The sequence below is a fragment of the Lygodium microphyllum genome, chromosome 26 (genome assembly GCF_053477565.2).
Source record: "Lygodium microphyllum isolate KBCC chromosome 26, Lygodium_microphyllum_v1.1.10, whole genome shotgun sequence".
Classification (NCBI taxonomy): domain Eukaryota; kingdom Viridiplantae; phylum Streptophyta; class Polypodiopsida; order Schizaeales; family Lygodiaceae; genus Lygodium; species Lygodium microphyllum.
In genome coordinates this window covers 43,658,200-43,920,547 of record NC_141160.1, presented here as the reverse complement: position 1 = coordinate 43,920,547, position 262,348 = coordinate 43,658,200, and the positions used below count along the sequence as shown (strand labels likewise).

The following is a 262,348-nucleotide window of genomic DNA, read 5'->3' as shown; positions in this document are numbered from 1 at the left end:
CTTGCGCTTAGATTTGTGGAGTACACATCCTCTTCCTTTTTGGTCCTCTGATTTATATAGGCATTTTCTATGCACTATGTTATTATCATCCTTTGTATCTTGCCATGATTCCATGAGCTTTCATTCAGTGATCTTGTATTTATTTTATGTATCAGTCTTGTGGGTTCAAGTACATTTTGCCTTTATTTTGACAACCATTGTACACTTTACATGTAATCCATTTGTAGAATGTAAATATAGCACATAGTGCAAGCTGCCTTGCCACCAAAAAACATTCTCTGTAACTGTCACTATTAGTGTCGTAAATTTACTGCACGTGTCGCTATTGTCATCGCAATGTGCATCGCAAATCGTTGTTATTTGCATCACTACTACGATGCAAATAGCAACGCCAATAGCGACAACAATAGTGATGGTTCTATGGAGATGCTAATACCGACGTGTTTAGTGAAGACAAGGGCAATTTTTTTGGTGAACATTTTCGTCGCTTTGAACGTCGATATGAGGCCTATATCTTATAGTGGTTTTTGTGAATATGGGAGAAAGTCTCACAACCAAAGACTCGCAAGTGTTCTTATGAGGGAGGTTTAAAAGACCATACCTCCGCGGCAACTATACCGCCAAAAGTAGTGTATGGGGGTCATAGTCATACACTTTGGAACATCATATACTTCATTTTTTGTAGTCCATTGATGCTTATATACTCATGTATTGATGTCGGGATCATGTATGGATCATTGATGATGCTCTTTAAACTAAGTTGAGCTCATTTTTCTCAACCACTCAAAGGCTTATTGATGTGACAAAGTTTGGATAACAAGCTTATAGATTGAAGGCTTATGCATTAAATGCCTTCAAGCACTTTGGGGATACTACATGGATGTCTTAATACTTGGAATTGACTATTATGTGTAAATATGATTATATTGAGCTCTAATTTTTTTATTTGAGCTCCATTGGATACATACTTGCAATTTGTATTTGCTTCAATGGTTTTTTATTTACAAGCTTGAAGGCTTATTGTTATGGATATATACTCCTAGATATATTGCTTCATATCTTTGGGTAAACAGATGTTATGAGACACATGCGTTGAGCTCTGCTTTGCTCTTAAACATCCCAAATTTGTTTCCAATGGAGCACTTTGATATTTTTTTCATTGCAAAGCTTGGTTTATTCGAGACAATGGGAGTCTTGTGGCTATATATATGTGCTCAATTAGCTTTGATATACACTATCCTTGCATAAATTGATGATTATGGACTAATTTACCTTTGGTTTGTACACACGGTACTTCCTCTTGTCATACTAGTTTGCCAACTTTGGCATGCTTGGTTATGTACTTGAGCTTCATTGTTTTTATGTAGTGAGTTAGTGTTGCAAATTGATGAATCTCTATTGCTTTTGGAGATTTCTTATGCACTATTGGCATATGTTCATGCTACTCCTTTGCTTGGGATTGCATTTGGGTATCTAACATATTTGAGTCTTTCACGGTATTTGGTGCCTTTGTGATTTATGCTCCTTCTTGCACTTTAGTTGCATTGTATATCTCAGTTTGCTAACTTCATATCCCTAGCAATGGAAGCATTGTATGTTTTATCTTTTGACTACATTTATATATTCATTTACTATAATCTTATGGATATTCATCTGAAACTCCATTTTGAGCTGTTTCTTTGAGAGCACACATGTATCGTGTACTCTAGTGCTTCCTGCTTGTGTGCAAGAGTATATTGACTCTGACTTCCTCATGTTGTATGCTTTTGGCTCACTTTTGCAGCTAATTTACTAATATTACACTAGCTCGTATTTTCTTTGGTTGACAGACATAATGGCAAGTGTTTCAAATGCTTCTAATGATAGTGCTATATTCAACATACAAAAGTTGGATGGCAATAACTTCAAGTATTGGAAGACCTAGATTTGGTAAGGATTGGTGCAAAAGAAGAAAAATTGACATAGAGATGATTGGGATGAGCTCAATGAGCTATGCAAGTTCACCATGATCTTATCTTTGTCTAAGCAGGTCTAATTCAGTATTATTGAGACTGAGGATGGACCTGGTAGATATGGGATAAAATATGTTCTCTATATGATAAGAAAAGTCTTGCATCTCAATTATATTGGCTAAAAAAGCCTGTGGGCCTTTGCATGAAGGAAGGGATTGATATCTCCTCTCATCTGAATGAGTTTCATTCTATTTTTAGCCAAGTTACTTCATAGGGTATTAAATTTGAGGACAACATAAAGTCATTGTTCTTGCTTGTCACTGTACTTGATTCTTGGGATACATTTCATACTGCGATGCATGTTAATCCCTTTGATGGCTTTAAATGCTTCAATGTAGAGGGATCCTTGCTTATAGAAGAAGTGAATAGGAAGAACATTGATGTAGCCCATATTTCTCATACAGTTAGAGATAGATATGATGTAAAGGGAATAATGACCACTGTGTGATAGAGACTCACAACCCAATAAGGGCAAGTCTAAGTCTTGTGGGCAATCACAAGGGAAAGTCTAAGTCTTGTGGGTAATCACTAGTAAATACAATGGTCCTAAGTCATCTCTTACTTGTCATTATTACAAGTAGCAAGGTCACTTAACACCATAGTGCCATAAATGTGCAATGATAGGCATGAAAAAGGCAAAGGGAAAGTGCAAGATAATGCCAATTCTTTTGATGATCACATTGTTTCCAAAATCCATAGTTTAGATTGAGGAGATAAATACCAAGGAGTAAAATTTACATGATTACATACGTGTTACTTCTTTACTCAATGCTACTCAATTGATGGATGTTCAGTATGCTTACTTCCAATATTTGCTTATTGATTTAGGGGCTTCCTTTCATGTTACCTCACATCATCATTGGTCTTACACCTAGTACATTATTATAGGTTTAGTTAGACTGGGTGATGATCATACACGTAATAGTGCTAGCATTAATGATGTGAGATTGCCGTTTGTGAAAGGTAGAGCACGAGTAGAAGCACACAAGCACAAGCAAGAGCTATGGTGGATGGAGCAAGAGAGCAAGAGAGAGAGACATTGTATCTGGGAACTCTAGTAGTCACAATGTGTGACCGGCCTTCCCTCATTCAAATGTCACTGAAAGAATAAAGAATAAGTGACATTGATGGGCATCTACCATCTGTAGTGTGCATGTGTACAAGTACTATCAATGTAATGACTATATGGGCGATTAGGCACATGAGCATTTACCCCCAACAACCTCCCATTTAAAGGTGAATGTGTCCCTAGTGAGGAGAGAACAAGAAAAAAGTAACAAAGTAAAACTGTACATAAAGTACAATAGCATGAGAAAAGCTATCTGTAACGTGCCATGCTTCCTCCCATAGGAACCCCCCTTTTTAATTTCAAAAAAAAAAATATTATCTACAGTTCAAAATTTTTTAACCCCCTCTCTCTCCCAGTCGACAACACGTCGGGGAGAGAGAGAGGGAGTGGTGGTGCTGGGGGGCATGCAGCCCCCCAGGTGGGAGGGGTGGCCGTGCCACCCACCTCCTCCCCCTCCTATATAAGGGGAGGCCCTTCCCCTCCCTCGGCTAGAGGGAGAGCAAACGCCCCCCGCCCCTTTCCCTACGTTGCCACCTCTTGCAACAGCAGCAGGCCTGCGGGCCAACAGACGACTCCTCCACCCCCTCCTCGCTTGAGTGGCAGCTGCACCACCCCCCCTTGGGGCCTTCCAACTGAAGCTCTCCTGCTGCAACGGCCGCCCCTCGACCTACGCGCTAGCCAACTGTGCCACCACCACTAGGCTTATGACCTAGCCCACTCCCCCCCCCACCCCCCCGTGATAATAGGCAGCGACACCCTCCTCTGCTATGAATTGCGCGCTTGACGTGTGATGGAGAAAAAGAAGGTGAGGAAGTGGGAAGAGAAAGAAGGAGGGAGAGAGAGAGAAGAGGAGGAAGAGGGAGAAAGGGAGGAGAGAAGAGAAAGGAGGGACAGAGAGAAGAGGAGAAAGAGGGAGAGAAGGAGAAGGAGAGAAGAAGAAGGAGTGGGAGAGAGAAGGGAAGAAGTGGGAGAGGAGGAAGAAGAGGGAGAGAGAAGAGAAGAAGAGGGAGAGAAGGAGAAGGAGAGAAGGAGGAGGAGAGAGAAGAAGAAGGAGTGGGAGAGAGAAGGGAAGAAGAGGGAGAGAAGGAGAAGGAGAGAAAAGTAGGAGTGGGAGAGAGAAGAGAAGAAGAGGGAGAGAAGGGAAAGGAGAGAAGGAGAAGGAGAGAAGAGAATAAGAGGGAGATAAGGATAAGGAGAGAAAAGAAGAAGAAGAGAAGGAGAGAGAGAGAGAGTAGGAGAATAAGAGAAAAGAAGAAGAAGAGAAGGAGAGAGAGAGAGAGAGTAGGAGAATAAGAGAAAAGAAGAAGAAGAGGAAGAGAAGAGGAAAAGAAGAAGGAGAAGAGGAGGAAAAGAAGAAGGAGAGAGAGAGAGAGAGAGAAGGAGAGGGAGTGAGAGTTGGTGAGTAACTTCAAGGAGCCACACTCAAACCACCCCCTCGGCGAAGGACCCCATCCAGCAATCTTTCCTACCCGAACCTGTCGTCCCGAAAACCATTAAGGTCCGAACTGTCCCAATCTCCATGAGGCGAATGGCTCCCAAGAAGAAAGTCACGAGAAGCGTAGGTGCCAAAGCTACCAGTAATGCTGGAGAGACGAGCGGAGTGACCAACGCAACAAGCACGAATCAAACCCAGGTTCTAAGCTTTAAAATTAATTAGGTATTTTTTCTTGTGGAAGAGATGAAAGGGTTGGTGACGTGCATAGAACAAGAACGAGTCTTAGGGTTTTTGTTTACTCTAAGCACTAAGTTGCATGTGTGAAATGGTAGAGTATAGAATTCGCATAAGATTATATGCATGAAATGATAGTTTTTATGCACATATAATGATAAGGCCTTCGCATTATTTCACATAAAATAATAGCTTTCAAAACCAATTCAGTGCATGAACAGTCATTTACAATTCATACTTCGCATTCATGATTAAAAGAAACACATAAAATGTTAGTTTCCGTTCGTAAAATGCATTTGCACCGTCGAAAAAGAGACCTCGACTTTCATATATGCAAGTCACATGTGATCCGGTGCATCAAGAATAAGTACCCGTTGCCAGGAATGAAGAGAGATAAAGGTCATTTACGAGGTACGACTATACTAAACGCACCATATGCATGATGGATAAGGTTGATTGGAAAATCTTGCATAGAATCGCACTAAGAGAATTGGAAGGATCGCATGCATCTAGATTGCATCTTGAAGGTCTAAATGAAGCATCATATGTTTCCAAGTGTGTTAATTGAGCTTGGTTGGAACTAGAAGATTAAAGGACCTTGGTTGGGTTGCGAATAAGGCATGTCTGTTGCCTTGACTGACCAGCTAATGCTTGAGTTAAGGTTAAGATACCATAAGGTAAAACCCAAGGGAAAAGGGCAAGTCAAAATATGTTAACTTACCAAGATCATTTGCTTGTGTAATCTTGTTTGAGATTATTGGGATCTCGCCAAGTCACGAAAAGACCCAAGATCGGATGCTGGGGGCATCCGGGAAAAAAGGAGTCACACCTTAGCAATCGGTCATACAAACGACCTCCGAAATGTTCGTGCTTGTACTTAGGTACATTATTTGATCTCTTTGCTCAAGGAACTAATTCAAGGAAAACACTTAATGCTTCAAGTTGAAAGCCTGAAGGGAGAGGCAGGAATAGTTACCTTCGACTGTCTGCGTGGCCCTATCCAAGGGGGTTGTTAGCCACGCCAAGTATATGGACCTAACCCACCGCGAGAGGTCTCTTGGTGCGTGCTGCTTGGAGCGGGAGGACGCTTGGATGCCATGGGAGGCTCTGGCTCTAAATCCCTTGCCTCCACGTCCCGCACAAGAGGCCGACATGACTCGAGATGGAATCTCAAGGCCCGTGTACTAGTCAACGAGCGGGATTTGGAGCAGCAATCCTGTAGATTGCTGGGATAGCCTTCGAGCGTGATATTGGATGTACTCCAAGATTTTGATAAATAAAGAGTAGATATTGGAGAAAAAGGAATTTACTTGATATTGTTTTTGTATTAGTGCCTAAATTGCGTGAAGGAACCTGTGATTAATTTGATTAATTAAGAAAGCTGCATTTGCATGTCAAAACATAATGTGGTAGGTAATTAAATAACTAAAGCAAATTGAGGAAAGTGCGGTGGACGTGACTTAGGTCCGTCCTACAAAAGGGTGGTCCCGGTTAGCTAGGAACTTTTCTCAAATAATGAGATAATAAGACTATGAAGGCCTAGTATCAATAGATGTAGAGTCCCGGTTTATTCTGTTTTAGGGGAAAGGAATGGGACTATGCCGTATGGCAGAGAGGTTGAGCTCCGCATCCCTCTTGTTTTCCATTCACCATGAGCCAAGTACAGCATGAACCCACTTCGACTCTGTTGTTCCTACACAAGGTGGTACATCTAAAGCTCGACGCTAGCTTCTTCCTAGAGACTTTGCTGATAGGAAAGGAACCCTCGATCCCAAATGGAAACGGCCGGACACTTCCGCTCGAGGCAGACTTAGGAGGACCTAGATCGCAAACCCTTTGTCATTCCCTACGAATGCCAAGCGGAGCCTTCTAGACCCTCCTCCCGATGATGGGCTGCTAAGGCATGTCCCGCAAGTGGACAAGCAGACACGTTATAGTTGGTATCAGAGCGAACTAACGGGATCTAAGATTTACAAGGGAACTTAATGGAGGAAAATAAAGGGAATAAGGGGACAGCCAGGGGAAGGTGAGTGGAATAGGGCAATGTTTTCTGTTGAAAACATTTCCTTACTCACGTATGGATGCTAGGTTATAGAGTCACGAAGCATAGAGCAAGTTCTTGGTGTTCCAGGTCATGTTCATGACTGCAATGCGTGCTTCAGATTATCATTAGAGGCTAGGCATGATGAATATTCTTGACCGCATTTATAATCCTTCACCCCTGTATGTGGAACGGAGATGGATGAGAGAATTAGGAATATACTACATAGCAACCCACCGACTCACATACCTTCAGACCAACTTGAAGAGAATCAAGTGGATGGAGGATTTAAAGATCATGAAGCTCTTCATCTTTGTCGAAGCTCACGCAAATGCAACATTGCATGTTGGTAGTTGGCAAGTCAAGCAGAACAAGTATGTCTATGAAGAAGTGACCCGGGTGATCCCTGCCGATAGGATCAAAGTGCTAGGGCTCTATGAGAAGAACGGGTATCAAAGGAAGGGATACCCCAAGCTTCCTATGACTTATCATTTCTTGAAAATCCATGACCGCACTCTATATTATTACTCAGTCCCTATAGCCGATTGTAGCACAATCCTATTTTTCCCAAACTGATGTATCAATCAGCTTGTCCTACATTTCCAAAAGAAAATGTACACAAAGGGTTATGCCCTCATGAATAAATAAGACTTTTTTTTACTATTGTCTATCCTGATTGTAAATGTTGGCAAAGGAGTTCAATGATTAAGTCACTTAGCTAAAAGTTGTGCTAGTCATATTAACGTAGTATGGGAAATGTTTGATAAGTTTTTAACATAAAGAATCTTATTGTCTAGATGCAACCCCAAGCGCAGGTTCCAAGTTCGACTCCTGCACTAAGTTCAACTGTGATTCAAGAGCAGAAGTTCCTTCTCAAACAAATTAAGCCACCCGAGTTTGATGGCAAGGGAAGGATTGTTTAAGCCGATGCCGAGATCTGGATTGAGTCCATGGAGGACTACTTTGAGGCAGCAGGAACTGCACCTGCTAACCAAGCCATGCTCGCCAAACTTAAGCTTACAGGCGAAGTGAGACTTTGGTGGAAATAGTGGTGCAGAGACCAAGCGATCTCGAAAGGGACAGTCACTTGGGAGAAGCTTAAGGAAGCTGTGCGAGGGAGGTATCTGCCACCTACCTACCGCACACAGAAGATGAACAAATTCTATGAATTGAAGCAGCTTGGGCTATCCCTTAATGCATATTATTCAAAGTTCATTTCTCTCTTAAAGTACGCGCCTCCAATGGATATGACACAACATGTGTCAAAGTTTTGTGTTGGGTTAAATCCACCCATAAACACCTACTTGGAATCAATGCGCCCAAGGACCTACAAGACGCACTCATTAGAGCTACACCAATAATACAGGAGGTGCAAGCCAAAGCAAGGAACAATAGGACTTGGCCTTACAGAGATCAGAACAAGGGTATGTCCAAGGCTCAAACTAAGAGAGCGCAAGGTCAGAATCTGGGCCAAAGGAAGAAAGCTAGGGCCAATGCTGCCAACAACTTTGTCCCAACACAAGGTAATGACCGCAATCTATGTTACTTCCATTGCAACGAGCCCGGACACTTCAAGAGGCAGTGTCCCAAGCTTAGCAGAGGACATCGCCAAGGGCAATTCCATGGAGCCGCCCATGGCTAGGGAACCACCGTCATGGCCAGAGGGAGAACCTCCAATGTTTCCAACAAGGAGGCGATGAACAAGATCTGTCCATGGATGCTGACATTGAGAGGGCAACGGTTCATGCCACTCTTCACAAGAAGGGTCCGAATCGCCAATTCTCGGTGATTCAAACTCCATCAGATTATGAAGGTAAAAGCTTCAAAACCCTAATTGACTGTGGCAGTACACATTCCTTCATTTCACCGATCTTTGCAAAAAGGCTAGGGATAGCCACAATAGACGCACCTACTTTACTTGTGGAATTGGCAAATGGTCGTGAGATCTCTTGTATTAGGCAAACTGCTAAGGTGAAATTCCTAATGGATGGGAAGCCAACTTTGGTGAGATTCAGGGTAAGGAACCTAGGTGTCCACGAATGTTTACTTAGAATGGATTGGCTCCTAGTCACGACTCAAGGAGAGGCTGGTAAGCCAAAAATACAGCTGGCAAAAGCAACACAGATAATAATAGGAGTTAGAAAGGGTCTACCTGTCTATTTGATTAAACTGAATAAGCTAGATCAGAATCAGGAATCTGGGGAAGAACCTTCATGGTTAAAGGAATACGCAGACGTATTTCCTAAGGAACTGACAGAACTTCCTCCTCAAAGGAAAGTTGACCACGAAATCAAGCTGGCACTAGGAGCTGCACCAGTCGCAAAGTGGTCGTATAGGATGTCCATCCCGGAAGCTATTGAATTGAAAGAGCAAATCAAGCAACTGTTAGACCAAGGCTACATCCGTCCTAGCAGTTCGCCATGGGGAGCTCCAGTGCTGTTCCAAAAGAAGAAAGATGGAACGCTTCGTCTATGCATTGACTACAGAGGGTTGAATCAATCAACCATCAAAAATAAATACCCCATTCCAAGAATAGATGAATTACTTAACCGTCTTCAAGGTGCGAAGATCTTCTCTAAGATAGATCTCAGATAAGGATTAAGGAAGAAGATATCCCGAAGACTGCATTCAGCACAAGGCATGGACACTTTGAATTCTTAGTGATGTCATTTGGGCTAACGAATGCTCCTACTACCTTCAACAGGTTAATGTAGGACATCTTTAGGCCCTATCTTGATGACTGCGTACTCATCTTCTTTGACGATACCCTAGTCTACTCTAAACAAGAAAAAGATCATGAACCCCAGCTTTGCATTGTTCTTGAAACAATGAGAGCATACAAGCTTTATGCCAAGAAGAAGAAGTGTGCATTTTTCAAGCAACAGATTGAATATCTGGGATTCATTGTATCAGCGGAATGAATTTCAATAGACTCAGCTAAGGTCAGAGACATTCTGGAATGGCCAACACCAACTTCTGTCAAAGAAATACGTAGTTTCCTTGGATTGACAAGATGGTACAGGATTTTCATCAAAGATTATGCTTTGATTCCAGTGCCCCTGACTAATCTACTAAAGAAGTAAGTAGCAATTGTATGGTCACATGTTGCTGAACAGACCAGCTTTGACAAACTAAAGCAAAGCTTAGTGTCAGCACCCATCCTGAGACTTCCTGATCTTAGTAAGGAGTTTGAAGTGGTAACTGATGCCAGTGCACTTGCTTTAGGATGTGTGCTTATGCAAGAAGGTCATCCCGTAGCATACTCTTCAAGGAAATAGAAGAGCCATGAAAGGAATTATACTACCCATGATCTCGAGCTATTGGATGTCATCCATGCTCTCAAACTCTGGAGGCATTACTTGCTAGGTAACAAATTTTCCTTAGTGACGGACCACAAGAGTCTTAAATGGATCTTCACCCAGAATGAGCTTAATATGAGGCAACGTCAATGGATCGAAGTGCTAGAAGAATATGATTTTGAAATCAAATACAGGCCTAGAAAAGAGAATGTAGTTGTCGATGCACTTAGTCGCAAGGCATTTCTAAATTCTCTTATTTTGCAAGATCCATCAACAGCAAGATCTCTAGCCACAAAGGTATCAATGCCAAACAATCCAATTCTTGAGCTAGCTAAAGAAGAGGCATGTCATGACCCAGTATCAGAAATTGCTAAGGGAGAAATCCGTCAAGGATCAAGATCCAAAGCTAAAGACGAAGTATCGAGAATTCTCTGTCAATAGCGGACTTGTCTACTTTAGGACAAGATTATGTATCCCTGCAAGCCATACTCTCAAGCAAAAGATTATTTGGGAAGCCCATGACTCCCCTTTCTCAGGACATCCTGGTTATGCCAAGACCCTTAAAATGCGGTCAAGAAGAGCTATTATTGGGATAGGCTCAAGAGTGACGTTCTCAAATATGTCACGGAATGTTTGTCTTGTCAACGCATTAAGGTAGAACATGTCAAAATGCCTGGAAAATTGCAACCACTTGACATTCCCCAACTGAAATGGGAATTCATTAGCATGAACTTCGTTATTGGCCTACCCCAAGTTCAGGGAGGATACAACTCTATTATGGTTGTAGTAGATATGCTCATCAAGGTTGCACATCTCATCCCTGTCAAGACAAACTATAAAGCTTCAGATATCGCAAGATTATTTATTAAGGAAATATTCAAACTGCATGGGTTACCCAGAAGAATCATTAGTAATCGTAACTCTCTCTTCACATCACACTTCTGGAGGGCTATCTTTGAGGCTATTGGGACTCAACTATGTTTCAGTACAGCTTACCATCCCCAAATTGATGGTCAAACGAAATGAGTCAACCAAGTCATTGAAGATATGCTTAGGGTATACAACTGTTGTGAACCCAAAAGATGGATTCAATATTTGCCACTGGTTGAGTTTGCCTACAATGCTTCTTACCAACAAAGTATTCTGATGACCCCTTTTCAAGCATTGTATGGGCACGATTGTCGTACCCCTTTGAGCTTCTCGAATCTAACTTTGAGGGTAGAAGCTTCAAGGCAGATGCTGGAAGATGTGGATGATCAAATCAAGTCAATAAGACTGGACATCCAAGCTGCCAAGGATAGACAGAAGGCTTACGCGGACTTGAAACGGCAAGACATATCCTTCGTTGAAGGTGATATGGTCTTCGTCCGCATACGCTCTAAAAAGAGTTCACTGTCCTTGGGAGAGTACAAGAAGCTAAGTCCAAGGTATTATGGACCTTATAAGATCACTAAGTGCCTAGGACCTAATGCTTACAGACTACAGTTGCCCGCAACCCTAAAGGTTCATAATGTATTCCACGTTAGCCTATTGAAAAAATATCTACCTAATCCGAATCATGTACTTGATGATCAGCAAATTGTAATGCCTAGTCAAGGAGTCCTTGAACTAAAGCTTGATAGAGTCCTAGATGTCAGGGAGAGGCATTTGAGGTCAAGGACCTTGAGAGAATACCTCATCCAGTGGAAATATTATCTCGAAGAGGATGCCACCTGGATGGACAAAGATACTCTCAACCAATAATACCCCCAAGTCCTCTCGAGATGAGGACATCTCGATTCCTCTAGGGGGGAGAGGATGTAACATGCCATGCTTCCTCCCATTAGAACCCTCTCCTTTTTTTTTCAAAAAAAAATTATTATCTACACTTCAAATTTTTTTAACCCCCTCTCTCTCCCCGCCGACAGCACGTCGGGGGGAGAGAGAGAGGGTGTGGTGGTGCTGGGGGGCATGCAGCCCCCCAGGTGGGAGGGGTGGCCATGCCACCCACCTCCTCCCCCTCCTATATAAGGGGAGGCCCCTCCCCTCCCTTTGCTAGAGGGAGAGCAAGTGCCCCCCCCTTTCCCTGCGTCGCCACCTCTTGCAACAGCAGCAGGCCTGCGGCCGACAGACAACTCCTCCCCCCTCCTCGCTTGAGTGGCAGCTGCACCACCCCCCCTTGGGGCCTTCCGGCTGAATTTCTCCTACTGCAACGACAGCCCCTGGACCTACGCGCTAGCCAAATGCGCCACCACCACCAGGCTTACGACTCATCCCGCTCCCGCCCCCCACCCTGTGAGAGCAAGCGGTGACACCCTCCTCTGCCGTGAATTGTGGACACGTGTGAGGGAGAAAAAGAAGGTGAGGAAGTGGGAAGAGAAAGAAGGAGGGAGAGAGAGAAGAGAAGGAAGAGGGAGAAAAGGAGAAGGAGAGAAGAGAAAGAAGGAGGGACAGAGAGAAGAGGAGGAAGAGGGAGAGAAGGAGAAGGAGAGAAGAAGGAGTGGGAGAGAGAAGGGAAGAAGTGGGAGAGAAGGAGGAAGAAGAGGAAGAGAGAAGAGAAGAGGGAGAGAAGGAGGAGAGAAGGAGTGAGGAGAGAGAAAGGAAGAAGAGGGAGAGAAGAACAAGGAGAGAAAAGAGGAGTGGGAGAGAGAAGAGAAGAAGAGGGAGAGAAGGAGAAGGAGAAGGAGAGAAGGAGAAGGAGAGAAGAAGAAGGAGAGGGAGAGAGAAGAGAATAAGAGGGAGAGAAGGAGAAGGAGAGAAAAGAAGAAGAAGAGAAGAAGAGAGAGAGAGAGTAGGAGAATAAGAGAAAAGAAGAAGAAGAGGAAGAGGAGAGGAAGAGAAGAAGGAGAAGAGGAGGAAAAGAAGAAGAAGAGAGAGAGAGAGAGAGAGAAAGAAGGAGAGGGAGTGAGAGTTGGTGAGTAACTTCAAGGAGACACACTCAAACCACCCCCTCGAAGGACCCCGTCCAGTAATATTTCCTACCCAAACCAATCGTCCTGAAAATCGTTAAGGTACGGACTATCCTTATCTCCGTGAGGAGAATGGCTCCCAAGAAGAAAGTCGCGGGAAGCGTAGGTGCCAAAGCTATCGGTAATGCTGGAGAGGCGAGCGGAGCGACCAATGCAACAAACACGAATCAAACTCGGGTTCTAAGCTTTAAAATTAATTAGGTATTATTTCTCGTGGAAGAGATGAAAGGGTTGGTGACGTGTATGGAACAAGAACGAGTCTTAGGGTTTTTGTTTACTCTAAGCACTAAGTTACATGTGTGAAACGGTAGAGTATAGAATTCGCATAAGATTATATGCATGAAATGATAGTTTTTACGCACATAAAATGATAAGGCCTTTGCATTATTTCACATAAAATAATAGCATTTCAACCAGTTCAGTGCATGAATAGTCATTTAGAATTCATGCTTCGCATTCATGATTAAAAGAAACACATGAAATGTTAGTTTCCGTTCGTAAAATGCACTTGCACTGTCGAAAAAGAGACCTGGACTTTCATATACGCAAGTCACATGTGATCCGATGCATCAGGAATAAGTACACATTGCCAGGAATGAAGAGAGATAAAGGTCGTTTAGGAGGTACAACTATACTAAACGCACCATGTGCATGATGGATAAGATTGATTGGAAAATCCTGCATAGAACCGCACTAAGAGAATTGGAAGGATCGTATGCATCTAGACTGCATCTTGAAGGTCTAAATGAAGAATCATGTGTTGCCAAGTGTGTTAACTGAGCTTGGTTGGAACTAGAAGATTAAAAGACCCTTGGTTGGGTTGCAAATAAGGCATGTCCGTTGCCTTGATTAACCAACTAATGCTTGAGTTAAGGTTAAGATACCATAAGGTAAAACCCAAGGGAAAAGAGCAAGTCAAAATAAGTTAACTTACCAAGATCATTTGCTTGCGTAATCTTGTTTAAGATTATTGGGATCTCGCCAAGTCGCAAAAAGACCCAAGATCGAATGCCGGGAGCATCTGGGAAAAAAGGAGTCACACCTTAGCAATCGGTCGTACAAACGACCTTCGAAATGTTCATGCTTGTACTTAGCTACATTATTTGATCTCTTTGCTCAAGGAACTAATTCAAGGAAAACACTTAATGCTTCAGGTTGAAAGCGTGAAGGGAGAGGCAGGAACAGCTACCTCCGACTGTCTGCTTGGCCTATCTAAGGGGATTGTTAGCCCCGCCGGGTATATGGACCTAACCTGCCGCGAGAGGTCTCTTCGTGGGTGCTGCTTGGGGTGGAGGGACACTTGGGTGCCAGGGGAGGCTCTGGCTCTGTAAATCCCTTGCCTCTAGGTCCCGCACAAGAGGCTAACGTGACTCAAGATGGGATCTCGAGACCCGTGTACTAGTCAACGGGCGAAACTTGGAGCAGCAATCCTGTAGATTGCTGGGATAGCCTTCGGGTGTGATATTGAATGTACTCTTGGATTTTGATAAATAAAGAGCAGATATTGGAGAAAAATGAATTTTCTTGACATTTTTTTTGTGTTAGTGCCTAAGTTGCGTGAAGGAGCCCGTGATTAATTTGATTAATTAAGAAAGCTGCTTTTGCATGTCAAAATATAATGTGGTAGGTAATTAGATAACTAAAGCAAACTGAGGAGAGTGTGGTGGGCATGACTTAGATCCGTCCTACGAAAGGGTGGTCCCGGTTAGCTGGGAACTTTTCTCAAATGATGAGATAATAAGACTATGAAGGCCTAGTGTCAGTAGATGTAGAGTCTCGGTTTATTCTGTTTTAGGGAAAAGAAATGGGACTATGCCATATGGCAAAGAGGTTGAGCTCCGCATCCCTCTCGTTTCCCATTCACCATGAGCCAAGTATAGTATGAATCTGCTTCGACTCTGTTGTTCCTACGCAAGATGGTACATCTGGAGCTCAACGCTAGCTTCTTCCTAGAGACTTTGCTGATAGGAAAGAAACCGTGACCTCAGGTCGATCCCAAGTGGGAACGGCTGGACACTTTTGCTCGAGGTAGACTCGGGAAGACCTAGATCGCAAACCCTGTGTCATTCCCTGCAAGTGCCAGGCGGAGCCTTCTAGACCCTCCTCCCGATGGGTTGGTAAGGCGTGTCCCACAAGCTGACACGTTACACTATCATCAAATCCAATGCCCATCACCTTCCTAAGAAATGCAAAATGCTCCACTAAGAGACTTTTAGGGAGTAGATCTACAAGACTTTGGTTAGGCATGGCTTCATCATAGGTAAGAGGCTCACCAACATTTGTCATCATAACATAATCCATAGAGGATGCAAATCCATCAAGCTAACATCTATCTCTAATAGATCACTGCAAAATAAGCTATGGAACCTATACCTCTTGTCTAACATCATGATCCAGGCCATTGGAGCATCAAGTACTGCAAGCTATATAGTTGGTTGTATAGTAACTGGAGACTTCTCCTAAATATCACTCTGCATACCTCAACTACCTGCTAAATTTTCCTATCCATCTTCTCCTCATGGAAAATAACATCAGGGCTGCGAAGAATGACCTCCAAAGCTGTCAATGATAGCCCATCTCATCTACATCCCCATAACCAAGAAAGATGTATTTCATGGACTTAGGATCCAGCTTATTATGCATGTTCTTGTGAATATGGTAGAAAGACTCACAACCAAAGATATGCAAATGAGCATATGATGAAGATTTCCTAGACCATACCTCCTCTACAACCTAATAGTCAAGAGCAATGCACATTGATCGATTAATCAAATGTACGATAGTAGTAACTACCTCAGTCCAAAAGTGTTGCAGTAAGCTTGCTTAGCTACGCATATTACAAATCATCCTATTCATGCACTCAACCATACCATTATGGGATGGGATGTACGATGTGATCAATTGACGTTTAATACCCCTCTCATTATAAAATTGCTCAAAGTCTTTAGATACATACTCGTCCCCATTGTCAGATCATAGGCATTTTGACCTATAGTCTAGACTTGATTTCTGCTTTATGGGGTATGCCCAAACCTTATATGAGTAATCATCAATGAAAGTAATGAAATACTTCGTACCACCAAAAACAACTTGCAAGGCATAAGTCCACAAACATCAGAATGAACAAGAGCTAGAGGATCACCCATGCACGTAATGCTAGACTTCTTGTGCAAGTTACGAGTCTGCCTATCATAAAGAAAATGATCATAAGAATCAAAATACTTATAAGTTAAGGGACGAAAGATACTACAAACAGATGAGCATTTTCATTCCCTTTAATGACATGTGCCCAAGAAAGTGATGATGCCATAACGATACATGTGGTACAACAGCCACTACTAAAATATGGTCATTAGATCCAAATATAAGGGATAAAGAGTGCCATGCTTGGCACCTCATGCCAGGACAAGATTTCCACAATTAAGCTTCCATAAGGAATCACTAAAAGATACAACATAACTTGCATCATCCAACTGTCCAGCGAAAAGTAAGCTTTTAGTCAAAGCTGAACATGGCATACATTATGCAAAGTAAATATACTGCTTGAAGAAAACTATAGCTAGATATCTGCAATACTAGCAATATCCAATGCAAAGTCATTACCCAAACTAATAGATCATGCCATGCTACAATAGGAGTGGAACCACTCTCAATGAGGGGTGATATGAAATGAAGCCCTTGAATCAAGTAGCCAACACTAAGCATAGGTAGACAAGGCATCACTCAACTATGAAACATCAAGAGAAGAAGCTAAAAATATATAGTCATCATTAGAATCAGTCTATATGACTTTAATCTCTTCAATCTTGACACTGGACTTCCTAGGGAGACAATATTGCATTCATCATTCTTTTCCTGTACTTTATCATTTCCCTTTTTTGTGTGCATGCTATCACACATTTTATGGCACTATGTCCAAATATGACACTACTTCCCACAATATGACAAGTCAATGCAAACTTACGGCCACTGGACATAACACAAGATTGTCCACATGACTGAGAATGAGACTTCTAAGAGTCTCTCCTACGGCCATCATATCGCTCCTACCATTATTGTCTTTGACTGTCAAAGTATGAGACGTGTGGAAAGCATCAATATTATTTCTATTAACCTCTTTATTCAAGAGCACACCCTTTACATCCTGCAATTTCAGCCTATCATTGAAGTGGGTGGACATGGAGATCCCCTCCTTCATACAAAGATCCATGAGTTGCTTCAACCAATACGTGTGAGAGACAAGGCTTTACTTATCATAGACATTACAAAACTTATTTCATAACTACCAAGCAGATTGTCCATCAAAGATAGCATTAGAGTAGACCTGCTTAGAGAGTAGCAAAGTGATTGTAGATTTACATAACTCATCCAATTCAAACCAATCCTCTGCATCAAAGGGTTTGAGCTTTACACCCTCATGTCTCAATGGCTTAATCTATAATTTCTACACTTTAACGTACTAGATTTGCGCCTTCCAATAGTGGTAATTTGTGCCATCCAACTTCTCAATGTTAAATATAGCACTATCATTCGACCCATCAACCATAATGCAAGAGACAAAAGCACAACCCAAGATAAACACGCCATTGTAAATGATAGCAAAATAGCCCCAAAATCATAGCCAAATCAAGGGCTGAGTAAGAGAAACTGCCAGAATGATGAGTTGTTCACTAATTGTAATCAAGTAACTATCAAATCCAATTGACTACCTTTAGATAGAAAACATAAAACTAAAGTAATAGCTGTTATAATAAACTATAGCAATATACCAACAACTGGGCGTAAGCAACCAAGAAAGAAAGACCAAGAACAACCAGCACTAAAGGCTATTGCAATTGCAATGTGTTAATAACTATATATATGGTAGGCATAGAGAGCATACACATAGGACACCTCAAGGTAAAGAGAGGAGAGTTGTCAAATGCATAAACCACTAAGAAAATCTCAATACATAACCCAGAAGAATATAAATATCATTAACAACACACCGGTAGACGTAAGTGGTAGGTCCAAAGTAAGTGGTCAAATCAGCCCACTATAGGGTAACTACATCCAATACATATCAAGAGAGTATGTACATGAAGTAAGTGTCTCACGATCTTAGTGAAAGTAAGCTCAAGCTCAATTACATAAATTCCAAAGCTTTATGTAACATCCAAAATAGCACAAGTAACTCCAATCAAAACAAAATCGAATGCTAAATGAGCAATTAAGTACATGAGATCCGAGTATCCAAGATACATGAAGCATAAGCTGAGAGCATGAAACCCAATAGATTCTTCAATCATATAACTGCATAAGCCACTGAAGTAACCAAGGCATGTAACCATAGCCAAGATCAATGTAATGAAGCCCAAATCTCAACTCAAAAGCATACCATAGCATATCTAGAAGTATACATAACAATCGAAGTAGCAGTACATCCACTGAGTATCCCATAAAGCATCAATGAGCATTAGGCATAAGCTTTTCATTGATAAATGCTTGTTGTCCTATTATTACAACACTAAAATAACAATGAGATCTTAGCTATTTTAAGCTCAAATCAGACCCAAAAGCATAAGCAACCATCCAAGCACCAAAATAGCATTCTCGAAGCATCAAACATATATTATGGAATTTACTATTTGTTATCCAAACTAGAAATGTTTTATTTTGTGTGAAACAAAAAATAGAAAATTACATAGAATCAACTTTATGAGTGCTCAAATCTATAGTCTCATCACGCTTTTCATTTCTAACTATAGAATACCTAAATCCGATACCATATGCAAAAGTTATGGCCAAAATACGATATTGCTATCTAGCTACCATAACTATCCATGACTTCTACATCATGCTCTGTATCCACTTAAAATGGATAAAATTGCTGCTCCTCAACTCAACAAGTACTCAACAAGGCTTATCTAAGCCTCGGCAAACTCTTCAACAAGTGCAAAGCAAGCTAGAACAAACTAGAAGAAGGAAAGACTCAATGCATACCTTGAGAGAAAGAAACATTGGCTGCCATAAAACCTTGAGTTGAAGCTTTAAATCCAGGTTGAAGCAAAGGATGAAGAAGCTCCTCAAATGGTTGGCTCTAACACCAGTTGAAAGATAGAGCCTAAGTGAAAGCACACAAGCAAAAGCAAAAGCAAAGCAAGAGCTATGGTGGATAAAGCAAGAGAGCAAGAGAGAGACTCCTGTATGTGGAAACTCCAATGGTCACAATGTGTGACTCGCCTTTCCTTATTCAAGCATCACTGAAAGAATAAAGAATGCAGTAAAGTGTATGGAAAGTGCACTGCACAGCGGACAAAATCTAGGCAAGGAGTAGAGAATACAATAAATATGAGAACAGAGACTACTTTAATTTCAAATGAACTAATACAAAGATGGCTCTATCTACCCATGCACTTTCACTGTGAAGCTTAGATGGTGATCCATATGGATTATAGGTGAAGACATTAAGGGTAGCTAGAAGAACTCTAATTGGGCGAAAGATAGATTGACAATGGCTTTAAAAGGGTCTTCCTTTTATAGTCTTGTCGGCATGTCTGACTATATTATGAATCTTCCCTAATCAGTCGGGGAATATTGTGTAGCCCACAACTCCTGTATCCTGGCTGACATAGTAAATACACATATTTGCTATGCCCTTCAAGTATCTCATGATACCCTTTACCACATCCCAATGCTTTTTGCCAGGTGTAGCCATATAGCATGCCACAACACCAACTACAAAGGCAATATCTAGACGAGTGGCTATCATGGCATACATCAAACTGCCCACGGCCGATGCATAAGGGATCTTGACCATCTCGGCCCTCTGCTCATCCATTTGTGGGCAATCAGCCTGTGAAACCTTCACATAAGAAGGTAATGGACAGCCAATAGGCTTTACGTCCTGCATGCGGAAACACTCAAGGACTTTATGAATGTACTCCCTCTGTGAGAGGTAGAGTAGTCCCTGATGCCTGTCGTGCTTAATGCGCATACCAAGAATGTGAGAGGCTTGTCCCAAATTTTTCATCTCAAATCTCTTCTTCAACTAAGATTTAAGAGCATCTAACTCATCATGAGCTTTCCCTGCTATTAGCATATCATCCACATAAAGTATCAAAATAAGCAAGGAGCCATCACGGGCTTTCTTCATGTAAAGACACAGATCCATAGCACTCTTGATGTAGCCCTGTGACTGCATAAATGCATTAAACTTATGATACCACTGCCTAGGTGCGTGCTTCAAGCCATAAAGACCTACACACTAGGTGCTCCCGACCAGGTTCTGCAAAGCCCTTAGGCTGCTCCATGTATATCTCATCATGCAAATCCCCATGCAAGAATGCAATCTTGACATCCATATGACACATGTCCAAGTCAAGTTGCACAACTAAGGCCAAAACTAAGCATACGGTGGTCATCTTGACCACAGAAGAAAAGACTTCATCAAAGTCAACCTCATGCTCCTCTATTTAAAACCCTTAGCGACAAGTCTTACCTTATAAGCTAGCTTGGGGTTTCCAAGGGTACTTTTCAGCTTGTACACCCATTTGTATGGCAAAGTCTTCTTGCCCTGAGGCAAGGCAACTAAATCCCAAGTCATATTCTTGTGCAGGGAGTCTATCTCAGACTGCATAGCCCTCTCCCAAGAGGGACTGTCATCCCTACGCATAGCCTCATCATAGGTGAGAGACTCTCCTGCATCTGTAACCAAGACATAATGCATTGAGGGCTCAAATCTATCAAGTGGACATATATCTCTAGTAGACCGTCTCACGGCAGGCTCTGCGACCGGTCCAACATCCTAGCCATGTGTACCAGCTGCTGCTGCAGGCTATCCAACTGACTGTGCAGGAGGACGTGGCTCCTCTTGAAATATAACCCTGCATATCTCTACCACCTTCTCAGGCTGCCTATGCATCTTGTTCTGCATGATGTACTTCATGTTCCATCTTTGACTAAAAGCCTTATCTCAACTGGACATTTGGATGATCATAGGTATGATGTATCTTTTGGTGATTTTGAATGGAAGATTACACGTGGAAACCTCATTTTTATTAGAAGTGCCAAGATTCGCAACATGTATTCATTACTTATATTTGGATCTATTGACCATGTTTCAGTTGTGACCAATCTTTAGCATGTATCTCTCTAGCATCACCACCTTGGGCATATATCCCTTAACGGAATGAAATTCTTGACTCATTTGTAGTATTTACCAACTCTTGATTACTCATGTTTTAATTCATTTAATCATTATTTATATGGCAAGTAGACTCATAACTTGCATAAAGAGTTTAGTTCTACGTGAATGGGTGAGACATTGGCTCATGTGCATTCAAATGTTTGTGGTTCCATGGTTCCATGTCTTATCAGCCATTAGGTAGTGCAAAGTATTTTGTTATATTCATTGATGATTATTCGCATAAGGTCTAGGGATATCCTATTAAGGAGAAGTCAAAGATGTTACCTAATTTTCAACGCTTTCTTGCTATGGTTTTCTGGGTATTGGCTGAAATACTTACGATCTGAAAAAGTAATTTTGTGATGAGAGAGCTATTAAGTGTGAGTTGACCGCTCCCTTACATCCTACTCTAGAATAGTGTTACAGAGTGCATGAATAGGACTATTCAAGAAAGAGTCCGCATTAGTTCCTGTGCAAAAGAACCAAAATCCATTGCATTACCCATGCCTACAATCCTTCCAACAGTCTTCACATCGAGTTCACCAAATGTTGGGGCATATAAAGTAAAAGGCCTTAACCATAGGGATTGGAGTAAGAAGAGTTGCAAAGAGTAAAGATAGAAAATATTTGGAAGAATAATTAGTTATGGAATTTCTGAATCCAAAATACATTGTATGAAGCCAAATCAAAGCCCTTTGATGAACGACATGTACATCAAGCCTTGGAGTCTCCCTTTGAATTGACAAGGAGTATGGGGACATATGGAACTTTGCCAAGTAAATTAATGACATGCACATCAAGCCTTAGAGTCTCCCTTTGAATTGACAAGGAGTATGGGGACATGTGGAACTTTACCAAGTAAATTAGCAATCTCTCTTACATTAGCATCAAATACAAAGTGTGAATCAAGAAAGGAGACCGAATCGAGAACTCTTACAATAGAGCCTCCGAAGTTGAGAGGCTTGAACACAAGACCATGTGCACCAATTTCTCCTAAAATTAAGTAGGAAAGGATCCAATCCCATTCAACAACACTTGGAAGAAGCTTCTCTTGATGAACTTAAGTGCACCGTGGAGCAATGGGCTTGGAACAAAGAGACAAAACACCTTGGAAACTCCTCTTCCAGTGGGAGTCTCCCCATGAAGAACAGGAACATACCTGAAGTAACAAATCAAGTAACATGAGTACATCATTTACATAAGAAGGGCCATAGTAGCCTTGTAAATCTTCTTCTTCATAAGTAGTAGGGAACTTTGCTTTGCTTGATTTAGTGCATGTCAACAACAAATGTTTTGTACACTGCATTGCATTTGTATCAAACATCTAGACATGCTTGATATGCATGGAATAGATGGAGCAAAGTTCCCACTCAAATTTACCTCACAATTTATAGTGATTGTCTACTTCACAAGTTGTAAGTGAGTAGACATGGATCAGTTGTCTTCTTTTCTAGATGTATGCTTCACGAGTTGTACTAAAGTGGGTAGTTGTGGTCTTCTCAAGACCTTGCATTCACACTTGTAATCAAGTTAATTGGCAAGGCAGCTACTTTTCAATCTATAAGTGTAGTGCCAATAAAAGTCCTTGACACACTTGTATTGAGCCAATGTGCAAGGCCATGTCCTAAGAGAAGTGTTTTTAACAAGCAAATATTGTTCAGTTCTCTGGTGAGCTAATTAAGATTCCCGAGTATGTGAGTCTATTAGTCCCCCTTCCGCTCAAGGAGGACATTAAGTTCTTTGGTGAGCTGATTAAGATCCCCGAGTATGTGAGTCTATTAGTCCCACTCCTACTCAAGGAGAACATTAAGCTGTAACGCAGGGTGGGAGTGTACAAGGGAGATCAAGTGCACAAACAAACATCGTAACAAACTTTTATCTTGCAAACAAAACACTCGAGCCTTGCACCTTCATAATACAACCATTCTCTTTTGCCCTTAAAACTGTCTTGCAATCTTTACTCTTTTCTACCAAAGTATGTACTTGTAAACGAAGTAGTTGCAATCTTTACTCTTTTCTACCAAACTTTTATCTTGCAAACAAAACACTCGAGCCTTGCACCTTCATAATACAACCATTCTCTTTTGCCCTTAAAACTGTCTTGCAATCTTTACTCTTTTCTACCAAAGTATGTACTTGTAAACTAAGTAGCTGATTGTCTGTGGGGGACCACAGTGCCAACCATGGGTGGTGAACTTCTAGTGTGTCACCTTGGCCACATTTTCCTAGTTAAACTTAAATTTTTTATCGTGTTATTTCACCACATGCATGGCACAAAAGTGAAAAGAGAAGCAAAGTTCCACTCAAATTTGCCTCATAGAAATGGACACAAATTTTCCATCAAACTCAATTATTTTAGGGCTTCCTCTTCTTGCTAAACATGTTCAAGGCAAGATAGCAATCAAGAGAAACTTACATTTTGATTCAAGGAATACGAATGTTCAAGATAATCTCAAAGAGCTAGGACATCATACTCGAAAATCTCACCTTTTACTTTTTTTCTTTTTTCGGAACTTTTTGAAAGAGTTACGATAGGAATAAATGAAGCAAACTATGAAGTCAAGTGAATGTATCAAACGATTTTGGCACCTTGCTTGCTTGTCTATTAAGTCAAGCGGTTTTGGAGCCTTGCTTGTACTTCTCCCAACCTTTACTAATTTAGCTTCTTATTAGTTTAAAATACGTTTAATTGTATTTAGGGATGTAAGGTTAATCAGATGCACTGGACTAAGCCTCTCTCTCTCTCTCTCTCTCTCTCTCTCTCAATCGTTAATTCTTGACGCTGTGGCTCAACCTTGGGCTTTTGCCACCCCCCCCGGGCAACACGATTTCGTCTTGGCGTCATAGAAGGTAGCAGCCATGGCTTTTCACGCTAGGGCGGAGAGAGACTTCTGGCAATCGATCAAGCAGCCATGGCTTTTCACGCTAGGGCGGAGAGAGACTTCTGGCAATCGATCAAGCAGGCTTGTAAAAATAATTTTGCATTCATAGAAACCGGAATGAAAAAGCAGACAAAATTGTTGCACAAATATGTACTGTCCCAAAAAAAAATTCCTACTGAAGTACACACATAGCACTCTCTTAGAGAGCCCCTTCTTTGCTAGATGAAGGAAGGCAGAAGAGTCGATGGAGCCTCCTCCACTGCCTCCGGTGATCACTCCTCCCCCTCCCATCTATTGTTTAGCCCTGTTCTTCCAACATATCTTCTTAGTCAAGGGATAGAGACTCTTTTGTTACAGCACGCTCACTCCCTTCATTCCGTGTTTTACAGCTTCTGTAAAAAATTTCATGTCTCCCTGCGAGCCCTCCGTGGGCGTGCTCCGGTGGCTCCATCTGCTTCATCAACCGCTTTCTCTTTACCCTTCTCCTTCGACTTCTCCTCCGCACTCACATCATCGGAGGAAGTGATATCTTCTTTCTTCGCCTTCTCCACTGACACCTGCATATCCTCAACAATCAGACATCAGCGTTTGAGCTAAGCTAAGGTGCTAGATAAAGGCAGGCATATATTACACAAAAAAGGAATGGCACATTACATGCTTAAGGCGTTCATGACCTAATTTAAGTCCTAACTACTATGTCATTCACTGACAGTACTGTTAAGAGCATTGCATTGCATTATAAGCAACGGATGGTATATTAAACCCTTATTATGTTAGTGGCTGTAATTCAAGCCTAATTACTATGACATTGACAGAGTGCCGTTGGAAGGATTTCCCGTTACCTGCTTGGAGCCTTTCTTCTTCTTTCCTCCAAAGAGGAGCTTGTAGACTAGGCTCAGAAAGATCACAACCAAACCACCTGCAACGCCTAGTGCAATCATCGGCTTCTCTTCTGCCTTCTCGATCAAATCCTGCACACACATGATAGCAGGCGTGTTAAATCAGTGGCACGTAAAGAAATGAGCAGGACAAAGCTCACAAGTTAGTTTAAGTTTACCGCCTCACCTCTAACTTGTCCTTGTGAGATTTGAGGAAGGGAAGTTCAGCCACTTTGTACAGGAACTTGATGAGTCCATCCTACAATCAAAAGCAAACAGTCAATCAAGCACTGTATCCTAACATCAAGAACAATAAATCGTTCACACTATGAAAGCAACAATAAACCTCTGCAGAGAGGAATCCAAGCAATAAGCACAGGCTGCTTAGGCATTTCCCAAGGTCATACCTGAAGCTTGACAAGGAAGCCAGACTTAGCGGCCTCCTTCGCCTCCTCTTTCTTCTGTTGATCCTTTTCGGCGTCAAACTTAACTTTCCACGCCTTGTCTCTGTAATCCTTAGCCAGGTCTTCATCCTCAGTCAACAAGATGTTATCGAACAAAATACCACTCTGCATAGTCCAGATCTCAATGGCTACGGCAGAAATAGGTTCCAGATTAGGTTTGTCCAAGTGGAAGTATTCAGGGTTGGGGATCTCACGGGGCTTCCAGATGCCTTGGTAGTTAGGGTTGTCGATCATAGGAGCGTACCACTTCCCCTTGTAAGCCGGGTTCTTCTTCATTGGCCTCTTCCATTCACCGCATCCGGGGGCTTCTGTGCACTTGGGGTTTGGTACCTTAGGTGCCTCCCATTCACCATCCTCATCATCATCCCAATCCTCGGGCTTCACAGCCTCTTCATCATCCACCTCCTCAGGTTCATCGTCCAGCCATCCGTCAGGCTTTACAGCTTCATCATCCTCAATCTCGAAGGGTGCATCTTCATCCCAATCCTCTGGCTTTGTGGCCTCCGGGTCAGGGATCTTAGCTCTCTCATCCCAGTCCTCAGGCTTCTTGTCTTCCGGATCAGGGATAGTCTTGGGGGGAAGGACGGGAGGGTCAAAATCTGTTGACAGAAGATCAGCTGACTTCTTCACCTGCCCGTCAATGAGTATGCTGGCAGAGTTGTTTGGGTAGACGACAGCCGTGTAGACATGCGAAAGCTTGTCATTTACGGGAGAGGGAGGATACTTCAGGTGATGCTCCACATACTTGCCTGTGATAGGATTCTTGTGCCTGAAGATGAAGTGGACTTTGTTGGTGGCACCACACTTGTCCGGGCCGAACATGATGGAGTAAGGGGCTTCATTGTCAAGCTGAGAAGGGATCCATCCATCTTCTTGGGACTGAAGAAACTTGAGATAGGCACCCCCACATTCGATTCCATTCTGGAGCCGGAGGTCATATTGGAGAACCACAGGCTCATCTTTGAATTCGATTGTCTTAGGCAAAAGAGTAGCAATACCATACTTCCTGGCCTGCTCACTTACAAGCAAGCCATAGTCGTCGTGGCCTTCACTCTTTTCGTGTTTCCACACACCTGAATCAGGAACGCAGGTTAGATCTTGAAAAATTGTCCTAGGCAGAAAGGCGAATGAAAATGCCGACTAGTGCTAAACAATCAGGCACAATAGGCACTAGTGACTGCCAAGACCAACGAAAATGCAAACAAATGCTAGATACATTACTGAGGATGATCGTCACGGCAACAAACACAGGATTTACCTAGATCCAATTTTCAAAAATAGCACAGTTGCTAACAGCAAATTACGATCCCAACGGCCTAAATGCATTAAATTGATCACTCCACAAAGAAAATAGCATCGCTTGTAAGGCATGCTCTTGTCCCGTGAAAAATAAAAAAGTTTCTCCCATCCAAGATCCAAATGCTCGACAAGAGAGACGACTAGATACTATAGTTTACGCTACACCAAAGTCGCACCGTAGCTGCTCAAGCTACAGACTAGGGCGCCAAGCGCTTACCTTTGTACTCTTCCTTCGCAGAAGGAGACCACCTCCCCTCCCACGTCTCCTCAAACGATTCGTAGAAAATCTGCAGCCAAAGTGTTAGCACTTAGTCTGCGTTCGATTATGAGGATAAGGATTCAGAATCCGAAGCTTATTAACTTCAGCAAAATTGGGAGGATCAAAAGCTCCAAATATCAACCTTTCGTTCACGTTCAGTAAAAGATCCCGCAGATGACTAAACGTTAACAAACTACACGAAAGATCACAGAGAGAGAGAGAGAGAAGCGAGGCTTACAGGTTCAGCCGCGATGGCACTAAGGGCCAAGCAACAGAAGCACACAAGGAGAAGCGCAAAGGCGCCGGGGCGACCCATGGGGAGTACAGCAGGGGGAGATCGGCGAGGGTGGGAAGGAGGACGACGGGCAGCGACGGCAATGGCGTACTACCGGAGCTTGCGTCGATGGAGGAAGAATGGGAAGAGAGGAGAAATAAAAGAGAAGAGGGGGATGCGCAGCCCGACTGTCCTTGCGAGAACTGGAGCACATTACAAGATACAATGCCAAGAAGTATGCGTGCCCCAATTCTTTTTTTTTTTAAATTGCCACATTTCCCAATTTCGCCCAAACTCTGGTCACCCACGCAATTTCCCTAGCCCTCCAGCCAATCCCATCGCTCCTTGCCAAAGCCCGACCACTAAATCTCCTCCACGTCAGCCGTGTGACGTTTCCAACTACTAGTTGCTCTCTCTCTCTTTTCTTCTGCTTTTTGATCTTCGTAGTTTTACCTTTATTTACCATTATATTATATATATTCCAATCCAAAGATCTACTTCCTGCTTAGGAAGGCCTGTTCACATGCAGCCTGCAATGCTCTCCCACACCGCTCAAAATTCGCATCCAACAACCTAAGCGGGTTTAGACTCGGACGCACGGCACACAGTCAACCTCATGTCCAATTCTATAGTGTTCATACAAAACAACATCCACCAAATATTTTGTCTTCTTGGTGTATCGGTCTACGTAGAAGCCCACTATAGGTTATTAATCCCCTCGGAGTGGTTCAAAACCCGTTTGCATCTCTTTCAGGTGATTTAACTCATTGTGCATGGCTTGTCCTACCCAAAACCTCTTAAAAGCAATATTCTGTTGTGCTAATTGAAGAGCAAAGCAATATTCTATTGTGCTAATTGAAGAGCAAAGTAAAACTAGCAACATAGATCAACAGTGACCTTTTCCATTCCATTCGTCACGCCCGCTGGCCCTTAGAGTATCTTCCCAAACTAGATTCTAGAACTAACCACGACTCCATTTTTTTTGCACTCATTGCACCTAGCTTGTCCTACCCAGAGCCTCTTAAAAGCAAGTTTCTGTTGTGCTAATTGAAGAGCCAAGAAAAACTAGCCACATAGATCAACAAATGACCTTTTCCCTTCCATCCACCACCACTGGCCATTAGAGCATCTTCCCAAAACTAGATCCTAGAACTAACCACGGCTCCATTTTTTTGTCTCTTTCCCACATTGTAAGTTATCCAAATTGAGAGCAAGTCACATTAACTATTTTGGGAGCAGTGGATAAGAAAATCTATTCCACAAATAGCTTCTCCACCTATTATGGGTTGTCACTAAGATGAAACTATCGGAAAGGTTATGAAACTATTAGATAGTTTTTCTCAAATACATGGGTTTCATGAAATTTTGGAAATGCTTCATACGAATGTAAAAAGAAGATGGTTTTTCCATTGCAAAAGTCACATTGAAAAACTCATCTTACCACATGCCTTGCTTCTAATGATAGTGCCACGCCATGGATTGCCTAGACTTTCTCAAAGTACACCACCCAAATTAAGCTTTAAGAGTCATAGCACATGCAATCACATAATCAAGTCAACATGTGTGTGTACAACAATAGTTGACTTGTATTTCCTTTATCATAGAACTTGTAATTGCTAACGTAGTGCCTACAAAAGGGGCGTACTTCGGTAAACTCCAAAAAGTTGAGGTAATCTAGTGTAAGAGCATTGTGTTCTCTCTCTCTCTCTCTCTCTCTCTCTCTCTCTCTCTCTCTCTCTCTCTCTCTCTCTCTCTCTCTCTCTCTCTCTCTCTCTCTCTCTCTCTCTCATATGCCCTTTCTCTCTCCTAATATTACCCGATTCTCTTGTGCGGTCCACAATAGTCTCAACCTATGCATGGATGTAACAATTAGGCTAGTTATATACCAAGTGGCAAACACCAACTTTGCAAGTTGTTAACCAATCAAAGTGTTTATCCAAGGGTTGGATAGCTGCTCTCCTTTACACACTACACTCGTGAGTGTTGAGCAATCGAGCTCTACAACATGAGCTGGCATCCACTACACACCTTGGTGATGTGGCAAGAAATTATTCACTAGCATGTTGGGTGACTGACATGAGGATACACTAGTGATTCTATAGCTGGACTATACCCAAGTAGTCCATCCTTGGTTATGGCACATTCATTGTGCCACCTCCTCTTTCCTTAGTAGATTCACCCTTAGTGACCCCATGTACATATGTTATGGTATGTAGTGGAAACTCTCGCTCGACCGCCAAGACCCATAGACCGCTTATTGTTTCAAGCGTTTCAAGCAAGCTCTAATGGCTATCTCTCACCTAGCCGATGTGCTTCTGATCTTACGGTATATTGAGCTTACCTTGATTCCCGAATGAGTGACCTCCTCCCTCAAGCACTCTAGTAGCTCCACGATCCTAGTTGTTGCGAGCTCAAGCAACCTCAAGCCTCCTCCTTCAAGTCCATCCTCCATAGTCACACGCGAGACAAAAGAAGAGAAGAGAAGAAGAGAGGAGAAGATGGAGAGCTTCTCCTCCTTGGTCCCTCGCCCTCACACACTCCCTCTCTCAACACAAGCACACACAAGCAAGAAGGAGAGAAGAGAAGAGAAGAAAAAGAAGCCACTTTAGCCACACACCAAAGAATGAGCTTCTTATTCACTTTTTGAGTTTATATACAAGCTCTAAATCCCTTGGGCACCTATCCCCTTTTTTACATGATCGAGCATCTTGCCAAGGTCCTCTTTCCCTGTTCCCTTCTAGCTGCCTTGTCCCTTCACCTATGCTCATCTAGATTTTACAATTTGCATAGGAGGGAGCCTGGCGCTCTTTTACAAAATTTTGATGACGCCTTTGCATTTTAAAATCCGTATTTACCTTCAACTTGACCTTTTGTGCTTTTGGCATTTCCTCTCTTATTCATTTGTCGGTCTTTGTTGATGAGGGCTTGATAATTTGAAGGGTGGTCATGTGAGTTGATGATGGGGCCTTGTGGGGATTGGTCATGGAGGCGAAGCTTGATTGCGATGGTGGAGGCCGAGGGTATGTTGAGTGGATGGGGGGCCTCTGATGTCGATGGTTGGTAGCATTCATATTTACTTGCAAAGAGAAGAAAAGTGCACTATCTAGGGGGTGTGTCTACCTTACCGCGTGATGCATTGTGCTCATGCTAGTGGAGCTGGGAGTTGGGTCAACGACGATTCATAGGCCAGACTAGGTGTTGTCCCACACTTGAGGACCCAGTTCATGTGAAAGGGAGGTGCAGTGGGTGTAGCTTAGGGAGACATGTCTAACTATAGGCAAGGGTGACCTCCCTAGGTATGTTGTCATGCCCTTGATGTGCCCTAAGCGTGGAGTGGGGAATTAAAATAGGCTAGGGGGCTAGGGAAGGAACTGGCCGATCGAAGCCACTGGATGCACCTAACTTGAGAACCCCTAGGTGTAATGACTGTAGCACTCATGAGTTTCTTGCCCTCTCTTTTGATTTTCTTCTCTGTTCTCTTATTCTTTTCTTTCATTTTTCTCTTTTCTCTTTCTTTTGTTGTCTTTGTCTTTTTTTTTAAATAACGATGAACTAATCTCCGTCATCATGGTCATGAGAGGGAGACATTAGGGGGTTTAAGAGACTTACTAAGGAAGCTTTTCCCTTGCATATATCCTTTTAGGCCCATTCAAATGTTGAGAGGGGTTGTGGAGAAAATGGGATGGTTGCAGCTAATGAAGCAGTTGTTGCTCGTGTCCTCTAAGAGGGCCACACAAAAAGATGGTAAGAGGGCAACACACATCATTAGCCTAGCCATTGCACAACTATCCATGCCAACATTGAGATCAAAAATTAGCATGCGAGGCAGTACTCTAACAGAATGGACTCTTGCCTTAATAATACTCTAAAGAGCCTAAGATAATTACAAATTGTGAGAAAAGCAAGGTCTGGGCAATAACTGAACTCATTAAGGAAATTGTCAATTGAGGCATATAAGTCATGCTCAAAAAAGGTGAGTGCTTCCTTGGGCTTAGTGGCATTGACATTATAGATTTTTGAAAAGTCATATTGGCCATGGATGTCTGGATTGAAGTCCACTCCTACTCTAGGATATGGCATGTAAGCGGGGTTATTCCTCTCGAAGGGTAGGGTGTTGCAAAACGACATCCAAGCGTCCATGTTTCCATCCCAGAATCGCCTTCTCCACCTTGGCTAGCACTCGTAGCCCTTTACTGTTATGGGCACTTCCATGACCTTGTTCTCCCAGTAGTCAGGAGCCTCTGTTCCCCATAAAGTAGGACTCTTCTCTCTTTCAACAACCCAACTATCTCCCAACCTTCTTCCTACATTAATCACCTCTTCCACCACCTTGGTTGATAGCACTCTATTCAATGTAGTGGGAAATCAGAAATTAAAGTCGAAGGGTTCACAGACGTTCTCCTTCTACTACCATACTATGAGCTCTGCATTCCAATCTACTGGGAAACAGTCTTCTCTTGGAGGGATGGGTGCTTTTGGGGCCACTACTAGTTGAGTAGTCAGCCTCCTCCGTGCATGGTCCAACATGTTTGTTCTCCTCTTTTTTATCTCTGCTTTTCTTTCAACAGTGGTGTCTACCTCCTGTTGTACTTTTGGTCATGGAGAGGGAGGTTGTGGTACTAACTCCTCGTCTTGCTGCCCCATTTCAAAGCTTGGTCTTGCTTCTTCAATTAACTTTTGCACCTCCTCTCCCTTGTGTTCTTGTGGCTCTCCTTCATTGAATCCTAGAGAGCCCACTTCTTGGACCGTCAAGCCTGCCCTTAGTAAGTAGCTTCTTTGATCCTGTAGGCTCTGGATGGTTCCTATCGTCATTGGGGTTCCTCCACTTGCATCCTAAGCTATCTCTTTATTGACCAAGAAACTGCACCCAAGCCATAAGGTTATTGGCATCTATTGTAGTTGAAGTGCCTTGGGTGGGTATAGAGAGACTGAGGAGGTAGGCACTAGGACAAGTGGAATAGGGTCAATCAAACCCTTGCCCTTGCCTTCTGCTATATTGGGGGTGGCATGATTTATGGCACTTGGAAACTTGTCCCTGGGCCTTCTTCTCTGTGCGGGCTCATGGCAGCCAACTCCTCCTCTCTGGAGAGCTACTCTACTGACATGTAGATGTCCCTGGCTATGTCTTCTTCTTCTCTCTTAAGCTCCTCAGCCTCTTCATCTGCCTTTCTCTTTCTCTCTTCTTTGGCCTTCTTGGATTCCCTTTGCACCTTAAGGTAGTTAGCTTTTTCTTTCTTCCTTCTCTCTTATTCCGCCTTCCTTTGGGGGGTTTTCTTCTTGGACTTTTTTGGCCCCTCCGTGGCTAGATTGTGTTTCCTATTCTCCTTCTTCATCACTCACAATTCTCTCACTAGACTGTTCCTACTCTTGGTAGGGAGGTGACCTATCTGGTGTCTCATCAACTCATTCGTCACCTTGTGCTTCCCCCAATGCCTCCCTAATGATGGCAGTCAAGACCCCACCAAATCCTATGGTCGAGGCCTTAGATGATGACTTCTTTTGTTCCGTGGAGGCCATGGACTCTCCACCTCTGGGTCTTCAACCTATACCTAGTGCCTTTGCTAAGGTCTCAATTATATTTCGCATGAAGTCATTCAAGTCCACTTCATCTAAAGATTTGGCTGCAATGCTTTCCAACATCAGCACATTGATCCTGCTCATTAGCGTGTTGTACCTTTGGCTGGAAAACAAGGCATGCACCATCTTGGCTTGTAGCTGGACTTCTAAGTCAAGGATATCAACTAAGATGATGCCATCATTAGTGTGAACCAGCACTTTTTCCATTCCCAATATATTACACACGTCCCTTTTTGGTTGTCTTTCAACTTTTTTGGCCATGCCCAACACTCTCTCCACTAGCTCTGGGGTCAGCTCAACTTCTACTTGGCGGGTGGCCTCTCCTTCCTGCACAGTCATGGTGCCACGGTTCCTGTTGAAAGTACAGAGGAACTCCACGCACTTTTCATAATCCACGGCTTGCCCGACTTTCTCCAAGTGCTTTTGCAAATTGCAATGATTGACAATCTGCTTTATGGCCTACTCTTCCATAACTACATCTTCCAAACTCAGGAGTTGCATTCCACTAAGAGGCCATACTTTGCTTGCTCTTCCTCTGAGAATAGTAACTTGCTAGTTTTCTCCTGTCTTGCCATTGTAGGTGCATGTCATGAAGGCACGGCTCACCATTAGTATTCTTCAAATAATTTTTTTGCGAAAAGACATGTAGGAAATGGTTGTGTGCTTATGGAAAATTGAACTACTTAAATACAAAAAGGGAATTTTCCTTCCCATAGTCTATGCATTCCCCAAAAATTTTATGACACTTTTTCTCAATCATAAGTTGATTTTTATTTATTCTTTTCTGCTTTTGGACGTTGATTGAGATTTAGGGTTTGTTTTTATGTTCCACACCTTATCCTCTCCTCCCTTGGAAAGGAGAAGTATCCTTCCTAGGATTAGAGGTTGAACAATTAAGGCCATTCAATGTGCATGTTCAGGGTGTTTTACTTTTGTATTAGCTAAGCGTAGAAGTTTGGGTTGTACTCCATGTGAGCATAGTGGTCCATGTCGACATGTTGGATGCTTACATGGGTGAAGTAAGTGAGGACATCCATTAGGAAGTCACCAGAGTCTATTCGGCTGGCAATGTGTAACTCCTCCTCTGTCAACATGCGATCTAAATAGGGGTGGGTCATGATGTGCTCTTCGAGGGGTCAATTTGCAAATGGTGGTCAACACCCTATAAGAGGTCGGAACTACATAAGTTGGGTCATACTCCGAGGTTTTGATGGCACATCTCTATGCTCAGTGTTGGTCATGATTTGGTAGCCCTCTAGCTCCCATTAAAGTCGGAGAGCATACCATTTTCATAGGAAAGAGGAGTCGTTGATAGCAAGGTGTTTCAACTCTTCAATTTCCTAGTATGTGGTAGGGATCGTGATCTTGTCATATGAGGTAACGTGTCATCATTTGTGCGCTTGCTCGCAAGAAATCTTGGTGGCAATCAACTCCTTAGCTGCCTTGGGAGCCTTAACGAATACAAATTTTGATTCTTCCCAAGGGCAAGGCAATGTACGTTCCTCCGTGGCCAAAGGCTCTTCTAAAAGGCCTAGGTCTAGTCGAATATAGCTTTTAGCAAGTGTCATAAATGTAGTGTCCAAGCATCAAAGGCAAGTAACCAAGTTATCCCCCATATTTTCAGTTAAGTTTGAGGCCAAGGTAAAAATTGATCGTCACTCACAAGAGGGTTTTAGGCCTATGAGAGGTTGAGGTTTGACTAGGTTAGACAGGTCTATAACTAAGGTTTGCGATTTTGGCTGCTCTTGAGGGAGCGATTCAGTCACTTGCACACTAGGCATGGCTTGTGATGTAGATATTGTGTTGATAGTTGCTTGTGAGGCCGTAGGGGAACTAATAGTGCTTGGTTGAGGTGGTTTATAGGCATTAAGCTGCAATTTCAGTCGATCCTCTATAGAGGCTTAATGAGTTTGGGCTCTATGGGCTCCACAAGTTGGGTCTTTTAAGATTTTGGTTTTTGATTTGTCATGCGGGCTTGTGTGGATAAGCTCGAGGATTGCACTTTACTGTGCTTGGTAATCTTGGCTTTAGGCATCCATATCTATGTATTTCCCTCGTAATAGCCTTGCGCTTGCAATAAGGCCTTGGGGACCTAGCACGACTTGACCGTTCATCGATGCCTATAGTTTTTTCTCTGCCTCCTAGGTTTCGAGGGTGAATTCCTAGGTTTCGAGGGTGAATTCCTAGCCTCCTAGGTTTTTTTCTCTACCTCCTAGGTTTCAAGGGTGAATTCCTAGCCTTGCGATGTCATGTTTGGTTGCTTCATGGTAGCGGTCCTTGATGTTTAGGTATCTATTTGAACTTGGGTTCATGGGCTTTGGATTTTGTCTTGCTAACGTTGAGGCTTGGTGGGTTGTGACAAGTCACGACCCCTCTCCTTAGACTTGGTGGTGGATTTCTCTATCGGTGGCTTTGATGGAGCTACGTTGCCCTTATTGAAAGCTGTCATGATGCGTACACTATCGATAGCAAGGTGAATGCGCTATGATTCGTAGTTGATATTGCAATGGGCATGTTTTTAAAAGGCACGTTCTAATAGCGATTCCTTACTGGCATCTTTTGTGTTCGGCAACACATAAAAGATTATGGGTATGCTCTTAGACACGATAGAGGTTGCGACTTTGCACTTTTCCAAATGTGCATATGATTGGCTCCCAAAAGGGCTGAGTTTAGTGCTCGTGGGATATAATTGTGGTTAGTTGATTTGAGCCTAATGATTGTGAGTTAAGATATTAAAATCAGCTCCCTCATCGATCAATGCATCGAAAGTATGTGCTCATTGGGCAGTGACTGTCATGCGAAGGTAAGCAGGTTTCACTACTTCTTCATCCTCGTCTTCAATTTTCATAATTGTGGCAACTCAGACTTTCACAGGAGACTCTAGCATGGGAGACTTATATAGTGGATGTGTAGGAGGGTAGTACTTCCTTATGTGGCTACCATTGAAGAAGCTTATGCCCTCTCCATCCAAGGTCTCAAGCTCTACATTGCCGGTTCAGATAATGGTACGAACTCGGAGAGGCCCTAATCCTCTGAACTTCATCATCTACTTGTGGCCTTTCACTGAGTATAATAGCACAAGGTCACCCTAATTGAAGTCTCGTTGCTTGACATGCTTGTCAAACTAGCTCTTACATCGTGCCTTTTTGCAAATCAGTGCATGGGTAGCTAGAAGTCAAGTTTCTGATAGGCATTCTAGCTCAACTAGGTGTTCTACCCATGCCTCCTTCCTATCCCATCTCTCTTGAGTAGCTACTCTCAAGCGAGGGACAAAGAATTCCATTGGTAAAATGGCTTCAATTCCGTAGGTCAACCTAAAGGGAGTATGTCTTACACCCGTTTTATAGGCTAATCAATAGGCCCATAAGGCTACTATCAACTTGTTGTCCTAGTCGTTGCACGAAGTAGAGATAACTTTGGTCAAGACATTCACTAAGATCCTATTTGTAGATTTTTTTTGGTCGTTCGCTTGAGGGTAATAAGGTGAGGATTTCCAATAGACAATCAGAAAGATAGACAAGAGGTGAGTAATCACTTCATTGATGAAACATGTGCCTTGATCACTAACCAGTTCAATGCGGTAGTCGAATAGTGAGATCACCTGCTCCCATAGGAACTTAGCTGTGGTTCTAGCATCATTCTTTCTAGTGGCTCGTGCTTCTGCCCACTTTGTGAGGTAGTCTTGGGAACTATGATGTACTTAGCCTGTGAGTATTGGACTGCGGAACTAATCGGCCCAATGAAGTCAATTCCCCATTTTTCAAAAGGTTGTCTTGCAAAGATTGGGGTTAGCTCCATCTTGTCCTTGCTGAAAGGGAAGTGGAACCCAGGAGAAAGAAGCTTGGCGGTGAGAGCTATGGCGGATGGAGAGCAAGAGCAAGAGAGAGAATAAAACTCAAAGTGGGAACTCCAACAGCCACAATGTGTGGTTGGGCCTTCCTTTATTCAAATTGTCACTAAAAGAATAAAAAATAAGTGCTGTGACGGGCGCCCGCCACCTGCAGTGTACAGTGGCAGGTACTATCAGTGTAGTAATACACATGTGGCTACGCAGAGGCGCCTTTACCCCCCAACAACCTCCCACTTAAAGGCAAATCTTCCCCAGTGAGAGAGAAAAGAAATGAAAAGATAGTACAACATGTACACATGTACAACAGGATGAGAAAAAAAATGTGTCATCTCATCCAACACCCATCAATCTCCTGAGGAAGGCAAAGTGCTCTGTAATGAGGCTCTTCATGAGCAAGTCTGAAGGATTTCGCTCAGTTGGAATCTTGACAAGGTCAACAGACCTATCCTCAAACGACCTCGCGAATGAAGTGATACCTCACCTCAATATGTTTCGCCTTCGCATGGAAGACCGGATTCTTGGCCAATTGAATGGCACTCATAGAATCCGAATGCAGTGTAGGCATAACATCTATCATACCAAGGTCTACAATCAAACGGCCTAACCAGATAGCCTCCTTGCAAGCCTCTGTGGCTGCAATATACTCAGCCTCTCTAGTAGAAAGAGCCGTACACTTCTGTGCACTGGACATCCAAGAGATAGCCCCTCCAACATAAGTGAACACATAGCCAAAAGTGGACTTCCTACTATCTGCATGTCCTACATAATCAAAGTCAGTGTACCCCACAACTCCTATATCTTGGCTTCCATAGCAAATACACATATCTATTGTGCCCTTCAGGTACCTCATGATACCCTTCACGGCATCCCAATGTTTCTTGCCAGGTGTAGCCATATTACGTGCCACAACCCCAACTGCAAAGGCAATATTTGGACGTGTGGCTATCATGGCATACATAAGACTGCCCATGACTGATGCATAGGAAATCTTGGCCATCTCGGCCCTCTAATCTGTTTGTGGACAATCAGCCTGTGAAACCTTCACATGAGAAGGTAATGGACAGCCAATAAGCTTAACATCCTGCATGCGGAAGCACTCAAGGACTTTATGAATGTACTCCCTTTGTGACAGATAGAGTAGTCCCTGAGATCTATCGTGCGTAATGCGCATACCAAGTATATGAAAGGCATGTCCCAAATCTTTCATCTCAAAGCTCTTCTTGAGCTGAGCCTTAAGAACATCTAGCTCCTCATGAGCTGTCCCTACTTATCCACATAGAGTACCAAAATCAGTAAAGAACCGCACGGGCTTTCTTCGTGTACAATCATGGATCCATAACACTGCAGCTGTAGCCTTGTGACTGCATGAATGCATCAAACTTATGGTACCATTCCCTAGGTGCATGCTTCAAGCCATATAGACCCTTCTTTAGCTTGCACACTAGGTGTTCCCTGCCAGGGTCTGCAAACCCCTTAGGCTGCTCCATGTAAATCTCATCATGCAAGTTCCCATGTTAAAAAGACGTCTTGACATCCATCTGGTATAAGTCAAGTTCAAGCTGTGCAACCAAAGCCAAGACTAAGCGTAAGGTGGTCATCTTGACCACATGAGAAAAGACTTCATCAAAGTCAATACCATGCTCTTGCTTAGAACCCTTAGCAACCAATCAAGCTTTGTATGCCGGCTTGGGGTGTCCAAGGGTACTTTTCAACTTGTACACCCACTTGCATGGCAAAGCCTTCTTACCCTAAGGCAAGGAAACCGAATCCCAAGTCTGATTCTTATGCAATTAGTCAAGCTCAGACTGCATAGCCCTCTCTCAAGAGTAACAATCACCCCTGTGCATAGCCTCATCATAAGTGAGAGGCTCTCCTACATCTGTAACCAATACATAATCCATAGAGGGTGCAAAACGGTCAGGAGGTCATCTATCTCTAGTAGAATGCCTCAACCCAGGCTCTGCTGCTTGACCGACATCCTGTCTAACATCAACATGTCTAACATTTGGGCCATGAGCATCAAGTGATGCTGCATGCTATCTAGCTGGCCGTGGAGCGGGCTGAATGGGAGTAGGTGGCTCCTCCTGAAAGATAACTCTGCATACCTCAACCACTTTCTCATGCAGCATATGCATTTTGTCCTCATGAAAGATGACATCATGGCTACGGATCACTTTTCGTGCCTGCGGATCCCGTAGACAGTAACCCATCTCTCCTGCATCTCCATAGCTAATGAAAATGCATTTGACACTTAGGATCCAGCTTATTGCATTTGTCCTTGGGCACATGGCAGAATGCCTCACATCCAAAGACACGCAAATGATCATAAGAGGGGGGCTTGCCTGCCCATACCTCCTCTGCAACGTGAAAGTCAATGCATTGCTAGGTGGCCTGTTAATGAGATGCACTACGGTAGTAACTGCCTCGGCCCAAAAGTGATGCGGTAAGCTAGCCTAGCTAAGCATGCTACAAACCCTTTCCATTAAAAAAAGCCATACCATTCTAGGGTGGGTTGTAAGGGTGGTCAACTAACGCTTAATACCCCGCTCATCACAAAACTGATCAAAAGCGTGTGATACATACTCACTCCCATTATCTGACCTTAGGCATTTTAGCCTTTTCCCAGACTGGTTCTCTGCGAATGCAAGCCAACGTTGAAATGTGTCTAAGACATCAGATTTTCTCTTTATGGGATAAGCCCAAACCTTACGTGAGTAATCATCTATGAAAGTAACAAAGTACTTTGCCCCACCGAGTGACTAACAGGGCATGGGCCCACATACATCTGAGTGCACAAGAGCCAAGGGCTCACCCATGCGTTTCTTACCAGACTTTTTATGCGTATTTCTAGTCTGCCTGCCATACAAACAATGATCACAAGAATCAAAATGCGAAGAGTCAAAAGACGGAAGATACTGCAAAGCATGGAGCATTTTCATTCCTTTAAGGGACATAGGCCCCAAATGAGCATGCTAGAGGGATACATGGGGGATAAAACCCATAGACAAAACATGATCTAAGGTAGCTCCAGATACAAGTAAGGGATAGAGGCTACCAGACTTGGCACCTCTTGCAAGTACAAACCTGCTACGAGTAATCTTCCATGCAAAGTCTCCAAAAGACACAAAATACCATGTATCATCAAGCTGTCCAACTGACATAAGGCTGTGAGTCAATGCAAGTACATGACGTACTTCATGTAAAACAAAAGAACTGCTAGAAGAAAACTTCAGCTAACATCTCCAATGCCCACAATGTCAAGAGACCTGCCATCACCAAGACGCATAGAACCAAAGATGGTATGATAGGTATGAAACCAATCTCTACAAGGTGTCACATGAAATGACGCACCCGAATCCAAAAGCCAGCATTACGCATACATAGAATGTTTCTCATAAGCTTATAAGGCATCGCATGAAGAAGCTACAAGTATGTAATCTTCATTTGAATTAGTGACCTGCATGACATTAACCTCTTCTATCTTCACACTGGACTTTGCAGGTACAATACTGCGCTCAGAAGACTTTTCCTGCACTTTCTCTTTTCCCTTTTCCTTGAACGTATCATCATGCATCTTATGGCACTGCAGCCTAATATGTCCTACTTTCCCATAATAATGACAAGTAAGATCAGACTTCCATCCACAGGACTTACTGCGACCACGTGACCTGGACCTGGACTTTTGAGAGTCCCTGCCCTTATGATCATTATCATGCCTGCCATGTCTGCCACCTCTAACGGTCAATACATGTGAAGAGCAGGAAGCATCATTATTTCTCCTGTTGATTTCCTTAGTCAATAAAGTACTCCCAACATCTTTGATTTTCAGCCCATCAAGCTTGTTTGTGCATATGGCAGTACGGAAGACATCCCATGATTTAGGCAAGGTGCCAAGCAGAAACAACAGGTGCAAGTTGTCTTTGAACTCAATACCCTGTGATAACAGATTCTTCATGATAGCATGAAACTAACTGAAATGAGATGATAGGGATGTCCCCTCCATGCGAAGGTCCATTAATTGCTTCAGCCAATACATCTGTGACATAGGACTCTGCTACGCATAAAGCTTCTGAATCTTCTTCCATAAATCCCATGCACTCTGATTCTCATGTTCAACAACATTATGATGGACCTCTTCTGAGAGTAACAAGATAATGATAGACTTGCATAGCTCATCAACTTCCATCCAAACATCATCATCCATATCCTCGGGTTTAACACCCTTGAAATGCAAGGGTTTAATCTGCAACTTTTGCACCAAAACCTACCATATCTGGGACTTCCAATACCCATAGTTGGTACTATCCAATTTGGCAATGTTAAAGAGAGCTATGTCTTTCGAATGATCAGTCATAATATCCCAAATCAAAGCAAAAAAATAAAATTGTAGGTTGCTGTAATTAGCAGAAAATGCAGTAAAACCACTGCTAAAACTAGCTGAAAGAGTGGATTTCACCAAGAGAACCACCTGTCCACCAAATATGACCAAGATAACATCAAACAGTAAGCATTGCCCTCCTACAAGTGCTCAAAATCTACAAATTTTAGCTTGCTAGAATAAATTACAGCAGTATGTAAAACTGTCCCAAAGTGAAGCAATCACTGATACATATGTCACTGCAACTGCTAGGTAACAAGATACATCCAACAGTGAGTGTCAAGGGGCAAGAAGGTACCAAGAACTGTCAAACCAATAGCCTATCAGGCGCAAGAGACATCTCATAGGTCTAGAAGTCATGCATGTAATGGGTCTCGGGGTAAGAGAAGAGACCAAGCACAAGCACAATTAATAGAGCAAGAAGCTCAATGCAAACCATCCAAGATGCATACAAAACTGACAAACCGTGACAGAGATAAGTGCTTGCCCCAATAGGCGTATCAAATCAGCCCACTACAAACTAACTATAGACATAAAGCTCTTAAGAGAGCAAATGCATGTAACTATCCTACAAGCTCAAGCTCAAGTGTAAGTAAAACTGTGTGTACATCCGAATATGCCAAGGGGCTCCCACTAGAGGTAAAGTCAGATGCAGATAGAGCAAGCAATGCTCAAATACATCGAGTACATAGCATCAGACATGCCAAATCCTAGTAGGGTACATCCGGAGCATAAATCCCAAGCTATCTCAAACCCGTAAATCATAAGCTTGAAAGCATTCAAATAGCATGTAATTGACAAGCAAATGTAATGCCCAGTAGGTCCAAAATGCTCAAATACATCTGAAGACAAAGCTCCAAGTGACTGTCAAGCATGGGCAAACCAAGTGGCATCCATATCTCACCAAAGCATAAATGCTAGAAGCCTAAATGTCAACCAGTGACAATAGGCATCAACCGGTCCAAAGCATGCCAAACTGAAGCCAAATCCCAGTAAATGACGACCAAGGTGGAGCCTAATCCAAGCTCAAAAGCATTCCAAAACCAAAAAGAAGCATTTGACAAGCTCCAAATATATCGGTATGATCATTCAAATCTCCGAAGACACGTCTTAAAATCTCAATCGAATTTTAAAATCTAAATAGACGAATGAAGATCAACTTATGATCAAGGAAAAATTCAAGAATGTTGGTTGGAATGTGTGGACTACTTGAAGCAAAAGTTTTCATTCTAGACTCAAGCATTTCACATTTTCATAGCTTGCATTCATTATCTACTTATCTTGTCACAAAGAGTTATCTCAAGAAAACTAATGATGAGATGTAATGTCATGACACGAATCCCACATGGCAAATCAAGACAAAGGCAACCAGCTTCCATTCACGAAAGAAGAGTAGGTGAAAAATGGCCTAATGTGGCTAAAATAAGGGGCTTCAACCAGTTCAAGTTCAGGAACATCGTGAACTTGGAAGATGTGGTCATGGAAGAACAGGCTATAAAGCAGATTGTCGACCAATGCAACTTGAGCAAGTATATAGAGAAAGTTGGACAAGCTGTGGATTATAGCAAGTGCAAGGAATTCCTACAAACTTTTGATGCTAATAGGAACCACAATACTATAATGGTGAGACAAGGAGAAGAAACCTGCAAGGTCGAAGTTGAACTAAGCCCCAAACTAGTGGAAAGAGCAGTGGGCTTGGTCAACAAAATTGAGAGGCAGCCTAAAAGGGACATGTACAATATGCTTGGAATGGACAAAGCCCTAGTCTGCACCAATGACATAGTCAAACTAGCCAACATCCCAGATCCTAAGGTCAGCAGAGGCTGTAGGCAAAGACAATCCATGCTCTATTCTCCAGTCAAAGGTACAACAGTTTAATGAGCCAGATTGGAGTACCATTGATGGAGAGCCTCACGGCCAAGTCCTTAGACGAAGTGAATTGACACGGCTAGGTGTGGAAAACGATTGAAGCATTAGCAAAGGCACTAGCCACACATGCAAGACTAGCAAGCAGGGATTCCTCGACTTCCACAATAGGGAAAGCACAGAAGAAACCATCGGGCAAGGTCTCCAGCATAGGATTTGGAGCTATGCTCACCTTAATCATTCAGGAGGCCATTGGAGACCTAGAAAAGCCTGAAGTGGTGGAAGAGACTCTAGAGTGCTCCCCTACCCACCATGAATCACCAACTCATTCACCACTACATGTGCTAACTCCGGTCTCCTTCTCCATAGGACACTTAGGAGACGAGGAAGTAGCAAGGGTTCAAAGAGAAGAAGTTGAGTAAGCTGCAAGGAAGACGAAGCAGCTAGAAGAGTCAAAGAAGCTGGAGGATGAGCAAAGGAAGAAGTAGGAAGAAGAGAATGAGTGGCTAAAGAAGATGGAAGAAGAATTGCGAAAAGTAGAGAAGGAAAGAAAGAGGAAGCAACTAGAGGAGGACGAGGAGAGGTTGAAAAAAGAAGATGATGAGAAGCTGGCCATGGCCATGAGGCTATCAATTGAGGAGGCCTCCCGCCCTCGAGAGCCGATAGAGAGAATCCTAAGAGAAGAACCAAGATCAAGCATCGCCACAGAAGAGAGGGCTCAACAAGTCCAAGTGAACTAAAGCAACATGGAGGTGTGGGTTCAGTACTTACTGAGCTCAAAGCAACTAGGCCCAATGCCCAGAGGTGGAGCTCCTGTGTCAGAGGCAAAGAGGCCGACTGCAGAGGATGTTGAATCTTGAAAAGATCCAAAGAAGCCCAAAGTAAAAATGTCAATGACATCCATGCTGGTAGCCTTGCCATTAGTAGGTAATTACAATGAATATGTATAAGAGCTCCAGGGATAGCTAGAGAAGATAAAAGAGGGAAAAAAGTCTGCCCTTGCAAAGTTGGAGATTGAAAAAGAGGCATTCCTTACCTATTAGATCAAGAATACAAAATAGGTGACTATATATCAGAGGCAACTGAACGACCTGAAGAAGGAATTAGAAGCAAAGAAGGAGGTGAAGCTAAGAAAAGAAGAAGGCACACAAAAATTCCAGTTAGGGCAAGCTAAGAAGCTCCTGTTGGAGAAGGTAGAGGAAGAAACCAACTTGGGAATAGATTTTTCAAGCCTCATGTAGGGATAAAAGGGCATGGAAGAGGTCCTTGAGCAACTAAAGACGACCACGGATGAGCTCACAAAGAAGCTGAAAAGAGTGAAGACTCAAGCTTATGCACAATACCACAAAGAGAAAAGGAAAAAAGAGCTATTGCTCAAGGAGTTGCAGGAGGTTAAGGCCCAAAAGAATAAGGAGTAAACCAAAAAGTTGCTAGAGGCAGAGAATCAACTCCTCAAGACTCTCCGAGAGTAGGAAAAACTACAAAAAGAGTTGGCCTGCCATAACAAGACAAGGAAAAAATGTCTAACACCTTGAAGGAACAAGAACAAGTGATGGCAACATTATCAAGAGAGTTGGGCAATAATCAAGGAAGGACAGAGGAGAAGGCCAAAGCATGGGAAGAGAAAAGTATTGGAAGGGTCAGAGGCTTGGCCGAATGCCTCACTCTAGTAGAAAGTGGAAGGATCATGGCAGAAGCAAGGGATGAAGTAGTGGAGGTGGGGCTAGACGTCCAACAACAAGCCTTTCTAAATAATATTGTGCTTCATGTAACTCAAGTAGGAGATGAGGACAACATAGAAGGGCTAAGGAAGCAGTTGGAGATCACAAGAAGAGCCATAAAGTACGGCCTCCAAGAACACACCCCCAGAACTAGCTCAAGCCCAAGTCTAGAGCAACAAAGGCAAATTCTACTATAGGCATGGCCCTCTAGAGAAGACTTAGAGCAGCTAGGAGTTGGAGGCCAAGAACAGCAAGAGCAACTGACCATGACCACCCAAGCAGAACTACCAACAAAGGAAGGCCCAAATTATGTGGAGCCACTTGACAACCCTGAAGGGCAGGTTGTGAAATAGAGCCCACCCCCACCTCCATCAATAGAAGTAGAAGGCCAAGAAGAAGATCGGGTCACTATAAAGAGAATCATCGAGGCCAAAAGGAAACGTGACTTCATGATGAGAAAATTTAATTCCATGCCACAAGACATGCCCAAGATCCAGATGCTATAAACCAAGGAACAACTGCAAATCAATTGGGCACTCGAATTAAACCATTGGGAGTAGTGGGAGAAGGGGGGCACACCATTTGAATTTGACTTCTTTACCCTGTTGCCCTGAATTGAGTGCTATCCCCTCCAATGGTTGAAGGAGCCATCTAGGTCACGAAGAGGCTAGGAAAGTAGTGGTTGGATGAGAGGGCAAGAAAACCCACACTATGGAGAAGAGAGTCTGAGAGGTAATGGGAGGATAAGGTCACAGAAGATCCTAGAAAGGTCAAAGGCTATGAAACCCAACCTAAATGGTGCCAAAGAATCTGGGACAATAATTTTGAGGTATGGATGGCTTTTTGCAACACGCTACCATATGAAAGGGATGACCCCACTAACATGGCTTACCCAAGGCACCACGGTGTAGATTTTGACCAAGAGAAGCATGGCAAGGACAACTTCCCTTTGATCTATAATGTCAACACCTCTAACCCTAATGAAGAGTGCCTTGTTTTTGAATCTCAAGACCTCCGGCCTTCCATCACTCACTTCCTAAATGAGTTCACAATATGCCCAGACCCTGTCTTCCTTACCACCAATAATTACCTCCATCTCTTACAACTCCTATCAAAACAAAAGCTAGTACCACAAGAAGAGCACCTGCCATCGCTCTATTTTGACATCAATGTAGGGATAGACAGTTGTGCAATGACTCACCTAATGTTAAGGGCCACTCTCTTGCCAGCATTTTGCATAAGTCTCTTAGAAGACATGAGTGATAGCAGGTTCTTGAAATGTAACCATCCTTTCCTCTCCACTACCCCACTTAGTGTAAGGATTAATTAGAAGGGCTACATGCTAAGCCCTAGATTCCTTGGCAAATCCCTTAGGCCCCCATCATGTGAAGCTCCTACCGAGCATGAGGATGACATCTACCTTGTCTTCTCCCACTTGTACTACCAAAAGGAAAAAGAAAACAACAAAAAAGGAAAAAGAAAACAACAAAAAAGAAAAAGAAAAGAAAAGAAAAATGAAAGAGGAAATGAAGAAAGAGGGAAAAAATGAATAAAGTCCACAATAACATCAAAGCACCACAACCACTGCACCTAGGGGTTCTCAAGCTAGGTGTGTCTGGTGGCCTCGGTCTATCGGGTCCGCGCCTACTGACCCCCTAGCCCTTCTATTCCCCCACTTCACACTTAGCGCTCATCAAAGGCAGGACACACCTAGGGAGGTCATACTCGCCTATCGTTAGACTTGTCTCCCTAAGAGCTATACCCACCACACCTCCCCTTTACATGAACTAGGTCCTCAAGTATGGAACAACACCCCAGGCTCGACCCAACTCCCATTTCCACTAGCACGGATATAATGCACTACTCGACAAGGTAGACACACCCCCTAGGTAGTGCACATTCTTTTCCGTTTCAAGTGAATTCGACCAACCACGACAACCCATCGACCTTGGAGGCCGTGTCACCCACTCAATCCACTCTTGGTCTCCACAACCTCAACCACTTTGATATGCTTCTTCTCCATGTCCAATCACTAAAAGGCCCCATCATTGACCTCCATGACAACCCTTCAACCACCCGAGTCCCCATCAGAAAAGCCCACAAGTGCCATGAGACTGGCACTAGACTAGGAGGGAGGTAATGTTAACCCCAATGCAAAAAAAGGCAAAATATGAAAAAGAAAGAATCAAAAGAAAATTTTAAAATACAAGGCAAAGTGGAAAAAGGAAGCCCGATAGCAAAAATAAGAGAAAAAAAGGCCAAAAGCACAAAGACACCTTAAAACCCCAAGGAGCAAGAGAAACATATTGCTTTTATCTGACATTTCTTTGAATATGAGAGAGAGAGAGAGAGAGAGAGAGAGAGAGAGAGAGAGAGAGAGAGAGAGAGAGAGAGAGAGAGAGAGAGAGAGAGAGAGAGAGAGAGAGAGAGAGATGTGTGTGTGTGTGTGTGTGTGTGTGTGTGAACATAGTCTAGAAAGATTATATAAATCTTGAAAGTCCATGCAAAATAATGCAATAAACTAGTTTGATCATCTAGTAAGCGCCTTGTAATGCCTAGTGATAATGGACATGCATTGTTTATTTGCTATTAGCTTCTTTGACTCTTCCTTAGGAGTAAGTGTAGCCTTTGTTTGTGATGTGTTGGTGGGTTGAAGGTCTAGATGTGTTTGGGAATCCACAATTGGTAATTGCCTTAGTAGTATCCTTCAGCTTTGAGGACTTTGGGCACCAATTATGGTGAGCTACACACTCATATGTGGTTCCTCCTTCATTAGAGTTGAGCTATGTGCTTAGGCTTCATGACTTTTGGGAACTAATAGTTGATTGATGTCAACTTAGATTTTTCTTTTGGTTTACAATGGTATCTAGCAGTCTTTCTATTTCTCCTCATAGGTTTTGAGTTAACAACCAGTTGCAATTTTTGGTCTTGTGTATCGTTAAATTATATTACAAATATTTTTGTTTCTATTAGTCATGATTATGCTCTTATTCTCTTACAACTGGTGGGTTTATGATTTTGTCTTTCTCTTTCCCTTCTTCTAACTCCCATGAATTGAATATAGAGATAAATCTAGATTGTAGAAATGTTAATAGAGTGCACTTGTTGACATAGTCTGTGTAATACTTCACGTGTTGATATTTAATGGGTTATCACAAGTTTTTCTTTCTCTATAATTCTCCATTTGAAAGAACATAAAAGATTATAAGGATGCTCTTGATCTCCACATTCATCAACAATTTACATTTCCCTAGAAAATTATATGGAGTGCTACCAATGCTTCAAGTCTTTGCTACTAATTTTGGTTAGCTAACTTGGTCCCAAAAATGATATTGTAATGTATTAAAGTTAGAAGACCCTTCATCAATGAGGGCTCTAGCATTCACCTCTATTATTCTCGTCACTGTTAGCTCAATATATACAAAATTGCATGACCAACTCATCTTTCAAGTTAATATTAGTGATGGTAATGGCCATGACATGGAAGTTTAATGTTCTAACTCAAGGCTCATGATTTAGGTGACTTGGATGAGTTTGTCGGCTATATTTTGTATGTTGCTCTATTTGTAATACCAATTTTGCTCCACCATTGTAATAGCTTTGAATATGATGTTAGGCTCATTCATAGGGGATTTGGGTTTATAATGATCATTCAACCACATCTTATGAGTAGACTTCTTAGGCTAAGTGGAGATAGCCTACCTATTTTCCTCGTCTACTTATCTATTGTTTGAATGAATGCACCTCATCATAGCCCGTTTCCCAAGTCTATTGCATCTTATATATCTTTTAATCACTCCACCTTTTGTTGATCCCTAATACTATGGAGAAAGCTCTAGGGATGGTTGTCCTTGTTACTACAAATGCATGTGGGTGATGAAAGGTGCCACCAATACAAGCCAAGAGAGGAAGATGTAAAAATTACATAGCATAGTGAATAGAATTTGAGCAAGGAGTAGAGAATACATAACAAATATGAGAGAATAACAACTTAATTTAATTTCAAACATATTATTACAAATATGGCTTCATCCACTTGTGTGCTTCCATTGTGAAAAATAGATGGCAATCCGGATAGATGATAGGTAAATAGCTTAAGGGTAGCTAAAAGAACTCTGATTGGGTGAAAGATAGATTGATAATGACTTGGGAGGGATCTTTCTCTTATAGTTCAAGAAGCTAGTTTGGTAAACTTATCCAACCATATTATGAACCTTCCCTAGTTGGCCATGGAATATTCTAGGGAATATCCTCTTTATCTTTGGGTTGTTAAACCAAAGGCTAGATCCATAAAGGTCAACTTTTTGCTTGATCACGTAGACCTCATCTAACATACAAGTTAGGATCCAACTAATGTCCACGGGCTCACACATGGCTTCTCCTCATAATGGTGGCCTTACAACTTAAAGTACCATGCATCATTAGTGGCACTCAATGAGGGTGGGGCATTGAGTGTATCTAGCACCCCTCCCCCCCCCAAATGTCCACCCCTACACTTGAACTACATCATCAACCCAATGCCAAGTCTCTAAAGATAAACTCAAAGCTAATCCTTTGTAGAAGCTTTGGAAAATATATTTGATTCATTCTCCTCCTTTGGATAGTAGAAAGTCCATTATCTCATTCTTGAACAAAACATACACATTGTGATACTAAATTTCAATATGCTTGGTGCATGCATGAAACAATGAATGTTTGGCAATGGTGATGCAATGAGGACGCAACTTTGATTATCACATCTTAGTATTGTTGGGCCTTCATCTTGCACTCCCATATACTGTCGAATTCTTCTTGACAATATTGTTTCACATGCAACAAAACAAGTTTCCTTATACTATGGTTTGGTAAAAGACGATGCCACTGTTGGTTGCTTCTTACCAATTTAAGAGAATACTCCTAAATCCAAAGAGAAGCAATATCCAAAAACTAATTTCCTAGAGTCATTGTCACCTACCTAGTGTGAGTCATAGTTCTCCACAAGAGAGCTTCCAAAACTATATGCAATATCATAGTAAAGAGCTATTTTTAACTATCTAAGCATCGACATCATAGCTCTCCAATTATCATCTCATGATTTTTTTGAAAACATGCTCAAAACACGAACAATAAAACTAATATCTACTTTAGAGCTGCATAAGAGATGAGATTTCCAACTAACCTCTTATACCTCCTAATGTTTGCTAGTGCCCATTTATCCTCAATGGATGACTTCCCATTGACATCCATAGGTGTAGCTATCTCCTTACACTAGGTCATGCCAACAAATGCATTCAAGATCTCCCATGTATACTTCTGAAGATTTTGACAGGCCCAAGTCTGTGTCATTTCAAAATCAAATCTCAAAGCCTTTGAAGGCTCATGGATTATATCTTCATAATCACTTATAATAAAAAGGTTGTCCACATATAGTACAAACACTATAGACTTTCACTAGCCCTATAATCATACAAGTTAGTGTCTAATGCATATCTATTGAAGCTTAAGCCTAAGAAGAATTTATCTATTCAATGGCGCCATGATCTAGGGGCTTGCTTTAGCCCATACAATGCCTATTTTAATAATATAAACTTTGTTCTTAGAATAGGAAGCCTTAAATCCTAGTGGTTGAGCCACATACAACTTCTCCTTAATGTTACCATTCAAGAGTATTGATTTAACATTCATTTGGTAAATTGGCCACTTTTTGTGAGTGGCCGCTGTAAGTATTGTATAAATAGTACTTATTTTGGTAATTGGAGTGAACAATTCTTGAAAATTAAATGCTTCAATGTGTGAAAATCCTTGTGCAACTAACCTGGATTTGTTCTTTTACTGCCATCAGCGTTACTTTACCTTTCAAACCACTTGGTGAAAATAATATTCCTCTTTTCTAGCCAATCCACTAGCTTCCAAGTGTCTTTATTTACTATGTCATCATACTTAACTTGCATAGCAGCTCTCTATGCTAGATCAGAAAGTGCTTCCAAGTCTACTAGCTCCTTACTTCTCTCATGATCTCAACCATCAAGGCCATATGGACTATGTGATCAATAGCCCTATTTTCTACGACATCGGTCCATCTACATGTTCCTCAATAGTTGTAGGCATAGGATTATTGAGACTATAGAGTTGCTTCACCCATCTTGGCATTAGCTTTTTTGGTGGCATGATTACAAGTTGATGAACTTTCTCGTCATTAGCCAAAGATGAGGCTTTGTCCTCCTTAAGGATAGGGATAGCTCTTGGGATAGGTTCGTGGTTTACTTATTTGCTTCATGTTATAAAGTGGAAGAACTTCCATTATACTCCTCCATTGTACATGACTCCTCCTTGAATACCACATCATGGGTCAATATCATCTTGTTTACCTCTTGGTCATACAATTCGTAAGCCTTTTGCTCATTGTAACCTAAGAAGATACATTTAGTGCTTTTTAGTTTTAACTTGTTTCTCTTACCCTTTGGATTATGTGTTTTAGAGTGTGAGACAAACGGTTTCTTACTAGTATAGGCCTCGTGAGGAGTTTTTCCCTTGAGAGCCTTTGTATAACTTTGATTGAGAATAGAGAATGTAGTATTAATACCTTTGGATCAAAACTAATTTTTTTGTTAAAAATGCACCTTGCTATTTTCACAATGGTGCAATTTTGGCATCCAACAATGCTATTCTATTGAGGTGCATGAGGCATTGTCCACTGATGCTTAAGCCCTTCGATCTTGCAAAAATATTCAAACTCCTTTGAGTTGAACTCACCACCACAATCTATTCTAAATTTCTTCACACATTTCTCTATTTAATCATCAACAAGTTTTAACCATTTTCTAAACTTACCAAAAGCTTGAGCCTTATCATGAAGGAAGTACATTTACATCTTCCTATTGTAGTTATCGATGATTAGGACAAAATAAGAATATGCCCCCAATGCTTGTATAGGTGTTTTACTGCACACATCAGCATGCATCATACTCTAGCCAAGTGTTGCTAACATCTTGCTTGCTCGTGCAAACATGTTTCTTATTGTTTACCCATCATAAAAGCTTTGCATGGTTTCTTCATTTTAATTATTAGAGGTACTCAAGCCATATGGAAGTTGCCACTGTCCAATATCCATGAGTCAATTGTAGATACGTATTGTGATGAGCAACATATATCCTCAATAGTCACCATGAATAACTCAAACTCTACTTCAATCATATTGGTTGTCTTTTTCCCTTTAGTTTTCAGGGTACCATTCTTTTCATCTATGTTCTTAACATGACAATCTGCAACTACATATCCTTTCTTCTTACAATAAAATCACTCTCCTTGGAATTTTTTCTTACCACCCTTCTTCTTTTTGTCACCATTGGTAGAGGAACCACCTTTGTCTTTCACATTGTGTAGAGAAGGCAACATATCTAATGGACTACCTTCTCGGGCTTAATCCACAACTCCTCCTCCATTAGTAGTGCAAAAAATTATTCAAATATTAAAGCTTGAGATCTCACGTCAATGTTTAGGGAAATTACTAGTCCATCAAACTTTGGTAGACAAATCTAAAGACACCTCTGGGCTAGCTCCTCATTAGTATTTTGTATCTAAGAACTAGCCATCTAGTCATATAGATTGTTGATCCCAATAATGAAATCCTCCACTATCTCTCCTTCAACAAAATTCTCCCCTACTGATTGATTCTCTAGGTTCTGAATCCTTGTTTAGTTTCATATTTCATATTGACCTAGTATGTTCCAAGCCTCTAATGCCTTGGTTATATGCTAAATCAAGGTGAAAACACTCTCAGAATAGCTTGTAAATAAGGTACACAATGCATTTGCATTTCCTTGTTTCCAAACCCGTCGAAGATCTACATTTGAAGAAATCATAATACTTGAATTTGATGGGTCAAGGGTGTGTTGTAGTTTTCAGTTAGTCCTCAACACCATCTCCAGAAGTTTATAAGAATCAAGGATAATTGATTTAAGACTTCCACAAATCGTAGTTTATACCATTTAATTTGCCTTTCCAAAATGGACATTGTTAGCTATAGAAAGACTTAGCTAGTCAAGATTATGGTCACTTTGAACCCTACTCTAGTGCTTGCAACCTAGAAAGTGACTTGAAACAAACTCCAACTAGGATCGGAGCAAAGCTTGAATACCACTATAATGAATTTTACTCCTAAGTAAGTAATCTAAGAAAATGCTTCCATGAAATATAAGAAAATGATAGAAACCATAGCCATATCTAACTGCCATTAAGCATATGACAATGGATCCATAGCTAAGAAACAAGAAAGACACATGATTGGTGGCATGATACGTGCCTCGTGCAGTAGTGAAGCATGAAACACACCTCATGCCATGGTGGTTGTAGGTCTAAGAGAACCTCAAGGTGAAGAATCAATTATCAAATGTGCAAAAGACACTTACAAGGGCACATTATTGCCTTTTATAGGAAACCCTAATCTCTAGGATTTAATACAAATTCTAGGGAAATTTTTATTTATTACATGCCGAGTCCAAAACATGTAATTTTCTTGGATTTAGGGATTTCGAGAGATGGGATACCATTTATGAGATCCAAATGTAAGAAGATGGTACGTAGCCAATATGATGGAATCTTTACAACTCTCATATGAGTAGCATGTATGTAATATATGGGTCCTTATATTCCTATGGGTTTTCTCAATTATACTTTGCAAAAGTTTGCTAGGAAAATATTTGTTTTATGCATATGATTTAACTTTTAAAAGTAAAAAATGTACATATAAATCACAAGACACACAGTTAATGATGAATTTATAAACCCGAAATCTATTACACATTCAATATTGGCCACATGAAGCCTTGAAAAAAATAAGAAATTGGGAAGAGGCATTATTCTCAATGTGGCTTATTGAATAATACCATGTCACACACGGCATATGCATATGTTTTGAACATAACTTGTAGAAAGTGGTCATTAATATGTTGCATTAGTATGTTTTGAACATTGCTTATAGTAGTAGGTGGTTTAAAAACCCTAGTTATTATTCTCATTAATAATTTGAAATCATATATGTAACATACTAATGTCTATAAAATACATGTAACTTATGACTTATATATGTCTAATTAGTTGTAGAATATCGATATCTAAAAATAGTGATAAGGAAAATTCTTTTCATATAGGTCAACCATCAACATTTGGTGATTAATGAATATGGTATTATGGGAATTTGAGGGAAAGTATAATATTTTCCTATAAAAGAGTATGAGATGAGCTAGATTGTCTTGCATATACATTAACTTATAAGAAAGGTCGTGATAAATGTAAGGAACTAACTCCTGGCCTAGAAGATGGAAATCTTTGGGGTGCTTAGTTATCATAAGAACTAAATACTCTAGGAACCTATGCAAAAACTTGAGTTTATATATCCATTTCCAATGTCATAGATGTTGAGAAGATAGAATCTTATCATTAAGTAGGTTTCCTAGTAACTCCTTACAATTACCTTAATACCACAAGAACTATTACATAATGAGTTCATTAGTCTAAGATCAAGGTAAACATAGGAAACCAAAACCTACGCATTATGAATAAAGTTATGCATAGTAGGGAACTTAGTTGTATACCATATTCAAGTGTGCAATGACTCAAATGTGTGTCTACTAAGAGGATGAAGGTTGTTGCAACAATATATGGTGAATGGATATTGCAATATTGAGCAATGCAGGCTTGCATGGTGTCATTAGAATAGATGGTGGATGGATATTATAGTATTGAGCAATGAGGCTTGCATGGTGTCATTAGAATCAACAAATGTTACAAGTAAAACTTTACCAAGGTTTGGCTGACATGGTTTTTGGTGCAAACAATGCTGATGTTTGTGTGATAGGGGAAAATGTTGATAAGAGAATTGTTCTTCCTTCCTCTTTCATTAGTGGCCCAAGGTTCATGCATCAACTATATCAGGATGCAATGGGAATTTTGAGTGCAAAGGGGAAGCCCAATAGTTTAATAACTTTTACATGCAAATCAAACTGGCCAGAGATTCTCGTCTGGCTTTGCACTGAAGGCAGTCATCCCATGACACACCCCCACTTTACCACTCACGTCTTTCGTGTAAAGCATCTTGATTTGATGGACATGCTTGTTGAAAAGAAACTATTTGGTGGCATAGCATGATATGCTAGCATTATAGAGTTTCAAAAGAGAGAGTTGCCAGAGTCTCATATGTTGTTGATTTTGGAAGAGCCATTCAAACCTTCCGCAATGGAGCATTATGACAAAACAGTATACGCAAATGAGCCTACAATCATTGACAATCATTGGGTTATACCCTACAATCCGTACCTTTTTAAAAATATAATGCATGCATCAATGTTGAGATATGTTCCACCATCGTAGTCACGAAGTATATTTACAAATATATTTACAAAGGCTATGACACAGCTACACTTAGACTTGCATCTATCAAAGCAAAAGGCGATGATAAAAATTTTGTAGTTCAAATGATTGATGAGATTGATAGATATCTCGATGCTCGCTATGTCTCTACCTCTGAGGCTTGTTGGCATATTGTGGATTTTCACTTGCACAATGAGAAGCTTGATGTTGATATGTTACAAATCCATTTTCTAGGGGAAAACATTGTGTTTTTTGAAGATGGTGATGATGTGCAAGATGTGGTTGCTAATTGTAATATTAGGAAGATGACCCTTATGAAGTGGTTTTCTTCCAATCAACAATATTCACAAGCAAGAATCTTGTTATAGCAAGACTTTCCTTCTCAATGGGCTTGGAATGCAAGTAGAAGGGCTTGGACAAAAAGAAAAATTGATAATACCATTGGTCCGATGTATTTTGTCTCCAACATGTGGTGAATGATACTATTTATGCATGCTATTGACGTTTATAGAGGGAGAACATCCTTTTAAGGACTTCAGAAATGTGAGGTATGCATTGTACCCTTGTCAAGAAGAGGATTAAGAGGTGAGAGAAAGGAGAGTAAAAGAGAGAGAAAAGAGGAGAGAGAATCAATGATGAGAGGAGAGAGACATACTAGAAACATAGGAAAGAAGAGAGAGAAGCCATAGAAGGTTTACAAGGAGGCGAGATGAGAGACAATAATTGTATTATTGTCAAAAGGTATCAAAATTTACATGTCTTACACCTTTTGTACAAGTTTTATACCTATGTCAGTGTGATAAGATATTATCAATAATTTCTCACTAAAGCATATGTCTTCCCAATTTCTTACAATCCATCCCCTTCCCAAAGGTTTTTGCCCACAAAAACAAACTTACAATGGGTGAGAAGTATGGATGAAATAGAGTATTACTCTAATTTCAGCCATACAAATTATGAAAAATGAATGAAGAAATTGAGATTTATAGACTGAAATGAAGCTATTAAGAAAAGCCTCTACCATATACATAATCCAAATGTCTTTAAAAGGAAATTGGAGCCTTTGAATCTTCAAGAAACAAGCTCTACAATGAATAGATAGCTGGCTATAAGAATAGGTTTTGCTGAACAAAATGTGACATAACTTTTGATAGAAGTATCTAAATGAAGTGTGCCACATGTCAAGACACAATTATTGAAGAGTACTTTGACTCTATGTAGTTGGCATATGAAAATAAAAAAATTCTAAAATAGACTCTTGTTTATGCCCTATTTACACCATAACTAGCTCCACTGCTAACCATATCTCAGCCAACCACTAATGTATCTCGTAATTAGAGAAACTCATCTAATATAGAGTCTGATCTCCACAAAGATTCCTCAAGTGGCAAACCTCTCCATTTGATTAAATAATCAGTGATGATAGAACAAGAGTGAAGCTTCTTCTCATACTAGCCTATGATCTTCTCACATGGATATACTAAATAAGAACATATTAATCCATAGGAGGTACCTCATCAACTCTTTTCACTTGAGTACCATAAAAGGATTTCAGTTAGCTGAAATGGAACACATAATGAATCTTAGTAGAAGAGGATAGTTCCAGTCTATATGCCAAGTCTCTTATGCACTTCAGGATCCTTTAGGGTTTATAAAATCTATGAGCAAGTTTATTATAGAATCCATCCTTCAAAGTAGAGCAAAGAGACTTGGGTACTTTCAGCAAAACTAAATCTCCTTCCTAGAACTCTAAAAGTTGCCGCTTCTCATCATAGCACATACCTTCGTTTGATCTTAGGCCTTTCTAAGATTTATCTTACATTGCTAAAGAAGGGTATATATTCTTTTCAATTCTTCTTTCCCATGAGGATTGATCTTTTCGCAAAAAATGACTATGGGTAAGGGTACCTTATAACCATACATAGCCTCAAAGGGTGAAGCTCCACTACTAGCATGAGTGGAGTTATTATAAGCAAATAATCTAAATGCAACCATGAATCCCACACATGCTACATATCATGATAGAAATGGCAAAGGTAAGTCTCTAACCACTTATTTACCCTTTTCGTTTGGCCATCATTCTATGGATAATAGGTTATAGAAGGAGCCAACTTAGTACCATGGAGCTGAATACCACTTGCCAAAAGTTACTTGTGAACTTAGTATCTCTATCATGCACAATCACTTGCAGTAATATATGTAATCTAAAGATTAGCTTCATGAATTGACTAGCCACTTGTGAAGTAGTAAATCATATCTGGAGCCCCGAGAAGAACACCAAGGAAAAGGGAATTCTCTTGCAAGAAAATCTATCTTGTAACATCAACAAGCTTGTTTTTCATATTTCATATGATCACAATGAAGAAAAGAACACCAAGCACAACAAATCTTCATGCAGCATCATGTAAATCTCCCACGGTTTTTAATAGAATCAACCATATTCTTCAACATCTTCATAAAATCCATCAATAGAACAAATAAAGCAAAGAAGTACACCATCTTTGAATGGAAATACATCACATAGTATTCATCTTCAATATCTTCATAGTCTTCTCTCTCAATCTCTCATATGCAATCACTCTGTTTCAATAGAATTGGCTATCTCTGACTCTCTCTCACACACTCCATCAATAATACATCATATCCTCACTACAATCTCTCAAAAATTACTCTCAATAATCACTCTTAGGTCGTGGATACCCCTCCCAAGAGGTATGTTTGATATGAAGGGTCACCAGAGCCACTACAGTGTCTCTTCACAGCTCACTACTGTCACTTCACTCTAGTCTTCTCTTGAGTCTTCAGCAGCTACTTCTTCCACTTCCTTCAGCTCTTTTGCACTTGTATTCACCTCTTTCCAAGGCTAGAAAACTTTCCCCAAAGTCACACATACATTCCACAGAACACTTACAGAAGCATACAGAACAGTCTACAGAACAGCTACAGTACAGAATAGAACAGAAACAGAACAGAAGCAGAAGCTCTACAGAAGACCTACAGAAGGTTACAGAAGGTCATCAAAACCTCATAACTCACTCTCAAACCATTCAAAAACTCTCACAAACCATTCACTAAACTTTCACAATATCTCATTCTTCATCAATCAATACTCCATCCCTCCTTACAGAAGACAATCAGAACAAAACAGACCAAAACAGAACAAAACAGAAGGTATACAGAACCAATCAGAACCTATCAGAACATCACAAAACCATCAACAAACATCATGATCTTCCAAAACACAATCAATATCATCCAAAACACTCTCAATCCACTTCCAAATCAATCAATCATCCCATAAAATCAACCATTCAGCTCCCAAAAACAACAAAAATCAGCCAAAAAACAAGTCATTTCAACACTCAACAATATCTCAGTATAGTAGGAATAAAATGGGCTACCTTGATGAGTCTATCTACTACTATATAGATACTATTCCATTCCTTTTTGGTAGTAGGTATGCCAGTAATGAAATCCATGGTAATATAAATCCATTTGCCTTCAGGGATAGGTAATGGCTACAATAAACCACCTGGCTTATGGGTGCTATCCTTGTTCTAGTGAAAGACAAGGGATACATTTCATGACATAATCCTTTACATCTCTCCATATTCATTCCCAATTGTCGTCCCTCTCATGAGCACACTGCCAAGACCCGCAGACCCTTATTACTTCAAGCATTTCAAATCGAAAGTTATGGCTACCTCTCACATAGATGTGCACACTCTCCTACACACGTGTAGTGAACTTACCTTTAAATCTGATCGAGTTGCCTTATCCCATGAACCTGCCAGTAGCTCCACGATCCAAGATGCGCTTTCAAGCAAGTTCCATCTCCTCCAAGCTTCAAGCTCCATAACCATACACAAGAAAGGAGAAGAGAAGAAGGAGAAGATGAAGAGAGGAGAAGAAGAGCTTCTCCACAGTCCCTCACTCTCCCACACACACACTCTTCCTCTCTCACACACACTCTCTCATACACAAGAATGAAGCAAGAGCAAGAAGCAAGAAGAGAGCAAGTTTGGCCACACACCAAGAATGAGCTTCTTCATTCACTTTTTGACTTTTATACATGCCCTATCTCCTCCTTGGACAGCCATCCCCTTTTTGGTAAATCATGTGTCCTTTCCTTCTCTCTTTTCCTCCTCCTTTCCTATTAGTTTGGCCGTAACCCGTGTCTCTTATTCTTTACAACTTGCACGGAAAAGAGCCCAGTGCTCTTTTACAAAATAAATTACAATGCGTGTGGCCCTCTTTCTACAAAAATATTAAGTGTGTGCTTATTCTTGTGCGCCTTCCTCTTACATTTAGATATTTTTTATATGTGATTTGTGCCTTTAAATTTTCCTTAGTGGACCTTTGTTCAGCATCTTCCTCTTGCCTTGGGACTATCTTTTGCTTCCAATTTTCCAATTTTTTTGTCTTGGTCTTCTAAGGGTTTAAGACTAATGAAAGCTTTTGCTAATCTTATCATAGGCCTTAAACACTCCAAAATGTCTAGCTCATGACATTATCCTTTACATCTCTCCATAATCCTTTCTAGTGAAAGATTTTGCTAATCTTATCATAGGCCTTGAACACTCCAAAATGTCCAAGTAAAGGCAAAGAATGCAACTCTTTTTAAAATTTCAACCCAAAAGAGAAAGTAGTGGGAATAACAATCTTGCCACCATTAAGCCAAATTAGGCCATTTTTAAGTTGATAATGTGAGTTTTTCTCCATAAGATCTTACTTCAATTTCTAAAATACATGACCGAGCTCATCATCCAAAAGGTAGGCCTCATGTAGCTCCTCAATCCAATCACTATGTAGCTCAATCATAGTTTAAACCTTACATTCCCACATTTTGAAAAGAGAATTTGTTATCGCATTCTCCTTACCCCTTGTATGAGTGATGCCAAGATTATAATTTGCAAGGTAGATACCCACATATGCTACTTAGGAGTGAGATTTGGCTGAGTAAATAAGTATTTTAGGACCCTACAATCACTCTAAGCTCTAAATTGGATACCATATAGATAATGGTGCCACTTCTTTATCATATGATGAATAGCCAATATCTCTTGGTCATAGATATTTATAGACATCTCCTTATATGTAAGCGTATGACTCTAAAAGTAAATAACTCTATGCTCTTGTAGCAATACAACCAAACTATGCCATAGCCACTAGCATCACAGTGTATGTTAAACTCATTAGAGAAATCTAGAAATACCAAAATTAGAGTAGAAGTAAGAAGTTCCTTTAACTAGTTGAAGTTGGAATCTGCAAAAGTGTATCCCAAAAGAAGACTTCGCTCTTTAACTTGTCAATCAAAGGAGCTACTAAAATCATATATAATGCTTAATAAACCTGCGATAGAATGACGATAGACCAAGAAATCTTCAAAGTGAAGTAGTGGTGGTAGGTGTTGGCTAATCTCTGATATACTACACCTTCTTTTAGGATCAACTTGTATCCCTTTCTCACTAACAATATGGCCTAACTACTCCATCTCTATCTACATAAAAGAACACTTCTTCTGCTTAGCAAAGAGTTTATGATCCCTCAATACATCAAAAACCTTCCTTATATGTAACAGATGATCCTATAGTAACTTCTTGTAAATCAATATGTCATCAAATAAAATAAGGATAAACTAAAAGAGAAAAGGGTATAAGTTCTTATTCTCAGGCTCTGAAGGTAGTTGGAGCATTGGTTAGCCCAAATGGCATCACCAAGAAATTATATAACCCACAATTAGTCCTAAAGGTTGTTTTGGCTTCATCACCCTCTTGCATATGGATTTGATGATATCGTGATCTCAAGTCAATTTTGGTAAAGAACATACCCCCTTAAGGTCATTAAGAAAATCATGTACTTTGGGAATCATATATGTATTCTTCACTATAGTCTTGTTTAAATCCTTGTAATCAATACACATCCTGAAGGATCCATCTTTCTTCTTCAGTCGCGCAATACCAAAGAAGCATACCATGAAGAGCTAGACTCAATAAACCCCATCTCTAGAAGCTCCTTGATTTACTTGACCACTTCTTCCTGCTCACATTTAGACATCTGTAAAGTGGCTTATAATGTGGCTCCCAATCTATAAGGTGATCCATTGCTCTCTTGGGAGGTAGTAAAGTAGGCGCTTCAAACAAATCCATGTACTCCTCAAGTAGAGATTTCAAAGCTTGATGCTCAACTGAGTTCTAGGAATGATCTTCAATCTCTTTATTTAGGTGTAAAATAAAAATATGAGAGCATCTCTTATATCCTTGAGTTGCTTTATGGCGACAAATTGAAAACTAGATCTACTAGGGATTCCTTGTAGATGGATAATCTACCCATCAATGGCAAACTCCATGTACAACTATGAGAAATCCATAGTAATATTTTGTAGGGTCTGTTAGAAGTGGTTATATCACAAGTTGACGGGTGCCCATGGCCTATTTGATAATTGGATAGCCTATTTTGTGATAGGACAATTTCTTTATTTTTGTCTATAAAAGGAGGGAGTGTAGCATGGTCCATTATCCATCCCTTCATGTACTTGTAGATTCTTAGCGTGGAGAGAGAGAGCTTGTGGAGTGTGTGAGCTTATGCTCAACCATTGTACCCTTGTCATTGTGGATTCCTATTCCCAGTTAGATATTCCATATTATCTCTTTCATCAATCTTGTGTATTTTATTATTCTATTGCATGTTTTGCTCTTCTAACATGGCATAAGATGTTTAGGTTGCATGAAGGAGGTTTGTTGATCGAGGCATACACTATTTTTTTTGTGGTGATTGGTTCCTTGTCCATTGCCCTAAGTTGACATGTTGCTCACGCAATTTTACAATTTGTTGCATTTTTTGTAACAGATGGCTATTATCTACTACTATTTGTTTATGTCAACTTTTACATGTGTTTATGGGTGATTCTCCTCTTGCATTTTGACATTTTCATATTGCTACATACACTTATTGTCTTTGTTTGATTGTTAGGTGTGTATTATCATTTACCTAGTCAAGATAACATTGCACTAACTTGATCTTATTTTGACTTGGTCGTATATTGACATTGACTTTACTTTTTGCATTGTTGATGATATTGTTATGCAGTTAGGTGGCAGTATCAGAGTGTTTGGGGTCAAAAGTCTACCATAGGGGTAAGAGACAATAGGGTAAAGGGAGATTCAAGGAGAGTAATTGATGAAACAGTAGGGGTTTGAAGAAATATAAGATGTAGAAGAATACTCATAGAGGTGAAGCCTATCAATTTATTTCTACATCCTAAGAAGATAAATCCCTTGTAAACCGAAAACATGCATCAAACAATAACTTTTTCTCTGCTGCCTAGACCGCCAATCTGATGCTTCCATTGGCTCTGAAAGGGGCGTAAAATACCAGGACACTTGATCAGAATTGTCCCAAATCACTCCTACTTCTTCTCCTAATTAGGATTGCTATTTGCTCCCTGTAAACTGCAATCACGCATTGCACGATTTTGCCAATCCTTCTTTTTGCATAAAAGGTAGTGATATCCTGGCTTTCCAATGCAAGATGGAAACGATCATATCCTGAATATAAATTACCCATAGAGTAAATTTCCTTACCTACAAATGCTTTTGCAAATTCATCCACTATCGGGCCTCATACAACATTCCTTATGGTGACTTTATTAACTGGCTGTAAATCTTGTATAAATAAACCTCAAAGCACTATTCTTCTTTGGAACAATAAACCACTGATTCGAATATGGAGCTGAAAAAGGCTCCAAAATCCACATTCTGATCTTCTTGTTCAAATGCTCCAACAGCTTAGGAAAATATGCCCAAGGCATTGGAATAGGCTTTAATTTCCATGGCATATGAGGTACTGTAAAGATCACCATAGGTGCAACTATGGTCGAATCAACACATCCAATTTCATTTGGTTGAAACGCAAAGGCTTTCCCGTGCCTTATCAACATCTGTAAGAAACAAGCTCTTTCTGCAAGCAAAGTGAAGCTTGTATCACCAATTTTCATCTCTTGTAAAGTTTCACCTGTAAATTTGTATCCTACTCCATGTGGATCCCGTAAACTAGGCTATTGAGTCACTTTTTCAACCAACCTATCACTTTCAGGCACGGTAGAGGCAAAGCCATAGGCTTAACCTTCTTTGCAATTGTTTTATACTTTGTATCCACCCTTGCTTTAGCTCTGCTTTGCAGCCCATACTACAACCCATAATGTTCATGCTCAACAAACTCTTGAATGATTTCATACATCTCTAAAGTATCAACATAAATAACCTCTTTTTCTGCCATGTTTTCAGCATTAATTGCTACAGAAATTTGTATTAACATCAACCAGCCTTGAAATACCTTCATTTGCAGCCATTAAACCATATGTCTTCAACTCTTTTTCAACCCATCCTACATATTCGTTTTCAGCCCTGCACATGACTGAAATATTCTTAAAATTGCCAAGACTACATGCTGCCCATTCCTCCAATCCAGACACAAACATGCTACCATAGCCTCCACTTACAATAGTGCTCTCTAAAAACCTTTAAATTCCCGTGCATTAGGTGGCATGCGATTATCCCACAGCCTATCTCGATTGCCGGGATGGTTCACACAAACAGTGAGAAACTGTACACCTTTGTATTGCCTTTACTCCGAACCCGAGCATATAAAGAACCATCTTCCAAGGCTTTTGTTTCCAACCTTGATTTTGAAATATAGGGCTACCCCAAAATCACCAAATAACTACATGAATCCTGCACAAAAAAATGATATTCCTCCCTAACATCTCCAATAGCCACAGGTACATTCGGGCAAGCGGCATAAAGATCCCCTGATGAATTGTTTGATGTCTACATGCGCCATCTCGGATCTACATCAATAGGCCAACCTCCATTCTCATACAAGATGCATGCCATAACATTAATTTCAGAACCATGATCCAAGAGAGCTATGCAAGATGTCTCTCTTTCTCCCACTTTAACAATTGTCTCTGTTGTAGCACGAGCCCAATGCATTCGTGAATAATGACTGTTTGGAATAAAATGAGCATGTTCTTCTTCATGTACTTGTTGATGGACATCCCCATTATACATAGCCTTCTCTCTATGCTTACTACTGCCCATAACACCAATTTCAGCCACAAGCTTGTTGTCTACACTGCCATTTAACCCATATCTAACATCATCCTACTCTAAATCAATATTACATGCATCATCATATTCCCTCTAAAGTTGTTTCTCTATGTTTTTGTCAACCTGCATCAATTCTTGCAAAACTTCACCATTAAACTCTCTTTTTCATTTTAGCATATCAATGATTGCATCATGAAATTCACGCTTTGCGATTCCAAGAACTTCGTCAAGTGTGAATTCCACTCTATTTCCAAGTATGCGATATTCCATAACTTTTTCTAAGATTTGTGGCAGTCTCAAGATCCGATTGTAACCTATAACCTGGCTACTTGCCCCTTTTCTTCCCTTCTTGTTTCTTCTCTTGAGATGCATCATCCATAACATGCTCAAGTATGGTTTTTTCGAGCTCTTTTTGCTACTCAATTTTACTTCATGTTGTGCATTTAGATGGGCCTAAAGAGGAAGGACCAGCAATGTCCTCATCTCTTCTTCTCTTTTCTTCCACAAGAGCTTCTTGATTATGAACCTCATCCAAATAAGCACAGGCTGAAAATGAATCCACTGTTGCACTCCATCTTGTTCTCCCTTGTATATTCTGACTTGCATCAGTCAATTCAGACTTTGTTGTTTTACCTTTTTCCATGCAATCTAATGCATGCATCCAAACGCAAGATTTTGCTTCAGTCATGCCTCCTTTATAAGCTTCTTCAGTCCTTTCAATTCTCAACCCATATGTGGTTGCATCTATGGCAACAAATAATGTCCTTGCTACCATCTCTTCCAACCTCTTTTGCATGCCACCATTTCCAAAATTTGGCTCTATTGGAAGACCGGTTTCTGCTGCATGTATTTTGCCATCTTTCCAAAAGACTAACCTTTTCACTTTCGCTTCAGGATAGGCTGTACAATCTCACTTTTCATGCTGTAAACTATCACACCAAATGCATCTCCTCTTGTATCCTTCTTTGTATGGTCTTTGGGTTGTTGCCTAGCCCTTCTCTTCTATCGTAACATCCAACTTTTTGACCTTTGCATAGATTTCTGTCAAATTCAATCTCAAATCATGCATGCCTTTGATTAATTCATTTACAGCATCACCATTAAGAGTCAGACCAATAGGTATAGCTAGTTGTTGTGCCATAGCCACAAGTGCCTTGGCTGCAATTTTAGTCCCCCTTTTGAGCACTGGCAGTAGGTGTGGTGCCTATATCCCATCTTAATTTCAACCACTCTCATGCACTACCTTAGTTACATTAGTCCAATCTGATTTTAGCCCCGTTTCAAAAGAGGCATCTCATCAGCATCCAAATGTGCATACCGACTTTCAAATTCACAGAGCAAAGCTGTAGCAGCCAACCCTTTATTGGGCTTTTCAATCCAATCTGTAAATCTCTTTTTAGTCACCAATCATGCATCTTCCAAGAAAAACTCTTCTCTCAAAGCTTTCTTAAAAGCTACATAATCAACATCTCTTCTATGTAACCCATCAATCAGATCATGCAATGTATGCATGGCCAAACGAGAGAAATACCGACTCCATGCATACTGCGGTACCCATGAAACAACATCTTTTCTTCATAAAACCAGATGAAGGCCAAAATATTTTGACCCTTAAACTACTTCAATTCTTGTCCCATCGCCTGCAATGCATTCACAACTAAGAAATCAATTCTTTCTGCTTCCTATCGAGTTTGCATCTGATGTTGTAACAACAACTAATGCTATTGTTGTTGCTGCAACAAAGCAATCATCTGTTGTAAAGCATCACCACTACTTGAACCTACACAATCCCCCATCTTTACACACCTCTGTTGCTGTTGACTTTCACGTCGAGTTTACCACTGCTGGAGCGTTTGGGGTCGAAAGTCTACCACGGGGGTAAGAGACAGTAGGGTGAAGGGAGATTCAGGGAGAGAAATTGATAAAAGAGAAGGGGTTCGTGAAAATAGAAGATATAAAAGAATACTCATAGAGGTGAAGTCCGTGAATTTATTTCTGCATCTTCAGAAAATAAATCCCTTATATAGACAAAAAACGTGCATCAAATAGTAGCTTTTTCTCTGCTACTTAGACCACTAATCCGATGCTTCCATTGGCTCCAAAAGGGGGGCAAAATACCAAGACACCTACTCAGAAATCTTTCAGATCACTCCTTCTTCTTCTCCCAGTTCAGAATGTTATTTGCTGGCTATAAACTACGATCGCGCATGTCGCGCAATTTTGCCAATCCTTCTTTTTGCATAAAATCCCCCAAAAATAGCTGAAAGTCACTTGCTTTTTTTTAAATGTCATTCTATTCTAGAAGTTGTCTATAGCTTTTGGATATTTACATTGTTATATTTTCCCTTTTTCCTTGGGTATGGATGGGCTTTTGGTCATGAATTTGGTTAGATAGTGTCCTAATGGGCTAGCTATAAACAAACAGAGTGATGGGCGCTTCGCTGTGTATTTGGATAAATAATATCCTAATACATAAAATGTTTGAGATTACTTTGTGTGATGGGTATTTAGTCATTATTTGGCTACAAAATATCTTGACATGTTAATGTTTTGATAATGTTTGATGGGATGGGCATTTAGGTCATGTATAAAAATGGCTTGACCTATACCTTGTTTTATTTCAAATGTTACAATGTTTTTGTATATATATAAACTTAAATTGAATTCATGCAATTGCGCTTGTAATATAACAATATATGCAATCATTAATCAACTTAAAATGGTTTCATACAATTACACATCTCAATGATTTTCATTGTGTTGTTTATATTAAGAAAAAATTACGACATAGACACACATACTCTCTCTCTCTCTCTCTCTCTCTCTCTCTCTCTCTCTCTCTCTCTCTCTCTCTCTCGTTTTTCCAATGTGAATAGCAATGACTTTATGCATCTAGCATGAACTGTGCAAGCACTTTCTCCTCTATGTGTGTGTGCGTGTGTGGGGGGGAGTGTTGATTGAGTTTTGGTGACTTTGGAAGTGTTTTGGGATAGCTTGATTATGTTTGGGAGAGTCATGATGGTTTTTTATTGAGATTTGATGTTCTGATAGGTTCTATGATGAGTCTATTTGGTTTGTTAGATCTGTGTGGCCTCTGTTTTTTATGTTTTCTTTCTATTTGTGAGGTTGAGATTGTGAATGAGTCTTTTGAGGAGTATTTGAGAATGTATTGAATGGTTTTGGCTGCTTTCAAGTGGTTTTGGTTGAAGCTGCATGATTTTTATGCTTTCTATTGAGCTTATGTCTCTATTATATGGGGTGGATGTCTAGCCTATGAATGTTTTGTAATCTAGGAAGAGGAAGAATAAAAGCTCAAAATGGCTCAAAGGAGTAGAAGAAGTAGTTGAAGAAGACTTGAAGTGAAGACTAAAGTGACAATGAGAGTGATGAGCTCTCAAGGGATACCATAGTGGCTCTAGTGACTCTTCATATCAAATATACCTCTTGGGAGGGGTATCCACAACCAAGAGAGGGTTATTAATGATTATTGATTGTAATTCCAATGTACTATTGAGTGAGGATATGTGTGAGAGAGATCAAGTATGAGAGCTAGTCATTTTCTACGCTAAAAGACATTGTATCTACATGAGAGATTGAGAGACGACTATGGAGACATTGAAGATGAATACTATGTGATAAAATTCCATTCAAAGTGGAGAATTCTTTTTTGTTTTTGTGGTTCTTTGATGGATTCTAAGAAGAATATGAAGAATGCAATCAATTTTGCTAAATATAAATCTGTGGGAGATCCTTTATATGCTACTGCGTGAAGATTTGTTGTGCCTGGTGTTCTTTTTCCTGTTGTGGTTACATAAAGGATGAAAACAAGCTTGTTGACGACTAGAAGATAGATTTTCTTGCATAAGATCCATGTTTCCTTAGTTCTCTCTCTCTCTCTCTCTCTCTCTCTCTCTCTCTCTCTCTCTCTCTCTCTCTCTCTCTCTCTCTCTCTCTCTCTCTCTCTCTCTCTCTCTCTCTCTCTCTCTCTCTCTCTCTCTCTCTCTCTCTCTCTCTCTCTCTCTCTCTCTCTCTCTCTCTCTCTCTCTCAATGTGAATAACAACGACTTAATGCAACCCTAAACCAACACCAACTAAATGAGCCTTAATGTTATGCATGTGAAATGCTGAGAGAAACCTACACTTGTGTCACACATTGCTAAAGAATGCACCAAAGATCTTATAGAATCTTAAGGAGTTGGCACCAGCATCAACTTCAAGAGAGAAGCTAGTGTTTTGGAATACAAAGTGGAAAGGTGAGGAGGCATGCTCCAAGAAATCAAATGTCCTATCAAGCACAACCTCCCTTCCCAAGCGATTGAAGACCATCATAGGTGGAAATCCATGATGCCCAAGTCCCATAGGTGAGATAGGTGGTTTGTCAAGGGGGTGGGTACCATTATGCACACACTCTGAAATCATCAATGTGCACCATTAACTAGCATCCCATTCAATGCCCTCAAGCTTGACAACGTGATCGGCCAAGGTTCCTTTGAAGAGTGTCTGGAGCTCACTATAGATGGCATCATTTACTTTCCTCCTAAAATTTTGTATGATGCCAAAATGTATAAGGGGCCGAATAACTCAAAGCTATAGCAATTCCAGGTGGAGCATGACATGCAAAAGGTTAATGCATTGCCTACATCTATCAACCCCCCTAGATTACTGTATTTTCTCTCTTCAATGATGACACATTAAATTATATACTTATGTGGAAACCCTTTGTAAATTGTAAATATAGAAGAACAATTAAGCATCTCCACAAGTCCCCCATATAGTTTGAAACCTAATCTTGATGTGGAGCCTCGTGTTGAGATGAATGCTAGAATCCTAGGCATTATTGATCATATGTGTAGTAGTATTCATGCACTCATAGATGGGATGAAGGCTATGCATGATACCAACATCATCCATTTAGATTTACATACAGATAACTCAATTTTGACTTCACTTGAGATAATACCCCCATGCTAGGATTCATAGTTTGGGGCCTATGCTCATTGTAGGCATGGTGAGGCTAGCTCTTAATTGGAATGTTATAGCAAACCCTAATGGAGAGCAACATGACATTAAAGAGCATCAACTAAGAGAAGAAGCTAATAGAAGAAGAAGGCCATGGACCACATCTGAAATCTACAATCCTCTTTGCAAGTAAGGAGTCTGATGTCTATATAGTTGGATGGCTCATACTCTACCTCATTGAGTTTTGGCATGTAGGCGAGTGTCTATAGCTGCATAGGGAGGTTAAGATGTTCCAGACAAAGAGATCATATATATACACACTAAAATGGAAGGCCACAAGCCATATGATGCTACATGATAGGACACACAAATTTCCTTTGCAAATCTTAGTGTCTTCTCAAAAGCAAAGTTCCATACAAATCCTGCAAAGGCACAGAGATCCCTCATTGAGCCTATCTTAGCTCATCCTCTCTAATTCAATTTTGTAAAATAGCTTATCGATTTTTGTAGCACTTTGTAGTCTATACAAATTGCGGCAATAGTTTCTACTCTATACTCTATACAAAACAATTTGTTAAGCCATTCGCAATTTACAATTTGTACCTCAAACAATTTGAATCACATTATGCAAAATTGTCATTTGTTGTGTGTTTAACTTCTCAATTAAATTAAAATTGTGTACACAAGTTTTCTATGCATCATTGGGTGCAACATATCTCTCATTACATATTAAATTGTTATTTTTTATGCTAAGTTCTCATTCTATTAATCACTATTAAAGTTGTCACTTGTTGTGGGCAACTTATTTCTATCCATCATCATGCTAATGTATTTGTCATTATGTGTTGTGTGTTTGATGCAGTTGCTCATAGTCATCAGACTTCTTCATATCAACATTCTTCTATTTGGAAGACAACATGGTAGAGGGTGAAGATCGATGATGAGTGAGAGACTGGATTATGACAATAAACAGAGCATACAATGAGCATGCTCAAAAGGCATACGAGTGCTTGAAGAGCTTAGTGGTTGCGTTGGACAAAAGGGAGGCCCAAAATCCATGGCCCAACAACTCTCACAATAAGTAAACTAGCCCACATACAATGGAATAAGATCAACAAGGCCATGACTGGCAAAATGGTGAAGATTGTTTGCTTGTGCTCAAATGTAGAGATTAAGAAAGGATGGTGGAAAGTGATCAAACGCCTTCATGATGGCATGAGGGAGAATGTTGAGTGCATAGCTCTTGAGGTTTTTGGCCAATCTCTTCACAACCCTAACCCCCCCATTGTACCTAGCAAAGATATTGTATATACATTTTGTAATTGGCCATCTAGTGTGCTTCTCATCAAAGGAGACCCACCATTTTATCGGCAACATATGGTTGCACATTGTAACAATCACCCATGATGATTTGCATTTGGCATTGCAAGGCACAACATTAGAATTGCAATGCAAGAGAGGAGGCCCTAAAAAATAAGCTACTCAAAGGGAACTAGAGTTTCAACAACTTCTGCAACCCCAAACACTACCCCAAGTGCATGCTCACATTGAGGAGTGGATTGAGATACTAACAAGGACTATTGAGCTTGTGGAGTGCCACATCATGGAGAGTGCTTCTCAAGGGGCATTAGCACGAGGTCACCTCATGAGTGCCATACTCCATCCCCATTCACTCATGCAAAATGTAGATGTCCCCACAAGCTTGAGCAATATGCCTACATATTGCTTTAAGTCATTCAAACACAAGGAAACCAGCTCATACTTTTGTCATGTGGACACTACATGCACCTTGCCTACCTAGTGTAGAAAATCATTCTGAATAACAAGTATCCATCTTGCCATTCTCTCTTTCATGAAACTTTATAAGATCTTTAGAATGCCCTATGCATGATCTCAAGAGGGAGATTGAGAGAGAGTTCCTAGTGCCCTTTGCAATCTTTTTGTTGGTTGGAGCCATTATGTAAACATAAGTTTTATATAAACATTAAATGAAACACAAAAAATGAATGTCAAGCAATAGAACCTTTTGAATATATGTAAAGAGATGGCTTTCAAAGTATATCAATAGTGCCTTTTGAATATATGTAAAGAGATGGCTTTCAAAGTATATCAATTATAGATAGCTGAAACAATAAATCATGCCTTTCATAGTACAAGTTAAATGTGACATTGCAAACTTATTACTGTAAAAAACTTTAAATCCATGGACTTTTAAGTTTCTTATATCACCAAAAAAAAAAAGGAAGAGGTGAAGCTTCAAAGCTAATCCATTTCCACATCATGATGTTCTAGCTCAATGAATGCTACCTATGCGATCGAGTCATCCAAGGAGCAAGACACTCCTCAATGTATGCATCAATTACCTTTAGATTTGACTAAATCTCAATGTCTATTACAATGGTGTGAATATCTCTCAACATGCTTGATCCCATCAATATTTCTGGCCTTAGTCTCAACACCATCACAATTATACATCCAAAAGGGTATACCCTCCTCGTAGTCACTACTCTCAAGAAACTGCAAGATCCTATCATTACAAAACATGTATACCAACTTTTCAACCATATCTACCAACTATCTATTTTGAATGGTGTTGTGAATGCATTTATATATACACAAATTTCATTCCAAGCTAGAGTTGCTAGCACATTGTGCTAGTATGCACACAACAAGGGGTCTCTAATGTGGATAAGTCTCCCTTACATTCATGGTCCACCACTTCCATGCATGTTGCTCCTTGGTCATCTCCTACTCATAGGGATTAGAAATGAGCCTTTTCTTAGCCTGAATCTAGAGATCTCCTTCACACATTCCTTACATATAACATCATCATCCACATAGAACATGTTGATCACTATGTAGAAGTATGCCAACCACTTACTATTGCTCCATATATGTAGGCTTCAATACTTGGGATCTAACATGTATGTGACACTATGCAATGGTTTATGTACTACAAGCCATCTCCTCTAAATATATTTTAACAGTATCTTTCTGTAAGATGCCTTAAATGATTTTTGCCAAGGCTTTGCAATGGAGTCTTTAGTCTCCTCAGGAGACTCTAAACTCTCTTACACAATCCACCATGTCATCCACTACTTTTCCATGTTTGCCACGTTCTCATCTACGCGACATATAGCATATATAGGGGCCATACATTCTTAAAGGCCATAGATAGCATAAGAAAAATTAAGTCAGGGGAATACATTGCAAGACTATTGAGGAGATATGGCCTCATCATGTGGTGCAAGTTGTTATAAATAATGCAAAGAATTGTAAAAATGCAGCTAGACTTGCAAAATGAGTGATATCCAAAGATCACATGTTGTGCTTACAACACTCATTCGCTTAATTTGGCACCAAAAGACTAGTATAAAAAGGAGGATCCCTCTTGGTTTGTTAGCATTATTGATGACTACAAGAGAGTTGTTAAGCTCATTCTCAAAAGTAGTCAAGCACTTGATATATATCAGGCCTATATGTCATGATTCAGTAAGCAACATGTACCCAACCCAACCATCCAGCACTCGTGATGAAGATCAACACCAAGCGTGCTGGCACAATCGTGAAGACAATTAGACTATGTGTACACTTTCCGTTGGCTATTGAATATACATAGGGAGATAATGATTTCAAAGCTCTAGTTTCTCATTTTCTCTACACACAGTCATCTTAAGATGATAGCATTGATGAACATCACTGCAAGCAATGATATCGTAGACCAGAGTGTGGCAATGTCCAATAAGTAGGGTTGTATGACAAAGTAGTGGGTCAATTGTTAACATAATAACATCGGAAGCAATATGGTGACAATTAATAGGATGCTCAGGCCATGGCGTTGAATGTGACTAAGAGGGAAAGAATCATGGAAACAAGGAAGAAGAGGAAGCTAAGTGTTAACCGTCATATGAACAAGGTGGATAATCTAGAAAATCTAAAGCAGAAGACAAAGGCCAAGGCAAAAGTAAAATGGAAGGTGAAGGTGCACCAAGAAAAATAGGGAAGCGCAAGAAGTGCAGAAAAGTCCTAAATAAAGGAAAAATGCGCACAAGAAAAAGCGCAAGTCAATACTTTTGTAAAAGAGCGCAAGCATATCATGGTTTAATTTAAAGAGCGTCGGGCTTGGGCTCTCACCCGTGCAATTTATAAAGGTAGATGAGCGGTAGGAAGGAAGCTAAGAAGATAGGAGGACAATGGGAAAAAGGGCCTTGGCCACGGTCGGCCATGTAAAAAAAGGGATAAGGGGATGACTGCCCAAAACGGATTTAGGGTTTTGTATATAAAGTTGAAAAGTGAATGAGAAGCTCATTCTTGTGTGTTGCCAAAAGTGGCTCTTCTTCTTCTTCTTCTTCTTCTTCTTACTTGCTTGAGCTTGTGCTTGAGAGAGAGTGTGTGAGAGTGTGAGGGAGTGAGTGTGTGAGGGTGAGGGACTGAGGAGGAGAAGCTCTCCATCTTCTCCTCTCTTCTTCTCTTCTCTTCTCTTCTATTGTCTTGCTTGCGGTAATGGAGCTTGGAGCTTGGAGCTTGAGGATGGAGCTTGCTTAAAGCTTGCACTTGGATCGTGGAGCTACCAGAGTGCACGGGAGAGGAGGTAACTCGATCGCCATGGAGGTAAGCTCACTACACCTGTAGATATGGATGGTACGTCGGCTATGTGAGAGGTAGCCATTAGTGCTCGGCTTAGAACGCTTGAAACAATAAGCGGTCCATGGATCTTGGCGGTTGAGCGAAAGTTTCAACATTTTGGTTCCATTACCGAGACCACGAATTCAAGCCTTGAGCACTTGCGCACTTTGAATCGAGCATTGAAGTAGGGTTTTCCCTGAACCGGTGCTTGAGGTAGATAGGTAGGAAGCGAGGGAGTTTGAAGAGGTATTTGATCTCCTTAGCAAGTAGATTTTTGGTGTTTTGGATTTGGAAAAGTATGTTGAAATAGGGTAGGTATTCTCTTTGTGATTTGGATGCATTAGGGTAGAACAAAATAAAGAAAAAGAAGAAAAAGAAGCATCAAGGTTTTTGTTGTCATAACATGGCATGAGGGTTTGATTCGATTGTCAATTTGCATTTTGGAGTTTATTGGATATTCCGGGTATATACAACTCTTCCCCTCCATCCATAGCTTTGATCTGGAGGTGCGATAGGCCATGACCTGAATCGTGTGATTCGAGCGATTTATTATTGCGTCGGCCAAAATCGCGCTATATTCGGCCCGTCCAAGTGACGGCGATTCTGAGTTGAGTCCCAGAATCGGCCCTCGGACCACTCGGCCAATTGATCCTCGGACCATTTGGCCCACTACACTCAGACGCCTTTCATTCAGCCCATCCGAGTGAAGCATTCGGACCAACTTTGAAATTCAGCCCTCGGATGTGCCAACTCGACCCAACCCCACTCGGACAAGTTGACATTTGGCTTGGCCAAATTCACCACTCGGCCCTCGGCCCACTTGACTCGACCCACTCGACTCGGACACCCACCGCTCGGCCCATCCGAATCGACCATTTGGACCAACTTAGAATTCGGTCCACCTGACTCGGCCCTCAACCATTCGGCCCAAACACATTCGGACCAACCACTCAGCCCTCGGCCTAGTTGATTCGCCCCACTCGGCCCGGCGCTTAGCCCTCTGCCCTTGGACGGGCCGAATCAGACATTCGGCCCCCCTGCAATTTGGACCTGTTGGGTGGAATTTGGATTTTTTCAAATTTTAACCTATAGACCTTGAAACCGACCGAGAGACCATATAGAGCCGAAACCATATCATAAATCAATCACTAGGCTAAAACTTAGAGCAAGTAGTTTAAATTTTGGCTATAAACGGTCCTCCAAATCGCGCATGGTGCTTACCGGAAAGGCCCTGCGGGCGGGGGGGACTACCCCCCCTCGATCCCCACAGATTGGGTTCTAACCCTCCGCACCTCCCACAACTAGGTTGGAGAGAAAACATGTGCCGTGACAGGTCCTCCAAATTAGACAATAGTGTAGTAATGGCTCTGCACAGGCATGGATTCTCACTTACAAAAGAGCAACCAAAATCCCATACCCCAAACAGAGACCCTAGAACCTCAATGGGCCAATCTAGCCAACAAGGGCAAAAAGGCCACACTACAAAAATGTATACGTGTTGCATTCAGACTGCATCTAGTCAAAGTGAAAATCAACAACGTCAAGCTACAACTGCGAAGATGACTAGATATGACAGTCTTGACAATAGATGCACCTTGAATAGCACTACACAGACAATCCAAGACATCAGTGGAGAATTCACATATGGTCGTGCAGTTGGGTACTCAAGGGCATTTTTTAGAAGGCTTAAATTTATAAGCCAAGACCCGGAAGATGAAGACATAGTACCGCCTACTTATCCTAGGGTCAAACTCACCGCGAAAAGAGAGCACATTGTCAATGCTCTGATTGATGAAGGGGCAGATTTTAATATCTTGACCTATGAAGCACTGACTCTGCTAGGCCAACCAGAGCTCACACTGACTACTAATGCAACTATTAGTCTATACGAGGGACACCCACAAGCACTGATAAGAAAGTGCAAAATCCTTGTAACTATTGAATCTGAAAGCTTGTCTATCCTATTCCATGTTCCTCCAAATAGTGCTAGTGATGTGGAAAGGAAACCCTCCTTGGACGACCCTTCAAAAGGGCAACCAAGTGTGAGGCCAACTATGTCACACAGAGGATACACTTGATGCTACCGGATGTGAGGATAATCACAACCTTTAGTAAAGGTGACCTCATCAAACCTCGAGGAAAGACAAGGAACATTCCGACATGCCAAGCAAGCCTAATGATGAGAGCAAGGGCTTGTTGAAAGAGTTGCTACAAGCACATGTTGAATAGAGAGAACCAGTAAGTGAGGCCAGGCTTAAAACAAGAAGGTCAGGGGACAATGCCAAGTACGGGCTTTGGACTTACAAATATCGTAGAAGACCCCAAAAGAAGCCCAAGCCTTATAGACGAAGGCATCGATGGAGGGTCAGCACAACGCCGTGATGGATATCCAAAGTGTTGCTACTTGGTCAAGGGTATTACATAGGTAACCGATGGATTTGGGTGCCAAAACCCCCTGCTAAACCTCCTCTGTCGGGACTGAAGGCCAGATCGTATTAAGAGCAAAGAAGCATAGGAGGAGATCTAAATGAAAAACCAAGTCTTGAGTCAAAAACATTGGAGTGACCGAGCCCCTCACGGTCGAAATCAAGAAACCAAACGGGACTAATCAAAGGGTAGATTCTCAACCTAGCATGTTTGACAAGCAAATATCAGACGTAATCGTTGAGGATACGCAAAAGCCACTAGTGCCCAAGGAGCCTTTGATTCCCCAAGAGGATAACAGGCATCATAGGCACAACATTGCTCATGGCAAGGTTGAATGCTCAACAAAGAAATGGTAAAATCATCTAACAGCCACGAGCAAATCTTCTAGCCATTGTCGGAGCCACTTAGGAGTCCCAAGTCTCCTACACCCTCTTTCCCTAAACGGACACAAGAAGCACAATAGCAGTCTCATCAAGTGTAGCTGCTCAATCCCAATCTCTATCTCCATTTAAGCTTCTAAATGTCCAAGAGGTGGGACATGACACTATCCGTAGCTCTCGGCCCAAGGATATGCCTGTGCAACCTAATGTGACTAGATCAACTCATGATCGATCTACACAAGTGAATGCTCAAAGGGCAATAAAAGGCACGACCACTTCCAATCACCCTAGGGACTTGACACCGCAATCCACCAAGAGTACCCAGCCCACTAGACTAGCTGCCACTACTTCCAATCAAGGATCACATCTGTCATCACAGCCCTTGTCTGTGACAATGACCCTTGCAAAACCTATCCTTAGCAGTTCACCTGTGGAGGAGGTGCCGCAACTAGCATCCTTGACAACTCCAGCACTTCCAAAGCACCTAAAGCCTAAGCTTGAGAAGAAACCTCTCAAAGATGTGGCCAAGGAGATGGTGCATCTGACCAATCAACCTAGCAAGGCTGTCCAACAGGTTGTAGCTACGTCCCATGAGGACACACCAGAGAAGGGGAAAGCTGAGGCCTAACCAAGAACATCAACGGCTAACCTAGTTCAAAGTCATGAGTCGTTAAGTTATGCACCTTCACTGACCAAGAAAAAGAGGAGAAAATAGCGAAAACAACAACAGTTACAGGTGGTTGTGGACCCCAAGAACATTGAGACCAAGAGCGTTGGAGAGGTGAGGAATAAAGCATCGAGTCCATCCACCAAGGAACCCATTGATGTCTCTCCTAATAGTGGTGAAACCTTAGACACATTTTTGTGTCCTAAAAAATCAAAGCAACCATTACCATCAATAGTTGCTTGCAACACTCAATCCACAGACAATAGAACTCACATTGACCTATTAAGAGTGGATACAACACTGTCATAACAAGGTGACGAGACTATACCGGTCACATCCAAGGAGAGCCATGACACAATAGTAGCAAGGCCTCAAGAGAAACATAGAAACCCTGAAAGCATAAGCAACCCTAGCATTAACCAATCTTGTTTATCTAGGCCTAGGGAAACTCCTAGAACCTTGCATGAGATAGCAACTGAGCAAGCCCTCGTTGAACTAGAAGTGTCGCAGAATTCTTAACTGAGTTGGATGCTAAGCTTAAAGTGTTCGCATGTGTCTATGTCCTGGCAGACATGGGCGCATTCCCTAAGGAGCAGTTAAAGAATATTTGTCATTTCTTCTATCCTAGGAAAAGCAGCAACATCTTGACGAGCACTATGACAGGCTCCTACATGAATGCATGCGACTCACCTTTGACGAGGAAGCCGACAAACTATGCTTAACTGTAACATTCAATTATGTGCTCTGCCAACCAAATCTCTTAGAAATAGAGCAACTAAAGCAACAATCAGAGGGTCGAAGTCAATTTGAAAAACATTGGTTTGAAAACCGCATTGCAATGGCTGAACTAGGAGCCCAAATTATGACAGTCTCAGAGGGGCGGTTGGCCAAATGGCAGTCTCAAAGAGACCCAATCTATGTGGTGCCGACTTCCTTTCAAGTATTGACTACCATTCGAGATATGGACTTAGCCAGAACTAGCCAAGAGAACTCTCTGGCTGATAAGGTTCTCACTGAGGAGGAGCTACATGTTGCAAGTAGACTCAGACAAGGTACCATGATACTTGACATTGCAAAATACCTAATGTTATTAAGAAGGCTGCCACGAGTACTGGATGCGTGTGCCACACTCCAATATAATCCTGAGTTCTACAATTGGTTTTAATCCTCACGAAGTGACTTGGATTCATAAATATGTACATAAATAAATAATGAGTTTTGTGACCCTGTATAGATAATATCAACACACACAAGCAATGATAGTTAAGCGCAGGGAGAAGAGTTGGGTTTGACAGGCTCAGCTGCTCAGATCCTCCTCTCACCGCATGTCTAGAAGCCGTGTGACCATTCCCACCTCCAAGTGGAGGGCATGAAACCCTCATTACCACCATAGGAAGCCATGACCAACACCTCTGAGGACGTAGATGGGGTGTTGTCCCCTTCTATATACATTTTCCCTTTTCGGTCTGTCCTTCCGGGGACGAGCCTTGCTCCACTCCATCATGACCATTCGATGCAACTTAGCATAAGCCAAGATCTGCTAATGGCTAGAGTACGCCTCACAGTCGGAGCAAAGCGAATATCATCACGAGGGCCGTCCCTCTACAACAAACACTGCATGACTCACCTCACCGCACTCCTCCTCATATGCACTTGATAACCCACTGTATAATCCCTTCCATGCAAATAGTTTTATCTAGCTTCAAGACCTAATCCTTGGTTTGCATTTTGCAGATCCCCCTATGGTAGCAGTCATGGACCACATAGTGCAGCTGGCATGCAAGGAAGCTCTCCACTGTCGGAGAGAGTATAAAGCACTGGTACCCCCACCAGAATGCTACGTGCCTACTCTAAAGAGGTATGCGCCGAAAAGAGGCCCCAAACGACATCGCCTAGGATGCAGGCCAAAAACCCCCCAAGCCAAGAGGACAAGGGCTCAAGGGAGCACATGGGGTGTGGCAACACCAGCCGTGCACGCTCCCAACAAACGCTCGGGCACCAGGTGCTCGAAAGAGGAGAGGGCAGCTCGAGTCAAGCAGGAATTCGATGCATTGTTTAAAAGCATTCTAGAAATAGTTGTAGCCACGGACTACACCATCTGGGTCTGAGCTGACATCTTCCCCGCCCAGCCTCACCAGAGCCCCTCACCAACACAGCCTGAGTCGCCCGACAATCTGAACTCGCCCCACCTCTCGTACAAATAGAGTAGCCCCTATGATGTATAAGCTGTTTAACAAAGGCCATCCTGCCAAAACTTTTTGTCTTTAAACGGTTAAAGGGGGTAGGCTCCCCACTTGTATACACTTTCCTTGCCAACTACTAATATATGCCATGTCTTTAACAAGCATTGGAATATGCATCACACTCAGCATCATAGGATTTTGGCAAAGTAATATATTGTCGTGATTGCATCTATTCATTGCAATTGATACATGCAACTTGCATATACTCTCATGAATTGACGAGTGGATGCAGGACGACGCAAGACTTCGTGTGAAAGTGTTCAATGCCCAAGTCACCACAAGACCACCAACCTCACAAGAGCCATGATGGAAGCCTCACCACCGAAAGTGAAAATCACCCTTGCGATTGTCCACATCACGTGGCCCACAGCGTGATCAATGGCAACTCCCTCGTTCTGGGTTACACTCTACACCAGGCACTCACGGTAGCTGTTACCTCAATTATACTAACATCACACATTCCAAATAGGATTGTGTGGGAGCTTTCGCTCAACCGCCAAGACCCACGAACCGCTTATTGTTTCAAGCGTTCCAAGCGAGCTCTAATGGCTATCTCTCACCTAGCCGATGCGCCGTCGATCCTACAAGTGGAGTGAGCTTACCTTAGTACCGATATGAGTTGCCTCCTCTCTTCCACGCACCGATAGCTCCATGATCCTAGATGCTAGCTCAAGCATCCTCAAGCCTCCTCCACCTCCAAGCTCCATCCTCCAGAGCCGCACGCGCAAGAAGAGAGAAGGGAAGAGAAGAAGAAGAAGAGGAGATGGTGAAGAGTTTCACCCTCTTGATCCCTCACTCTCACACATAGTCACTCCGTCACACTTTCACACTCCCTCTCTCAAGAGCACACACAAGCAAGAAGGTGAGAAGGAGAGAAGAAGAAGAAGACTCCTTTTGCCACACACCAAAGAATGATCTCTTATTCACTTTTTGAACTTTATATATACAAACCCTAAAATCCCATGGGCACCCATCACTTTTTTACATGATCGGCCATTGTGGCAAGGTCCTTGTTCCATTTTCCTCTTTTAGCCCCGTGTCTCTAGCCTACACCCATCTAATATTTTACAATGGGCACAAGAGGGAGCCTGGAGCTCTTTTACAAGGATTTTCCGAGTTTTTTGAGGCACCTTTTCTTTTAAGGTTGCGCTTTTTGCCCCGGTTCATCTTTAGAGGCCGCTTGCGTGTCTTTGCTCTTTCTTCATCTTCCTTTGCTTTTTCTCCATCTTTCGCCATCTTGACTTCACCATCTTATCTTGGGGTTAACATTACCCCCCTCCTAGGCGGGTGCCAGTCCCATGGCACTTTTGGTGTGGGTGTAAGGGTGAGGGCCACATGTAGACTCAGGTGCTTGTGGAAGCGCAAGAACGAGGTTCGTCGGGGCAGCTTAGTGGATTGCATGGGTGGACGAGGGCCTCCGAAGTTGGTGGTTGGGCGTTTGTGGTGTACCTGAAGAAGAAGGTGCGGTGCTCTTTCTAGGGGGGTGCTGTCCTTAGCGTGTTGGTGCGATGTGCTCGTGCTAGTGAAATGGGAAAGTGGGTCTAACCGCAGGCGAAGCCTGGTGATGTCCCACACTTGAGGACCCCATTTGTGCCAAGGGGGTGTGGTGCCAGTGGCTTAGGGTGACAGGTCGAACCATAGGTGAGTGTTACCTCCCTAGGTGTGTCTTGCTGTTGATGTGCCCTAAGCGTGACATGGGGGATCAAAAAGGGCTAGGGGGTTAGGAGTGGAGCCAGCCGACCAAGGTCACTGGACACGCCTAACTTAAGGACCCCTAGGTGCAGTGATCATGCGTTTTTTTTTTTTTGATACATTTCAAGATAGTATTACATGAGGAGCAGGATAGGCAAGTCAGGTCTCATCATCGGAATGAGGGTGAGAGGGCGGGCGGATGGATTTGCATAAAAATTGATGGCTCTACATGTACCCTTTCAGGTTCATGCAGACATGGAGAGAGGTGGTGGATAGGAAGGGGTGATTGCACCTAGTGAATTGGCTATCGCTCATATCCTCTAGGAGCGCTAGGCAAAATGAAGGTAGTAGGCTAGCCCTCATCATTAAGCGGGTCATAGCGCAACTATCGATAGCGTTAGGATCAAAAAAGAGGGGAGGCAAGCCGCTTTCTTGTGGTGCCAAATCTTGCTTAAGTAGGAGTTTAAGGAGCCTAAGGTAATTACAGGTGATTATGAATGCGGGATCTGGGCAGGAGGAGAACTCAGCGAGGAAACACGTCATGGAGACGAGCACGCTTCCTAGATCAAAAAGTAGAGCGTCCTCAAAGAAAGTGGCGTTGGCATTGTAGATGACGGGGAAGTCGTGCCTCCCATGGAGGGTAGCGACAAAATCCATGCCTACCCTACAGGGATACGCCATAAACATGGGGTCGTTCCGCTCGTAGGGTAGGGTGTTACAAAATGCCATCTAGGCGAGCATGTTGGTATTACATATTCGCCTCCTCCAGAGGTGTTCGCAGTCGTAGCCCATTACCGTGTGTGACACTTCGTATACTTTGTCTTGCCAGAATTCGGCCTCTTGCGTGACCCACAAAGTGGGGGTCCTTGCCCTGTCCTCCAGCCATCTTTGGCCTAGTTGGCTGCCAGCCGCGATCACCTCCTCCATCGCCTTGATCGGTAGGACCCTTCTCAAGCTATCACGTATAAGGAAACTGAAGGACAAAAGGGTCCTTTTCCATTTCTTGCCGTTCCCAGACCACTAGTTCTGCATGGAATTGCATTGGTAGGTCTTCGGGGCATGGTGGGAGGGGAGCGGATGGCTGCACGACTGGCTTGGCCTGCAGCCATTTTCTGGCCTCTTCCACTAGCTTTTTCCGCCGCTCCTTGAGAATGGCATGTCTGTCCAGGGGCAGTTGGGTTGTTGCTGATCTTGTTCATGCGGCGAGGGGGACTGCAGGATTATATATTCTCTGAATCTATTCATGTCGATTTCGAATTCGACTTCCTCCCCTATCAGTTTTCTTGTAGTGCTCTTTCTTCAAAGCGGAGGGCATCTGCCTCCTGGGGTGGCATCTGCAGCCCCACATGCAGGGCTCTGCATGTGATGCTTAATTTCTTCTTCACCACCTCCAACGGCTCCGTTCCCTCTAGTTGAGTTGTATCCAGCAGCGTATTGAGGAAGGCTTGTTGTTGGGCAGTGAAGGCTGTCTAGGCGGTGTCCGCTTTGCTTTCTGCCAAGATTTTTTCCTTCTCCACTAAGGCGAGGTGCCGCGCCAGTGCCTTCACCCGTGCCTCGTTCTGCATAGCCCATTCCTCGGCCCTTTTGCTCATTCCTTCCATGCTCTCCCCCTACTATTGAGCTAGGGTTACGAGCTTCTGCTCCTGGGCCCTGAGCTCTTTGCTCATGTTGTCTTGTTCTTTCTTCCCAAGATGTAGCTGATCGGTCATAGACTCGATCTCCTTTCATTGTTGCTCCCTCTCTTGGCTCCTCTCTTCTTCCTTGGCATTCAGCTCCTCCATCACCTGCTCAATGGTGGCGGTCTTTGATTCCAGTTCCTTATACCTTGACTCCAGTTCCTTATATTGCATCAGGAGGAGCTTGTGCTCCCGCTACATCTGCACCAGTTCCTGATTCTCGTCCTCCAGCTGCTGCTTGTAACTTTCTTCCATGTCCTCTTTGGCTTTCAACTCTTGCTTGAGTTTGAATATTTGGCGTTGTTGCATGGCGATGATGTAGGTTTTTTCCAATTGGAAAGCCACCACTGACTCTTTTTCTGTCATCAACTCAGCCACCACAGCCATCATTTTTTCCTCCTTCGCTTTCTCCATGTAGGCTGGTGGCGTCATTGTTGTGTGGGTGGGGGTGGTTGGGGCCTCCATGCGCGGACGCTTTTGATCCTGCCTTGATTCAGCATCTGCAGGCTGGCCTTTTTGGTCCCGTGGTCATAGTTTCCGTGCTTTTCCCTTGGGCCATTTCCTTGCTGATGAAGTATTGCATCCAAGCCACTAGGTTGGACACTTCCAAGCTGGTGGGGATGCTAGGGGTGGGCGTAGTGGGTTCAACGAGGGGTGCCATGAGGGTGGGGATGGGATGAAGGGGTGCTTTGCCTTTTCCTTCTGGGACTGTGGGGGGTGCAGGTTCTGGGGCCTGCATATCGGAGCTAAGCCTCTCTTCCTTGGGCTGATTCTAGGCTTTTGGGTCATCCGCCCTGCATTGTTGCTCGATGGACTGGCGTGTAGCTTCGGCCAGGTCCTCCTCCTCTTTTCTTCTTAACTCCTCATCCTCCTCCGCGACTCTTCTTTTCCTTTCCTCCTCGGCCTTTTTGCATTCTTCCTCTAGTTTTTATTTTTCCTCCTGCTCTTCTTTCCTTCTCCTTTTAGCCTCTTGCTTGAACGCCTTTTTAGCCTGCCTGACTTGTTCCGTTGTCTCTTCTTCTTCTTGCTTCCTCTTCCTTTCTCTTTCCTCTGCCTCCTTGAGGGATTTTCGTTTAGTTTCTCCAAGTCCTCCCTCTCCTTTCTACGGCCTTCATCCTGTTTCTTTTTCTTATGCGCTGCTTTTTTCTTAGTCTCCTTAACCTGCTTTTTGCTCTTCTACTCTTCCCCTTCTTCCTCCGTCTCTGTCCTATCGCTAGACCTCTCCTGGTGTTGATGGGGAGGTGATCAATCGGGTGTTTCTCCCTCCCCCTCTTTTGCTTCCTTCACGGCCTCCTGGATCAGCGTCGTTAAGATGCCCCCGTATGCGATGAATGAGGCTTTGGAGAAAGCCCTTTTTCTTTCTGCAGCCTTCGACATCGGTGATTCTCCTCCTGCTGGTAGGCTTCCTAAGGCTAGTGCTCGGTCCGCCTAGTCAATAGTCTTGCGCACGTAGTCGTTCCAGTCGACTTGGTGCAGGGTCTGGGCCGCTACATTTTCCAGGATTGGTACGCTGAACCGGTGCATCAACGTGCAGGGTTTGGGCCGCTACATTTTCCAGGATTGGTATGCTGATCCGGTGCATCAACGTGTATAGCACTGGCTGGAAAAGAGCGCATGTATGAGCTTCGCCTGTAGCCTGGTCTCTGAATTGGGGATGTCCTGGATACTGATGCCATCGTTCTTCAACACATCCTCCTTTCTCATCCCCAACATGGCATATACGTCCCTCTTTTGCTTCTTTTCCACCTTCGGTTCCAGCCCCAGTGCCTTCTCCACCAAGGCCGGGGTTAGATGAACCAACACCTACTTAGCATTTTGTCCTCTTCCCACTATGACAGTGCCACATTCGCTGTCGGGATTGTAGGACCTGAGAAATTTCACACAGCTCGTGTGCTCAGGTTCTCGTGCGAAACTTTCCAGGTACTTCTTGAGGTTGCAGCTTTCCATGACACTCCTGGCCACCTCTTCCTTGGCCAGTAATTCTTCCAAATTGTGAATAGTTTGAAATTTCAACTGATTATAGGCGCGGCTCTCCAGGTTGATGCTGTACTGCATTCTCTCTTCCTCTGTGAAGGGGAGTCGGTGGGCTCAGTCCTGCTGCGACATTTTTTGTTCCTGTCATAACAGTAATTTTCATTAATGCTTACGACATAGTAATCGCTGAAAAAGAAAAAACTCTATGCTTTTGAATGAATTCATTAAGGTCTAGTACAGATTTCCTTTTCAGACTTTGACTTTTTGCCTTTTAATTCAAAGTTTTTGTGCCCTTTTTCTACCCCATCCGTTTTTCACAATGTATGTCTACGTACTTCACTGACTTTGATTTGCTTTACTGCTTCTAATCAGATTCACCTTACCCCCTCCCCTTCCAGTTTGAGAAGAATCCTTCCTAGGATGAGGGTTAGAAGGTGTAGGGCTTTCGGCATGGAGGTGTAGGGGCTACTTGTGAAGGAGCCAAGTATAGAAATTGGGATTGTATTCCAAATGGGCTTCGCGGTCCAGATCGGAGGGTTTAATCCCCACTTAGGTGATGTATATGAGAACGTCAGTCAGGAAGTCGCCCGAGTTTACTCGGCTAGCAATGTGTAACTCCTCTTCGGTCAACAGGCGGTCGAGGTAGGGGTGTCCCTTGATGTGGTCTTCTATAGGACGGCCCCGCAGCGTGGTTAACACTCGATATGATGTCGGCGCGATGTATGTGGGGCCGTACTCTGCTGTTTTGATAGCGCGTCGCTGCTCGGCGTTGGTCATTACCCGGCATCCTTCAACTTCCCATTGCAGTCTAAGATCGTACCAATGCCTTAAGAACTGGAATTTCATCTCAGCAAGTTTTGACAACTCTGCCACTTCTTGCTCGGTGATGGTAGAGGTGGTTCACTGATCATACGACGTAATGAAGCATTGTTTGATTGCTTGCTCTTTTGAGATCTCACCGGCCGGTGAGCAACTTAGCAGTGGAGGTAGGGGCTTTTGCAAATGCAAATTCAAACGTTTCCCAAGAACAAGGCATCGTTTGAACTTTGGCTGCAAAGGATTCGTCTAATAGGCCTAAGTCGAGGCGATCGTAGCTCATAGCTAGCGACACAAAAGTAGCGTCCAATCACTTAATGCAATCCACCACGTCATCCCTTGTTTCCTTAGCTAAATCGGCTTGCTAGTGAGAGAAAGGATTTCCTCTTGTAAGAGGGCCTAAGGCTTGCGGGTGGTTGGGGTTTGGTAGGACTTGAACCTTTGATGACGGAGAGTTGCTATGGTAGGACTTCAGGAGCTTGTGATTGGGTCGCTGGGACGGAGGCTAGGTTAGCAGCGGACTCGAGTGATGGCCTATTACTTTCAGGATGGATTTGGAAAGCCAGATCATTTCCTGCTTGTGATGATGCTCGAGCTGGCGGTTTTTTTGATTGGTCCGACAGGCTTGGGCGATTCGCATAGGTTCGTGCGTGGATGGACTCGATGATTGTGGGTCAAGGAAGCTCTGCGGCTTGTGGTTTCGAGGTCCTATGGTTTTTGGGATGATCGAACTTGAGGTTGGCATACGAGTGGTGCCTCTGGCCATGTGGGCCTTAGGTATCCACAGCCAAGCATTGCCCTCATAGTAGCCTTATGTGTGCAAGAGAGCCTTGGGGACCCATCTTTGACTGATTACACGTCTATTCTTGTGACTGCGTTTGGGCCTCCTAGGTTTAGAGTTTCTGGCCTTATGAGGGTAGGAGTGTCGACTCCTAGGTAGTTGTTGCGGTTGTTTAGGCACCCATTGAAGGCAAGGCTGTAGGGCCTTAGCTTTGGCTGGTATGGGTTGCGGGCGATGAGACTCGGGGAGTGGCGGCCGCACACTACCCCCTCCTTAAAATTGCCTACAGGTGTTTCTATCAGTGGCTAGGTGGCCCGTGATGGGGTTGCGCAGCCCTTGCTGAAAGGTGTAACAGTGCGAACGTTGCCTATTGCTAGATGGATGCGCTGCGACGTGTAGTCGACATTGCAGTGGGTCTGTTTTTTGAAGGTACGCCCCAACAGTGACTCTATACCTGCGTTTTTAGCATTTGGCAGCACATAAAAAATCATTGGAACAATCTTGGACTCGATAGAAATGGCTGCCTTGCACTTGCCGAGTAGTGCATAGGAGTAAGCCCCATATGGGCTTAATTTTGCAATGGTGGGTTGAAATTGTGGCTGGCCAAGTTGTGTCCAATGATCATAGGTCAGGATGTTGAAGTCTGCTCCCTCGTTGATCAAGGCGGTGAAAGCACATGTTTGTTTGGCCATGACTGTGATACGAAGGTATGCGGGTTCCACAGCTTCCTCATCCTCGTCGTCGATTTCAGTGATTGTGGCTACTCGTACCTTGACAGGCAATTCTAACATCGGTGGTTCGTGCAAAGGATGCGTAGGAGGGTAGTACTTCTTGACACGGCTGCCATTGAAGAAGCCTATTCCTTCACCGTTTAGGGTCTCAAGTTCGACGTTGCCTGTTTGGCTAATTGTATGAACTTTGAATGGTCCAAGACCTCTAAATTTCATCTTTTGCTTATGCCCTTTAACTGAGTAGAGGAGCACTAAGTCACCCTGTTCGAACTTGCGCTGCTTTGACGTGCTTGTCAAACCAGCTCTTGCGTCGGGCTTTCTCACAGATCAGTGCATGGGTGGTAAGGAGATGAGTCTTTGAGAGACGTTCGAGCTCAACTAGTCGTTGCGTCCATGCCTCCTTCCCTTCCCATTGGCCTGCAATCAACTGATAGGGTTGGATCTTAGGGATTAATCGCCTAATCCAGGCTTTTTCTATTGGTCGGTCAGGCAGTCCGTGCTCAAGCACTTGGACTATGTCATCTGCCCAATACGGCGTTAGATCGGCCTTAAATAGGTCTCTCTCGCTGGAGAGGTTAAATAGATGGGCATCGGGCAGTTTATCAATAACACCTTGTCCAGCGACTTCTCTGGTGGGAATGTGTGACATGTGATCAGCCACGTAATGTTGTTTTCCCTTCCGTACCACTACGGAGAAGTCAAACTCTAAAAGCAGAAGGAGTCATTGAGCTATGCGTCTTGTAGCACAAGGTTTGTTTACTAGATATAGCAAGGCTTGATGGTCCACAAAGAAGGTGAAGGGCGTGGCCAAAAGATAATGCTAGAATTTCTTTATTGCGAATACCATGGCTAGTCCCTCTCTTTTCGTCATTGAGTAATTCATTTCCATCTCAGTGAGTTGTCTGCTAGTAAAGCTCACTGGATAGTCTAAATTGTGTTCGCCATGCTAGCACAACACTGCCCCCACGGCAAACTTTGAAGCGTCGATATGCACGTGGAAGGTGATGGTCCAATTTGGGGCTCGTAGGATTGGTGCTGTGGTTAGAGCCTTCTTCAACTCTTCGTATGCCCTTTGGCATGCTTCAGTCCATTCGAAGACTATAAGCAGCTTGTACAATGGTCTAGCGATCAATGCATAATTGAGTACAAACCGCCGATAGTACCCGGTATGGCCTAGGAAGCATTGAACTCCTTTGTAGTTGCTCGGGGGTGGAAGGTCAACAATGACCTTGATCTTCGAGAAGTCAATGGCAATGCCATTCTTTGACACCACGTGCCCTAGAATGCATCCATGCTTCACCCAAAACTAGCACTTTAAGGGGTTCAAGGAGAGGCGGTATAAACGACACCGTTTAAAGACTACTCGGAGTTTGTCTAAGTGTTCGATTCACGTCGAGTGGACATAGAGGTCGTCGACAAAGACTTCTAACTCCTTGCGAAGCATGTTCTTAAAGATGGTGCACATGAGGCATTGGAAAGTGGCATGGGCATTAGTCAACCCGAAGGGCATGACTATGTAAGCAAAGACACCCCACTCGTGGCGAAGGCAGTCTTATGCCTATCCGCAGGATGCACTTGCACCTGGTTGTACCTTGAGAAGCCATCCAAGAAATTGTAGGCTTCTTTGCCTGCCACTCTCTCAAGCATGTGCTCAGTGTACGGCAATGGATAGTTGTCCCTCTTGGTGGCAGCGTTTACCTTCTTGTAATTGACGCACACTCGGATTTTTCCATTCTTCTTCATCACGATGACTATGGGCAATACCCAGTCTGTGTGCTCAATTTCATAAATGAATCCTGCTCTCATCAGCTTATCAATCTCCTCCTTGACAGCATGAGCATGTTTTGGATTCATAGGGTACGGTTGCTGCTTGACCGGTATTGCATCCGACGTCATGGGTATGTTGTGGGTCACAACACTCGGGTCTACCCCCTTAAGCTCTCCTAAGAACCAGGCGAACACGTCTATGTACTCTCACAAGAGAGCAATAAGACTCGTTTCTTCTTCATTAGTCAAGTCATCAACAATGAAGACTGGTCGAGGTGGTTCCCCTTCTTAGGCTAGGTCCACCTCCTTGACCCTAGCTGGTCCCTCGATTGGTTCGCTTGTCTGTGCTTGACGTTTGGCACCCAACAGCACTACCACCCTATCTCCCTTTTTGAATTTCGTGAATCGTTTAGGGAGGTCCTGCGGTTTTTGCTGTTCTTCCGTTCGAGCATCCCTGGGTTGCTTTGTCTTTTCGTGTCTCAATTGTCTGTGCCTCAGGTGGACAGGTAGGTCCCCCTTGGTGCGTCTGGTTGTGGGCGGCCTAGGGATCTTGGATCACTATCCGAACTAGCCTCTGATTCAGAGTCGAATCCCCCTCCTTCACTAGAAGAGGTGGTCTCTCCTGGTGGGCACAGTTCAGATGGGGATTCAGTTCTAAACATTGATGTCATTCCTGGCTGGGCTAGTCCCGCTTGCTCGAGGTCTATGGCTCCTACGTGTTCCAACCAGGTGCGGTCACATTCTGCGCTCATGACTCCTCGCTCCATCCGGAAGGTACTCTTTCTCTGTGGCTTGGAGTCTGCTCGTATTTGCTCTATTTCTTGTCCTTCAGTGTCGTATTCCACGGTATCTACCTCACCCTCACTTGCATCACTAAAGGACTAGCAATTTTCGTATTCGTCGTTCGAATTTTCTTCATCAGACTACTCGTCATCTCCTAGGACTCAGTCTATCCCTGATCACTGGTCAAGCACCAGGGCCCAGTTATACATGAGGTTTAAGTCGTGCACTTTGGTCCATTGCCACTTGGATTCATCTAAGAGATCCTGGAGTGGTTTGAGATATGCAGCTAGATTGCCAGCTAGTTTGTCCGATAGACATTCCAGTATCTCCTGGAGTTCCCTTTTGTTGGTTGGGACATGGGCGTTGATGGGCTTCGGCTTCCCTTGAAGGCTTCTTGCCACCATCATGCAGACTGGCACGGAGGGTGTGTCGTTAACCTTGCCGATTGTTTTGATGGCTTGCTCATATGCTTTGTGATCAGAGAATGGCAGGTTGATTGTAGCAAGGACATGCATCCAATCCCACTCGTCCTCTGGGCATGGGATATACCTGGTCAAGGGCCCATAGGACTTCTTGGCCTGAGCATTACCCTTGAGCATAGCAGAGATGGCATCTAGGTCGATGGATGAGGTCTTCCAAGTGTCCATCTCTACTCTCACGGCGTCCGTCCTATTGCCAAGAAAGATTAAGCCGTTACCCCAATCTTCGATGACCCTAGCGTTGCACATCCAGGGGCAGCCTAATAGGATGTCGTAGTCCACTCCCTTCATGACTATAAAGTTAACAGAGAACTTGATACCTGCGATCTTCACTGGCCAATTCTTAAGCACCTTGAATGGCTTTACTCTCATACCGTTCGCTAGTGTGACATTAAACCTAGTAGTCTCAACAGGTGGGTTTTCCTAAGTCTGAAGCACAGTGTGGCTAAGCATACTAACCCCGACCCCCGTGTCTACGATTCCCTTCCTCGTTGTATCACCTAGGGCTAAGACCGATAAGACTGCATGCATCTCGGAGCCTTCCCAAAAGGCATTGACGTGCAAGGACTTAGGCGTAGAGTGCATCGTCAAACTCGGTATTTGTGTTTTTGCCTCATGGTCATGAGGGTTTGTCGTGACCTGCTCTTGAGACCCTTCAACCCACTGCTTAAGATCATGCCATAGGGTGGGGTGCTGCCTAAGCAGATCTCCCAAGCTGAGTGTTATAGGGGTAGTCACTAGTGTGGTTAAGAGATCGTTGGGTGTTCTCTTCTCTCTCCTAACCTGGATTGTCCTGGCCAGTGGGCCGTGACTAAACCGCGGCCTTGTAGCAACGCCGAGGCTTGGCCTTAGCGGTACTGCTTGTGGTGTCGTTGCTTCTCTTGACGTTGGTTGTGGGAGTGAGGTTGGCGTACTTATGCTGGAGAGGTCATCGATCCCATCCTCTATGATGGGCTCAGTGTCCTTTAGGTGTTCTTGGGCTTCCCTCACCCATTCTCTCACCTTTTCTATGGCCTCTAATTGTCGCTTCGAGTGCGGGTATTCCTCTACGTTAGCACTTCCCTTTTCATCCGTCTTAGGGGCTGACGTCTCTGCTTCTGCATCAGACACCTTTCCAGCGGCGGTAGAGTTGTAGCTTCTGACTTCCTCTTCTGCCGTCTATGGCTCTTCTTCCCTATCGAGGCTGCATCAAGATTGCTAGGTCCTGGCAAAGAGATGCCAGCCTGCTTTAATTGGGCACAGGTCATGACCCACAAGGGAATAAGCATAGCCTCCTCGTCGTGGTTCTCGACACCGAACAGTCCCAATGGGACCAATGGTTTGTTGGCTGAGCTAGATGGCGGTTTTCGCCTTGGGCAGTCGACGAAAAGATGGGTGATTCCGCACTCAGCACACCTTTGGTCAGCCTTATCTCTGTTTTGTTGCTCCCTCTCAGGGCAGCGCGACGAGACATGACCTGGGTGGCCACAGGTCCAACAGGTGATTGGATCCTGTGCCCTGCCCTCCTAGGCCCTTACCTCGTCCTCTTCCTAACGCCATCACAGGGACGGGGCGATAGTCCATGAGGACAGCGTTGCCCTCATCGTCATGCGAAACGTAAGGGCATATGTAAGCTTCCTCCTCGTTTGGTTCTTCCACATAGTGGACCGGAGTGTCACTCGGTGGGTGGATCACATAAGGACCAGGCAGCCTAGGAATGCCTGTAGGATTTATTTCCATCCTAGGAATGGCCGGCTTAATGTCGTTGGGCGCAAGGAGGGCCAATGGGGCTCCCCTTCCGAAAAATGGTTGCGGCTTGTTCACTAGGTAAGGCTGGCTGTACGATTGTGAGTATGGAAGTCTCCTTGGCAGTGTACAATGTGCGACGTCATGACCAAACCTACCGCAGTTAGCGCAAAGGTCGTGACCTAGGGTCTTGACACTCAGCTGGCAAGTGGTTTCTGCCATAGTACATGCATTGAATGTGTGGGCGCATTGGTCGTCTCAACATATCTTGCAACTTGGCTAGTTCCATTCTAACGTCAGCCAAGTCTTGATTCATTTTGGTGGTTTTTCCCTTATCCTAGGATGATGGTACTGATCGCTCACTCGAGGCTGACACTCTCTCTGAGCTCCGCGAGTTGGTCTCCTCTAGGTTCGCGCCTCTAGAGCTCCACTCCTTCAGCTGATCATCAACTCGGATAGCCTCCTCAAAGACCCTGGCTAGTGCATCTCGATGCAAGCTCGAGTTGCCTGCCAAAGCCTTGTATAATTCCTCATTCTGAATCCCGCTGATGAATACAGTTGACACTGCTCTTTCAGTCAGTCGCTCTCCAATAGGGATTCTCTTGAAGAGACTCCGCACATGGGTCATGTAATCGTGAATGTCCTCCTTCTCTTTCTGCTTGACGTTCATCAAGCGTACTAGTAGATTATTGGAGTATCCGGGCTCGGCAAATCTCTTAATGAAGAGATCCTTGAGGCCATAGAAGTTGGCTCGCTCTGCATTATCTAAGCTCGTATACCACGTCCTACCTTTGTCACTCAACCAAGCAAAGCCCGAACGCTTGAGAGCGTTGAGTTAGGTCGTTGAGGCCGTTGGCTTCGCAGACCTACTCGAACTGCTCAACAAAGCTGTAGGGATCATCATGGGGCTGGTACTTATCGAGTTGCTTGGCAACAATAGGGATTTTAGCCTGGCTCTTTGAGCCCTGGTTTGCTCCTAATCCTGCAAAGCAGCAATGTCTCTAGAGCCGTGGCACTTTGCTTTGCAGCCGTGTTATTGAGCAGTCGCTTCATAAGAAGCTCACTCAGTGTTAAGTCTCCTTCTAGTGCCCTCTCATGGTCCGTTCGATTCCTGCCAGCCAAGTTTAGTACCCGCTGCACCTCTCGCAACTCCATGCCTTGCCTTTGGTTCCTAGCCTGTTGATCCCTATTGTACTCAGCCATGCTTTGCAATGCCTTGCGGGCCAGCTTTCTCTTCTCTTCTAGATCTGCAATGATAGCGTCCGTCATCCTACCACGGTGCTTGTACCGAGCATGAGCGTCGTAACTACTGACAAGTTGCTGAACTGAATCTGGAAAGGCTCCTAAGTCGAATTCCTCGCTATATCTGCGGTCTGGAATTTCTTCTACCATTGTCGAGTTGTTGTGCTCCACCAAGCTATCGATCAGGTTGAGTAGGCTCGTCAGATCCACTTCATCGGCGTCCCTTGCTTGGTCCTACCTCTGCGCGTTGATGGTTTGTCTATGTATTGGGTTCTCTCCTATTGGTGGGTTCCTTGAGTGGTTTATTTGGGTGAGTTCCTTCATTTATTTAATACAATCCTCAATTTATGGCCACTCAATGTGTCTTTCCTCGTGCACTCGTGCTCAATCAGGCTTTCAGTTTCCTCATGTGTACTTCAAGTGCGAAAATTAAGGGTGAGTGCAATAACCACTTCCTAGTTGTCTTACACACTCTCGCGTTGTTTCGTGCTGAATAGGCTTATTGGTCCAGTTCCTAGCCGCACTTCCTGGCCATCTTGTCAGGGTTTAGGGTTTCCCTAAGATGTTGCCTCGTTCGTTTTTTATCCGATTAGGCCTTATAGCTCAGCGGGTTGCGTCTAAGCCTCTAGGTCTCGCAACTGCCCACTTCTAGCTGCTAAGCAGTGGCGCCCTACGATTTTGCCTATTCCGCATGCCAGAATCAAGTTCTGAGCACCCTACGGGCTTTCGACAATTTGAGCTGCTGAGTCCTAGTCGAGTCAGGTCAATTTTTTGAAAATCTGGTAAAAATCTACACTCGGCCCAACTGGTCCGAATTGCAGGGTCCGAGTGGGTTACTCGAACGGGCCGAGGCGCATGGACCAAGGGCTGAATCCGAGACTCGGACAGGGTGGACTCGGATAGAGTCACTCGGACGGGGTCACTTGGACGGGGTTGCTCGGACGGGCCGAGGCAAGTGGGCCGAGGGCCGAATTTGATACGTTGCCGAGGACCGAGTTTGTCCACGATCTGAATTATAGACTCGGACGGGCCGATTAGGGTTTTGGTCAGATAGGCCGAATGGCGAGGGGCCGAGGGCCGATTCTGGGACTCGGCCTAGCGAGTGGCCACTTGAAAGGGCCGAGCGTGGCACACATAAACAGCGCAAACTCGATTTCGATCGTTTTTTGTACTTCACTCAATCATACCAGGCATAACCTTCCAGATCCTACCTAAGGGAGTAAGAGAAGGGATTCATATACCTGGATGGAGTGACGGGCTCGTCATTGGTGCTATCGAATCGAATTGGTCGGTAGCTCTCTCTCTCTCTCTCTCTCTCTCTCTCTTTTTCTCTCTCTCTCTCTCTTTCACACTGAACTGTTGCAAATGAGTGTTTCCTTGGCCTTTTGGCTCTTATATCCCTTCCCGGGTATGGTGTTGATGCCCCCAATCACTCATTTACCAATCTTAAGCATCGCAAGCGAGCTTTCTGCCATTTTTGCACGATTTTTTGCCATGTTTTGCAACAGTAAACCCTACCCTTCTCCGGTACGATTTCCTAATCCTATCCTACTCTAAATGCCACATGAATCAAAAGCAAAATACTGAACTGATTTCTTCATGTTTCCTAATCATCAAACAAACAAAATAACCCAAAATATTTACTTGTTTTGAAGATTAAAAACACCCAACTTCCTACCTATCTCAAGCTCCGGTTCGGGAATGAATCCCTTACTTCGATGCTCGATATGAGGCGCGCAAGTGCTCAAGCTATGTGGGAGCTTTCGCTCAACCACTAAGACCCATGGACCGCTTATTGTTTCAAGCGTTCCAAGCAAGCTCTAATGGCTATCTCTCACCTAGTTGACGCGCCTTCGATCCTACGAGTGCAGTGAGCTTACCTTAGTGCCGATATGAGTTACCTCCTCTCTTCCACATACCGGTAGCTCCACGATCCTAGATGCTAGCTCAAGCATCCTCAAGCCTCCTCCACCTCCAAGCTCCATCCTCCATAGCCGCGCACACAAGAAGGGAAGAGAAGAAGAAGAAGAGGAGATGGTGAAGAGCTTCACCCTCTTGATCCCTCACTCTCACACACACTCACTCCCTCACACTCTCACACTCCCTCTCTCAAGAGCACACACAAGCAAGAAGGGGAGAAGGAGAGAAGAAGAAGAAGACTCCTTTTGCCACACACCAAAGAATGATCTCTTATTCACTTTTTGAACTTTATATATACAAACCCTAAAATCCCATGGACACCCATCCCTTTTTTACATGATCGGCCATTGTGGCAAGGTCCTTTTTCCATTTTCCTCTTTTAGCCCCGTATCTCTAGCCTACACCCGTCTAATATTTTACAATGGATACAGGAGGGAGCCTGGTGCTCTTTTACAAGGATTTTTCGAGTTTTTTGAGGCGCCTTTTCTTTTAAGGTTGCGCTTTTTGCCTCGGTTTATCTTTAGAGGCCGCTTGCGTGTCTTTGCTCTTTCTTCATCTTCCTTTGCTTTTTCTCCATCTTTCGCCATCTTGACTTCGCCATCTTGTCTTGGGTTAACAGATTGCAAAATCTCAAGTGTATCTCTCCATCTCAACAACTGCTTCTCTAACAATGAGGCTAGGGCACAATCATCACTATAATATCCATTCCCTGAGCCTTTAAAGCTTGACATCTCCCAACCAATTGAAAGGCTGATAGCCTCAATATATTGCAATGGTTGTACTCAGGCAAGTCCCAAAAAAAAGGAACGAGAAAAATAGAAAATAAAAGTAAAAAACAAAATAAAAGAAAAGACAAGACAAGAAATGAAAAGCTAGCAGCACCCACGATCACAGCACAGCACCTAGGGGTCCTCAAATTAGGTATGTCCAGTGGCCTTGGTCGGCTGGCTCCGTCCCTAGTCCCCTAGCCCTTTAGCATCACCCACAATTGTTCAGGGCACATCAAAGGCAGGATCTACCCAGGGAGCTTATCTCGCCTATGGTTAGGCATGTCACCTTGATCCATTCGCACAATTCCCTCTTGCACTCAGCCTTAATACCATTGCAATCAATCGTGGTAAGCACCGCACAAATGGCCATGAAAAGTACACCGTCCTCATCACGCAAATCTAATAGCTACCAGCTATCGAAAGTGTGGTGTCCCTGTGTTCAATTATTCTACATCGTGCAGTCACAACGCAAAGGATGTCTCATACACCTTCACGTGTACTTCTTCTCAACATGGGCAACTTTGCTTCATCCACACGTTGTTACAAGAAACCATCCCACAGTCTTCTAACTATGTAATATCTAAGTATGCACAAGCACTCATAAAATATCTGCACCGAAATATATACATAGTTTGGGTCCTCGTGCATGACAATACTCTCAGCTTTCTTAGAGTTCAACCTATCTCCCAAACAAATTGAACTACGTCTTGTGCACGATAAAGAAGACTAGCACTACCCCTAGGAAGAGACCACATATGAGAGGTTTTCAATTGCATGTATTGAAGACTCCAACAAACGTGTCGTTCGCTCTTCATTGACACTCAACTTTGAATTCTTATCCTTTATCCTCCTGCAAGCCCGCCAAGAATCGTTATGTGCAGAATCCCCAACACACCGCCACTTGTGCTGGCCATCAATGCAATCCCCAACAAAGAATAGCCCTACCACCAACTCCAACAACCCTGCCACCAGCCACTTAGGCCACCAACATGCCCCCAACGACCTTCCTCCACACCACCACCAACACTCCTCCATGGCAACCACAGACGTCCTTGCCACCCATGTCTTCGGTACATGTTAAAGCCTACTACCTACGACTATGAGTGCCATGGGACTGGCATTCGTCTAGGAGGGGGTAATGTTAATCGTCAGACGAACAAGGTGGAAAATTTAGAAAATCTAAAGCAAAAGACAAAGGCCAAGGCAAGAGTGAAACGGAAGACGAAGGCATGCCAATAAAAATATGGAAGCACAAGAAGTGCAAAAAAATCCTAAATAAAGAAAAAAGACGCACAAGAAAAAGCGCAAGTCAATACTTTTGTATAAGAGTGCAAGCGCATCATGGTTTAATTTAAAGAGCGTCGGCAGGCTCTCACCCGTGCAATTTGTAAAGGTAGATGGGCGGTAGGAAGCTAGGAAGATAGGAGGACAATGGGAAAAAGGGCCTAGGCCACGACCGGCCATGTAAAAAAGGGGATAAGGGGATGACCGCCCAAAAGGGATTTAGGGTTTTGTATATAAAGTTGAAAAGTAAATGAGAAGCTCATTCTTGTGTGTGGCCAAAAGTGGCTCTTCTTCTTCTTCTTCTTCTTCTTCTTCTTCTTCTTCTTCTTCTTCTTGCTTGCTTGAGCTTGTGCTTGAGAGAGAGGGAGTGTGAGAGTGTGAGGGAGTGAGTGTGTGAGGGTGAGGGACCAAGGAGAAGAAGCTCTCCATCTTCTCATCTCTTCTCTTCTCTTCTCTTGCTCGTGGCAATGGAGCTTGGAGCTTGGAGCTTGAGGATGGAGCTTGCTTAAAGCTTGCACTTGGATCGTGAAGCTACCAGAGTGCGCGGGAGAGGAGGTAACTCGATCGGCATGGAGATAAGCTCACTACACTCGTAGATATGGATGGTGTGTCGGCTATGTGAGAGGTAGCCATTAGTGCTCGACTTGGAATGCTTGAAACAATAAGCGGTCTGTGGGTCTTGGCGGTTGAGTGAAAGTTCCCACACTAAGAAAAGCAACCACAAAATGTGTTGATTTTTTTTCTTTTTCTTTAAAAAAATACTAATGAGAGTACATCAGTCCTCTCCCTCTCTTTTCAAGTAACATGAGGTGTCTTCCTTTCTTATCCATGGGGACATCTTTGTAACTTATACGACTTGTGATGCCGATAAATGTGATGTATCCCCTTCCTCTTCTAGCAAAACACAAGCAATATAGCATTGACAAATTCAATATATTCACTCTCTCTTTCGAACAACTCGCACTTGTTATGTTACTATGCATTCCATCAAGCATGATAGAAGCATGTGGCAAAACTCCATGATCCAAGTGGGTACCCTTTATTTCTCAACCCTTTACTACCTCCACATGCATGAGATATAGCTTCACTCACTAAGTATCTCCCTCTCTCACACATATACTCTCTCTTAATCTCTCAATGTCTCCCTCTCACACACACACTCTCTCAATGGGAAGTAAGAAAGAAAGTACACAAGGTTTGCACACACATGATATGCATGTTCTATTCTTTCTCATCCTTTAAATATAAGAAGTTTAAGGTTAGGGTTTCCTCACGTCCCTTGGGCATCCTATCCTTTTAATGGCCTTTTTGATTATTCATGACTTCTCTTCATGCTTCTAGACCTCAATCTTTAACTAGGAATTGAATCAACAATTGGAAAATCGAGAATTGGACACTTGGACCTCTCAAAATCAAACATGTTAGAATCAGACAATCGAACCAACCGAAATCAGACAGTCTAATTTTGATAATCGGATGCCTGCAAATCAGACTATAAGCTGATAGGAAAATTTGCTAGATCCGTCGGGCTAGATAGAGCACCTCTCGCAGTAGGAAAAACTTTCGACAATTCTCCAGACACATTTGATGGCTCATAGAGCCTCCTGATCATCTACGGAAAGTGCGACTTGATTACCTAAAAGTGACAGCTAGCGAACCTGTTAGCTATCCATCCATTTAGAGCCCCAAATTGACCTATAGACCCCGATTACTCCCTGACCAAGCTAAAAGACGCAATAGAGGCCCTGGAGAAACCATTAGAGTGACTAGAAATTGCACTTAGAGCCATATTTGACCGAAAATGGAACAGAGGGAGAGAGAGGGTTGCATTTATCATCATGCATTTGTACTCCACATTGTTTGTCACTGGAAGTGCACTTGAAAGCTAAAAGCCTGATTTCGCACCGTGTACTAAAAGATCAGCACACATACATTGAGTGGACATCAGTTGAGGGCTAGTTGTAATAAGAAGGAATACACTCATACATAACAAGCAGAACAAACCCACTAATAGGAGACAACCCTCAAACCTAGACAAATGATCGAGAATTCCAGCTAGATCCCAAGAGAGAACCAACACGGAATGCTAGAGGCATCAAAGGACTAACACCATTGGAGGCACAAAATTGTCCGACTTAATTAACCTCATCGATAGCTTGGTGGAGCAAGAAGCTGCAAACATGTCAGGATCCACCTCCAACCACAAGAATGATAAGCTCGACTTGGGAGATTTCCCAGTCGGCATCCAATAGATGGTGAACAAATACAACTTACAAACCAGGATGGACCGTCGCCCAACACTCGCAAGCTTTTGGCCTTTGCCTATGAGATAAGGGTAGGCGACTTTCCGGCGCATCCATTACCGAATGCTCCGATGTGGACTGGGAAGAATCAACACACATATTGAAATCCCCCATGAAGAAGCCCCGTTTGCCAAGTGACAAGGAGGTCTGCAAAGTCTGCCAAAGCTCCCGATGAGATAACGAATCATTCGGAGCATAGAGGCCAAGTAACCATAAGATTTCCCCTTTGAATAAAATTTCAATCACCAAAAAGCGGCCATGAACATCATTTTTAATAAGAACAGGCTGATATTTGTCATGTACAATCATGAGCACACCCGAATAATGCATGGCCTGTGTCCTTGCATAAAACAAACGAAAGCCATGGCAATCCACAACTTTTCCGGCTTCACCGTGACTGTTGTGCTCAACAGCGCACAGGACATCCCACTGATTCTCATACAATACAGTCCACATGGCATGTTGCTTGTGGCGAGAACAAATTCCTCGCACATTCCACGTGGCTATTTTCATGTGTATTCAAAACAAAAGCAGGTACGAGGCACAGCTTGCCTCGATTTGACTTTGTCGGCGAGAATGTCCAGGACTCCCTCGTCCAAGAAATCCGCCAACACCGCAAAAGAGTTCTGAGGACCAGATTTGAAAGTAGACGGCATATCTGCTGGCTTGGGGTTGGAATGGGGATAACGACAGTCCCACGGGGTAATGACGTTGCCTCTGGTATCAAAAGCCAGCTTAGCAGGGGGACCCTTTGGACGATCCGAATACATTTTCCTGGCGGGCTGAGGACAGGGGGCAGAGGAAACCATAGCAGGAGCAAAGCGCTCGGAAGACAACATTTCCTTCCTGCGCATATATGTACGCATGGAATCTATGGTACACTAGCTTAGACACGGTAGATCATAACAACGTTGAGAGCCTAAAGAATCTCTTCATCAAGAGGTTCTCTGAGGCTGGGTATTCTGACAATCTCATAGTTAAGTTGATGAACATCAAGCAAAAGGACAATGAGGATGTTAGGGATTACGTTACTTACGTGCAGAGTCTCTTTAACAGAATCCCTAACTAATGAACGATCCACTGAGAGAGCAATCTCCTCAGTCTTCGTAAATGGAATTTGCAGCGAGGAACTCTACAAGGCCTTGGTGGGCAACTCAAGCTTGCTGAGATATGCTAGATAGGGTCTTTGAAGAGGCCATACGAGTGGATGACCAGCTCAAAGAGAGAAGCTCTAGGAACTCGAATTGAGACGATATTTACTCCATATCCCAAGAGAGAACCACGACATCTAGTGAACGATTAGTTCCATGCATCCAAGATAAAGGGAAAAGTGTTGAACAAAGCCAAGAACTAGCAGAGATGAAGATGGAGCTAGCAAGACTGCAAGAGATAGTGAGGAGACATACGTGCCCACATGTCCAGTGCATGCATTGTGGAGGAAATAATCTCCTAGCTAAATGTTAGGACATTAGGTCCCAACCTTTCGCCAATTGCGAAAGGATCAGCCATGATGCTATGCATTGCAAGCTACCAAGGAGGTTTCCATACTTGCAACTATACAACTAGCCATACCTAGGGAATAGGCCACCAAACTTCTTAGGAAGGGGAGCCCCATTGGCTCTTCCAACACCTAACGATGTGAAACTGGTAATCCCTATAATGGAGATTAATCCCACAGGCATCCCTAGGCCACCTAGACCTTTCATAACCCACCCACCACCGAGCGATGCTCCAGTCCATTACGTGGAGGAACCAACTAATGAGGAGGCATACATGAACCCTTACATCTCGTACGACGAAGAGGGAACCCCATCCTCATGGACTATTGGCCAGTGTCAATGATGGCGTTAGGCAAAGGTAGGGGTAGAGACCTAGGAGAGCAAAAGCAAGAGCCAAGGACTTGTGGTCACCGAGGACACATTTCTTCTCACTGCCCTAAGAAGGAGCAAGCCAATAGAGAGAAGGCTAACCTCAGATGCCCAGAGTGCGGAATCACCCATTTTTTTTGCCAATTACCTTGGATGGAAACCATCCTCTACTTCACAAATCGTGCCATCAATGCCATTGGGGTTGTTTGGAGTTGAAAAACTCGACAGAGAGGCTACGCCCATCCCGTTGCATATTATGACCCAAGCACATACAAAGCAAGCCGGCATAACACCGCTAGGGCCTAGTAACCTAAATGCAGCCTCAATAGGAAAAAAGATCCGTAGGTGAAGGAAGAAGAGAACCGAGGCAAAGATCACGCTTAAGACGGAGAGTGCCACAACACTATCCATAGGAAAAAGAGTCACAGATGCAAAGGCAGAAACATCCGCTCCGAAGATTGTAGAAAAAGGAAGTGTTAAGGTTGGGGAATACCCCAACCCGAAGTGCTAGCTTGAAGCCATATATAAGGTCAAGGAATAGGTGAGAGAAGCCCAAGAGCACGTAAAGAACATAGAACCCATATTAGAAGATGAAATCGATGAACTCTGTAGAGCCTTTTGAGAAGATCTGCAGTGTTGACATATGTTAAAACATAAGCTAAGCTAATCTATCTTATAGAGATTGTCTCCATGACATAATGATATACACCAAAATGTGCTTTATTGAGCACAAAAATTTGGGTTCCTTGCAAGTATCAATGTACTCTGAATATCAATGAAGATGTTAGCAGAGTATTTTTGTCTAATGCCTAAGCTAGCTACCATAAGTCACTTAAAACAAACACACTTAGTAACAAGTATAAATGCTACCATGTGTTGAGCTTTATGGCTAGTTATGGCTAGGGTGAGCCATGAGATACATGAATTGCCAAGAGATAAAAGCAGGGTGAGCTACGAGATACATAAATTACCAAGAGATAAAATTAAAAAACACTAGTGGGGATGCTTATGTGTCTTACCAATTAGCCCAATCTAAATTAAAAATGATATGCAAGTTTGGCACTTGCACCCTGAATATAAAACAAACCAACATGCCTAGTGCCAATTAAATATAGGAAAATCAAATTAATTGCTTGTATGTGTTTAGCCTATGCATAACTATTGTCATTTATGAGATTGCAAAGTGAATGTCTAGCCTCATAATGCAAACATAGGTGAGTCATCTGAGGGTCTTGTAACTAGATGAGCCAAGCCATGACCTACTAGTAACAAACAATTTTAGAGTAATTTCAAACATAACACATGCATCAAACATAGCCAACATTTGTAGCATTAGGGCAAAAAAAGCTTCAAAAAAGGCACTTCTAAGAAAATGATTAAGTTGCTAATTAGTCGAGATTTTAGAAGAATGAAATTGCCAAATTTTATTACTCGGATGTGATTAATAAGAGAATATTTGGTTCATCGAAGGGGCCAACTATTAATTACTCTCATCTTTTAATTTATGTCAAGGTCACCTTTTCAACCATTTTTGTCTTGAAACTTGGGAGATTCTGTATTTTCTATATATTTGCACCAAAATTGCATTTGTTTGCTCCCACATCTTCTTTTCACACACCATTCTCTTTTGCCTCTTTTGCCATTCTCTTCTTTGCACTTACTTTCTTATCACTGTGAGATTCATTTGTAGTTGATTTGCGAAAGTGTTTAGCAATACCTCTTCAAGTAATACAAATGCAAGTGCATACAAGTATAAACTTACCATTCAACTAGATCTGATTTATACATCTTGGAGAAGTATACATTATCGAGTACTAACAAATTGTGACGAATACAATGAGAGAAGCATATAGATTTGTAGATGGATGAAAATATTTACCTTCCATAGGTAAACCTCCTCCTTCTTTCAATATTCATGACTACATAAGATATGTTGGAGAAGGTTATAATAGGATGCTTGGCTATCATACAAGGTTATGCTCTGCATCTTGCACATACATGGCTTAAATGTACAAAATGAGAAAAGTATTATTAATTCCACAAACAAGCATTTTTGAGCTAATGGATACATTTGGAAAATGCTAATAAGTCAATACAAGACAAGCTAACATGCGTGAAGGAAACTCCAATAGATTCTTAAGAATCAATCTTTTAAAGGAGATCGTGAATAAGAAAGATATTTTGAGGATTCTTAAGTCACCTTAGAATGTGGATTTGAGAGACCCAACTCTTAAAGAATTGGTAAACGACTTAAAGGACACAATAAAACCAAATGAAATTGTAAAGACATGTGATACCGTGGGTAGTGGTTGAAAAGGTTAACATGCTATCTCTAGATTATGGTTTAAAAACCTTAAATGTAATAGAATAAGTATATTTGGGTTGCCTTGGGCCCTTGTAGTATCAGTTGCAAGGACTGTTATGAATCATAAGATTCCACATGTTTTTTGGAAATACATTCATATTGAAGGGTCTATGCCATATGAAAATCTAAAAAGAAAAAATATTTTTGAATACTATGTGTTTAACATTATATGGGTTGATCTAAGAAGAGTGCAGATTGCAATGGTCCACATGTATAAACTCACAGTAGAGGAATGTCACAGTGTTTTGAAGTTTGCATTGAAGTTAGATGAAGCACAGATTCAAAAAGGACAAAAGATGGAAAGAGTCAACATTTGCATCATGGACAAGGTATTGGACTACAACAATGGTGGGGGTCAAGCAACTGTGCATAAGTTACGGTACACAAGATGGAGATTTGGTGGGTTGGTGCAGCAGTTCAAGTACCAATTGAGAATCATCAAACATTGAAATGGTTGTTGACTCGTACAAGTATTCCAAACATTATTAAGTCTCAAATTAAAGATGAAATATTATGATTCAGAGGGTTGGTAATTTTTTCGCCGAATGGCATATGAGTGTCAACTTAAAAACTATCAAATGTATGCTTAGAATATGCAATGGAACAAATGCAAAATATCTTTATGTTTGTTGCATGGAAAGTGTTGGGTCTAAAGATTGGAGCAGCTTCCACCGCGCAAGAAGAGCCCCAACTAAAGACTCTATAGATTTGCATAACTTTAAAAACATAAAAGACATATGAGATTCCATTATTTCAATTTCTCTTAGAAATCTTCATATTCGTACTTTGCATGCAAAGAGGAGTACAATAATTGGAAAACTTCTCAAGTTGCATCTCGACTATGCATACTCGATTAAGTCCTTGTCTTTACTAAATGAGTATATTGACAAATGTGAGGCACTACTCTCGAAAATGGGTTTTCATGGAGGTCAAGTTAGTAGCCTTTCCCATGGGTGCACCATAATCTTTGTAATGGTGGACTGCTTTTCCAAACAAAGCACAATTCATCCAAGCCAAACCATGACTCACCATCTCCTCACTATCGAGGAGGTAGCCTATTGCTTTTGCTCTTGCTTTCCTCACCCAATGAATGGCAAGCAAAATGTGAGAATTGGAAAGATGAAGTGGTGTAGTATCTTAAGTCTAATGTGAAATGGCCAGTTGATTGATGCTCAACTACTAACTTTCTCCTGAACTTTGTAAGCACCCAAGAGAACCTATTTGATTCAGGGTGTCTACCCTAAGAGGTACTCCCAAGTATTTGAAAAGATTTCCCCTCCCCACTAGACTTTCTTCCCATTGAAGGTTAAGTATCTCCCCTTTTGATAAACAAATTAGTTTGGTTTTGCTTATGTTGATAACAAAGCCTGCTGCGTACTCATAGATGCTCAAGATCCACGTAGCCCTCTCCAAATTCCCTTTTTTTGGGCCTTTAAGGCCATTAAGAGATCATCTACAAAACCTTGACCCAAGAGTTGCTTGCCCCTATAATGGATGCCTTGAAGTTCTCATTTTTCAACTAGTTTATCCAACGTGCAAAATAGAGGGTGAGTAGTTGCTGTAAATAGTAGAGCGTGTAGGGGACAATCGCGCTCAACTCCACAAGAAATGTGGAAGGGATCTAGAAGAAGGCCATTGAGTGAGATGCTAGCTTGTGCTCGATTGGGCATAAGTCTTGGGAGGCACACAATCTTACTGGAAACCCCCATCTTTTCCAAGACCCTCTCAATGTATTGCCAATTAACTCGATCAAAGGCCTTCTCAGTGTCAAGTTGAAGCAACACCAACTCTTGCTTAGAGGATTTAGCCCACTCTATTGCAATCATGGCATTGAGGACATTGTCGGTGAGGCTTCTGCCCTTTATAAACCCAAACTAATGCTTGTGAATGTGGTTGCCCAACAGTGGCATAAACCTATTAACCATGGATTTTGCAAACTTTATAGACTGATTTAAGCAAGGATATTGGCTTCCAATCCTTTAGTTGTAGACATTGTCTTTGCTAGGGAACCAATGTAATAATGCTTTTCATCCATGATTTGGGAACTCCCCAACTTCCCAATATTTAATAATCATGGCACTTATGCTCTGCTTCAACACCTCCCGATTAAAATGAAGAAATTCCACTATTATCCCATCCATGCCTGGAGATTTCTTGCTTTCTAGATTCTTGAGAGCCTCCTCTAATTCCTCTGTAGTGAAGAGGCATGTCAAACTACTACTTTTAGCTTTGGTGGTAACCTTAGGCATTGCATCAAGCAATTTTGTATCACATCAACTTTCACTTTGCCCAGTGTCTCATGGTATAGCTTGGCAAAATATGCTCTACCACCTACTACTTGTTGGATATCCAATGCCCATTATCTAGTTGGAGGGTTGACAAGCTATCCCTTCTCCTCCTTTTGTGTAGACTTTTGATAAACTTTGGGGAGATGCAGTCCGAGTCCAACATTAGCCTTCTACTAAACAAAAGGTTGATCTTGTCCGTCTCTCTTTCTAGGGCCGCATTTTGGATCTTTTGTGCCTTAGTGAGGTATTTGATTTCCTCTTGAAGTAGAGGCCTATGGCTCACCATAGCTGAGACATTAGTCACCATGATCCTTGCCCATTCCACGACCTTTCTTTTCTTGGTTGTAATCCAAAATCCCTGAAGGGTGATGGCATGTTGCATTGAGTTAACCAATATCCCCCCAAGGGTCATGATCTTGGTTGTTTAAATCATCTTCCAATTTAGCCACTGCCCCTAGAAGCATGTATTGAAATGCAGTGTAGCCATAGTGCATGTGGTTGGCAATCAAGCACATGTGTTTACCCACCTCTCTACATGGCTCAACCAGATGCAACTCTAGGATGATTGGAAAGTGATTAGAAAGAAGACAATTGACATTGGTCCCTAACAAGGTAACAATGGGGAGCCATTCATCTACCTGAGTGGAATATGACTTGTCAAGCCTTAACCAATAACGAGAATTATATGTTAGAGAAGCATGCTGTGTGCCAAGGTAGTCAACAATGTCCACCAAGCCTCCATTGTCCACCATCGAGCACTAGGAAGCTAGTTTATCTCCATTGGCCACTATCGAGTCTATGGAGGCATATTTGTGGTGCACCATCGTGTTAAAATCTCCCCTAATTAGATAGTCCCCCTCCATTATGTTAGCCAATTGTTCCCACTGTGTCTTCCTTATTCTCCTATCACTCAAGCCATAGATGCTGATGAGTGAAAGAGGTTCACCATCCCATGTATTTGTGATGGCTAGGATGGCCCAGAAGAACATAGATGGGTTCTAAATGATTTTGATTGTTGTGAGGCACCTTCAGTAACTGCCAAGAATATCCCCCCCCCGCCCCCCCCCCCCCCCTTGTGAAGCTTGTGTTCTTGTGCCATGGCAATGTCAAAGTCATGCTTAAATACCCAACTCCAGAACAAGTGTCTCTTGACCCCTCCATTTAGACCCTTGCATTTGATAGTTGCCATCTTAATTTGTCCATTGGTTTTCTCCATTGGCATGATTGGGCAGAGATTTGAACTCCTCACTCCTTTTTGTTACAAAACATGGATCTTGAATACAGTTTAGCTATGGAGGCTTGAACTCGTAAGCAAGAGACATGAAGACTGATGACTAGACACAGACTTTCACTCAAGTGAATTAGGTTCCAAGATAGATTAGCTTGGACTCATAAACACAATCTTGAGTGGATAGGATTACAAACTATAAGAACAAAATATAATTGCATTGCATTGAAAAGTGAACCAAGTACATGTCTTTATAGCTTTCTAGCTTCTCCACTATCCTCACTATGCATATGGGATTCAGGACATCTCTTCCTGGAGCATACATCATTAGTTATTTCTCAACACTTTTTACCCCAAGCGCCTTAGGAACCAAATCACTAGGTGGATTGTTTTGTTTATTCTCTCCATTTGCATTGTAATGTGAGTAGAGTTTAATCGTAAACTAGTCATTTCCCTTATTGGCCAATTGATCTTTATACCCACCATCTAAAGCTAAACGAATTTTGGCATCCAAACCTAGATACTCCTTTGCCAACTCCTCTAGAGGAATTTTGTTGAGTTGGGCAAATGAGCTGGCCCTACTTCTTGAGCTCTTCGGAATGGCCACTTTCAACCAAAACCCCTCAACATAGTGTTGGTTAAGATTAGTAGGCTCTATGTATAGAGCATTAGTTTGTTGGGAGATAGGCCTACCTTTCTTGCCTTTGACTTGCTACCAGCCTTCCCCATCACTTCCCCACTAACCCTCTTGTTCATTCCCTCTATTTGCAGATAAGCTATTCTTAGCCACCTCCATCCAAGATGAGTTGTACAATTGATTATCACCCTCCTCCTTGTTTGACAACTTTGGGCATTCTTTGACATGGTGCCCCCATTTGCCAAAGTTTGCCAAAGTTGTGGCATAAACCTATGAACCTGCTCCACACTAGATGGAGTTGTAGCTCACCAATGTGTGAGATATCCAAGTACAGGAACTTGGGATGCACCTCCTTAGGGTTCCAAATGATACACATATAGTTTCTGTGGCTTTGCCAAGTGGTGAATTTATAGTGATTTTCACAATTATTGGCAATATCGGGCAACATGCACCATAAATAAGTAGGTAAGTCAAGGATTTCAACCCAAATCGGGCATTTCTTGTGCAGTGATTCCTTTCCCAATGCCAGTGGCTTCTAGGCAGTGATATACACCAAATCCATCCCCCAAAAGTAAATCCCTTGATCTAGAACTTTGCATGTAGCTTCCTTACTATTGAAAAGAACTTCATAGAATCCCTTGCCAGCGTAAAAAAATTGCTCCACCTGCCTCTAATGGATTGCAATGAGCCATCCAACCACCTCCATGGCTCTAGGCAGTTCCTAGTAAAGAAGACAAGAACCCCATGAGAGTTGAAGTGAAGCATGTTATTATAGACCTTATCTGAGTCAAGAATGATTATTTTGGCCACCCCTCTCGTCTCTCTTCCATGTTCCTATAGAGTGCTTCAGTTAAGAGATTAGAGACCTTGTCTTCCAGTTGCCATTTGTATTCCTGTTGTGAGTTTTGTTGCTTGCCTTGATAGTGTTCGTTTGGATTCATCAGAGGCAGAGGCTGCATCATCTCTCTTCCTTTTATGAGATTGAATAGCGTGCTCCTCTCCTCCATTGCAACCTTCTACTATTGCCTCCTCCATTGCCTCATTGCTGCCGATGGACCTCCTTAGAGCCCTTTGAGCGAGGTCCAAACGTTGAGCTGAATGCAGCAAGGACACGATGTGTAATAGTGGGCGGCTACTTTCTTAATTGGGTAAATAAACAGTAACAACTCCTCTACATGACCACCGACTACCCTGTGAGGATCTATTCATCTGTCTACAATCCACATTTTTTAAATCACGTTTTTTTTTCTCAGGGACTCTTAAAATTAAAACGTTAAGAAGGCCCATTTTTATTCCCTCAGCCAGGAACACGGCGCCATGGTGGCCATGACTGCAGGCAGCAGCTCTAACGCCACCATGGACAAGGCTTCCCTCGTCTCATCGCTGCAGACACGCCTTCAGAAGTTCGTTCTGAGCTGGGATTACCTCAAGCTTCTCTCTGAAGTGAAGGTTAGATAGGAAAAATGAACACAGCTTTGGAGTACTGTGTTGCCACTGTGTTTGGCAAAATTCTATTCATTTATTTGTTTTGTTTTGTTTTTTTTTTTGTTTCTCGCAGGCTAGCTCGAAGAAGAGGAAGAAGGAGGGAAGTGATGGCCTCAGGAGCGTTCCTCTGACTTTCCGTGATGTCAAGGAGTACCTTGCTGTGTTTGAGCCTCTCCTCTTTGAAGAAATCAAGGCTCAGATTTGCAGAGGAGACGAAGAAGAAGGTAAAATTTCTGTCTCGAGCTTCTTACATATTGATTGGGTATCTGATGGGAGACGTGCTCTCGTTGTTCAGACACTATGTGTGATGCGTATTATACACAGCCACGATCTGTTTTGAATATTGGAGGTCAATGATTCAATTCCCTGCTGCTGTGCACAGTGTGTGTCAACGAGCTACCGTCTTAATTAATTGGGGTGATGTGCGGTTGAGGATGTGGCCCTTCTAGTGAGATCATCCTGTGAGTTGGGCCTTTTATGGTTTACTTGATATGGCCACTTGCACTATGAGGCCTTGTGACAGGCCAGCTTTGCACGTTTGGTTGAGGGATTACCGGGTTTTGGGACGTGCCTTTGAGCACCTCGTCTCAGTTGCATATGAGCCAAGCGATATAGAGAGCCTTTTTTGTTTCAGGCATCTCATCTAGCCATTACTCCTCTTGGGCTTGTCCCAACACACCTTACATGTAGTGACAGATGTCACTAGGTACATGTCCTTGGTTGGGTCATTGATTTGGCTCTTTCGTACTTCACCATGTTTCTTATGTAGTTTTCATCTCGAGTTCTTTCATGCGAAGATATGAACACATCCAAGACTTGGAGTTGGAGCTTGTTTACTATCCCATAGCGGACAATGTGGTAGACATCTACACAAAGGCTCTTCCATTGCCTTCAGTTTTGTTAGCATTTAGTGTTTTTCATGCATGTCATCTCTTGGTTGCAAGCTCTGTTGGTCTCTGATGGAGATGGACAAGCTCTGACTATTTGCCTCGGTTGCACACATTTGCACTTCAGTTTCCAACCCAATTGCATTTCACCTAGCTTTGTTCACACTAGTCATGGCACACAGTTTGTGGCTGCATTGTGACTTATGCCATGTAGCACATCAGGTCGGCCAGTTTCAGCTTTCACATTGATTGTAGGTCGGCTGGATTTTACCCCCTTTGTGCAGCAGTCAGCCTGTCCATTATTTGCACTGCTGCCCCATTTCAGGGCTGATCATCACTAGATTCTCATGCCTTCATTCTCTCGGCTTTCACTTTCCATCTCAGCATCCTTTTGCCACATTTTGATGCCCTCATTGACACAGATCAGCAGCATGCAGGGGCTGTTTGTAGTAGTCTTGTAGTCAGCATTCTCTTTCAGCTCAATAAAAATTGTTCTTTATCTTATTGTGTTTTCTTCCCCCCCCCTTTCCCCGAGGGTTTTGTTGACGTGTTCATGATTTACTTCTGTTATGCACTCTCACATGGTATTCTTGCTAAAGGAGAGGAACCGGAGTTGCATTAGAGCATGGAGATCTAGGGGATCATTGTGAATAATGAAGAGATATAGGTGTTAGAGCGTGGTTCAGATTCTGATCCGGCTTCCTCCTGCCCATGCCCAAAGGAGAGGAACCGGGATTGCATTAGAGTGTGGAGATTGAGGGGATCATTGTGAATAATGAAGAGATATAGGTGTTAGAGTGTGGTTCAAATTGTGATCCGTCTTCCTCCTGCCCATGATTGCTTTGAGTTTTGTCCTTGGTGGCACCGAGTGCCCTCCCCTTGCTATTATGGCACCCTTTGTGCAGGTGCCTCTCTTATCTTCACTCCTGAGGAGTAGTAGTTGGATGGCTCCAAGTATGCCTTGTGGTTATGCAAGGTGGAGTGCATCCTTGATACCTTTGACTTGTAAGATTTATGGGAGATTCTCACTTGTGGAGCTTAAATTTGCTCTACAAGAAATGTGCGGACCTAGGTTGTATCTCTTTGCCAAGTTAGAAAATTTGCACATCTCATGACTAATCATGTCAACTTATTGTATGTGACTCACCCCAAATCAACAAGATGGAGGAGATTTAGAATTAACTTCAATCCCCTAGCGAAAAGGTTTCTTTGGAGGATATGGTTGTGACTTTGGTGTCAGATGTCCCATTTCCCAAATATGATGTCTTCTACAACAATTCTTCTATACCAATCTTCTCACCTCCAAGGTTTGGGATACCATCAAGCTTGTATCAATGATTTTGGTGCAAGATGCTTGGCATAAGGTGATAGGTGTAGGTGGTGCAATGGCAACCAATCACACTTTTGTGGTTTATACATCTATAAGGGGCTACCAAAAGCAAAAAACCAAAGAAAGAGCAAGATAAGAGAATGAAAAGTCCAAGGATTTGTTAGCATTGACAATTGTACATATTCTAGGTTAGAGAGCTCATTGGCAGAAGGCATTTCCGTAGTGTGTCTGGTGCATTTAATGCAGTAGACCTGATTTATGGCTTATTCAATGCAGCTGACTTGATTGTATTATTTGTATTTATTTGGCCTATCTAATGGCTGCTTCTCTCCTCCACTTGGTCGTTCATCTGGTATGAATACTTCTTGTTGGAGAGAGGGAGACTGCAATACTCTACTAGTTGTCCCACAGCTCGTGCCTTTGTACACACTCTTGAGCCTTGGTATATGGATTCTATTTTGCAAGTCTATTCCCTTTGAGTTCATTGTGGTCTTGCTGTTTCTTTTCTTTCTTGTGTTTGCAGCAGTTGTATTAGCTCCGGCTCTTTGCTTCCATTTCTCCACATGGTTTTTTTTTGACATGGTATCAGAGCCCAAGAAACTTCATTCTGATGCTGGTTGTGGTGTGTGACCGCTGTCTCAAGTGTGATTGGATGTATGGACAGCTCTAGAATTTATGTTTGCAGCAGTTGCATCAGCTTTGTCTCTATGCTTCCACTGCTCCACATCATTTTTGACATGGTATCAGAGCCCAAGAATCTTCAATCTGGTGCTGGTTGGGGTGTGCAAGTATTGTTTCAAGTTTGACTGCTTTGACTGCATGTATAGTCAGCTCTAAAATTTGTGTTTTGCTGCTGTCTTGATCTAGCAGGCTTGGAGTTTTCAGCATCAAGATGACCTGTTTTCTCAGTGCTGTATTTGCATTTTCACAGCTGGAACCTGCATTATCATTGTCCAGCCATCATTTTCGACTTTTCATGTCAGTTGCTGATTTTTTATTGTTATGTGCAGTCAATTCACATTCATTTTGTGGGCCTCAATTCCTTCAGCCTGCATTTTCAGTTTGTTTGTGTTTTTTGGCCTTCTTTGACCACTCTTAAGGGATGGTTTAGTTGCATTGATTGTTGTGCTTCTATCACCATACCCTCTTTACATATGTAACTTTGTTCCTCTCTCTGTGTGCAATGTTCTCTTTTTGCTTGAATTATTGAACTCTTGGTGGTGGGCTATTCATTTTAAGTGCTTATGCCCATCATTTCCCTTACTTTATCTTCTTTTCATCTCATCTACAATGGTTGTACCATGCTGCAATAGTGATGACAAGCTTAAAGGATTTGACTATGTAATTGTTAGCGATTTGGTTAGCTCATGTATGAGTCTAGCTCATGTTGAGCTAAAATATGCATTACTTGCTGATTAGCCTCTTAAACAGCCCCAAAACACACTAAAAATGCTCTTTCAGAGTAAAACCCTAAAACGGGGAGCGGTTTGAGAGAGTTCATTGGAAACCCTAAAAAGGGGAGCGGTACGAGAAAGTTTAGTGGAAACCCTAATTTTTGGGGTGCCCTTGCACATCTATAAATAGACAGGCTGCCCCCATTCAGCCATCATCCTTGTTTGCAGGCTATACCAGCCCACACACCCTCTGTTGCTATTGGCGTCCAGTTTCCAGCTTGCAGCCTGGCTCCATATGCTGTCCAGTCATCATCGATTGCAGCCACATCATCTTCAGCCTGTCCATTGCTGTAGGTGACAGCTCTCAGTTGCTGGCGACTGCTTCAAACTGTCCCAGACTGCTGTTCAGCTTGCTGTCCATAATCTCCAGGGTCAGCCAGCCTGCGTTTTCAGCATTGCAGGCCCTGACACTCTCAGACATTGTTTCAGCCTACTGTTTACAGCAGACTGTGCACAGTTTCCAGCCTCCGATCGGTGGTACACTGCTGCGTTTACCAATTTCCAGCCTCTAGATTGCTGCGTTTTGGTGACCAGCCTGCTGCCATTCACTATTAAGCACTCCTACACTCCGACTGGTGGTCACAGACTTGGGATCCTTCTTTGGTGGACGCCACACTCCGACATTGCTCTGCCCTCGAGCACACTGTACACTCTTACATTCATTTATAGCATTCATTCACTTTAGAGTTGTGTTCTCTCTCTCCCTTCTTTTGTTTGTGTTTGAGTTTTGAGTTTTACGTTTAGGGTTTGAGTTTTAAGTTTTGCGTTTAGGGTTTGAGTTTTAAGTTTTGCGTTTAGGGTTTGAGTTTTGCCCTCTGTGTTTGTATCTATGTCTTTGTGTTTCTGTCGTGGTCGTACACTCTGTGTGTCCTCAGTGCAAACCCTAGCAGTCTTCTTAACATGGTATCAGAGCCGGTACTCTTGTAAAGAGTATCCTGCGGATATTGTTGAAGAGCTCATCTTTGTGCAAGGCACACAATACGACTTTTAACTGAATCACAATGTCCCAGACACCTTCAGTTCCTATGATGTCTTATTAGGCTTCTCCATCATTGGAGGCCCTGAGACGGCATTATGGACTCGAGGAGGACGATAATCCACCTTTACCAGATTTCACTAACATGACAGAGGAGGACTTTGAGGAGTACTATCGTAACAAGTACGGTGATGTTTACACCCCTCCTACCAGTTTTACTACCACATTCGGACCGGTTGGTGAGGCTGGCCACCTCTCCGATTATGGAGGACATATGGCATTAGGAACTTCTGGCGATTCATCTTCATAATCTCCGCTAGGTCCAATGTCAGGTTTGTATAATTCTTTTGTGTTGCATGAATCAAAACCCTCACCTGTTTCTTCTTTTGAGGTACAGGATCTGGATGGCTTTGCGTTTGTAAACTTCAATAGAGGGGGCTCACGAAGCAGACAAAATTCAGGTACATCTACAGCTTCTATTTCATTTGAGCATATTACACACACTTCTCACTTTCCTCCCATCCCACCCTCTTCTATATCACACCTTGATCATCTCTCATCATCTTTCCAAAATCTTGGATTATACTCCATATCTATATCACACACCCTAGGGGTTGGATCTACCATCTCTGCTCCTAGCACCTTTTCCTTCTTCACCCCATTCTCTACCTCTTTGTACCATGGTACTTCGTTAGGGAGAATGCCATCCTTTAACACAGTGCCTCTCACCTTTCAGCAAATGAGCACACCCATAACTCTTGGGTCGACTGTGATGGGCATTCCCCTCACTATCCCCAGCTTCACATCTCCCATGACCACTCATACGCATGGGTTTTCATCCTCAGCTTATGGTGCGTCTTCACATTCTCCTTGGGTTACACCTACGCAGGGATTCCCATCTTCTACTCTGAGTGTTCCCATCCCACCTCCTTGGGTTCCTCATGTGGCTACCATGCCCATGCCTAGTCAGCCCATCCCTACCTATGGATCCACCTTGCACACTATCCGCATGCTTGGTGGGTACTCTGGGGTCCATTTCCAAGTGTACTCCACTCTCCCATTCTACCTCCACTACACTTTTTCACACTATCCATCTCCGAGCACTACTACTTCTGTCGCAACGGCCAAGAATGCCTTTACAAATAAGACACGTTTTAACGGGTCAAATTTCACTACTTGGTCAAATTTCATGCAACAAGTGCTTGAGTCTCAAGGTCTTTGGGACCTCGTCATTGGTCTAGAGCCTATGTCGGACCCTCGACTAGCTCACCCTGACTACATCCGTTAATGGAGAGTCTGCAATGCTACAACCAATATTGAGCTGATGCATGCATTGCTTCCTGAGTTTCACTCTTAGTTGCAGCACTTCCCGCTCGCGTCAGAGCGTTGGAGTCACCTTCTCGACCGCTATGCGGCTCATGATCGTACTCAGCGCATCAATCTCGACTTTGAGCTTCAAGAGTTCTCTCTTAAGGAAGGGGATGATCTGGAAGTCAAGCTGACTGGCTATAGGCGATTACTTGCCGAGTTCGCCACTACTGGCTCTTCAAAGTCAGATGACGATCAGGATACATTCTTCTTGAATAAGTTGCCCGCAGAATACTTCAATTTCATTCAACACATCATCTCCCAATCTCGATTGTCAACCTTCTAAGAGTTTGAGTGCTAGTTCTTGCGTTACCCAAGGCTACATGATCAAGTCCACAAGAAATCCTCATCACAGCCTTATTCAGAGCAGCGGGGGTTGGTTGCTTCTTCTTCGGGAGGGAAAACCAACAGTGGCAAGAACTCGCTAGATGCGAAGGTAAGCCAATCAAAGGGTGACTCCTCTTCCTCCGATGGAACCAAAGAATCAAGACCTATCTGGTAGCAACTTCTTAAGAAAAATTGGTTTTGCACACATGAGGAGTGTCGCTCCAAGACCCAAGGTCTTCCACCTAAACAGTCTCAGCAGACTGTTGCGACTTCACAGTCCAGTGGGGCTACGCCTTCCGCTGCTGTCCCATCTGCTCCTCCAGCCCCCATACCGACTGCTGGACATGTGGCATACGGACAACCTCAGCGGCCATCCTTCTCTGCTTCTGAAGAATTGGCTGATTGATCTGCAGGTACCGATCCCGTTGCACTTCATGCATCTATCTCACCTTCCTCCCCACCTCGTCAGGCGTTCCCTTGGCAGAGCCCTACTATTGGACGTACGTGATGGTGGCTACCTTCTTAGACTAGCATGTCTCTAGGTCCTTTCGGATACCCTTGGTCAGTCTAGCATTCATTTTTCGCACTCTTACAGTTGGGCCCATAGGATTTTTGTCTCTACATTTTAAGTCTTCCATTGCATTTACTCACACACACATACACATTTGCATCTTTGCACTTGTTCCTTCAGTTAGCTTTTCATTTTAGTTTAGTTTAGTTTTTGGAGCATCTCACTATTGACCTTTGTGATTGCTGACTTTGATCTCCTTTGTAGGTTTTGTTTTCAGTGTAGGGCTAACATGCAGGTTTTCCCAGTCCTACCTGGGTTGGAGACTTGGGATGCACGCCGTTCCTTCATGGTTTCATCATCCTTGGAGTTTTGCTCTTCTACCAGCATGGAGGCTTCTCCTCCCGAGGCAGATCGTGCAGCATCTCTCTTGATGCTATCATGGCGGTGACTTCTAGCTGGGATGCTTCCTCCTCCTCTTCATTCCTTATGGTTCTCGGCACCACACGAAGACCGACATCAGACTCCTCTTCCTTCTTCGGCATCTACATCCAGGTTGAGAGGGGGTTCCTACCCTTCTTGGTATTCTACAGACTTCAGCACTTTGTCTTCGATATCGGCTTCTCCCCCTTGTTGTATCTTACTCTTTGCATTGCATGATTTCATTATCTTTGTACTAGGGCGCTTGGGCAAGTGAACAATTTTCCCATGAGGGACACTGTCCAAGTGGCACTTGTTGCATGAGCATTCTTCAGCATGTAGCATACTTTGCATCTCATTGTGCTGAGCACCACTTGAGCGGATCCTAAGCTGTTTTCACCGGCGGCTGTTGTTACCACACCACCATCCTTCTTTATCACATGGATATTTCATCACCTACTTTTCCTCGTCATCGACACCCTGAGTGTATGGGTTAGCTTGTACTGTTTTGTGATGTGTTGGGTGTATCCTCCCTACTCCCATCTTCTGGGTCACTATTCCTCAATTGGCCGCATCCCATAAAATTTACCACACTTATTCAAAAAAAAAAAAAAACATAAAAGTTCAATGTAGTTTCATTCGCCTTTATAGCGCTTGGTAGGCCACTGGGCAGCAGACGTGCACCCTTTGTCCGATGCCCTGTCCTCTCTGGGGTGACTACTTGGATTCCCTTGGTAAGATAACCATCGCCTTTGTAATCTTGGTAGGCCACTGGGCAGCCGATATGCACCCTTTGTCCAATGCCTTGGCTGCTTTGGGTGGGACGCCTTGGGGTACATCAACATCACAATGGCTGGCTTAATCTATTAAATAGCCCCAAAACACACAAAAAATGCTCTTTTAGAGTAAAACCCTAAAACAGGGAGCGGTTCGAGAGAGTTCAGTGGAAATCTTGAAACGGGGAGCGGTATGAGAAAGTTTAGTGGAAACCCTAATTTTTGGGGCGCCCTTCCATATCTATAAATAGACAAGCTGCCTCCATTCAGCCATCATCCTTGTTTGCAGGTTACACGAGCCCACACACCCTCTGCTGCTATTGGCGCCCAGTTTCCAGCCTGCGGCCCTCCTCCATCTGCTGTCCAGCCATCATCAACTGCAGCCACATCATCTTCAGCCTGTCCATTGCTGTAGGCAACTGCTCTTAGCTGCTGGCGATTGCTCCAGACTGTCCCACACTACCGTTCAGACTGCTGTTCAGCCTGCTGTCCATCATCTCGAGGGTCAGCCAGCCTGCGTTTTCAGCATTGCAGGCCCTGACACTCTTAGACACTGTTTCAGCCTACTGTTTACAGCAGACTGTGCACAGTTTCCAGCCTCTGATCGGTGGTACACTGCTGCGTTTTGGTGACCAGCCTGTTGCCATTCACTATTCAGCACTCCTACACTTCGACTGGTGGTCACAGACTTGGGATTCGTCTTCGGTGGACATCACACTCCGACATTGCTCTGCCCTTGAGCACACTATACACTCTTACATTCATTTACAGCATTCATTCACTTCAGAGTTGTGTTCTCTCTCTCCCTTCTTTTGTTTGTGTTTGAGTTTTTGTGTTTGAGTTTTGAGTTTTGCATTTAGGGTTTGAGTTTTGCCCTCTGTGTCTGTGTCTGTGTCTTTGTGTTTCTGTCTGGTCGTACACTCTGTGTGTCCTCAGTGCAAAACCTAGCAGTCTTCTTAATAGCTCATACTTGATATTTCTAGGCATTTTGAAGCATTTTACTATGGTCATTATGATATGTATTTGGGCATTTATTGTTGGCTGACCAGCATTAAATGCTGGTTGATTCAGGCTTCTCTTCCTTAGTTGATAATTATTACCTAGAGGTTTTGTGGAGAGAGGGAGCAGTTGCCATTGTCTATGAGCTAGTGACTCATTGTTGTACATGTCATTCGATTCAGACGTCTCTTCCTTAGTTGATAATTATTACCTAGAGGTTTTGTGGAGAGAGGGAGCAGTTGCCATTGTCTATGAGCTAGTGACTCATTGTTGTACATCTCATTCTCATGTTTGGTATATGGATTTCATTTCCTGAGCACTCTTTTGAGTCCTCTTCTTTGTAGTGTTCTTCTGTGTTTTCTCTTTCTTACTCTTCTGTCTTTGTTCAGCAGTTTATTACAACATCTATTTATGCTTCCACTGCTGCATGCACTTTTGACACGGTATTAGATTTTAGGATTCTTGTTTTACATGCTGATTTTTGCTAATTATAGGTTTGTGAATCACTCCTACTGGAGACATCATGGTGGACTGTGAAACCGTGTCGCGTTGCCGTGCCGTGTCGCGCTGAGGCGCCGTGTTGAGTTGAGAAACCGTGCCGTGTTATGTTGGGGGCCCATGTCGCGTTATGGTGATATGTCGTGTTGGGGTGCCATGTTGAGGCCCAAGGGGCGTGATATGCCATGTTTTGATGTGTTATGGTGCCGAGGCATGTTGTGGTGGTTTTTGGGGTCCGTGACACTTGGTATCAAAGTTGTAAGGCCCCCATTATGAGGAGAAGCCAAATGTGAACCCGGACATTGGTTGAGTCCTGACTTGTATATCAGATGAGGTCTATGTGACCGGATGGCAAAAAGGTGATTGTTGTGGGTCTAATCTTTGGGTTAGACGGAGTGGTTAAGCTGGTAGCAACTCGAGGTGCATTGCATCGAGTTGCGGGGTAAGGGAGTGTTTATGCTTCAGCAGGTTGTGTTTTCATTTTTTGCTGACTTTTTGTGTATTCAATGCATGTCTAATCCGTGTTTTGTTGTGCAATTCTTGCATATAATGCATTCAGTGTGGGCAATATATTTTTGGCTATTTCTTTGCATAATTTTTTGATTCGAGCATTGAGATTTTGTGCACCATTTGTCACGAGGACATGAAATTTTATTGCTTTTTTTAGCATTTGATTAAAAGCAAATGTGCTAATGTGACTTGCACATGTGAGGTGCAAGTCAATTATTTCACAGTGTGGGACTTAGGACCCTAATATATCAGTTTGGTGCCAAAGGCAAAAGTTGCAATAAGTTATGTCTAATAGGTACTAGGTGGTAGTTGGTGCTAGATTTTGGCCTAGATCAATTTATCGGCCACTAATGTCAGCGGTGACATTAGAGACAAGGCATTAATTAATTGTTTAATACGAGTCTAAGGACTAATAATTACTCAGGGATACTTGGAAGACAAATTGACTCAGCTAATTTAATTATTGGTTGGTTAAATTAAATTTTTGAGTATTAGAATAATGATTAAATTAACTTTTAAAATTAATATTTTAAAATTTAATTTAATAAGTTGGATAATGGGAATAGAAGGTTGCCACTTGGAAAAACTTGCCCATGCAAGAAGGAAAAACGGTTTTAGGGGTTGGTGAAAGTCTATTTCACCCCTTGTAAGAGAGGAGGAGGCTCTTAGAGAGCAATGAGAGGTGGTTGATATGATTTGCAGCCACTAGGGATCAATCCTACATGTGACAGTAGTTTGGAGCCCTCTAGGAGCAGGTGACAGTAGCCTAAGGTCCTTATGGTGTAGATGACAGCATATAGGATGGGGCTGCAGTCTTTCTAGTGATCCTAAGTTGTAGATGACAGTTTCTACGTAGGGTTGTAGCAGTTTTTCAGGGTTTCTTCCGATAAAACTTTGAAATTTCTCTCTTTACATAATTCTCTGTCATTTCCCAACTATCTCTCAAGTTATCTCAGCATGTTTTAGTAGTTTGAGCTCTCCGAGGAAGAGCTTTCAATCAATCTTTGCTATAAACCCTAATTTACAGTAGCAATTAGGGTTTTGATAGCTGCCTTGGGATATGTGTTTAGAATTGAGAGCCAAAGACTAGAATTTCAGCAGTTGAAATTGAGGAATTTCAAGGAGATTCAAGAGGCCAGCTAGCCAATATCAAATTTGGGGTTGAGTTTGTCTTTGAAGGAGTAGGGTGAAGGCTAATCCCAAGGCAAACCAAGGGGAAAATTGGTTTGGAGGCTTGCTAGTCAGTTTTGACAGTAAGGGGCACTTGGATTAGTGAAGGAGATTAGAGAATCTCAATTATACTCTTTCTATTTGCAATATAAGATAAAGAGATATTGCAAGGGGTATCAATTTTGGAGCCAAGAGGATATCCAATGTCCAAGATTAAAGTAGTAAAGTGTGCATGTTTCAGTTTATGTGAATTTTGTGCTTGCTTTAGTCAGTGAATTTTATGCTTGTTATAATTAAGTACTTAATCAAGGAATTACCATCCTTTCCGAAGGGAAAGACTGGTTTCATCGTGTATAGATATTGCGTGTGAACTCTGTAGTGCAGTCTGTGCTGTAGTTGTACTCTCTCTTCTTTTTTTCTTTTCTTTATTTTCTATTCCTATCCTATCCAGATGACTCCCCCTTGTTCTGCTGATGATAAATCACATGGCCTTGATGATCTCACATGGAGTGCTGTTATGAAAGCTTGGTTTGCGCAGAAGTGGTTATGGTACATTGTATGTGGAGCTTGTGAGCATCTTTAGCATCCTAATTCTCTTCGAGCTGATTTTGACGAAGACAATTATGAAGAGGCTGTGCTCACATGGGATACTGATGATGCTCGTGCATATTGTGCCTTTCTTTGTTACATCTGTAAAGAGGTTCTTCTGATATTCAACGCTTGCAAGACTTATCCCACGATTTGGGCAAAGCTTCAGATGTTGTATGAGGTTCCTTCACCTATGCGTGCCGTCACCCTTCTAAAGGCGCATCTTATTTCGTGTTGAAGGAAACTATTTAGTCTTTCTTATTTCGTGTCACATAAGTATAGGACCGGCTTTGATATATGCGATCCACCCTTCTAGAGGCGCATCTTATGGGGATTGTGCTCTACAAGCTCGCTCTCGAGTTTGATGGAGTGTCCAATGCTTTGTTGGCTTAGATGCCATTGACATCCATAAGTTCTCTATAGATGTTCTCGATGTTGCTTGAGCATGAGATGTCTTTGTGTTTACAAGGGAGGTTTCCATCATATGGTGGATGGATATTGCAGTATTGAGTAATGAGGCTTGCATGGTGTCATTAGAATCAACAAATGTTACATGTAAAACTTTACCAAGGTTTGGCTGACATGGTTTGTGGTGCAAACAATGTTGATGTTCATGTGATAGGGAAAAATGTTGATAAGAGAATTGTTCTTCCTTCCTCTTTCTTTGGTGGCCTAGGGTTCATGCATCAACTATATTAGGATGCAATGGGAATTTTGAGTGCAAAGGGGAAGCCCAATATTTTAATAACTTTTACATGCAAACCGAATTGGCCAGAGATTCGATTGGCTTTGTACTGAGGGCAGTCATCTTGAAACCAGCCTTCCTTCTTGGAATGGGTGGTGATAACCCGATTTAAGAGTTAATTACAGCAATAAATAAATGCACACTTTACCATAACATTCTTGGACAGTAGACACCCTGTTGGCCCCAAAATTGGCGCCCCTTGCGGTATTTCTTTAGCTTTCATTTAATTGGAAGGAGTACAACTTGAGATTCTTCAATCTCCTCTTTCTAACCAATTGCTCTTGCTGTCATAAATGATCAGCAAGCCTTTTGGGTCATTTGCCCCTTGATTCACCCAAGACTTCTTCTCCAATTTGACCGTTGGCTAGCCAAATGCTGCCCCAAATCAATTCGGGATGGGTTGGCTCCTGAAATCCCTTGATAACCTTCAATTATCTTGCTGATTTCAGTCCCTTGAGCCTTCAATCTCTGGCAGGGATCCCAAGGTGGCTGCTAAACCCTAATTTCTGCTGTGAATTAGGGTTTACTGCAGAAATTACAGATCAGCCTACCAAAAATGGCTGAGATCTCCTCCGAATGACTGAGAATTGCTGAGAATGGCTGAGCATAGGCTGAAGGAGATGAGAGAATGCTGTAGAGAGAGAAAATTTTGAGATTTGTCGCGAAGAACTGATCAAAATCAGTTGCTGCCCTACTGTACCAGCCCCAAACGGATGCACCAACAACAATAGGAGCTTCAGAGACTGTGATCTTCAGGAGAAAGTACATTAGCAGCAATTGTCAGCTTCCCAAGGTCAAGAATATGCAATCTCCATCACCAAAATGGTCTCCAATGGCTGGGAATTGGCCCCAAAACCTAGCAGCAACAGTCCAACACCTCTTTCCAACAGCTCCAAAACGAAAAAACGAGATTTCCCTCTCCCTTCAGCCCTATTTAGCCTTTCCCCCACTTGCATGGGAAAGTTTTGCCAAGTGGCAGCTTTCGTAATCCATTTTCAGCAATTTCCAGCCATTTAATTAATTTTCAAAATTAATTAATTCTGAAAATTAATTCAGCCCTTAATCCATGCCTAGAAAATTGACCTTGCCCATCCAAAAATTGATTGGCTAGGCCATTTGCAACCCAAAGTGGTCCCATGCATTAATTGACCCTTGGACAAGCATTAATCCATTAATTAATGCCTAGTCCCTAGTGTCACCACTGACACTTAATGGCCAATTAATGGTCCTAGGGACAAACTGACACCAAAATTCACCTAGAATCTAACAAGTGTAACTTGTTACAACTTTTGCCTCTGACACCCATCTTTTTCACAAGGTTCTTCGGCCTTCAACTATGAGAAAGTAGCTTGCACCTCACATATGCAACACATGTGCATCTTTTAATTGCACATTTGATTAATCCTTCAATCAAATGTCAATTAAACATAAGCAAAGCATCAAATTTTCACGTCCTCGTGACAGACCACCCCCTTGAAATCCTTGCAATCGTCCTCGATTGCACTGTAATGTGTCAAAGCAAACAATACTGCACTGGAATTTTCACAAGGCATCATAGTCAACACAACATTGGCCACTGTTGACTAACTATCTCATATGCCCACCATTTGCTGAAAATTTCCAGCCAGCATAAACATACTATAAAGCTCAACAATAGTCCAGAACTGTTGCCAGAAACTCATCGGATGCATCCCAAACTCTTGTTTCTCAACAATGCTGACTACACAACCATAGTAAAGCATAAACCGAGCCGAAACTATGGCTGAATTGGCAATGACATTCGTTTACATGCGGCTGTCCATGGAATCAGCTGTAAACTATTAAAAACTGAGCATGACCTGATCATAAACTGATCATGGACTGATATGAGAACTGATCACAAATGACTGTAAATGTGACTCCAAACTGATCACAAGCTGATGGTAAAAAAAACTGATCAGAAACAGATGCAAAAGCTGATGCAAAACTGATCCGAAAGTGATCATAAATGGTTCTTAAACTGATCAAAAACTGAGCTGACACTAATCAGAAATTGATCTCTAAACTGAGGCAAAAACTCTCAAACTGGTCCAAAAACTTATGCATAAGTATAGTCTCAGAGCCGTGGTGACAACCATACTCATATACATGTATCTCACAGTGACTAGAACACCTCAAATGGAGCCTTGCTGGTGAAACTATGCACCGTATTATTGTATGCAAACTCAACCAATGGCAAATACTGCTCCCACTGTGTCTTGTGGTCTGAAACATAGCACCTCAAAAGATCCAACACTGTGGAATTTGCTTCCTCAGACTCACCATTTGTCTGCAGATGAAAGGATGATGAGAATTTCAGCGTGGTATCCATATTCTCAAACAACCCCTTCCAAAATAGACTGGTCATCCAAGGGTCTTGATCACTGATGATTGACTCAGGCATACCATGATACTTGAAAATGTGCTGAATAAATAATCGTGCCATATGATCAGCCTTTATCTTCTTCCTCACCGGAATGAAATGGGCTTGTTTGCTAAACCTGCAAATAATAGTCCATATCCCATCATTCCTTGTAGGTGTCCTAGGAAGCTCAAAGATAAAGTCCATAGCAATGCTCTGCCAAGGCCTATCTGGAATAGGCAAGGGCTGCAATAAGCCCGGCATCTTTTGCCTATCATGCTTTACCTTCTGACATATGATGCATGCCCTAACATATTGCTCTATATCATGCCTCAAAGTTGGCCAATAAAAGAAATGCTCCACTGCCTTAACTGTGGCATCAATACCATTGTGTCTTGCATATGGAGAGGCATGACTTTCAATGACCACTCTCGGCCTCAACTGCTTTGTGACACACAGTCGTCCATGCAACAACAAAAATCCATCTCTTAGCATAAAATGCTCATGCCTTTGGCCATTGCAAAGCTGATCATAAACATTAGCAAAGTTCGAATCAGCAGCATATTGATAAACCATAGTGATGGCTGAAATTTGTGGCTTACGTGACAGTGCATCAGTCACAACATTCTTTTTACCATCAATGTGTACAATTTGAAAATGAAACATAGAGATAAAATTTGCCTATCTCATATGCTTCTCTGACAACTTTGTTTGCGTCAGAAAGTATCTCAAAGTTTGATGGTCTGTCAGCACTTTAAAATCAGCCCCCCCAACAAATAATATTTCCACACAGACAGTGCATGAATTACAGCCAAGAGCTCTTTCTCATAAACCTGTAAATTCCTCTCTACACCGTGGAGAATTCGGCTCTCATAAGCCACAACTCGGCCATCTTGCATAAGGACAGCCCCAATGCTGTTACCACATGCATCACACAGAACCACAAATGCCTTCCTTAGATTAGGCAACACAAGCACAGGATCTGAAGTCATCTTTTCCTTCAACTTTTCAAATGCTGAAATTTCCACTGCTATCCATCTAAATGGCACATCTTTCTTTTGCAAAGCATGCAATGGAGATGCAATATCAGCAAAAACCCACATACATACTTTCTATAGTAAGAACATAAACCCAAGAAGCTGCGGATCTCATGAACATTCTTCAAAGGTGGCCATGAACGTATTGCTTCAACCTTAGCAGGGTCCATACAAATACCATCAGTCGATACAATATGTCCCAAGAAGTGGATTTCATGCAAAAAAAATTCACTCTTCTTGTCATTGATAACCAACCTATGCTTACGTAGCTCATTGAAAACAATGTCCAAGTGCTTTCTATGCTCCGTCTCATTCTTTGAATAGACAATCATGTCATCAAAGAAAGTACCCACAAATGCTCAATGTTTCTTGAAAGATACGATCTATCATCCGATTAAAAGTGGCAGGAGCATTCATAAGTCCAAAAGGCATGACAAGAAATTCATATAACCCAAAAGATGTCCTAAAAGCTGTCTTAGGCACATCCTCCGGTCTAATGCGTTTCTGATGATACCCACTTTTCAAATCCATACGGTTGAATATTGCTGCCCCCTGCAATCTATCCATAACATCATTGATCCGAGGGATCAGAAAGCGGTTCTTTATCGTGATCTTGTTCAGAGCACGATAGTCAATGCAGATACGCCATGAACCATCCTTTTTCTACACCAAAAGCACTGGAGAACAGAAAGGAGATGAGCTAGGTTGAATTAGCCCTTTTTCTAACAGCTCATTTACCTGACTCATAATCTCCTCCTGTTGGGCTGCACTGAATCTATAGGGTGGCTTACTAGGAGGACTACTTTCAGGGATAAGGCCTATGCCATGATCTTCGGGTCTTTCAGGTGGTAGCTGCCCTGGAAGTGACTGAGAGAAGCAATCAGCATACATTTTCAGAAATGACATGCGATCATTCTCTAATTTAGACATATTCCCAACATTCTCACTATCATCCTTATCCTTAGCAAAAACAACTAAATATGCAGACAGATGATTTTTCATTACTTTAGAAATAGCAGCTGCAGATACAACAGGGACAGATTCTCCTTTCAACTTTACATCAAGTGTGAGTGTCTTTCCCTTATGTTTAATAGTGATCTCTTTTGCATATGAATCAATCACTACATGCATATGGTGGCACCATGGCATACCAAGCAACACATCACAACCCTCAAGTGGAGCAATGTAAAACTCTTCGCTGTCCACATATCCCTGTATGTGCAACCGAAGCTTTCCAATGAGTGGTGTGATAGGTTTTGCATGACCCTTACTTGCCATTCCAACTTCCCCCATGGCTCCCATCTCATCCTCTTTGATGCCTAGACGGGCTGCCATGTCAGTAGAGATGAAGTTGGCTCGTGCACTATTATCAAAGAAGATCAATGCATGTTGATCCCTAATTTTGCCCCATGCTCTGCACAACTCAGTAGCATCATCATTGGCCTGATCACTAACAACATCAGACACCAATCCCACTGATGTTTTGGGCCTTTTACCCTTAGGATCTCCTTGATTTTCTGATTTTGCAACTTGTTGCCTATTGGGACAGTTCTTTGCAATATGACCCTCCTGTTCACAAATAAAGCATTTATTTGCAACCATCAATTCCCTACGTTGTGCCAATGTTTTTGAGCCCTTTCTTTACTGTTTTGGCCTCTTTTCAGGCTGGTTTTCAGATATGCCCTTTTTTTCAGCCTTAAACTTCATTTTATTCGGCTTCTTCCCCCTCTCTTGGAAGCCCGAATCCTTTCCACGCAGCAAAGCATCGGCTATAGTACTATGAGCTGAGACATGCTAGACATGGTGGATTTTATGCAAAAATCCCTGATTCCTTTGGGCAGCCCACATACATATTTTTCCACTTGCTCATGATGGGGTACGGCACGATAAGAAGTGACGGGCAGCAATGCATCCCAAAACTTCTTATTGTATTGCTCTAAATTCTTGCATTCCTTTGCATTAAGGAAGAAGAAGTCGAAGGCCCAGTGTTACCATTGTGGCAAGAAGGGACATTTGCGGAAGGACTGCAAGAAGTTAGCGGCTTCCAGGAAGGAGGAGCAGAAGACGAAGCGGGATGTTGACTCTACCGATGAGTCCTCTCTTTCATCAGACTCCGACCCCGATCCTCCGACCAAGGTGAAGTCCAAGGCGCGGAAGGGATCCTCTTCTTCGGATCGCAGGAAGGGCTTGGTGGCCCCTTCCTCGGCTGCTTTCTAGTGGTGGTGATGAGATCATCCCTCACGACTCTCTTGTGCCAGAGAGGGAGTGTGAGCGGGTGTTCAGATGGGGCAGCCGCGCCTCATCTATATTTTTATACAGGTGCACAGGTTCCAGAGAGGGACGTCCCTGACGCATCGACTTCAGTCTGGTGGAATTAAATCCTGGAGCTGGGATTGACATCCAGGTTCATGATGAGCTGGTCATCTGACAGAGAGCGGGAGGCTTTCGTCTGGAGCTCAGATGAGGAGACACTTTGGCGGTCTGGCCAAAGGCGGGGAATCCATGGTCACATATGTTCAGAGGCATTTTTGACAGGATGGTCTTGTATGTTCCTGCGAGACATTGATGATGGACACAGAGACATGCTATGATCTTCTCTATTTTCAGGTGTTTGGTACGATCGACATCGACATCAGGTTCTCTCCGAGGCACCTTGGTGGTGGCTTGATCACCCACTGCTTGGGTATCCATGGTTCTACTTGGTGGTTCTATGTTGTATAGTTTTTGATCCCTTTTCATTGTACTATTGTATTGTATCAGATCACTCATGATCTGAGAGAGGGTGTTAGCAGAGTATTTGTCAGCTCATGTGTGAGCCTGAGCTTGATCTGGGCTGGGCATTTTTATTAGGTATTTTAGGTATTTTTTTGGTGTGGCATTTTATGCCAGTGGAGCATTTTTATGCACCAGTCGGCCAGCATTAAATGCTGTCCGACCAGCATTATTGCTCCCCACTTTTTCAGCCTATTTATACTCAGTGGCTCCTCCTCAGTCAGTCACTTCATCTTCACCATCTGCAGACTCTGTGGAGAGAGGAGCCAGTGCCAGTGCCCACGCAGCCAGTGACTCACTGTTGTATGCGACTGTCTCGTATTCAGATATATGGATTCCATTTCCCGTGCATACATCTGAGTTCTCATCTGTATCGTGTTCTTTCTTTTCTCTTTTTGTCTTGTGTTTCAGCAGTTTATTTCAGCACATGTTTATGCTTCCACCGCTGCTCCACTTCTGACAGAGAGGGGGTGTGAGGGTGGTGGTTGTGGGGTATTCGAGCCTAATCCATATGCAGGTGTCATAGTCACAAGTGACGGGGGATGACAGATTGGAATGACAAAAAAAATTCAAAACTCTGTTTAGAATGAGAATGTGCATCATCAAAGTAAGATACAATGGTGTAACTTGACCAGAAACACTAACACATACTAATAACATGATACAAAAAGCCCAAGGGGCAACCCCCTAGGGCAAGTTGATTATTTTTAATAATAAAGTCCAGATAAGCTATAGGCAATTGTCAATACTAAGTACATATGTCATGACGCATGTGACAACTTAGCATTGATGATCGAATTTCAATGAGTACAAAGCTGAAACATATAAATAAAGGGCTAACGAGACGTGTTGCTTAACCACAAAATTTGATGCTGATGCCATGAATGGAGAGAGAGAGAGAGAGAGAGAGAGAGAGAGAGAGAGAGAGAGAGAGCTATATTAACGTCTACAACAGGCCAAGTTGGCCTATGAGACCAAAATGTTACATATAAAATGTCTGGGAGATTTCAAAAGTCCCAGTGAAGCTAACATTTATGCTATGTTGAACTAAATTGAGTGGGTACAAAATGATATCTAGACTGGATACAATCTAGAGGTACTCCCAGCGCGGTGTGGAACTGCTCCTGGAGTGTTCATCCTAGGATGTCCTGCATGGGTCGGTCTAACATGGAGAGACTAAAGCGGCGGGGTAGGGCCCTCCGATGGTGGCGTAATATCCCTTGTATCTTCGACATGGGTCTTTTGCGGGGACGGGGGCCGGCGGGGCGTGGGCGCCAGGCTTTGCCTCTTGCTGTGGCTATTTCTAAGGTGGTCCCCGGGGGTCGGGAGGCCGGTTGGGCTGGTGGGGGCTCACTGGTGGGGAGGGTAGCTGGTATTTGGTAGAATTCGTTGAGTGTGCGTTGGTTGGTGGCTCCTTGTCTTTGCTCCGTGGTTCGTAGGAGGTGGTCTCTGTGGCGTCGTATTTCCAGTAGGAAGAGCCCCAGGCATCTCTGGTCTTTGAATTCCATCACCTTGGAGAGTGGTCAGAATCCTTCGCTGAATAGGCAGTGGAAGCGTCCCCGGATTTCGTAGTACATTGGGCATCTACAGATATAGTGTTCCTTTGTCTCTAGCTCGAGATGGCAGAGCTGACAGATTCGGTCTTCTGGGGGAGGGGGTTGGCCCCGTATCTGCCCGTTTCAACCCGTAGTTGGTGTGAGGACGTGCGGATCTATTCGATGGCACTTCTGACCCCGTGAGACAGGTGTGTGTCCATGTAGCTTGGGCGGGTGATGAAGCCATCCGGGGAGATGTGCAGGAAGTGCTCTCGGTAGAAAGCCTTCTTGGTTCCTAGTTCCGACGTGGGGGTCACCCATGTCCTGGCAGAGAGAGAGAGAGAGTATGCTGACCTGATGGTCTGATGTAATAGAAAGTAAGAGATACAGAGTGAATGTTGACCTCATGGTCAAATGTAAATATTCACTATCTAATTCAATTATCGTCATGAAAAGAGAGAGAGAGAGAGAGCGCGCGCACGTGCATGCGGGCATTTGGGGCTTTGAATAGTCTTTGGACTTGAAGGTTGTCTTGTGGAGCTGGCTGAAGCTTTGGCAAAGAAGTGAGATGCACACAGACTGGTTGGATATATATGTGCTAACTTGCAAATACTTGACACAAAAGCCAATTTGACCTGTCATGTACACAAATCAGTGCAAATTAGCTAATGCTCGTGACAAATGTGTCACATTCCCCATCACAAACAGCTGCCTGTCACATTTGTGTCCCACATCCTGTCACTTTGTGACAACATTCAATCTGATGTTACTTCTAAAAGTGACACGTCTGGCCACGGATCCGTCGTCACATGGGGATGGTGTCTTGGTATCCCAAAGGTTTGTCCTGCCCATCACTTGTGACTATGTGAATCTGGGCTGGTGCCCAAACTGTCTTGAGTGGTGGTTGGACACTTTGAGTGCACTAAAAATGGTTGTGAGAGATTGGGGATGCAAAAAGATTCGGAATGTGCAAATTGGCTTGACAGATCCCTATTTATAGACACATGAGCTGACCAACTATCTAGGGTGGTGCTTGGTTGTCTCAAATCAATGCTGCAAGTTGGGGCTTTCCGTTGCAGCCTTGTATCTTTCAGCGATCAGTAAATTTGATCATCCTCCTTGCTGCATTTCATGCAGTCTCCTCTATTTGCTCCGTGTTCACTTTCCTTTCTGTTGTGCACTCTCACATAGGCCTCATATCCAGGGATGATTTGGCTTCTTGGCATGCTGCAGTCTCTTCAGTCTCTTTGCCATACATATGGTTCTCATGTGACTCTTCTATTTTATGTTCACAGTAATTAATACAATTACCCATTATGAGAGAGAGAGAGAGAGAGAGAGAGAGAGAGAGAGAGAGAGAGAGCCTTTACGAAAAAGAAAAAGAAAAGAGAGAGAGAGCCTCTTGATAGGTGTGAGACAAGAATTGTACCATACATCTAACTCTTAAGGTGGTAATGGAATATAATCCATTGCCTTAAGGGCAGTCACATAGGGACAATAGCCTCTTAACTAAGAAAGTAAAAGTGATTGTGTGCTAGAGTTTGTTCATATCAAAATGACCATAAGGGACATGATTAGGTGTAATGGTGATTCTTAGATGAAGGCTCTGACTTTTTTCTGTTGGAGGGAGGAAATTGCACACCTAAGTAAACATGTGAAAGAAGCTTTCAGCTTTCTAATATGCGTGGGTCCATGATCATTGCACACATATTGCAAGCTCAAATTTGTGCTTTTGGTGTAGGAGCTCTGGAATGGGAGATGGCAGCTGTGATCAAGTGTGAGAGAGCCCATGATTTTTATTTTGCTCAGGTTGCTGTCCAACCCCATGTGGTTGAACAAATCACTGAGAATGATCTCGTTCTGCTCAGCAAAGAAAAGGTGCTACTTTTGTTAACCAAATAATTGCTGGTTCTTGAAGTAAATGAAGTTAGTGGTTGCTGTGATTGCTTTCCCCATGCTAGCAATAATAGACCCCTCTTGTACTGTTTCTGTTTGGAAAAAGAAAAAGAAAGCATATTGCACTATGTTCATGCATGAATACAGTATTTACTTGAAATTTCCTGCTTCTTTGAAACAGTCAGTGTAGTACGAGTGAGGAAAATGTCAAGGTTTTTGCATTCATTGAAATTCATCTTTAACTTTTAGAGAAAGTGTCCTAGTAGAGTTTACCTCTGAAGTGTGTTGAGGTAGATAGAAAGGATGTCAAAGACTTTTTATTACATGTTAAGGCTTGTAGGGTTTGTATACTTTTCAGATTTTATAGTTGTAAAATTTTATATGCTTTTGATCAATAAGTTCTTTCTGATTGTCTTTATACATGTCTTTCTCATGCAGTTCCAAGAAGGATCGGCTGTTCCATCAGCATATGCATTTGCAAGTGTTGAAGCTCGTGAAGGCAAACAAACATTAAAGTTACGGCTGTTTCTAGATGGAGAGTTCAATAAGCTAAACGAAGGCAGCATCACAAAAACAACAAGGCTTTCTAAGATGCAAGTAACCATTCAAGTTGCCAACTCGGCTTGGTGGTTGATCAAAGTAAAACTCTAAATTTTATTTCAGTGTTCCTGGAAAAGTTTTCTAACAGCAGTGAGAAATTGCATCTTTTCTGTTGCACATATTGCTTTAGCCAGTAGGGAACTTTCTCAGAACAAGTGACGTGGTTAAATACTGATGCCTTTGTAATACACCAGTGCCATGGATAACTCCTGAACAGTCTTGGAGTTATGAACTCTTTGGGAATCACAGACATGGATCTGGTGCCATTATTATTCTTAAGGATTTTGGTTTTTATTAGGTGAGCCACTTCCTATCACGGGTGCCAACTTGGTTTTGAATAGTGATTCCTGGTCTGATCCATTGGCTGATTGGACTTTACTGATACTTTATCCCGTACAGTTTGATGCTTCTTGTTCTAAACCTGACCCCTTGTTTAGGGCTGGTAACTTCTGTATACTAATGATTGACTGCATTCAGGGGCTTTCAAGTTTCTAGGCTATTGAGATCTTTTGTTGTGCGTGCATTGGTGGCTGAGGAGTGTGGGCAGTCCATGCATGTTCTTTTCCCCCTCTAGAGCCACGAGTAATCTGGATTGTATTACAGGTGGACTTTTCATGCAATTGCCTGAGTGGAGGAATAGTCATGGTGCTACAAGGATACTTATTAACATGGTCAAGTTGAGCAAGGTTGCTGCTCAGTTCCCATCTATTGGGTATGGAGGTTATACAGTACAATGCTTTGTGATTTTTTGGTTAGGAAATGATGGGCTTTATGTATTCGATTGCAGAAACAAATGACTGTCTCTCTGGAGCATAGAAAACAACGAGACAAATTTATTTAGGAGGTTTTTACTTCCTGGAGTGCTTTTTTCCTCGTTTGTGCATCTTTCTTACTGCTTAGTCCCCTTTGCCAGGGGTCTGACTGCATATGGTTGGCAACTGGCAGTTGTAGATCAACTTTGGGGCTGGATAGAAACAGCAAGAACGTGATGCAGTTATTTGTAGTGCAACGAACTGAGAATGTGATGCACCCATGGGTTTTTAGAGTTTGATGGACACCATGCTGAACTTGTATTGCTCAAGAGAGAAGAGAATTGGAATAGAAATGACAGAATGAAGGAAAACTAAGACCTATGTGTATGTACAGTGTCATCCATACATGAGCCACAGGTCTGACCCTAAATCTGGTCTGGCCCATTAGCCAGGCAGCCAGGCGAAGATGCTTGGTGACCAAAATGGTGCTAGAAAAGTGCTCTCAACACCTCCTCTCAGCTACATTTTGGAGATAAAAGAACCCAAATGAGCTGAGGGTCTAGAGACAAATGATATCTATAAATAAAATGGCGATACAAGCAATCCTTCTATCAAGTGAAGAATATGGAGGTCCCAACTCCTAATCTGTATAAAAGATCACTAAGGCTGCTTAATGAAAGGGCCTCAGTAAAACATTTGCCACATTGTCCTATATAGGGCAACCCGACCTAAGGGCTACTAGCCAATCTGCTTACAAGCAAGATGGTAATGAACTACAATGTGGTTGACCCTCAAATGGAAGATCGGGTTTAGTGCTATGGCAACTGGCTATTGGACAAAATGATGATGGGCTGCAGCTGTGCATATTCTAACTCTTTTAAGAGCTGGTGAATGTACAAAAGCTTTAAGGTAGCAGCACTGATCATCATTAGCTTGATCATCATCAAACAATTGGCAGCAAGTGTGGCGGACGAATTGCATACACATCGATTAAGGCTCATGGGGGTGTTTGTGTCCGATCAATGCTGATTGTGACTGTTCAAGGTTGATCATAGGTGATTGTGGTTTGTCCTGGAAGGGGCAGCAAGGCGTACTTTGTGGATTCGGAGCATGTGAATGCAAGATTGCTCTTGGAGCTGGAGTGCATCATGGATTTGCTGTTGAGTGCCTTTACCTCATACAAATCCATGTCACCATAGTGATATAGGAGGATTGTTTCTTCTTTTAGGGCATCTTTCATGTTGTGCATCTAGGAGACTAGCGTCTTATAGTCAGTATTAGAGTCAACCTGAGGAGGGGATGAAGAGCATTTGTAGCTGGAAGGCTCCCAAATTAATTTGTTTCTTCTTTTTCATAGTAGTTGTACAAGGTTTCTTCGACATGGAGGCTTTATATGAAGAGCTTGGGTTGCATGTGCGGTTGATAGAAATGGAGGTGGAGCTTGAAGGCAGTAGTGAACTTGCATGGAGATGGCAGTGCTTTGCCAAGAGCTCACTTTTATACAAAACCAAATGAAGTCTTTATGGTCGGTGGTCTCCCAGTTTTGCAGGGAGGTCACTGACTTGGTGCCAAATTAAACAAATGAAGCCATCAATAGTGTGGCACTGTAGCCGCAACTTGCTTAGGCCACCCATGTGCAAGGGGAAGCACAATTTGGGAGGTATTCCTTGCTCATTGTATGCATGGAGGATTGTGTCATGGCGAGCATGAGCACTTGGTACTCCGCCCTCTTTCATTATTTCTTCATGTCTTCCTCAAGATCTTTCATGTTTAGAATAGTCCCCCAAGGAGGTAGCTGTTTTGTGGAAGCTGTACCTCAACACTTGTGCAATGACGTGCACTTGACTATTTTTTAACACTTGCTTCAACAAATTGAGGTTGCAAGACAGGAAAGCGTTGGAATCTTCTCATGAAAAGCAATAAAAGGATCTAGATATTTGTTTCATTTGCTTCACCAAACTTCAAATCACGTATCTTCTCTCTCTCTCTCTCTCTCTCTCTCTCTCTCTAATTATGATAATGTTTTTGAGTTTATAAACAACTTGCATGTCACTATTTCAGTCAATATGAGGATAGAATGTTTTGAATTCTTTTTACTAGACCATAGAGTTGGCCACCACATTTAAGAAGCGATAGAAGCACAAGAAGGTTTGTTAGCGTAACCAATTTGTTGCCGCAAAGGCCAAAGAGAAGGGCAAGTCCATAAGTAGTGGAGACGCTTTCCCAAGCAGACTATTGCTTGTGAGGAGCACTAGACATTGCAAGAGGAGAACAGTTGTTTCACATGCAAATATGTATGACATATTCACATGGATGACCCTAAGAAGCTTGACAAAAAGGTCTCAAAATACCAAAATGTGAATTGAGATTGGGGAGGTAGCCTCACCCGTGGTGGGTGTGGACTCATCTTCCTTTGGTTGCCATCATCTTGTGCTTGTGTAAGCAATTAAGAGCGGGTCATTAAGAACTATAATCTATAAACAATACTCACTTGTATATCAAAGCTAGTGGGCAGCACTTGTTGGCCTAAGAGAAAGAACAAAAATGATAAGTATTATTTTAGGGGGCAAGAGAGGACCCAGCTATCTTGATTGAAGATTTCAAAATTTGAGATGTGATCTTGGGGCAGTTGTGGCTCTATGATAACATGCATTTGGTGGATCATTGTTCACACTCCATCCTCATTTGGGATCAGATTTGGTGGATGGAGGAGAGTTTGAAAGAGCTGCCATACTATGTTATTGTATGTGCGACAATATGCAGTTTTCTTTCTTAGTCTAGCAAGGAGATGTGGATAAGATAGGCTTGACATTATTATGAGAATTGACTCTCTTATTGGGCGAGTTGTCTTGAGAGTTGGCCCTATCTAGGCTAAAGGATTTTATCGCGGAGCTAGTTTTAGGAGTAGAACCTTTCCAAAAAGCACCATTTCACATAACTAAAAAGGAGTTGGAGGAGCTTTGAGCATAGATTAAGGTCAAATTGGAGTGGGAACTGAATTGGGCAGCTCTAGCTTGTTTGAGGCTTTAATCTTGTTAGTCAAGGAGGATAGTGGGAGCTTGCACGTGTGTGTTAACTAGTAGTCTCTCAACAAACTCACCATTCACATATAAGTTTCCTTTGACACAAATAGACGAGTTGTTAGATGAGCTAGTGGAAGTAATCATTTTTATGATTTTTAGCAAGCTAGACTTGAAGTCTTAACTACTATTAGATCAAGATTGCATTGGAGGACATCCCCAAGACATTTTTTCGGATACCCTAAGTTGTTTGAGTTTGTGTTTGTCCAATGCACCAACATGTTTCTCTAGGCCCATGGCACAAGTCTTGCAATCTTTTCTAGGGAAGTGTGTTATTGTTTTTCTATGCCTTGGTTTACGAGAAGTCTCTTATGATGCCTTTGGTTCATAGTAAGTTTATTTGAGAAACACAACTTGCTACTATTTTTACAAAGAGAACAAGCTGATTATTTATGGTTTTCATTTTGTATTTGGGACACACAATATTTGCATGGGTCATTAATTTGGACCTTGAGGAGTTACCTTGTCCAAAAGTTATATTAGAGGTAATGCCATGAGAATAAGAAGTGAACTTAATGATTCAATTAACTTTCACTAAGATATTTAACTCAAATGAACTTCTATTTTGGTATCCTAGCTCATGGTATGGTGACTATTGCACTAGCAGTGAAGGATTTGACAGTGTGCACGTAGTAGACAAGTGTATAATCTATGTGATATACTGGCAAGGCAAAAGGAACAAAGCACAATGTGGAACTTTTGTTAAATTGAAAGCTTACACATTACAATTGAGTAACATTGAAAGTTTTGCATAGTAAGAGGCTCACTTGGGGTCAGTGTACCCCAAAATGGCGTTTTGGTAGGTCCAAAATGGACCGGTCGTTTCGGATCGGGACGGAAATGGAAGCGCGCTGTTTTGGGATCTTGTGGCCCGGTCTCGTTTCGCGTGGTTATTCAGTGTCAAAACCCATTCTCGTTCCCGACTTCGTGTCACTCGCGTGACTCTCGCCTCGGCCCTCCTCCTCCTCGGACCTGCAGCAGCGAGCTCCCGCCTCCTCTTCCTCTTCCTCTAAGCTCTTCTTCTTCCTCTTTCTCTAAGCTCTTCTTCTTCAGATCCTCGTCCTCCTCGTCCTCCTTTTTCTTCTTTTTCTCTTTTTCTTCTTTTTTCTTCTCCTCCTTCTTCTTCTTCTTCTCCTCCTCCTTCTCCTTAATCCATTACCTAGGTCCTGACTCCTAAAGGCTTATCATATCATGGCGCCGGACCCATATTGGAGGCACGTCACTCCAATCAAGGGATACGAGGGCTCCGACGGATCAAAGAAGTGGCGGTGCAACTATTGTGGATTGGAGAAATTCGAGAGTGTAACGCACGTGAAAGACCACTTGGCTTACGTTTCCAACAAAGACATCCAGCCTTGCGAAAATGTGCGGGCAGAAGTAACAGTAAGTCTTCATCTTTGGCGAAGAAAGCATATGGGTATTGAGCTAGAAGAGGATGAATCAACACATGGGGCTAATGAAGCACAAGTGGAGCAAAGAGAGGCTAGTGGGCCTAGTGACGCTAGACAAATTGGAGGTGCCAGTGGCCCATCAAAAAGAAGTATATCCATATCCGTATAGGGTCCAAGTGCAAAAAGGACCCGTTGCTATCTTCTACTGGTGGTGGGTAAAAGGGCTCCTTGCATGGTGCAAGTGTCCATGCAGGACTTCAGAGGCAGGCAATTATAGAGGCAACTAGGAAACTCACATGCTTATTTATTCGGTATGCTATCCCTTTCAATGTGGCCACTACACATCAATGGAAGAAGACAATCAGGGCAGTAAGCCGCATAGGGTGTAAGTGGGAAGGTCCATCCGCAGATGCATTACGCACATGGGAGCTTCGAAAGGAGAAAGCATCCATAGAGGCTCAATTGGAGCCCTTGGAGGAGACATGGGTGAAATATGGATGCATAATATTATGCGATGGATGGTCAGATATGCGTCGAAGGAATGTTTACAATGTTTTGGTGTCTTCATGTAAAGGCACCATGTTCATTAAGGCCATCGATGCCTCTGCCTCAAGTCTTATCGTCACAGGAGCTTTCATTTGGGAGTACATGCGATAGGTCATCATGGACATAGGAGTCTAAAATGTGGTGCAGGTGGTGACAGATAATGGAAGCAATTGTGTGTCTATGGGACGTATGCTTGAGGAGGAGTTTCCTAGCATAGTATGGACTTCATGTGCATCTCATTGCCTTGATTTGCTTATTGAAGATGTTGGGAAAATATCTTGGGTGGATGATATTTTCAAGACAGCAACAAGCATGGTAAGATTTGTGAAGAAGAGGCCATTCGTCACAAGCATGTTTCGAGCCAATAGCACACTTGAGCTATTGAAGCTCTCCACCACTAGATTTACTTATTTGTTTATTGTATTGGAGAGGTTGATATAAGTCCGTTCAAATTTGATACGGACCATTGCATGCCAGGAATGACTCACATGGAGTGAGAGAGAGTCTCCAAAGGCTCTTGCTTTTAGACGCAATATTTTAAATGAGAGTTGGTGGATTGAGACAGAGGTATTGGCGAAAAGTCTCACTCCTATTTAAACTGTATTGCGCATCACTGATATGGAGGGGAGTACTTTGGGGCTTCTATATGAGTATATGGATAATATTGGCGAGACCTTGCTTCGCAATAGCTTTTTGCCCCAAGACAAGTAAATTTTTATTTAACTTTTACACATGTAATTATTTGGTATTAACGACTCCTTGATGATCGATTATTATTCTAACTTTTAAGTTTTTAACATATTTTATCTATAGGATTGATGAGATTCGTGCAGTGTCAAATGCATGATGGGATTGGTTCCATAAACCAATCCATGCTGTCGCACATATCTTGCATTCCCTTTGGCGTAGGGAGGAGCAGTATACTAGCGAGGAGTTAGAGGAGAGCTTCATGGAGTACATGAGGTGCCTCATAGGGGATGATATAGATATGACGAGAAGAGTAGAGGATGATTTGTTGGCATTCCGCAATCATTCTCTTCATTTTAACTGATCCACAGCTAGGCTTCGAGAGACACAGCTTCAGCATGTCTAGTGGTGGGAGAAATACAGCAATTGTGCTTCTACTTTGGTATGTGATTGGTGACTTTTATATTTTGAATCTTGATTATCTAATGCATTATGCAATCTAGGTAACAAGTTTTGTAATCTATTGCCTAATTAAATGTTGATTTTACTGTATGTATATTAGCAATTGCCAATTACTTTACCTCAATCTCTTAAATTTGAATAGAAACGCATTGCCATTCGAGTCCTCTCGCAAGATTGTAGTTCAGGGCTTGTTGAGAAGAATTGAAGCACATCGGCCCTCTTCCACACCAAAAAGAGAAATAAGCTCACAATTGCCCAGTTGGAGCGTTTAATGTTTTGCCATTGCAATCTTCAGCTTCTTGAGAGGACCGCTCTGTCCCCTGAGCCTTCACAGGTAAATTAGTAATGATTAGTATTATGCATAATTAACTTTTTATCCTGGAGTCCTTGACACTTGACATTGCTAATTTGCTTGGAAGTTGGATTGTAAATTGTTATATGTATGAAGTTTGAACATTGAACATATTGAATCTCCTCTCATATGATATATCTTTGTCTCGTTTACCTTTACAGGTGAATGTTGAGAAGATTGATATAGAGAAGGTGCGTGATATTCCGCAGATACCATAGGAGAAGCGGAATATCTACTCCATGCTCTATGAGGAGCTATTGGCACCGGTGCATGAGACTCGTGCACAGATGAGGATTAGAGTGAGGGCCACATGTAGTCGTGTATTACAGATATAGGCAGAGCCAGAGTCTGAGGATGAGGCTGAGGCTGCTTCATCAACTTCTTGATCAAGGACCTCGGAGTTGGACGAGGAGATGATGCACAGATCCTCAGAGTCCGGATGACTCGTGATATACAGGAGTCAGTTTAGCAGTGCAGAGTCCAGACAAGAGTTGTCGGCTGTTCATTGACATTGATACTTATAGCCTCACTGAACTTCGGAGTTTTGACAGATTATAGATTATTCACATGACATAGTTACTATCATTGTATCTTGATCCCACTTATTATGCATCTTGATTCTTGTTTCATTGTTCTTAATGTCAGTCTTCACTGCTATTTAAAGTTTAGAAATTATCCATGAGTCATAAATTCTAATTCATTTTGTTGACTTATATTTTGTAAATTGAGTCTTAATTGTGTTAAGCTGTCTTAAGTTTCAACCGTTGAGTCCTCAATCTTGACTTCTCAATCTTCACTCGTGAGTCGTGAGTCGTGACTCGTGAAATGTGTAATGAATCATGATTTTAATCATATGATATGAAGACTCAAAGTTTTGTATGAAATTTGAATACATGTTGTTGTAGGTATTGATATATTTACATACCCACATATTACTGTATTTTTTTTAGTATACAATCCGGAACGCCATTTTCCCGTTTCCAAAATTTGGCCGAAACTCCGAAACTCCGTATTTTCTTGTTTCCGTTTCCCTCGTACTATGCTTAGGGTTCGTAATTCATAAAATAGACCTTGTTCTCAAGTTTGGTCCAATGAAAAGCTTGCTTATGATTAATGATTAAGTTCTCAATTAGCCCTTAATAAAAAATGAGATCTGATTAAGAAGCAGTTGGTTTCTCATGTAGAAAGTCGATCTTGGCTTTTTGGAGATTTCTTTTCTCTCATCTGAGTACCCCAAGTTTGGAGACAACCATTGAAACCAACCTTCCTTCTTGAAATGGGTGGTGATAACCTGATTTAAGAGTTAATTACAATAATAAATAAATGCACATAAAATGAAATACACGCTTTACCATAACATTCTTGGACAGTAGATACCCTGCTGGCCCCAAAATTGGCGCCCCTTGCGGTATTTCTTTAGCTTTCATTCAATTGGAAGGAGTACAACTTGAGATTCTTCAATCTCCTCCTGCGAACCAATTGCTCTTGCTGTCATAAATGACCAGCAAGCTTTTGGGTCATTTGCCCCTTGATTCACCCAGGGCTTCTTCTCCAATTTGACCCTTGGCTGGCCAAATGCTGTCCCAAATCAATTCGGGATGGGTTGGCTCCTAAAACCCCTTGATAACCTTTAATTATCAGCTACTGATTTCAGTCCCTTGAGCTTTCAATATCTGGCACGGATCCCAAGGTGGCTGCTAAACCCTAATTTCTGTTGTGAATTAGGGTTTACTGCAGAAATTACAGATCAGCCAACCAAAAATGGCTGAGATCTCCTCCGAATGGCTGAGAATTGCTGAGAATGGCTGAGCATAGGCTGTAGGAGATAAGAGAATGCTGTAGAGAGAGAAAATTTTGAGATTTGTCGCGAAGAATTGATCAAAATCAGTTGCTGCCCTGCTGTACCAGCCCCAAATGGATGCACCAACAACAATAGGAGCATCAGAGACTGTGATCTTCAGGAGAAAGTGCATCAGCAGCTATTGTCAGCTTCCCAAGGTCAATAATATGCAATCTCCATCACCAAAATGGTCTCCAATGGCTGGGAATTGGCCCCAAAAGCTGGCAGCAACAGTCCAACACCTCTTTTCAACAGCTCCAAAATGAAAAAACGAGATTTCCCTCTCCCTTCAGCCCTATTTAGCCTTTCCTCCACTTGCATGGGAAAGTTTTGCCAAGTGGTAGCTTTCTTAATTCATTTTCAGCAATTTCCAGCCATTTAATTAATTTTCAAAATTAATTAATTCTGAAAATTAATTTAGCCCTTAATCCATGCCCAGAATATTGACCTTGCCTATCCAAAAATTAGTTGGCTAGGCCATTTGCAATCCAAAGTGGTCCCATGCATTAACTGTCCCTTGGACAAGCATTAATCCATTAATTAATGTCTAGTTCCTAGTGTCACCACTGACACTTAATGGCCAATTAATGGTCCTAGGTGCAAACTGACACCAAAATTCACCTAGAATCTAACAAGTGTAACTTGTTACAACTTTTGCCTTTGACATCCATCTTTTTCACAGGGTCCTTCGGTCTTCAACTGTGAAAAAGTAGCTCACACCCCACATGTGCATCTTGTGCAATTAAACATAAGCAAAGCATCAAATTTTCACGTCCTCGTGACAACTATCATTCTCATCTTTTTGGTAGAATTTTTCAAGTTTTAGTCATAAAACATGAGTTGATAGCATGAATGGTGTGGATGATAGCTACCTTTTTTTTTCGAGAAAAGAAATTTCTATTAATAACACCTCAAAGAAATCCCCTTGAGGTAAAAATACAAAGTACAAGGAACTTAGTAAAGAGTATCTAAGAATATCACAAATACAATGGATTTGTGGGCAACTAATCAAGTGGGCTTTTCTTGGGAAAGGAAAAAAGAAAAACAATTTGGTGGGCTATAATGCCAAATTATTTGAGGACAATATGGCAAAAAGTGTTTTGAGTCAGGTTTGTAGGAAGGCCTTTCTTCTCTTCTTCATTCTCTCAGAGCCTCCTTGCATTCTCTCCTATCTTGTGCATAGTGTGGATGATCTCTTTCTAAATTCTCAAAAGACTTTGTAATGTGGATACATTTCAAAGGTCCATAGCATGACTGCATTTGGTAGTGTCGCCCAAATCTAGAGTAAGGATTGAAGTTCGGGGATCATAGATCTAGATTGTTAGAGGAAAGCTTTATTGGTAAGCTCCTTTGCTTGGGGTTTTCTTCTAGACGAGGAGCCTTGGAAGAAGTTTCTGATAGACAACTACCAAGTTTCTTCTCTTGGCATGGGGAATCCAATGGGCAGCTTTGTAACTCCATTTAAGCAAGGTATGTAGTTGTTTTTGATGTAAGTATAATAAAAACAGGTCATTATAGCTTGATGGGCTGAGATTCTTTCTTCTCCTTCAAATCTCGAGCTTGGTGCAGCCTCTAGATAAGTTTGTTGTGAAGAACATGAATTTGTCATAGCTTCATTACAAGAAATCCCTTTGTTTATGAGAGGAACAATGTGGGATTCCATGGGAAGTGTCATGAGGACATGTAATTTTAATGCTTAGGTTTGACATTATTAAGTTATGCACATGTGAAATGCAAGTCAGTTAAGCGATAGTAAGACCATAGTGATCTCAGTGATTAGTGGGTGACATTGGCAAAAGTTGTAATGAGCTATGCTTGACTAGATGGTACCAGATGTTAAAACTTGGCCTAAAATATTTAATTAGCCATTAATGTTAGTGGTGACACTAGGGAATCAACATTGATTATTTAATTAATGCTGGTTCTGGGCTACTGAGTGCTCAAGAGCACTCTAGTGACAAATGGCCTAGCCAATTTAATTGTTAGCCAAGCTTATTGTTTTTTAAAGTCATAAATAATCACTAAATTAATTTTCAGAATTAATATTCTGAAATTGATGTAATAAAGCTGAAAATTGTTTTGGAAGGTTGCCACTTGGCAAATCTTGCCCATTGCAAGTGGGAAAAGTGTTTTTGAGTCTGGGAGGGGAGAGGGGGAAAAGAGAAAGAGAGGGTCATTCTAGTCTTGAGAGAGAGAGAGAGAGAGAGAGAGAGAGAGAGAGAGAGGGTTGCTATTGTTGTTGCTGTTGTAATAGTTGATAGTGTTGAGAAACCACTTCTTCAATTTACACACTTCATTTAGGGTTTCACACTGACAATCCCAAAAAGAGTTGGTGTCCACATTTTGGCCTCTTTTTCAATAAGCGTCCACACAATGGTGCACCACCCTAGACAGCTTATGCCTATCAATAGGCAGTCTCTTCATTCATTACCACCTCTCTCTCTTCAGTCATTCTTGACCACTTTCTTCAGTTACCACCACCACTTCCCTTCCTTCACTAGTCCCTTCCATTGCCCTCACACCCCTTGAGAAGCACATGCGTTTCATGGCTTGTGCTGGCTACCTTCACCCTTCCTCTTCTGCTTGAAGTATCCCGTTCCATCATTGGGCCTTGCGTTTGGAGCATCTTTCACTTGGCATCACCATCATCTGCTTGGCATTTGGACCCTTTTTCATTAGGCTCCACCTTCACCTATGTCTTTGCAGCTTGGCTTCTCCTCCATTACTTGGTGTCATTCGTCTATTGCAACGACTATTGGGACCTCCGTTTTTGTAGCCTGGCCTCTCCTTCATCACCTGGCATCACTCGTCTGTCATAGAGACTGCTAGCACCTGCATTTTTGCAGCCCGACTCATTCTCCTTCATTTGGTGTCATCATTAGCTACCTGGTGTGAGCATCTGGGCTACTCTCCTTGTGTTTAACCGCTCTGACACTCTGGGATTTGGATTTTACTGCCTAAGTCACTTCTCGACATTAGAGGGCTGCGATTCGCTCCCTCGATAGTTGGCGATCATCTTCCATATCTCTGACGGTACTAGATGATTGCACTCCACTCCCTCGATAGCTGTCTTTCACCTTCTAAAGATTACTTCGATAGCCCACTGCCTAGAGGACTGTGTTTTGCTTTCTTCACTATGCAGATTTTGCACGTGTTGCCACCTGATTCAGACATGACAATGCAGTTATCTTCTTTCAGACAGGACAGTGCCGTTATCTTCTGAGCTTCAACTGTGTTGTATTGTTGTATTAGCTTTTCTTTTGAGAGCATGATTCAATGCATCATCATTGTGTTCTTTTTGTGTTTTTGAGTTTCTTTTCTCTCTCAGTATTTTCCGTACACACTCTGTATTTTGACATGGTATTAGAGCATACTTGTTATTTTTGACATGGTATCAGAGTGCAGGAGCTCAAAGAGCTAAAGACCTTGTTCATCAGAGAAGGTAAAGATAGATTGCGGGTTGGGCATCATCTACCGATTTCCCCCTTCATTTCCGCTGCATCACTAGGAGACAGAGATATTGTTCTCTTCCTCTCCAACCCACCGTCCCTTTTACAAGTTGACACTCTGGTGCTACGACTTCTCCACAAGTAGATGGACAGACCACTGGGTGCTCCTCTTTCAGCATCACTGAAACCCCCACTGATACTTGTTGACATGGACCTTTATTCCCTGCCCTGTTGGAGTATATGCGTCTACCCCCAAGCACTCACTTTTCCACCTCTCCCTTTTGGGCCACAGAGTTCATTCTGCATTGGCTTTCAGATTCTTATGCTCAAGGCAATAAGACTCATCTGATGCGCACTAAGTCATTTCGAGCCACATGAGGATCGACTAGCACCACAGTCTCCTCGTGACTGCTACAATGCACTATGGAGGTTGCTTCTACTTCTTCTAGGGTTTTAGCAATGCCACCTCGACAACCCACGGTTTTGTAGTTCGCTCCCTTGAGAGACAATAATTGTTGGATATCGTCCCCTCAGCAATCCGCTCCTTTGAGAGACAGTGATTGTTCGACCCCTTCTATTACTTTGGTTCGCAGTACGCTCCATTGAGAGACAATGACTGTTGCCCACCCTTGGCTTAGCCTGAGCCTCATCTTTTCCCACCCTTTACTACTTAGGTTCGAGAGGCCACCTCTCGGAGTTCAACACCCCAGATACCTTCTTTGGTATGACCGACGGCACTTCCTTCATCATTAGATGATTCGGAGTCTGTGATCAATGAGTTTTTAGATTTCCTCTCTCTCATAGAGGGGGATCAGATGGGGCTATACGCTCTTTGCCCTGCATTTGGGCTGCTCTCCTTGCGTTTGATAGCTCAAACACTTTGGGATTTGCGTTTTGCTGCCCAGGTCACTCCTCGACATTAGAGGACTACGGTTTGTTCCCTCAACAACTGATGATCATCTTCCACATCTCTGATGGCATCAAAGGACTACGGTCTGCTCCCTCGATAGTTGTCTTTCACCTTTTAGTGAATACTTCAATAGCCCATTGCCCAGAGGACCGCGTTTCGCTCCCTTCACTGTGCAGATTTCCCACATGTGTTGCCGCCTAATTCAGATATGACAATGCAATTATCTTCTTAGCTTTAGCTTTGCTGTATTAGCTTTTCTTCTCTTAGCATGATTCAGTGCATCATCATTATGTTCTTCTTGTGTTTCTGAGTTCCTCTTCTCTCTTACTATTTGTTGTACACACTATGTTACTCCTCACAAACCCTATTGTCTCTCTGCATTGCTGCTTATTTTGACATGGTATTAGAGCATATATGTTATTTTTGATACATAGGCCATTTTCAACTAGTAGGATATCCTCCAGGAGCCAATGACATGCCCATAAGAGACTACATCAGTAGGTGACAGCAGTTTAAGGGCTGTTTCAGCCAAGCGACACCCCCCGCCACCCCACCTCACCCTCCCACGACACGGTGCATCCACTCCCCCCACCCCACCTCGAAAAACCCCGCTCAACCCACCCCCCTAAAAAAAACCCCGCTCCACAATGACACGGCACACGCCCCCACACAGCCCCCTCCCACGACATGGAACCACCCATCCTCGGCGGACCTCCTCAAAAAACCCCCCCACGACATGGCACCACCCAACCCCCCTGCGACATGGCACACCCTCCCTCCTCAGAAAACCCCGCTCCAGCAACCCCCCCGCACAACATGGCACACCCTCCCTCCTCAGAAACCTCGCTCCACAATGACACGGCACACACGCCCCACTGCACACAGCCCCCTCCCACGACATGGAACCACCCACCCCTCGGCGGACTTCCTCATTCAGGATGTTCCATTAGTGGAAACATCTTTCATGGCTGTCTAGATAGGGCAGCAGTTGATTTTTCTTTCTTTTTTTCATGATGGAAGCCTAAATTTTCTCCCCTCACCATTTTGTCTCATCCTCTAGTCTATTCTTATATTTTCTTAGCAACTTCCAACAAAATCAGCCATTGGAGGTGGAGATTTTGACTAATCTTTATTGTAAACTCTAATTTACAGCAAAAATTAGGGTTTGATAGCCACCTTAGTAAGCGCGCCTCAAAAATTGAAGGCCTAGAGACTTGAATTTCAATAGTTGAAATTAGGGCAATTTCAAGAGAGTCGCCTTTTAGGCAGTAATAAATTGGGGTTGAATTTATCACCCAAGGAGCACAATTGAAGGCCGATCCTTGAGCAAACAAAGGGGCAAATTGATTTGAAGGCTAGCTAGTCATTAGTGATAGCAAGAGGCAATTTGAGAGCGAAGGGGATTTAGGAAATCTCTTTGTATTCCATCCAGATTGGAATCCAACATATAGAAATTCCGCAAGGGGCCCTAGTTTTGGGCCAATAGACTGTCCATTGTCCAAGATTAAGTGGTAACTTTTGCATTTTCAATTTATGTGAAATTTATACTTGCTATAATTGTTGATTAATTAGGTCATTACCACTCTCTTCGAGAAGGAAGGCTAGTTACATGGTTCCATAGTTGGGATAATGTGTTGCAATGTAGTGTAGTAGGACATGTCTGAGGATAGCCAAGCTTTTCTAACAATCGGCGATGCTACACTGTCTCACATGTTGTAGAAGATGCCGCTTGGTACTTTGCCTTTGTAGAGAAGAGAGCAATAGGAGGTTGCTTCTTGCTACTCCAAGAGATAGCACCTGCACCCAAAGTGAAGCAATAACTTAGTGTTGACCTCCTGTGGTCAACATCTGTAGTCCAATTGGAATCCGTCCAACCCTGTAGAAGCAAGGCTGAATCTCTTGAACCTGCTAGATAATAAATATCTAGATTAGTGGTTCCTCTCAAGAACCATACAGTCCTCATAGCAGCCTACCAATGAACTAGCTTGGGTTCACTCATGAACCTTGAAGGAAAACACAAATCAATTCGAGTATTAAGGAGCCATATCAACGACCCAATCAATTACTTGTAGTGGGTATCGTTTGCCGTCGGTGAATCTACATGGGCCATAGCCTTTTAGTTTAGATCCATAGGAGTAGAAATAGCTTGATATGCCTCCATCTCAAAGGCAGTCAAAAGCTCCTACATATATTGTTGTTGAGAGATGAAGATGCCCCTCGGAGTCTGCCAAATCTCATGACCTAGAAGGAAGTGGAAAAGGCCCATATCCATCATCTTGAACATCTCTTGTATTGCCTCGTTTATTTGCTTGACCTTTTGGGCACAGTTATCTGTCAAGATGAGATCGTTTATGTAAAGCACGAACAATGCGCGCCCTCCAACCGAGGTGTGGATATACAATCAGGGGTTGATAGAGGAACATTGATATCCTAACTTCCCTTGGAGGAATGAGTCGATCTTCTTGTTTCAACCACATGGAGCTTGTTTGAGGCTGTAAAGGGCCTTCTTCAATTTATACACCTTGCCATTAGATGAGGAAAAGGTAGGAGGTTGCTCAACATAGATCTCCTCCTTCAAATCTCCATTAAGGAGAGAAGACTTCATATCAATCTAATAAACCGGCCATCTTCTATGGCTATCTAAGGCAAGAACGGCAAATCTTTAGAGACATCCGCTTCATAATGGTCATTTGATCCGACTCTGACCATATACCCCAAGCCATGGTCAAGTGCTCGATGTGAGTAGAGAGAGAGAGAGAGAGAGAGAGATGGACATTCAATTTATCCCAATGTGCTTGTACCTTGAGCAACTCAGCTTTATCATTTGTAGAAAGCTTGGAGGCATCATGGGCTGTAGGACAATCTATAGCCTCAGTTATGAGCTCCCCCAAATCATAGGACTTTAGGATGGCAAGCTGTTACAAGTGGTGTAACAATGGACGTATAGACAAGTGGTAAAATGAACTGCCAAACACAAGACAGAAGGGAAAGAAAACAGAAGAACATTGCAAAGAAGAGAACTCAAAGATGTGCTCGGGAAATTGAGTCCATATACCAAACATGAGGCAATCACGTACAAGAATGAGTCACTGGTTGCGTGGGCTGTCACCAGGTGGTGATTTTACAATTACTTTTTTAATTTACTTATATAAATATTTTATTTTTCTTTTCTTTTGTTATTGTTGCTTTTTTATCATTAGAGTTCTCTTGGAATAAGCGGGATCTTTGCATGGCCAGAAGAGGCAGCCATTGGGACAAATTGGACTAATGGTTTGTCTGAGCCTTAGGACCAGTTCCATATTGAATGGGCACTGAAGAATAGAATGCCAGTGGTTTGGGACTGTGTGCTTAGCCACTGGAGATGGTGCAGGACAATGAGCCTAGCCAAGATAGAAGATGCACATGTGAAAATGCTCATGGAATAAAAGTCACGGTAACTGAGCTACATTACACTTTTGATGTAGTCGCAATGATAAAAGTTGCACAGAATAACTTGAGGAATGCAGGGGTCACCATCCCTAAAATTTAGGGAGTTACTATTTTTGGACCCCAGAATCTGTTCGTGTCATTGTCTTCGTTTTTACACGAGGATTAACTCTCTGGTCTGTGATGAGGCCAAATTTTGCACCGATCATGGATAATTTTAGATCGGAAGGTTTAAATGGGAAAATTGTTACATGTATGCCATGTGGCACAAATTCCCAAAAGAGAGAGAGAACATTAAAAAAAACGTAATAGGCATAAGGGGCAGATGGGAGAATGAAGTTTTGGGGAGTTGAGGTCAGATTGCTGCAAGAAAACCAGCCATGGAGAGTACTTCTACGTCTCTGACTCAAGCACGGAGTTAGAGCTTGCTCCCTCTGATCACCTCTCTCTCTATTCTTAGAAGAATTGCTTTACATGATGGATTGATTCCATCGAAGTGAACTTTGCACATGCTGAATCGTAAGAATAGTGAACTCTGCTCATGTTGAATAAGAACAGTGAACTCTGCACATGCTGAATCATAAGAACAATGAACTATGCTCATGCTGAATAAGAACAGTGAACTCTGTTCATGCTGAATCAGAACAGTGAACTCTGCACATGCTGAATCGTAAGAACAGTGAACTCTGTTCATGCTGAATGAGAACAGTGAACTCTGCACATGCTGAATCGTAAGAACAATGAACTCTACTCATGCTGAATAAGAACAGTGAACTCTGCACATGTTGAATAGTAAGAATAGTGTGCTGGACAATAAGAACAATGAATTCTGCATATGCTGGATAGTAAGGGATGTTGATCTGGACATGCTGTACTGTTCCTATGCAGCTGGGATTTACTTAGAAGAGATGAAAACCAAGTGCTCACAGGTTATGTATTTTGGAACATTACCATTTTTGTATTTTTCTATCTTTTAATTGATAAAGAAATATCGAGAGGGGCGCCGGTCTTCGGGGCCAATCTGGTGTTGAGCGAGGGAGAGAGGTCTCTGTTTATGTGTGTGTATGTAAAGTCCAGGTGTTAATTGAAGGAACTACTGCTTTATGTGAGTCATAGACCGGTTCCATGGTTCCATCCCCAGGATTTGAATTCTTTTTTGTAAGAATTTAAGCTCGGACAGTTTTGGGTGAAAAGGCCATACACACAGGTTTATAGAGATTACAGGACGAGAGAGATTGCAGACATGGATAAAGGCAAAGAAAAACTCCCCCATGAAGAAGAGAGTTCTTCTTCTGCTCATAGACACTGAAGAGAGAATATTGGTGCACAGGTGTCAGCACCTTCTAGAACCGAGATTGAACCACATGATGAGGAGCAAGAACAGGAGGACTTGTTTATGGCAGAACTCCTCAGTATGGTTGGCTCTTTCCAACAGCTGGTAAAGAATCCTCGGATGCAAAATTTTTTGAAGTCACATAATGAGGATTCTTAGGCTGAGTCATCACATCATACCATGGAGCGCTCAAAAAGGCAAACCTCTAATGTGCGTGAGCATGTGGAAAAGACACCAAACATGGAGACAGGTCCAGTGCAACAAGAAGCACAAGCACAAGATCAAGGAGTGAATGGTCAAGGCAGTTATGCACAAGTGGCACAATAGACTATTCCTCCTCAGTTTGCTACTTATCCTAGTTACTTTGGTGGTGGGTCAGTTTTTCAAGCAATGGCTGGATTACCCATGGGTTATTAGGGATACTTGCCTAGAGGGCCACCACGAATGATGCCTATTGAGGCAGTGAACCCACTTTATGCTAATATTGGTCTACAGCCCGGTTATGAGACTCTGCAGAGTCCTTATTGGATGCCTGGAGTACAAAATGCAGCCGCTGGTTTTTCTCAGCCTAGTGGGTATATGGCGGCTACGATAGGTGAAATGAATGCTGATAATGCACCTAAGGGACTCCCCTTTTTACAACCACTTGTCTATGACAACCTGACACCAAAAAGTGCAAAGCCTAAAGACTATAAAGAGGGTGGTCAGGCAATAAAGTTTGAAACCTTGAGTGGTATGCAAGATAAGCTGAAAGCTTTGACATTCATACAACAGCTTGATGTAGCTTACACAGGAGGGAATTTTATTGAGACTTCTAAGGTGTGGAAGGCTGCAACTTTTTTGAAAGGTAATGCTTTGCAGTGGTGGAACATATTGTTGATGCAAGGATATGCACTTGCCACTTGGGTTCATTTCAAACAGTTGTTTGTAGCCTCATGGTTAACTAATACGTTTGAAGTAGATGTCATGACTGCATGGCATAAATTGGACGCGACAAATTGTACGGATTTAGAAGAGTACAATAAGAAATTTTGGGAAGCACTTTTGCCCATGAGTTCTTACAGGACAGTGCCCCTATCAAAACGAATTGAAAAGTATTGTTGCGGTTTGCCCGAAGCCATCAAGGATTATTGTACCAAGACTAGGGTTACAAATATGGTACAGTTAATTGGAAATGCTGGTGTGGCAAATGCATTGTTGAAAGGCAAAGCTGATAGCTTTAAAGGCACTCAAAAGAAGGATTCTCAGTTTAAGCAGGATCCTAGCAAGAAGAAGAAGCAATTCCCAGAAAGGACCAGTTTTACAAAGAAGTCTTTTTGGAAGAAAAGATTTCAGAAGCAACCTCACGCTTCTTTTAAACAGGGTAAAGGACAAAAGAGGCCACTTTTTGACAAATCATTTGAAGAAAGAAAGGCTTTAATGATGGTTGGAAAATGCTTTATTTGTGAACAGAAAGGCCATATTGCTTCTAAGTGCCGACAACAATTTTCTAAAGATGCGGAGGATAAAGATGCGCCAAGTAAAAAGAAGCCCAACATTGGCTTAGTGCCTGATATGGTGGGAGATCAATCAGTTGATGATGCTACAGAACTGTGCAGAGCTTGGGGAAAGATCAGAGATTCCACAGTGCTTATTTTCTTTGATCCTGGAGCTTGTACAAATTTTATCTCACTAGCATTGGCATCTAAATTGCGCATACGTCCTCAGGAAATGGGACCAGTTGGACAGGCTGATTTGGCATGCCCAGGACATACTGAACCTGTCATCCCCATTCTTGGCAAACTTTGTATGCATATTCAGAGTATGTGGACAGAGAGGAGTTCCATAATATGCCTCTAGAGGGCTGTGATGTTCTGTTGGGTATCCCATGGTGCCACAGGAAGCATGCTATCTTGGATACTTACAATAGGATGATTACTCTTGTACATAGGAGCAAGACTCATGTGTTAGATGTGAAGCTTAAACGAGAGTCTATCTTAGTTGTTTCTGCTTTTGCAATTACTTTTGTAATAAAAAATCATATTTCTGCGTACTTGGTTTTTGCAAAGCAAGTTAATGAAGTTGAGAATAATGTGTCTGTACTAGATGAAAGTAGAACGACTTTCTTGGATAAATTCAGTGACTGTTTCTCAAATTTGTTACCAGGAGAGTTACCCCTTGAGAGGCCTGAAGATCATACCATAGATCTTATTCCAAGGACTAGTCCGTCCAATAGGCCACTGTACAGGGTCAGTGTAGCGCAGCAGAAAGAGATTATGACACAGGTTAATGAGCTTTTAGAGAAAGGACTAATTCAGCCCAATAGTTCTCCATTTTGTTCCCATGTGTTACTAGTTCAGAAAAAGGACGGCTCTTGGTGAATGTGTATTGACTACAGAGACTTGAATAAAACACGATCAAGAATAGGTTTCCGATTTCGAGGATAGATGACATTCTTTATCGATTACAGGGAGCAGGAACGTTTAGCAGGATAGATTTAAAAAGTGGATACCATCAGATCAGAATCAGGCCAGAGGATATCCATAAGATTGCTTTTAGAACAACATTTGGTCTCTATGAATTTTTAGTCATGCCGTTTGGATTGACCAATGCTCCTGCTACGTTTAAAAGGATGATGGATAGAATTTTCCGCCCTTATCGGAGTTTCATTGGCACATTCTTTGATGATACGATTTTCTTTTCAAAGAATGAAGAGGAGTATAGAAAACACCTAGTTGCAGTCTTTAATGAGCTTAAGCGTAACTGATTGCTCATTAATGATAAGAAGAGTGAATTCTTTTTGGAAGAGATTCACTTCCTTGGGCACATAGTTTCTAAAGATGGTGTGAAGATGGATCCTGCAAAGATAGAAGCAACTGTCTCTTGGCCAGACTTGAAAACTGTTCATGATGTCTGTAGTTTTCTTGGCCTATGCTCTTATTACAGAAGATTTGTAAGACACTTTGCAGAGATTGCTTCTCCTTTACATACGCTTGAAAAGAAGGATGTCAAATGGCAATGGACTGACAAAGAGAAATCAACATTTAGATGTTTGAAGGGGAAAATGACTACAGTTCCAGTACTTATTTTGCTAGATCTGTCTAAGTCATTTGTAGTGCAGTGTGATGCATATTGGTGCTGTATTAATGCAGAATGGCCGAGTTGTGACATAGAGAGTAGAGTACTTTTTGCCGTTGAAAGGACTTACCAAATTTCTGAGAAAGAATTATTGGCTGTGATCCGTGCACTCTCTAGTTGCAAGCACTATTTGCTTGGTGTTGATTTTGTAGTGCAAACGGATCATAAAACACTTAGATACTTTCTCACACAGGCTAAATTGTCAGAGAAACACATGCGTTGGGCAAATTTCCTATCTATGTTTCATTTTCAGATAGTGCATGTGGAAGGCAAGAAGAATGTACTTGCAGATGGTTTATCTTGCAAACCGCAAGTGTCAGCTGTTTCTATTCCTTATCACCATGAATTGGATGATATGAAAGAGCAGTATGTTGATGATGAAGATTTCTAGATAACGTTGATCAATCCCATCTAACTACTCTCTCACACTCCTTCTTTGGCACTGGAGAGTTTTGAGGGATAACCACATCACGTGGACTAGAAAGCAATAGAGGAAGGGGCTACCAAGCCCTTCCCTTGATCTAAAGAAGCGGATTCCTTTTGCGCTTTGAACTTCTCCTTGGTCGGATCGGAGTCGGAGTTTGAGGAAGAGGACGACTCATTGGAGAAGTCCACATTTCGCTTCTTCTTCTTCTGTAAGGCAGTTAACTCCTTGTAGTCCTTTTGCAAGTGTCCCTTCTTGCCATAGTGGTAACATTGGGCCTTTGACTTCTTTTTCTTGTCATTGCTCTTTGAAGCTATAAAAGACTTGCTAGAACAATGAGATGGAAGCCTTTCTTGTAAATGCAAAGACGCCTCATGCTCAAGTAGCATGGAGGACATATGTGTGAAGCTTACAAGTGTAGATGACATCGTCCTAAAGGCATTTGACACTCCATTAAACTTTAGGGGGAGCTTATAGAGTACCACTCCCATGAGATGTCTTTGGAAGGGCAGATTGCATGTGTCGAAGTTGGTACTGTACTTGTGTAACATAGAGCAAAAGTGACACAATACACCGGAGTAGTGCACAATACACACGTGTATTATCGGAATCCCATGTAAGCATAGCTTCCTCATGGTTGTCCTCATCAGAATTGTTGGGAAGAGGAAAAGGGTGTTGAAGCCAAGGAATAGCACCACTAACAATGTACCAAATCCGCTTTTGCATAAACCAGCCTTTCATCATAGCACTCCATATATGATAGTTCCATGTAACTTTTCATTTGTAGAAGTGCACTGAGGAGGCATCTGGAGAGGATAAGAAGAGAAGATAGAGAATAGAAGGTATACATAGAGAGAAAATAGCCAAACCAATAGCAAAAACTTCACAAAATGAGAGTTTACATGTAGTGTAACCAAAAATCTGATAAAAAATGAAGGCTGACTATAGCAAAATGAGGAAAACCCAATCAAAACTGCCAAAAACAGCCTATAAAAACAGTTGCCTAGTCACGGGGGCAGAAAATGAAAAACGTAGGCTGATTTAGCATTTAATGCAGCAAACTAACGATTACCTGCTGAAAATGTAGGCAGTAGTGGACCTTTGATAGGCTGGAACTGATCAACAAAAGGGAATAAGGACCTATAATCAGCAGAGAAATGGCAGTAGGAGCCTAGATCCTGCAATTTGATACCATGTCAGAAGTGGTGCAGCAATGGAAGCATAGACAAGTGCTCAAATAAAGTACTGAACACAAGACAGAAGGGAAAGAAAACAGAAGAACACTGCAAAGAAGAGAACTCAGAGATGTGCTCGAGAAATGGAATCCATATACCAAACACAAGACAGTTGTGTACAACATTGAGTCACTGGCTGTGTGTGCAATGGCACCGGCTCCTCTCTCCAACGGAAGACCACTTGAAGAATGATGATGACTACATAATTGAGGAGGAGGAGCCCAATAAAGAGGCACAAAATATTCCATATACAACGGCTGGTCCACTAGCATTAATTATTGGCTAGCTGGCATAAATGCCATAAATGCCACACAAATAACCACAATAAAATGCCTAAAATAATGACAAGTGTGCCTAGCCCATCAAGCATGCACGGAGACACACATGAGCTAACAATCCTACTAACACAAGCATCATTACCCGCAATATGCGGTAATTCTGCCCATTGAGCTTTTGATTTGAAGGAAGAGCCAGTAACATGAGGATCTTATGGTGCATAATAGCTTGAAACTCTGGGTTGATCTCATAAGACATTGTCTCCTAAAATAACCTGCACAAAAACAAGGGCCGTCCCTTGTGATTCTGCACATGGTGCCTACTAGGGCTTCCTTTGCTCATCCCAAATGTGTTTCAAATGCCGGAGGCAATGAAAACTCAAAATTTACTCGAAAAGGCTGAAAATTCAGCCTTTTCTCCTTTGTGAAGGGCAAAAATCTGCAAAAAGCAGCAACTTTACTCCTTTCCCATGCTGCACCTGTTTGCCTCAGCCTCCAAATGCTGAAAATGCAAACTTATGTTGTGAAGAAATCTCCTGTTCAGGTCTGCCCATGATCAGTCAGCCCTTCTATGTTGCTCAAATACCATGTCAGAGTGCAGTGAATGCAGAAGTGTATGGACAAGATTGAAAGACAATGAACATGAGAGAAGAGGGGGAGAGAAAAGGGACAGTACAATGTAGAAATCTGCAGTAAATGAATGCTGAAATAAAGAAGGTAGATGTATAAACAGGCTGTTGAAGTATCTCCTCGAGCTGATCCCTCTAATCACTTGAAACATACAAGTAGCAAATGACCGGGGCAGGCCACTCAATAAATAGGCCAATAAAATATGAAAAAACTGATCAGATCGGCCAGTAAAAATCTGGCCGATTGCAGTAAAAAATGACATTGCTGAATAAAATAATTAATAATGCTGTGCAGAAAAAAATTGAGTGCCATATGGCATCCCACGTGGCATGTCTGGCTGCCCTACTGCTCGGGGATGCTAGAAATAGCCTGTAGACTGCAAAGAACTGTTCGACCTGATAAATAGGAAATGTGTAATTGTGCTTGAGGGTGCTAACTGTACAACAGTATCCTGAGAATGCCTGTCTTGGGGGTGAATAAATCTCTAACAGTGGCAGCTCCAAAACAGGAAGATGGGGCTCAACAACAACTTGCTAAAATGTAGCTGATTTGGGTAAGGTGAAGCTTTCAAAAGGCTAGCAGCAGCAACAACAGCTTGGTGACAATTGGCTGATGATGACTAGAAGCTGGTTGGGCAGGTGCCAGCCACTAGGGGGTTGGTGGCTGGCAGCAGCCAGTGGGGAGAGAAGATGATGATGATGGAGAGCTCGCATGGTGTGAGATAAAGGAGTCCAGATGAATGTGGGTGTGCACATTGATTCCCCTTTTGTAGAACATTTTAAGCCTTCATTAGCCTTGTTTAATTCCCCATGTTGGTAATATCTTGTCTTCATGACCTCATTTTATGTTTGTGTGTCTTTTGAGGGTTCTAACCTGCACTTTCCTTTTCCTTCTTTGTTACACAGTTGAGCAATCTGTCAACAATCATGCGAGAATATACAGCACTTCAGTCCATTCGTCACCTTCCTTTTACAGATGTAATCCTTGGTTGTAAACTGAAATCTGCTCCTGGTGAATTAAGTGATGCATCTAATACTGTGCCTCCCAAGCTTATGGATTTTTTAGAGGAGCGGCACAATGACTCACAGCTAGAAGCCATAAAGGTGCACTATCTGTTTCAACGTATCCTATACATCTTGCATTATCAATATTATATTAATTGATTGCTTGGTTATGTTCTCCAGGCAGGACTTGCTCGCAACCCTATGGTCCTCATTCAGGTATCCTTGTGTAGTTCTTTTGTGTGCTTATGCTAGTACAACCATTTTCCTGTCTTCCAATACTGGCAGTTAATAACTATTGCAGAAAAGTGAGTCTTATCTTTCATGCAATTTGCATTGGCTTTCCTTTCTGCTCTGAATTGTTCACCTAGCTATAGATGCCATACATTCATTGTCACATGAACTGATTCTGGGATAAAAGATTATCTCAAGCATTTATGGAAGGTTCAAGGTTGCCATATTTAACATGTGATTGTAGGTGGTTCATGGATGAAATTTTAAGTTAACTGAAACGTGTCAGATTTCATAATTGAACTTTTAGTACAATTTGTGCTTAGCATGCAGCTCAAAGGATTCGGTTTTGGAAGGAGAGTGGTTAGTGAAGTTGTGGAAGAAGAGCCATGCTAAGTGGAATGGATGTTGAGATGTATGGTCCAGTTCCAAATGTGACAAGCTTATTTATGTATTCTAACTTGGGAGTTTGGTTTTGACTTTTGTGGTCAGAGTAAATTTCAGTTTGGCCACATTTATGGTCAGACTATATTTTTGATTTTGGCCTATTTATAGGTGTTACTCTATACAGATCCTCAGTTTTAGTTTGCTAGTTCACTTTCATTCTTCTGCTTCCATTCATTGTGCTCATTCTTTTCTCTGCTATTCGTTCTTCTCCATGTCTGTCTCTATCATTGTATAAAAGCACAGACCCTATCCTCATGGGTTTAGCTTACCTAGAAGATAGATGCTCTTGCTTTGCATAGGAGAGTTGCAGTCTGGACTTGTGTTTCTCTCAGTAGAAATCTTCACACCTTATTGTATTTTGCTGTTGCAGCAGTGTTCAGTGGTTCCCAAGTCTCCAGCACATTTTCTGCTGCCGTGTTTTTGCAGCTGCAGCCTGCCCCAGGACATGGCAGTTGAGGTGTCTGATATTCCAGTCTGTTGAGGTCAGCTGCACACAGCACGAGGCATGTGATGGCTGTGGGCTTGTGTTTTCTGCAGTTTTTGGTCTTCATTTCGTTGTGTTCTCTCTCTTGTCCTTGTCATTTTTCCTATCCAAATTCCTTATATTGAGGTTCCCGTAGCCTTTCCACCGTTGCATTTTTGCTGCCACTTTTGCAGAAAATCTGTCTTTTTGGTCTCTGGTATTCATAGTCTCTTGAGCTCCAGCATAGATGGTGTTCTTATTCCTCCCCAACATAATGACTGATGACAAATATGAGATTTGGAAAAGATTTATCAAACCCCTCTTAACATGCACCAACATTGGGACATGATTAAAAGCAAGGTCCCATTTCCAGAGAGTGATGGAGCTGACCAATGAAAATGGCACGTCAAGCACCACCCTAGCTGCCCTCATTTCCTTGTTTTTTAGAGCTGGTCCCTGCTTTAACAAGTAAGCACAAATGGAAATGGCATGTCAAGCACCACCCTAGCTGCCCTCATTTCTTTGTTTTCTAGAGTTGGTCCTTGCTTTAACAAGTACAAATCTGTGAGAGTGCATAGTGGAAAGGAAAGCGAACAAAGAGAGGAGACAAAAAGAGAACGTAGGTGAGAGAACGAACAATCTGATTGCAATGGTGGAAGGATACAAGGCTGCAATGGCCAACCCCAACACACAACTCTACGTGTCAGTGTGGGTACCAAAAGGTGGATGAGAGAATGAGGGCTGACTAATCACAAAGGATCAATGATGTATAATGAGAGTGAGAGGGTAGGTTGCTTATAAACAGGAAATCTAGAGTCACAAGTGGTAATAAAGAGTGGTGAGGCCCATAATGTGGGGCAGCGGGCTCCTGTCAACCTGTCACAAGAGTGGCTCTTGTAGAGGAATCTTCAATAAAGACAGTTTGCTCGGTGAAGACAACTTGAGTCCCAATTCTAGTAAGGTCATAAATTGCGAGAAGATGGAAGGTCAACTCCACTACATGTAGGGGCGTTGAAATGAATCCTAGTGAATGGGCAAACAATAGAGGCAAGGTGTCAACACCATGAACAATCATGGAACAAATGTCACCAATAGTGACTTTGATGAATAAAGATCCTACAATAAATCTCCTCGAGGAGTCATATGACTCAATGCCTTGCTATTGATATGCCATGGCCTCTCCGAAGACAAGACAGCCGAAGAAGGCTCATCCACCTGATAAATGTGAGCAAACACTAACTTGGTGGTAATAGCTTATGACAAAGTAGAGGTAGACGAAGGCTCCGATGTAGATCCGTCCTTTTCTCTTGGATGAAGTTGGGGGTACTTTTTTCTGCACTTCTTGAGGTGTGAGATCTTCCCACAATGAGGATACGTGGAAAATCCTCTGCACTTCCGCAGAAAATTTGTATCAAAGTGTAAAGATGACTCAAAGTCTTTCCTTTTCCATTTTCTTTGGTTGGCTTGTCTTGTACCTATAGATAATGTTGCAAAAGTAAGGCTATCTGCACGGGCTTTGTTAGAATTTGTCTCCCTATGACATATCTTGCTTAAGCATCAAATGGGCCTAGCTCCTCCCAAGCAATAGTCTCCAGTGTGTGTGAGTTGAGAAGATTTATGTAGAAAAAAATGGATGGAAATTGATTAGGGATCTTTGAGGAGATGATGATCTATAGAAGATATGCCATGCATACTTGAAAATAATGATATCAATGGGAGAAAGAAGCTGCCGAGTAGTTATATTAACATCTTCTAAAGACCAAAACTGGCCTATGAGACAAACTGTGATACAACTGACGAGGTCCAGCTATCCAAAATAAAAGTGCTGAATGAAAAGCTAAAAACTGGAAACTGAAAATACGGTGCTGAGTGTGATAAGTGTCGTATATGTGTATGTGCGTATGTAGCTCTGGTACTCCAGATAATGGCTACAAAAGGGGAACAACTGTCGGTTGTGATAGGGGAACAACTGTCGGCTGTGATAAAGTGGTGCGATGTGTATATGTAACAGATGCAGGGAGATATACTATCCTGGGATGTAGTAGCAGTCGTCGAAGTCGCTAATAGCAGAGAGAGAGAGTGTGTGTGTGTGTGTGTGTGTGTGTGTTCACACCACGTCGAGAGGGGAATTGGACCCTTTTTCTTTATAGAAATTTATTGAAACAAACCATGCGCAGAAAGTGTTTGAACTATATACAAAAGGGTTGATTTGTTGCAATTTTGAAAATTAGGTTTTTAAAATCCTAAATTTTGCAAGCTCTGAGCAGTAAATTGATTTTTTAATTTAGTGCTTGGATTAGATCAAGCTAAGTAGAAAGTGCTTCTAGGATGAGAGAGAGGAAGGAGAGTACAAAGCATGTGGCTGAAATTTCAACGTGAGAGCTTATTTCAAATGAAGAGAGAGACTTCCAATATATAGATGTGAGGCTTGGATGCTTAAAAGTAAAAAGTAGAGGTTACAAATGTGAAGTGTTTTTTGAAAATAACAAGTGTAGAGACATTTCTCTGTTCAAAATGACACATGTCCTATTCTAAATACCACATCTCACTTTAATAGAGAAAGAAGCTTCAAAATCTTCTACTCTATAAATCTCTCAAATTGTTAAGAATTTGAGATAGCTGTTAAAGATAAAATTGTTTCTTGTGAAATTTTGGATCTCTTGATGTGAATAGAATTTCCATTTGAGCAACTTTCAAAAATATTAATATGGAGAGCTTTATTATATAGGTTCCCGTGTTCATGGTTTGTTTCTTTGATCATGAGCATCTAGTTTTGAAACCACTCATTATATGGGCTTTTAGTCAATGTGACTTTTTGAGTGTAAAAGTCTTAGTCATCAGAGATTTTTGATTCTCTTGCTAATTACAATTTGAGTATAACTATAGGGCGTTCTAGCCATTGACTACCCTTAAATAGAAAAATGAACATTTAATCGTATTTTGAAACAATCAAATAATACAAATTGCCCTTTAAAGTATATGAGTATCAAATTAATTTGAATTGTTGAGCCAATGTTTCTTGGTAGCAATTGATATGCAAAAGGTTGGTTATATCTCTCTCTCTTAAAATCGTATTGTCCTCAAGACATTGCTTGAAGTATTTTTAATCTTATAGCTTTTTTATGAGTTGTAATTATTTTTGGATAGTCTTTAAAATGCTATTCTGCCATCCATTTAGAATCTAAATGAGAGTAATTTTTAAAATTCAGAAGGAATTTTTTAGAAATGTTTCTTCCTCGTTTCTTGATATAAAAAAGACTATTTTCTTTGATTGAAGTATATTCTTTTGTTCATCTATTTTAGATGGATTGTTTATTACAGGTTCCAATGGTGAAGGCCCTTCATAAGGCTTCAAAAGGTGGATATTGAAAGCATTGTGAATTTTGCAATGCTCTCGAAGTTGTAACATGTAGCAAATATAATTAATCTTTTCAGTGACTTAAAATGACTTATAAATTCTTGCCACGAGCTTAGCGACTTGGGTGAAATTCTTGTTAGAGCTTCTTAGACGAGTTTTATTAAATTTCAGCCACACCTAATCTCCTTGTAAAATCAAGTTCATTTGATGCTTATCTATTGCTTTCTTTTGTTTTTCTTGAGATCTTTGGATAGCTTATTTAAATTTGGACAAAAGTTGTATCCATACTATGCACGAACTTATTGACATGAAATATCTCCTCCATTATTTTGAAAATAAGTAGTAAGAGCGGTTTTTCATCTATAATCTCAAATTGTGCTTTACTTGTAGAAGTTTTAATTGTATTGTTATAGACATTTTCTACCAAAGGTAAATAGTTTTCTTATTGCTGGTTGGCTTTATGGCAATAGCACTTTAACATATCCAATGTTGTGAGATTAACAATCTCATTTTATTATCTGTTTGAGAATGATAAGAAGAAGAAAAAGTAAGCTTTGTATTCAAATTTTCAAAATAAGCTCTCCAAAAAAGACTAGTTATTCGTGGATCTCTATCACCTACGATGGATTGTGATAACCCATGATACTTAAAGATTTGTTAAATAAATATTCTAGCTATATATTAAGAGTTGATCTTCTTGATTGGAATAAAATGACTCTATTTGCTAAACTTGTAAATAATAGTCTATGTGCCATCATTGCTGTTTACTAATTTTTGCAAGCTAAAAATAAAATCCATAGCAATGCTTTTCGAAGGTTGGCTCCTTGGAGCAAAAGCCTTGCAGGCTTTGGGTGATGAAACTTAATCTTTTGGTACATGAGATATTCTTTGATAAATTGTTCAATGTCTGATCGGAGACTTGACAAAAAGAAATACATTTCAAGTGTATTAGTTGTGGCTAAAATACCATGATGAGCCATAAGGAGTTGTATGACATTCTTCCATTACTTTAGGGCTGAAAACTTTATTAACGCATAGCTTATTCTTGATCAAAAGAAATTTATCTTCGATAACATAAGAGCTTACTTTTTTTTCAAGTTGTAAAATCTCTCGGATAATTTTAAAAATCATTATTAAAAGTATAGATGTCCTTCGTACTAGTGAAATCTGTATGATGAATTATGGACACTGTTGGAAGAAGAGCACAGCTAAGAGAGATGTGAGTCGAGCAGGAGTGAGTGTGAGAGTGTGACGGCTGGAGAGAGAGTGAGTAGAGTGAAAGTATGAATCGATAAGAGTGTACTAACAATGTGTTGGTACACAAAGAATAAAATGTATTTATACTTGGGGCACGTAAAGGGTGCATTCACATATACAATGTGCATGTACTATACACGGTGGGGTTTAAACCGAGCCTTTATCCCAATAACCTCCCACTTAAAGGTCCGATGTGAACCTCTAGCTAACCAACTCCCACTAGTCGTATGTAATGCTAGTACTGAGCTTTGCTTAGACTTTTAGTGAGAACATCTGCAGGGTTGCCTTGTGTTTTAATCCTGGTCAATGTGAGTTGATCATCTTTCAGAATTTGTCTGATGAAATGATATCGCACATCTATATGCTTTGTGTGTGAATGATACATGACATTCTTAGCCAGATACACAGTACTCTGGCTATCACATCCCAAAACTGCAGTACCCATAGACATACCGAGATTCTCTGCAAGTTTGCTCAACCATATAGCTTCCTTAGAAACTTCAGTAGCTGATATGTATTGAGCTTCAGTGGTAGTCAGTGCAACAATGTTCTGCAACTTGGAACACCAAGAAACAACCCCACCAACAATTGTAAAGACATACCCGCTGGTGGACCTACGAGTGTCCAAGTCACCTGCATGTCTGCATCACAATAACCCTGCAAACTAAGTGTACCCTGCCTATAGCAAATACTTTTTCTTTGTGTACCCTTAAGGTATCGAAGAATACACTTGACAGCCTCCCAATGTGCTTTGCCAGGATTTGACATAAACTTGCTAACAACTCCCACTGCATGAGCAATGTCTGGACGAGTAGCAACCATCGCATACATAAGAGAACCACAAGCTGATACATAAGGAACTCCCTTCATAGCATTTGCTTCCATGTCATCTTTTGGGCTGTTGGCTTTGCTAAGCTTGAGATAAGGAGGTAAGGGTACCCCAAAAGACTTAGCTTCAACCATGTTAAATCTGTCCAGTACCTTTCCAATGTACTTTTCTTGAGATAAAAACAACAATTTCTGCATTCTATCTCTATAAATCCTCATGCCCAAAATATGCTCTACATTCCCCAAATCTTTCATGGAGAAGGCTGATTTTAGCTGATTTTTGAGAGCATCCAAGCTAGTCTTCCTTTTCCCAGCTAGCAACATATCATCCACATACAAAACAAGTATGATGGGGCTGCCATTTGTACCCTTTTTATCACAACTCTATAGAAATAGAATTTGTATCCTTTTTCATTAATTTTTCTATATAATGATTTATTAAATTTGTTTCCTTTGCACTAATTAGATATAAAGAAAAGTGCATTGGAGCTAGCCACTGATGAGTGGTCACATGTTATGGTGGACCCACACGGTGGGTCAGAGAAAAGATAGTTCACACTTCCACCTATATGGCCCGATTGGGCGCCTGTGACCAGAACTCACGCATATCAGGGTTAGACTCGCACATAGAAAGGATTGATGCTTTGAAGTGTGGGCTAGATCCGCCAGAACAGACAGTTACAATCAACAAGATGGTATAATCATGAAATGCTTGTACAGTGTGCATGTATGGGCTGAAAGTTTAAAATGCACATTTCTTTGCATAGGAAAGTCACATGAAGATTTCTGATACCGTTTTTGCGATGTACACGGAAAAAGCTTTCATATGACACCCATATTGGGGGGGTCCCTAAATTTTAGGAGGTCCCTAAATTTTAGGAGCCTCGAATTAGCCTAAAAATGCTAGTCCTAAAAAAAATGGATGCCATTTTAAAAATAGTAAATTCTGTACTCTGACTGTGCTTACTAAATTTGGTTGTTTCTATTCTTGACAGTATTCAGCCCAAAAAGGAAGGCCATAGAGAAGAGACAAGCGTCAAGACACTTGTCACACAAGTTTCCAAGTGTCCCACCACTTGTCACATCTCATGACATGTGGCTGGACACTTGTCTTGCGCTACTCCACTTTCCCCTTTTGTACTAGCTCTTCCCTCTCCTATAAATAAGAGCTCGTTTTTCTTCATTCAGGATTATTTTTCTTTGCTGTAAACTCATGTACAACACCCATAGATAGCCAGAAATTGGCCCCATCCATCCCCATCATCATCCCCCACTTCTCCATTATCAAATTCCTCCATATTCCCTCTTCTATCACTGTTGTTTTACAGGACAGCAAGCCTGTAAATTCATTACAGCACCTCCTTCTCGAGCTCTTTCTTCCATTTTAGCAACAAGAAGCAAGCCCTATCCATGTACTACTGATCAACGATGGAGAAAGGCTGATTTCCCCTCTTTCTTCTCTCATACTGTAAAGAAATTAGTTCTTATCATTGCATAATAGATAATGCACATGTGTTTGTACATCTTTGTATGATCTTGTGATAGTGAGAATTACTTCTCCTCACTCTCAGGTTGATTGTAACTGAGCTCTTCCCTAAGGGATTGGGGTTGAGCAGAAATACATTCCTTCGGGGGGGGGGGGGTGGGGTGCGCATCTTCAACCCTCAATCTTGTCTCCATTACTTTTACATTTTCATGGCTGTAATTTTGTGAATAATTTTCATTTTCAGCTTTAAGTGTTCATTCTCTTTTATATTAAATCTCGAAAACAAGCGAATATCATAATTCTTAAGTATACTACGTTGTTCGGGGCGTTTACAGTGGTATTAGAGCTTTGGCTCGGTCCTCACTCCAACACTGGTAGTGCTTACAATTATAAGTTTGTTTGTTTTCAGCCCTTGCATTGAGTGCTTGAGCATATTTTTCTTAGAGTCTCAATGGATCAGTCGAGTGCTATCCTTCAGCCATCCAAAGTCTTAGAGAGGAGAATCAACAAATTCGTGAGCAACTTGTCAAACTAGAAAAAGTTGAGAATCCCAAAATATTCAAGGGAAGAAGCCCATCTGTTTCAAGGAGACAAAGCCATACCAATGAAAGGAGCCGATCAAGAAGTCCAACTACTTCTAAGAGGCAGTCCCATTCTACTTCAAGACAAAGAAAGAGATCGCGTCGAAGCTCATCCTCTTCTTCAAAGTCATCTGGCGCCTACTCTGGTGGGCCCTCTTTTAGTGACGAAGAGTCACACCCTTCTCATGGAAGACCTCATCATCGTCAAAGGCGTCGACATTCTTCATCCTCGTCTCCATCTTCATCCCCATCAAGCACTTCATCATCTTCAACCTCAAGATTCGGGCATGGACGAAGGCATAAGAAGAAGAAGAAGACTAAGTCACTATCTCAACTTGAAAAGAAGATCAAGTTCAGTATGTATGATGGTTTCCGAAATCTTGATCTTCTTGTGAAGTTTATTCGTCAATTTCAAATTTTGTATGGTCGTGACAAGTATAAAGAAAAAGAAAAGATTAAGTTTGCAGCTTTACATTTGACCGACTTAGCCCATACTTGGTGGACGGGGTTGGAATATGATCATGCTGTCCCAAAATCATGGCGGTCCTTTGTTCGCATGATACAAAGCCAATTTCTTCCTGTTCATTTCAAAAGAGATGTAAAAATGGAATGGGATCGGCTTTGGCAAAGGAAAAATGAGTCGCTTGGTAACTATACCAAGAGATTTTGGGAGCTACTTTTGAAGGTCCAACATTTCAAGAAGATCAGCAGTTCGGAAAAGCTTAGGAAGTTTCAAGGAGGTTTGCATTTTAAACTTCGTACTGGTCTTAATCATTATCATTGTTCTAGTCTCAGGGAACTCATTGACCATGTTGAGACATGGGAAATGGAGCACAATGGCAACAAATCATTCCAAAAGAATGATAACAAGAGAGTAGCTGATGATGAGGAGTATTCAGTTCCAAATGAAGGACAAAAACAACGGCAAAAGCAGCCATCAAATCAAAAGAAAATGAAGCCCTATGCACCTCCTAATGCTCCTCAATTTCGCTCCAATCTATACCCACAAGCAAAGCAACTTTCCGAAGAAGAAAAGCAGCGCTTTATGAAAGAAGGGAAGTGCTTTAAATGTGGACAAACTGGCCACATAGTGAAGCAATGTCCAAACAAATGATAAAGCAAGGTTTCTGACAACAAGTCTAAGTCGCCAGCGAAAATCAATGCTATCAGTGATGTAGTTGCAAACACAACTCACACTCCAGAGATGCGCAAATTATTAAAAGCTTGGGGACAGTTGCAAGGTAAGCAAACACTATTCTTGATAGATCTTGGGGCGAATGAAAATGTCATTTCCTTACAATTAGCTAAAGAGCTTGGATTAAAGAATGAAGAGATGGACACTCCGGTAGAAGTTCGCCAAGCTTTAAATGCCGATGAAGGTGACACTGTGAAAACTGTGACATCCTACATTGGCAAGCTCAAGTTTCAAATTCAAGGCTACAGTGACAAAGATACCTTCTGTATCGGAGACCTTGATGGTTGCGATGTGATTCTTGGCATGCCCTGGAATCATAGAGTAGATTCAACGATCTTCTCTCAGAAAAAGAAGGTAGAACTCACCAACAAAGGCAAGAAGTACGAGATCCAAGCTCGAGTTTCTGGAGACACCATACCTATGGTAAGCCATATGCAAGTCTCTAGAGCAATGAAGGATTGTGTTCAATGTTGTTTGCTTTATGTCACTGATGTAAAAGATAATATGAATGCTGAAAACCAAGAGCGACTTCAGCTCTTAGAAAAGTATAAAGATTGTTTTTTGGAAGATCTTCCTTATCAACTTTCCCCAGAAAGGCCAGAAGACCATCATATTGATATTATTCCAGGCAGTTCTCCTCCTAATATAGCACCATACCGTGTGAGCCGTCCTTAACAAGAAGAAATCAGAAAGCAAGTCGAAGACCTACTCAACTGTGGGCTAATTAGGCCAAGTAGCTCACCATTTTGTTCACCAGTTCTTCTTGTTCAAAAGAAAGATGGCACATTCAGGATGTGCATTGATTATCGAGCCCTCAACAAAATCACTGTGAAGAATCGGTTTTCTATTCCGAGAATTGACGACATTTTGGATCGTCTAGGAGGCTCAAAGGTTTTCAGCCGCATTGATCTAAAGAGTGGTTATCATCAAATTAGGGTAATACCACAAGATGTACACAAAATTGCTTTCCGCACTTCATACGGTCTTTATGAATTCTTGGTGGTTCTTTTCGGATTAACCAATGCACCAGCCACCTTTAATCGAATGATGGAGCGCATCTTTAGAGAGCATCGACAATATGTCGGTACTTTCTTTGATGATATTATTGTCTTTAGCAAGAATGAAGAGGAGCATCATCAACACTTGGAGATTGTTCTACAATTACTTCAACAAAATCAACTCTTGGTAAATGGTAAAAAAAGTGAATTTTTTATGCATAAAATAAATTACCTTGGGCATGTCATCTCTTCTGAAGGGATTCAGATGGATCCTGAAAAGATCAAGATAATCCAAGAATGGCCTCATCTTCATGATGTACATGAGGTGCGATCGTTTCTTGGCTTATGCTTTTATTACCGCTGCTTCATCAAGCATTTTGCATATATGGCTTCTCCACTTCATGACCTTACAAAGAAGAAGACCTCTTTCCAATGGAAGGAAAAAGAGAAGGCAGCCTTCACAAGGCTGAAAACAGCTCTTACTTATGGACCTGTTCTTATCATTCTTGATTTGGTAAAACCATTTGTGGTGGAAGCAGATGCTTGCGGTGATTGTATTGGTGTAGTGCTAAATTAAGAAAGCCATGCCGTAGCCTTTGAAAGCCGCCGTCTAAATGATGTGGAGAAAATGTATGACATTTATGAAAATGAGCTCTTAGCAGTGTTTCATGCTTTGAAGATATGGAAACATTATCTTTTAGGCAATGAATTTCTTATTAAAACTGATCATCAGAGCTTGAAGTATTTCAAGACTCAAAAGCATTTGCAGGAGAAACATGCAAGATGGAAAAATTTCTTGTCTATGTTTCATTTTCAAATTATGTATACTCCAGGGAAACAAAATGTAGTTGCTGATGCACTTTCTAGAGTGCCTCGCATTGCAACTATTACAGTGGCTCATCATGAAGATTTTCAAACGATGAAGAAAACTTATGATGAAGATACTGATTTTACAGCTATTTGGTCAAATTTACAGCAAGGAGGTTCTCATCCAGATTATTCCATCAAAGACGGTTACCTTCTCATGAGCAATCGCCTTTGTGTCACTCTTTCTGTTTGACAAAAGGTGCTTAAAGAAAGTCATGAACCCCCTTATGCAGGCCATAGAGGAAGGGCAGCCACTAATGTAATTGAGCGCTACTTTTATTGGCCAACATTACGAAGAGATACACATAACTTCATTGAGGCTTGTCTAGTATGCCAAAAATCCAAGTATGATAGGCAGAAGACTCCAGGATTGTTGCAACCTCTTCCAGTGCCCAAAGATCCATGGGAATCTATCACAATGGATTTCATCTCAGGTATTCCAAGAACACCTCAAGGTCATGATATGATTTGGGTGATAATTGATCGATTCAGCAAGCAATCACATTTTATTCCATGTCATAAAACATTGAAATCCGCACAAGTTGCAAGACTTTTCATTCAACATATCTTCAGATTACATGATATGCCTTCTGAGATCATTTCAAATAGAGACTTCAAATTCACAAGTAACTTTTGGCGTGCTTTATTTGAGAATTTGGGAACCACTTTAAAGTTCTCCTCAGCTTTTCATCCTCAAACTGATGGCCAACGAGAGATGATGAATCTCACTCTTTTGGATATGTTGAAAGCTTATGTTAGTAAACATAAGTCACAATGGGAGAAATATCTTCCATTATTGGAGTTTGCTTACAACAATATAGTGCACTCATCCATAGGGAAAACTCCAAATGAAAGAGTACAGGGTAAAGTGATTCCTCCTCCAATTATTCGTACTAAAGATAAGATTTTTGCTGCTGATGAGTTTGCTTCAGATTTTAAAACAACAATGGATCAAGTTCAAGCCACTATCAAAGTTGCCCAAGAGCGACAAAAGAAGCAAGCAGATAAATGAAGAAGACCTTTGGCTTTTGAAAAAGGTCAATATGTCTTGCTAAAGTTTGATAAAAGCAGGCTCAAACAAGGTTCCGGTCAAAATTCATCTTTTCCAAAGCTCTCCAGTAGATACTTTGGACCCTTCAAAGTGATTGAGAAAATAAATGAAGTTTCTTATCGACTTGAGCTTCTTGCTCATTGGAAAATACACAATGCTTTTCATGTAAGTTTGCTAAAACCTTACATAGGACCAGAACCAAAGAAACCCATTACTGAAGATCTCCCAGAAGTTGAAGAAACAGAGCAACTCTTGAAACGTGAACAAATTTTTTTTCACAAGGATCGAACCACGAGAAGTGGCCTTGTGACACGAAAATTCTTACTAAAATTCAAGAATCTACCCATAATAGATGCACAGTGGGTAGATGAAAATTCATGAAGGATTACCCAGACATTCTTCAGTCATATCAAGAAGCTTTTTAGCTGAGGACAGCCGAATAAAAGCCAGAGGGCTGTCACAACTCTATAGAAATAGAATTTGTATCCTTTTTCATTAATTTGTCTATATAATGATTTATTAAATTTGTTTCCTTTGCACTAATTAGATATAAAGAAAAGTGCATTGGAGCTAGCCACTGATGAGTGGTCACATGTTATGGTGGACCCACGCGGTGGGTCAGAGAAAAGATAGTTCACACTTCCACCTATATGGCCCGATTGGGCGTCTGTGACCAGAACTCACGCATATCAGGGTTAGACTCGCACACAGAAAGGATTGATGCCTTGAAGTGTGGGCTAGATCCGCCAAAACAGACAGTTACAATCAACAAGATGGTATGATCATGAAATGCTTGTACAATGTGCATGTATGGGCTGAAAGTTTGAAATGCACATTTCTTTGCATAGAAAAGTCACATGAAGATTTCTGATACCGTTTTTGCGATATACACGGAAAAAGCTTTTATATGACACCCATATTGGGGGGGGGTCCCTAAATTTTAGGAGGTCTCTAAATTTTAGGAGTCTCGAATTAGCCTAAAAATGCTAGTCCTAAAAAAAAGGGACGTCATTCTAAAAATAGTAAATTCTGTACTCTGAATGTGCTTACTAAATTTGGTTGTTTGTATTCTTGACAGTATTCAGCCCAAAAAAGAAGGCCATAGAGAAGAGACAAGTGTCAAGACACTTGCCACACAAGTTTCCAAGTGTCCTACCACTTGTCACATCTCATGACATGTGGCTGGACACTTGTCTTGTGCTACTCCACTTTCCCCTTTTGTACTAGCTCTTCCCTCTCCTATAAATAAGAGCTCGTTTTTCTTCATTCAGTATCATTTTTCTTTGCTGTAAACTCATGTACAACACCCATAGATAGCCAGAAATTGGCCCCATCCATCCCCATCATCATCCCCCACTTCTCCATTATCAAATTCCTCCATATTCCCTCTTCTATCACTGTTGTTTTACAGGACAGCAAGCCTGTAAATTCATTACAGCACCTCCTTCTCGAGCTCTTTCTTCCATTTTAGCAACAAGGAGCAAGCTCTATCCATGTACTGCTGATCAACGATGGAGAAAGGCTGATTTCCCCTCTTTCTTCTCTCATATTGTAAAGAAATTAGTTCTTATCATTGCATAATAGATAATGCACGTGTATTTGTACATCTTTGCATGATCTTGTGAGAGTGAGAATTACTTCTCCTCACTCTCAGGTTGATTGTAACTGAGCTTTTCCCTAAGGGACTTGGTTTGAGCAGAAATACATTCCTTCGGGGGGGGGGGGGGAGGGTTGCGCATCTTCAACCCTCAATCTTGTCTCCATTACTTTTACATTTTCATGGCTGTAATTTTGTGAGTAATTTTCATTTTCAGCTTTAAGTGTTCATTTTCTTTTATATTAAATCTCGAAAACAAGCGAATATCATAATTCTTAAGCATACTACGTTGTCCGGGGTGTTTACACTTTTTCATGTACAAGTAATGATCTGCATGGCTGTGTGTAAACTATGAGATAGTATAAAAGTGTCAAACTTTTTGTACCACTGCCGTGGTGCTTGCTTCAGCCCATACAGACTGCGTTTTAGTTTACACACCATTTGCTCTTTTCCAGGAACTACAAAGCCCTCGGGCTGTTTCATGTAGATTTCCTCATCAATGTCAACATGCAAGAAAGCTGTTTTTACATCCATTTGATACAACTCTAAGTCCAATACAGCAGTGAGAGAAAAAAGCACACGTAGAGTGGTCATCTTCACAACAGGTGAGAAGATCTCTTGGAAGTCAATCCCTTCCTTTTGTGCATACCCTTTGGTAACTAATCTTGCCTTGTACTTGGGTTTTCCATCAACTGTCTTTACTTTGTACACCCATTTGTTTGGAAGTGGCTTCCTTTCCTTGGGCAATGACACAAGATCCCAAGTATTATTTGCATATAGAGATTTAATCTCTTCCTGCATAGCTAGCTCCCACTTACTGCTGAACTCACATGACTTGGCCTCTTTGTATGTAAGAGACTCACCCTCATCTGTAAGCATCACATAATGCAAGGAGGGGTCAAACCTATGTGGTTGCCTTTTTACATGTGTAGACTTGCGTACCCAATGATCAACATTTTCAGGAATTGGGTCTACATCAAGAGGTATGTTATTTTCAGCATTTATTGGTTGTTGTAAGGCATTTTCAGCATGTTGTTCATGCTGTACAGCACCTTCATTTTCATTTTCAGCACCTGTATTTTCATAATCAGCAAGCCTATCTTGCTGTCCATGACCTCCTTGTACTTCTATTTGTTGTCCATCATCATCTGGCTCAAAAATAACCAGCTGATGATCAGTTTCAGCCTGTGGTACAGCACCATGAGGCTCATTTTCTGAAGTAATAGGTGGCTGCAAACTCTGAAATTTCACATTTTTCATATCTTCATTAGAGGATAAAGTACCCTTCAGCAAATTTGCCTCATTAAACACAACATTACGGCTGGGAATAATTTTCTTGAACCGAGGTGACCACACTCTGTAGCCAAATTCACTCTCATCACCATAGCCCATGAAAATGCCTTTGGTGGATTTTGGGTCAAGTTTGTTCCTTAGCTCATCCCTAACATGCACAAAAGCATCACAACGAAAAATGCGTAAATAGTCATATGAGGCCGATTTGCCAGACCAAACCTCTAGAGGGAGATTAGCAGTGGACAGCATGCACTGCACTCTTTCACATAAAGTCCTATTATATCTTTCAGCCATCCCATTTGAAGAAGGGTTGTAAGGGACTGTAAGTTCCCTTTTAATATCATGCAAGTCACAAAAGGACTTGAATTCAGTTGATGTGAACTCACCCTCATTATTAGTTCTCAAGCATTTCAGCTTTTTACCTGTCTGAGTGGTTACAAATGCATGAAAAGTTTTAAAAACAACAAATACTTCAATTTTCTTTTTTAGCAAGTACACCCAAATCTTCTTGGAACAGTCATCAATAAAGGAGACAAAATATGCAACACCACCCGACGATTTTACGAGCATACTACATACATCAAAATGCACTAAGTCCAAGACATTTGACTTACGAGAGACACTAGAGTAAAATGAAAATTTTATTTGCTTTCCAAATTGATACTCATGAGAAAAGTCAAGTTTAGAGCCTTTTCCATCAACCCTCTTCAGAGAGGTAAGGACATCAAGTCCTTTTTGGCTCATATGGCCTAATCTCTTATGCCATAACTCCAAGTGGCTGCAAATTTCAGCAACTGCAAGAAACTTGCCAACCAAGGCTTTACAGTGCAAACAATACAAAGTGTCATTCTTGGTTCCTTTTGCAATAAGCTTGGAACCCTTTTTCACTTTCCACAAAGCACCACCAACAGTGTAGTGTAGCCATGCAAGTCAAGCTGACCAACAGATAACTCTTTTTAATGCCAGGCACGTATGTGATATCTTTCAGCACAAGCTCTTGACCATTGTCTAAAGACAAGTGTACTGTGCCAATCCCATCAATGCTACTACAGGCATGGTTATTTCCAAGATACACCTTTCCATAACTGCCTGCATTAAACATAGCAAAATTCTCCAAGCAAGAAGTTACATGGAAAGAGGCACTAGAGTCTATAATCCAAGTCTGGGTGACACCATCATGAATTGACAAAAGTGCATCAATCACATCAGCCTTGATATTCTGCATATCCTGCATGTGTCATACAAGGGCGTCATAATCAACTGCACATAATACATCAGCCTTTGTATCTGAAAGCTCCTCTATGACCACACTAGAGGCCACATTGGACTTTTCTTTGCCTTTGGTTGTCTCCGATGCATCTGTCTTTTCTTCCTTCTTCTTTTTATCTCTTGCATTTTTCTTTCTCTCTTGTTCCTTCTTGTAATACCTGCAATCAGGTTTCTTGTGGCCCTTCCGACCACAGTGATAGCAAGTAATGTCACTCTTTTCCTTTCCTTTGCTCTTGCTCATGTTTCTATGTTCTGCATTTGCATTTTTCTTTTCAACCCTGCCTTTTACATTGTAAGCTGAGTTGCTGCCTTCTTCACTAGACATACGTCTAATTTTTTCATTCAAGATAGAACCCCTCACCCCATCATATGAGAGATTGGGGTTATTGTTGAGTGAAACCACCAAGGTCTCCCAAGAGTCAAGTAGTGTCATGATAAAAAAGATGGCCCTAAACTTATCATTAAAGTCCAAATTTGCATCTTTGAGCTGATTTAAAATCCCTGTAAATACACTGAAGTGCTCAATTGCAGGCTTTGACTCATCTAGTCGCACATTCACCAATTTGCGCATTAAATATACCTGATTAACAGGTGTGGTGATCTCATAAGTAGTTTTCAGCTTCTCCTATATTGCATAACCTGTATCTAAACCCTTAATGTCTGTCATAATGTCATCAGTGACACCCATCTTTATGTAAACCACAACCTTTTTATTCACTTTGGCCCAATCTGCATCATACATTAGTGCGGATTTGTCTTCCTGCAAAGCATCCTTACAATCCTTTAGGAACAAAATGCCCTGCATACAGTCTTTCCAAAGACCAAAGCCATGACCATCAAATCGTTTGATCTCCATCAACCTCTTGATGTCCGAATTGGAAGAAGTTGCAGTCATTTTATCACGAATACAAGAGTAAATGCACTAAACTGCAGAAGCACAAGCTGAAGCAGCAAAATACGTTGCTGTTCTTCTCAACCAAAAGTAAATCTCTGCTGTTTGTACATGAACCAGACACCACACGGGCAAAAAAGCAAAAATTTACCAAATTTTGTGTAAATCTCCAAAATTTCAAGTACAAAATTGCATGAATGTTAGTCAATCTGACCTAGCTGAGCAAAACTTTGACAATATACGAAAAGCCCGAAATTTTTGGGATTCAATGTCAAGCAATTTTACTTAAAAGAGTAAAATTTTGACTAATGTGGCAAAATTTCCAAATTAATTGAGGTCACTACTCGCAATGTCTGCAATTTCTGACTTGAAAATCATTGACAGGCATGAAGGATGTGAAATGTGGGAAAAGCCCTAAATTTTAGGCTCAATTTTGCACAGAATTGAAACCTGTGTCTCCAGTGCATGAACTGCCACTAAGAAGGATGAATTTTCAAAAAAAATTTGAAAAGAAAATAAGGGTTTTTTAAAAATTTTACGAAACGATTGATAGGTCCCTTGACCCGCTGGCAGACATCTCGTCGCGGCACTGGCGACGCTTGTCACACTGGCCCTTTGATTCGCGCTGGTCGTCACTGTTGGTAGTAGCAGGTCTGCAACAGACTCGAGCCACCGTTGTGTCGCACTGCACAACTGTCTCCTACACTTCGTCATGCTGGTTGCTGCGTGTGGTTGCCGCCTGGTCGCAACCTGTCTATTGGTTTCTTGCTACCGTTGCCAGCTGCTAGCTACTCCATGCATACTGCCACATGTCTGCTATTGCAAGCCCAGCAGCCGTCGTCTGAATCTCAGGAAGCGTGCGGAGTCTTGGCTCTGACACCAGTTTTTGGAAGAAGAGCACAGCTAAGAGAGATGGGAGTCAAGCAGGAGTGAGCATGAGAGTGTGACGGTTGGAGAGAGTGAGCAGAGTGAAAGTACGAATCGATAAGAGTGTACCAACAATGTGTTGGTATACAAACAATAAAATGTATTTATACTTAGGGCACGTAAAGGGTGCATTCACATGTAAAATGCGTGTACTATACACGAGGGGTTTTAAACCGGACCTTTATCCCAATAGACATGCATGAATTTGAGGTCTTTTTGATAGGGCATTGATTACCTTGTTTTGCTTTCTAGGAATATGGAGTATTTGAAAGGTAAATTTAGCTAAATAATTGGTTCACCGAATATGCTTCTCAGAAATCTTTGGTTGATTGAGAAAATGTCTCCATTGTCATGGTCCGTCTTGATGAGAAATTCTCCACCTAAAAGATAGTGTCTTCAATGTTTTAAAGCTTGAAGCACGGCCATTAACTCCTTTTCATAGGTAGTAGTTGTGAAGATATGCTAGGGTTTGCACTGAGAAAACACATCAGTACGACCAAGACTGAAACACAAAGACTCAAATAGAGACAAGCAAAACTCAAACCCAACTCAAAACTCGAACATAGAGACAAACACAAAGAGAAGAAACTCTGAAGTGAATGAATGTTGTAAATGAATGTAGGAGTATACAAAATGCCGAAGGGCAGAGCAATGCAGTGTCGGAGAGAGTAACGTCCATCGGAGATAGATACTAAGTACTGTGACCACCAGTTGGAGTGTCAAAGCGCAGGAAACACTAAATGTTGATCATTAGAGTGTTAGGGAACTAAGGCGATAGCTAGAGAGGTGTTTGCTAATGTAGACGGCTTGTTGGACAGTCGTAGGTACTGTAGCAGTTGCTTGGTGGAAGAGATGGCAGTAGCTTTTGCCTGACACCGTATGTTGAAAACGTAGGTTGATTAGGTGCAATGATGATGCAACAGATTGAGACCTCCAAAGAGCAAGGCGATAGCAGTTAGTGATGGTTGGACAGTAGATGGTGGAAATCTGCACAACAGAATGAGAAACTTGCACCAAAGGATGATGTTGAATGGTGGGTAGCATGTCTATTTATAGATCTTGAAGGGTGACTCAAAAAATTAGGGTTTTGGGGGACCATTGAAACTCTCTCGAATTGTGCAAAAAATTTGTGTTTTTTAATTAATTAAGCATGATTTGGGGCTGTTTAGCAATCCTAATCAGCTTTAAAGCGTGTTTTAGCTCAACCCTCCCCTTAGGCCTAAAATTGAGCCTAAAAGAGAAGACCGACAATATTTACCCCAAGGCGTTCCACTTCAAGGCAGCCAAGGTATTGGAGAAAGGGCGCACGTCGGCTGCCCAATGGCCAGGCCTACCAAGATTATAGAGGCAATGGTTATCTTACCAAGGAGTCCAAGTAGTCACCCTAGAGAGGACAGGGCATCGGACAAAGGGTGCTCATTGGCTGCCCAGTGGCCTACTAAGCTCTACAAAGGCAGATGGAGCCACATTAAACTCTTTTTGTTTGTTTTTTTTTGTAGTGAAAAGTTAATTTTAAGGGTGGGGGTTGATTAAGTAACAATGACCCAGAAGATGGGAGTAGGGATGGTACATCCAACACATCTCAAAACAGTACATGCTTACTCACCCACTCAAGAATGTCGATGATGAGGGAAAGGTGAAGAAGTATCATGTAAAGAAGGATGATGGTGTAATCCATTGATGAAAATACCTTAGGATTTATCTAGTGGTGCTTTTGCACAATGGGATGCATAGTATGCTATATGTTGAAGAATGTTGATGCAACAAGTGCCACTTAGACAGTGGCCCTCGTGGAAAATTGTTCACTTGCCCAAGCATCCTAGTACAAAGATGATAAAATCATGCAATGCATAGGGAAAGGTACAATAGGGGAGAGAAGGCCGATGTCCAAGACAAGTGCCGAAACCTGTAGAATACTAAGGAGGGTAGAAATCCCCTCTCAATTTGGATGTCGATGCCGAAGAAGGAAGAGGAGCTTGAGGATGTTAGTTTTCATGTGGTGCTGAGAACCATGTGGATGAAGATGATGAAGCATCCCCACTGTAAGAGCAAGAATAGAAGTCACTGCCATGATAGCATCAAGAGGGATGTTGCATGATTTGTCGCGGGAGGGAAAGCCTCCATAGTAGTAGAAGAGCAAAACTCCAAGTAGATGGAATTATGAAAGAAACGACACATATCTCTTGTCTCCAGCTCAGAAAGGATTGATGCAAGTCTGCATATTAGCCTTACACTGGAATACAAAACCTTGCAAAAGAGACAAAAAATCTGCAAGACACAGGTGAGTAGTGAGATGCTCCAAAAAACAAAAGTAAAAATAAAAGAAAGCAAAGCTAAGTGCAATGCAATGAGTATGTAAGCATGCAATGGAAGTCTAAAAAGAAAATGCTAAGTGTGTTGCAACCATCACATACGGCGAGGCAAGGAAGTGGTCCTAGAAGGTGCAGTGGATGCCCTAGGAATGGATGCGTAAAGTGCAATAGGTGAGTCAGTAGCAGACCAATCAGCCAATCCTTCAAAAGTAATGAAGGAGATGGGTTGCTGAGATTATCTACATGCCACATCCAGTATCCGCCAGGGCAGTAGGAGCAGATGGTGCATCAACGGGAGGCGTAGCCCTAGTGGATTAGCTAGTGGGAGTGGAGGCAGTGGCAATAGTCTGTTGTGGTTTTCTAGAAGGAAGACCTTGGGCCTTGCTACGATAGTCCTCATCCACATGGCATGACCTTTGGCAGTGTGTGCAAAACCTATTTTTCTTAGGAATTTGTTGTCAAAGGGATCGTGTTTCTTTGTTTCCGTCGAAGGAAGTAGTGCTACCCTTGTTTTGGCTTGCCTTTGCATCTTGGGAGTTCTTTGCACTGTTGGTTTTCCCTTCCGAATAAGAGGCAACCAACCCTCGCTCCCTTTGAATGGATGTGTGTGGAGGACTTCTTGTGAACTTGATGATGGAGCCTTGTGTAACACAAAAACTGACACTCAAACTTGTAGAAGGTGGGCAGTCTAGGTAGTGAGATAATGTGCTGGATAAAATGAAAGTATTTGTTGGGGCAGCTTTTTCAAGAAGAATGTGACTTGATCATCGATTGACTTCGAGGAGCTGGTAGTAGCAAACTCGGTGAGTAACCACCGATATTTGGTCAATGATCTAAGTAGTGAGATAATGTGCTCGATAAAATGGAAGTATTTGTCGGGTAACTTGTTCAAGAATAACGTGACCTGATCATTGTCTGACTTTGGGGAGCCAGTAGTAGCAAACTTGGTAAGTAACCGCCGATATTCAGCCAACTTGACTTTTTCAGCACGTGCTTGGATTTCTGTCTGCAATCGTCAGTTTGCTGCATTCAATGCTCCACCAGCCTATGTTTTTGATTTTTTGTCCCAAACCATGGCTCGGCGACCATTTGTACAAGCCGTTTTTGCTGTTTTTGGATTTCTGTCTGCAATCGTCAGTTTGCTGCATTCAATGCTCCACCAGCCTATGTTTTTGATTTTTTGTCCCAAACCATGGCTCGGCGACCATTTGTACAAGCCGTTTTTGCTGTTTTTGGCAGTTTTTGAGTGGTTTTTCTTCATTTTTTAGCAATTGGCCTTAATTTTTGATTAGATTTTTGGTTACACTGTGTGTGAACTCTCATTTTGTGAAGTCTCTCGAGATGGCTCCTCCATGCACTTCTACAGATGATAAGCTACATGGACAACTTCAACGTATGAAGTTTGAGTCGAAGGACACCATGCTATCATTTTTGCTACGTGTTAAATAGATATAGGACTAGCTTTGACACATGCAGTCTATCCTTTCAGAGGCACATCTAGTGGGCATAGTACTCTACAAGCTTCCCTCCGAGTTTGACGGAGTGGGGGGTGCTTTGACGTTTGCAGACATCCTCTACATGTGTGAGCTTTACACATATGTCCTTTATGCTACTTGAGCATGAGACATCTTTGCGTTTACAAGGAAGGCTCTCATCTCACTATGGAGGTTCTAGTAAGGCCTTTACAGCTTCAAAGAGGGGTGATAGGAAGAAGAAGTCGAAGGCCCAATGTTATTAATGTGTTAAGAAGAGCCACTTGCGGAAGGATTGCAAGGAGTTAGTTGCCTCATAGAAAAGAAGGAGAAGAAGAAGATGTGGAATGTGGACTCCTCCAACGCGTCATCCTCTTACTCCGACTTAGACTCTGATCCTTCGGCCAAGGAGAAGTCTGCGATACAGAAGTAATCCACTTCTTCAGAGCTTGGAAAGGGCTTGATTGCCTGTTCCTCCACTGCTTTTTAGTCTAGGCGATGCGGTCATTCCTCACAACTCTCTAGTGCTAGAGCAGGAGTGTGAGAGGGTGGTGAGATGGGGCAGTTGAGTCTCATCTATACAGGTATACGGGTGCACAGGTTCCAGAGAGGGACGTTCATGATGCACTGGTAGATTCAAATCCTAGAGCTGGGATTGATATCCAAGTTCACACTGGGCTGTTCTTGAGTAGAATCGGCTTCTTGTTTTGTGCTCACATAAGGGGACACTTTGATGGTCTTGGCCAAAGGCGAGGAACCCATGGTCATATATGTTTAGAGGCATCTTTGACCGGATGGTCTTGTATGCTATTGCGAGACATTGTTGACAGATACTAAGATCTATTATGGTTGTTCTCTATTTTTAGGAGCTGGTTTGATCAATATTGACCTTAGGTTCTCTCCGAGACACCTTGGTGGTGGCTTGATCACCCATTACTTTGGGTATCCATGGTTCTACTCTGGTGGTTCTTTGTTGTCTATGATTATCATTGGATCATTTTATTGTATCAGATCACCCATGATCTAAGAGTGTTATCGGTCTAGACAACTCATGTGTGAGTCTGGGCTATGCTTGACATTACTGGGTATTTTAGGCATTTTATGGTGGTCATATTAGTGACTATTTAGGCATTTATTGCTGGCTGACCAACATTAAATGTTGGCCGACTAGCTGCCATATTTAGCATATTTTGGGCCTATTTGTTCAGTGGCTCCTCCTCCTCTCATTCAATCATCATCATTCTTCAGGTGGTCTTTTTGTTGGAGAAAGGAGACAGTGCCGGTGCCCACGTAGCCAGCGACTCACTATTGTACGTGTCATTCTTGTATTTGTTATATGGATTCCATTTCTCGAGTCCATCTGTGAGTTCTCTTCTTTTGCAGTGTTCTTTTGTTCTTTTGTTTTCTTTCTCTTCTGTCTTGTGTTCAGCAGTTTGTTTCAGCACTTGTCTATGCTTCCATTACTGTACCACGTTTGACAGCCCAAGGTGGAGGGATAGGGACACAACAAGCAGTGGATGGAAATCCTAGTGTAGGAGTGACCCAAGGGATGTGTGATGACAACACAAGTAGAAAATGGATATCCCTGCGTCTGAAAGGTCATGTGGGGGCTTTGTGAGTGTCCAAGAGTAGTGAGGGCGATTTCCATCACAATTGGTATGTGGAAGGTATAGCATTAGAGGGTGGCATTCCCCTTAATGATACACCAAGAGGTGGAGTGAATGAAGGGTAGGTAGATGGTGGGAGGGAGAAAGAGAGAGTTAGAAATAGAGATGGAAGATCCAACTTCTAGTATGGTTTGAGCAGAAATGGAATGTAATACAAGAGGGATTGAAGATGTGAGTAGATCAAGTGTTGAGAAGATAGTGGTGGGATGGAAGGGAGTTGAGAAGTGTGGTTCACTAGCTTAAATGAAATAGATGGTAGAGATATACTTGATGAAGGGTATTGCTTTGAGAGCCTTCTCTATTATATTTAACATACTGAAAATCATTTGGATCCTACACAACAAAAGAAGAAACAAGAGAGGATTTTGGCTCGTGCGACTCAAAAGGTTTATACGAATGTGACATAAGGCTTGGTTGAGATAAAGGAGATGGATCGCGAGACGTGGCAAATATCGTGGTTCCTCCAAGATCAGAGAGATGGCTAGTCTTACCAATCAGTCTAGATGGAGTAGTAGCACTCATTGGAGGAGTATAAAATGAACTATACGTGATGCACAAGTACTTTCCAAACTCTTCATTTGTAAGATGACCAAAACGAGAAGAAGATGGTAAACGTGAATGTGTTCTACCTCCTTCTCGAGGCCATAATGCCTTCTCAGAGCCTCTAATGATGGGGAAGCCTAATAGGGCGTCATAAGATCCGAAGAAGAATGTGCTTGAGACATTATGAGTTAGAATTGAGTCATGTGTGAGTCTAGAGCCTTCACAATCACCACATGATACTCTTTAGAAGAGCACCGGATCTGATAGCATGTGAAGATATGCCAGGATTTGCACTGAGGAAACATAGCATGCACGACCAAGAATGAAACACAAAGACTCAGATAGAGACAAGTAGAACTTAAACACTAAACGCAAAATGCAAAACGCAAAAACTCAAAACTCAAACACAGAGAGAAACTTTGAAGTAAATGAATGCTGTAAATGAATGTAAGAGTGTATAGAATGTCTAAGGGCAGAGCAATGCAGTGTTGAAGAGTGACGTCCACCAGAGATAGATCCCAAGTGCTGTGACCACTAGTCGGAGTACCAGAGTGCGGGAAACACCAAATGTTGATCACTAGATTGTCAGGGAACTGAGGCGACAACAGGAGAGGTGTTTGCTGATGTAGGCAGTCTACTGGACAATAAAAACGCAGGTATTGCAGTAGTCGCTTGGTAGGATAGATGGCAGCAGCCTGTCACCTAGCACCAGATGTTGAAAACACAAGCTGATTAGGTGCTATGATGGCATAGTAGATGGAGACCTCCAAATAGCAAGGCGATGGTTGGAAACAGACCAGCTAGGGCTTGACAATGATGGGTTATAGTTGGTGATAATTGGACAGTAGATGGTAGGTGGTTGATGGCTAGAATTTGCACGGTAGAGTGAGAAACCTGCACCAAAGGATAAGGTTGAATGGTGGACAGACTGTATATTTATAGATGTTGAAGGGCGCCTAAAAAAATTAGGGTTTTCGGGCACCACTAAAACTCTCTTGTACCTGCACCAAATTTATTTTTTCAATAATTAAGTGTATTTTGGGGCTGTTTGAAAATGCTAATCAGTCGTAAAGCATGTTTTAGCTCAACAATAGCATTCTTTTTTACATTTTTCCATCTTCTGCTTGTATAAGCGATTGTATGCCCTTCTTGGTTTAAGACTACACGAATGTAGTTTCTTGAAGCATCACATTCTATAAAGAAAGGTTTTGACAAATTAGGTATACTCAAAACATGTCATTTTCAAATATAGAACTTTAGAGCTTTAAAAGCTTCCTTCTCTAGCTTGGTCCACAAGAATGCCACGGCTTTCTTGGTTAAATCGTGCAATGGTCCAACAACCATTGCAAGCTATTATTGAATCTCTTGTAATAAGAGCATAATCGCAATAAACTTCGAACTTTATGAACGCTAGTTGATTTTGGCCATTCTTAATAGCCTTGATTCTTTGTGGATCCATTTGAATTCCATCTTTGGATACAACATGGCCCAAGTAGTGAATCTTTTCTCAGAAAAATTCACTCTTTTTGCCGTTCATATAAAGTTTGTGTTTGCGGAGTTCTTGAAACACTAATTTCAAGTGTTGCTTATGCTCTTCTTCATCTTTTGAATGATTCTTTCCATCATTCTATTGAAGGCTATAGGAGCATTGTTGAGACCAAATGGTAGCACAAGAAACTCATACAAACCAAAAGTTGTCTTGAATGCTATTTTATGAATATCTTGAGGAGCAATCTTTATTTGATGGTAGCTGTTCTTTAAGTCAATCCGACTGAACAGTTTGGATCCATCTAATCTATCCAAGATATCATTAGTTCTTGGAATGAGAAATCTATTTTGAATTGTCATTTTGTTAAGGGCCTTATAGTGCACACATGCACTAGGTTCTATCTCTCTTTTGCACTAAGAGGACTGGAGAGCAAAAAGGTGAGGAATTGGGTCTCATTAGACCCTTTTTCAAGAGCTCATTCACTTGCCTCATAATGTTCTCTTATTGTGTTAGACTCACATGATAGGGTGGTCTATTTGGAGGTGAGCTCCTACGAACGAGATCAATGTGATGATTATTTGGCCTCTTTGGTAGTAATCTGTTAGGAGTCTATAAAACAGTCTTCATACTCCTTTAAGCAACTCATTCGCTCGTCATTTATGTCTAAGGTGAACTCTTTAATTTTAGATTCTTTATTAGAATCTTTGACAAAAATCAAGTATAAGGAAATAGACTTTTTTATTACTTTATAAATTTGTCGATGGGATAAGATGGGAATAGAGTTTTCTCCTGTTGTAAAGCTCAACTACAGAGTGATAGACATTCAATGAGAAGTGAGCATGAGAGTGACGGCTGGAGAGAGAGAGAGAGAGAGAGAGAGAGAGAGAGAGAGAGAGAGAGAGAGAGAGAGTAAGAGAGCAGAGTCAAGTATGATTCGATATGAGTGTACCAACAATGTGTTGGTACACAAAGAATAAAATGTATTTATACTTAGGGCATGTAAGGGTGCATTCACATGTACAATGTCCGTGTACTATACACAGGGGTTAAACCGGGCCTTTATCCCAACATCTTCCACTCCCATATCAAAAGCAACATTTTACCCTTGAAAGAGAAGCTAAACTTATTTTGATTCTAATCAATGGTCGAATCTATTGTTCTATGCAAAGAGTAGCTAGTAATCTTACCCCAAGCCATAAAAGCTTTCTTTTCTTTGACAAAGTTTCATCTTGTTCCAAGGATTCCTTTGGTACAACATTCACTTGAGGTGTCTTTTGGGCTAGATTTCCTTCGTTGTCTTATTATGACATTGACAATCTATGTGTCCTTTTTTTCCACAAGAGAAACATTGTTCATCTCTTGTATATTTTGCTAACTACTGATATGTTAGTTTCCTTTTTGGATGACTAAGGTGGTGTATCTTTATCCTTATGCTTTAGTTTTTGTTTATCTGACTTTTTTTGATCAAGTATCTTGATTTTCTTCCTTTGTGGTTTTTCTTTTGAGGCTTTACCAAGTATCCATGGCATATGCAGTCCTTTAGCTTCTAGGGTTGCATCTTGGGCTCCTTCCAAAGTATAAGGCTTTGTCATCTTGACAGCTTGCCATACCATTGGATGTAATCCATGGATAAACTTTCTTATCTCTATATTGGAATGAACTTGATTAAGAGATGTAAATTTAAGAGAAGTAGTTGCAAATTTGTTGATATATGTTTTGACATTGTTTCCATGGCCTTGCTTCAGCTCATTCCATTCTTGTTGCACAATGATTTGAAAGAATGAAGACAGAAACTTCTTTTTGAACATCTTCTTAAACTCGTTTCAAGACTTGGGTTTCTTTTCCTCTGGAGCAACTTTGAGCTACCTATTTAAAGTGGCATTCTTTAGATGCATTTTAACCATCCTAATCTTTGATTTTTCTATATAATCTTTACCACCAAAAGTAGCATCAATTTGTCTAGTAAAAGACAGAGCTTTCTGAGAATCTCTCTTATCATAGAAAGTGCCAAACTTGACACTCTTCTCTCTAGGCTTGAAGTCTGTTTTAGCATCATTTTCCTTTGCTAAAAGCATCTTTGGAGATTCAACTACTATTGAAATAGCTCTCCTTGCCCTTCTCCATGGAGGGATTCTTGGGACAAGAGGAGGTAGCTTGCGTATGATGAGACTTTAAAGTCGTCGCTTGGGTGGATCTTAGAATGATAGGAGATGCGCTATCTTTTATAGACTTAGTTGCATCAATAACATTGATACCTTTCATATTGAGGTAGACCTTTGTAGAGAGAGAGAGTACGATTTGATTTTGGGTATACCAACAAATGTGTTGGTACACAAAGAATAAAATGTATTTATACTTAGGGTACGTAAGGATGCATTCACATGTACAAATAAATAATACACGTGTATTATATACGGAGGTGAATAAATGGCCTTTATCCCAACAGCATACAGATACAAAGTGTCGGGAACCTTTGGGTTGTTCACTAAAATTCTCTTTTTCACCTCTTGACATGGTGAGAAAGTTGGGCCTAAAGATCTTGTTGCCCTAGAAAAGTTTTTGTAAAAGGGAAGTCGTTGCTATGATGTCAATGTAAACGTGGGCAAGAATGAGGGAATGACAATACTTTGAACTTAACCAACTTGATCAATTATCACCATGAAAATATGAGAGAGAGAGAGAGAGAGAGAGAGAGAGAGAGAGAGAGAGAAGAAGAAAGAAAGAAAGTTATATTAACGTCTACAACAGGCCAAGTTGGCCTATGAGACCAAAATGTTGCATACAAAATGTCTGGGAGATTTCAAAAGTCCCAGTGAAGCTAACGTTTATGCTATGTTGAACTAAATTGAGTAAGTACAAAATGATATCTAGACTAGATACAATCTAGAGGTACTCCCAGTGCGGTGTGGAACTGCTCCTGGAGTATTCATCCTAGGATGTCCCGCATGGGTCGGTCTAACATGGAGAGAGAGAGAGAGAGTCAGTCGACACCATGTTGAGAGGGGAGGAGTCTATAGGAATTTATTGAAACAAACCACGGGCATTGAGTGCTTGAACCATATACTAAAGTGCTGATCTGTTGCAATTTTGAAAATTAGGGTTTTAAAACCCTAATTTTTGTAAACTTTGAGTAGCAAGCCGATTTTCTTCTTTAGTGCTTGGATTAGATTAAGCTAAGTAGAAAGTGCTTCTTGGATAAGAGAGAGATAGGAGAGTAGAAAGCATATGGTTGAAATTTCAACACGAGAGCTTATTTCAAATGCAGAGAGAGAACTCTAATATATGGGTGTGGGGCTTGGATGCTCAAAAGTGGAAAGTAGAGGCTATAAGTGAGAAGTGTTTGCTGAAAATGACAAGTATAGGGATACTTGTCTTTTCATAATGATACATGTCCTATTCTAGATGTCACATGTCACTTTTCTAGAGAAAGAAGCTTCTAAACCTTCTACTCTAAAAATCTCTCAAGTGGTTAAGAAATTGAGATAGTTGCTGAAGACAAAATTGTTCCTTGTGAAATTTCGGAGTCTTTGACATGAATAGAATTTTCATTTGAGTAACTTAAAAAAATAGTAACCTTCTAAATTTTAGGAGTTGCCAAATTTAGATTCTAGAGAGCTTCATTATATAGGTTCATTGGTTCGTGGTTTGTTTTTTTGATCATGAGTATCTTGTTTCACTTTCTAAAATGACTCAATATTTAGGCTTTTAGTCAATGTGACTGAGTGTAAAAGTCATGTCACAGCCATCCCATCAAATCAGCTCTTGAGTGGGAGGCGATGTGGAAGAGAAAGATGACTTGGCATCATGAGAGCTATCTCTTGGTGTAGAGGTGGTGGGTGGAATGTTGGTGTGAGAACCTTGCTTAAGCTTAGTGTCAATCACAATATTCCATAGATTCTTTGTGGCAAGAATATGTTGCATCATATATGCCCGCATAGGATACTTGGATATGATGAGCTTGTTGTTCATGCCAAGGTTGCCCAACCAATCATTATTATTGCTGGCAATGAGTGGCAATCATTATTATTGCTAAGAATGCTTCAATAATGCAAACAACAATAGAATTTTAGAATATTCATATCAATTCAGCCAAGTAATAGAAAAATTTTCAATGTTGGGAAAAAAATAGAACCAACAACTAAATAATACAATTTTTGTGTATCTTGAGGCCAAAGAACATGGTTCGAGGCAAAAGCCCCAAAATCTTGAGTGCCTTAGATATGAAATTGGGCAAAAGCTTCAAATTTTATCCGAAATTGAAGAAATTGGATGAAATTATTACCTAGTTGATGCTGAATGTCGCACCTTGCTGATTAAGCCTTGATTTTGATGAAATTTGTCAAATTTCAAAAAAACCCCAAAAGTTTTGAAGACATTTGGGTGAAATCAGGCTCTAATGGCAAAAACCTCCAAAATTTACCGGGAAATTAAAGAGAAATTTGAAGAAGTTTGTTAAATCTTTACTTGGATGATACCAGTTATCATGGAAAGGTGCCGAATGTCATGCTTGAAGATGAGTTGAGCGTCAATTTTGATGAAGATCACCAAAATTTTGAAGATGAGTTCAGTGTCAATTTTGATGAGGATCACCAAATTTTTGATAAGCCCCAAATTTATTGGTTTAATTTGGGCAAAACTTGGCAAATTCGATGAGAAGCCCCAAATTTGTTGATGATGATTGGTGCTAGATTTCTTCAATTGAATGGAGTTTTCTTTGGGAATTGAAGAAAGTCTCCAAATTTGTGATAAACTTTGGATGAGATTGGGTGGATTGGATGAAAACAACCAATTTTAGGCTACATTGTGCTTGGGAAGGGTAGTGAGTAGGTATAGGGGCTCGTTGGTATGCAATAATAGGATGAAAAATGAACAATTGATTTTCTAAATGAAATTTGACCCTCCAATGTGTTGGGCCAAGGAGGTAGCAAGTAAGGGTCATTGAGGCAAGATATGGGTTGGTAAGTCACGTGGCGCAAGCCATGTCAATCACAATGCAATGATGACATTCAGGCAAGCTTTTCTACTCAATACAAAAGAAAAGGCAAATCAAGGCAAACTTAAGAATGTTGGTCTCCATAGCGTGGGTTGAATATAGCAATGTATGATTGTATAGAGAATCACAAATCATGTGATGAGAGGTATCAAGTTTAGGGCGTATTGAGAAGCTATCAAGGAAGAGTTTTCGTAAAAAGATTTGCCAAGCTGTCTTGAGTGGATACATATGACAATCAAATATCTTTTGCTTACATGTTCTCACAAACATAGTGATAGTGCACATCACTTCGTCTATGAAGGCTCCAAAGCTCATGCATAAAAATCACTATTTGGAAAAGTGCCTTAGTCACGATAGATGGTGCTCCCATCTCTACCTTGTATATCTTTTGTGGCACTGAAGACCTACTCAATCATTGAGGAGTTCATAAGTAGAGAGGTCTCTCCATTCTTTCCCATCCATCATAAACCTTCCCTCTATCTGTAGTGATTGTTCTACTGTGGTTCTCTTCCTATGTTAGAGGCTTAACCTCCAAATAGGTGCTCCGTATAAGAGTGCTGGTGTAACCAATGTATCAAAGAGCTAGAGCTGGGATGAAGTTAATACTGTCTGTTTTGGAAATCGGGAGGATTTTTAATATTCTTTTTGTGCCCATTGTATCCGGGGTTCCTAGAATTGTATGTGCAAAAGTAATCCCCAAATAGACATTTGACTAGACTTGCACCATTGTCTTCCTACGATGTGTAAATCGAGGCATTGATTGTTTGATCCACTCGGGGAAGGTACAAGACATCATAACTTTGGTGTTCTCAAGGTTCAATATGAGGCCTTCAGCTTGGCAAAATACATATGGTACATGTATGTGGACGGTAGCGCTTCAATCCCTGTATGATGTCTGAGATAAGCATAATACATCCGTGCAAAATAGTAGCGGTATCAATACTCCCCCAAGGCCATGCAGGTGAAAGTGGGCAGCTTGCTTCACTCCAATAGTGTTGATGATCTCCGACATCCCTCATGGAGCTCAGACTTATCCAGCACTTGCCTTATACATGATACTATATGCAATGCTCGTGGTAGTGTATCAAATCTTTTGTAGAACTCCAGAAAGCAACAATAGATCCATCACACGTGCTCTACCCCCCCCCACGATTTCTTGGAGTGTGAGTATGTGGTCGTGAGTAGAATACTCTCTATTGAACCCTGCCTGTCCACCTGCCCAATCCAGAGTGTCTTTGCCCATTTGCTCAACTTATGCTCTAGCATGGGTTGATAAAGCTTGGCTAGCATGTGGCCAACCATCATGGTCTTATCTTAGTGGGAACCATAGGATCTCTAGTTTTCAGGATTGGTGCTACAGTATAAGTTGTCCAACTAGCAGGGAAGCCTTCGCAAAGGGCTCTGTTAAATAGGCGGCCTAGGAGTGGTGACAACATGTCTCTCACATTTGAGAGGTGCTCTGCTACCAATCCATTATCGTCTTGTGCTTGACCATTTTGGAGTTTGTTAATGGCATCTCGGACCATAGCTGTGCGAAAGGAGGTGTAGGTGGTGGAATGCCTTCCATGCCACATTGCTTTCATGCCTCAAGAATGGCTGACAAGACTCATGCTCTCATTTGGCCAAGTAGGCCCTCTTTTTCCTCCACACTAGTTGGCAAAAGATCACACATACTTGCTTATTTGCAGTTCTATTGTGCTTCCTGCTGCTGGAGGCAAGCATGAGTTTCCCAGCATTCCTCAATGTACCACTATTTTGTGGAACATTCTTGCTCTCGGAGAAAGGGGGGTGAGTGCAAGTCAGGTGTGACGCAAACACATGGTAGAGGAAGTTTGGAGTGTGGAAACAAGCTGTGTTGTGAACTCCTCCAAGGGAATGTATGAGACCAAAATCAGCCTTAATCCATGAAAAGGCGAAACCGGCCCATGGGTCACAAACTTGAAAGCCATAGACCGTAGACCAAGATTCAAGTACTGGTAGATTGTACTTTCTAAATGCTTGATAGGATGCTACACAAGCAAGTCAAAATAAGAGCTCTGAAAAGCCATGGACTGTGTTTTGTCCCTTGTTTCACTGTACATAAGTTTGTGTGCCCCTCAACTCTTAGGAGGTATCCTTCCTTAATTTGTAACTAAGAGGGGGTGCTGAGAGTCAGCATCTAGCTCCATATCTAGGCACTAGCAATGTGTATCCAGTGCCTTGTCCAAGCAGATTTTGTCATGTGTGCACACCCCACCATTTTAGATTTGGCCACATTTGAGTTCAACCATATTTACATGCTCCCACATCAAGTATTGAAGGCCCACCTACAGTCTCTTGAAGCAGGCCGATGGAAGGGTCATCCCACCTTTGGACATGATTGCCTTCAATATCAAGTGTCTTACTGCAGCAATTAGATTCTGGGCAGGGTTGATCACCCTAGCTGATGACAGTCCTCTACACCAGCCTTGAGTGTTACCCCCTCAGGTTGTGTAGCTCCTCTGTTATACTGCAGTTTAGGCATCTCAACTTCATGAACTTTTTTCATCCTATGTTGTCGAAAAGGTTCCAGGTAGCTCTTTATACTGCTGTTTAGGCATCTCAACTTCATGACCTTCTCTCATCCTATGTTGTTGAAAAGTTCCAGTTAGCTCTTTCTGCTGCTAGCATCCAGGAAGAAGGTAGTGCATGGAAACACAGAACCACAGCTTAGACTTTGTCTCCTCAATGAACCTAACCACAATATAATACGAGCAGCCTATATATAGTGTCTATCCAAGGAGTATTAATGGCCTCACCCTGGGTTTAAATGGGGTCAGCAGTGCTAGTTTAATAGGGAAAGGGCACATAGCCTTTGAACGAATAAGATTTACCCCAAAAAGTGATTAACAGACCAGTGATCATTTATTGAATCAGTAAACTAGTATTGTTTCTCAGTAAGGATAAATCAGTCAGTCTTGCGTTCTAAACTTTTGTATAGTGAAAGGCTCTCCCATTGTAGCCAGTCGTTTATTTTGAACAGTGCCATCTTTTTTACTTTATCGGTATAGATTCTAACCCATACTTGGATAAGATAAGATTGTTCCTCTGCAATTTTGCCTGATCCAAATGGTGGGCAGTTAATGGAATCTTATTGTTCTGGATGTCTACCATAACTTCTGGCATTTCTTCCTATGGTTAACTGTGGGTTAAAAATCTATCCTCATAGTATGCTCTTTTTTGAACTAGACTCTACAATGAGCAGACTGCTTATACAATGTTTGATAAAAAAGGAAAGCTATACTTCAGCTTCTGAGTGATGGAAACTATAGCCCCTGAAAATTGAGACAATGAGCATTTAGAGTGTTCCATTGTGAGCTGTTGCACCTATTGCTAAAGTCACACGTTCCACTAAGTGTTGTCTTTTTTCTTCTTTTTTTTGGGGGGGGGCTGCCGGGGGGCTGGGGGGGGGGGTTTCTTGTCGATGGCAACTTGTGATAGTGCAAACTGTGACATGTTCTGTGACTATTCATCAAGTTGGTCTAATGTCTAGGATGCTTGTTAGTTTAAAGACTGTTGTATGATGCTACCTGTCCATTGTAAGACATTGTTATCTGACTTGCCATTATAAGATGTGGTTTCACAAAATATTTCTTTTCTGAGGCTTGTTGATGGTGATGCTTAGGGTCCACCAGGGACAGGAAAAACACAGACTATACTAGGTCTCCTAAGTGTGGTGCTACATGCCATTCCAACAAGGCTACCATCCAAGTACTGCATCTCCACTCTTAACGTTCTAATTTTAATTATCCTTTAGCCAGTTTCCTATCAGTTCCTTGCTCAAGGAAGTTGAGACTACTGATCATAGAACTATGGCATCTTTGGGACAATGTTCATTTCTTAACTGCTGTGCTGGACAGGACTGGTGACTGGGAACTGCATGCTCAGCAAGATTTCTCTTTTGAAAATAAGTAGGAACTCTATTTTACTCTCTTGTTGATTTGTCTGGAAAGTTGTTTTTACTGGAGCTTGAACTTACCAGGTCCTTTTTTAATCGTGGTTGCTGTGTGGCAGGTTGGAACACTGGATGAAGGCATCCCCTTGGCTTGGGAAGAGTGGTAATCCTCGGGACATTATTATACCCATGGATGGAGATGATGGCTTTTTCCCTACAACTAACAATGAATTTGTCAGTTCTGAGTACTCGAAAGTATTTTATGGTTACATGAAATGACTCATTCTCTAGAAGTTTGATAGAACAACGGTGAACTGATCTTAAACATGCGTCTTGTTTTACATTAGAGGCCTGAATTAGTAAGTGCAAAGCGCAAACACCGTGTCCACGTGCTTGTTTGTGCCCCTTCAAACTCTGCCCTGGATGAGATTGTCTTACGGCTAATGACTTCAGGTATCAATGCAGCAATAACTTTTTATTTGGTTTTTCTCTCAATTAGCTTGTACACTGACTCTGTATCAAACAATATTCAGGGCTTCGAGATGAAAATGGTCAAACATTCATACCAAGTATAGTTCGCATAGGAGTGAACCCTCACCACTCTGTACAGTCAGTTTCCATGGATTACTTGGTAAGCATGGTTTAGCAGGATAGTTTGTCTGTTCAGTGCAATGATTGACAATTTGTTCTTTATTCTTTGTTCTTGTGGATGGCCTGGCCTTTGATTAGGTTGAGCAAAGACTGAGCAGCATGGACCGGGCAACAGCTTCAGCTGGACCTCGTGCTGGGAATGCAGGAATGGAAAGGGAGCGCATGCGTCTTGCAATCATGAGTGAGGCTGCCATTGTCAGTAATTGATATAGTTTATCAGATGATTTTGAGAGTTTCCTGTAGTTGACGCTGTTGAAGTAGTTACTTCCCTGAGAGAGGGATAAGCTATCGAGCAAAATACTATTTCCTTTACATTAATTGCTCTAGAGGGAAATCTGGATAAGACTGGCTTAGTTAAAGTTATTCCCTCGAACCATCTGAGAAGAGTAGTCCTAGCTCGACACTTGGTAAGAGCTCCTGGGGAACTCCCTTCTTGAGTTTCCTGCAGTTGCTGCTATCACAGCTAGCACTCCCTGCCTGCACAGCCACCAGTCCTGCCATCTCAGCCACCCTTACCCTTGGTTCCTCGCACCCTCCCTGCTACCAGTGCTGCCACCTTGGCTGTCTTGCAGCTTCAGGGCAACACCACCTGCCAGCACTTACCTGTTGGCCCTGCTGCCTGCCTGCTACTTCCACCTTCTGCCCTGCTGTCTCCCCCCTTCTGCTTTGCTACCTGCCTTTCCCCTTATCCAATCTCCACCCTCCCTTCTTGCTGTCGCCTCCTGTCTGCTGCCCCCCGCAGTGCCAGTGATCCACAGGACCGCATGTATGTGGCTTCATCATTGGTCATCCATCATCCATTCACTTCATTGCCTTTGGGAGCAGCTACAAGGTGACTCTTGGCAGTGATGGGAGCTTTGGCAGCTGTTCGTTCACACTTGGGGTGGCCATGGTCTGTTCTCCATGTTACAGGATTGCCACCCTTTGTGGAGCTACATTTTTCCTTCATGGCTTCTACCCCCAATCCTCCGTAGAACACTTTGAGAGGCTTGTACATGAGTTGTTTCTGATCTGTAGACAGCTCCAGCCAGACTCTAGTGCACTTGTACTTCATTGTAACTTTCTTCCAAGTATTATAATTAGCCACTCAATCATCTCACCTGAGAGCTTGTATTTTCCCCTGCAGCTCTTCTCTTTATATTATAGCCCATCCCCTTGAGGGGTGAGTATCTCTGGTTGTCCAAGTTTGTGGTTGATATGCGCACTCCCATGGGTATCTTGATACTGCTGGAAGGTTGCACTCATAGCTCTGATGGGACTCCATGTATAGGCCAATATTAGAAACACTGCATCCTGGCCTTGGTGGGCCTCCATGTACAGCCCAAAATCATGACATTGAAAGTCTCTACAAATAACAGCTATTGTCACAGAACCATTATACTTTAGATGGGCATATGTAACCCCCCCTTTTTTGGAATAGGGTGTGGAGGGCTGGTGGAATGTGTACTCGCCCATCCTGGTACATTGTTTGCTTGCTTGCCTTAAATCTGTTTCATTTCTATCCAACTCTTGTGGTCTAGCTAGGTCATTTCCCAAAGATATCTTCCATTTCAGAGTCCCAATCTTGGCGATCGTTGTCTTGAAAATTTCAGGATCAAGGGTTTCTTTGTTTTGATCTTTGCCCAGGCCCCACACATCATGTGTCCGTGAAGGGTTTGTCCATCATAGGCAGGAACATAAGGATGTGGTGTCACTAAATGGTGACTCCCCCTCCTCGAGACTTGTGAGCCGAATGTGTAGTGGTCTTATCTTCCTCCTTTTGCCTCCTGCATGGGCTCATATAGAATGGGCTCTTTGGTTTCTCTAGTGACTTTCTTGCCCCCTCCATATTTTGACCGTCTCAACCTCTTTTTCCTATCTTCTCTTTGAGCTCCTCTTCAGCTTTCTTAATCTTGTCTTATCTTGTGAGATCTCCCCCTCTCACTGCTGTCCTTTGTTGATTCTGAGGATGTCAATCTCTTGCGCCTTAAATTGATCAGAGATTTGAGCTCCTTGATTTTTGATGTTGCTGTTTAATCTGCGTTTCCTGGGCAATAATCTTTTCCTGTTAAGTTTGGCATGCACGAGCCTGGTTTTATGGCCTAAGTAGTACCTGTATCGAGTCAATGCATGCGGCCTCTTTGAGCTCAGCTGCCCTCTTATTTCCAGGTGTTATTGTAATTCTTTATTGTAACACACACACACACACGCGCGCGCGCACACACGCACGCACATCCAGACAGAGAGTCAGGAGAAGTTGGGGTGGGGAAGGGAAGGGTGAGGGTGAGATATTCAGTTGGCCTATCGTCTCTGCAGGTTTGTTCAACCTTGAGTTTTAGTGGGTCTGGTGTGTTCCATCGAATGAATCGTGGATTCGATGTTGTCATTATTGATGAGGCTGCACAGGCTGTAAGTAGCATTAACTATGACAATGGCATTATTGAACATAAGTATGAAACATGAATGAGCTTTTAGAGATTTGGATGTTTTCTGCTTGACTTAAATAACAATTTTTACGGATGAACATAGCATGGATAGGCATGAGGTTGTGTAATTATTATGGTTTGAATCTAATTTTGCTTGCGCAACAGGTGGAGCCATCAACCTTGGTGCCACTTGCCCATGGATGCAAACAAGTGTTCCTGGCATGATCCTACTCTCTCATGTCAGTTGGTTTTATGAGCAATAGAATAATTAGGCGAAGGTTGTTGACAACAAATTAGTACAGTACTTGTCAGGTGCAATCGGTCTTATGTTTATTGGCTTGTAGGTGGGTGATCCATTGCAGTTGCCAGCCACAGTCATCTCAAGTGTTGCCATACAACATGGGTAAGGATAAATAGTCCTAAGTTGTTTTATTGACTTACTTTTTTCCAGTGATGTTTAGGTTATGTTTGTTTTTGCAGGTATTCTATGAGCTTATTCAAGCGGTTCCAGCAAGCTGGATACCCAGTTCAGATGTTGAAAACACAGTATAGGATGCATCCTCAGGTTTGTGACTCTAAAACGCTGGTAATAGTTGAGGAATTCTAGTCTTAAATGCAATTTGTGTCAAAGATAAAATACAAGAAGGGATATACCCACAGAGAAAACTAAATGAATATATCTTTGCCTGAGTTCAGAGTGCAGACGTTTTTTTCTCTGAAGAGGAGAAAATTCCATATTAATGAACACATCAGAAAATGAATGGTCATTGCTTTTTTCAGATACGTGAATTTCCTTCAAAAGAATTCTATGATGAAGCCTTAGAAGATGGAAAGGATATAGAGCAACAGACAAAGCGTTCATGGCACAGCCATCGATGTTTTGGCCCTTTTGCCTTTTTTGACATTGATGGTGAAGAGACCCAACCAGCTGGGAGTGGCTCCTGGGTCAATACAGAAGAGGTTGAGTTCGTGCTTGTGTTGTATAGACATCTGGTGGCAAGATTTTCAGAATTAAAAGGAGGGCCACATGTTGCTGTCATTTCTCCATATAAGCAACAAGTAAAGCTCTTCCGTGAACGCTTCCGTGAAGTTATTGGAGCAGAGGGTGCTCGTCTAATTGATGTCAATACGGTGGATGGTTTTCAGGTATTGTCAAACTTTGCGAGTAGTTTTGAGCTTGACTTGGGGGCCATGTAATCCTTAATCTAGGTTTACACTTGCTTGTCTTATTCTTTTTGCTCCCCCTTATTTGGGGTGGGGGGTTCACAGGGAAGGGAAAAGGATGTAGCAATTTTTTCCTGTGTACGATCTAACAGTGGCAAAGGCATAGGTTTTGTTTCGGATTTTCGTCGTATGAATGTGGGCTTAACCAGAGCCAGATCCTCCATGTTGGTATGTTACTTGTTTATGCAGATACTGTGTATAACTTCTTTGGGTCACACTTGCTTATGATTTATAGTTTGCAACTTTATGCAGGTCGTTGGTTCTGCTTCTACGCTGATGCAAGATAAGCATTGGGGAAATCTTGTAACAAGTGCCAAGCGCCGCAACCGTCTATTCAAGGTTCATATTTTGAATTTGCTGGACCTGTTTTGCTTTCTGTTTGTGAATGTTTCTGGCCAGAAGTTTGTATAGCTGGCAGTCTCACTAGTTTTTTTTCCCAGAAAAAGAAAATTCTATTAATAACACCTCAGAGAAAACCCCTGAGGTGCATATGGAGTACAAGGATCTCTATGAAGAGTAAGTACATAAAAAATACAATGGTTGTGTGAACAGCCAATCTGGTGTGCGAAAATGCCAGATCATCTGAGGGGTGGTATGAAAGAAGGTGTCTGGATCCCAAATCTGCAGGAAAGTCTCTCTTTTCTTCTTCATCCTCTCAGAGCTGCCTTGTATCCTCTCGCATCTCCCATGGAGAGTGTGTGGACTATCTCTGTCCAAATCCTCAATAAAGACTCACCGGTGGATACATCCTGAAGATCAATGATCTGGCTACATCTCGTAGTCCATATGTATCAAGCTATGATGCTGGAAATCAGCTGCCATAGATGCAATGTCTTGAGTCCATTGCGTCTGAGAGTAGTCTGGCGTAGGGATCCTGCTTAGATGCTGTCAATTGATGAGAAAAAAATTGCTCTTTGAATGTCCTCATAGTCACATACTGGACCTTTGTCTATGACCCAACCTACAGCCCCCCATGTCTTCACCATGGACTCTGCTGTGCCATGGAGGGCTCTCCTCCAAACCTTCTGGGCTGTAGTGCAGTCCCATAGGCAATGTCTTTGTGTATCCTGTGGCTAACCACATCACACGCATGTCACTGGGTCCTTGCCATATTCAAGCCAAGTGCCAACTACTAAACTGCAGTCTCACAAAATTTAAACAAAGACTTTGTGTCTCGTCAAACCATCGTAGGTCTCCCACTGAACCATTGAAGGTGACCAGGTTATGGTCAGCTTTTGCTGCATGTAACAAGCTGCCAATGTTCTAGCATGTGGACAGATGTCCATACACATGTGCATGCTTGTGTGCACGGTGCACACAATGCCTACATGCACATATATGTGTAACATGCATGTTGTTGTTTGTATGTCTTTGTGCCTTCTTTCATTGGGAGATGAAATACAATGAATTGCAAAGTGCTCGACAATCGGAAGACTTGAGGATCATCCCACTAGTCTAGTGCCATGTAATAGTCCGTTGAATTAGCCACCTTATAGGGTTAGTGCTGCCTTGCAAGAGAAAATTACGAGTCATGAATGATCTATTGGCAAAGGGATTGATTGAATCGAGTTCATCTCTGTATTGTTCACATGCACTTTTAGTTCAAAAAAAGGATGGTTCTCGGTGCATGTGCATAGATTATCATGTAGTGAAGAAAATAAGCATGAAGAATTGTTTCCCATTCCACTGATTGATGATATCTTGGATAGATTAGAGGGAACTACAATTTTCTGCCATATAGACTTTAAGAGTGGATATCACCAAATATGCATTAGAAAAGAGGATGTGCATAAGACAACATTCAGAACTAGTTTTGTCTTGCATGAGTTCTATTGGTTCCATTGGGGTTGACAGATGCTCCAAGAAATTTTAATAAGATGATGGATAGAACATTATCTAAGTATAGATCTTTTGTAGACACATTCTTTCATGGCATCATTCATTCTAAGAATGAGGTGGAGCACATAAAGCATTTGTCAATACTGTTTGAGGAACTCCTACAAGCATAGGCTAGTCATTAATGACTAGAAGAGGGGCATTTTCTTGGTGGAGATTCACTTTCTTGGGCATCTTTTTTTCTAAGGATGGTGTGTATATGGATTTTGCTAAAGTGAAGATTCGCAATGGGTTGGATTTAAGAACATTGCATGATGCCTTGAATTTTCTTGGACTACGTTCTTATGATTTTTCTTGGACTATGTTCTTATTATTTTGAAGGTTTATATACTGCATTATGTTGTGCTATTCCTTGAGCAATGAAAATCATATTTCAATAGACCTAGTTTTTGCTTAAAAAGTAAGTCGTAGTTTTTGCTTGAGGGGGCTTTCTCCAAGGTACTATTAATAGAATTTTCTTTTCTTAGGAAAATAATAGTAGTAGTGAGGCCAATATAGATGTGTCTAAGCTGGATAGAGAGTGACAACATTCTTACATGAGTGGCAGGATTGTTTTTCTGAGTCTCCACTAGTGGAGCTTCTACCAGAAAAACTTGAGGATCATCCTGTTGATCTAGTTCCATGTAATAGCCCACCAAACAAGCCATCTTACATGGTTGGTGCCCTATGGGAGAAAATTATGAGTTAGGTGAATGATTTGTTGGCAAAGGGATCGATTCAGTTTAGTTCATATCCCTATTGTTTGCTTGTACTCTTGGTTCAAAGAAAGGATGGTTCTTGGCGCATGGGCATAGTTTATTGCGCTTTGAATAAGATAACCATCAATAATCATTTCCCTTTCCCCTGGATTAATGATATCCTAGATAGATTAGAGGGAGACTTCAAGAGTGGGCATCACAAGGTATGCATCATAAATGAGGATGTGCATAAGACAACATTCACAACCACTTTTGGCTTGTATGAGTTTGTATTGATGCCATTTGGGCTGAGAGAAATGCTCCAGCCAATTTTAGCAAGATGATGGACAGAATATTCCGTTAGTATAGATCCTGCCAAAGTAGAGGTGATTCACAATTGGCTGGATTTAAGAACATTGCATGATGTGTGTAGTTTTCTTAGGACTTCTTTCCTATTGTTAAAGGTTCATATACTATTTTGTAGAGATTGCTGCTCCTCTTAATGCTTTGCATAAGAAGGGAGTGCCATTTAAATGAACAGAAAATGAGGTTGCAACATCCAATAAGCTTAAGGAAGAGCTTATGTTAGATCTAGTTTTGATCCTTTCCGATCTTAAAAAAGCCTTTAAAGTCTAGTGTGATGCATGTGGGAATAGCATTGGCAGTCCTCGTGTAGGATGGATGTGTTGTGACTTATGAGAAAGAGTTATTAGCAATTGTACATGCTATTTCATTTTGGAAATATCATAGTTGTTAAGTACAAAAGGTATGATATGCACCCTATGGTGCTAAATGTAACCTTAAGATTTTATGAGGTACAGTATGATAATGTATGTAATTGATGAAACACATAGCCATTAGAGTATAAGACGAGTAAAACAAAAAACTCTATGGCATAATGCTATATGCACAACACGTGGTAGAAATGGATACAAATAATAGAAGTGTAGGGCTAGGATCATGAATGGAAAGAGAAGCCTAGGATATGCTATCACTATCATCATCAATGTCATCCGTATCAAAGTGGTCATCAAGAGAGGTTGAAGATGACTCCTCACAGATGAATGATGGGACATTCTCAGGCTCATCCCCATTGATGAGTTAACAATTTTTGACCATTCTCAGGCTCATCCCCATTGTCTTATGGCTAATGAAATGAGCACTATATTGAGAGATGGCTTTCTTTTGACGCATGGTGCTTGTGTGCATTAAAAAGCAGTTGCAGCCAAATGTTGTGATTAAGTAATGCACCCCCATTTTCAAGGTAGAGAGGCATAGATGCTATACTTAAAGCAATGGAGACTTTCTTATTGGCTAGCTTTGAGGGCAGTTGTAGATGTATTTATGTATACTTGTACAACAGGTACAAGGCACCATGATTGTTACATCCATTGCCGATACGTGCACTTGGAGGTCATCAGTACTTTGTTACATTTATTGATGACTACTCTTGGTATACATGGGTGTATGGGCTGAGGGCAAAATCCGATGTGTTCATGCATTTCCAACATCTTGTTGCAAAGCTTGAAGTTGAAACTGACTTAAAAGTGTAGACACTTCGCATAGAAAGAGGGGGGGAGTACATGTCTTGTGCTTTTAAGACATATTTGCTTGATCATGGCATTACGCATCAAGCCACTGTTAGAATGACTCCTTAGCAAAATGGTGTTGTTGAAAGGAAGAATCGGACTCTTATGGAGACGACTCATTGTATTCTAATAAGCAAGGGGCTATCTCATAAATTTTGGCTAGAAGGCCTTCAGTGTGCAAATCATGTGTTGAATCATGCACCCACTAAGGCACTAAAGACAATCACACCGTTCAAAGCTTGGCACAGTAAGAAACCCAAAGTCAACTACTTTCACAACCTCCAGGGTTTGTGGTTAAAGGGAAAGAGCACATGGTATGCAAGCTGCATAAAGCTCTTTATGGTCTCAAACAAGCTCCTCGTGCATGGTACTAAAAAATGGATGCTTATTTGGCTAGCAAAGGGTTAAAAAATAGTCAAACTGCTCCCACCCTATACATTAAGAATGAGGGGAGGGGACTTGCTGATTATCATTCTTTATGTAGATGACATGCTGCTCACTGGACCTATAGAAGAAAAAATTGCAGATTTTAAGGCTGAATTAAAACATGCATTGGCTATGTCAGATATGGGCTGCCTACACTATTATTCGGGGATTCAATCCACCCAAAATCAGCATGGGATCATCATGTCACAGTCACAATATATGGATAAGTTGTTACATAGGTTTAGTATGCAAGATTGCAAACCTATGTGCACTCCTATGCAGCCAAGCTTAAAGTTGTCTATGTGTGATGGTGAAGAGATGTTTGATGTTGCAATTTATAGCCAAGCTGTTGGCTGTCTTATTTATCTTTGCAACACACGCCCTGACATTCAGTATGCAGTATCTTAGGTGAGCAGGTATATGCATAGCCCACGGACTATACATTAGCAAGTTGTCAAGCGGATCTTCAGATATTTGACAAGGTACTTAGTCACATGCATTATTATTTCCTAGGGGGGAGACTTGCACTTACAGGCTTACAATGATTTAGATTGGGCTAGTGATGCAGACACTAGGCAGTCTACTAGTGGACATTGTTTCTTTCTAGGCCATTCATGCATTTCATGGCTAAGCAAGAAACAGCCTACAGTGGCTATCTCGTCTTGTGAGGTTGAGTATAGGGCAGCCTTCACAGCAACAGTGGAATGTGTATGGTTGCGCAGATTATTGGCTGATCTACGTTTACCATTGGAGGGTCCTACACCCATTCTTTCTGATAGTCAGAGTGTTATTGCAGTAGCATGAAATCCAGTGTTTCATGCTCGCACGAAACACATAAGAGGTGCATTACCATTATGTTAGAGAGAGATGCTATGCAGGAGAGATCAGCTTGATGTATGTACCCGCACAGAAAAATGTTGCAGACATTTTCACCAAGGCACTACCACACGAGAGGTTTGAGGCTTTTCCAAAGTCCTTAAACTTGTTACCCTTTGGTGATTGATCATCCTTGTACTTCATCACATTGGCACTGCAGGGGGGTGTTAGAATTTGCCGATTCTATGGGCAGCGCCTAATGTAATTTGTGTGGTGTGGACACTTATTAAAGTGTCAATGTAAGGTGTGTACACCTAGTGTCTTAGAAACTTATAGTAGTAACACTAGGCTCTAGAGTAAAATAGACTTAACTCTAGTTAGCTGGTGGAAGGCTGGTTAGGTCAACCCTTGACCTAAACATAAGTTGTACTTTCACTCTATCTTTCATTCTAGCAAGTACACTCTTCTTTTTTTGCTTCAGCTCACTCTATCGCTGTCATTGTCTCTCCTCTCTCTCTCTCTCTCTCTCCCCATAGCGGGCTGCCAATTTTCTAGCATAGAAGCCTCGTAGTTTGTACCATGATAGCAAGGTTGTCAGGTACGAAAGGTACGATATGGTACGGTACGATAAAATACGGTACTAATTGGTACCTTATGATTTTATAAGATATGGTACGATATTAGTACGAAAAAAAAAACAAAAACTTGGTTATTTTGGATTATAGATAATAGAACACATGTTTAGAGCTAAAATAGCAATGTAACTTGAGTTAATGGAATGAATACATGAGGATAACAAGGAAAAACCTCATGCACAACATGCGCAATGCACTACTAGAAGATAGATGGGAGTGTATATATAATACATCAAAGAACAAAGCAAAGTTTAGGGTGGATAGACAAATAGGCTCTTCATTCTTTTGTGTGTGTGTGTGTGTGTGTGTGAGAGAGAGAGAGAGAGAGAGAGAGAGAGAGAGAGAGAGAGAGAGAGAGAGAGAGAGAGGGAAGGATGCTCTTGGAATTGCATACTCATTTTGGAAGTTGGGAGAGAGGGAGAGAGTGTGTGTATGTGTGTGTGAGAGACCTGGAATTATGATAATAAACATAAGGCTTAGGAGTTGGAAGATATTGTATGGTCTAGTCTTTAGAGGCCAAAAAATGCCTGTTTTTTGGTACGGATACGTACCATACAGTACGATACAAACTGTACGGAACGAATTAGTCCGTACGTAGGTGTTTGAAGGGCCAATAGCATCGAGCAAGCACCTATAACCAAGGCATCTATTTATAGGGGTTTATTCACCCTTGGAGTTTGTCCATACAAAATTGTGCAACCCCATGTGCAAAGCACCATTGGGCAATGCCGAGTATATTATGCTCTTGATTGATGATTTTTCAAGATATATGGATGTATTTTTTGGAGCTCAAATGAGAGGCTTATTCTTGATTTCACGAATGGAAGACTCTTATGAAGAATCACTTTGCGTAACCCACCATCAGAGAATGGTATAGTGGAGTGATAGAATGGGACCTTGTGGGAGATGGTCTAGTCAATGCTTCAACTTAGACAATTATCCGACACCTTGTAAACTTAGACAATTATCCGACACCTTGTGGGAGATGGTCTAGTCAATGCTTCAACTTAGACAATTATCGGACACCTTGTAAACTAAAGCGATATCAAGAGAGGTACAAATTTGCTATAAGTCTTCGACTATTACATTAGAATATGACTTTATATGAGGCCTTCTTTGGGCGAAAGCCCTCTATTGCCCATTCTAGCATTTTTGGGTGTATTACCTAAGGCCCATATCAACAAGCCAAGGGGGGAAGCTATATGCCAAGTTTGATAGATATAAGTTTTTTCATTACAACCAGATTATAAAGGGCTATCGACTCTATGACTTTGATTCCAACAAGGTGGTGGGTGAGTTGGGATGATGTGTTCAATGGATGGTATTCCTACAAGGGATCTTCTTCAACTACCCCAAGCCAACCCCACCCCTTGGCATTGCCCCTTCCTTTTAGGTTACCTATTCAACATCCTACTCCCTCAACATCATCCCCTCAATGTCCCTTACGCTTTACATCCCCAACTATTGCATTATATGATGTGACTTTGTATGAGGTCTTCTTTGGGTGAAAGCCCTCTATTGCCCATTTCAACATTTTTGGGTGTATTGCCTAAGTCTATATCAACAATTTGAGAGGGGCAAGCTAGATGCCAAGTTTAAATGGCATACATTTTTTGAATTTTCATTACAATCAAATTATAAAGGGCTATCAACTCTATGACCTTGATTGTGACAGGGTGGTGGGTGAGTTGGGAAGTTAAGTTCAATAGATTGGTTGGGGAGGTGGCTCTTCTTCAATTACCCTCATCCCAACAGTACCCCTTCCTTCTAGGTTACCTATTCAACACCTTACTCCCTTAACACCATTCCATTTTTGTCCCTTACCTCCACATCTCCCTCCGTCTTCTACCATCTCCTCAATCTTCTTCTTCAAGGGTAACTCTGACTTCAAAGAGGGATCTTCCTTTCATCCATGAGGAGGAGCCGATATCAAATACAAGTGCTTTACAAGCTCCCAAGGCCTCACAACCTCACTCACAAGATCTCACTCACAAGATCAACCTCTCGTCATCCTTCAACGATTCTAATTTGGTTTCATGTCTCCTAATGCGGAATATTATTTGTGTGAAGCAAGTCTACAAGACCAAGTAATTAGCTTATGGGACCTTGGACAAGCACAAAGTAAGCTTTGTTGCGAAGGGATTTGCTTAGAAGCCTAGTTTGGTGTATGCAAAGACTTTTTGTCCAATTGCCTACATCTCTACCATTCAAACCATTGAGTCCTTCCAACTCGTCATCACTCACCCATGTATCATATGGACATCAAGTCCAATTTTCACTATGCCATGCAAGGAGAACTATGTCTATCCATTGTGAAAGGCTCTCTATGGCCTTAAGCAAGCTCCTAAGGCTTGGTATCAACAAATTAACCATTTCTTTCTCTAGCATGGCCTCAAGAGATCGGATTATAATCCCAACCTCTACTATCAATGGAGGGTCTACAATGTGCATTCATCATCCTTTATGTAGATGGTCTAATCCTTATATGTAGTCATACATAGGAGGTGGAGCTCAGGCACAAGATCCTACACCACAAGTTTGATATGACATATTCTTACCCTTCTTCCTTCATCTTGCAGTTTTGATCAATTACCCCGGGACACTTTCATTTTCTAGCATTGGTACATCTCCAAGCTGCTTTTGGAGTTTGGCATGTCTTCATGCGAACCTATTTCATGCCCCAATGTAGGTGATACTTCATTGGTGGATGTTTTCCACTATCACGGCTTCATTGGGACTCTCATATGACACATTCATACATTTCCTGACATTTCTCTTGTAATGACCTTACTATCTTCATTCATGATGACTCCTCTTCAAGCTCACTTGCAAGGCACTCTCTGCATATAGCGGTACTTATAAGGGACTTGTTATTACTCCAATTGGGGCCACTCTCATTGGATGGAGTGATTAAATTTGGCTGGTAACATTGACACCCAAAGAGTTACTGCCTCGGTTATGCTCTCTCTCTCTCACACTCTCTCTCACACACTCTCTCATATCCAATGCTATCTCATGGAGGAGTAAGAAGCAATCGACCATTGTTCTATCATCAACTAAGGCGGAGTATCAAGCTCTATACTCTACAACTCATCAAATAGTGTGGCTTAGCCACAGGCTTACAGAGATTGGATTCCCTCAAGCAAGACCTACTCTATTTCAGATCGACAATTAGAGTGCTCTATCTCTTGCGAAGAACCCATGTTTCATGCCTACACAAGGCACATAGAGATTTGGAATCATAATGTTTGAGAGACTATTTTGGAGTCTGAGATGTAGATAGTCTACTGCCCCATTGTAAACAATGCGGGACTTTTCTGCAGTCATCATATGCACCTTCTAAGCTTGCAGCCACTTCCAAGATCTAAGAGGGGGTGTTAGATTTTGCATCTTTCATGCTGTCATCTCCAAGTTGTGAGCTCTATGAAAGTTTGATGGAGATGAAGGAGCTTTGTTATTGTCATCACGTATGCAGTTGTCGTGTCCAGTTTTCAGCATGCATTTCCAGCCTATGCATGATAACTTTTATACAGATTTGGAGGCACATTTGCACAGCACCACACGGCAGGCAGACAGCCCACTTCTGTCGTAGGCATCAAGCAGACAGCTGACAGGAAATCTGCCAGCTGCCCAATTTCGGCAGTAGGTTCAGCAGATTTGGAGGACTTGCCTGTTTCGTCATCATCTTTGTCAATGTGTTGCCTTTATTCTCCTCTCATTCCAGCCTGCATTTTCTTCCATTCTTGCCACATTCCAGCACCCTCACTAATGCAGTCCAGCAGCGTGTAGGGGCTGCCTGTGGCAGCTTGTATTCGGTTTGAGATCAGATCAATTTTGCTTCTTTCTTTGTATTCACTTTGTCTCTTTCTTCTTTTCTCTATCCATGTTCATGACCTGCTCCTGTTGCTCATTCTCTCACAACCATCTCAAATGGGTGCCTTGCCAATGGAATATGAACAATATTGTCATGAGCAAACTCTATCAAAGCCAAAGATTGTTCCCACTTGATCTTAAGCTTAGACACACAGCATTTGAGAAGATCCAAAGGAGTCAAATTTACCTCTTCCAATTGTGCATCTTTCTGCATATGAAAGGATGACAATAACTTCAAAGTAGTCTCCATATTCTTAAAAGTTCATCTCCAAAATAAACCATTCATTCTCATATCTCTATCATTGATGATAGATCAAGGCTGTTAGCCTCTATTTTATCAGTCTACCATCTCCTAGTTGTGAGCTCCGACAGAGTTTGATGGAGACAAAGTAGCTCTGACTGTTTTAGCCCAATCTAGATGAGTGCATTTCTTTTTCAATGAGGTTTGAGTGTGTTCACATAGGCACCAGCACACACTTGCATTTCTTTTTCAATGGCTAGGGCGCCTATTATTGTGCGAGACAGTGGGTGGCCAGCTTTGAAGTTTGCGCCAGCATTTTTACTTTGCAGGCAGCTAGTGGGCAGCATTAAATGTGGCCGATTCCTGCAGGATTTTTGTCCACTAATCAAGGCGGCCAATTCTGGCATTTTTTGGCTATTTATACCCAGTGCCACTAGGCACTGTCATTCATCATTCTTCTATAGGTTCAGCACAGTCCAGCTCTGACATTCTCCACCTCCAATGTAGCGATTGTGAGAGTGTGCAATAGAAGAAGGAATGGTTCAGCACATTCCAGCTCCGACATTCTCCACCTCCAATGTAGCGATTGTGAGAGTGTGCAACAGAAGAAGGAACTCGAACACACACACACACACACACACACACACACACACACACACACAATCTGCAAGAGAAGAAGAAAAGAAACCTCCACTAAACAAGGAACAATTGCTGAGTATAGGAGGAGGACTAATCAATTCCTACACATAGCCCACAGAGTCAATGAGGCCACTAGATCAGGCTGATGATGACAGCAACACTGAAAATGGAGAAAGATGATGGAGTCGGAGAGTGAACCGGCCAAGGCAAGAGAAAAGATGATAATATATATAAATGCCAAGTGGGAAATGGCTATAATTGGCTAAATATCCCAAAAATTGGCCAACCTGAAGTCTGGGGTCAAAAATATGGCCGACCAGCATTTAATGCTGGTAAAAATGCTAGAAATGCTTTAAAAAAATCCTAAAAAGGGTGAACAATGTCCGACATGTGAGGCAGGCTGAAGAATGCAAAAATTGCCCCGGGAAATGTACATAAAATCATGACTGGAGGAGAAAATGCATTGAAATGCAATAAATTGAGAGCTCTAGAATGAGCTACCTCCTCTGTCAAAACAAGTGATAGACACATCAGAGCTCCTAAAGTTTTTGTCTAACTCAAACTGAGGTTCACAGACAGGAGATGACAAAGCATGACAAACATGACTACTGATACCCCCTCTCAGATCCTGAACGTGGTGAAACGCCAAGGAAGAAACAGATCCGGGGGTGGCAAGAGGAATGCCAATGTCAATGAAGTCCGTCGATGAAGAGTGCCGATGAAGAAGCTCCTTACGATCTTGGGAAGCCCCTTTTGAAACACTAGGGGCCAAGAAATCCACAACCGCATCATCGAGATCGTCCTCCTGTGAAAGGGATGAGGGGTACGAGGGAACCACTGAAGGAAAGGGTGGGGGATGGGAAGGAACCTATGGAAAAGATAGTGCACAAGCGAGAACGGGTGTAGCAATAGACAACTGCCTTAGAGGACCCTGTATAACAGAAGGGGAATGGAGCCAGTAAAGCCCGCTCTCCTGCCAACTTGTCACGATAACAGCCCTTGTAGTAAAATTGTGAATACAAATGGCCTGCTTGGTGAAGACAACACAAGTACCAAGCCTAGTAAAGCCATAAACTGAGAGGAGTGGAAAGCCCAAGTCCGAAACATAAAGGGGCTGTAAAAGGAAGCGCAACACATGATCAAGAAATAAAGGCAAAGTGCCAACACCACAAATAGGCACTGATACAATGTCACCAATAGTGACCGAACCTTAAAAAAGGCATAGATCCTGCAACAAATCACCTCATGGGGTCATATGACTAGAAGCTCCACTATCAACCAGCCAAGGCCTCTCAAAAGATGAGGCAACCGCTGAAGAAGGCTCCTCCAAGTCAACAATATAAAGTAACACTGACTCATGGGTAATGGCTGGAGTAGAGGTAGAAGGCTCGAATGTTTAGGCTTCATCCTTCACTCCTGAACAAAGATGAGGGTACATTTTCCAACATTTCTCCTCTAGATGTGTCCCCTTCTCACAATCTGGGCATTTAGGCTTCTCTGAGTCGGAGTTAGAACTTGAAAAACCCTCTTGTCTTTTAGCCTTTGACTTCCCTTTCTTCTTCATTCCCCCTCCCGAACTTGCAACAAAAGCTTTGGCGGAGGTGGAGGTGGATCCACTGGCTACCTCTTTGGCGCACTCATTATACTCCAAAACAAGCGGGGCAAGCTCCTCCCATAAAAGCTCTCCCGGGTCCTCGATGTAACAAGGCTGGTGTAGAAAGCATTAAGCTGGGGAGATGGCAATTGAGTCAAAAGAATCAGGGCCATATCCTCTGAAGAGATCATCCTGCCAAGAAACGCAAGCTCATCCCTCATGTCCTCCAACCTATTGATATGATCCTTCATGGAAAAAAAATCATCAACAGCGAGCATCCGTAATTTCTTCTCGAGAGTAATCTGGTGGGCAAATATCTTCTCATGGTACAAAGAAGCAATCTTTGTCCACACTTCCGTTGCTTTCCACAACCTACCACATGCACTAGGACAGAATCTTGTAAGCTCATAAAGAGAAAAGCTCGGGCTCTAGAGTTGAGTCGATCCTGTAAGGCCACACGATCCATCGATGATCCAACTATGGAATCCTCCACTGGACGGGGAATAGGGTGGGTAATAAACTCCCAAAGATCGAATATATCAAGGACACACTCCACTTTACATGACCAAAGTGAGTAGTTGGAACCATCAAGACAGTCTTCTTTGGGCAAAGAAGGGAGTACGGGCACCTGGATCGAGGGTGCCATGAATGGCATATGAAGGCTAGTAGAACGAGCCTTCTATTGAAACATGGAGAGAATGGGGAGAAGAGGGATCACATACAAACAAGCTAGGTGACCTCTATTCATCGCATGAACTAGCACGAAAAGCCCTCTCTCTCTCAGAGGAAGGAATAGAGACCTCATCCTTTGAGTCATCAAAGAACTAGTGATAAGACATCTTTGTATATACCTGCAAACACCCACCAAGTTGCGTTTGACCATGGACAACCCCGAAACAGGAGGAATCGGCTACAAGATGCAAAGATCTCGTTGTAGAAGGTCCGCGTGAGGGAGAAAATACTGTCAACTACTCACAAAGGATGCAAAAGCACACAAACGCTGATGTGAATGCTGCCACTTGCTCCTAAAAGGTTGCATTCGATTGTAGAAGACAATCGCCTAGCCAACACATAGTCGTCTCCACACAGTAGGCTGTGTTTTGAGCAAAACGCCGATGGACTTGATGTCGCTTAATGCTAAATGTTGACACTTGATGCCATATGTTCATGCCGGAAGTCTAGAAGCAATCACCTATCTCTAGATGATGATGCCTAAGCATCAGATGCAGTCACTAGATACCAGGAGCTTGCATTTTCAGCAAACGCAAATGTGGATGGCCTCACAAACTTTGCGTCGCTCTTAGATACCATGCTCTAATACCATGTGAGAGTACGCAATGGAAGAAGGAACTCAAACACAAAGGAAGAGAGAGGTAATCTGCAAGAGAAGAAGAAAAAGAAACCTGCATTGAACAAGAAACAAATGCTGAATACAGAAGGAGGATTGATCAGTTCTTGCATGCAGCCCACAGCATCAGTGAGGGCACCAAATCAAACTGATGATGACGGCAGCACCGGAGACGGAGCAAGATGACGGACAGAGTCTGAGAGTGCACCTACCAAGGAAGAAGGGAAGATTATAATATATTTGACTGCCAAGTGGGAAATGGCTATAAATAGCCAAATATCCCAAAAACTGGCCGACCTCAAATTTGGGCCAAAAATATGGCCGACCAGCATTTAATGCTGGTTAAAAAACCAGAAATGCTCAAAAAAATCCTCAAAAGGGTGGACAATGTCCGACAGGTGAGGTAGGCTAAAGAATGAAGAAACTGCCTCTGGAAATGCACATAAAATCTTAATGGAGGATAAAATGCACTAAAATGCAATAAACTGAGAGCTCTAGAATGAGCTACCTCCTCTGTCAAAACAAGTGATAGATAGATCAGAGCTCCTAAAGTCCTTGTCTGACTCAGATTGAGGCTCACATGCAAGAGATGACAAAGCATTACAAACATGACAACTAACAACGATCTGATCCGGTGCCCTCACTAATGCCTTGGGCTGCATCCATGGATTGATCAGTTCATCATCATATTCAGCATTCCATTCAGATCTAATGCCATGAACAACTTAAACATATATCCCATGAATAACTATTCCATATGATTTGCTTTTATCTTCTCCCTCAAAGCATGTGAATATTGTGCTGTAGGACTAATGGGTTCGATGAAGTCAATCCCCCATTTCTCGAAGGGTTGTCGTGCAATAGTTGGGGTTAGCTCCATGCAATCTTTACGGATAGGGACTTTAGTTCGTTGGCACTCATCACAATGCTTCACGAATTGCATCGTATGTCGGAAGAGGGTAGGCCACCACAACTGGAACTCCAGCACCTTGCGGGCTATCGCATCTCCATTGAAATTTCCTCCTGCGATTCCATCGTGTGTCTCTGTCAGTATGTCATGCATCTCATGCTCACACATGCATCTGCGCAGCAACCCGTCTTGCCCTAGCTTGTAAAGTTGGCCAGCTATCAACTGATAGGGTTGGATTTTTAGGACACAAACATCAGAGTGAATAAGCTGCATTTTTCAGACAGCATGCACTGCACCATCCTTTTTGAAGGCAAACCTATGCATCTTGCCCAAAATACATTCCTCACATGCATGAGGAGGTGGAGTCTCCACTGGAGGCAATGCATCTACCATGTGACACCTCTGAAGGGTCATCAAACTCCCAAAGCTCATGTGTCCATAGCGGGCATGCCATGGCTCCGCATTTTGCATAGCGGGAGAAAGAGTAGTGACTGCTAAAGCATCATGAGACTGTCTGTCATATGTATCCAACAAAAATAGACCCTTATGTAGGGTGCTAGATAGCCTAAGTGCATAATCCATCTCTCTGTCTCTAACAATACATTTGTCATCCTCAAAGATGACTTGAAAGCCATGCTTATTAAAAGTAGAGATAGACAATAAGTTCTTTGTAATGCCAAGTACAAACAAGACATCTAGAAGCATAAAATCACAACCATCTGTAGCAGTAATAGTGATTGTCCCAATGCCACATATATCATAATTGCTACTGTTCGCACATGTAACACGCTTCCTAGCAGGGGCCTGAATGCAAAGAGGTAAACAAACACTTCCTAGAAGTGATGTGCTTTGACGCCCCACTATCAAAATACCATGTTTGCTGCATTTCAGCAGCATTAAATGCTGAACCAGCCATTGAAGAATCATAACTGAACGTGAGAAATGCATAGTCCTCCTCTACAAAGTTGGTTGAAGTATCATCATCAGTAGATTTGCTAGCTGATGTTTCTTGGAAATCGAAGTTCTTTTTCTTCTCTTTGGCAAATCTCTTTCTGCATTTATCGATATAGTGACCGGGCTTCTTGCAATAATGGCATTTCCCCTTCTTTTTAGTCTTTTCTGTGTCTTGGACAACCTTATTTGATGGCTGTCCAGCATCACCCTTTTGCTGATTTTTTGTATTCTTGACTTTTCTTTTGCCTTTGAACTTGGAAAGCATAGCCACATCACCTGAACGCAATGCCACATTCTTCCGAGTCCGTTCCTCTTGCAGCAAGAGGCCTTCCAACTCCACAAATGTAAGGGGCTGCTGCTCCCCCCTCAAAGACAACATCAAAGAGGTGTGGAAACCAAGATATGAATCTGGAAGAGAGTTCAGTGTGATGTTTACCAATTCAACATCCTGAATGACCTCATCAACATTGAGTAGCTGCTTACACAAATCCTGTATGTGAGTAAGGTGCTCTGTCATGCTATCACCTTCATCCATGGTCACATTGGCCAACTCTCTGCAGAGATAGGATATCCTGGCCTCATTGCGTGCTGCAAACATATGCTCAAGTACATCCCATGGTGATTTTGAGGTCTTACAAGACTGAATGTGCGGAATAATTGCCCTTTTCATTGACAAGGCAATCAAAGAAAGTGCATGTGTATCTTTTGAGTCCCATTTCCTTTGATCCTCGATTGGAGGGAGAGGAGGGGCAGCAGTAGTAGCAGCACCAATACTAGCAGTAGTAGCACCAGCAACTTGTCCTCGAGCATTACACTGAGGTGTCTGAGGTGCAAGACCTCCTGGTCGCTGCAAATCACCTGTAACATAGTTTCACAAGTCCTTCGCCACAAGAAGGTTACGAACCATATAATTCCATAGTGGGTGGTTTGAGCCATCAAGTTTGTCCTCTTGAGTGAGGACACCAAGGATGTTGATCTGATTTCCCTGACCTGCCATGCTGTCAATGATAGACAAAAACTTGCAGCCAAATACTTCAATGCTGAAGTATAGAGTATACTCCTCAGAGTACCAAAATCCCGCACAAGATTAAGAAACAAGTACCAAACTGTCACTCAAATCCCAAAGTGTGCACAATGCCACCCAAATCAGCACTCAGCCAGTAAATTACAGCACTATACTGTTGTACCACACCTGCCTCGAAATGTGTGCCCACAAAAGTATAAAATTCAACTACTTAATGCTGATTCTTACCAAAATTCACTGAAATATTCCAAAATTCTTTGCCCAATTTGACTGTAACAGTAATTAAATGCTGTTGTACTGCTTGTTGCTTGTCGAATGCATGTCAGGTAAAAGCCTCAAATTTCTTTCTAAAATTTCAAAGAAATTGAAGAAATTTGTACCTTACAGTTGGAATTTCTGTAGAAATGTCGCCTCGGATTGTGTGTCAATAGTGAACAGTAGCTGAAATGTGCATCGTGTTGCGTGTTGGATCTAAAAAACTGAAAAGCCCCAAATTTTTTCGAGTCAATGTGGAAGAAATTGCGCAATGTCTATGAGTTTGGTAACAATTTGCGCAAAGGGTCTCCAATTGGGCAAAAGCCCCAAATTTTTGGTGGGAATGTCCAAGAGATTGAGAAATTTCTTCGAATTGGTTGTCAATTCGAACTCCAGGAGCAAAAATTAGCAAAAGCCCCAAATGGGTAGCACGAGCTGAGATTCGAGAAGAGATGGCTGAAATAGACTGGAAATTCCAGAAATTTCGAGAAAACCCCAAATCTGAAAATTAGGGATTTTGCACTTTTAGGGTTTGAGGAAATTGACGGGCAGGACAGAGAAAATGGCGGGTAGAGCTGAGAAAATGGCGGGCAGAGTTGAAAATAGCAGCAGTTCTTCCAAAACAGCAGCTCCTCGTTCTGCATGTGGGACTGCGTGTTGGACTGCATGCTGGGCTGTGCGCAGGCTGAAAACAGCAGATCTGGAGCAGATGACTGAGCTGGACAGATTTGGAGCAAATGGACAGATTTGGAGCTGATGGCTGAATTGGGCAGATTTGGAGTAGACACGAGACGGCTTAGCTACAGCTCCTCCACTTCAGCAGCACCTCACGGCAGCTGAAAACTCTTCCTTGAGCTGAGAACCAAGCTGGCAGTAGTAGGACCTTGGGTGGGATGGCACTGGTTGATGGTGGCTGAACGGAATCCGTGCGTATGAGGTGCTCTGATACCAAATGTTGGAAAATGGCAGCCAGCTATGGAGAGAGAGGAGAGACAATGATAGCAAGAGAGTGAGCTGAAGCAAAAAAAGAACTGTACTTGCTTGAATGAAAGATAGAGTGAAAGTACAACTTATGTTTAGGTCAAGGGTTGACCTAACCAGCCTTCCACCAACTAACTAGAGTTAGGTTTATTTTACTCTAGAGCCTAGTGCCACTACTTTAAGTTTCTAAGACACTAGGTGTACACACCTTACATTGACACTTTAATAAGTGTCCACACCACACAAATTACATTGGGTGCTGTCCATAGAATCGGCAAATTCTAACATTCTAGATATGGAATCCCACCTTTAACTTGAGGTATAGCCACATGGAACAACGGAACGGGGCCTTGGAACATGGGAACGTGGTTCCCTAATAGATAGCAACGGGAATCATGATCCCCGTAGTTGAAACATTCCCTTTGCGTTGTGTCACAATGTTTACTACTTTGAACATCTCAGCAAGGTTGTTCCGTATCAAGAATAGAACGTTTTTGTCAGCTGCCACGCTACCTGCTGGACGACTGGGCCTTACTTGTAGGCTGCGCTCTAGCCTCTCTCCTTCTCCCTCTCTATAATAGTTAACTAACTCTCTCTCTCTCTCTCTCTCTCTCTCTCTGTGTGCTCAGATATTTGAACTCTGAGGTGACAGGTCACAGCAGCCTTCTCTCTCTCTCTCTCTCTCTCTCTCTCTCTCTCTCTCCAGCCCATTGCCCATTCATCACAAAATCCACAAATGTTTGCTTCTGGTTTCTCCCAAGGTTGAACTCAGCACAATGCACCTAGAGATTGGTTGTGGTGGGATGAAGTGAATGCTGAGCACCCTGCTCGTGGTGGAGGAGAACATTGATGGACATGCAAGCTATGTCCTTATGGGCACACAAATGGGGCTGATAAGGTGTGCGCTCATTTCTTGGAAGAGGAAGGAAAAGAGGTGCACTTTTGCAAACGAATGATGCTTGAGAAGAGGTGAGAGCTCAAGGTGTGTGCAATAGATGAGGATGCCTTGCCTCAATTGAGGCGACTTGTGGTTGTTGATCCCGCCACACGCATTCCATGAGTAGCATCACTTGCACCCTCTCCGATATCGACTATGACTGCACCTTTATCTTTCCATGTCGAGAGTGTATTGGAGGTTGGGGCATCTACTTCTAATATACCTTGCATATGATGACAGAGTACTCTTCAAGCTCTGCGGGATCCGCAAGAGAAGGAGATTGATGTTGTTGTCACTCACTTTTTCTATGTTTATCTATTAAATTTAAATGGAATAAATTTTAATTTTTAATAATAAATCTTGATTTTTGATCTTTGAAATTTGTATCCAATACTGTACATGTGAAATCTGAAACTATGATGTGCATTGTGTTTAATAATCAATAAGGTTAGAGTTCTTCAAGGGAATGCTGAAGGATGTTGTTGAATATGACCCTACTTACATGCCACCATCATCAGAACACTTGCATACTACTCTCTTGGAGAGGGAGAGAGACAAGGTTGAGCAAGTTGCAGAGGATATGAAGATGCTTTGGGCACACCATGGTGTGACATTGATCGCAGATGGATAGAGTGATAGCTACAGGAGATCCATTCATGGGCTAATAGCATATTCTCGTGATGGTGAGATGTATTTTGTTTCAACTCATAATGCTTTAGGCATAGGTAAGAGTCCTGATGTACTTGCTCGTGAGTGGTTAGACAACATTGAGATGGTTGGGCCATAAAATGTTGTGGTATTCATGGTAGATGGTGAGCCAACAAATAGAGTAGCTAGTGCCATAGTTGAGAGCTGTTATCCCCACATTACAGTTTGTTTTTGCGTGGCTCATTGTTTAAATAATCTTTTGAAGGATATTGGTAAACTTTCATGAGTTGAGCCAACCATTACTAAAGCTGTTGAGATGGTGACCTTTGTGCTCAACCATCAATATGTTCATGATGAATTTTCAAAGAAGTCTAAAAAGGTTCTCCTCAAGTACTCTTAACACTCGCTTTGCTTATAACTCCTTGATGTTGGGTCATTTGAGGGAGTGTAGTGGTACATTGAGATAGGTATTCATCAATGATGAGTTCAGGAGCTCCCCTTTGGCTTCTACTTTTATAGGGATGTCATGCATAGATACAACTGAGGACATGGGATTTTGGGATGAGGTGAAGAGGATTGATACCATGGCTTGTTATACACTTATTGTACCTCGTAGATGTAATGTAGCCATGTATTGGCAAGATCTATGAGGCTATGGATAGGATGATTGAGCGCCTAGAGGAGTTGGTGCTAGATGAGGATCAATATGATGAGATCCACACCTTATGTGTGGCACATTGGGATGCCTATGTGTCTCCTTTGCATTCAAGGGCATACATATTGGACCCAGAGTTTTAGGGTCATAGGCATGAGACTGACAAGGAGGTTGTAGGTTGGAGACACATCTTGGAGCGTGTGGTTCTTGATATTGAGCTACAGACCCTTTGTAGTTGATTAGCATTTTTAAATAGACCCAAAACACGCTTAATTAATGAAAAAAATAAATTTGGTGTGCGGTTCGAGAGAGATTCAGTGTGCTTGAAAACCCTAATTTTTTGAGGCGCCCTTCAACATCTATAAATAGATAGGCTGCTCACCATTCAGCCTCATCCTTTGGTGCAGGTTTCTCACTCTACCGTGCAAATTGCAGGCATCAACCATCTACCATTTGCTGTCTAGCCATCACTGCCATCACTATCCAGCCCTAACCAGCCTGTTTTCAGCCATCTCCTTGTTGTTTGGAGGTCTCTATCTACTACGCTATCATAGCACGTGATCAACCTGCGTTTTCAGCATTTGGTGCTAGGCAACAGGCTGCTGCCATCTCTCCTACCAGGCGACTTTTATAGTACCTACGTTTTTGTTGTCCAGCAGGCCATCTACATCAGCAAACACGGTTGTTGTTGTCGGCTTAGTTCTCTGACACTCTGGTGATGAACATTTGGTGTTTTCCGCACTTTGAGACTCCGGTTGGTGGTTGGTGGACGCCACTCTCCGACACTACATTGCTGTGCCCTTCGGCATTTTGTACACTTTTACATTCATTTACAACATTTATTCACTTCAAAGTTTCTCTCTGTGTTTGAGTTTTGAGTTTTTGCGCTTTGCGTTCTACGTTTGAGGTTTGAGGTTTGCTTCTCTCTATTTGAGTTTTTGTGTTTCGGTCTACATGCAGTGTTTTCTCAGTGCAAACCCTAGCATATCTTCACATGCTATTAGAGCGGATGCTCTTCTAAAGAGTATCCTGTGGTGATTGTGGAGGCTAATCTTTGTGCGAGACACATGCGACTCTATTCTGACTCAAAATGTCTTAGGCAGCTTTTTCTTCGGATCCTATGATGCCCTATTAGGTTTCTCCATCATTGGAGGCTCTTAGAAGGCATTATGGTCTTGAGGAGGAGGTGTGTCCCTTCACCTTTACTATCTTCTTCTTCTCGTTTTGGTCATCTTACTGATGAAGAGTACTTGTGCATCACGTATAGTTTGGTTTACACTCCCCCAACGAGTGCTACTACTCCGTTTGGACCACCGACTGGTGAGACTAGCCATCTCTCTGAACTTGAAGGAACCATGACATTTGGCGTATCTTGTGATCCATCTCCTTTATCTCAACTAGGTGTTATATCAGGTTTGTAAGTTCTTCTTGCAGAGTGAGCGTGAGCGGAAGATTGCACGGAAGCGATAAAAGGAAAATAACAGAACTTGCTTGCCAATAACTCAATGGTTAAACTTAAAAGATATGGTGAGAAAGTTACTCTGTATTATAAGCTTGAACTGAGTACAAGGAAATTGAGCTTGGCTCTGGACTTCTCTCTAGTTTCTCTCTTTCTATCTTAACTTCTTCTTGTTGTTTTTTACAATGAGATGGGTGAATCTTTATAGGCTTATGAGATTGAAAACCATTCTTCCGCTCAAAGTTTTCCCGCGTAAAGGGATAAGGAAGCATCTGTTAGTGTGGAGTGAGATGGAAAGAAAGGTGCTTTGGCATTATCTTTACATCATGAGGGTACAAAGAAATATTGTACAACACTATCTTTTTGGAAGTGGTCATAATGACTTTCTACATAGTAAATTTGCAAGAGTGTTTTGAACACCTGGAATATATTCGAAAGTCACATCATGGGCATAAAAAAAGAGTGACCATCTTAGCAAGCTTTTATTTCCAATTTCATTGGGTGCTTTTTTGGTAAGATACCCGGGCACATGTTTCAAGTCGGTGCAAATGGTGAAAGGAACAAATTTAATAAAGATTCTGAATGTTTTAATTGTCTTGATCATTGCTAGAATCTCTCTTTGATAAGAAGGGAAGTTTCTTTGGGTGGTAGAGAAGATTCATGAGGCATATTTGCATGGATGTAATTCTGACAATTCTTCTTCGCAAAGACAAGTACCCCATCTAGTGTTAGAAGCATCTGTGTAAAGGAACAATGGTAGTCATGTAGGCAATCTGAGGGGAGGAAGATTTTGGATAATCTTCTTGATATTTTGAGCTGCTATTGTGTGCATAGGTTTCCATTTGAATTTATCTTTTCAAAGCAGAGGATAAAGTTCTTGGGAATAATAGGCTATATTTGGAGTAGAAAAATTGACCCAATTTAAACAACCTAGAAACTGCTAAAGCTGTTTTATTGCATTGAAAGTGTCTGGCATGTCTGTGATTTTAGTCAATACATGCTTTTGAAGCTTTATGCGTCCTTGGGTTATTTCTATACCAAGAAATTCAACTGATGTTCGAAACATCAGTGATTTAGTGGGTGATAGTACTATTCCTCCTTCTCGACTGCTTTTGCAAATTGGGAAAGATGCTCTACATGTTCCTGCACAGTTTTTGAAAATACAAGAATGTCATCAATGTAGGTAAGGCGAAAAGGAAATTTACCAAAAATGGAATCAGTCCATTCTCGAAACTTTGTAGGAAATATCTTGATTCCAAAGGATAGCACTGTCCATTGGTAATGACCATGAGGGACACAAAATGCTGACTTGTACCTATCTTTTTCTTTTATAGATAGTTGCCAGAATCCTGATTTAAGATCAAATTTGTTGAAGATATTGGCTTTTTTCAATCTTTTCAACAGAAGATCCTTCAAGGGAATAGGATGACCATGTCCTATTAGATATACTTATTCAAGGGTTGTAATTGATCACCAATCTCTTTTTTTCCCTTTTCTGTTTTGAATGTTTATTTACATAAAAAGCTGGACATGCCCACGGGGAGTTGGTTGCTTCTATTAAGCCTTTGGTCAAGAGAGACTGTATCTCTTCTTTGCACAATTGTAAGTCTTCATCCTTCATGCCAGTATGAACTACCTTGGTAGGAACTGCATTAGATTGGATATGTAAGGAGACTGCAAACCTTTGTCTTTTTTCCTTATAGACCATAGGATCATCATGCATAAAAGTCTTTATGTGTTCGTGTATCTGAGTTGTAGTCTGTTCATATTTCTACAGTTCTGTCTTTATCCATTGGGCTCTTGGACTATCTTTAGCCTAGGCATTTGCTTCTGCAATAGAATAAACAGTTCTTTCAATTTTTGTGAGTAGTGTCATGTCAACTTATTTTCCCTTATAGGTTACTGTAAATTTTCTAGCCCAAAAAGTATAGGGCATCAAATGTTGCAAGATGTCTGTACCAATCAATAGGTCATACCACATTTATTTCATGAGTTGTATTTCTATTGGTACCTTGATTGTTCGAAGTTGTAAATAAGCCTGTGTCACATGGATTAGTGTGATTTTTTTCTTATTGGATAGTTCTATTATGATGAGAGTAGAAACTTTTATACAACTTTGGGGAAAGAGTTCATAGGGAGCAATTGTTAGTGAAGATCTTGTATCCAACAATGCATCCACAAAAAGATAAAATTGTGGCATATTTTTAACATGTACACAAACCATGGGAATAGGTCCACCTGTATCTAAAGCATTGAGCTTGTGGATTCTAGTTTGAGATAATCTTACTTGGTTGACTAGATGGATAGAGTCACTTGTAGTTGAAGATTGCAACTCTTGTAAGATTGTTGCAGTACCTTGAGCTATTTACTTTTGACTTAGCAAGATCCTTTTGTAGACTTTGCAAAGTGAGTGAAGCTTTTGTTGCATCTGTAAGAATGCATTGGTCATGTCTTGTCTTGCTTGTTGAGTATTTGAAGAGGCTGAATGTAGCAGTTGAGATGCTGTTTTGGGTTGGTGTAAAGTCTCCAATTTGTGTGGGATAAATAGATTTGCTTGTCCTTTAGTTTCTGGGCCAAGAGTACCTGGCTTAGACAAATCATACGGGTTTGAAAAGAATTCTTGTCGTATCTTATTTTTCTGTTTCTTGTGTTTTAATGAAGATGTATCTGTGTTTTCAGATTCTTCTGGACCTGATGAACTTTCTTCAAGTTTCTTTCCTTTCATTTTTCTTGAAAAATCATTTTTCAATGTCTTCAAAGAGGAGGCAAAGGCATTTTCCATAAATTTTCCTTTAGAGGGAAAATGGGCTTTATGGGCATTAATAGCTTGAAAGCTATCAGGGTGTATTTCATCATCTGATTCTTCAGTTATATCGGAAGGTGTATCTTCCAATGTATTTGAGAGATTCTCTGTTGTATGCCAAGAATTCGAGCTATCAGTTTCGGAAGATTTTGTCTTGGTTTTTTCTTCTTCTTCTTCATCATGAGATTCATCGATAACTATAATATAATTGGGACGAAGTTCAAAAAAGATAGAACTATTTGAAAGAGATGATACAACGGCACCTACTATCATATCATGTAAATTAATATGAGAGGTGTCAAGAACTGCTGCCATACAAGAGGCATTTAGGCTACGCCTAAAGAGAGGGATTATACCTATTGCTATGTATCCTAGGTGGATGTAAGGATAGTCTTTTCTAGCTTGCTACTTTTGTATTTTAGGATAAACAAGAGAAAGAACATTTACATGTTAGTCTTGTGAGAGTGAGTCTCCTACAGTAAGTATTCCTTGATCCTCAATATACAAAGTAGATGCTTTAAACTTGAATATACCATAGATGTGAGAAGCACCGATGTCTGGCAAGATCCATTTTGAGCTTGGCTGAGATTCATCGACGATGATGATTTACATTGGGAAATTCAACCATCATCGTCGATGAATCTCATGAAGGAGGAGAAGAAAAAACCAAGACAGAATCTTTTGAAACTGATAGCTCGAATTCTTAGCATACAACAGAGAATCTCTTAGATACATTGGAAGATACATCTTCCGATATAACTGAAGAATCAGATGATGAAATACACCCGAATAGCTTTCAAGCTATTAATGCCCATAAAGCCCATTTTCCCTCTAAAGGAAAATTTATGGAAAATGTCTTTTGCCTCCTCTTCGAAGACATTGAAGAATGATTTTTCAAGAAAAATGAAAGGAAAGAAAATTAAAGAAAGTTCATCAAGTCCAGAAGAATCTGAAGACACAGATACATCTTCATCAAAACACAAGAAACAGAAAAATAAGTTTCGACAAGAATTCTTTTCAAACCTGTATGATTTGCCTAAGCCAGGTACTCTTGGCCCAGAAACTAGAGGACAAGCAAATCTATTTGTCCCACACAAATTGGAGACTTTGCACCAACCCAAAACAACATGTCAACTGCTACATTCAGTCTCTTCAGATACTCAACAAGCAAGACAAGACATGACCAATGCATTCTTACAGATGCAACAAAAGGATCTTGCTAAGTCAAAAGTAAATAGCTCAAGGTACTGCAACAATCTTACAAGAGTTGCAATCTTCAACTACAGGTGACTCTATCCATCTAGTCAACCAAGTAAGATTATCTCAAACTAGAATCCACAAGCTCAATGCTTTAGATATAGGTGGACCTATTCCCATGGTTTGTGTACATGTTAAAAATATGCCACAATTTTATCTTTTTGTGGATGCATTGTTGGATACAAGATCTTCACTAACAATTGCTCCCTATGAACTCTTTCCCCAAAGTTGTATAAAAGTTTCTACTCTCATCATAATAGAACTATCCAATAAGAAAAAAATCACACTAATCCATGTGACACAGGCTTATTTACAACTTCGAACAATCAAGGTACCAATAGAAATACAACTCATGAAATAAATGTGGTATGACTTATTGATTGGTACAGACATCTTGCAACATTTGATGCCCTATACTTTTTTGGGCTAGAAAATTTACAGTGACCTATAAGGGAAAACAAGTTGACATGACACTACTCACAAAAATTGAAAGAACTGTTTATTCTATTACAGAAGCAAATGCCTAGGCTAAAGATAGTCCAAGAGCCCAATGGATAAAGACAGAACTGAAGAAACATGAACAGACTACAACTCAGATACAAGAACACATAAAGACTTTTATGCATGATGATCCTATGGTCTATAAGGAAAAAAGACAAAGGTTTGCAATCTCCTTACATATCTAATCTAATGCAGTTCCTACCAAGGTAGTTCATACTGGCATGAAGGATGAAGATTTACAGTTGTGCAAAGAAGAGATACAGTCCCTCTTGACCAAAGGCTTAATAGAAACAACCAACTCCTCGTGGGCATGTCAAGCTTTTTATGTAAATAATCATTCAAAACAGAAAAGGGGAAAAAAGAGATTGGTGATTAATTACAACCCTTGAATAAGTATCTAATAGGACATGGTCATACTATTCCCTTGAAGGATCTTGTTTTGAAAAGATTGAAAAAAGCCAATATCTTCACCAAATTTGATCTTAAATCAGGATTCTGGCAGCTATCTATAAAAGAAAAAGATAGGTACAAGTCAGCATTTTATGTCCCTCATGGTTATTACCAATGGACAGTGCTATCCTTTGGAATCAAGATAGCCCCTACAAAGTTTCGAGAATGGACTGATACAAGTCAGCATTTTGTGTCCCTCATGGTCATTACCAATGGACAGTGCTATCCTTTGGAATCAAGATATTTCCTACAAAGTTTCGAGAATGGACTGATTCCATTTTTGGTAAATTTCCTTTTCGCCTTACCTACATTGATGACATTCTTGTATTTTCAAAAACTGTGCAGGAACATGCAGAGCATCTTTCCCAATTTGCAAAAGCAGTCGAGAAGGAGGAATAGTACTATCACCCACTAAATCACTGATGTTTCGAACATCAATTGAATTTCTTGGTATAGAAATAACCCAAGGACGCATAAAGCTTCAAAAGCATGTATTGACTAAAATCACAGACATGCCAGACACTTTCAATGCAGTAAAATAGCTTTAGCAGTTTCTAGGTTGTTTAAATTGGGTCAATTTTTCTACTCCAAATATAGCCCATTACTCCAAGGAACTTTATCCTCTGCTTCGAAAAGATAAATTCAAATGGAAACCTATGCACATAATAGCAGCTCAAAATATCAAGAAGATTATCCAAAATCTTCCTCCCCTCAGATTGCCTACATGACTATCATTGTTCCTTTACACAGATGCTTCTGACACTGGATGGGGTGCTTGTCTTTGCAAAGAAGAATCGTCAGAATTACATCCATGCAGATATGCCTCATGAATCTTCTCTACCACCCAAAGAAACTACCCTTCCTATCAAAGAGAGATGCTAGCAATGATCAAGGCAATTGAAACATTCATATCTTTATTGAATTTGTTCCTTTCACCATTCGCACTGACTTGAAACATGTGCTCGGGTATCTTACCAAAAGAGCACCCAATGAAATTGGAAATAAAAGGTTGCTAAGATGGTCACTCTTTTTTTATGCCCATGATGTGACTTTCGAATATATTCCAGGTGTTCAAAACACTGTTGCAGATTTACTATCCAGAAAGTCATTATGACCACTTCCAAAAAGATAGTGTTGTACAATATTTCTTTGTACCCTCATGATGTAAAGATAATGCCAAAGCACCTTTCTTTCCATCTCACTCTGCACTACCAGATGCTTCCTTATCCCTTTATACGGGAAAACTTTGAGCGGGAAAACGGTTCCCAATCTCACAAGCCTATAAGGCTCATCCATCTCATTGTAAAAAACAACAAGAAGAAGTTAAGATAGAAAGAGAAAAGTTAGAGAGACGTCCAGAGCCAAGCTCAGTTTCCTTGTACTCAGTTCAAGCTTATAATACAAAGCAACTCTCACCATATCTTTTAAGTTTAATCATTGAGTTATTGGCAAGCAAGTTGTGTTATTTCCCTTTCATCGCTTCTGTGCAATCTTCCACCTATGCTCACTGTGCAAGAAGTCCTTTTGAGTCGTATGAGCCAAAACTCTTTTTTGTTTCTTCATTTGTTGTGTAGGATCCATATGATTTTCAGTATGTTAACTTTAATAGAGGAGGCTCTCGAAGTAGACACTCTTCATCAAGTATATCTCTATCATTTGTTTCATTTGAGTAAGTAAACCACACTTCTCAACTCTCTCTCATCCCACCACTATTTTTCCCACATTCTGATCTACTCATATCTTCATTCCAAAATCTTGGATTACATTCCACTTCCACTCAAAGCACACTAGGAGTTAGATCTTACATCTCTACTCCTAACTCTTTAGCTTTGTTTCTCCCTCAATCTACCTACCCTCCATTCACTCCACCTCTTGGTGCATGATTAGGGGAATGCAACCCTTTAACACTGTATCTTCCACATACCCCCACTTTACTGCATCCTTCCGCTTTGGGACGGCTGTGATGGAATCCCCATCACTACCCTTGGACACTCACAATCCCCCCACATGACCTTTTAGACGCAGGGATATCCATCCTCTACTTATGTTATCATCACATATCCCTTGGTTTACTTCTGCATAGGGATTTTCATCCACTGCTCCATGTGTCCTTATCCCTCCACCTTAGGCTCCACATGCAGTTACCATACCCATATCCAATCCGCCCTTGCGCACATTTGGATCTGCTATGCATACTTCTTGTATGCACGGTGGGCACTTTGGGATTACTTTCTAAGTGTCGTCCACTCCATCTTTCTATCTTCGCTATCCACCTCACCTCCATCACACATTTTCTCCATGTGCTAGCACTACCACTCCTATTGGAAGGGCCAAGAATGCTTGGATGAATAAAACTCGTTTTAATGGGTTGAATTTCACCACTTGGTCAAACTTCATGTAACAAGTGCTCGAATCTTGGGGACTTTGGGATCTCGTCGTTGGTATTGCGGATTCTTGATTAGGTCACCTTGATCACATCCGTCAATGGAAATCCTGCAATGCCACAACTAATGTTGAGTTAATGCAAGGGTTGCTTCTTGAGGTCCACACTCAATTATAGCATTTTCTCCTCGCATTTGAGTGTTGGAGTCATCTCATTGACCGCTATGCGGCTTGAGATTGCACTCGACGTATCAATCTAAATTTTGAGATTCAAGAGTTTTCTATTAAGCAAGGGGATGCTTTGAAAGTTAAGTTGGCCGAATATCAGTAGTTACTCATCGAGTTTGCTACTACTGGCTCCCCAAAGTCAAACGATGATCAAGCCACGTTCTTCTTGAACAAGTTATCCGACAAATACTTCCATTTTATCGAGCACATTATCTCACTACTTAGATCATTGACCTCCTATGAGTTCGAGTGTCAATTCTTGCGTTATGCGAGGTTGCATGATCAAAGCCATAAGTTCTCTAGACACATCCATTCATAGGGAGGAAAAACCAATAATGGCAAGAACTCGTAAGATGCGAAGGCAAGCCAAAACAAGGGTGATACTATTTCCTTCGACGAAAATTAAGAAACACGATCCCCTTTGGTAACAAATTCCTAAGAAAAATAGGTTTTGCACACACTGCAAGAGGTAGGGCCATATGGACGAGGAGTGTTGTACCAAGGCCCAAGGTTTTTCTCCTAGAAAACTACAGTGGACTGTTGCGACTGCCTCTACTCTGACTGTCGGTCGATTGGGGCTATGCCTATTGCTGATGTACCATCAACTTCTACTGCCCTAACGGGTACTGGATATGTGGCATGCATGCAATCTCAACTTCGTATCTCCTTCACTACTCTTGAAAGATTGGTTGATTGGCTTACTAGTGACTCACCTATTGGACTTTACGCATCCATTCCTAGGGCATCCACTGCACCTTCTTGGATTATTTCCTTGCCTTGCCGTATCTGATGGTGGCTATATACTTACCTTTTTTCTTTTTAGGCTTTCGTTGTATACTTACATACTCATTGTATTGCACTTAACTTTGCTTCCTTTTACTTTAATTTTTGCTCTTCTATCAGCATGGAGGCCTCTCCTCTAGCGACAAATCATGCGATATCTCTCTTGATTCTATCATGGTCGTGACTTCTATCCTTGCTCTTCTAGTAGGGATGCTTCATCATCTTCATCCGGATGGTTCTCGGCCCCATATGAAGATTGACATCCTCAGGCTCCTCTTTCTTCTTCAACATTGATATTCGGATTGAGAGGGGGTTTCTATTCTTCTTGGTATCCCATAGGTTTCGGCACTTGTCTTCGATATTGGCCTTCCCCTCTCTGTTGTGCCTTTCCCTATGCATTGCATGATTTCATCATCTTTGTACTAGGGCGATTGGGCAAGTGAACAATTTTCCCAGGAGGGACACTGTCCAAGTGGCACTTGCTGCATGAGCATTCTTTAGCATGTAGCATACTATGCATCCATTGATGAATTACACCACCATTTTTCTTCACATGATACTTCATCACTTTTCCCTTGTCATTGACATCCTAGAGTGGTTGGGCAAGCTTGTACTGTTTTGTGATGTGTTGGGTGTATTATTCCTACTCTTGTCTTGTGGGTCATTGCTACTTAACGAGGGTCCCTAAAATTAACTTTCCTTAAAAAAAAACAAAAAAAAGCTCAATGTGGTTCCATTTTCCTTTTTAGGGCTTGGTAGGCCAATGGGCAGCTGAAGAACATTCTTTGTCCGATGCCTTGTCCTCTCTGGGATGACTATTTGGACTCCCTTGGTAAGATAACCATCGCCTCTGTAGTCTTGGTAAGCCATTGGATTGTTGACGTGCACCCTTTGTGCGATGCCTTGGTTGCTTTGGGGTGGAATGCCTTGGGGTAAACATTGCCAGCCTTTTCCTTTTAGGCTCAGTTTTGGGCCTGAGAGGGGATATTGAGCTAAGACATGCTTTACAGATGATTAGAATTTTTAAATAGCTCTAAAACATGCTTAATTAGTGAAAAACACAAATTTGGTGTGCGGTTTGAGAGAGTTTCAATGGTCCTCCAAACCCTAAGTTTTTGGGGCACTCTTAAATATCTATAAATAGATGGGTTGGTTCAACCTCATCCTTTTGTGCAGGTTTCTCACACTAGTGTACAGATTTCAGCCATCAGCCACTTACCATTTGCTGTCAAGCCATCATCGACTATAGCCCATCACTAACGAGCTCTAGATGGCTTGTTTTCAGCCATTGCCTTGTTGTTTATAGGTCTCCATCTGCTGCGTCATCACGACACTCGATCGACTTGCATTTTCAGCATTTGGTGCCAAGCGATAGGTTATTGCTATCTCTCCCACTAGGCGACCGCTGCAGTACTTGCGTTTTTGCTCTGCGGAAGGCCATCAACATTAGCAAACACCTCTTTTGTTGTTGCCTTAGTTCCTTGACATTGGTGATCAGCGTTTGGTGTTTCCTGAACTCCGACACTTTGACTGGTGGTTACTGCACTTGGGATTCGTCTTTCGTGGGTGTCACTCTCCAACACTGTATTGCTTTGCCCTTGGGCTTTTTGTACTCTTACATTCATCTACAACATTCATTCACTCCAGAGTTTCTTCTCTGTGGGTTTGCCTTTGTTTTTGAGTTTTAAGATTTTTGCGTTTTGCAATTTGTGTTTAGGGTTTGAGTTTTGCTTGCCTCGATTTGAGTCTTTGAGTTTCAGTCTTGGTCGTACATGTTGTGTTTTCTCAATGTGAACCTTGGCATATCTTCACAGCAGATAGTGAAGGATCCACTTATACTCTATAGGAATTTCCATGGTTCACATGGTTGTGGTGATGCAAAGGTGGACATGTTCACTAGAGGCAGTCCTCTATGGTGGGAGGATTATGAATATGATGGCCTCAAGGCCTAGCAGTTTGCATTTTGAGCAAGTTTGTTAGCTCTTCTTGTTTGAGGAAATTGTGGAGCTCTTACAACACATTGCGTCCAAGAAAAGGAGCAGCCTTGGTGTGCAAAAGGCTAATGGTTGTCTTCGTCAATGCAAATTTATGTATCTTTTGCAGCAATGTGATTGCGAAGGCTGATCTCTTTACTAAGTGGGAGCTGAAGCAGGAGGAGCATAGTGTAGGGCAAGTCCCAGGCTCAGGAGAGATTGAGGAGGCAGCACAGGAGATATTAGAGGAGAGCACTGGTGACATAACCAATGAGTCTTCATGTCCTAGAGACATGTATGATGTATGATCATTGATGACAAATGTATCTTTTTGATGTATTGGAGACTAGGCACTAGACTCTAGAGTCTAGTTCCCAGTGTGATCATGACACATGTGATGTATCTTTTTGATAGTTTATTGAGTATTCACTGCTTAGTATTTTTGGAATGATGGCTCTTGACCCTCTGGTCTTGACTTTCAATTCCAAAGTTTAATCATTAGCGTTTTCATTTTTTTGGTTGTGTGCACTTTAGTCTTTGTAATACGTATTCAAGTCCTATTGGAAAATTTTAGTTTTGCAACATTGATTGGCCTTAATAATACAATATATTGCGTATGCAGCTGCCAGCACTATTCATGGCACATGCAATGATCAATATGATATTTAAAGTATTCTTTTAGACTCTAGAGTGCCTTTGAATGCTTGTGAAGTTGTCTGATGTAGAATTATTTTTTAATTTCCTGTTCCCCCCATTCCTAGAATGGGACCTCCTAGTTCCAATCACGTTCCCATTCCACCATTCCTAAAATGGGCCCCCCTATTCCAACCACGCTTCCCGTTCCCGTTACCGCTTCCCGTTCTCTGTTCCATGTGGCTGATCCCTCAGCCCACTGACTCTCAAATGGTGAATGATGGTGGTACTTGGATGTTCTCATGAAACTAGCAGACTTCTTTGCTGTCCAGATAGGTTAAAGAGTCAAGCCATCAAATATAAAAAATTGCATATTGATTCAGTCCAAGAAAATATCTGGTCAGAATCTAAAAATAGCTGGTGGCAAGGAATGCCAAGAAGCTAGCGGGCAGCTGCTGTGGGCACCAATGATGCAAATCTCATGAAACAAGCAGACTTCTTTGCTATCCAGATAGGTTAAAGAGTCAAGCCATTGAAGGAAGAAATTTGCATATGGATTTAGTCCAAGAAAATATCTGGTGAGAATCCAAAAATAGCTGGTGCAAAGGAATGCCAAGAAGCTAGCAGGCAGCAAATCCTAGCATGAGGCTGGAAGCATGACCAAGAAAGAAAGATGCATATCAATTCATCATTCAGCCAAAGAGTACCTCCAATTGCAAAAGGAGGCGGAGAAGCTGGCAGTGAGCTCCTGTGACAATTAGGATGCATACATAGTTGGGTGCTGTCCATGTGTGTGCAAGTAAAACCCGAAAAGTGATGTGAAAAGTACACGTCTATAGCAAAACTATCCTCAAGCTTGAATTTGAACATATCAATTTGTTGTAGATTTTTTTCACCATTCTGATGAATTTTGCGAATGCCATTTTCTGTTTGCATAATATGCAGGAATATTTAGATGTGTCATTTTGAATGTTGTTTACATCAAATGAAACAATACAGTCTAGCAATGGTGAATTAGGAAGACTGTAGATTATTTACCCCCTTTTATGAACAAATCCAAGCTCCTCTATGTGTGTGTGTATGTTGCAATTTTGGCCTGTAGACTGCACCCAAATTCAAATGCATCCATGCTTGTGGAAAAGACATTTCATCTGGTTGGAGGGATGGCACTACTGACCTCACCTTACTACATGTGCAGGTCACGAAGCCATACCATAGCTTGTTTACGGATGAAAGTTTTGCAGCTATGAAGAAGCTTGATATAGAGGAGGAAGAGGAAAAGAAGAACCCCTCGGGAGTGGCAGAGAGAACAGTTGAAGTTTTGTTGAATCCGACTTCTGATGAATCTTCACAATCTGGAGATGAAGACGAAGAATTGGTGGAGGGTGTAGAGAACTATGGTGAAGTTGGTGAGGATATGGAAGAATAGGTTGCTATAATACATCCAATTGGTCTTGTTTTTTTGGTGGGGGGCCAGCTACTATTGAGAAACAGGTGATGAATCTGAGCTGGTGTAAAAGAAGCTATGTGTTTGGATTATGTAGCTTCTGACAGGATGAGAAACTTCATGCCGTGGGCAACCTTACTATCATGTTTGGCTTCGTGATTAGGACTAGTTCACAACATGAAGCATGCATGAATCTGCAAGTTTTGTTCTTGGATGATGCTGACAATAGGTCAGCAATAGAGCAATATTCATCTGAGAGATGTGCCAAGAGCTGCCTGTTTGAGAAAGCACTTTACAGGATATGTGAGTCCATTCAAAAGACATTACCTCATTATTTTGAGAGCAGTTTTTAGTATTCTATGCTGTAATCATAAAGGTTAAGGTTTCTATTTTAAACAAAATTTGATTCTTGGAGTGCCAACTATGCTGATTGATCGGGCCTCTAGTTCTGAAATTATGTACTTGAACAAGGCTTAAAGGTCCCACCCACATCTATGAAATGTTAGGATTATTTAAACGCCATGCAAGAATGATCTAGGGTTCTCACCCTAAGGATCAGTTGACCAAATACTAGACCTCCGCAAGGAATTTAGGGACCCTAGGGCCAAAACGTTTATCAAGTCTAGTAGGGTTAGGGTTTTTGATTGGGTCAACAGGACTCCCAAACCCTATATCTTGATCAATAAATACCGTACGAAGAAAGATATAATCCCCACAAGTTAGATACTAACACCTAACTTGTGCTACAAGTTGCAACGTCATACGATCTTGTGTCTAAGTCACAAAATAGTATTGCTACTCCTTAGACCAAGTTTGGTGAGTTCTAATTACAAGTCTAATTTTCTATGGTGGGAGCTTACTTTTAATGGGAGGAATCTAATATTAGAACCAAAAAGGGAAATTGGTTAACCATACTTCTAAGGGAAGGAATCTGATGTTGGAAAAATACAGGGGAAATTGATGCCCAGTTTTTTGACAGATGGCCTGGGCTATTTGTCCCAATAAGACCGTGCAGCATGCCTTGAACATATTGAAAGCCTAATGTGGAGTTGCAAAATGTGAAGCTTTTAATCATGCCATTATCCTTTATATATCCATAATAAATTTACCATATTGCACTTTCATTTGCATGGCTACCCTTGATTGCAAGGTGCTCTCATTAGAGCCTGCAAAAGTCTTGTCAGGATGCATCCATTTATTTAGGTTTCAAAGGTGAGGAGGTTAGAGGTCCATTCAAACAAAAAACTACAATTGCCAATGATAAGCTGCTTAGCCAGTGCTGGGTTGAGAGAGGAAAGTGATGTGGAAGTGGAAACATGGAAATTCTGTGTTTATCTTCTCTTACATTTGAAGTCCTATCGGTATAGTAACATTTGTAGTCTTCTATTATAGTCAAGCCCGTCACCCAAAATAAGCGATTTTCCAAAATAATTAACATGAGCAAGGATTCACAAATGCTCAAGCTTGAGGTTGAGTGGTTCAAGATCCTTCAATCACGCGTTGATTGATATATTGCGTTTGTAAGGGTCTTCAAAATCTCTAGTAATATTAATTGCTTGAATATTCAAATATTTCTAGAATTTGAGCAAACAAGTGGGTCAAACAATATGGTTTTTGACATGGAATGTTCTTGTAAAAGTAGTAACTTCGATGTGCTCTTACTATCAAAGTACCGATATATTGTGGACCTTTGACTCATGCAAGAAGCACGCTTTGTAACGTTGGTCAATAACACTTGCAAGTGATACATACTGATTAATCTATGGTCCAAGAATATTGTACATGTATTGGTTAAATGCTATTTTTTAATACTAGTAAACTATTTGTTTGTTAAAAAAAAATCATAGTTATTTGTTTGCAATATAGCCCCAATGGACAAGGTAGAGCCTCGTCCACTAGAACAATAAGACATTATGGTACGTTTAGTATGTTTCAACATGCATGCACTTGAGTAATCTTAAGTCCTTAAAAGGCCAATGAGAGAGAGCTCACCAACACGAAAGATTTACAAGCCTAGTTTTTTTAATTTAATCTTTTTTATGAGAGGATATGATGGTTCAAGCACTTAGAAATTGCAAAGTTTTTATGGCTTTCAAAACATCGAAAAGCATTACGTATGACATGAGACCTCAAATTTAATGGGTTCCTCAACTTTTTATTTTGAATGCCTTTTAATAGCTTGCCTTTGCTTCTTGAAGGGATACAAGTGCTCCACGCTAGGACTTGTGCAAGCATGGGCCATTAGGGTGCTTGTAAAGTGATGGTGTTTAATCCCCTTCTCTTTCCCCTCTATTCCCCTCTATTCCCCTCTATTCCTTTCCCCCCCCCCCCCCCCCCCCCCCCCCCCCTCCCTCTGTGTGTGTGTGTGTGTGTGTGTGTGTGTGTGTGTGTGTGTGTGTGTGTGTGTGTGTGTGCCCTCTCCCCCTCTTTCTAAACATTGTCCTTGTTAAGTATGCCTCAAACCTAGAACCTCTTGCCAATAACATACCATTCTCTTATTATTTCCCATAACAACACAATGTATGTTTGTGAGAGAATAGGAACATTGAAATTTTCTTCCAAATTATGAATATATAAATCCAGCCAGAATTAGAAGATCAAAGTAGTCGTGTGAAAAAGCTCATAGACTCAGTGTAAGTTTTGAAAAAACAAAATTTAAGGCCCTTTAGTGTTTTGAGTAAGAGGTTAAAGAGCTCCATACCACATTAGTGTATATTTAGCTATTAAGGTGTTTTTAAAGCAAGGAGGTGCAATCTTCTCTCTTCCCCCTTGTAAAGCATATGTTCACATATAGACATATAAAATAAATTCCTTATTAATTCTTCATAAAAAATTTGAGACTTGCTTATTGTAATATACAAATAGCACACTTACGTCAGGAACAAGTAACACACTTATGTTAGGTCCATGTATGCATAGGTGTCAAGGTTTTTGTAGCATAGATGCACCCAACGAAAGTATAGCATACATGCACCCACCTAAATCAAATAGTCATGAAATGCATATTGGCTCACTATTTTCTTGTAAATAATAAAAGAAGCATCAAAATATCATACTAGACCATTGGAATACACAAATGACTAATTTATCATTTAGACTTTAAATTATCAAAGAACATAAATAACTAATCATGTGCTTTAGTTAAGCATGTGTATGCTAATACGTATGAGATATTGAAGAGATGCAACTCTATAGAATTCTTGAAAAGAAGTAAACAAACCTCCAATTGCAAGTGGATATGTAAGGTGGGGTGCATGTGGTAGTCCAAATGTATGGATTTGTGATAGATTTAGGATTTAAGAAATGCAATTAATATGTGCCAATGGGAATGTCAAAGAGTGCATGTGTGTTAAAATATGTAACTTGAGATTTGTGTAAAGAAGGGGTTAAAATACTCACGTACATTCAACTATTTTGTGGTGTGGTGGGTGTACATTTTCAATATATATTTTGTTTTGTTGTGGGTGTACATTTTTTGATTGTTCTTGCGCACATGCATGTGTGCATGTGCATGTGGGTTTATACACACATAGGTGATTTTATGTTTTATATGATGCATGTAGTAGTTTAGGTGTATTTAGGATTTAAGAAATGCAATTAGGGTGTGCCAATGTGGATGTCAAAGAGTACATGCATGTTTAAATATGTAATTGGAGATTTGTGTGTATTGAGGGGATTCAAATACACGCACATTTAATGACTTTATTTTGTAGTGTGTGTGTGAAAGGCACATGCCATGGGTGGTGGATTTAATAGAATTATTGCTCCTTAGGTGGCACATATGAGAGAGAGAGAGAGAGAGAGAGAGAGAGAGAGAGAGAGAGAGAGAGAGAGAGAGAGAGAGAGAGAGAGAGAGAGAGAGAGAGAGAGAGAGAGAGAGAGAGAGAGAGAGAGAGAGAGAGAGAGAGAGAGAGAGAGAGAGAGAGAGAGAGAGAGATGCTTTTGTCAAGTTTGGTAGAGTTGAAAATTAGTAGTATAGATGAAAGGAACATCAGAGGGGTACAACCCCTTAGAAGGGTGTTGCAATCGTCAAATCAAGGCATGTATGGCACTCAAGAACTTTGGTAGGGAATGGGATTAGTAGATTCCATAAAGGGTTCATTAGTTGGTGCCCTCATTAATCTTGTATCAATACAATGCATCCAATCTCTTTGAATTGCCTAAACTATTATCATTATCATTGTTATCTCAAATTATGGTCCTATTGTCTCTGTCATTAGTTAGGCGTTACCGCTTGTGAACCTTTGTATCTTGCAATGATTTCCAGCACCTTTAGCTATGTACTCTTTTACAATTGTTGTCATCTCATTCGATTGATTTTTTTTTCATCTTTTCACCCTTGCTGCTAATTATCATTAGTCCTTTGAATCATCATCTACATTTAGATAGATTTGTTTCTATTCATCTTGTTGTGTAACCCTTTGTGGCACTATTTAGTTATAGTGTTCTTGTTTTGTCTCTCTTGACTTCTTTTATTGTTTCAAATTGTTCTTTAAGGTTATGTCGTTTGATTATTCCTCATTGATGTGTTTGTTATGTTTTATTGCTACCACCATCTAAGTTATAGCATCTAGCTACACATTAAGAGCTATTATGTTTTGGCTCTTCCTAGTGTTCAAAAGATGTAAAATATCTAAATTTGAAGGTTTTTATGTTAATGTTCTTCAAAATTTGAAGATTTTTGCACATATTAGTTCTAATTTTGAGAGAAAATTTTGAACTTCAACGTGGGATTACATTAGACCTTGATTTTTTTTTTCAACCATGGGCTCATACATAGAAAACATCCAAGATGATTTATATAACAATTTCAAAAAATTGTGAAGGCCTTTTGCACTTTGTGGTTAATATGGATATAAGAGTATCTCCTCAAAACTATCAAGAAGGGTGAATTAATTAGATACCTAGGATATCTATTGGGCTTAGGGCTGATGGGCTTAGGGCTAACTCAATAACAAATGTTCAAATGGTTTTTAATTGAACACCAAGAGCAAAGTCAGTAAAAGTGGTCTTCTTCCTCTTAGTAAGTGGGCTTCAGAGGAAGAATCCTTTGGGGGGCGAAATTGTAACCTTAAATTCTATGCTTATTGGTATTATGATTTTTGTGGCTATAGTTTTTGGCTTCAACATTGTTGATCAAGTGTCAAATATTCATTCATTTCCTTCTTTATTTGAGTTCATAATGTTAGTTGTGTTTATGCTTATAATGTCTTTATCACCTTTATTCTAGGGGTTGCTACCCATATTGCTTCTCACTATTCAGAGTGTTTGGGATGGTATTTGATACTATGCACTTGATACATACAATGCTTCTTCCTATTATTTTTCGTTAGCAACCCATGTAGATGATGTTGGGAGGATAACATACACAGTGTTTGATACTATGTAATTGATACATGCAACTTGTTCCTAGTCTTTTTCTTTAGCAACCCATGTAGATGTTGGAAGCATGGCATGCACAAAGGATTTGGAATCAATCTGAAATGATATCTCATTGTGGGATCCATCTCCATGCCTTGACATATTTCTATATCAACTTTACACAAGCTACCATAGTCTCACTTGGGTTGCGATGGAGGGAGGTGTGCATGAGTTGTGGCAACTAGCTCGTGAGAATGGCCACCTCGTAATTGGGGGAGGACAAACTACTTTCATGTTTGATGTATATCCAATTAAGGAAAGTTTAATGATTATCAAATGTCCTCATCTTAGTTAGGTCTAGGGAGTAGGTTCCCATTATATTTTGGAATTTTATGAACCAAAAACCTTATTTTTTGCTCTATTATCTTATCCTCACACTACTTAGAAAATTGCCATACAATGGCCTAGTCAACCTATATAGTACCATGAGCCAGTATGCACATTACCCTTATGCATGGGGGGAACTTTGGAGCAAATCCTCCAATGTAATGTAGTTCCCTTTCTAACCCTATATTGCACTTATCTCAATTACACATGTTATGAGAGTACTATGATGTCCAAGAATGGCTTTGGGGTTAAGACTTGTTCCAATGGTCAAATGTCAAAACATGGTTGAACCTCATGTAAGAATTTTCCAAGCCCCAAAACTTGCAAAACTAGTTGGTATAAAGCTTATGCACAAGTTTGTCAACTTGCCCACATTTATCTTATTCATTGATGGAATACCCTTGGATTGTTGAAGTCCTGTCATCAATTGTTACGTAGCTAGAGACCAAACCAAATGTACAACCTTGATCATGAGTTCCAAGAACTTTCCATTAAGGACATGGATGGTTTGAAAGTTATATTATCACAATATAGGCAATTGCTTGCTAAATTTACTGACACTGGCTTTCTCAAGTTAGAAAGATATGAAGTGTAAACCAAGACTTTAATACATGCAAAAAACTCTGAGCTTATAGATAATTACAACACCACAAGCTAATGGAAAACTAAAAAAAGGATTAGTGCTGATATAGAAAAATTTGACATAGCCTCCTTATAGCTCAATGTAGGGTATGACATCTCAATCTTTAGGCCATGATTAATAGAACATGGTGTATAAGGCAAGTCCACAATATAGTTGACTCCTTGATGAACTTGATGCCTATAACTTTGGGAGGAAAACTATTTGAAAACATCTTTTCTTCAAGGTCAATGAACACATAGTAACTCTCTACGTTAGATATGATACCTCCTTCATATTGTTAGATATGATCAATGCCCCACCCTCATTAGGTACTACCAATGATCCATGGTGCTCAAAGTTGTAAGGCCCCCATTATGAGGAGAAGCCAAATGTGAGCCCGGACATTGGTTGAGTCCTGACTTGTATATCAGATGAGGTCTATGTGACCGGATGGCAAAAAGGTGACTGTTGTGGGTCTAATCTTTGGGTTAGACGGAGTGGTTAAGCTGGTAGCAACTCGAGGCACATTGCATTGAGTTGCGTGGTAAGGGAGTTAAAAGGGGCCCCTATTGTGGGGTCCGGGGGCCGCGGAAGCGGCCCCTGGCTGGGGGGTCCCAGGGGGGCCAGCGGCCCCCCTGGCGGGGGTTCGGGGGCAGCGCCCCCGGCCCGATGGTAAAGGGAATATTCCCTGGAATATTCCCTGGCCGACTAGTGGAGGCTCATATGGTAGGTCGGTCAGCAGGCCGACCTAACGACCTTCGCGGGCTATAAAAGCTAAACCCCTTCGCAGCCATCTTACACTCATCTTTCACCCAGTCAGAGTTGTTGTTCCAGCTAGCCTTAAGCTCTTCACCTATCTTCTGTCTAGATCGCCATCTAAGCTTCACACAGTGGAAGCGCACGGGTGGACAGAGCCATCTTTGTATCAGTTGTTTGGAGTTAAAGAATTTTACTGATTCTCCTCTTATCTGTTGTGTACTCTCTATCTCTTTCTCAGATTCTGTTCGCTGCGCCGTGTAATATTTTACATGGTATCAGAGCCCAGGGGGCTCTAGAGATCGGAGAGAGTGCAAGAGGCAAAGGCTTCAACAGCAAAGAGAAACGATGTCGACTCCGGGAAGCAGTTCTGGCGCATCAGGAAGCGGTGCAGGAGGTGGTGCTGCTGTACCGGCTATTCAAACACTGAGGATTCGTCCACCAACCTTCAGCGAAGGCAAGTTAGATGGTACAAACTACACCTTGTGGAAGTTCAAAATTACTACTATCCTTGATTCTTATGAGCTTCTGGAGACTGTGCTGGGGACTGACGCAGAACCACAGCCTACCGCCGACCCATCAAATCCTAGTGTGATGATTCCTCCGAATGCAGATCTTCTACGAGCTTGGAAACGAAGGAATGCAGATGCATTGTGTGCCTTAGTTACAAGCTGTTCTGACAGTGTTTTGACTCTGATTCAGCATACAACCAAAGCGTCAGAGGCTTGGAATGTACTAAGGAGTCAATATGAAACACGAAACCAAACAAGGATTCAAAACTTGGAGAATCAACTAGCAGCGGAGAAGTTTGCTGAAGGAGAGACGGTTGAAGCATTCATCACTCGGATTAAGAATCTGCGCGACCAGATGGCTGGCGCTGGGATACAAAAGACTAGCGAAGAGCTAGCTCGGAGGTGTCTTCGGATTTGTCCACAAAAGTTTGATGGACTAGTAACTGCCCTTAATACTCAGGTGAGACCTCAAGCTTTGACTTTTGAGGAGTTTTGTGCATTATTAATGGAGGAGGAGTTGAGGCTGAAAGCCCGAGAAGGAAGCAACAATGGAGATGCTGCATTCTCTGCCAATGCAAAAGGCAAAGGTGTTTCCTCCACCAAAAATGATGGTGACAAAAAGAAAAAGGGCGGCAAGAAGAAGTTTCAAGGAGAGTGCTTCTACTGTAAGAAGAAAGGACATGCGATTGCAGATTGTCGTGTCAAGAAGGCAGATGAAAAGAATGGTACCCTTAAAACTAAAGGGAAAGAGACAGCCAATACGGCTGAAGCAGAGTTGGAATTATTCATGGCGACCATTGAGGAAGTGTGCTCCTCGGCGCAAGAAGAATCTACCACTGACTCTTGGGTGTTGGATAGTGGGGCTTCCCGTCACATGACCAACAAGAAAGGTCTATACAGTTCTATGCAGCCTCTACAAGAATCCATCACTGTGACGGTTGGAAATGATGCTAAATGCCCTGCTGCGGGCACAGGTACTATTTCTTTTGTTGCTGCAAATGGTGAAGTCAAAAAGCTTTCAAATGTGTTGTATGTTCCCGAAATCAGGAGAAATCTCTTATCAGTTGCTGCCATAACTGATCTTGGTCATGAAGTGAGGTTCAAGAAGACAGGTGCAGAAATTATTGATAGTGCTGGCACAATTGTTGGAAAAGGAGAAAGAAGGAACAACCTGTATGAGCTAAGTGCTCTTACAGCCACCGCTGGAGTGGGCACAAGTAAGCTTTGGCATGAAAGGTTTGGACACATCGGATTTGCAGTATTGAAGGAGATGCAAAAGCAAGGTATGGTTACTCACCTACCTACAATAACTGAATTGAAGGAACCATGTGAAGCTTGTATGATGGGCAAGCAACAGAGAAAGGCATTTCCACAAGAAAGCAAGAATAGAGCACATGCTCCTCTAGAGTTGGTGCATGCTGACTTGTGTGGTAAGATGCCTACACAGGCCTTGGGGGGATCTTCTTATTTTATGTTGATTGTCGATGACTACAGTAGGAAGATGTGGGTGTACTTCCTTCGTGATAAGGCTCAAGCTTTTGGTAAGTTTAAAGAATGGCTAATACTTGTTGAGAATGAAACAGGGAAAAGTGTGAAGAAATTTAGAACAGATGGTGGTGGTGAGTTCAACTCAAAGGAGTTTGAAGGCTTTTGCAAGAGCAAAGGGATCAAGCGTCAATTGACGACGCCTCACACACCTCAGCAGAATGGTGTTGTGGAACGCAGGAATCGTACCATTGTGGAGATGGCAAGATGCATGCTAAAGGGCAAGGGATTGCCTAACCATTTTTGGGCTGAAGCTGTTAATACTGCAGTCTACATTCTAAATCGGAGCTACACAAAGGCTCTCAAGGGAAAAACACCTCATGAGGCTTACACTGGTAAGAAACCATCTGTTTCACATTTCAGAATTTTTGGATGTGAATGTTATGCACATGTTCCAGATGAGAAGAGAAACAAGTTACAACCAAAAAGCAGAAAATGTATCTTCTTGGGTTATAGTGATGAGCAGAAGGCTTACAAGTTATATGACCAAGAGGCAAAGAAGATCATCGCGAGCCGTGATGTGGTGTTCAAGGAGGAGCCGCATACAGTGGAGGAGGAGAAGGCAAGGTCTTCCACTTTATCATCAAGCGAAGAAGTAGTCCACTATGAACCTGTCCCGAGAGCTATCCCTATCCTTAAGGAGGAGGAAGCATCATCTTCAGATGATGAGGAAAAAGTTCACCAACCTGACATCACCCCACCGGAAAAGCCATTGCCGCGCTGGGTGAAGCAGCTCTATGACCACAATAATCCTATGCCTGCATCTGTTGAGGAGAAGGCAGACGGACCAAGGAGGTCTCAGAGAATAGAGGAGCAAAGGAGGGCTTCTGCTCACATAGTCAACATGGCCTTGATGGTTGAGATTATGAGAGAAGTAAAGGAGCCAACTGACTTAGAAGAAGCACTTGCAGATCCATCATGGAAGGCTGCTATGCAGGCGGAGTATGACAGCATAATGAAGAATGACACTTGGGAGCTAGTGGATCGGCCAGCAAAGCGGAAGATTATTGGCACCAAGTGGATCTGGAAGGTAAAGTACAAGGCTGATGGTACCTTAGAAAAGTACAAAGCTAGACTGGTTGCCCAAGGATTTTCACAAGTTGAAGGGTTTGATTTTCAAGAGTCATTTGCCCCAACTGCCAGAATGACCACTATTCGCACGGTACTTGCAGTGGCTGCCCACAAGAAGTGGCCAGTGTACCAAATGGATGTTAAGTCAGCATTCTTAAATGGTGACCTCAAGGAGGAGGTGTACGTGGCTCAGCCACCAGGGTTTGAGGCCCCCCATTCTGAGAACAAAGTGTGTAAACTGAAGAAGGCATTGTATGGGCTGAAACAAGCCCCCAGAGCATGGTACCAGCGGATAGATAGGTTCTTTTTAAACCTAAACTTCAAAAGATGTGCCTCAGATGCTAACTTGTATGTTTACAGGGATGGTAAAAAGTCTGTAGTGATTGTCCTATATGTGGACGACCTTCTTATTACAGGTGACTATGAAGATATGATCAACCAAACTCGAAAGGCTTTGAGTTTTGAGTTTGAAATGACAGACTTGGGCTTGCTGCACTATTGTTTGGGGATTGAAGTCTGGCAAGAGCCAGGAAAGATCTTCATCTCTCAGAAGAAGTATGCATGGGAGATCTTGAAGGCATTTGGCATGACCGAGTGCAAGGAGATAGCTACACCTATGGAGGTGAATGTAAAGTTATCCGTTGAGGATACATCAGCACTAGCAGACATTGGGAGGTATAGGAGGTTGGTCGGCAGTCTAATCTACTTGTGTAACACCAGACCAGATATCAGTTTTGCTGTTGGTGTTTTGAGCAGGTTCTCAAACAAACCTCATGAGAGTCATTGGAAGGCTGGGATGCGGGTGCTCAGATACTTGAAGAAAACTCTTGACTATGGTATCACATACAGTTTCGGAACTTCTCTTGTGGGGAACTGTGACTCAGATTGGGCAGGAGACATTGATTCCAGGAAGTCAGTTTCTGGTTATTGTTTCTCTTTGGGTTCAGGAATTTTCTCTTGGATTAGTAAGAAGCAACCAACAGTGGCATTGTCTTCTACCGAAGCAGAGTACAAGGCAGCTTGTTTTGCTGCATGTGAGGCCGTATGGTTGAGAAGGATTCTATGGCATATGGGAGTGCAGGATGAAGAACCAACTGTGCTGAGATGTGACAATCAGAGTTGCATCGCCATTGCCAAAAATCCAGTGTTTCATGCACGCACCAAACATATAGAGATCCAGTATCACTATGTGCGTGATTTGATGGAGGATGGGATAGTGGAATTGGTCTACTGTCCAACAGAGGAGAATGGAGCAGATATCTTCACCAAAGCACTTACGAAGGATCTGCTTCAAGTTCATCTTCAGAGACTCGGCATTGGGCCGAGGAGATAGTTCACCTATGGGTGGACATTGAGGGGGGGTGTTAGATATGATCAATGCCCCACCCTCATTAGGTACTACCAATGATCCATGGTGCTCAAAGTTGTAAGGCCCCCATTATGAGGAGAAGCCAAATGTGAGCCCGGACATTGGTTGAGTCCTGACTTGTATATCAGATGAGGTCTATGTGACCGGATGGCAAAAAGGTGACTGTTGTGGGTCTAATCTTTGGGTTAGACGGAGTGGTTAAGCTGGTAGCAACTCGAGGCACATTGCATTGAGTTGCGTGGTAAGGGAGTTAAAAGGGGCCCCTATTGTGGGGTCCGGGGGCCGCGGAAGCGGCCCCTGGCTGGGGGGTCCCAGGGGGGCCAGCGGCCCCCCTGGCGGGGGTCCGGGGGCAGCGCCCCCGGCCCGATGGTAAAGGGAATATTCCCTGGAATATTCCCTGGCCGACTAGTGGAGGCTCATATGGTAGGTCGGTCAGCAGGCCGACCTAACGACCTTCGCGGGCTATAAAAGCTAAACCCCTTCGCAGCCATCTTACACTCATCTTTCACCCAGTCAGAGTTGTTGTTCCAGCTAGCCTTAAGCTCTTCACCTATCTTCTGTCTAGATCGCCATCTAAGCTTCACACAGTGGAAGCGCACGGGTGGACAGAGCCATCTTTGTATCAGTTGTTTGGAGTTAAAGAATTTTACTGATTCTCCTCTTATCTGTTGTGTACTCTCTATCTCTTTCTCAGATTCTGTTCGCTGCGCCGTGTAATATTTTACACATATGCAATAGTCCTCATCCAAGAAAATAAAGCTTTCTACTTGAAGATTGCACATGAAGAGTATTAACATCACAATCCTTTGCAACTTGACATCAAATTTGCAAGTAGAAAATCTTGAATAATCTATAGGGCAGACTTCAAAATCAAAATCTCACAACCCACAAGGACAACTCCTAAACCCATGAGCCCCACTAAGATGGTTGAAATTGTTTAGCCTTTGCATGAGTACATGTGCAATCTTTTGCACATTGTTCACTTCCATGAACTCCTATTCACATCATCAATTCAATCTTTAAATCCTAGAGCTTCACCATCTCAGTCTCAAGGCATCCTTACCCTCTCAACCCTCATCTTCACACTTTTCTCACCCGTAGTGGTGCCACCTTGTTTTTTCAACATGTTTTTGTTGGGGGTAAAGGTGCATATGCCTAGCCACCCAGCTCTCTTGGCACTTCTCTTGACTCTTGGAAATCATTGGATACTTCCTCCGCATCTTTGGCATGAGTTTTGGGCATCAGTTGGAGCTCCTACGATTAGCCATTGATTTATAGTTTGTGACAATTTGCTATCATACAGTTCAGAACATCACTTCTTTCATTGTTTGGATGTCACTTATGCTTCCCGAGATGTCTATTTGATGTCGGATCATATGGGGATGTCAATGTATTGGAATTCTTTGGGACTAATTTGAGCACTCTTTTGCTCACTTTTATAGAGGCTTCTTACTTTTGTAAACAATAGGGATGAATGCTATTTTATCAGTGAAAGCATATGCCTATTTCTCCCAAGTGCTTGCCGATTGTTTCGAGTGATATAACGATGCTTACGATTCATGTTATATGCTTGGCTATGCTTCGGACTTCCCTTGAAGCTGAGATTGGAGCTTTAAATCTTGACATTGATTGTCATTCCTTATTATGTATGGTTTGATGCTCTAGTAAGAGCTTTGCAAGACACTTGGGTCGGATGCTCTTGGATGTATATTACTTGGATCTTGGATGAATGGATGCCTTCCACATGATGTTTTGAGCTTTTTCTACTTGTCTGAAATTCGACTTTCATTCCAGTGGGAGCCATTTTTTGACATTTGGAGATTATATTGAGCCTTTGGTTATGTAGTTGAGCTTGAGGGTCTTACAATGAGATTGTGGGATGCCTTCCACATGATGTTTTGAGCTTTTTCTACTTGTTTGGCATTCAACTTTCATTCCAGTGGAAGCCACTTCTTGACATTTGGAGATTATATTGAGCCTTTGGTTATATAGTTGAGCTTGAGGGTCTTACAGTGAGATTGTGGGACTTGGTGACATGTACATTCTCTTGTCATGCTTTATGTATGCAGTTGATGCTTAGTGGGCTGATCTTAGGGGTTAGCACCTATCTTTGTCAATGATGTATGCATCTTGGTTGGTCATGTACTGAGCTTTGGTTACATTTCTCAATCCATTGTGCCTCTAGTTGATCCCTTCTGTTTCTCGTGAGACCCACTCTATGCATGATGGTTATGCCTATGGCATGCATCTCATTCAGACACACTGATTCTTTGACACTTCTCGATGCCAATCGCATATTCACTCACATTGCTAGTTGAAACAATTTCTTGGTAGTTGCAGTTTGTCTTATATCAGTGATTGCCCCTCTTTTGCAGTGATCTCTTATTGATGTACTTTATCTTCAGCATGCTGTAATTGCAATTTACCACACTGTTTATGCAAGTAGTCACCCTCATTTGATAGTTCTTTGCATTGAGTTAGTGTACAGTTCATTATTTGGTCAATATCCCTTATTATCAACTTGACCTGCTAGCGGTTATAGGGCTGAGAACACCTAGAAACATATCAATACTTACCCAAATTTTTACCAAAATTGTATACATTTGAGATATGATTACCATCTTTTTATATTAATTTAATGCAGATACAACATTCATTGTTGTTGTCTTTGGAGGACGGTCTTTGTAGTCTAGTAAGGAAAGAAGGATAGTACGATGACCCTAATGATATAGGTAAATTTAGTGATAAAATCTTAGGAGTATTGGGGAAAGTCTTGGTCCTCTCAGTCATTTTATATCTGCCACACCAATCACTGACATTGAAGAAATGATAATTGGGTAGATTGACAATTACGCTTTCGACTTCCACACTGACAAGCATAAGACGTTACAAGGTAATTGGGGTAGATAAGACCAATAATAGTTTGAATCTTGCATCTTGTGCTTGAGAGAATCTTAAAGTCAATTGGAAATTGTAGAATATAGGGAGGTGGATTTGTACGGGGTAGTTGCAATCTAGATTTTGTTGTCTCGCAACATAGATGGAGAAGTAGAGAGTTTTATAGTGTTGCCAATATATGAAATTGAAAAGATTCTTCAAACCAACAGTTTGTACAAGTGCAATTGTGCTTTTGCAGTCTTAGATTTCCTCTTTCGCCATGGGTACATAATTCCAGATCCAGGATGGTCATTCTCATCTTCTGTAGAGTTTGCAGAAGGGGGGAATGTCCATGACACACCAAAATTATAATAGTATCATCCACAGGATAGATCTCATAAGAATTAGATGTTCGAGAGAGGGATCTTAATGGTTAAAAGGGTATAGTTGTGGGAGGGTTATTTGGAAGTTTGGTGAGATAAAGGATAAGGAGGTTGAGGCATATAAGAAGGAGTTTAATTTTATTAAAAAAAAAGAAAAAATGATTTTTGTGGTCGTTGTAAAAACATGATGGGAGAGAGCACTAGAAGATTGGCCAAGAGGAGGATGGAGGCGTGAGGAGGGGAGAGAGGGCGTGTCTCGCAGGAGTATTTACTGACTCACTGGGATATGATTAATCCATGAAAATTGTCCGTCGAAGGCCATCTCCTAGAGCTGTTGCTAACTTTCTCTCTCCTGAGTCCGTAAAACAAATGGCTATCCAGGTGAGCCTATAACTATCAAAAGAAGAAGAAGAAGAAGAAGAAATAGGGGTGGTTATCATGGCAGCCACCACGTCTGTGATCATGGATGATTCCGGCATACGCCTCTTGTACCCTTACACCTTCTGAGAGACTCGTGAAATGCTGCAGGCCTGTTCTTCTTTTCGCTCCAAAGTCACTCATTTCCACCAGGTGCCAAAGCAAGGAATCGACCAATCATTCGAAGAAGCTGAAAGGGGGATGAAGGCGCCATCTAACTAGCCACCAATGGAGAGAGAGGCACGATCTTGGAGTGTACTGGCACCATGGAAGAGGAGGGGGGCATGACAATGGGGGATGATTCTTGATGGGAAGAAAAGAGTGAGGTCGTTTACAACAGACATGGAGGAGAGAAGGATCCTTCTGCCTCCAGGCTCTTCAGAGGAGAGAAGGTTCCTTCTGCCTTTTGATTTATTATCTGTGCTACATTCAAGAAACATACCGATCGTGAGGAGAGAGGGAGGAGAAGAAGAGAATCAATGACCTGCACATTTCATAAGGAGGGAAAATCAAAGTCTAGGAGAGCTTGGATAAGAAAAAAAACCATCCTTCAGCAAGATTCAATGCAAATATTTGTTCTTCTACTCCATCGCCATGATTTCTCCTTATGATCAAAATGGAGTCTCAATGTAATGAGGTAAACTGAGATTCCAGGCTTCAAGAAGAATTTCTTGGCTTCAAATCGCTCTACTTTGCTCGCAGTTTGGTGGACAGATTGCTAAGATACCGAATTAGTATGCTTCCCCTTCATTTGTCATCATGTTTAATGAGAAGAAGCCATAGATTCAATCAAGCTCCTAATTAAAGCTTAAGCTTTAACTTCATAAAAACCATTCCTATTGCAATAAAACAATTAGCAAGTTGGAAATCTCGGGAGAGAGGAAGTAGAAAGCTTATGTTTGAGACGACTGGGTGGACCTCACTCCTTAGCAACACTGCGGGACGTGTACCTCCAAAAACATGATTACGACTTGTGTATTTCCAAGTAAGTGCTTGTTCCGTTTAATATAAATAAGTAGTGTGATGTTACAATTTTCTTAGTTTAGAATTTTTGCCTAATGCCTTAAAGCTTGTTTTTCCACTTTGAATGGTCGTTAGTATTTATTTATAATTTATTTTATTTAAAAAATAAAAAAGTTTAAAAATACTAAAAAAAGCTCTAAACTATATATATATAATTTTATTAAATTGTGGGTGATTATTTATCCAAAATAATATTTTTTATTGAAGTTTATACTATTGAAACTTTGATAATTTTTTTTAGAATTTTTAGAGAAGATTTACTATGCTTTACAATTCAAAATGATTATTTTGAGTGAAAATTATGGTTTTTATTAATATAAAAATATGTTATATAAAAAATTATGATATCTCATGGAAAAGGTGAGAATACAATTTTTAATGCTTTATTGAACATTTTTCAAGTTTAGAGAAAGAAAAAAAATTTAATGTTATTTTCAAAAGAATTTTTTATATCAAATGTGGCGTTTCTAATTTTAAGCAAATGAAGAGTATATGCATTACAATTATTTATGCCATATAAGTATGTGGGAGGAACGTAAGAATATTCTCGATTGTTGTTAAAGTTGATAATTTGTTATGATTTATTACACAGAATATGAAGTAATTATAATAATAAAAACTCATCAGCAGCACTGAAATTTACAGTTTGTTAACACGATGGGATGAGGGGAAGCTTGAATATCTTTGTTGAGACCCTACATTTTATTCATATAAATATTGCTTAGGTGCTCGAGAAAATAAAAAGTGGAGGGCCACTAGTAGGTGACATAAACCATAGTTATCCTAGGTTTAGTATTCTAGTGCCAAGCTAGAGATCTACCTATGAAGTGATTAGTGAAAAGAGAAACAAAAGAATTGAGTAGATTTTCTTAGTTCGAAGGCATTGAATAGTACTAGTTGGACTACTACGATAAAATAGTATCATAGATACTTGAAAAGTTAGACAGAGCTATTGAATTTAGTGACACTTATCACCTCTCTAGTGCCACAACTCTCAGGAGTTGGTTTGGCAGCCCGATTAAAAGTGGCTTGGTCTTTGGCATGTCATTTTTTGGAGCGTTTTTCGGGAGATGAGTTCACTCGAATGGGTGGTGACTCTCCCTAAGATATATGAATCCTATGGCACATTGGCAGAAAGTTAATGAGTGATTATGAAGTCTCTTTCTTAAGAAACTATTTTAAAAATTCGCCCTAGGATTGCCAAAGGAAAGCATTAGATTAGGCAATAGACACACAATTAGTGGAGGGCGGAAAATATTTTGGTCCACAGTTATTGGTAGATGTTGAATAATTATCCTCCTGGAGTTGGGGGGTATAACGAATGTGCGCAAACCATTGTTTCCTTGGATACATGTATCCAAAGGCTTGAAACTTTCCTTTGACATAGAAGTCGTGAGAGAGGTAGCTAAAATTCTAGGTCTAATTCCTGAGCAAAAGGAGAAACTATCATATGGAGAAGAAGATCCAGAAGTGCCGACTATTCTCAAATTATTGAGCACATATGCAACCACAAAACAAAATTGTAACTTGGTAGCTTTAGGGGAAAACGTATGAGTTGCAAGAAATTTGCGGAGAATAATATTAGTGGGTACTCAAAAAGCGGTGGATGTGTTCAGAGGAGAGACAGAGACAACAAACTGAAGCTTGAGACCAACGTGCAAGGGAATGAGTTGCTCGACAAGAGGCTTGGCTGCTAGAGAAGTTAGAAAAGGTGAATGCTTAGCTAAATTTGGGAACAGAGGTTGCGTTAAGCTCAAACATGGAGCTACTTGATCCTAACATACCATTTGATAGAATCCCATCACAAGCAAGTGAAGAAGATTCCTATCAATGGAACCGAGCAGTTTCAAGTACTAGTAGTTCTGTTAGAGAAGGGAGTAGATAAAGTAGCGAAAATATAAAAAGTGAAGCTAATGTTACAATAGGAGGCATCAAACCATCCATTGATTGGGACTTAGAGTTAGATTTTGGATTTCGCCAATTATTTAGAGAGCCAATGGGGAGGCTTTGTGGATAGAGCGAGTTGTAGCGGATTTTAGATTACGATTCTTATTTAAGATTCCTCATCAGGGAGATTCATTTTAAAATGCACCTGATCTAGGGTTGAGGTCCCTGCTCAAGGAGTCTAAGAAAATCGTGTGGGTTGACTCTACTCAAGATTTTGGGCTAAGAATGTTATTTAAAGAGACAATGGCTCGTAGTCCTGTAAGGCTAGTTGACTTTACCGAATTTGGGGGATTGTGAGACGAAGATCTCAATGCTCACATGCAGAGGTTCGAGGTGACTTGCGTAGTGAATGAGATAGTAGATGATGATCAAAAGTTGCATATTTTTCCAACAACACTAAAAGATGAAGCAGCTAGATGGTATGGTAATCTCAATGCTCAAAATAAAGGGATCTATGTTGCCTTATCAAGAGTGTTCTTAGAAAAGTTTCGATCACAAGGTTTCCAAGATCGATTAGCTCTTCAATTGGATTATTTATCCCAAGGAGCAGCCAAAAGTGTTGAGCATTACATAGTGTATGAAACAATTATTTGAAAGATGAATCTATCTCCTGATGAGCTTACGCAAAAGCATAAATTTTTTAGACAGACTTAATCTTGAAGTCCATCAACATGTTAGCCTACAAAGGCCAACTACGTTGGCGGATGCTAAAACACATGCTAGATGGTGGGAAGAAGTGCAACTCAGTCAACAACAACGAAAGGATCCATTCAAAGAACCTCGAATGGAATACCCTGCCAGTACTTCAAATAGAGTGCCTAAGAATGTGTCTTATGTGACCGTTTCCTTGAATCCATCTGCAATGAAAAATTCCAATGTGGCAAGTGTAGCTCTAAATCTATATATCTTAATCTCGGCTTACATGATGTAGACATGCATGTCTTCTTTGCCTCTGACTCAATTCACTTTAGACGAGGGTAAAATAGCATAATTTTTTGCAAAGTCACTAGGAAAATTAAAAGAGAAAATAATAAGTGTGGTTCAAGCACCATTGAAGGAATTTTATTCAATAACAACACAAGTTGCTAATGTGCAACAGCCTTCGAGCAATGCGACCTCAAACCCACCTAGATCAAATATCTGGTGTAGTAAGTGTCATGGTTATGGTAATGTGGCTCTGAATGTCCGACGCCTTCCTGATTAATGTCCGATCATCCTACATTCTATAAATTTTGTCTTAAAACAAGGCATTTAGAAACAAATTGTTGGCACAATACTGGCCAACAACAACAACAAGATCGGGCGATGCAAAAAAATTAGAATTACATGGATCACAACAACACTACTTACAAGATTGGGCCACCCAATCAACCTTTTAGGCCCCATGGATTGCCTACACAAGGTATACCTCCAATACCACGAAGCAATTACAATAGTGATGGAAACCAAGGAAGAAACTCTCCTTTTAGGAGAAACAATGGGAATTTTAGAAATCCAATGGGACAAGGTGAACAACAGAGGTCTAGAGGGCCAACGATTTGCTATCGATGTCAATAAGAAGATCATATAGCTACATATTGTCCAAATGGGCGTAGAAATCAAGATTATACCCCTCTTTGTAGGACATGTAGTGGCAAAGGGCATTACGAAGAGAATTGTCCTAAGCGAGAGGAAAAGAAAAACTAATGACAAAGGTAAACAAGTCTCTAATGAACCTTCAACGTCTGTTGCAAATTTAGTCGAAGTAGAAATAAAAGAGCAAGTTTAATGTTAAGTTGAAATTTTTACCCTGTAGGGTGACTTTTAAGGTGATCCCATGATTGGTGTTGTTACTAGAGTGCAAAAGCAACAACAAAAGGAGCAAGGTTTAGAGGAAGAGAGTCCACAACCAAAAGAAACCATGAAAAATAATTCTAAAGATGTAGATCCTAACATAGAGTTACCTGAGTCGGATTCTCCTTAGTAGTCTTCTGATCATTCGTCATTGCTTATGCCCCTGGCAAATCCTAAGATTCAAGTAGGGGTAGCTCCTTTTCTTGAAACACTTGTATTTTCAAAAGGAGAGAATAAAGAGCAAGCAAAAACAATCAATAAGAACTATGATATTTAGGTAGTATTGGAGGAAATAAACTTAATAATTAACCTGAGGCAACTGTTTGAAATAGCCCCTATATGTCGAAGGCATCTTTATCATAATCTAGTTCGATGTAGGAGGAAAATGATCGAGACTAATGCTTCTAAGGTAATTGCAAATGCATCCAAAAGGAAAACAACTAAGGATGTAAAAATTATAGATCTATTTGTGGATCCAGGAGCTACAGTTATAGACACTACCATCAATGGACATTTGTTGAATGAAGTACAATTATATGGTGGTTCAACAGTCAAATTAATGACAGACCAAAAGATGTAAGAATTGGGGTTGAAGAATCTAGAATCTACTCACATAGTTTAACATGTGGCTGATCAAAGGAAAGTGACTCCTTTGGGGTTACTTCGTAATGTGAAATTTGTATTGATGGACTAGAATTTCATGTGAATTACCTAGTAGTTCGCTTATTATCAAATATCTCTTCATACTTTGTGTTGATAGGTCGACTCTGGCTATACCAAGCAAGGTGCACTCAGGATTGGTACAAAGGTTCAATTGTGATTGGTCCTCGACATGATAGGGTCAAGATACAAGTTATCACAAAGGGAGTCAGGAGATAAAGTAGTTAGCAAGATGGATGAAAAATCCAATAGTGAATTCTATGATTCAGAAGTAGAGAGGACCGATAACAAAGAGCCTTATGCTTGGTTATTTAAAACACAATGACTAGCAAGAGTACAAAAAGTAGAGGTGAATATTGTGCATCAGCCTAACAAAGTGGAACAAAGAGGTATTGGTGAATATGTTGTGAATTTTTCATCGGATAATGACTCTAATAGCAATATTACTTGCTAGTTATCCACCTCAGAAGACACAACTCTAGATTGTTTAATGGTTTCAGGAAAGGAGGATAAAAATCCTGAGGATGTAATCCATGAACTCAATGATTTGAATGATTCATTTTTTGAAGCATGTCCTGGATTTTGTAAAGATGAGGAAGAAGGTAACCTTAGGGATGCATTTTTTGCCTATGTAATAGATCGGGAATCTTTTCCCCTAATGATTTAGAAGAAGAGGAGGATGAGGAAAGAACATTCGACCTAGGTGGAAATTCAACAAGCTCCTCAATAACTATGGAGAAAGTCGATACTATTGAGAATGATAATGAAGAACTCGAGGAGAGTTTAGTTACAACATTTCCTTACGAGGTAGATAATCTACATTTTGGATTCGAACAACTGCCAGTTGTTGCTAAAATATCTCACTATTGCTAGTAGCTAGAAAAGAAAGAAAGAGAGAGAAGAAATAGGGATAGTTGTTAACCGTTACAACAACCGATATTACATGATCATAGAGATGACCCATCCCCATCCTTAAATAGATTTGTGTAGAATTTTAATGAAATTCATGGTACTTATGATAGGATAATCAAAGAATTAAATAAGAATTTGGAAATCGAACGTGAGGCAGTAGAGTGACAGCTCTGAATGAAGCAATGAAGAAAAATACCGAGTCACAAACAAAAAAGTCAGAATTCCAATTTAGGGAGAGGTGATATCTAGAAGAAATTTCACTTCTAGAGATGTATCTAGAAGATCAAGAATCTAAATTAAATAATGATGTGCAACAAATGGAACAAATATCATTGATTCATAAGAAATGCTCAGAGTTGGATGTGAGCAAGCAAATGAATTTTATAAAAGGGGTAAATTTTTATCTACTTTTGGAATTATCTTGCAAACGAAAAACCCCACTACTGCTCCTTAGCTATATCATTCCCTTAAGCGCCCTATGAGGCAAAATTTGTATCATTCTTCTAAAGGGAAGCTGGGGGATATCATAGAAGGCAATTGCAACAATCAAGCAAAGCTTGCATGCCAAGTATATGTGAGGTAGTATTACCTCACCCCAAAGAAAGAGTTATGGATTTTATTGTTTATGGGGATGGAGTTGAACCAAAGCTTAGAGGGTTTAAACCTCTGGCACCTAAGGACTTTTTGTAGCTAAAATGGGTTATACACTATTTAGGGCGTCGGATTCAAGGTGAGGAAGATGAAGATTTACACTCATTAAGCCTTAAGCTTAGCAATTTTCAATGGTCTTGGGATTTGAATGACCAAAAATGTTTGGAAGAACAAAATAGAGTTTTATGTCGTTATCGTTGAACATTATATACTCGATTTCCATGTGATCAAGAGGAAATTTCTCAAATAATAAGTTCTATAAATACCATGTTCACACTAAAGTATAACACAAACTTGAAGCCTATCTCGCATGGCTCGAGTAAAATACAAGAAAGTTATACCGGTAAGTTATTTCTTGATACATTGGATGTCCATATGATAGAAATGACTTAGGGTATTCGAGATAATTTAGCTATTGTCCCTTATAAGGCTTTACCCTTGGTACACTTTATGAATGCGAGGGAAGAAGAACTAGAACCAAGTGCCAGGCATAGTCTTCTTGAAAATGTATGAATGGAAATATTAGAAGATATGCCTACAGTCAAAAGCCTACAAAAATAGCCTCTTTGTTTATTGAAGAGCTTGAAGTGGAAGTAGTTAAAATAGAAATGGAAGAAGGGAAATATTTAAATCTAGGAGCTCAATTGGAAGCCCAAGATTGAGAGAGGTTTGAAGAAGTATTACAAGCACATGTTGGGGAATTCGCTTGGTCTTATACTAACCTTAAAGGTATTAAAGATGAACTTTGTTAGCATTACATTGATCTAGAACAGGGAACAAAACCCGTATGTCAATGCCAATGACCAATAAATCCTATGTATGAAAAACTGGTCAAAGCTGAGATTACTAAGCTTCTTAATGTGAGATTTATTTATCATGTTGCATATAGTGGATGGGTTTCTTCTATTGTGGTAGTACCAAAGAAGAATAGTAAGAAAATCCACATTTGTGTTAATTATAGAAAGCTTCATAGTAAGACTTGGAAAGATCATTTCCCTTTGCCATTTATAGATCAAGTACTAGATAAGGTCACATGCCATGAGCTATATTGTTCTATGGATTAGTTTAATGGCTACAATCAAGTATTAATTCATCCTAAAGATCAATGTAAAACTACTTTTAGCACTGAATGGGATACAATCGCTTATAAAGTAATGCCGTTTGGCTTGTGTAATGCACCCGCAATGTTCTAAAGCGTTATGATTGCACCTTACCAAGACTTTCTTTGACAGTGGATGGAAGTTTTTCTAGATGAATTTTGTGTCTATGGAACAGTGAAAGAAATGCCTAATCAATTGGCATAAGTGTTTGAATGTAGTGATGAGATAGGTATATCATTAAATCCCAATAAATGTGTTTTTGGAGTTCCAAAAGGAACATTGTTGGGGCATATAGTTTCTAAGGAAGGAATTGCTATGGATCCGACTAAAATTACTAAGATTTCTGCACTTCCCCCACCAACAACTTTTAAACAACTTTGAGGTTTTTTGGGGTATCTAAATTATTATGTGCGATTCATTTCTGATTTCACAAAAGGTGGCCTCACCTTTAACAAATTTGCTATGAAAAGATACTCCTTTTAATTGGGTTGCTGCCTATCAAGAAGAATTTGATTTTCTTAAGCAAAGATTTATTGAAGGGCCTATATTGGCCCCCCGGAATTGGATGAAAGAATTCCATATCCATGCAAATGCATCTATGAATGTTGTGAGAGTAGTTTTATGTCAAGCAGATGACAAGGGTGGATCATTTGATTTATTATGCAAGCTATAATCTAAGTGATGTGGAAATAAATTATACCACCATTGAGAAAGAATGCTTATCAATGGTTTTTGCAGTGGAGAAATTTTGACATTATTTATTAGGGAATAAATTCACTATTTATGTTGATTATGAAGTGCTAAAGTAATTGCTTAATAAAGTAGAACTTTCAGGACATGTAATTTGTTGGATGTTATATTTCAGGAGTTTGATTTTCAAATAGTTACTCATCTTGGTAGAGCTCATGTTCTAACAGATCATCTTTCTCGATTATTAACATCAAATAAGGAGGAAGGTGTGGAGGATGATTTGTCATATGCATCACTTTTTACTGTGGAGACACGAGTTCCATGGTATGCTGATATTGCAAATTTTATTAGCACAACTCGATGCCCATCTAGTGCAGATAAATAGAAAAATTGATAGATATTGATGCATGCACGATCCTATAGATTATTAGGGGGTTACATTTATAAAAATTTGTCAAGAGAAGGTATTTATTGTTGATGTGTACGAGAAGATGAAGTTTCGATGGTTCTTAAAGCATTACATGATGAAACTTGTGGTGGCCATTTTGCTGGTGAACTAATAGCAAGAAAGGTTTTATAATTAGTTGGTTATTGGTGGCCTACTTTATTTAAGAATTCTTATTATTATTATAAAAAATGTGATGTATGTCAAAGGACTGGTCGTCCTTCGAAGAGTTTTGCAATGCCTTTGACACCTATATTGGCATTAGCACCTTTTGAGAAGTGGGGAATTGATTTTGTGGGTCCAATTGATCTGCCTACCAAGTATCAATTTGATTGTTATATCATGGTTTGTACTAATTATATCACCAAGTGGGTGGAAGCAAAAGCACTTAAGATAGATAAAGCCATAGAGGTGGCTAAATTTATGTATGAGAATATCATAATACATTAATGGGAATATCCTATTAAACTTAGCCATCCTGTTAGTGGTCTAACCTTAAAAGGATAACACATTAATGGGAATTTTGAGCATACATAGAGGTGGCTAAGTTTATGTATGAGAATATCGTAAATTAAAAGGTTCCCATTTCTTGAATGGTCTAATTAGCGAATTAGCAAAATTGTATCAAATTAAGCATTGCAAATCAATGCCTTATTATCCAAGGGCTAATGGCCTAGAGGAAGTAATTAATAAAATTATTTATGGGATTTCAACTAAAACAGTGGCTTCTCATAGGCGAGATTGGGATGAGCATCTGTATGAGGCATTATGGGCTTACAAAACTACCTATAAGGTGATAGTGTATTTTACTACCTATAAGGTGATAGTGCAAAATACACCATTCAACTTAGTTTATGGAACTAATGGTATATTCCCTATTGAGCAAGAATTGACTACTTTGTGAGTAGCTCTATCATTATGATTAGGGGAAGCTGAATCGTTGAAGCAAAGGATTTTATAATTGGTGAAACTAGATGAGGAATGACTATTAGCTTTACAAAGCTTAGAAGCAATGAGAAACGTTGTAAGCCATGGCATGATCAAAACATTAAAGTACGAGAGTTTAAAGAAGACGATTTAGTTTTACTTTATGATAGTCGCTATTATAAATTTCCTGGGAAGCTCAACATTTGTTGGTTAGGACCTTTTAAGGTTACTAAAGTTTATGATAATGGGTATCTAGATGTACAAGATATTAATGCTAAAAATGAGATAGTTAGGGTCAATCGTCTCCACCTTAAACATTTTGTGACTTAGTTTAGCTAGGTATAGTTAGGTTACTGGTTAGAATAACTCCTGAATAATCTATATTTGGGTTTTTTTTCTTTTGGGGGGTTTTTAATGGGATGCAGATATGGCTTTTCTGTGGATGGACACGCTTTACCCTCGTCTTGATGGTGATAGTTTTGATCTAATTCATGTCGGGCCTTATAGTAATTTGCATTTTCAGATGCATGACAGGTTTTTATATGCACCAAGGGGAGAGGCCTATTGCGGTTCTTATTTTGTTATCATTTTTTGTTTGGAATACCATCCAGCCTTTGGTTGTAGACAGTGTTAGCGACATCTTTATGTACATGCGTAGCTCCTGTGTTGGTAGTGTCACACTTACTTTCGACATTATGGTACCATTGTCATGCAGGATGCTATTGGTTACACTTATCAATGCCACAATGATGATAGGGTATTCTTACCTGAGCGCGACATTGCTCAGTATAGGGTGGGTAGAGAGCAACATGAATTTTCTTGATATCAAGTTTTTGTTTACTGTCTTACTCCCTCATATCTCAATGATCAGGTAAATGTTAGTTATCCATGTTGGGATTATATATGTTGGTATATGGATGTAATTGAGGGCTACTCTTTAGCCTGTTTACCAGTGGCACCTATGACCTATTATGATGATGAAGCCACGGATCCACTCCATGATGTGATGGAAGTTTTCAGTGATGCGTGGATTCAAGGCCTATTTACAAATATCCTTAGCTATAAATATTTTCTAAATAAAACATAACCCTTTTCTATTCAATTTATAAATAAACCCTATATATTACACCCTTCTGTTTGTAAGAAATGTATAAAAATGGTATTTTAAAAACCCTTATTTTGAACTCATGTGATGCACACATATATTCATGAGTAACTTACCCGAGGGTTTGACTTAGATAGTGTATATGATTTTGGGTAGACTTTATTATTTGTGTCAAAATATTTTTGAGAGTGTGAGGATTTTAGTTTAGATATTTTATTTTCTTAGTTTCTTTTGTGTTTATTTTATCATATTTAAAAAAATGAACAAAAATAAAAAAAACTTTGAAAAATGTTAAGACTTGTTTATGCTTTTTATTTTAGGTTCTAGCGCAATGTAGCTTAGTTAGTTTCCACATAACTAGGTAGTTAGTTACATGTACGATTAGGGTATTCCTTTCAGTGCTAGAGTTAATGATACTTTAGTTTAGCTCGGTGGATGGTTTTGGGGGGAATAGTTATTGCGTGGAGAAATGCAATGCTTTAAACAAATATATAATAACAGAATTAGGATAGCTTCATTAATGGAGATTGTGCCATGAGCATATGCAAAATTATTTTGTGTGGTGGAGTTTCAATATCTATTTATCTAGCCCTTTAACAATGTACTACTTAGTATATGATATATGTGCAAATTTGGTTATTGTCTTCATTTAAAATGTTGCTGCATACTTATATTGACAATTCTTGGAGGTGCAATATCCTTATACGTAATACGTTGTTTCATACCTTACTTATTTATACATATTCATTTGAAATATTGAAAAGTACAAACTATAACTTGATTGTAATAATTTAGAGATTTCAAAAGTCTCAGTAATTATAGAAGGAATATAAAAAAAAACTTTTAAAACACAAATAACATGAAAGAAACATAAACAATTCATTTTATATGAGAGTCCACCCACATGGGATGGGATGTTAGCACTTGGAAGTGATTTTAGGAGATGGTGTATGTGTATATGACTGGTGAATTTCAATGTATGTGGTGACTACCTAGGAACCTAATAGAGTTTACTCTTGTAAAATTTTCACTTTCTTAGCGATGTATGTGGTGACTACCTAGGAACCTAATAGAGTTTACTCTCGTAATTTTTTCACTTTCTTAGCGATGACGGGTAGTTGAGTAACAAGGTTCTCTCCATGAAATTTTGACTAGGAGTAGTAGCGTGGATGAGAGATGATGAACTAGTGGATATCTTTGTCCTTTTATTTGCCTAGGCAAGGTGACTGATATTATGTGCTAGATTTGATTTCTCAAGTGATGCTATTGAGCTGAAATGTTTGAAAGTTCAACATAGTGATGAATTCCTAGCCTTCTAGCCATTCCTATAAGTCACGAGACTCATAATTTCAATAATAATAAATTAAGTTTGGGAGAGTATGTCTATTTATTCTTGTAAAAAAAAACAAAGAAAAAGAAACAAAAGAACAAGAAAAGAGAAAAACCACCCTAAAGACTGAAGGGTTGAAAAAGCAAAAATCAAAAGAAGATAACCCTCGCCTCTGAGGTCCTGGTAGGCTGTAGGGATTTCCTTGACGGGTGCCCTGCGTCTAATGCCTTGTATCTCTTTGGGGTGGGAACTTTTGGGAAGAATAAATATATATACTATTTTGATTAAAAGTTATGAAGAAAACACTTTTTAAAAAAAGAAGAAAGAAAAAGAAAATTGGGAGTTAGGGATCATTGACTGGTTGTTCTAGTAGAATATGGAGGGTTCGCACTTAAACCATAGGAGTCCTATTTGGTATTGTAGTATTAGATTGCTTGTACAGGTTCTTTGATAGGCATGGACCTTATTAGTGATGCTATTTCAAAAACAATATTTCTAGGAAGAAAGTAGTGTGGCATTTTGTTATCTAGAGCGAATCTTGTTGCTTAATGGCTTTAAAACACTTCCTAGTTGGTATGCTCCATGCATTGGATGCAGCTATGTTATGCACTCTAGTGGGGAGAGTGACTAAAGGGGAATGCTATTTTGCACAAGTTTTTATACAACTTACTTGCAAGATTTCTCTTGTTCAGTTTATAATTAGACATAAGTTTGTATTTTTTATACCTTTTTAGTGTCTACTAGTCTTGTCTATGTGGTTTTTGTAGATCTTGTAGCTATGTTCGTGAGGACACTTCACATTTAAGCGGGGGAGAGTATATTTTTCTTTGAAGATGCGTAGCGGTGCTCGTGGTAGCTGGGATGCGCGATGTTCGTAGTGTTCATTGTAGCTGTGCTTGTGAGGACACTTCGCAATTAAGTGGGGGAGAAATGACAACACCTAGAAACATATCAATACTTACAAATTTTTTTACCAAAACTGTATACATCTGAGATACTATTACCATCTTTTTTTATTAATTTAATGCAATTGCGGCAGTCATAGTTGTTGTCTTTGGAGGATAGTCTTTGCAATTAGGTAAGGAAAGAAGTATCATAGTACGATGATCCTAATGATATAGGTAGATTCAGTGATGAAATCTTAGGAGTATTGGGGAAAGTCTTGGTCCTCTTAGTCATTTTATATCTCCCACCAATCATTGACATTGAAGAAATGACAATTGGGTAGATTGAAAATAATAGTTTGAATATTGCATCTCATGCTTGAGAGAATCTTAAAGTCAATGGAAAATTGTAGAATAAAGGGAGATGGATTTGTATGAGGTAGTTGCAATCTAGATTTTGAGCCTTGCAACATAGATGGGGAAGTAGAGAGTTCTATATTGTTGCCAATATATGAAATTGAAAAGATTATTCAAACCAACAGTCTATACAAGCCCAATTGTGCTCTTATAGTCTTGAATTTTCTCTTTCACCATGGGTACATAAGTCCAAATCAGGATGGTCATTTTCATCTTCTATAGAGTTTGTAGGGGGGAATGTCCGTGATGCACCAAAATTATAATAGGAGCATCGATAGAATAGATCTCATAAGAATTAAATGTTCAAGAGAGGGATTTTAATGGTTAAAATGGTATAGTTGTGGGAGGGTTATTTGGAACTTTGGTGAGATAAAGGGGTAAGGAGGTTGAGGCATATAAGAAGGAGTTTAATTTTATTAAAAAAAAAAGATTTTTGTGGTCGTTGTAAAAACGTGATGGGAGAGGGCGCCAGAATCTTGGCCGAGAGGAGGATGGAGGCATGAGAAGGGGAGAGAAGGCTTGTTCTTCTACTCCATCGCCATGATCTCTCCTTATGATCAAAATGGAGCCTCAATGTAATGAGGTAAATTGAGATTGCAGGCTTCAAGACGAATTTCTTGGCTTCAAAAATCACTCTACTTCACACGCAGTTTGGCGCACATATTGCCAAGATATTGAATTGGTCTCCTTCCCCTTCATTTGTTGCCATTTTTGATAAGAAGAAGCCATGGATTCAATTAAGATCCTCATTAAGCTTAAGCTTTAACTTCATAAAAACCATTCCTATTGCAATAAAACAATTGGCAAGTTGGAAATCTCCAAAGAGGGGAAGTAGAAAGCTTGTGTTTGAGAGGATTAGGTGGACCTCACTCCTTAGTTGGATTGTTGGATTTGCACCTCCAAAGACGCGATTACGACTTGCGTGTTTCTAAGTAAGCACTTGTTCCGTTTGATAAAAATAAGTAGAGTGATGTTATAATTTTCTTGGTTTAGAATTTTTACCTAATGCCTTAAAGCTTGTTTTTTCACTCTAAATGGTTGTTAGTATTTATTTATAATTTATTTTATTTTTTAAAATTTAAAAATAGTTAATAATATATATATATATATATACTTTTTTAAAATAAAATTTATATTTAATTATTTATCTAAAATAGTTTTTTATTATGAAGGGTATACTATTAATTTTTTTGAAATTTTAGAGAAGATTTAATATGCTTTAAAATTGAAATTGATTATTTTGAGTGAATATTATGGTTTTTATTAATAGAAAAATATACTTTATATTAAAAAAAATTATGATATATCATGGAAAAGATGAGAGTACAATTTTTCATGCTTTAGTGAATATTTTTGAAGTTTAGAGAAAGAGAAACAATTTAATGTTAAAAAAAAGAAATATTTATACAAAATATGATGTTTCTAATTTTAAGCAAATAAAAAGTGTATGCATTACTCTGATTTATTCATATGAGTATGTGAAATGAACATAAAAATATTCTTGATTTTTATTAAATTTGATAATTTTTAATGATTTATTACATAATAATTAATAGGGAATAATAATAATGATAACAACCCATCAACAACGTTGAAATTTACAGTTTGTTAACACGATGGAATGAGGGGAAGCTTGAATATCTATGTTGAAATCCTACATTTTATTTATATAAATATTGCCTAGGTGCTCGAGAAAATAAAAAGTGGGGGGTCACTAGTAGGTGACGAAAACCACAGTTATCCTAGGTTTACTATTCTAGTTCTAAGCTAGAGATTTACCTGTGAAGTGATTAGTGAAAAGAGAAACAAGAGAATTGAGTAGATTTTCTTAGTTCGAAGGCATTGAATAGTATTAGTTGGACTACTATGATAAAATAGTATCATAGATACTTGAGAAGTTAGATGGAGCTATTGAAATTAATGAGACACTACCTCTCTAGTGCAATAACTCTCAGGAGTTGGCTTGGCAACCTAGTTAAATAGTCATCAATGAAAGTAATGAAATACTTCTTGCCACCTAACGACTTGTAGGACATGGGGCCACATACATCCGAATGAATAAAAGCCAATGGCTCAGCCACATGCAGGTCATATAAGACTTTTTATGCATATTATGTGTCTTCCTACCATATAAACAATGATCACAAGACTCAAGTCACTTATAGTTAAGGGGCAGAAGATACTACAAACATGTAAACATTTTCATTCCTTTCAAGTACATGTGCCCAGGGTGATGATACCAAAGAGATACACGTGGAACTACATCCACTACCAAAATATGATCAACTGACCTAGATACAAGTAAGGAATAGAGAGTGTTGGACTTAGCACAACGTGCAATGACAAGATTCCCACGAGTAATCTTCCATGAGGAATCACCAAAAAACTAGATAATGTGCATCTAAAGTTTGGGCATATCCTATCAACCAAAAATAAAAAATCTTGGCTACATTTCAACATTGGCTTGCTTTGGTTGAGAACCAACTTGGGTATAGGTTGAAATGCCTAAAGTCAAATAATGGGGGTGAGTATGTCTCTAAAGCCTTTGAGCAGTTTTGTGATGAGAGAGGTATTAAGCATTAGTTGACCTCCTCGTACACCTAACTCTAGAATGGTATGGGTGAGTGCATGAATAGGACAATTCAGGAGCGAGTTCGTAGCATGCTTAGCCATATAGTATTACCACAATATTTTTGGGTTAAGGGAGTTACTATTGCTGTACACTTGATAAATCGGTCCCCATGTACTGCTCTTCGCTATCAAGTTGCAAATGAGGTATGGTCTAGAAA

The 262,348-nt window shown here is 41.5% G+C and overlaps 2 protein-coding genes across 3 annotated transcripts; one reads left to right on the top strand and one right to left on the bottom strand.

The window, feature by feature from the left end:
- Positions 1-24,162: 24,162 nt before the first annotated feature.
- LOC148013202 (calnexin homolog) lies at positions 24,163-27,486 on the bottom strand. Its single transcript, XM_087667621.1, has 6 exons — positions 27,226-27,486; positions 26,946-27,015; positions 25,373-26,502; positions 25,153-25,224; positions 24,930-25,058; positions 24,163-24,644 (listed from the first exon to the last, which is right to left on the bottom strand). The coding sequence occupies exons 1-6, from the start codon at positions 27,301-27,303 to the stop codon at positions 24,492-24,494; spliced, it is 1,632 nt and encodes a 543-aa protein (XP_087523747.1). The 5' UTR covers positions 27,304-27,486; the 3' UTR covers positions 24,163-24,491.
- Positions 27,487-108,992: 81,506 nt separating this feature from the next.
- Positions 108,993-230,771, top strand: MAA3 (P-loop containing nucleoside triphosphate hydrolases superfamily protein). 2 transcript variants are annotated; one of them, XM_087668678.1, is made up of 20 exons: positions 108,993-109,190; positions 109,300-109,450; positions 131,248-131,384; positions 131,841-132,041; positions 156,817-157,014; positions 157,096-157,131; positions 191,772-191,857; positions 192,007-192,057; positions 192,161-192,275; positions 192,389-192,494; positions 192,575-192,672; positions 192,771-192,887; positions 194,988-195,080; positions 195,263-195,316; positions 195,442-195,500; positions 195,578-195,662; positions 195,878-196,243; positions 196,367-196,489; positions 196,574-196,660; positions 230,087-230,771. In XM_087668678.1, exons 1-20 carry the CDS (start codon positions 109,059-109,061, stop codon positions 230,315-230,317), a joined length of 2,526 nt encoding a protein of 841 aa, XP_087524804.1. In that variant the 5' UTR covers positions 108,993-109,058; the 3' UTR covers positions 230,318-230,771. The 2 variants fall into 2 exon arrangements, 1 of the variants encoding a protein (XP_087524804.1); XR_015688976.1 differs by having other exon boundaries at positions 108,995-109,190; positions 196,428-196,489; positions 230,087-230,137.
- Positions 230,772-262,348: the final 31,577 nt, after the last annotated feature.

Coding starts and splice junctions, on each gene's coding strand:
- LOC148013202 (XM_087667621.1), bottom strand. CDS start 27,303: ATGGGTCGCCCCGGCGCCTTTGCGCTTCTCCTTGTGTGCTTCTGTTGC. Junction 25,059..25,152: donor CTCACAAGGACAAGTTAGAG/GTGAGGCGGTAA, acceptor ATGTGTGTGCAG/GATTTGATCGAGAAGGCAGA. Junction 24,645..24,929: donor AGAAGAAAGGCTCCAAGCAG/GTAACGGGAAAT, acceptor GAGGATATGCAG/GTGTCAGTGGAGAAGGCGAA.
- MAA3 (XM_087668678.1), top strand. CDS start 109,059: ATGGTGGCCATGACTGCAGGCAGCAGCTCTAACGCCACCATGGACAAG. Junction 132,042..156,816: donor CGGCTTGGTGGTTGATCAAA/GTAAAACTCTAA, acceptor TTTGTTACACAG/TTGAGCAATCTGTCAACAAT. Junction 192,888..194,987: donor TCATGAGTGAGGCTGCCATT/GTCAGTAATTGA, acceptor TCGTCTCTGCAG/GTTTGTTCAACCTTGAGTTT.